Here is a 236789-nt window from a genome sequence, read left to right as displayed (position 1 = left end):
CCTATAGCTCAAACCCTCCAACCCTGGCAACATCCTTGTAAATCTTCTCTGAACTTTTTCAGGTTTCACAACATCCTATAGCAGGGACACCAAAATTGCATATAGTATTCCAAAAGTCCTATACAGCTGCAACATGACCTCCCAACTCCTATTCTTAATGCACTGACCAATAAAGACAAACGGACCAAACATCATCTTCATTATCCTGTCCACCTGTGACTCCATTTTCAAGGCACTATGAACTACACTCCAAAGTCTCTTTGTTCAGCAACACTCCCTAGGACCTTACGATTAAGTGTATAAGTTTGCCTTGATTTGCCATTCCAAAAAGCAGCACCGCACATTTGTCTAAATTACACCATTTGCCACTCATCAGCGCATTGCCCCACCTGACCTGATATTTGTAAAAAGACTTTGTAAAATAGTTCTATTCTGGAAAATAATGTACTTTTTGTGTGAAACGAACTTGTATATTTATTAAAAAAAATTACGAACACACCTGAACTACAAAAATATCAAAATAAAACAAACATCTGTGAGTTCTGCAAATCTGAAATTTGGATCCAACCCCAACCCCCTTCACCTGCTCCATACACTCTCCCCTATCCTGGACACAATCTACCCCTGCCCGTTGCCCATTCTGGACAAACCTGCTTCTCCCCTTCACCCTAGGGACCTGACCCCCTCCACCTGCGTTGCACTTGCAACCTCTGACCCAACATTCATCCTTTCCAACCAGACCTATTATTCTTACACATCCTGATCTACTCTAAGTAATCACTTTTCTGGCCCCCTTGCTTACACACGTACCTTAACTCCACACTTACCATATGTACTTCCCATTTATTAGCAGCTGTCAAAGTGACTGTGAATTTGGGCCTTTGCATTTCAAAATATAATACCTGACTGTAAAGGGGGTATGGATTGCCTTTTCATGATTCCTCTGTGTTACAAAAGAACTGCCAAAATTGAAGTATGGCGGCTCCACATTTCTGAATGAGCTGTGATCAGAGTCTCATCTAGAAATTTAGAGCTCTCTCCTTTCATAAAAAAGCAGACTAGTAATCTATTTGAAGTTACTGCACATCAGAAAATTCAAGCCCTGTATCTCCCCTTAACACACACACACACACACACACACTATGGAATGCACATCAAAATTAAGGCCATACATGGTTTTGACTACTTCAGAACCCAAGTTTACAAATAATAAAATGAATATTCTGAGTCGGCATTTACCATTTTCAAATATCAATCCTTGAAAACATGTATTTAAGTGTTTGTACCACATATTTACATAAAAGCATGAAGTTTTGAATTGCTTCAGAATACTGTTTCATAAGCATGTTGTATAGCTAGATCCTATAGATAGAAAAATAAATTTTGACTGGTTATATCTATTTGATGATATTAGATGACAGGAGGGTTTGCAGACAAAGCTCTCTTTTGAATACTGAAATGGTCTCTTGAATATTGGAATGGGATTCTTGATGCTCATCTGATGCTGTGGAAAAGTGGCTTCATTCAATAACATTACATGCATTATAAAAATTACCATGTTCTGGAGGGGGAAAAAAATACCGTTGTACCCAGCTTCCCTTAGTTATTACAAAAGAGTGAAAGGAGAAATAAATTGTTTTGCACCAATAGCATGTTCAGTGATGAGGAATAGGTGAAAGGGTGGTGGAAACAGATTTCACGTGTAAATTGAATGTGTACTCAAAAACAAATTTCGAGATAAGACAGTAAGATCTTGGAGACTGTAGCCCATCATGGTTGATCACATAATACACAACTCCACTTTCCTGCTTAATCTAAATATCCCCCGATTCCCTTTACAGCTCTCTGCAGTAAAGAATTCCACAGATTAACTACAAAGAAAAAAATTCTTATAATATCTACCTTAAATGGGCAACCCTTTATTCTGAGATTATGCTGTCTGATCCTAGACTCTCATTCAAAGGGATTCACCCTAACAAACTCTGAATGAGGGCAGCTTCAACAACACTCAGGAAGCTTGACACCATCCAGGAAAAGCTGCTTGCTGAGTGGTACCACTCCAAACATTCAGTCCCTCCATCACCGATACACAGAAGCAGCAGGGTATACTATCTACAAGAAGCACTGCTGAGATTCCTTGAATAACACCTTTCAAACTGGTCTACTGTCTAGATGGGTGAGGGCAACAGACACATTGCAACACCAACATCTGCAAGTTCTTCACCAAGCCCCTAACTATCCAGACTTAGGGAAATGGCGCCTTTTTCTTCCAAAGTCACTGGGTAGAAATCCTGGAATTCCCTTCCTGATGCATTGTGGACTGGAGCAATTCAAGAAGGCAATTCGTCATCACCTTCTCACAGGCAACCACGGACGGGCAGCGACAGCCACATCATGTGAACTAATCTTAAAAAGTTTCTCTCATTTTCTAAACTTCAATGAATAGAAGTCCAGCTTACTCATATGAAAATCCGTCCATAACCAGAAGCAACCTCGATAACCTTCTCTGAATTACTTCTGATGCAAGTTTATCTTTCCTTAAATCAGGGGACCAAAACTGTCTACAGTATTGCACGTGGGGTCAAACCAGTGCTTTACATTCCATTTCCCTTCCTGACTACTGACTAAATTTGGATGCTTTCTGCAGTCTTTACTATTTAAATAATATTCAGCTCCTCAACTCCTGTCAAATCACATAACCTCACATTTTCTCACATCTGCCCACTTAACCTGATAATATCCCTTTGTAAACTGTGTCATTCTGGTTTGTTCTCCCACCTATTTTTGTGTCATCTGCAAACTTGGCAACAGGACATTGTTATGAAGTTATCCAGATACAGTGCATCATCCTCCACCATTTTCACCACCTACAGTCAGATCCCACTATCAGAGATATATTTCTCTCCCCATCCCTATCAGCATTTCCTCTGCAACGCCCTAGTTAGGTCCACACCCACCACCAACCCACCCTCCACTCCCGACACCTTCCCTTGCCACCACAAGAGGTGTAAAACCTGCGCCCACACTTACCTCGTCACCTCCATTCAAGGCCCCAAGGGATTCTCCCACATCCGGCAGAGATTTTACTGCACATCCAAAAACCTGTGTCTGTTATTGTCGATGTGGTCTCCTCTACATTGGGGAGACAGGACGCCCACTTGTGGAACGTTTCAGAGAACACCTCCGGGACACATAACACCAAACAACCCCACCATCCTGTGGCCAACCATTTCAACTCCCCCCTCTCATTCCACTAAGACATGCAAGTCCTGGGCCTCCTCCGCTGCCAAATCCTAGCCACCTGACGCCTGGAAGAAGAACACGTCATCTTCCTCCTTGGGACTCTCCAACCACACCGCATCAATGTTGATTTCACCAGTTTCATCATCTCCCCTCTCCCCAGATCCATCCCTCCAATTCGGCACCACCCTCCTGGACTTCTCCCACATGTCCACCCTCCTTCCCACAACCCAATCTGCCCTCCGATCCGACATATCACCATCACCAACATCCCCACCTGCATCCACCTACCTAGCTACCTTCCCCCCCCCAGCACAAACCCTCTTCTATTTATGGCTCAGCCCCCTTGGACTCCGCCCCAACATTCCTGATGAAGGGCTTATGCCCGAAACTTCGACTCTCCTGCTCCTCGGATGCTGCCTGACCTGCTGTGCTTTTCCAGCACCACACCTTTTGACTCTGATCTCCAGCATCTGCAATCCTCACTTTCTCCTTGTCCTGTCACCAGCTTATTAAAATTTGTGCATGGTCACATGTCAAAATACCTTTTAGTTTGTGATTAAATGGAAATTAATCAAAATAATTGTTATAAGATTTCAGCAATTTTTGAAGGTATGCTACCTTGCACAAAATTATAGCTGCAAGATCAATTAGAAATAATGAAGGTCTATGGAACTATATCAGCAATAAAATGTAGCAACATTTTTATGTACTGCAATTTGTGACTCACAACCAATGTTCCCTCTAAGCTGCGCATAGCCATGCCAAGGCTCTGTTCGTGGCGACTGGCAACACTGTCGTCCAATTATGGAAGTTGCTGCTGCCATAGAGATCCACAAAGTTGGAAAGAAAATTAGAGGGAACGTGACTCACAACATTACCTTTGTAGAAATACTATAACGGGAAGAGTGGAATCAGAGTATACTGATATACGCCAGGTTTTCAATGCAGTTTAATGTCAGAACTCTGTTTAGTTCAATTGGGAAATATTTCACTGGATTTTCAGACTGACTTGTTAAAGTTAGGACTTCGATATTGTGGCCATTTTGGAGACATGGATTAAGCAGGGACAGGAGTGGGTGTTGCAGGTTCCAGGATTTAGATGCTTCAGTAAGAACAGAGAAGATGTTAAAAGCAGCAAAGGTGTGGCATTGTTCAGGGACAATATTACGGCTGCAGAAAGGACATTTGAGGACTCGTCTACTGAGGTAGTATGGGCTGCAGTTAGAAACAGGAAAGGAGTGCTCACCCTGTTGGGAGTTTTCTATAGCTTCTGATTAGTTCCAGAGATGTACAGAAAAGGATAGCAAAGATAATTCTGAATAGGAGCAAGAATAACAGGGTAGTTGTTATGGGGGACTTTAACTCAAATATTGACTAGAAATACTTTAGTTCGACTACTTTAGATGGGTTAGTTTTTGTCCAATGCGTGCAGGATGGTTTCTTGACACCGTATGTAGACAAGCCAACAAGGGGCAAGGCCACGTTGGATTTGGTACTGGTTAATGAACCTGGCCAGGTGTTAGATTGGAGGTGGGTGAGCACTTGGGTGATAGTGACCACAATTCAGTTAAGTTTACTTCAGCCATGAAAAAGGATAGATATGTACCACAGGGCAAGAGTTATTGCTGGGAGAAAGATAATTATGATGCAATTAGGCAAGATTTAGCATACATAATACAGGGAAAGAAACTGCAGGAGATGGGCACAATTGAAATGTGGAGCTTATTCAAGAAACAGATACTATGTGTCCTTAAAAAGTATGTAGCTGTCAGGCAGGGAGGAAGTAGTTGAGTGAGAGAGCCGTGGTTTATTAAAGAAATTGAATCTCTTGTCAAGAGGAAGAAGAAGGGTTATGTTAGGATGAGACATGAAGGCTCATTTAGGACACTTGTGAGTTACAAGTTAGCTAGGAAGGACCTAAAGAGAGAGCTAAGAAGAGCTAGGAGGGGACATGAGAAGATGTTGGTAGATAGGATCAAGGAAAACCCTAAAGCTTTTTATAGGTGTATCAGGAATAAAAGAATGACTAGAGTAAGATTAGGCCCGATCAGGATCGTAGTGGGAAGATATGCATGGAGTCTAAGGAGATAGGGAAAGCACTAAATGAATATTTTTTATCAGTATTCACACTGGAAAAAGACAATGTTGTCCAGGAGAATACTGAGCTGCAGACTATTAGACTAGATGAGACTGAGGTTCACAAGGAGAAGGTGTTAGCAATTCTGGAAAGTGTGAAAATAAGTCCCTTTGGCTGGATGGGATTTATCCTAGAATTCTCTGTGAAGCCAGGGAGGAGATTGCAGAGCTTTTGGCTTTGATCTTTATGTTGTCACTGTCCACAGGAATACTGCTAGAAGACTTGAGGATAGCAAACGTTATCCCCTTGTTCAAGAAGAGGAGTAAAGACAACCCTGGTAATTATAGACCAGTGAACCTTACTTTGGTTGCGGGTAAAATGTTGGAAATTAGAATTGGAGATTGAATTTATGATCATCTACAGAGGAATAAGTTGATTAGAAATAGTCAATATAGTTTTGAGAAGGGTAGGTTGTGCCTCACAAACCTTATTGAGTTCTTTGAGATGGTGGATTAGGGTAAAGTGGTTGATGTGGTGTATATGGATTTCATTCAGGCACTATTGCACAAAATACGGAGGCATGGGATTGAGGGTGATTGAACAGTTTGGATCAGATGTTAGCTAGCTGTAAGACAGAGGGTGGTGACTGATGGAAAATGTTCATCCTGCAGTTCAGTTACTAGTGGTGTACCGCAAGGATCTGTTTTGGAGCCTCTGCTGTTTGTTATTTTTATATGTGACCTAGATGAGGGCGTAAAAGGATGATTGGTCAGTAAATTTGCAGATGACACTAAGGTCGGTAGAGTTGTGAATAGTGCTGAAGGATGTTGTAGGTTAGAGAGGGACATAGATAAGCCGTAGAGCGGGGCTGAGAGGTGGCAAATGGAGTTTAATGCGAAAAAGTGTGATTCACTTTGGAAGGAGCAACAGGAGTAAAGGATACTGGGCTAATGATAAGATTCTTGGTAGTGTGGATGAGTAGACAGATCCCGGTGTCCATGTACATAGATCCTCGAAATTTGCCACCCAGGTTGATAGGGTTGTTAAGAAGCATACGGTGTGTTAGCTTTTATTAGTAAAGGGATTGAGTTTCAGAGCTACAAGATCACGCTGCAGCTGTACAAAATTTTGGTGCGGCCGTACTTGGAGTATAGCGTACAGTTCTGGTTACCGCATTATAAGAAGGATGTGGAAGCTTTGAAAAGAGTGCAGAAGAAATTTATTGGAATGTTGCCTGGTATGGAGGGAAGGTCTTATGAGGAAAGGCTGAGGGACTTGAGATTGTTTTTGTTAGAGATAAGAAGGTTGAGAGGTGATTTAATTGAGACATACAAGATAATCAGAGGGTTAGATAGGATGGACAGTGACAGCCTTTTTCCTTAGATGGTGATGGCTAGCATGAGGGGATATTGCTTTAAATTGAGCGGTGATAGATATAGGACAGGTAGATTAGATTACTTACAGTGTGGAAACAGACCCTTCTGCCCAACAAGTCCACATAGCCCATCGAAGCGCAACCCACCCAAACCAATTCCCCTTCATTTACCCCTTCACCTAACACTACGGGAAATTTAGCATGGTCAATTCACCTGACCTGCACATTTTTGGATTGTGGGAGGAAACCGGAGCACCCGGAGGAAACCCACGCAGACACGGGGAGAATATGCAAATTCCACACAGTCGCCTGAGGCAGGAATCGAACCCAGTCTCTGGCGCTGTGAGGCAGCAGTGCTAACCACTCAAGTGTCAGAGGTAGTTTCTTTACTCAGAGAGTAGTAGGGCCATGGAACACCTTGCCTGCAACAGTGGTAGACTCGCCAATTTTAAGGGCATTTAAATGGTCATTGGATAAACATATAGATGAAAATAGAATAGTGTAGGATAGATAGACTTCAGATTGTTACACCAACCTGTGGAACCATCGAGGGATGAAGAGCCTATACTGCACTATAATGTTCTATGTTCTAAAGTTAGACCATGAGGCCATAAAATGTCCGCCACTCAGCCCAGAGTCTGTTCTGCTTTTCAATGAAATCACCGCTGATCTGATAATCCTCAACACCACTTTCCTGCCTTTTTCAATGGTCCTTGATTTGCTTACGATTAGAAATGTCTATCTCTGTCTTGAATATATCTAATGAAGTAGCCTCTACAGCCATCTGCAATAATTAATTCCACAGATGCACTATCCTAGAAGACATATCTCATCATCCCTGACTTAAATCTCTTATTCGGAGATTATGCCCCATGATCCTACAAGACAAACCAACCTCTCCACATCTAAACTATGTTTCAATAAGGTCACTTCATTCTTCTAAACTGCAATGGCTACAGAGTTAACCTACTCAACACCTCATCATAAGAAAGTCCCTCCATATCTCCAAGCCTTCTCTGGTCTTGCTCCAATGCCAGTATGTTTCCTTAGATAAGGGAACCAAATCTATTAACAGCAATCTAGCCTAGGTCTGACCAGTGCCTTGTACAATTTTCGCAGGACCTTCCTGCTTTTTATTTTCCGTTCCCTTTGAAGTAAAAGCAAGCATTCAATTTGCCTTCCTTATTACCTGCTAAACTTTTGTGCCAGCTTTCTGCAATTTATACAGAACTCTGCCCAAGTCCCTGTGCTGTAACTTTCTGCAATCTTTCTCCATTTGGTGAAAAGTTAATATTTGTGATGCCTTTGCTTTGCCCTGAATGGTGTCAATGAGTGTTGTGTGCAGTTAAATAATTGCACAACCAATGCAATGCAAAATCTGCAGTCCTGCCAAATCCAGTAGTGAGTGACAGTATACAAATAAACAACTAGCAGAAGGATGAGCTATTACAAATATTCACATTTTCAATGTTGGGAGACCCCAAAAAATAAGACAGGACATTTGTGATTATCTTTAGCCAGAAGTTCCAAACTGATGATATCTTTCAGCCTCTTCCCCAATGTCCCCTGCATCTCACATCCTTGTCTTCAACCAAATCAATTTACCCCATGGGATATCAAGATACAGCTTAAGATATTGAATATTACAAAGACTCTGGGCCCAGCAATGGGATTGAAGAATTGCACTCCAGATTTAGCTGTTTCCTTAGTTATGCCATTTCAGAGCATCTACAACCTTGGCATCTACTTAGAAATGTGAAAAATCACTGGTTAAAAGAAAGTGCTGTCAAGTCTCAGAAAGGAGAGGGTCGATGTTGCTCTGCTACAAGAAACTCACTTAGATGATAAGGAACATCCAAAGTTACAGTGGGGAGGGTTTGGCCAGGTGTTCTTCTCATCTTTTAATTCCAAAAGCAGGGGAGTGGCTATACTAAAACAGAAGAATCTACCATTCCAGTTGATAAACCAAATTAATGGGTGATTTATCCTCAAAGCCCTAATACATGGGAGGAGTACAGCATTTTGAATGTCTACTGCCTCCCAGCACACCCCCTCAAATTTTTAACTGATACACTTTCCGGACTGATGGCCCTTGGGAGTGTACCACACAATTATAGGGAGTGACTTCAACCATCTTGTGGATCCTGAGGTAGATAGGATGCTATGGAATCTTTCGGGCATGTCTCCACAACCCAAACCACAGAGGTGGACCTCTGTGAGGAGTTGGGGTTGGTGGATGTGTCTTCACCTGAAGGGAAGGAATTTTACTTTCTTCTCCAACCCGCACAAGTGCCACACAAGGATCAATATATTTTTTGCCCCGCTGACCTTTTTAGATTCGGTACTGATCTGTCAGATTGGGAACAACGCCATTTCGGACCATGCGGCAGTGTATTTTGATTTAAGATCACGGATAATGGGACAGATATGTGGCACTGGTACATGGATCCTTTTCTCTTGAAGGACAGTAAATTCATTGAGTATTTCACAAGTGAGTTTAAGGCTTTTTGGAATATTAATTCGGAAAAGGCCAGTAACACATTGGTGCTCTGGGAGACTGCCTAGGCTTTTTCAAGGTGTATAATTATCTCGTACTCAGCGACCTGGAAGAGACAGAGGGGAGAGCACCAGCATATACTTGAGGCCTGGTTGAAGGCAGCTGAGACGGCATATTTTGAGAGGCCATCTGTGACTAAGTTACAGCAGATTATAGCTCTCCAGGCTGCTCTGAACTCCGTGCTCACCCAGGCAGTGAAGTGAGAGGTCTCCTTCACAAAGCAAAGACTATTTGAGCATGGTGATAAGCCAGGTAGATACTTGGCGTATCTGGCCAGGAAGAAGAGCGCTCCTCAATATATCATGCCTATTAGAGAGGGTACTGGTACTCCCACTCGTGAGTCCAAAAAGATCAACTCAGCATTTAGGAAATTTTATGCAGAGTTATACTGGTCGGAGGGCTGTGAGGATGGGTTGGCAAGGATAGAGTCCATTTTTGAGAACTTAGGTTTTCCAGGTATAATTTGGAAGCAGGCCTCCCTTTTGAATGTCCATCTGACAACATGAGATACAAGAGGCAGCAAGGCATGGATTCCCGAACAAGTTTTATAAGGGGTTTATAAACATGTTGGCTGAGCCAATGTTGGGTATGTATAACCATTCATACAGTCAGGACTGCTCCTACCCTTTCTCAGGGAAGTTAATATTTCCCTTATTCTTAAGTGAGGGAAAGATCCTGAGGACTGCTCCTTGTACAGATCCATCTTGCTGCTAATGTGGATTTTAAAATTCTGTCTAAAACATTACTGTTGAGGCTGGAGAAAGTATTGCTCTCTATTGTAAAGGAGAACCAGATAGGTTTCATTAAGGATTACAGCTTGTTGTGGTTCTGTTCGCCGAGCTGGGAATTTGAGTTGCAGACATTTCGTCCCCTGTCTAGGTGACATCCTCAGTGCTAGGGAGCCTTCTGTGAAGCGCTTCTGTGATCCTTCCTCCGGCATTTGTAGTGGTTTGAATCTGCAGCTTCTGGTTGTCAGTTCCAGCTGTCCGTTGCAGTGGTCGGTATATTGGGTCCAGGTCAATGTGCTTATTGATTGAATCTGTGGATGAGTGCTATGCCTCTAGGAATTCCCTGGCTGTTCTCGGTTTGGCTCGTCCTATAATAGTAGTGTTGTCCCAGTCGAATTCATGTTGCTTGTCATCTGCATGTGTGGCTACTAAGGATAGCTGGTCGTGTCGTTTCGTGGCTAGTTGATGTTCATGGATGCGGATCGTTAGCTGTCTCCTTGTTTGGCCTATGTAGTGTTTTGTGCAGTCCTTGCATGGTACTTTGTACACTACATTGGTTTTTCTCATGCTGGGTATCGGGTCCTTCGTCCTGGTGAGTTGTTGTCTGAGAGTGGCTGTTGGCTTGTGTGCTGTTATGAGTCCTACTGGTCCCAGTAGTCTGGCTGTCAGTTCGGAAATGCTCTTGATGTATGGTAGTGAGGCTAGTCCTTTGGGTTGCGGCATGTCCTCGTTCCGTTGTCTTTCCCTTAGGCATCTGTTGATGAAATTGCACGGGTATCCATTTTTGACGAATACATTGTATAGGTGTTCTTCTTCCTCTTTTTGCAGTTCTGGCAGGTACTGCAGTGTATTGTGGCCCTTTTGAATAGTGTCTTGATGCAACTTTTGTGTGTGTTGGGGTGGTTGCTTTCGTAGTTCAGGACTTGGTCTGTGTGTGTGCGGCTTTCCTGTATATGGTGAATTCTCCATTAGGTGTTCTGTGTGCCATCACATCTAGGAATGGGAGTTGGTTGTCCTTTTCTTCTTCTCTAGTGAATCAGATTCCTGTGAGTGTGACGTTGATAATCCGATGTGTGTTCTCGATTTCTGTGTTTTTAATGATCACAAAGGTGTCATCCACATATCTGACCCAGAGTTTGGGTTGAATTTGCGGTAAGACTGTTTGTTCTAATCTTTGCATTACCGCTTCTGCTATGAGTCCAGAGATGGGTCAGCCTATGGGTGTGCCGTTGATTTGTTCATATATTTGGTTGTTGAATGTGAAGTGTGTTGTGAGGGAAAAGGTTCAGTAGTTTGAGTATGCCATCTTTGTTGATAGGTTCAACGTCCTGTTGTCTGTTCTGTATGTCCAGCAGGTTGACTATTGTTTCTCTGGCTAGGGTTTTGTCGCCAGCTCGGCGAACAGAACCACAACAATGAGCACCCTCATCTTCTCTCAAACTTTGAACACCTACGGGTTGCAGCTTCTTGCACAACATCAGAAGAGTGTTGAATATGGTCCAGGTGTGCCAGCTTGGTGGTCTCCCTGGATTCGGAAAGAGCGTTTAATTGATGGAATGGCCATACCTTTTTTATGTCTTCAACTGGTTTGGTCTTCGAGGGGGGTGGTCTTCACCAGGTGGGTGGCAGTCCCCTGGCAGCGGTTCTTATGCATGGCCTGGCTATCCTGACAGTGTCTGTGCCCCATTTAATACAAAAATATTAATTTATTTGGCTCTTTTTCGAGGTATAAAATTATTTTTACAAAATCGGAAGGCATGTCCGTGAAGGGTCTTATGGGAGTACCTGACCTTGAAGATGGTAGTCACAAAATCTTATATTTAGGTATTTTCATTACCCCTGCCTTTCAACAATTGTACAAAGCTAATTTTGTACAACTGCTCGAGAAGACAAGACCTTCAGCGTTGGAAGATGTTATCAATATCCTGGTTGGGTTAAATAGCTCTAACCAAAATCAATGTTCTTCCTTGCCCACTATATCCTATGTGAATACTCCCTCTGGTGCTACCTAGACAAGCACTGCAGAGACTTCATGATTGGCTTGGATCATTCATTTGGCACCGCAGGCACACTCTTATCAAGTTTGCTAAGCTGCAGCTTCCACAGGGTTCGGGGGGGGGGGGGGGGAAGAGGGGGTTGTAGACCTCCCAGACTTCAAAAGGTATCAACTAAGTTCTTCATTGTCTTATGTGAATGATTGAGCTTGTCAAAATCCGATGTCAACGTGGCTTGACATCGAGGCCTCCCAGGCAAAATGTCCCCTTATTCATTTGCTATTCATGGAAAGGATGAGAACTGTCATGGAGTATCGTAAAAATCTGATCGTCATTAATATGGTCAAAGCATGGAGAATGATGCGACAGATAGAGGGTAATTTACACAAGACCTTCCCACTTACCACCATAGTAAGAATACCAGGATTTGGGCTGGGATCGAAGAATTCGGCTTTAAGTTATGGGAGTCTCCTGTTTGGGAGACCTGTGTGAGGGGAAGGTCATGATGTCTTTTGATCAGCTGAGTCATAAATATGGGTTGTCCAGTTGGGACCTCTTCTGCTATTTTCAGAGTCGATACTTTATACTGAAAAAGAACACATTATTAGTTCATCCCTATAAGAGTGATGTGGAGAGGAGAGTACTTCGATCCACAGGCACTCTCTCGCTTAGTACCCTCTATCATTTGCAGGGAGGGGGTGCCTCAGAAGATATTGAAAAGCTTTACAGAATCTGGAATCAAGAATTGGGAGCAGAAATTTTGGCAGAAGTATAGGAGGATATCTGGAAGAAAGTGTAAAAGATTTTGACTTGTAATAAAATGCAGGCCATGCAACTAAAGATTCTCCACACAGCCCATTTGGCCCCAGAGCGGCTAGCAAAATTTATGAAAAAGGAGCCTCTCCGAAGTGCCCTAAATGTAAAACAGACATTGGTACACTCACACATTGCTTGTGGTCCTGCCATGAGAATCGTAAATATTGGGGCACCATTGCAAATGTGTTGGAGGAGATCTTGGGGACTAAGGTTAAGGCAGATCCAGTGTGTCTCCTTCTAGGATCGCCAAATCTGTCTTCTCTAGATGAGCTTGGGAAGAAACTGTTTAACATTCTTACATATCGCGCGAGGAATAACATTCTGATGAGCTGGGTCTCAAAAAACCCCTGGGCCTTTCAGGATGGCATAGGTTAGTGATGGAGTATGTTACCCTAGACTTTCTTACAAGTATGGTGCATCAGAAAACAGAACTTTTTTTATAAGATGTGACAGCCCTTTTTGAATCACCTAGACACAGACTTGTAAACCATACTGATTGGGGCCACAAAAACTGTATATGGCGGGCCAGGGACCCTGAGAGAAAGAATCCTGAATAAATACAGTTATGTTAACTGATGCTCCTGATGATGGGAGCTTCGGTGGAGTGGTGTAAATTAAGTTCAATTTGTTTAGCTCAACTCAACCCAATTTAATTTATTATGTCTAATTATTTATTGAATTGTAGCATGGGAAGATTTTTTTTGGTATTTTTGATTTGTTTTGTAAAGTAGTAGTCAGATTATTGTTATTGTACCATAAGATTGTTATACCATCTCTTCTGTAATTTTATTTTAAAAAACTCTCAATAAAAAGAGAAGAGAAATTTGAAAAATTGTCCAAAGTTTTCTTTTCAATGAAAGCAAGACAAATCCAATCTTTATTTTGTGATGGGTTGGTCAGCAAGCAGGATCTCCAGGCGTCCAGACTCTGAACTACCTGGATGTGGGTCTAACACTGGGAGCTGAAATTAGAAGTGGGTGTGGTCCAAGTGGGTTGGTTAAAAGACCTGCCTGTGTTCTCAAAAACCCTCATCCAAGTGCTTACCAAGTAACCAGGTGCTCTTCTACATTGCTCAGAAGCTTTAACAGCATGTAGAGTCCCCCACTTCTACCCCTACTCCTAATGCATCCTTTACTCCCATCCTCTAACCATTACCCATTTTTTTATGAGCAGAACTCAGACATTCCGTTGTAACAGTTGGAAGCTGGTGAATGACTCACTGCTCCCCAAGTCACCAGACTTTTCAAACAAAACATGTAAGTAATGTCAAGCACATGCAAACCAATTTGACATGGAAATTGCGGCCAAAAGCCAATAAAACTCCCCAAGTAAGCAAATAGACTTCAAAACTGCAATCTCAACAGCTTTGTAGACTGAACATATAAAATAAGAAAAATGTTAAACATATACACTTGGATATTACACTATGTTACCCTTTTAATTGTGTAAAATGTGCTCTAATTGGCTAATGACTTTTCTACATTGGTCTTTATTTGACTGTTATTTCTGCCAAATGGCAACTATGTGGCAAATTTATTGGAAGATCTAACTACCCAGTAAATAATGACAGCAGTCATTGCTCACTTTAAGAGCACAAAGATCTCATGCTGTTACACTTCACAATGAATCGTAAAGAAAACAAAACTATTTTACTTACCTTTCAAACCCTTCTCATCTCAAAGTATCATGCCTTCCAACAGCTGGTAGAGATTTACTGCCTCCACAAAAATATAGCTGACTTGGAGTTGGTTGCTACTGAGTCCGCAGTGATATTAGCTGTATATTTCACAGCAGCAGGCAGTATCTAGGGCCTGCTTCTTTTCTCACACTATGGAAATTGCCAAGGACAGGAATGTAAGTTGGCTCATTTGGTGGCCATGCTTGCCAGGGCCTATCTCCATTTGGTACTAACTGGGACCATGAAAATCTGACCCATTGTCATTGAACCTTTAAAAGTTACCTATTTGCGCCAAAGTTTTAAGAAATGATAGTTAACTCCTCACAAACTATTTGTGTAATATAGATTCAAGACTTTCATTTCACAGCTCCTGAATTATCATTGCTTGGGCTTCCATATCAAACCCTAGAATATATCACCTTCTGAAACAAATCAAAACAAAAGAAAACCAAATTAAACAGCAGAGAGACAGAGAGAGAGAGACAGAGATTGGTTCAGTGAAGTTAGGGCCTGGGCAGGACATGAATGAATTGAGGCAGTTAGGTGTTGGACATTGAGCTCTTTTCTTTCTTAGCTTATATGCAGGGTAGAAAATCAGCTTCAATTATACAAAAGACAATTTAACAAATTCATAGCAGTTGAGGAACAGATGCACATGTTATACTGCAGCAAACAAAAGATGGTTTTGGTATGACTGTTTTATGTAGTAGAGGCTTTAATGCTTGATTGTATCAGTACATTGCAGGTGTGAATTCAGGGAGGGCCACTGTAGTTATGTTAACAAATGCATAATTTTGGCCAGCCCCTCTTGACTTATGACCTTGTTCAGCTTAATGCCGAAAGTCAGATTTGACCACTGCCCAACGACCTTCACCTTAGGTAGGGCAAGGAGGCAGGTCCCAAATCTTCTCCAGCCAAAATGGGGATCGAGCTCCATTATGTCGGGACCAATCCGACCAACACTGGCCACCCAGCTAACTGACCACTCTCCAAGGTTTCAAAGTGGCAACATGCAGCTTTACATGCATATTGCAGTCCACATTCATGAACAGTGATGGTAGAGGCTCCCATCTGCTTTCCATCACACAGCTTACCAGGAATCTCTCCAACTTTCACCACCTGTCACTGGCATATGTTAGTCCAATTTAGAAGTAGATTATTAATCTGTTTGGCTGCGTTACGAATGTGGGGTCGAGAGTGTGATGCTGGAAAAGCACAGCAGGTCAGGCAGCATCCGAGGAGCAGGAGAATCAACGTTTTGGGTATAAGCCCTTCATCAGGGTGACCTGATAAAGGCTTGTGCTCAAAACATCAACTCTCCTGTTCCTCGGATGCTGCCTGACCGGCTGTGCTTTTCCAGCAGCACACTCTTGACTCTGATCTCCAGCATCTGCAGTCCTTCCTTTCTCCTGCATTATGGATGCACCTTCTTTGGCTATCAAATTCTCGAGTATGACTTGAAACAGAACTTCTGGCTCAGAGGCAGGAATGCTACCCAATGTGCCACAAGACCTGTTTTCTTACTTGAAGTTTGTTTGTATAATTTCTAATGGTGCACGACTGACCTTGTGCAACATCCTGAGTTATCACCAGTTTTTGGAATGTTCAGTCATTATCTAAAATCATAGGAATGTTTGACCTGTAATATATAAAGAGGAAATACATTTCTTCCTTTGTTAATGAGTCACACATCAAAAAATTAAATGAGCACTAAAGGACTTCTCTAATTCAGTGATAGTGGAACAGTAAGGGATAAAAACTGAAAATAATGAAAATACAGGCAATTTCCAGCATTATCTGCTTCTGCCTCAGATTTCCAGTATCTATAGTCCTTCAACCTACTTTTAGTTCAAGGTTTATTTTCTGTGCTCAAATGAGAAATATGCAATATTCTATATGCATTCATGCTAACAGGGTATAAACATGTTTTACAAAATCTTGAATTTCTCAGTGGATTTTACAGAAATCATTTCCCTCAATTGCATTTCTAAAGGTTGTCATCCCCACATTGGAAGAAACACCTCTCATCCAGCACAATACATTGATATTGTCAGAAAATTCAAGAGATACTTGGTAAATTAAGTGATCAAGTAATAATGCATCCTATAAAATTCTGAATTTTTGGCCTTGTCTGATTCTGCAAGTCTTTTGTGGGTTTAAAAGTTTCTTAATTGGGAATTATACAGCTATCGTGGTTTAAATGGACATACTATAAGTGCTCAACTCCTCCAACCATAATGGTGTCCTGCAATTTAAATGTAAGAAATGAACAGACACAATGGACGTGCATTCTGATTTGATTTCATGTTCTAGACAGTGCATTGTAAATTAATCATTCTCCTGTCTTGTCAGTACCAACACTTGCCAGCAGCCAATAGCTTTCCATCACCTGTGTGAATTCACCATTCTGCAGAAATGAGCCTAGAATGTGAATTGGTAGACCAATATACCAGAAGGGGCCATTAGCTCAGCCAGCTAAATGACTACTTTGTGATGCAGAATGACACCAACAGTGAAGGTTCATTTCCCACAACTGAAGTTACCACAAAGATCCCGACTTCTCAAAGGTCCCCCTTGCCTAAGTCGTGCTGACCCCCAGATTAAACTCTCCAACAGTCGTCTCGGACGAGGGCAGCAGATGGTCCTCTGGGACAATGACGACAGAACGCATCATAATCAAGGCAAATCACATGTTCACCCAACATTCAAATGTACATAGGCATTCACAAAAGGGTTTTGGACTGCAATTTGAAGGAGGAACCATTTGAATTTTCTTCTTCATCCAAGTTGCTTTGCCATTTGTAGTGTCCTTCTTACTACTATGAGATTACCTAGTTCAGCAAAAAAATAAAACAGCTAACACCTTCTGGTTTGTGGAGCTATATGTAGCCAAATATATACAGGGTAGTGTCTAATTTAAGGCTTTGGAAAAAGAACGTTCTTCAATAAGTATTTAGCATTGCTCTCAGCAGTTAATGAATATTCGACGAGCTCAAACATGTCGCCCATATTTATCACAATTTCTAAGTGACTGAATAGTACAAGCGAGAGTCAGCTGAGAAACTCTCTGACTCCACAACTGTGTCAATGAGGCATCACTTCATTCATTGCTGAAATATATGCAAACACAAAATTTGACCATAGAAAAGCCAAGAAGTAGCAGTGTTCCAACTCTAATTAAACAGAATACATGCTCCCAGAGTTGTTTCTCCAATCTTGCTGTCTTCTGGATGAGTCAGTTTTATTTCTCTGTCTGTAATATCACAGCCCAGTGCAACCGATGTTGATTTATTCTGCCACTGACTTTGACTCCAGAAATGATGATGCATGCAGCAGGTCTTTTGACAGGCTCTCTTGTGCCTCACGCATACGTTGCTGAGCTCGCCCAAATGCCGCTGAGTGGAAAAAAGACAAAGCATACAGTGGAAAAACTGAAAAGGAAGGTTATCTTTTCAAACAAAATTACCTTCCATCCAATCAGGGAGTAGCATAATGAGCTCAGTTATTCAGTGAATTGTGCAAACTGCCTTACCCCTTAATGAGGAGGGTTCTTCTAAGTGTGTTAGTCAAGCTTTTCAAATTTCCTACACCAGCCCTCCTGAAAATCAGGGCAAAATGTTAATTTAGCACAAATTTGGGACATCCATGTGCTGAGCCATTGGCTACAAGAAAATGCATTGGTATTGCCCAAACATATCTTGTCTGGGACCAATGCTCCCATGAAACATTGTTATTGTGCAAAGCACTTTCTCCCCCAACAATGTGCAGCTCGTTTAACTGTTATTACATAACCATGCACACTTTACTTTGCACAATGACTGTGGTATCTTTCAATCCTGCAGTTTAACAACAGTAATGTCTCAGAGTCTTCCAATCAATACACAGAAGAGACTTTAGTCCCCAACAAAACCAGCCAGGACTTAATCCTCCAATCCACCTGAATGGGCTAGTTCCTAATGCAGTGTTTTATCAAGATCCCAAAATAGTCTCACCTTACATCAAGAAGGCAAAGAGACTAAGGAATGCAGTGGTGTGATAAGGTACCATTGGCTATTCACACAGTATAAAGGTAAAGAAGAAATCAGCAGATAGTTAAGAGTGATTTCCGGTGCCAGGAATAAACACCACCAATCAAATATTTATGTAACACAGTTTCCAGTCAAGCCTAAATACATAGTATCGTAGCACAGCTATATCTTAATAATCACATACCTATGACAGATTGGAGGGAGGCCTGATGTGAAAGTCCACCCATACGTTCCAGAACATTTTGTGATTTTTTCCTTGCCATGCTTGAATCAAGGAAAGACCTATCAAACACAGCAACACAAACTCAATAGATTCATACACATCATCACAAAGTTCAGTTTCATAAAGTACTATTTGGCACATTAACATTCTTTAGGGAAAGAAATCAGCCACACTCATCCATAATGACCTAAATGTGACTTCAGAGTCAAGGCATTGTGGTTGACTAGCAAGTCACTCAAAATGTTTTCAAGGTTACAGCTCATTTCTAATGCTGCTAAGACAATTAACAGGGGTCAAAAAAATATTAGCTTTGCCCGCAATACCATCGGAAAACATCACTCACGAGATCCAGTGATTCAAGTCACCCATCATGTCTGTCTGGTGTTCAGACATCTTTGGTCTACTCACCTGCACTGCTGCATGCAATGAAACCTCACGGTAACAGTTCCTGTTGTTTCTGTTCTGAAACCAAATCGACTCAATCTCTCTCCCTGAATGCAAAGAAGATAATTTAATTGTATCTCAATCTTGGGTCTTTTTCCATAACATCCCTCATATTTCACATCATATTTCTTTCTCATTATATTAATTTTTCAAATTTCAATCCTCCGCCTTCCTTTCTTATCAAATTGCATTTATTGAGCCAAAAGAGATGATAAGTAGTCAGGGTAAATAAAATGTTGTCCAAAGTTTACGCCACAATAGGAGGAATGATCAGTTTAGAGAAGCATGGTTGCAAGACAGAAGAAAGTTACAAAGATAGAGAGAATGGAGGGCACAAAGGTTCTTAAACACAGATGAACATTTTGGATATATTGTAATCAATGTGTTCACAGATTTTATTACATACATCTGGAGCTGGGTTGGAGGTGGTGGGGGGGGAGAAGGAGCCTGAACTTAGGCCTCCTGTTTCAGACACACACAGGCACTACCACTGTGCCACAAAAGCCCAGGTTGAGAATTATAAACTTAGAATTTGATGGTATAAAATTAACCTAAGTCAATTAGAATACGGAGGAAAATTTGCTGCATGAGAGGATTAGAGTTTTAAATCAGCCAAAGTTTACCAAAAGCAGAGGGTAAATATTTGCCCTGTGGAGAGGAGCATGTGATTTTTTTTAATAAACAGGCAGGATATTGCCTCATTAGAATGATCATGTGAGCCTGTATGATTAAGGACCAGTTGTTGATGCAACCTTCCATTTGCCTTCACAGTATCAATTGTACTACTTGAGTTGAAGGATTCTGTTGGATAGCAGTTACTGAATGGAGACCTTTTCACATCACATTACAGTCTGTTGTGAAATAAGTTTAGGGGAAGGGTGGTTTAAATGATGTACAGGCACCACCCTCTACCTGCCACTTCAGTCCTGATTGCTGATTTGCCAATTGAGGTTATGCTAATTTTTCAGCTAGCTCTTTAACAGAAGTCAAAAATAGAAATTGCTGGAAAAGCTCAGCATCTGTGGAGAGAAATCAAAGCTAACGTTTCGGGTCAAATGACTTGCTCAGAACTCACGAGATCTCCTGAGCTTTTCTAGCAATTTCTGCTATTGTTCCTGATTTGAGGTGGGAGGGATGGCATTAGGTGAAGCATTTGAAATGCAGAAGATACTAAAGGAGACAGAATGAGGCAATGATAGTGTGGTGACATAGAAAGTGGAACAAAAGGCTAGACAATGGGACTATGAGCCAAGTTAAAAATCACACAACACCAGGTTATAGTCCAACAGATTTAATTGGAAGCACTAGCTTTCAGAGCGCCGCTCTATCATCAGGTGGTTGTTGATTTACCAGTTGAGGTTATGCTAATTTTTCAGCTAGTCTCTTTAATAGAAGCCAAAAATAGAAATTGCTGGGAAAGCTCAGCAGGTCTGCCAGCATCTGTGAAAATCAGAGTTAACTTTCGATTTTTAACTTCGTACACCCCAGTCCTACACCGGCATCTCCAAATCATGACTATGAGCCAAAACAGCCTTGTAACTAACTCATACCTCATACTCAAAGTTTCATATTTATAGCTGAGACAGTTTTGTTACTGCAGTAACAGCATATTTTTATATCTTGTGTTTTCAGCTTTGGCAGGCACCTCCTCCCAACGCCAGCACTATGTAGATGAACAGCACTCAAGGTCAGATTGATTCATGTGCAGTTACTCACACAACAAGCAAGGTGGTTGTTGGAGGACCGCAGCATCCTTGGTCTACTGCAGCAATTGATCACACTATGCTTAATCCATCACACAATACAGGACATCCCCTAGCAAAGTCTCTTTAAAAATAACTTTCCAACAGAACTTCTTTTATTTCCCTTCATTCCTTTTCCTCCCTTTTCACCCTTCCCCTTCTAGCTACTTTTTACTTTTAGCATTTTAGCTTCATCTTCTCTCCTGCTTTTCTCCATTCTGTTAAACCTCTTTGAATTGTTTTATTCCTTATTCTCCTTCTCAGTCACGTTCAAAGCTCTTGTGTCTCTTTTCAGACTTGACCCGTTACAAGTGCCTACACTTTGATAAAACGTTTACTCCTGCTCAAAGTCCGCAGAGACTGTTTATTTATTGAAAGATTCCCAGCACAAACCAAACTGCAATGGTGGAAAATGCCACCAAAAGCTTAGAATTGAACAAAGCAGAGAAAAGGAAAACTAGCAGTCAAGTATTTGGCAGAAGCAGACCAGCAGTCCGAGACAGAAGTAGACTTTAAGCAATTGAATACCCTTTCCCTGGGGCCAATAAAACTGATAACCTGTGTTTAGTTAAAAGCAATCAATTCCAGAAATTAGTTTCTCACCGACAGAATGGAATTTTTACTGATTTTTTTGCTATCATTTTCTTCCCTTTTTCCACTTAAGTCCCCATCTGCCCTTGGCTAACACACTGAAATGGCTATTTGACATTTGAGAGCCATGATTATAGACATCCACTGAGTCAAACCTGGTCTATCCACAGTCAACTTACAATGATCCTTTCTCCAACAAAGATTACAGGTACTGTGCAACAATCAGGAACAAGAAATCAAATGATTTTGTTTCTCTTTCTTGCTTAGGAGACACCACAAACTGAAGTCCTGCAGGCAAAAGTCTGGCTGAAATTTGCTGCTGCAGCATCGGAAGCGATCTAAAGTAGGATCTTGCTGCTCTTCAATTCAGTACCACACAGCTAGAACTTACAATTCAAGTGAGTAGGAGGAGGGTGGGCGCCTGTTACAGCTTAAAAATTTCACATCACCTCCACTAATTTTCATGGTTACCTTGAATGTGCTTGGGGTCCGCGTGTATGTCATATCTTCAAGTTCAAGGAAGCCACCAATAAAAAATCTCCGCATTTCTGCCACAGTTCCAGGGACAATCGGTCTCCAGGTCTGACAAGTCAGAGTGCAGCTACCTGAAAATAAAAGAAATTACACAAAAGGCAAACAACATATAGGCCAGTAATTAACTTTAGCTATTAACACCTCACCTCTGGTATCTAGCTTCAAGTTCAACACAGACAGAGTGATGAAATGGTCTAACAGAAAATGAGACAAGAGGCTAGAAATATAAAGTAGAAATACTGGAAAAGTATTCTGTTTGCAGAGGTCTTGGAGAAATATCCAAAATATTGAACATATTAGTTTGTCGAAATCTAGAGTGTCAATAGGAGCCGAATTTGCAGTTGTAAACCAAACCACACACATCACAAACCTATCAGAAGATAATTATTTTTCTTTAATCTCAGTTAGAGATCATGGCCAAGCAGGTGTGAGCAACCAAAAAATACCACACTGACCTAGTTAGGAATGTGCTTCTAAGGTTGAATACAAGTGGTTGGAGGCAGAGTAAAAGGAGATTTATTTTGCATTGATCTGTGGCGAGTGAGACATGTAACTTCTCAATACTAACACTAGATAATAAAAAGAAAAATATCCCATTCCCCAACAGTGTCACTGGATGTGCATTAAAATATCTAAATATTTATCAACCTGATATTTTTCTTAATAGTTGAAATGATCAGTTTTGGTAATTCATCATTAAAAAACCCTTTCCAGGGTAAGGAAAGAATATTGCAATCATAACTCATTGGACATTGGAATATTCGTGCTGTGTTTTGATAAAGCAGCTCTTGAAAGTCTAGCTGCTATTATATATTTTTTGTTTCAACTAAACATTTGACTGATGATACATTGCGCATTGGTTTTGTTACTTGTGTTCTTGAAGGTGGGTAGGAATAACGTTTTCGCTTGTTCATCTGTAAACAATGTATCTCAAAAATTAACTTAGAAATTTCAACAAAACTTGGTAAAGGTATGGATGTGACCTCAGAAAAAACTGATTGGCAAAGACGTGATTCTGTAAATCTTTTAAACATTTAAAAAATTGATTTTCCCAATTTTAAAGAAGATTACGAATTGTTTTAGAATGCTGTGTCTCAACTGCTATGGAGTATTTCATTACAGCTGTGAAAACGTGAGCAGAGTCTTCACAACAGGTTGTTAGATGTGGTTTGAGTTGAAGTCTCATCAATGAGATGGAAACTCTGAACAAAATGGTTTAATTTTCAACTTTGTAGTTACATAAGGAAGTCACACTGGTATATATCATGTAACATAAGCAAGTGAAGTGGAATGGAAGTTTCCTGAGCATTGATGATAGAATGTCATCAGACAGAAACTGACCAATATCTCAGGTGAGGATTGTGTTGGAAAGTTCAGAGTTGTAGGCAGCACGGTGGCACAGTGGTTAGCACTGCTGCCTCACAGCACCTGAGACCTGGATTCAATTCCCGACTCAGGCGACTGACTGCGTGGAGTTTGCACATTCTCTCCGTGTCTGCGTGGGTTTCCTCCGGGTGCTCCGGTTTCTTCCCACGGTCCAAAGATGTGCGGGTCAGGTGAATTGGCCATGCTAAATTGTCCGTAGTGTTAGGCGGGGGGTAGATGTAGGGGTATGGGTGGATTGCGCTTCGGCGGGTCGGTGTGGACTTGTTGGGCCGAAGGGCCTGTTTCCACACTGTAAGTAATCTAATCTAATCTAATCTAATCTAAATGTAAAGGTGAAGGTAATTTCAAAGCTAAGTGTAAACTTAGCAGTAGAGGTGCCTCAATTTGCCATCAAGTGGGGCAGGAATAAGCCTATCTTTCCTTCTTGCTACAATATGCATGGAAGTCACAGAAAGACTAAACCAGCCTGGTTCAGATTCTTCCAATAGCTTCTCAACACTCACTGACCAGCTTCTCGTGAAGAATGATCAGACAAGCATGGCAGAAGACCAATGTGGGCAACTATGGAATTGTTTGTCATCAGGAATGTGTGTGAAGGAGACTAGGGGAACTGGTGAATTAAAACACTCAAAAAAAGTAAATGCTTCAAATCAGACAAGTTTGGAAATATTCCGCACTTGTGGAGGGATAGACCAGGTTTAAATTCTTTTCAGAATACATATCTTGTCAGTTGCCTCCTCACTTGCTAATTATTTTGCTGAATGTGATGGTATTTTCTGATTTGGGTTCTGAGGAGAGACAATTTCTTACCAGGACTGTCTGGGATTCTGATGTACCCGTATCCCTCAATACGATGTCTTTGCCAGAAATCAGAAGAATGAACCCCAAAGTAAAGCACAGGCCACTGCGGCAGGGTATCTGAAAAATCCAGAAAATACCAGACTAATAATGATACTTAAACATTTCTCACTGTTACTGACAGTATATTGTTAAGGTGCTCAGATACAGTAAAATTACACACAAGGGACTTAATGCATTGAGATTAAAAGAGATTTTTACACAAGGCACTGGAAAAACATAGGTACAGCTGAGCTTCATGAAAGGAAATGGGGAGAACAATTAAAAATAAAACAAAAAAAAACATTTGACTGCATCATGAACTGGCTATAGGCATGCGTTTATTTGGTTTGGAGGATGTAGGTCAAAGACAGGCATCTGTGTCAAGACTAATTTTTAAATCACCAATGGTAATGAAAAGGTGAGGAGGAAAGCAGGAATTAGCACTCTTCGGAGAGCTGAATTGGAAAGACACTGGAAAAGACAACTTTTACTTTCACAGTTTTTAGATTTTTAGATTCCCTCCAGTGTGGAAACGGGCCCTTTGGCCCAACCAGTCCACACCGACCCTCCGAAGAATAACCTACCCAGACCTATTTCCCTCAGACTAATTGACCTAACACTGGGGCAATTTAGCATGGCGAATTCACCTAAATGGCACATCTTTGGATTGTGGGAGGAAACCCACACAAACACGGGAAGAACGTGCAAACTCCACACAGTCACCAGAGGCTGGAAATGAACCTGGGACCCTGGTCCTGTGAGGCAGCAGTACTAACCACTGAGTCACCAGTTCACAGTTATTTTTGCCTATAATTACTGGAGAGTTTTAAACAACATTTAACCTTATAATCACAGGTGTATCATTCACAGGTGTAGAAGTTACTTCAAATGCTGACATAGATGTAGTAAGTAGATCACCAATCCTTTCATACAGTGAATATTAATCTCTGGAAGATGATTGTTTTTAAACAGAGCCCAGTCCACACATGTAGGAAGAGTTTTATTTCAGGTAGCTACACTCCATTAAACTGCTGCCACTGATCACCAGCTCCCCATACTTATACAAGCATTTCGAACCAAATTTACACTTAATTAATACATCCATCACCTTTTCTCAAATTCCATTAAGTCTCAGGTATTCCTTCAGACCATTTTAGATAATAAGGTTCCTCTTTTTCTTTTTAAACAAATCTTATATATAATATGAAAAGTAAAAGAGGAATCTGTTTATACACACAAACAAAAAAACATATAAAATAGCAACATAAATTAGAACATAGAACATAGAAAAATACAGAGCAGTACAGGCCCTTCGGCCCTCGATGTTGCGCCAATCCAAGCCCACCTAACCTACACTAGCCTACTGTCCTCCATATGCCTATCCAATGTCCGTTTAAATGCCCATAAAGAGGGAGAGTCCACCACTGTTACTGGCAGGGCATTCCATGAACTCACGACTCGCTGAGTAAAGAATCTACCCCTAACGTCTGTCCTACATCTACCACCCCTTAATTTAAAGCTATGCCCCCTTACAGCGCCTGAGACCCGGGTTCAATTCCTGACTCAGGTGACTGACTGTGTGGAGTTTGCACGTTCTCCCCGTGTCTGCGTGGGTTTCCTCCCACAGTCCAAAGATGTGCGGGTCAGGTGAATTGGCCATGCTAAATTGCCCGTTGTGTTAGGTAAGGGGTAAATGTAGGGGTATGGGTGGGTTGCGCTTCGGCGGGTCGGTGTGGACTTGTTGGGCCGAAGGGCTGTTTCCACACTGTAAGTAATCTAATCTAATCATAAAAGGTTCTTATGGTCAACCCTATCTAAACCCCTAAACATCTTGTACACCTCTATCAAGTCACCCCTAAGCCTTCTTTTCTCCAATGAAAACAGCCCCAAGTGCCTCAGCCTTTCCTCATACGATCTTCCTACCATACCAGGCAACATCCTGGTAAACCTCCTCTGCACCCGTTCCAGTGCCTCCACATCTTTCCTATAGTATGGCGACCAAAACTGCACACAATATTCCAGATGCGGCTGCACCAGAGTCTTATACAACTGCAACATGACCTCAGGACTCCGGAACTCAATTCCTCTACCAATAAAAGCCAGTACACCATATGCCTTCTTCACAGCACTATTTACCTGGGTGGCAACTTTCAGAGATCTGTGTACATGGACACCAAGATCCCTCTGCTCATCCACACTACCAAGTATCCGACCATTAGCCCAGTACTCCATCTTCTTGTTACTCTTGTATTCTTGTATTTTTTTGCACTTTAAAGTTTCAAACATCCTTTTTCCTAGTATATCCAACAGTTTCATAGAATTTGCTCCTTTCTTTGCAAAACAATCAGACAGCTGATTGCTGCTATTCACCCATTTCAATTCAGAGATTTCTCTATAATCCACTATCCATTTAAAACTATAATAGTGATTCTCAGGCTTTGCATTCAAAAATTTTGTTCAGCATACATTCTCCCATGGTGATATATTATCAATGTAGCACTCAAATGTGGATTATTGCCAAATCCCTTTCTAGAATTTAGTGTCGTAAAGTCAAACAGATGTACAGCATGGAAACAGTCCCTTCGGTCCAACTCATTCCAAACCAATCTAGTCCCACCTGCCAGTACCTGATCCATACCCCACCAAACCCTTCCTATTCATATACCCATCCAGTATGCCTTTTAAATGTTGCAATTGGACTAGCCCCCACCACTTCCTCTGGCAGTTCATTCCATACACGTACCACCCTCTATGTGAAAAAGTTTATATCTTTCCCCTCTCACCCTAAGCCAATGCCCTCTAGTTCTGGATTCCCCACCCTAAGGAAAAGACTTTATCTATTTACCCTATCCATGCCCCTCATGATTTTGTAAAACTCTATACAGCCACCAACATTCCAGGGAAAACAGCTCCAGCCTATTCAACCTCTTCCTATAGGTCAGATCCTCCAACCCTGGCAACATCCTTGTAAATCTTTTCTGATCCCTTTCAAGTTTCACAACATCTTTCTGATAGGAAGGAGACCAGAATTGCATGCAATATTCCAACAGTGGCCTAACCAAGGTCCTGTACAGCTGCAAAATGACGTCCCAACTTCTGTACTCAATACTCTGACCAATAAAGGAAAGCATACCAACTGCCTTCTTCACTATCCTATCTACCTGTGACTCCACTTTTAAGGAGCCAAGAACCTGCAAGGTCTCTTTGTTCAGCAACACTTGCTAGAATCTTACTATTAAGTATATAAGTCCTGCTAAGATTCGCTTTCCCAAAATGTAGTACCTTACATTTATCTAAATTAAACTCCATTTACCACTTCCCAGCCCATTGGCCCATCTGATCAAGATCCTGTTGCAATCTGAGATAACCATCTTCGCTGTCCACTACACCTCCAATTTTGGTGTCATCTGCAAACTTACTAACTATACACGCTTACATCCAAATAATTTATATAAATGATGAGAAGTAGTGGACCCAGCACCGATCCTTGTGGCACTCCACTGATCACAGGCCTCCAATCAGAAAATCAACTTTCTTCCACCACCCTCTGTCTTCTATCTTTGAGCCAGTTGTGTATCCAAATTGCTAGTTCTCCCGTATTCCATGAGATCTAACCTTGCTAACCAGCCTCCCATGGGGAACCTTGACGAATGCCTTACTGAAGTCCACATAGATCATGTCCACCGTTCTGCCTCATCTATCCTCTTTGTTACATCTTCAAAAAAACTCATGAGACATGATATCCCACACACAAAACCATGTTGATTATACCTGATCAGTCCTTGCCTTTCCAAATACAAGTACATTCTGTCCCTCAGGATTCCCTCCAATAATTTGCCTACCACTGACATCAGGCTCACCGGTCTATAGTTCCCTGGCTTGTCCTTACCACCTTTCTTAAACAGTGGCACCATGTTAGAAAACCTCCAGTCTTCCGGCACTTCACTTGTAACTATTGATGATACAAATCTTCCAACATCTTTGCTAAGAGAAAGGCTACATCTACCATGTCATAGTGAGTACGAGATTTTGCCACCAAAGTACATTTTTAGCTTCCCAAGTTAAACATAAACATATACCTCCCTTTCCCATAAGAAAAATTATAAACTTTCTTGCACTGGAGAACTCATTACAGAGATTTGAGGAAGAAGCATCACAAAAAAAACAGGTTTCATGTACCTGGCATCTCTCACTAATGGGAATTTCAAAACACAATACTTGATTTTTAATATTTTCAGTGTTATGTTTGGTGAAATAACGTCTGCCATGTTGGGATGTTTTGTAGTCATACTCAACTCCAACACTTTCAAACTTGCATCTGTCTTTGCTTGAATGACCAGCAATTCAGTTGTCCAATTAGACCTCAAAATGCCTCTATTTCAGCTTTGGAAGCTGCTGCATCTTTTTGTGAGGTCCTACTTTGACTAACAGCAATGGGGCTAACATTTTCCAACTAAGATTGCTGATACAATGTGACATCCAAACCTTTGTGCTCAGTTTATAATCCAATGTACTTAAAAGCCACAGAAGCCTCACTTTCAATTTTAGAATTCTGCTTTAAACCCAACTATGACAACATTTTCAAATTCACTGCTCCCATCCATTTAAAAAAATCAACGAATGTCATGAAATTTCTGAAATCTGCCCTCCTAGTATAACTAAAACAATGCAGGATCTGCTTTTAATTGAGGACTGCCCAATAAGACAACCCTTACTGAAAAGTATCGAACTCTAGAAGCATCATTTAGGTCATATACACAATTATTTTTATTTCCAGAGTATCTCCACTGTGGCAATATCCTCTTTAGATTTACTTTTCAAATTCCTTTTAGCATCTTAGATACCTCAATAAGAGTAATCGATCAATTAGATCCCCTCTCATTCTTCTAAACTCTAGAGAATATAGGCCTAACCTGTTTGATCTCTTCACAAGACAAACCGATCTCTAAAATTAATCTCATGGAGCTCCCTGAAAGATCTCCAAATCAACTACATCACTTCTCAAGTTGGATCAAAATTGTTCACAATACTCCAGGGGCAGTCTCATTAATGCCTTGAATAGTTGCAGTAATACTTCCCTACTTTAATACCCTATTCCTTTAGCAATAAATTGCATTTACCTTCTTTATTACTTGCTGCACCTGTAAACTAGTTTTCATATGGAGTATTACAAAAAAAACTGATATGGACTATTATCTTCCTCTGCTATCAATGTTATACACGAGATGCTTGTTGTTGTTAACCAGAGAGCTTTATTTCAATTAAGCACATTATATAAAACAACACAACACTGACTACTAGTTCCTCTTATTTATATAACCAATTCAGATTCAATTTATCCATAATTCAAATATCTATCACCTACTCTCACATTCTATTAGGTCTCAGTTATTTTGTCTGATAACAGCAGAGAGTACCGGTTAGGAATGGCAATACTTGGGGTGATAAGCAGGCTCTCTTTGGAATGAAGGTGGTGCCACAATGGAAGACTGGATCCAAGAAAATCATCCAAAGGAGCTTTCATCACATGCCTGTCTGTAGTCAGAGAAGCAAAACTCTCAGACATTAGTAATGCCTGGCCACTTGCTCTGGCTCTTCAGTATGAACTGCAGGGTTAGATGGAGACAAATTCAGTTGTACATAACCTGCAAGCTAATGTCCCAAAAAGTTGGATGGACAAGCAAAAGAAAGATTCTTAATGTTCTGTGATGTTATGTTGTGCAGTTTCAGGCAACTGAACCCTGGTAGTATTCTGCATCGACACAGGTTGAGCACCTCAACTACACGTACCTAAGTACCTCATACAGGAAGGCAGGATGCATTACATACATCAATAAAACATTCAACCTCTGTGCACCATTAGTAGCTAGAGTTGCATGTATTTAAGCATTAGAATTGGCTTGCACAAGCCTTTAGTGGCTAATACACACAGAAGAAAATCCACAGTTCAGCACTGATAGGTTTCCTTCAATATCCAGTCCCCTCAAAGGAAGTTTCAAGGCATTGATAATTTATCTCAAAGTTCAAGTAATCCCTTAAGAGTATCAAGAGACATAACACAAGAGATAAAGTAGACAGAGTCTGAAATACTTTGCATTCTTAATTTCAATGTCACAGTCAGCTAATAACACGACATATTAGTACAATGTTGTCAAGTTAGAGGGAACAGCTTAGCACCCTGTATTTGTGTTTCATTAGGCACCTTTGCAGGATACGCCACATTAAAGAAAAGAGTAACACTACTTAAAAAATGATTTAACAGTTGTTAGTAATAAATAATATGTACTCTTGCATGCAGAAATCTCATGTAGTATTGGGATTATGAAGTCTTCTTTGATAGATGGTCCTTGTGAGGAGGTGTGTAGATTTGCAGATGCCCTGACACAGCAGAAGACCACTTTGTTTGCTGACCATTAAACCCTTTAGGCTTTGGGGTTCAGTCTCACGCAAAATTTTCTATTTCCACCTTCTTTAAATTCTCCAATATTTTTAGCCCAGGATCTCTAATCCACAGCTGAGATGGCAATATGTATCTTACAATAAGGATGTATGGAAAATACATTGAAAAGAGAGCTCTGTCAAAATGACAAACTCCAATGTTTGTATGATTATATCACGTTCAAATAAAAGCAGTTTGGATAAGGTATAGCATTACTTCAGGCCCTGTAAAATTGTAAGGCAGTAGGAGACAAAAAAGAGAGAACTAACTGAATAGGAAGTGTTTGGAGGGATATGGGTCAGGTGCTGGCAGGTGGGACTAGATTGGGTTGGGATATCTGGTCGGCATGGACAGGTTGGACCGAAGGGTCTGTTTCCATGATGTGCATATCTATGACAGGGAAAGAAAATCTAATCAAGATCTATTTAGATGAATACTCTCATTCATTTCATATTGGTCAATAGAGTGCTACCTGTGTTACTCTGAACGCATTGTGGTTAACACTCTGGTATAAAGAACAATTAACGCAGCAAGTTTCAAAACGAGTTATTGGATAGTCCAGCCTAGGATGACTGTTGATGCATATCTAGCCCTCCCTGATTATGATCATGCTTGCTGAGAGGAAGTGTATCATGCGGGAAGCACAAAGTAATTTTAGAAATACTTTCTAGGATTTGAGCATCATTAGCAAAGCCAATGTACATTAACCATCCCTAATTATTCTTTCCAGGAAGTGGCAATGAGCCACGCTCCTGAATTGCTGAAGTCCATCTGGTGTCGGGGGGACTCCCAGTGCTATTAGGAAGGGAATTCTGAGATTTTGACTCTGATATAATTCCAAATCAGGGTAGTGTGTAGCTTGGAAGTGGTGGTGATGTTCCCATTCATCGGCTGCTCTTGTACTTTAAGGTGGTAGAGGTCGTGACTGATTGTCCAGTCATCAGCAAACATTCCCATTTCTGACCATATGATGGAAGGAGGATCAAGTCCTTGAAGATGGTTGGGCATTGAACACTACCTTGAAGAACTCCTGCAGCAATGCTTCAGGGATGAGATGATTGGCCACCAATCACCATGCCAGTTTACTGTGTAATAGGTATGGCTCCAAGCAATGGAGAGTTTTTCTCCATTCCGACTGCCTTAAATTGTGTTAGGGTTCCTTGATGCCATACTTCGTCAAATATTACTTTGATATCAAGGGGAGTCACTCTCACCTCAGGAATTCAGCAGTTATGAGTGAAGAGAAAAAGAAGACAAAGGTAGCCCCTTACAATCAAAAAGAGGGAATGTTACAATGGGGATCAAAGAGATGGTAAACCAATTATGTCTGCACTTGGTCTGTCTTCAAAAAGGACACAAATAACCTCCCAAAAATGTTGAGGAACACAGGGTCTAGTGAGAAAGGGGGAAACTGAAGAAAATCAACATTCGTAAGGAAAGAGTGTTGGGGAAATTGATCGGATCAAAATCCGATAATTCTGCAGGACCCAATAATCTTCATCCCACAGTGCTTAAGTGCCCCAGAAACACTATATTCCCTGATGGTCATCTTTCAAGATTCCATGGATTGGAGGGTGAATAATATAACCCCACTAATTGAAAAAGGAGGTCGAGTGAAAACCGGGAATTATAGACCAGTTAGCCTGACATCAACGGTGAGGAAAATGTTAGAGTCCATTATTTCATTTAATTATTGTCATGTGTATTTTGTTACAAGATACAATGAAAAGTGTTGTGTTGTAGTGTCACCATTCGCCAGCACCATCTTAAAATACAGAAAAATAAACCACAACATAAAATATAAAGGCAGAAAAATGAAAAAATAACATTTACAGCCTTTCTTGTTAAGTGTTCCACCACAGGCCGTGGGCCTGGTGGCCAGGCATGAGCCCCCTTCACATCGCCACTGGAACAAAAGTCACCTTTCTTCAGCGCCACCTCATTTCCACCGACAATCTCACCACTATGAGTGTTCAACTAACCACACCAATGCATGTGCCAACAATGTAACTGGGTACAGCACCGACTCAAACTCGACTTTGCGACCACCACGAGTCTGCTTTTGGAGATGCTTTCTTACTATAGTTAATGAATTGTCCACCAGCATTCACAAATGAATGTGGCAGGTCTGCAGAACTTGGGTACGATTTATTTGATTTGGGATTGTTTCACTTGTTTGTGAGACCATAAGACATAGGAGCAGAAATTAGGGCATTCAACTCATCGAGTCTGCTCTGCCATTCAATCATGGCTAATTCATTTCTCAACCCCATTCTCCCGCTTTCTCCCCATAACCCTTGATCCCCTTTACAATCAAGAACCTATCTATCTCGTCTTAAATATACTCAATGACCTGACCTCCACAGCCTCTGTGGCAGTGAATTCCACAGATACACTACTCTCTGGCTGAAGTTTCTCCTTATCTCCATTCTAAAAGGTGTTCCCTTTACTCTAAGGCTGTGCCTTGGGTCCTAGTCTCTTCTACCAATGGAAACATCTTCCCAAGATTCACTCCCAATCTCCAGGCCATTCAGTATTCTGTAAGTTTCAATTAGATCCCCCTCATCCTTCTAAACTCCATCAAGTAAAGACCCAGAATCCTCAAACATTCCTCAAATATTAAGCTGCTCATTCCTGGGACCATTCTCATGAATCTCCTCCGAACATGCTCCAAGACCAGTACATCCTCCCCGAGATATAGGGCCCAAAACTGCGCACAATATCCAAATGTGGTCTGACCAGAGCCTTATAGAGCCTCAGAAATACATCCCTGCTTTTATATTCAAGTCCTCTCAAAATAAGTATCATAATTGCATTTGCCTTCCTATCTACTAACTCAACCTGCAAGTTTACTTTGACGGAATCCTGGAGTAGAACTCCCAAGTCTCTTTGCTCTTCAGACTTCTGAATTTTCTTCCCATTTAGAAGATAGTCCATGCCTCTATGCTTCCTACCAAACTGCATGACCTCACACTTTCCCACATCGTACTCCATCTGCCACTCTCCTAACTTATCCAAATTCTTCTACAGCCTCCTCAATGCTACCTGTCCCTCTGTCTACCTTTGTATTATCTACAAACTTAGCCAGAATGCCCTCAGTTCCTTCATCTAGATCGTTAATGTATAAAGTGAAAAGTTGTGGTCCCAACACTGAGCATTGCGGAACACCATTTGTCACCAGCTGCCACCCTGAAAAGGACCCTTCTATCCCCATTCTCAGCTTTCTGCAGACAGCTAAGGTTCAATCCATGCCAGCATCTAGCCTCCTCTGTGCCACCTTGTTAAAGGTCTTTTTGAAGTATAGGTAGATAACATCCACTGGCTCACCTTGATGTAATCTGCTCGTTACTTCCTCAATTGTTGATGGTGCAATTGGCTGAAATGTATGATTTCTCAAGCACGTTTCCATCAGACTGTTGCTTGATTTGTCTTTGTAGGTTGACACGATTGCATTTGTCATTTTTTTTTTCCCAGGCCTAATTGGTTGCCAGGTAGCCTGTCCCTTTTTATTTCTTGTTGACTTTTCTGAATCAGTTTGGTACATTGAGTGGCTTGCTGGGCCATTTCATACGGGTAAAAACAATGACTACAGATGCTGGAAACCAGATTCTGGATAAGAGGTGCTGAAAAAGCACAGCAGTTCAGACAACATCCGAGGAGCAGCAAAATCGACGTTTCGGGTAAAAGCCCTTCATCAGGAATGCAGCCATTTCATAAGACAGCTGAAATACAGACTTTGCTGTAGGTCAGGAGCCACGTGGGTGCAGATCAGATGAGGATGGCAGACTGAACCCTCCAAAGGACATTAATAAACCAGATGATTTCAAGGTTACTGGTCCTAGCTTTCAATTCCAGACTTGTGTTCATTTATTGAGTTTTCCATCACTACCACCCGTTATGACAAGGCCCAGTTGAAAAAAAAAGCTATGAACAAAAGCTGATCCCCACTCTCCCAATTTGCACCCAATCCCAGTCATTCCCATACAAGAAAATCCAAAGACCAGCTACTCCGCAACCAAAGCTCTTTACAAACGGCAATTTTGTAATAGCAACAGAAGCTTAAAGATCATTGTCTCCGGCGATTGGATTATGGGAAGAATGCATTGAGAACTGGGAAAGAACTAGTTGGACTGGGAAAGAAAGCAGAGAGCTTCGATATCTGTGTACAAAACATATTGTTTAGCTTTTGTGATTCTACAGATGGAGGAAAAACTTTAATTTCACAAACAAATTAGGATGCTTCCACTGGTGGAATTTCTGAGATCCTATATAATTCAGAGGGACTTCTGGCTTCAAAAAAAGAAATTGGAAACTCACCCTCAGGCTGATCCTCACTTCTTAAGGTCATTTCAAAGTTGAAAGGATATGAAAAATAGGCCACATTCTCCTATTTAAAATAATAACAGAAATTAGACAGAGAGCTCTTCAGCGTTGATGTTCAATGCTTTAAGCACTGGTTTGCTTTCATCTTTCAGTACCCAAGATTTTCTGCTAAAACTGAAGTACACTGGAATCTTATTCCAAAACAGTTCCCTTAAATCTGTAGATTATGGCACTTGTGTACGTGCTTTTAAAAACTGTTTTACAGTTTCAGCTGTGCCTCACTAGCACTAGCATTTGCTAGTGGAATCTCAAAATAGAAGTGTTAAAATTGCAGTAGAACCCAGTAATGTCTTCATTTGTTAAATCCAAAAACCCAGAGATTTACTGAAAGAATGAATCCATCAGCTGCCTGGTTTAAAATGTGACAGAATATGAATACAATAACTTCAATTTACTTCACGCAGTCAGTTACATTAAAAATATTAAAAATACAATAAACAGATACTTGTACTTTAAACCAAATTGAATTCAACATTTTAAATCAATTTGGTTTACACTTTCAGTAATTCAAGTCAAAAGCTTATCAAAAATTGCAAGATTGTCTACTAAATACTATTTCAAAGATTCATAGATGAGGTGAAATATCTTGGGTTCATGCACTTACATCTAGTGAGGTTGTTGCTTCAAATCTCCTCCAACCATCTGACTATTGTAAGCTCGCTGCGCAGGACAGGTGTCTTAAACATGATCACCTTGAGTCAGGACTCTATTGGTTTTAATATTTTTTAATTCTCTACTACAATCCTTCTCTTCCCAGTCTTGGGAATCACAAAAGTCCAACTTAAGGTTAGGAGTCCTTCTAAGTTAACAAAAGGTTGAAATACTTTCAACTAACTAACAGAATTGCTCAAAAAAAGAGATTTCTTGCAGCTAGATTATTCTTAAAAAAAAAACTAAACCTCTTGTTGAGATCAGAGACATATAATCGACACAACCTTTAATCAATTCTTGTTGATCCTTTTACTATTATTTCTCTTCTGGGGAACTTAATCACATCATCATTACTGGAAGCAAGATACTTTGGAAGAAATAATCCCATAGGCAAACCTAGTTTTGAACATAAAGCATACATTTTCCCACAAAATTTTAATGGTGTTTGTAGATTTAAGTCCTACACCAAGTACCTGTGTGGAATTGAGACTGACAGTCCAGTGTGGTTGTGAGGATTGCAGGTGACAACTTACAGAAGAGTCATTAAAACACCATCAATGAGAGAGAATGAATAGATAATGATACTATTTGAAGAGGAGAGGAAACCTGGACTTCTAAAAATTAAGAAAAAAGTTTCATTACCTTCAGATGTCTAAGAACTCTTCAAAACCAACGAGGTTTTTTGAAGAGAGCATTCACTGTGGTAATGCAGGAAATGTAGCAACCAATCTGCTCACAGCATACTCCCACAAACAGCAATGTAATAACAAACACATATTTTTGGTGATTTTGTTAAGAAACTTAGAGAAAGCATCAAACTTAGGGAAAAAAGCATACAACTGCACAAAAATGAGTGGCAAGTCAGATAATTGATTAGAATATAAAGAATGGCAGAGATTTACAAAAATTCGAGAGAAAGCAATTAGAGGCTAGTTAGAGAAAACAAGAGGCTAGTTAGGAATATTAAAATAGATAGCAAGAGTTTCAACAGCTATTTTATAACAAAAAGAAAGTATAAATATTGGTCCTCTAGCAAACAAGAATGGAGAGTTAAAAATGGATAATAGGGAAATGGTACAAGAAATGAACAAGTTTTTGCTTAACTTCCACAGTGAAGACACAAAAAAAATTCCAGTAATAGCTGAAAATCAGGAGGTAGGAGATAGGAACTTAATGAAACTACAATCTTGAGGGAAGTAGTACTAAGCAAACTAAAGAAGATGCATGACTTGGAGATGCCGGTGTTGGACTGGGGTATACAAAGTTAAAAATCACACAACACCAGGTTATAGCCCAACAGGTTTAATTGGAAGCACACTAGATTTTGGAGCGACGCTCCTTCATCAGGTGGTAGTGGAGGGTTCAATCCTAACGCACAGAATTTATAGCAAAAATTTACAGTGTGATGTAACTGAAATTATACATTGAAAAATTGATAGTCTGTTAAGCTTTCATCTGTTAGAATACAGTGATAGTTTCACTTCTTTCATGTATAAATCACAAAACCTTTTTAAAAAATGTTGCATTAACAGGTTAGCTGGGCATAGCTAGGTGGTGATAGCTAGGCAATATGTTGAAGGTGTTAGCCCCCTATGTTCTCTGTCTATGCCATGACGTTTAGATTGATTCTAATTTAAAGAGTGAGATAACGGAGTTTTACGTGAATTTATGCAGTTTTTGAGCAAAGTACAATGTCACCCTGCAAGTACAAATTCACCCCACAAAATGTGTGTGTGCATGTGGGTCTTTGTCTGTCTGTGTGTGTGTGTGTGTGTATGTCTGTCTGGGTTGGGGGTTGTGAGTGTGAGAAAGCATGTGTGTGTGCGTGTGCGCGTGTGTGCATATATGTGTGTGTGTGAGTGTGTGTGAGTGTGAGTGTGTGTGTGTGTGTGAGTGTGAGTACACGTGTAGGAGTATGTGTGTGTGTGCATAGTGCAATGGTGGTCACCTGTATTGTGACATGAACCCAAGGTCCCGGTTGGCTGAGTCACATGAGTACCTGCCATGTACGAGGCGTAATAGTGGTATCTATGTCCACACTCTGACACGTCTTGCAGCGCCTACCGTGACAGGGTTGTATGGAGTTGTCCTGGGAGCTGGGCAGTTTGCTACGAACAATGATCTGTTTGAGGTTTGGCGGTTGTTTAAAGGCAAGTAGTGGAGGTGTGAGGAAGGTCTTGGTGAGATGCTCATCCTCATTGATAATGTGTTGCAGGTCACAAAGAACATGGCGTAGTTTTTAAGCTCCTGGGAAATACTGAACAACGAAGGGTACCCTGTTGGTTGCAGCACGTGTCTGTCTCCTGAGGAGGTCATTATGGTTCCTTGCTGTGGCACGTCGGAACTGGCGGTCGATGAGTTGGGCATCGTACCCCGTTCTTGTGAGGGCATCCCTGATTACTTCCAGGTGTCCATCTGTCCATCACATTCCTCCTCATCTGAGCGAAAAGTGGCAGAGCAGAGGCTGATAGCTAAGTTCGGTACCCATAGGGAGGGCCTCAACCGGGACCTTGGGTTCATGTCACAATACAGGTGACCACCATTGCACTATGCACACACACAGATACTCCTACATGCGTACACTCTCTCTCACACACACACACACACACACACACACACACACACACACACACACTCCTATACACACGGACACACACATACATAGATGTGCACAGATACCCACACACACACTCCCGCACCCCCTCACAGACTTAGGACACTCTGCACTCACTACACACACACACACACACACACACACACACACACACACACACACACATATATATATACACACACACGCGCACAGACACCCACACACACCCTTACAGACACACACACTCCCGCACCCCCTCACAGACTTAAGACACTCTGCACTCATTACACACACACAGACAAAGACCCACATGCACACATATTTTGTGCAGTGAATTTGTACTTGCAGGGTGACATTGTACTTTGCTCAAAAACTGCATGAATTCATGTAGAACTCCGTTATCTCACTTTTTAGATTAGAATCAATTTAAACATCATGGCATAGACAGAGAACACAGGGGGCCAACACCTTCAACATATTGTCTAGCTATCGCCATTGTTAACAGCTAACCTGTTACATGAGAATGCATCCTTTTAAAAAAAGGTTTTGTGATTTACACATGTAAGAAGTGAAACTATTATGGTATTCTAACAGATGAAAGGCTGAACAGAAAATCAATTTTTCAATGTATAATTTCAGTTACATCACATTGTAAATTTTTACTATAAATTCTGTGCGTTAGGATTGAGCCCTCCACTACCACCTGATGAAGGATCGATGCTCTGAAAGCTAGTGTGCTTCCAGTTAAGCCTGTTGGACTATAACCTGGTGTTGCGTGATTTTTAACTTTGAAGAAGATGCAGGCTGACAAGTCTCTGGACCCAGGTTGACTTCATTCTAAGGTCATAAAAGAGGTTGTGAATGAGGTAAATGATGAGTTGGTGCTAATTTTCCAAAATTCCCTTGATTCAGGAAGACTCCTTTAGACTGGAATGGGCAAACATAACTGTTCAAGAGGCAAAAACAGGGAACTATGTGCCAGTCAGCTTGATGTCTGTTAAGATCATTCAAAGTATTACATACTTCAATGAAGTTACCCTCACTCTTCTAAACTTCAGTAGAAACAAACTCAGCATGTCCAACCTATCCTAATAAGACAAACTTTTGGGGAAGATGTTATAATTAATCATTAAAATAATTATGGCGACACAAAGTAATTAAGAGGAGTCAGCATGATTTTGTTAATGGGTAACAACGTTTATTGGAGCTCTTTGGAGAGGTAATATGCTATATGGATAAAGGGAAACTGGCAGATATACTGCACTTGGATTTGCAGAAGGCAATTGATAAAAGGCCACATGAAAGGTTACTGCGAAAAATAAAAGTTCACCATGTAAGGTTTAACATTTTAGCATAGAGGGAAAACAGAATAACTATAAATCCATCTTTGTCTTACAGTAGAATATGAAACATGGAGTCCAGTACGGTTCTAAAGACTTACATGAAGGAAACAATGTCATGGTAGCTAAATTTACAGTTGACCCAAAAGAATTCGGACAGTATGTTGTGAAGACTACTAACAAGTTTGCAGATGAATATAGGTAGGTTGAGCGAGTAGGCAAAACTCTGGCAGAAGGAGTATAATATGGGAAAGTGTGAAGTTATTCATCTTGACAAAAAATTGAGAAAAGCAGAGTGTTTCTTAAACAGAGTATAGCTGGTGAATTTGGAGCTGAAATCAGACTTAGGTGTTCGAGTCACAAACATTAATTTGCACTTGTAGCACATTATCAAGAAGGCAAATGGGATACTGTTTTTTTATGGGGACAATGAGACTGCAGATGCTGGAGACCAGAGTTGAAAAATGTGGTGCTGGAAAAACACAGCAGGCCAGGCAGCATCTGAGGAGCAGGAGAATTGACGTTTCGGACATAAGTCCTTCTTCAGGAATGAGGCTGGTGTGCCAAGCGGGCTGAGATAAAAGGTTGGGGGGGGGGGGCTGAGAATACGATAGATGGAAGGAGATGAGGGTGAGGATGATAGGCCGGAGAGGTGGGGGCGGAGAGGTCAGGAAGAAGATTGCAGGTCAAGAGGGCGGTGCTAAATCTGGGGGTTGGGACTGAGATAAGGTGGGGGCGGGGAAACGAGGAAGCTGGAGAAATCTACACATCCCGCATGGTTGAAGGGTACTTCTTTTTAATGCCAAGATGTACCTAAATATAAGGAGACAATGATTCAGTTATAGAGGGCACTAGTGAGACTACATCTTGAATACCATGTGTAGTTTTGATCTCCTTATTTAAGGAAGCATTGGAGGTGGTCCAGAGGAGATTTACTGGATTGATAGTTTTACCTTATTAGGATTGATTGGAGACACGAGGCTTTTGACCGGACCTCTCATATATTAGAATTGATCTTTCTCTGCACCTTCTCTGTAGCTGTAACTATTTTCTGCATTCGGTTCCATAACCCTGATGTATTTTTGTAAGATATGATTTGCTTTACATCATTTTGCAGTACATGTGCCAATAATAAATCAAACCAAAACTTGCTTCTACTCAAGTTTAGAAGAGTGAGGTGTGTTTTCATGAAATGTATCATATCTCAAATGATCTTGACAATTGGCTGTGAAAAGAATGTTTCCTCTTGTTGGACAGCCAAAGCTAGAGGGCAATGTTTTAAAATTAGAAATCACCCTTTTAGAACAGAGATGAGCAGAATCTTTTTCTTGCAAAGGGATATGTGACTTTGGAATTCTGCCTCAAAGTGGTGAGGGAAGAGTAATTAAATATTTTAAGGCATATCTAAGTAGATTCTTGTTAGGCAAGAGAATAAAAGGCTATTCAGAGTTAGATAGGAATGTGAAATTCAAAACACATAGAACAGCCACAAAACAAAATAAATGGCAGAGCCAGCTCAACAGGTCTGCTATTGCTAGGATAATTATTGACCAGGACACTTCTTTAAATCAGTGACATGGATCATTAACATAGACTTGACACAACAGACAGTTCCCAGTTCAATGTCTCAACCAACAAAGACCCTTCTGGCAGTTTAGCCCTGAATGCTATCTTGTATGTTGCATCCAAATTGCTGCAGTAGAACTTGAACCCACAACCTCTGCCTCAGAAGCGAGGGGGCTATCCACTGAGCCAGGGCTGACAACCCTAGCTTAGACCAATATTTAGCCTTCAAATAAAAATCACTCAGATTATACACTCACTGTCACATTGCTTTTTATGAAATGCTGCTGTGAAACTGAGAGTAAAATTGCCTACATTTCAATAGCGATTATACTTAAAAAAAACTGAGATTTTTGAAGGTGACAAAGAAGACTGATGTAGGCAGAACAGTAGACGTCTATACAGACAAGGCTGTGCATAGTAAATTGGTTAGCAAGGTTAGATCACATGGAATCCAGGGAGAGCTAACCAAATGAATGCAAAATTGCCTTCAAGGTAAGAGACTGAGGATGATGCTGGAGGGTTCTTTTTTGGGCTGGAGGCTTGTGACCAGCGGTGTGCTACAAGGATCGGTGCCATCTTCACTGCTTTTTGTCATTTATATAACTGATTTGGATGTGAATATAGGAGGTATGGTTAGTAAATTTACAGATGACACCAAAATTGGTGGTGCAGTGGAAAGTAAAGGTGATCTCAGAGTACCTTGATCAGAGGAGCCAATGGGTTGAGAAGTGTTTAATGGAGTTTAATTTAGATAAATGTAAGGTCCTGAACTTTGACAAGACAAACCAAGGCAGACTGATAAATTTAATGGTAGGGCCCTGCACAGTGTTCTTGTATGAAGATCTACAGCTGCAGGTGCATAGCTTCTTGAAAGTGGAGTCACAGAAAGACAGAGTGGTGAAGCAGGCATTTGGCATGCTTACCTTCATTGGTCAGCGTAATGCGTATAGGAGTTGGAATGTCATGTTGCAGCTGTACAGCACATTCAGGTTTTGATTCATAAGTGACAGGTTAATCGTGCCATACTGTGCCAATCATCAAAAGTCAATCTAACCCCCTCTTTGCAATTCAACAACACTGGATTATCGCAGAATCCACCACCACAGACATCAAGGATCACCACTGATCAGAAATTCAACTGGACGAACCACGAGAGTTTGTTAGGCTTCACTCCCCATAGACTTTTCACTATGTGTAATGCAGAAGTCATTATTGCGATGGAATGAACATTCCCCACTTGCCTGAATAGGTGCAACCCCAGCAGGACAAGATGTTCAACAGCGACGTATGACTTCTTGATCCTCCTCCACTATCTTATATAATCATTTCATCCATTATCACCACACAGTAGCGGTTATTTGTCAAGCCCCCTGTAATAGCAACTTCCAAACTTCTATCAGCTGGAAAGCAAGGCAACAGACACACAGGAACACCATAAACCACAACTTCAACAGCAAGTCACATATTCCTGAGTTCCACAGACAGTGTTTATTCCTTCAAATTCATTGGAACCTCCTTTCTAACTGCACAGTAGGTTTACCGACACCAGATTGTTATAAGAGGTGGCTCACCACCACCACCACTACTACCTCAAAGGCATTTAGAAGTAGGCAATAACTGTTGGTTTTATCAGCAATGCCCACAACACACGGACTTAAGTATTCACTGATCATCTTAATTCTATTTGTAATCTGATTAACAAAATTCAAACATTGCTCTTGTAATGTCCTTACCTGGCCCTCGACCTTGGTAGAGCAGGTCTGTGTCACTCCAGACAACTGCTGTCTTGAAGAACAGAACCAATCTAGACATTAGAAAACAAAAATTATTTAAGCTTTGTTGGTACCATACACCAGATGTGTCACATACTGCATGGTCACTGAACCAAAATTACAATCACAAAGGGACAGATAGGAAACAACCTACTGTAGGCCATTTGGCCCATTGAGTTTGCTGAACCATTCAATGAGGTCATGATTGATCTGATAATCCTCAACTGTACTTTCCCACCTTTCACCATAACCCTAGATTACCATGCTGTTCAAAATTTAGTCTCTCTCAGCCTTGAATATTCTTAAAGATCAGCCTCTCCACTTCCTCGGCAGTAAATAATTCCACAAATTTAGTACTCTCACAAAAGAAATTTCTCCTTACCTCTGTCTTAAACAGGTAATACTTTACTTTGAGATTATGCCTCAGGTTCTCGACTTTTCCACAATCTCACTGCACCTACCCTATAAATATTTTGAAACTGTATAGTTGTGCACCATGTTGAACAAACCATATCCAAATCATGGAAACATCTAGTAGCTGCACATTGTACATTATAAGCTTTGCACAAAGCATGTACAGGTACACAATCCTTTATGTGAAAGTTTGAAATTCAAAAAGCTTCGAAATTTGAAGTTTTTTTCGTGAAGATGTTTTTCTGCATATCAAGGTTGTTTGGCGTGCGAACAGGTGACCCATCTCCACACCAACTTAAACCACATCACTCAGATGTGATGTGGCGGCGTCGCCCAGCACTGGCAGGCATCAATTGTGTCTCAGCACTCGTACTAGTCACACGTGGGTTTGCTATTCGATAACGGTTTTTAAAATTCACTGTAAAAATGTCTTTTATTCCGAAATCTGAAAACCAAAATATTCCTAAATCTGAAAAACAACTGGCCCAAGGTTTTTGGATAAAGGATTGTGTACCTGTATTTCCTTTCATCCAAAGTTTTTGGACCATGTCCTCGCCTGCAATAAGCCCCTTTCACCCAGGACTTCTGTGACCTACATGAGCTCTTCACCATGCAATGCCCGCATTTTTAAATACTCAAGCTTCTTTTCAAATCCCACAACAGTCTTTCCCCTCCACTTCCAGCTCCTCAACTCTAGAATATATCTGCATTTCTCTAATTCTGATCTCTTGAACAACCCAAGTTTAGTTGCTGGACTACTGATGACCATGCCTTCAGCCACTATGTCCTAACCTTTTGCATTTCCTCCCTAGACTACGCTGCCTCTCTTCCCTCCTTTAATATGCGTCTTTAAACAACTGTTGCTCAACCGCCTTAGTATTTTACATGATGTAGTCCAAAACTTGTTTGATAACAGTCTTGTGGACTGTCTTGGGATGTTTAGTAACATGAATGGTGCTAAGTAAATACAAATTAATACTCTTTCCTAAAAATTTGCTGAAAACAACTTTTGGCTTGGAGTGTGGAGAGAACCTGGAGGCAGTGAAAGGAGGATGACATAGGAGCATCTAGTAGAAAGGAATCTAGAATCATGTGAGGGAGTATCTAGAAACTATTCTGAGTCTTTATCAAACTGGCCCTTTCCTTTAAATTTTTATAGCACTGATTCACAAATTCAAATCTCAGAAATTTTCCTGAGTTATTACAGATTTTAGTAAGTTTATACAATAAGTGAGTTAGGAACAAGTGATCGCCATTGAGCCTTTCAAGCCTGCCCCACCACTCTAAAGTTCATGACTGAATCTGATTACTTCTTATTCTGGCCTATTGCCAATAACCTTCCACTCCCTTTTATTAATCAAGGATCTATCAACTTCTGCCTTAAAAGTATTCAACATTGGTTGTTGTTAAGGATATAAAGCACAAAAATGTGTTTATAATTACAGCTTATAATTTTATAATTTGATTTGGTAATTTGTATAATTTAACAATACATGTAATTACAAGGAAGATTCCATTAAAGTGGAAAATAATGAGTATAATTCCTTAATTCAAAAATTGAGGGAAGCAAAGTTGGAAGCCACAAGCCAGTTAACTTAACATTTGTCACAAAAACGACATTATCAGCTATTAATAAAGACATTAGAGCAGATCACTTAGAAAAAGTCAGGTTATAGGCAGAGTCAACATCACATTTATACAATTTATTAGTATTTTGAAGATATAACATGCTGCGGACAAAAAGGATGCACTGTATTTAGGCTTTGAGAAAGCATTTGATCAGGTGTCATGTCAAAGATTATAGGGGAAAATAAAAGCTCATGGTGCAAGGGTATCATTTGGTATGGACAGAAGACAGGCAAGTTAATAACAAATGGATAACCTTCTGGTTGGTAAGATGTGGTGTGTCACAAGGTCCGGTGCTGAGGTCTCAATTTACATAAATGCTTAGACGAAAGGATCAAAGATTTGATCGCCAAATTTTTTGGTGACACAAATGTTAAAATAAGTTATGGAAAGCACATTAGGATACTACAAAGGGTATAGCTAGTGAGTGGCAAAGATTTGGTAAATACAAGTATCATGTGGGAAAATCTGAAATTTCCATTTTGACAGGAAGAATAAAATAGAAGCATACTATCTAAATGATGAGACATTGCAGGACTCAAATTCAGATGGATCTGGGTGTCACAGTGTATGAGTCACAAAAAGGTAAACATGTAGATACAACAAGTAATTAGGAAAGCTAATATAATGTTATAATTTATTGTCAAGTGAATGAAATATAAAAGTAGGGAGGTTATGCTTCAGTTATTCAGGACATTTGGAAGACCATGTCTGCAGTACTGTTCACAGATTAGCCTCCATATTTAGAGAAAAATGTTAATGTATTGGAAGCAGTTTAAAGAAAATTTACCACTTGAAATGGACACCTTTCTTGTAAAGAAAAGTTGGACAGGTTGGACTTACTGGAGTTTTCAAGAATAAAAGGCGATTTGATTGTAACATACAAAATTCTGAGGTGTCTTGACAGAGTGAATATGTTTTTATTATGGGAGAATCTATAATTGGGGGTACTTGAAAATAAGGGATGGCCTATTTGAGATAGAGGTAAAGACAAATTCTCTCTCAATGAGGGTCAGTAATCTTTGGAACTCTCTTCCTTGAAAGGCAATGATAGCAGAATTCTTAAGATGTTTATAAAATAGGCGTTAATAGATTCTGGATAAGCAAGAATGGGGGTGAAAGATTACCCGAGATAGGCAGGAATATGCAGTATCAGATCAGTAATGATCTTATTGAATAATGGAAAAGGCTCAAGGGGCCAATTGGCCTACTTCTACTCCTACTTTGCATGTTTGTATGAGCACACTAAAAGCTTTAAATAACTCTGGTAATTTTCCCAAATCTGTGTTGATGAGTCAGTGCTGTAAAGAAAATTAAAGAAAAGTTCAAAGAAATGATGAAAAGTTACACTTCACTGTTTTAAACATCCCCTTCATTGTAATCCTTCTTCCAGGTACACCAAGCCACCCTCCTTTCACTGCTTCTAGGTTCTTCCCAAATTCTCCACATGTCATGATTATTATGTATTTTTCCCATTTCTCTGTCAATTAATTAAGTTCCCCATTACTGAATTCTGGGTTTCAATAAAAAAGCAAAGACATAAAATTTACTAAATAGATAAAAATATATAAGGATCAGGAATGCTGTTTCAATATCTTCAGCAATTGAAACACAATTTGATCTCAAAAATCTATGAATCCTTCTGTAATACTTTATAAAGTTTAATAATAAAAACATTTTCAACTAAATTAGCACAAATTTTAGATTTGGCAATACATTGTTACACATCAAAAGAAAAGCATGCCTTTAGAGTCACTGCAAGCAACTCTACAGGAGATCCATTAATACAGATGTATAATATTAAGGGGTAGGCGAAAGTAGGTAATGCAGATGCTGGAGATTAGAGTCAAGATTAGAGTGGTGATGGAAAAGCACAGCAGGTCAGGCAGCATCTGAGGAGCAGGAAAATCAACTTTTTGGGCAAAAGCCCTTCATCAGCAATGAAGCACCTGCTGCGCTTTTCCAGCACCACTCTAATCTTGACTCTAATATTAAGTTGTACCTACCACAGTACAAAGCAATCACTTATTAAAATAAGGAGTTTCCTGTTGGTTTCTTCTGATCTTTGGAGGGAAGCCAGACATGTGCAAGCAGTGAATATCTCAGAACCTCTATAGCAACTAACTTCTAAACAAATGCAGGATTAGCCTTGGCTTAGTTATAACTCGAGACTTCAGCATGCAACTAAATCTGACACTTATGAGCAGAACAAAGAGTGGTGTACTTTTGCAGGCACTGTCTTTCAAATGACATATTAAACTGGGATCACATTAGTAATGGACATAAATGTTCCCACTGCACTATTCGAACTGGACAGCACCCTTGGTATCCTGGTCAAATTCTATGCTTTATCGGACTCCACCCAATTTAGATTATCTATTATTTACCTCTTTGCCAACTGTGGAAGTCTCTTGAATACTTGACCACCTCTGAAGTATTTTGGATGAGTCCTGAGCCCCTTTAAATGCAAGCTAATTATTTCCTTTTTTTCTACGATATTGTTATTTTCCACACATACACCTCACAACCTTTAATGGACAGACCACTTCAGTAGCAAAATAACAGTTAAGTTGGACACCAAAATGTTTCCATCCTTAATAAGTTGAGTGTTTCCTCACATACACTGCAAACAAAGTCGCAGGAAATTTGCCAGTATAAACAAACAGACCAGGTGATGTATGAGATTGCTGAGAAATAAATCAAGGTGGAGCTCTGACCAAAGCAGAGATTCTATATGCTGGATTAGAATTGTTGCATGGCAATTCAAGGTATCAGAAATACAAGTTATTAGATTAGATTCCCTACAGTGTGGAAACAGGCCCTTCGACCCAACGAGCCCACACCAACACTCCGAAGAGTAACCCACTTCCCTCTGACTAATGCACCTAATACTACTGGCAAATTAGCCTGGCCAATTCATCTGGCCTGCACATCTTTGGACTGAGGAAAAGTTTTTTAAAAATGTCAATTCTTATTCATTGAGGAAATAAACATACAAAATTTAAGAAATGAAGTTGAGCAGGTAAAAAGATAACCTGTACCTGAACTGCTCCATTGTTCTTGACACCAGTTCAACAAGAAAAGGGAAGCCTGTATAGCATATCCTTCAATCACATGGGTGGTTCAACAAGGGAGGACTAAGCTGTTACAAACCCTTCTTCATTCAGGATGGCAGAACAATTGGAGAGTGGTAACTAATAGGAATCTTCTTTTACTCACTTAGGCAGATGAGCAGTGGAGCACTAGCCAGTGGGAATTTCACTTTACACATGATGTTGAATAACTTATTAACACGAGACCAAGAGAGTGAAGGAAAAGGAGAAATTACACTTGGAGAGGCAAAATAACATACGAGTGTGCAAAAGCTAAAGCCACATACTATCACCTATGCACATGCACACTGAGAAGAAATAATAATATACTTACTGTCTGGAAGTTCAAGGAGAAACTGTACATACAGATTGTCATATTCAAAACCCTGAGCTGACACTGAAAGATCAAAAGTAAAATCAGCCAAATCAAACACTGAATCTGGCCCAACACTACAAAAATATCTGGTTCCTTCATGGAGTATACCCAAACTTATAAGGCATATAGTGCAAAGTCTACGAGAAAATCCATTTGTGACCACTTTGTTTTATACTCCCAGTCAAGGTTTCCCATTCTTCTAGTATTCAACTATGCTGCCAGTTCCTGATACTCAGCAATGTTCACCTCCCATCATTTGTGAATACTCACTCTGCAGCTACTCAAGGTTACAGCCAGACTTTTCACCATTATCATCTGAAATCTCAGTAAAGCAACATCTTTGGAAAAAAAGTTGCACCTGCGCTTACTGTACTGTGATGTTGCAGACAGATGAGTCGTGCAATGTTTAGAAAGCTTGTCTGCAGATATGTAAGAACTTTTGTTTTGTATCATAACAGGGACCACAGAGAAAATGGGCTGGGAGGACGTGGCTAATGATTCACCTTGACCAAAGGGAGGAGATCCAAATGGGAAATGAAAAAGTCAGTCTGCATTATCTGTTTATTTAAAGATTTACTAATGCATCATAGGATACATTGGGATTACTGCCATTTTAGAGCTAATAAAAGTCTCACATCATAAAATAAAATTTGAGATTATAGATTTTAGTCGTTAAGAACCACTACATATCAACTGACTGCAGCAGCATGCTGTTGGGCACAATGCTGAATCCCTAAGGGGCTACAAGGATTTACTGATGATTCCCACTTCACATCTGGGCAGTAATGGTCAAATTACCCTATAGAGAGGACAGTTACCCTGTCAAAGTATTTAACAACTGTGTGATGACTGATGATTCAATTCAAATTAAAATTATTTTAATTAGTCCCATCACACACTCAACAAACCATGTGCAGCATTCTAAGCTAGGAGTACAAAATCCAACTGCACTAGTACAATTGCCTCATACTGTGCCCTTAGACACTGCACAATGAATTTTGCAGACTATTTAGCTCATGCGTACAAGTTGAATATTTATCAGCAACAGAACTGATATACTGATATTAATATACTGATCAGCAACAGAAATCCTGACTGGCTTTTCTCCTCCACTGCCAGACATACTGATGTTTTCCAGTACACCTCACCATTGCTTTGGTCATGACCAGCTATTGGTCAGTGCTGAGGCTCTAAATGGGAATAAACTGCTGCAATTGAATCTTGATCTGATGGAGAACTGAGTCTTATCTGGCAAATGACATTTACTTCAGACAAAGGTAGTGGAATGCATGTAGACAAGACGCCAAATATATTTATATCTACAATATAAAAGGACTAGAGGTTGGTTGAGAATGCAAGATATCTTCGTATAATTGCACATAATTTTAAGATTCATTATCATATTATAAAAATATATCCAAAGCAAATGTAGCATTAGGTTGCATTGCCAAAGTGAATCAGTATTACATACAGATTTTTGTTGACAAAAGAATTATATGAGGACAAAGCTTTACATGATGAATGATACTGGAGGCAATGGAAAAATAAGGCTTTGCAGTTTGTTTGGACAAGAGATTCCCACATCAGGGTGATGGGCAGAAACTGGAACAAAAATAGAATCAGGTGGAGAAACTCAGCAGTTCTGGCAGCATCTATGGAGAGAAAGCAGAGTAAACATTTCAGGTCCAATGACCCTTCTTCAGAACACAATTAAAACAGATGACTGTTTAAAATTATAAAGGCCTAGAAGACTAGAATCATGCGATCAAATTTTGAAAGAGTAAGTCAGGAACTTTTTCTTTCCTTTCCATTTGAATCCAAAAATGTCTCAAAGGTAGGAGATAGACGGTGGTGATGCAAGATTGTTTTTCAGACTAGAAGCCTGTGACCAGCCGTGTGCTGCAAGAATCTATGTTGAGTCCACTGCTTTGTCATTTATACAAAAGATTTGGATGTGCACATGGGAAGAATGATTAATAAGTTTGCAGATGACACCAAAATTAGTGGGGTAGCGGACAAGTAAATGATTATCTCAGAATACAATGGGCCCTTGACCAGATGGCCTGATGAATGGCAGATGGAGTTTAATTTAGATAAATGTGATGTTACATTTTGGTAAGACAAATCAGGGCAGGACTTAAAGATTTAACAGTACAGTACTGGGAGGGTTGCAGAACAAAGAGACCCTGTGGTGCAACTTCGTAGTTCCATGAAGATGGAGTCACAGGTAGATAGGGTAGTGAAGGTGGTTTTCGGTATGTTGCTTTTATTGGTCAGTGCATTCAGCATAGGAATTGGGATCTCATGTTGCGGCTGTACAGAATATTGGTGAAACCACTTTTGAAATACTGTGTGCAATTCTGGTCTCTCCACTACAGGAAACATGTTGTTAAATATGAAAGGATTCAGAAAAGATTTACAAGGATGTTGCCGAGGTTGGAGGTTTTTGAGTTCTTGGGAGAGGCTGAATGGGCTAGGGCTATTTTACCTGCAGCAGAGGCTGTGGGGTGACCTTATAGAGGTTTATAAAATCATGAGGGGCATAGGGTAAATAGACAAGATCTTTTTCCCCAGAGTAGGAGAGTCCAAAACTAGAAGGCATACATTTAAGATGAGAAGGGAAATCTTTAAAAGGGACTTAAGGAGCAACGTTTTCAGAGTGGTGCATGCACAGAATGAGCTGCCTGAGGAAGTGGTGGAGGCAGGTACAATTACAACATTCAAAAGGCATCTGAATGGATACATAAATAGGAAGGGCTTAGAAGGATATGGGCCAAATGCAAGCAAATGGGACTAGTTTCATTTAGGATAGCTGGTAGGCATGAACAGGTTGGACCAAGGGGACTTTCCATGCTGTACAACTCTGAGGACAGTACACCAATAAAACTAGTTCATGTTCTTGAGTGGGCACAGATCCATTGATCTTAAAGAGAGATCTGGACTAGATCTTGATCAGGGTGGAAATCACAGAATATAAAAAGTAAAATAATTAATTAAAAACAGATAATGAATTCAGACCATGGATGTTCATCTAGACTAGTAGTGATTACCTTAGATAGTCCAAGAGAATTTTTCAGATTTGATTCTCCCTCGGTTATTACATGACCGCTGGCAATGTTGCAAATAGCAATGTTTGGGGAATTGTGGTCGTATAGGGCAGACATGATAGACCAGTAAATCTTCTCCTGCTGTTCATCTTTCATGTGTTTATCCACTGTGGGTCAGCCCAGAAACTTATTGAGTTACATTGCTTAGTACTGCCACCAGGGGATGTATTTAAATAGTGCCAACATGATCCATTATTTCTTGTGGATTCTGAAGGTTTTTGCGATTTAGTTTTTGCTAGTAAGAACATCTAGGTTTTTAAAAGCAATGCCATAACAAACTTACCAATTTCTCCATTCACAAACAACTGAAGAGTACCAATGGGAGGCTGCAAGAATTAGAATGGAATGAATTTCAAAACTGAAGTCAATCACAATTCAAACACCTTCATTACACTCAACCATCTGTTCACCATTCCATTTCAATTTGACCAAAAAGAAATCATAGACTGAGAGAAAAAAAGTGTGGTGTTCGAATTTGGTACATCGTAGTCAATCAAGATGTCAGTCTGTGGTTATAATATCTAGGTTTCTTATTGAATCGCAGGTGAAGAGAGAAAGAGATGAACAAATAGAGATATCTCTGGAAGTAGATTTGCTCGCTGAGCTAGAAGGTTCATTTTCAGACGTTCCTTCACCATACTAGGTAACATCATCAGATGAAGCACTGGTCGTATGGCCAACTTTCTATTTATTTGTTTAGGTTTCCTTGGGTTAGTGATGCCATTTCCTGTGGTGATTTCCTGTTCTTTTTCTCAGGGGGTGGTAAAGAGATAGCTCTTCATGGGAATGCAAAGAAATAAGGGCATAAGAAGTCATCATTGATGAAGAATAATCTGATTCAACTGTTTAAAATGACAAAAGTACTTGATAGGGTACAGAATATTTTCTCTAAAAAGTGGAAATCAAGTATATGGTTTTAAAGTCAGGCTATTCATGGAGTGTAATAAGACCATTTGAGAGAGATGTGCATTCACAAAAACTTGGAACTTTTTCCTGAAACAGCATGTGAACGATGTATGGACTGAGAAACAGATTTTGTTCAGTAAAAGCATCAAAGGATAAGGGTCAAAGGAACACAGATGGAGCTATAATATAAATAGCTAAGATGTAATAAATTTGGAGGAGGTGCAAGAGGCCTAATGGCCTATTCTGTTCATAGGAAGAGTAGCAGTAGCTAGGTTTTTTTTTACTATCAACCAGTTAACTATATAAGGTATCTATAAAGTCAAAAGGACAAGACACAACTTTAAGCAAGAGAACAAAATTGTTTTTGGAGGTAAGGAGGTAAATGATTACTAACAAAACATTGGAGAAACAGCTGCAGAGAAAGGTTTAACATTGAGTACAATATGCCTTCTTCAGAACATTCTCTCTCCACAGATATTGCCAAACTACTGAGTTTCTCAAGCATTCTCTGTCTTTATTTCAAATTCCAGCTTCACAGTATTTTGCTTTTCTTTCAGTCAAAGATTATCAGGCTTAGGCAGGAACATGGAGCTGAGGTTACAATCAGACCAGCCACGAGTTTATTAATTGGCAGTGCACAGTCTGTTGCCACTCCTTACTCTTGGATTCATAGGGCTGTTCACATAGTTCAAATTGTGTCCTACAACTCCTGAGTGAAATTAGAATTTCTATATTCTATTTCCAATATTTTTTTCCATTCTTCTCCAGGATAGGACTCTCTTAACAAGTTATCTCTATGTCATCTACTTCAACAGGCAGGGAAACAACCTATTAACCAATGGAGGACAACATGCCATCTGCTTTCCTAATTATTTGCTGGACCTGAATGCTAGCCTATAAATATAGAAAAAAATACAGGAACTGGAAGCAAGACTCGGGTTTTCGGTCCCTTGAGCCTGCCCCATCATTCAGTATGATCATGACTGATCCTCGACCTCAAAACCATAATCCTACTTTTCCCCATACCCCTTGATGTAGCAAATTCTTTTTTGAATAAAATGACTCACGAACAAAGATACTCATGTATCTTTGGGAACATCAACAAAGCCTAATCTCTCTCTATCAATCCTTGAACTTTCAGTTTTGTCTACCAAAAGTGTGTAACTTGACACTTACTGACACCATATTATATGCAACATGCTCTTGCCTATTCACGTCGAATGTCAAATTTCCTCAAAGCCTCCTTGTATCATGATCATCATTAGACTCCTAATTCCAGAATTCAAATTCCACTACCTGTCATGTCAGGACTTGAACCACAGTCCTCCAGGAGCTTGGCAGGTTGATGGATTAATAGTCTCATGATAATACCACTAGTCCACCGCCATCCATTTTTATAGAATCCCTACAGTGTGCAACAGGCCAATTTGCCAAAAAGTTCACACCAACCATTCAAAGGGTATCTCACTCAGAGACATTCCCCTACATTATCCCTGACAAATACATCTAACCTACACATCCATGGGAAATTTAGCATGGCCAATCCACCTAACCTGTACATCTTTGGAGTGTGGGAGGAAACTAGAGCACCCAGAGGAATCTCACGCAGACACGGGGAGAATGTGTAAACTCCACACAGACCATCGCCAGAGGCTGGAACTGAACCCGAACCCAGATCCCTGGCGCTGCAAGGCAGCAGTGCTAACCAGTGAGCCATCGTGCCACCCCGTATCCTCCTTAAAATTTAAATTCCCTCCAAGATTTATGTTGTAATCAAATTTGGAAATATTACATTTAATTATTACATCCCCAAATCACTGGGAATAGCTGTGGGTTAAGCACTCATCCTGTGGTACACCAGTAGTAACACTCTGCCATAATTTATTCCTCTCTGCCATAATTTATTACTCTCTGTTTTCTGCCTATTAAGCAATTCTCAAACCACAGTAGTACGTTAACCAAATCCCATGTATTCTAATTATGTTTGCTAAGCTTCTGAGTGGGATCATATTTAAAACTTTCTGGAAATTCAAATCAACGACACCAACTACTTCTCTTTCATCTATGCCACAAGAGATATCTCAAAAAACTCTTAACAGGTTTGTCAAACCTGATTCCCTTTTCAAAGGTTCATGCTGACTCTGCACAATCCAATGATCATGTTTAAGTGCCTAGTTATTACATCCTTTAGAATGAATTAAAACATTCTCCCTTTGACTGATGTCAAACTAACAGATCTGTGGTTCTCAGTTTCTTCTCTCCTTCCCTTCTTAAATAGTGGAGTTACATTTGCTAATTGCCAGTCTGGAGGAAGTTTTCCAAAATCTACAGAATTTTGAAAGATAACCACCAAGGCAGCTACATGTCTATGTATTGTTCAATACTCTAGGATGAAGTTCATCTGGTTAAGGGATTTTATTAAACTTCACGCAAATTTAAATTAATTTTTCAAGTACCACCTCTTCATTCATTCTAATTTCTTTCACTTCTTTGCTTTCACAATCCCCTGGGTTACCTAGATTTTTTTAGGAGATTTGAGATCTTTACTCGTGAAGACAAAGATCGATTGTTAGTTTGTCCATTGTTTTCTAATATAAATTTGCCTCTCTCTGCTTGTAATGGATCCATATTTGTCCTTGTTGATGATTAACTCTCGACATATGTAAAGAAGCTTTTACATTCCACTTTTATGTTACTCACAAGCATGGATTATTTTCCCTCTCATTATCAGTTCCTTGGTCACACTTTTCTGGATTCTAATATTGTCCTGAACCTTAGACTTACTGCTTTTTCTGGCATCATTACAAGCCACTTCTTTTGATCTAATGCAATCTTCACTTTTTTTGTTCAGTACAGTTGATTCACCTTTACAATAGTGTCTTTTTTATCTTAGAGGAATGTATATTGAAAACGAGATAATACTTCATTAAATACTATCCACCATTTCCATACTCCCTTACATATCTACAGTTTCCTTTGTATAGATTTCTGACTCTAGTTTCAGAACCAATTACATATCATTTTCAAACGTAAAATAAAACTCTCATATTATAGTCATTATTTCCTCATTGCTCCTTTATAACATTGTTATTAATTAGCCCTTTCTTATTAAACATTATTAAATCTAAAATATTTAAATCTTTAGATGATTCCTTAATATATTGCTCCAGAAACCCATCTTATACACATTTCAGGAATTGATCTTTCACTGCATTAATGCTGATCAAATAAACCTGTTGGACTATAACCTGGTGTCATGTGACTTTTAATTGCATTATGGCTGATAAGTTTACTCGGTCATTATAAAAATTAAAATCACCTATTATTACCGGTCCATGCACTGAGATGAATACAATAATAGCATCTTGTTATCAGACAGAAACTCAGGCTTGAGAGCCAAAATGGCTGAACCCTTTTCCCAAATACCACCCAAGCTATTAGCAAAGTGATCTGTGAACAGTAGTCATGTCACCTGCTAGTGAGACAGCAGCAGTATAGCTGATTTGATATCAAAAAATGGCAATTGTTCTCTGGAAATACTAGTCAGCATAACCAACATTTTAACTTTAGCCTCAATGAAATTATGCTCGCTACTAATGCAATGGTCAGCTTCATGCTAATTCTGGTTGAAGTGTGTATAACTCTATGCGGACTTGCTTATATTGGAAATCTACCAATCTTGCGACCAAAGCATCGTATCTAAATACACATGTAAAATTATTCTATCTTCTTGAAAACTAAAGCTAAAAAGGGGAAAACAAAAACTTACTATTTCAAATTCTTCTCCAACCAAAGTATGAAGGTAATCCTTGTGTCTGTTGTACAGCTGTCAACAAAAAGGGTAAGATCTGAATTGTCAAGACTTTAATTTGAATAAAAGGCGATACAAATTAGATATACAGTTAAAGATGAGAATCTGCATATTTATCATTGCTTAATCATCAAGGCATTTTTTTTTAGTGTATATTAAACTAGACTTTATACTCAGTCAAGTTTATTTTGTTTGTTGTACACAGGCTGAGGGTGGAGCATGAGAAAGAATTTTAATAGTACTGATTATCAAACATCACAAGGGCTGGAACAAGCAAACTGGTAAAATTGAGATTCAGATACATCAGGTAATGCTCAGCTTGGTTTTAAAAGATTACAGAAGAAACAGAGGATTGAACAAGTGAAGAGTATTCAGGTCTGGACCAAGTGATATGAAGGAAACCCTTAATTGACCCTTGATCTTCACATATTCAAGGAACTATTCGTAGGAGTATTCACAGTTAACTCTCTAAAATCTCTACATATAGAGATGAGAAAGAAAAGACACAACAGAAAAGTCGGGGAACAAGTTAGAATTTTCTTCTCATCTTTTTCGGAACACAGCATCCTTCTTAGGTACGAAAACAGTTTGGAACAACTTGGAACATACACTGAGCCATTGGAAATCAATGTACTTGACAGGAACAAAAAGCAGAAAACTTCTTGGAAGTAACGTTAAACAAAAAATCAGGTTGTCTATTGAAACCATGTCTTTAATTAGGGAAAAAACCGTAAACAGATGTGAAAGACAGAATTTAGGCTTGGAGAAACAAATACGAAATGACTTGTTAGAAGTGATAGGAATAGAATAAGTGAAAACCTAAGAAAGATCAGTAGATACTGAGACAATCACTTCAGTACAGAATGCTTACTTAGCTCAGTCTGACATATAGAGTCATTGAGATGTAGAGCCAGGAAACAGCCCCTTCGGTCCAACCCGTCCATGCCGACCAGATATCCCAACCCAATCTAGTCCCACCTGCCAGCAACCGGCCCATATCCCTCCAAACCTTTCCTATTCATATACCCATCCAAATGTCTTTTAAATGTTGCAATTGTACCGGCCTCCACCACTTCCTCTGCCAGCTCATTCCATACACGGACCACCCTCTGCGTGAAAAGTTACTTCTTAGGTCTCTTTCATATCTTTCCCCTCTCACCTTAAACCTATGCCCTCTAGTTCTGGATTCCCCCACCCCAGGGAAAATGTGTCTATTTATCCTATCCATGCCCCTCATAATTTTGTAAACCTCTATAAGGTCACCCCTCAGCCTTCGATACTCCAGGGAAAACAGCCCTAGCCTATTCAACCTCTCCCTATAGCTCAAAACGTTCAACCCTGGCAACATCGTTGTAAATCTTTTCTGAACACTTTCAAGTTTCACAACATCTTTCCAATAGGAAGGAGACCAGAATTGCACGCAATATTCCAATAGTGGCCTAGCCAATATCCGGTACAGCTGTAACATGACCTCCCAACCCCTGTACTCAATACTCTGACCGATAAAGGAAAGCATACCAAATGCCTTCTTCACTATCCTATCTAGCTGCGACTCCACTTTCAAGGAGCTATGAACCTGCACTCCAAGGTCTTTGTTCAGCAACATTCTCTAGGACCTTACCATTAAGTGTATAAATCCTGCTAAGATTTGCTTTCCCAAATTGCAGCACCTCACATTTATCTGAATTAAACATATGCTGGAAAAGATGCTATTTATTCTGCTCCTATGAGGAATCTGCAGGAACAAAGCAAAATGTTGCTGGCTAGGGAACACCATATAGGAGCAGAATATATAGCACCTCCAATCAGGATATTTCAAAAACAGAACACACAGCACCTCCTTGCAATTCCATTTTATAAAGCAGCCAGTTGAATTTATACTAGGTTGCTTCTTCACTGTCCATAGATAATGGCTTGATGTCTGTTTTGTACAGTGCTCTCTTAGCTAAATTCATGGTACTGTGACAATGTAAAAAGTGCAACACACTTTATGTTGATGTATTCTTTGTATTAATCTTGTAACTGTCTAGCTATACATTTAATGGCCTTCAGAGACACTAACTGAGAATGACCATAAGGGATAAGAGTAGGCATTCAGACACTCCAGCTTGCTCTGCCATTCAATAAGATCATGGCTTATCCAACATTCCTAATACCTGTTATCCTGATCTTTCCCCTTAACCTTTGATTCTCTTAAAGATCAAGATCTGTCTGTCCCAGTCTTAAATGTACACAAGGACTCTGCCCCCACAGCTCTCTGTGGCAAGGAGTTCCAAAGACACTCAGCCCTCAGAGAAGAAATTTCTCTTCAACTTTGACTTAAATTGGCACACCTTTATCCTGAGCCCTCTGCTTATCTCCCATAAGTTCCCTTCACATTAAGCCTGTCAACCCTCAACATATTATATGTTTCAATGACAGCACCTCTCATTTGTCTAAATTCTAAGGAGCAGCGTCCCAACCAGTTTAAGTTTTGCTCCCAAGACAATAGTCCACACTGGTGATCATCTTGGTGCACCCTCTCTGAAATGCCTTCAATGAAATACTATCTTTCCTTAAATAAAGGATAAAAACTGCTCACAATACTCCAGAAATTAGGTACGTCTTCCAACAGATATTAGTGGATAGGCTCAAAATTGTATGGTACACATGAGTGGTTGTGTCCTTCTGTCACACCTTATTTTGCCTTACTGCATAGAGAGAAAGACATGAGAAAATAAGTAATAATGATTTCTTACTGGGCTTTTAAGCACAAGTTAACCTTTGTTCTGAGATGGAGGAGTATCAGTTCTAATCAACATAATTCAACAAGCTATATGCAGCCCAGGTTAGCTTGAAGAAAATGAGCATTACCTCACTTAAAAAAGCAACCTTTTCTTACATCTTTGAAGAGATTTTTCTCTCTTTCCTGATCTTCCTTCTGGACTGTGACGGATACGTTGTTAATTGTGTACAGCCATAGATCCTTCTTCTCTCCTTCAGTCTCAATTCTATTCATAGCCAGAATGGAGAATGTCAGAAATAAGAACAATTTGGAGATGCCAGTGCTGGACTGGGGTTACAAAGTTAAAAATCACGTAACACCAGGTTATAGTCCAACAGGTTTATTTAGAAGCACCAACAGGCGCTTCCAAATAAACCTGTTGGACTATAACCTGGTGTGTGATTTTTAACAGAAATAAGAACCAAAGGGTCAAAAAGGAAATTATGTCATAGGTCTATTTGATAAACAAGCAGACTCAATTTTGGAGGAGAAAATCTAAGAAAAATCATAAGGCTTCAGAAACTAAAAAAATGCCAGCAGCTGAATGAGAAAGATTAATGTTTCAGATAGAATTTATAATAAAGGCAATGGTTAGGTTCCCTTTACAGAAAGGATGAACGAATGAGGACTTGCACTTGTATAGTACCTTTCACAATTAAATGTTTTACACTCTATTAAGGTTTTTTTTTTAAAAGAGATGACATTGATATAATGCAGGAAATGGTGAAATCAATTTGTAACAGCAAGATCCCATTAATAGCAATGTGAAAACGGCTAGACACTCTGATATTGATTGAATGATAAACATTGCTCAGGACACCAGAGACAATTCTTTCATCTCTCTGAAACAGCACCATGGAATCCTTTGTGCTCCATAAGAGGACCCTGATGGGAGCTCTTTATACTGCATTGGAATATTGGTTTAGGTTGCTGTCCTGTGTCACTGATATGGGACCTGAACCGGCAGCCTCTGACGCAAAAGCAGAACTACTACCAACTGAGCCACAATTGAGATATATTGTAAATAGCAGATCATAGTTAATAGCAAAGATGTCAGCATATATGTAGTTTAAATTCCATTTTCCATTGGAGGAATCTCACAGCATTGATATAAACAAGTTGTGGCGGGCTGATTCAGGATTTATCAAAAATTGGGAATAGCCAAATGCAACTGAATATCTTAACCTTCAAGGCACAGGTTCACAGCTAAGAGACCCTTGTTAATAAAGGTGACATACCAGGCACTGTGCCCATTTCTATTTTCATTTTTTCTTCTCCATTTCCCATGTAATTTAACCCCACTCCAATATTTCAGACCCGTTGCTTCAGGTGCCTGCAAAACTAATTCATCACTGGACTCCTCACCTCCACCTTTTCCCTGCCATTCCCTTCAAATTAATCCTGTAAAAGCAGCATCTTTCTTCACCTAAAATTGTTAATCAAAAGTGGCACAGTCTCCATCCAAATGTTAACCAGTTACTTTTAAACATTAAATGACCTCTGTATTTCCAACATTTTAGTTTTCAGTTTAGATTTTAACGTAAGACATATTTTCTCAATGGCACAGAAAAGTTGTGATGGATTAACGAGATTTGGCTGTCTGTATGCATTGAAATCTGCAGTGAACAAAATATAAAGAGTAATCAAGAAAATGCAAATGGAATGTTGGCTTTTATTTCAAGGGAGCCTGTGAAACACAAGTGAGCAAGTTATGCTTCAGCTGCAGCCAGCCATGATCTGATCCTATCTGCAGAACTGGGATAAGTTCTGAGCGTAACATCTCAGAATGGAGAGAGTGATCTTAGAAGATGAGCAAAGATTTACCAGAATACATTAGGGCTTAAAGAGTTACATTTTGGGGAAGGATTCCATTAATGTGGATTGTAGCCTTTGAAGTTTAGAAGCAGAAGAATAATGTTGACTCAACACATTCAACAAGATAGATTTGGATAAATTATTTCTGAAGAGGAAATCCAGACGGGAGGGAGCGACCTGGGCCAAGAAATCGTGCACACAAAATAAGTCACTGAATTAACTTCCAAGTGTCTCAAACTCTAACAAGTTGCAAAAATATCTTGCAATACAGAATGCAAGAAATACAGATGCCATTGACTACTATCTTAATACTCAGAGATATCAGAATAGAATGCTTGCCTGTAGGCTGGTTTGGAGCCACTGAAGTCTGGTCTTATGGACAGAACACCATTGTTGTCCACTTTAATGGTGCACAGTACATACTCATCCCCACGCTTCCCCAGCCTAGACAATCAGAACAGAATTGACCATTAAATTATTTGGTAGTCAATGTCACCAAATTCAGTCTAGAATGATTTTGACTTAAAGATGGAAGACTTACTTTCCGTAGGGCCCCAGGTCTCCCATAATATACATGGTTTGCACAGGGTTATTCAAGACATGATTATTCCTCACAAACTCTTCAGTTGGCTGCCAGGTAATGATCCGTGACCTTGGAATCTTCCCTTCCCTAAATGTCAGTGTAAACATAAAATGTTAGTGTAAAGGCATTATAATTTGCTTCCCACCTCAAGAGCATGACCCAGGTTCAATTCCTGGTTTACATTAACTTAACTAGTCCCACTCGCATATAAGAAGGTGAAGTCTCCTCTCTTGGGAACAATAATGCAATGACTTAGATACTAGCTTTTTACAGCCAGAAATAGTTTCAAAAGTGGAGAGTAAGGCCTCATCTGGGTTACAGGAAGTTCAATGAGAAACTATCTTCGGCTCTTTTATTTTTGTTCTTAGTATACATGAGCTTATAACATTACTGATTTGCAATTTCACTCTCTGAAACTATGAATGCAAACAACATAACATATGTGTACTGAATCAAGGAGAAAACTCTCCACTGATTAGAATCATACCTGACACAAAAGAAGATGGTTATGGTTGTTGAAGGTCAGTCTTCTCAGTTCTAGAACATCTCAGCAGGAGTTCTTCAGAGTAGTGTTCTTGGTCCTACCATCTTCAGCTGTTTTACCAATGACTATCCCTCCATCACAAGATCAGAAGTGGCAATGTTCACTGATGATTGCACAATTTTCAGCACCATTTGCAACTTCTCAAATACTGAAGCACTCTTATGCCCAAATGCTGCAAGATCTAGACAACGACCAGGCTTGGGCTGACAAGTAGCAAGTAACATTCACTCCACACGTGCCAGGCAATGACCATATTCAACAAGAGAGAACCTAACCAGCACTCCTTGGCATTCAATGACACTACCATCACTAAATCGCCCACTACCTGCATCCTGGGCGACCAGAAATTTAATTATAATTAGCCACACAAATACTGTAGCTACAAGAGCGAGTCAGAAACTAGGAAGTGTGCAACAAGTAATTCACCTCCTGTTTCCCAAAAGCCTGCCCACCATTTGAAAAATACAAGTCAAGAGTATGATGAAACTCTCAACTTGCCAAATTCATAGAAAACTAGGAAGTGCAAAGCCTTCAGGTTTGACACCCGGTCCATACTAATTTCATGGCTTGTTACTATAGGAGTCAAGCTGGAAAAGAAAATCAGTCCAATTGCAATCCATTGACCCCTACTGGAAAAGACATAGGCAAACCCTGGTCAGGCTCATTTCTGACAGATCTTTTTAGTTCTCCACAAATATTCTGTCATCACTGTCCAGGCTCTCACACAGGGTGAAGAATCAGGAATCAATGAAGTAAAACAACAAGTATGCTTATAAACTACCTAAGATTATAAAAATCTTTGGTATGCCCAATAAATCAATTTAGCAAAATAACGTAACCTAAGAATCATCAGCTTTTTCTCTGTTGTTGTGGTTCTGTTTGCCGAGCAAAACCACAACGAGCACCCGAGCTACAAATCTTCTCACAAACTTTGAGCTTTTTCTCTGTACAGTTACAAGTTAGTTTGAAATCAAAATCAACAAGGAAAAAGAGGTAGAGGAAGTCCACCCCTTTTTCATACATGAATCTCCTTTTTTCTGCAATTTCTTCAAATCTCTACTGATATTGTCCACATTAAAGTGCTTCAACTCCACAACACTACCATCCCACTTTGCTGATAACTTTCACATGAATCTACACAGGGCAATGCCTGGGCTCAGTTGTGAAACCACCCACAATCAAACAGCCTCTAATTCTCTACATATAAACTTGCACATTCAGGGTAGTCAACTGGGTACAGACACTAGATGATACCCACAGATTACAGAACATGTCAGAGACTAGAAAGAGAATGATAATAGGAAAATCAAAACAGATTGGTTGCTTCATAGACAGATGAAAGAAAAAATGCAGCAAGGAATGCCTTTATAAATTTGGACTTATTGAAGGATTCACAAACAGTAGCAGGCTATGTTTCGAAACATTCCACTTCCAACTAACACATAGACCGAAATATAGACTCAAAACAACTGAAGCAAAATGCTTAGCATTTTACCGAGCTGGCACAAGGTACTCCATATTTTAAAAGATATTTAAATTGTATCTCTGCTTAGAACAAAAACTTCAATATTTTCACTGCTTTATCAAATGAATATTTGCCATCTCTCCACTTACATCATTCTGCGCTCCTGCCTTCTGCGTCGAACATGTGACATCCTTTCTGCCAGATATGATGGAACCTCCTTTGCTGATGTGGTCGCAGACTGAGAATACTGGAAAACAGGATACACATTTACTACCAACAGCTGGCACAACTTCAGTTTGGTTCAGTATTTACATAGCTCTGTAACCAGAGTCACATTGTCACTTAGAGAACCCTATATTGGTCACCAGCTTCTCTATCTCTTAGCCAGTCACAATACATGGTGTGGAAGGTTAAAGGAATGCTTTGTACCGATCTCTTTGAGTCAATGAGCTGCCTGCTCTAGTACTAAAATGCTGATGGAAGCAGATTCAATCGTAACTTTCAAAAGGAATTAGATATTTACTTGAAAAGCAAAAAAAAAACTCTTGGGGAAGGGGAGGGTGACTAATTGAATAGTTCCTTTAAAGACCAGGGCAGGTGCAATGAGCTGAATGAGTTTCTTCTAGACTGTGTGAATCTATCATTCTCTGGTATCTATTCAGTGTACAAGAATCTAGATTTGATTCATAGTTTGTCCTCGAGTAACTGATCTTTGACATTTATCTCAGTGGGCTAGGATCAAAAGGACTTAAGAAAAGTTAACTACTATCTCCTGCTGGCAGTTGAGCGTGAATTTTATGCTAGCAAAGTATTGGCCTTGACTTCAAGGGCCCTGGATAAATATCATACCAACATTTTATGAAGAAAGCACTTGGCTTATGCACTAAACATGAAAGGAGTGTTTCTGTAAAAAATACAGAAAACAACAACACATCCATGCAAAGAAATGAATGAAATGTGATGCTTATCTTATTAAAATCAGTATGTCCCATCACTTTTCCAGTAAAAGGACCAAATTCAACAATTCAAATGAGTGTTCTGGTGTTAAATGTATGCAAAAATGGTCATATTTTAACATTATAAATAGAATTTTCTCTCAATATCAGACTATCTGTCTTAGAATGCATTTTTAGCATGGGAGTTGTGGGGAGGGGTGTAGAAGAAATAGGAAGAGGAATCTTGTGAAAACAACATGTTCAACGATGAAAGTAATTGCAGAGGACAGCAAAGGTCAGATCAAGGAAAGGAACAAGAATAACTATTTATTTCATGACCTTTTTAGTTTATCAACTGTATGGAAAGACCTGTTAACAACAATTAAATCCTTAGTGCAGTAAAGTGCATTGTATTCAAAATAAAATGGGCTAATGGAGACAGTAATCTCCAGGAAGGAATCGGAAAAAATGGCTGCATGAAGAAGCGATATAGCAAATAAACATTGCCGATAATAACATAATAGAAAGGATAGGGAAGGATGAAGGTATGACGGATTGCTAATTAGACGGATTCATTAGAGAAAACGATGAACAGCAGAAACAGAATCCAGATGGTTTGGAATAAAAGATAAAAGGACAACACGTGCTAAAAGAAATAGACCACCAAATTGTGGAAAAGAAGGGGAGGATGAAAATGTATGAAATGAAGACATAACAGCTGGGCTACAGTCCATAGTTTGAGGAACTGGACTGGTATGAAAATGTCTGGTCTTCTTGCTTTATGAAAGATGTTGTTGAACTTGGAAGGGTGCAGAAAAGATTTACAAGGACTTTGCTGGGGTTGGAAGGTTTAAGCTATAAGGAGAGGCTGAGGCTATTTCGTCCTGGAGCTTCAGAGGTTGCAGAGTGACCTTATAAAAGTTTATAGAATTATAAAGGGCATGAATAGGTCTTTTTCCCCAGGGTCGGGGAGTCCAAAGCTGAAGGGCATAGTTTTAAGGTGAGAGGGGAAGGATATAAAAGGAACTTAAGGAACAACTTTTTTCATATAGAGGATGGTGTGTGCACAGAATGAGCTGCCAAAGGAAGTGGAGGAGGTAGGTAAAATTACAATACTTAAAAGGCACCTGGATGGGTACATGAATGGGAAGGGTTTGGAGGGGTATGGGCCAAATGCTGGCAAATGAAACTAGATTAGTTTAGGATACCTGGTCAGCAGGAACGATTTGGACTGAAGGGTAAGCTTCACAGGACATTGGTTAGGCCACTTTTGGAACACTGTGTACAATTCTGGTCTCCCTCCAATAGGAAGGATGTTGTGAAACTTGAAAGGGTTCAGAAAAGACTTACAAGGATGTTGTCAGGGTTGGAGGATTTGAGCTATAGCTAGAGGCTGTTCCCTGGAGCGTCAAAGATAACCTATAGAGGTTTATAAAATCATGAGGGGCGTGGATTGGGTAAACAGACGTGGTCTCTTTCCTGGGGGGGGGGGGGGGGGGGAGTCCAAAACTTGAAGGCATAGATTTCGGGTGAGAGGGGAAAAATTTAAAAGGGACCTAAAGGTGTAACGCTTTCAAGTAGTTGTGGTGCGTGTATGGAAATGAGCTGCCAGAGGAAGTGGTGGAGGCTGGTACAATTCCAATATTTAATAGGCATCTGGATGGATATATGAATAGGAAGGGTTTAGAGTGCTAGGAAGGGTTTAGGTGCTGGCAGGTGGGACTAGATTGGGTTAGGTTATCTGGTCAACATGGACGAGTTGGACCGAAGGGTCTGTTTCAGTGCTGTACATCTCTATGATTCTAGCCAGTACAGATAAACAATAAGTGAAGAAAGAAATAAAAGGAAAAAGGAAAGGATACATTCAGTGTACATAGACATAGCATGGGGAAATAATGATGTTGAAGGATGATAGCTCCAACAATTTATGGGTGCCAACATCCCCCTTGACCCTTTCCCATCCAGTTCCTCTGACCCACCTTTCACCTTATTCCATCTTTTGTTATGTATTCACTATACTCTGAGTTTCCATTGTCCCAGTCTCAGTTTTATATCTTTACACCCTCACCTCAATGAATTTCAGGAGCGGCAAAACACTGAACCCTATCTCAGTCACCTTCACCTCTATGTCCATTTCTGCTATCAGATGTCCTGCCTTCAAATCCATGGACTCTTTCACAGGTGTCCAATATTCTCCCTTCACATGGACTCCTCCACCTGGTCTCTGACCCATTCACAATCTCATCATCAAGAACTGTCAGTGTGAAATCAACCACCTTAAATATCTCTGCTGACTACCTCTGAACCTGTTGTCCTCTGTTCTCTCAGGTCTAACTGTGACTTTGTTAACAAACCTGGCCACAAAAATAGTACATAGTCTTCAATGTAGCAGAGGCTAAATGTCAATTATCTAATATTTCTTCCTATTTCCCTTAGACGGTGACCCCATACCTGAACATCAAGCCATTATTTCCAGATTGTCAATGACCACATCTCCTTTAGAAATCTTCCCTCCACAGCACTCCACCTCACAGTTCCCCAATTTAATATAGAACATTTTTAATGTTTTTCCCCAATCCAGAAACAGAACTGATCTTCCAGACTCATCATTCTAGTCTATGCCTACACTCCAGTTTAGTTCTTGCCACTTTGACTCTCTTCTTCTTCCCAATTACATTTGCAATTCTTCTAATGCCCTACAGCATCTCAAAGATTTGCAACTTTCTGGCCCTAACAACCACCATTATGGATACATAATCCCTCTGCACTTTCATTCCTCAGCAGGATGGTCTGAGGGCTCTCCACTTAATCCTTAAATGAAGGCCTCAATAATTCACATTCACACCACCACCCTCTGTCTGGCAGAGCCTCTTCTCTCACTGAACAATTTCTTCTTTAATTAATCTAATGCTTTCCAAGTCAATGTGTAGTTAATCTCGATTGGCCCTATTTTGCCTGTCTTTTCGTGGGACTTGTGGAATATTTCTTGTTCCATTCCTACTCAGGCTCTCTCCCATAACTCTGTTTTTCTGGTACATCAAAGACTGTTTCAGTTCTGCTTCCTGCTTTCATCTAGAACTAGAAAATAAATCCATTTTGCTTCAAAATGTCCACCCTTTTCTCAGCTTTATCTGGTTCATCTCTCACTCTTCCTTTCCCTTCTTCAACTTCTCTGTTTTCATATACACGAAAAGACTGTCAGCTAATATTCATGACAAATTCACCATTACTACAGTTACTTTTACTCCACATTCTGACAGTGTGCTTCTTGTCTAATGAATCTATTCCATTCTCCCAGTTTTCCCACCTCCATCATACCTATTCCAATTATGCCATTATGCTTCTGACGTATTTTCCTTTTTTCTCAACGTAGGAATTCACCACTCTTCCATTCTGAAGAAGTCAACTGAATCAAAGCATTAACTTGTTTCTCTTATTATGGATGTTGTCAAACCTACTGAGTTTCTCCAGGTCTCACGGTTTTTCTTTCAGATTTGCAGTATCAGCAGGATTTACTTTTGTGAGAAGATCATCGACGAATCCTTTTAAGTGAAGTAATTTGAGAGAAGGTTCATGGTAAAAAAGTGTGGTGCTGGAAAAGCATAATCAGTCAGGCAGCATCCGAGGAAGAGAGTCGACATTTCAAGCATAAGCTCTTAATCACCGCCACACTTTTTAAGTCTGATCTTCAGCATCTGCAGTCCTCACTTTCTCCCGAGAGAAGGTTTGTGTGGATTACAATATCAGGACTGCTGCACCAAATAGCCTGTTTCTATCTGTAAATCAGAAATTCACATCCAGGGGTCCATGGATCCTTAGAACGTTTCAAGGGGTCCAACAAAATGATGATTCTACTTGACACTCCGCCCTGTCCAGCACCACCTCTTATCATTGACTGAGGTAATGCCATTTGAGCCCTTTCTTAAAATAGGAGGGCAAAGAGATGAGAAAACATTGCACTGCAAAAACTCAGACTTCAATGCTCCATCTCTCAAATATCATCAGAAGTCGAAGGTTTCTCAATCTGCTATAATTAAAGTGCCAGCTCCCAGATTTAGATTGCTCTCAGTGCAGTTGCAACATGATCTCTTACCCTGACCAAAGTGGGTGAAAAGTTTGCACGGGTCTTTTATAAAAACATTTATCAATTATAAAAACAGAAACGTAAGTAAAGTTCTGACCTCAGTATGGGTACTTACAGCAGCTGAGAGCCAAACCTGCAGGAACTGTTACAGATGCTGGAGCTTGCCTCAAGAGGCAAAAAGAAAGAATTAAATCCACTGTGTGAAGTACCTATTGGCATATGAAGGAATTAGTCCTACTATTGGAAATTAGGGGGGAGAACAACTGTCAGGCTAACCTTCGTATTGTGCTATTTGCGAGACGCTATTATATTCTGTTTCTATAATTCACTCATGGGATGTGGGTGTCACTAGCTGGCCAGCACTTCTTGCCCATCCGTAGCTGCCTTTGAACTATTTGTTAGGTCATTTCAAATGGCAGTTGACAGTCAACCACATTGCATTTGGTTCTGGAGTCACATGTAGGGCAGATCAGCTGAAGGACAATTCACTATTGCACAGTAAGTTGCCATTTTCTTATACCACAACTGACCCTCCAGAATAATCATATTCCACAACTGAGTAACAAACATTCCAGCAAAACAAAAATCACCAAATCCCACTGGGAATTCACTTCCCTTTTGTAACGTAATTGAAATGGTGGTGAGTATTTGATTATATTTTTATAGATGTCTCTGTTTATGTTGTGTGCAGGTTTAGAAATATGTGGCTTTTTATTGGATTATTATGTACCATGTTCTGTTAAAAGCTTTAGAAAATTCCTTGGTATACTTTCCTGTTCTGCTACTGAAATTTTATAGTGTATAAGAATTGGTCTTCAACCTGTTCATTAATGCCATAGGATTTCCACTTTTAAGACTGACTACAAGTCCAGGCCTCTGGACCACTATCACTGGTATCCGTTTACACAGGCAAAGAGGGACACCAGTTTGATTGTGCCAACACATCCATTCTGGGACAGACTAAACAAAGACATGCATGGAAATTCCTAGAGACCTGGCATTCAAACCGGAACTCCATTAAAAAACATATAGATTTGAACTCCATTTACCAACCTTTCTGAAACAGAATCAAAAGCGATATCACCTACCACAACAAGTCGAAATAGATAAACAGCAAGTGGGAGAGAACATCAAGGTTTCATTGGACACTTGCTGACAATGTTACCTGGCAAGATGACGAAATGTCTGAGAACAAATCTACTAGCTCAGCGAGCAAATTTACAACCTGATCCACAACCTGAGTTATAAATCTTCTCTAAAATCTCAACACTCTCAAAACTTTTAGATAAATTGATGTGTAATTCTCACAGCCCCTGCAATGCGCTGCAATGAAGATTTCCTATTTGTAATACTCAGCAAATCTGCACAATTCCAGAAACACTGGTCCAATATTAACCCGGGTTCAATTCCCGCCTCAGGCGATTGACTGTGTGGAGTTTGTATGTTCTCCCTGTGTCTGCGTGGGTTTCCTCCGGGTACTCCGGTTTCCTCCCACAGTCCAAAAATGTGCGGGTCAGGTGAATTGGCCATGCTAAATTGCCCGTAGTGTGAGGTAAGGGGTAAATGCAGGGGTATGGGTGGGTTGCGCTTCGGCGGGTCGGTGTGGACTTGTTGGGCCGAAGGGCCTGTTTCCACACTGTAAGTAATCTAATCTAAAAAAATTAACAGTTCTATAACCAACATCTAACAATCAAAGACGCCTTTTAAAATTTTTGTCTAACATTTGAAATTCATCTTCCATGACATCAAAATAGAAAGATGTGATAGAAACACTGTAAATACACAATGCTTGCTAGATGGAGGGTCATGTAATGCACCTCAAATTACAATATCTGGTGACATTCTTCTGCTATTCTAATACTAACAAGCTTGCTGATAATTCTGTAGCTTACTATTTATATCAACAGTAGTTTTTATTCAATTTCAGACAATAAATCACCATTAAGTGCATAAAAAGTAACATTCCCACTTTTAAGTAACTCGGTCTTGTTTAAATAGTAGTCTTTGGCACCAAGAAAGAAAGTGCTTGGAAGAAGAGATGTTGGAATCAGTAGAGGCAGACAGTATAGTGAAGGTTTTATGCAAAACACAACTCATCAAATGATAGTTTTTTGTTTGCTCCTGAGATTCATCTTCATCCATTCTCAAAATACTTTCTGACCAGATAGACATGATCTTGAGGACTGAGTCACACTATCATTAAGTTAACCAACCTCAATATGTTGTTTTACTTATTCTAGAGATGTTTCCCAATTCTAAGAGAGCGCAACTGACTTTATTCTTCGGTTAAACAAACAATATATCAGGTTGTCTTCAAACTTATTTCACTTCCTTTTATTCAATATACAGTACCAGAGGAACACTATCATATGCTTATAATCCGTACTGTGAACACATATTACCTTGCTTTGAAGTTCCAGAAAAACCACAGAGATTACATTAACTGAAAGATCAGGATTTGTCTGCTATAAGCAATCTTAGCAATTCAATTTGATCCTGGTCTGCTGAATTGTTGACCATTTTTAACATAAAAATGCAGCAATGACTGGAGTTTCAGTACCTCTTGCATGTTGGTGTATCGGTCGAAGTCAGTATAGGTGAAGATTCGGAAGTTCTTCTTCTCTGTTTCCTCCAAAGACAGGATCTCATTGCGATACTGGAAGTCCAAAGGACTCTGACAGGCATGTTCACTCTTGAACAGATCGATTTCAAACTAGAATGAAAACAGAATATTCTAGAAAATTCTGAGGGGAGGTGACAGGTTAGTAGTATTATCACTGGAACGTTCATCCAGCTACCTGGGTAATACTCTGGAGACCTGGGTCTGAATCCTTCCAAGGTAGATGGTGGAATTTGGATCCAATAAAATTCTAGAATTAGGAACCTAATAATGAAACCATTTTTACATGTCAGAAAAACTCATATGGTTGACTAATGCCCTTTAGAAAAGCAAACAGCCATCCTTACCTGGTCTGGCTTACGTGTGACTCCAGACTCACAGCTCGGTGGTTGACTCAACTACCCTCTGGGCAATTCGGCATAGACAATAAATGCTGACCTAGCCAGTGATGCCCTCATCTCACGAATGAAGAGAAGAAAAAATATTCTTTTCAAATCACCAATTTCTGTAAGCCCTCTGCAGTCATACAAATAGAAGTGGAACTGATTAGAGGATTGACATATAGATATAGAGGCATACCTGAGTTAAAATGTGTTGCTGGTTAAAGCGCAGCAGGTCAGGTAGCATTCAAGGAACAGGAAATTCGACGTTTCGGGCATAAGCCCTTCATCAGGAATGAGGAAAGTGTGTCCAGCAGGCTAAGATAAAAGGTAGGGAGGAGGGACTTGGGGGAGGGGTGATGGAGATGTGATAGGTGGAAGGAGGTCAAGGTGAGGGTGATAGGCCGGAGTGGGGTGGGGGCGGAGAGGTCAGGAAGAAAATTGCAGGTTAGGAGGGCGGTGCTGAGTTCGAGGGAATTGACTGAGACAAGGTGGGGGGAGGGGAAATGAGGAAACTGGAGAAATCTGAGTTCATCCCTTGTGGTTGGAGGGTTCCCAGGCGGAAGATGAGGCGCTCTTCCTCCAACCGTCGTGTTGTTATGTTCTGGCGATGGAGGAGTCCAAGGATCTGCATGTCCTTGGTGGAGTGGGAGGGAGAGTTAAAGTGTTGAGCCACGGGGTGGTTGGGTTGGTTGGTCCGGGCGACCCAGAGGTGTTCCCTGAAGCGTTCCGCAAGTAGGCGGCCCGTCTCCCCAATATAGAGGAGACCATATCGGGTGCAGCGGATGCAATAGATGATGTGTGTGGAGGTGCAGGTGAATTTGTGGCAGATATGGAAGGATCCCTTGGGGCCTTGGAGAGAGGTAAGGGAGGAGGTGTGGGCGCAAGTTTTGCATTTCCTGCGGTTGCAGGGGAAGGTGCCGGAATTGGAGGTTGGGTTGGTGGGGGGTGTGGACCTGACGAGGGAGTCACGAAGGGAGTGGTCTTTGCGGAACGCTGATAGGGGAGGGGAGGGAAATATATCCCTGGTAGTGGGGTCCGTTTGGAGGTGGTGGAAATGAGGGCGGATGATACGCTGTATATGGAGGTTGGTGGGGTGGTAGGTGAGAACCAGTGGGGTTCTGTCCTGGTGGTGGTTGGAGGGGCGGGGTTCAAGGGCAGAGGAGTGGGAAGTGGAAGAGATGCGGTGGAGGGCATCGTCGATCACGTCTGGGAGGAATCTGCGGTCTTTGAAGAAGGAGGCCATCTGGGCTATACGGTATTGGAACTGGTCCTCCTGGGAGCAGATGTGGCGGAGACGAAGGAATTGGGAATATCGAATGGCGTTTTTACAGGGGGCAGGGTGGGAGGAGGTGTAGTCCAGGTAGCTGTGGGAGTCAGTCGGTTTATAGTAGATGTCTGTGTCGATTTGGACGCCCGAGATAGAAATGAAAAGGTCTAGGAAGGGGAGGGAGGAGTCTGAGACGGTCCAGGTGAATTTGAGGTCGGGATGGAAGGTATTGGTAAAGTTGATGAACTGTTCAACCTCCTCGTGGGAGCATGAGGCAGCGTCGATACAGTCATCGATGTAGCGGAGGAAAGGGTGGGGGGTGGTGCCAGTGTAGTTGCGGAAGATGGACTGTTCCACATATCCTACGAAGAGACAGGCATAGCTGGCGCCCATGCGGGTGCCCATGGCAACTCCTTTAGTTTGGAGGAAGTGGGAGGATTGGAAAGAGAAGTTGTTCAGGGTGAGGACCAGTTCAGTCAGTCGAAGGAGGGTTTCAGTGGAAGGGACTGGTTGGTAAGGCGGGAAAGGAAGAAGCGGAGGGCTTTGAGTCCTTCATGATGGGGGATGGAGGTGTACAGGGACTGGATGTCCATCGTGAAGATAAGGCGTTGGGGACCGGGGAAGCGAAAATCATGGAGGAAGCGGAGGGCGTGGGTGGTGTCCCGAACGTAGGTGGGGAGTTCTTGGACTAAGGGGGACAGAACCGTGTTGAGGTACGCGGAGATGAGTTCGGTGGGGCAGGAGTAGGCTGAGACAATGGGTCGCCGGGGCAGTCAGGTTTGTAGATTTTGGGCAGGAGGTAGAAACGGGCGGTGCGGGGTTGTGGGACTATGAGGTTGGAGGCGGTGGATGGGAGATCCCCTGAGGTGATGAGGTTATGGATGGTCTGGGAGATGATGGTTTGGTGGTGGGAAGTGGGGTCATGATCAAGGGGGCAGTAGGAGGAGGCGTCCACGAACTGGCGTTTGGCCTCAGCAGTATAAAGGTCGGTGCGCCAAACTACTACCGCGCCTCCCTTGTCTGCCGGTTTGATGGTGAGGTTGGGGTTGGAGCGCTGCACGTTCTGAGGGTGAGAGGTTGGAGTGGGTAAGAGGGGTGGACAGGTTAAGTCGGTTAATGTCGCGGCGGCAGTTGGCTATAAATAGATCGAGGGCAGGTAAGAGGCTAACACGGGGTGTCCAGGTGGATGGGGTGTGTTGCAGGCGGGAGAAGGGGTCGTCAGAGGGTGGGCGGGAGTCTTGGTTGAAGAAGTAGGCACGGAGGCGAAGGCGGCAGAAGAATTGTTTTTCAATATCTCGCCGCGTGTTGAACTCATTAATCCGAGGGCATAGGGGAATGAAGGTGAGGCCTCTGCTGAGGACTGATCTTGCATCGTTTTCAATATCTTGCCGCCTTTTGAACTCGGCGAGATATTGAAAACGCCGACTTCCATCACCACGCGTGACCCCGCCCCCACGCTTAACCCCGCCCCCACACCAAGCTTCATCACCACGTCTAACCCCGCCTCTACGTCGATCTCCGTCCCCGCCCCTGCCCCTAACCCCGCCCCCCACTCCCAGCTCCAGTCCCACACCAGGTCCTAGGTCCCAGCCTTGCCGGATCATCACCATCCCTCCAGACCTCCCCCTCTCTGAGGATGAAAGATCAGACATGTGGAACAGTCCATCTTCCGCAACTACACTGGCACCACCCCCCCACCTTTTCCTCCGCTACATCGATGACTGTATCGGCGCTGCCTCATGCTCCCACGAGGAGGTTGAACAGTTCATCAACTTTACCAACACCTTCCATCCCGGCCTCAAATTCATCTGGACCGTCTCAGACTCCTCCCTCCCCTTCCTAGACCTTTCCATTTCTATCTCGGGCGACCGAATCGACACAGACATCTACTATAAACCGACTGACTCCCACAGCTACCTGGACTACACCTCCTCCCACTCTGCCCCCTGTAAAAATGCCATTCCATATTCCCAATTCCTTCGTCTCCGCCGCATCTGCTCCCAGGAGGACCAGTTCCAATACCGTACAGCCCAGATGGCCTCCTTCTTCAAAGACCGCAGATTCCCCCCAGACGTGATCGACGATGCCCTCCACCGCATCTCCTCCACTTCCCGCTCCTCCGCCCTTGAGCCCCGCCCCTCCAACTGCCACCAGGATAGAACCCCACTGGTTCTCACCTACCACCCCACCAACCTCCGTATACAGCGTATCATCCGCCCTCATTTCCACCACCTCCAAACGGACCCCACTACCAGGGATATATTTCCCTCCCCTCCCCTATCAGCGTTCCGCAAAGACCACTCCATTTGTGACTCCCTCGTCAGGTCCACACCCCCCCCACCAACCCAACCTCCAATCCCGGCACCTTCCCCTGCAACCGCAGGAAATGCAAAACTTGCGCCCACACCTCCTCCCTTACCTCTCTCCAAGGCCCCAAGGGATCCTTCCATATCTGCCACAAATTCATCTGCACCTCCACACACATCATCTATTGCATCCGCTGCACCCGATATGGTCTCCTCTATATTGGGGAGACGGGCCGCCTACTTGCGGAACGCTTCAGGGAACATCTCTGGGAGCCCGGACCAACCAACCCAACCACCCCGTGGCTCAACATTTTAACTCTACCTCCCACTCCACCAAGGACATGCAGGTCCTTGGACTCCTCCATCGCCAGAACATAACAACACGACGGTTGGAGGAAGAGCACCTCATCTTCCGCCTGGGAACCCTCCAACCACAAGGGATGAACTCAGATTTCTCCAGTTTCCTCATTTCCCCTCCCCCCACCTTGTCTCAGTCGATTCCCTCAAACTCAGCACCGCCCTCCTAACCTGCAATTTTCTTCCTGACCTCTCCGCCCCCACCCCACTCCGGCCTATCACCCTCACCTTGACCTCCTTCCACCTATCACATCTCCATCGCCCCTCCCCCAAGTCCCTCCTCCCTACCTTTTAGCTTGGCCAGCTCGACACACTTTCCTCATTCCTGATGAAGGGCTTATGCCCGAAACGTCGAATTTCCTGTTCCTTGGATGCTGCCTGACCTGCTGCACTTTAACATTTTCAGCTCTGATCTCCAGCATCTGCAGACCTCACTTTTTACTCGCATATCTGAGTTATTAAATATATACTTGGCATCTGCCTTTGTGAGGAAAGAAGATGCAGATCATGATGAAACATGAGGCTCATAATCATGAATGATTTAAAACTGATATGGGGGAGGTGGGGATGGTTATTAGATTACTTACAGTGTGGAAACAGGCCCTTCGGCCCAACAAGTCCACACCGACCCGCCGAAGCGCAACCCACCCATACCCCTACATTTACTCCTTACCTCACACTACGGGCAATTTAGCATGGCCAATTCACCTGACCCGCACATTTTTGGACTGTGGGAGGAAACCGGAGCACCCGGAGGAAACCCACGCAGACACGGGGAGAACGTGCAAACTCCACGCAGTCAGTCGCCTGAGTCGGGAAATGAACCCGGGTCTCAGGCGCTGTGAGGCAGCAGTGCTAACCACTGTGCCACCGTGCCGCCCACCGGTTATTGGATTGTCTGTCTACTTAAAAGTTGATAAGGCACTAGGACCAAATAAGATGCATCCAGGGGTAACAAAGGAAGTGAGTGTGGCAACTGTGGACACAGTGGCTTTAATTTTCCAATCTTCCTGAGCTCCAAGAGTGTTATCAGAGGATTAGAGAATGGCAAAAAGTTAGATACACCTTCATTCATAAAAGGATGTACAGTATAAACATGAGTCCAACAACTACATAGCAGTCAGTTTAACCTTGGTAGCGAGAAAACATTTAGAAATGATAATTCAGGACAAAGCTAATAAACAAATGAGAGTTCGGTAAGGAAAATCAGTATGGTTTAAGAGCAAATTGTATTTAACTAACTTTCACATGATTTTTGAAAACGTAACAGGTTGATGAGGGAAATATTGTTAACATGGTGTACATGGACTTCGAAAAGACATTTGATAATACGTCTCACAACAGATGCAAGCAAAGTAGAGTTCATGGACCGGACAACCATGGATAAGAGATCGGCTGAATTGTGTTAAATCTTTACCTTCCCAGAATGGAGCTAAGTGAGATTCTTAATCAGTGTAATAAACCTTGGACCCCTGACTTATAAGATTGACTTGGACCTCCTTTTCCAGGGCACAACTTATAAATTTAGACTTGGAAAATTGGAGGTATTACAAAAAAAAATGCAAGGATTGCCCAGAATGTGTTGGAATTTGTGGATAAGAAGCAGATGAAATTCAATGCAGAGGGGTTTGATTTGATTTACTATTGTCACGTACTGAGATTCAGTGAAAAGTACTGTATTGCATGCTATCCAGACAAATCATACCTTATATAAGTATGTCAGGGTAATAAAACAGAATGCAGAATATGGTGTTATGCCTGCAGAGAAGGTGCATAGAAAGATATAATTGAGATTTAAGAGAGTAGAACGATTATGAAAGATGTGAGGGGATAATTTGTTAGGGACAGTGCATGGAGAGTTGCTACACTTCAGCTTCATTTTGAAGTTTGGCTTTTCATTTGGGTAGGTCAAACAGAGAGACAATATAAAATAAAATAGTACACATCAAAAAGAGAAGCATAGAATCACAGTGCAGAAGAGGCCCTTTGGCCCGTCGAGGCTTCCGACACTGAGAAACACCTGACTTTCAACCTAATTCCATTTACTGGTACTTGGCCCATTGCCTTAAATATTATGACATGCCAAGTGCTCATGCAAGTACTTTTTAAAAGAACGAGAGGTAATTTTCCTCTTCCACCCTTCCAGGCAGCACAGTCTAGACCATCGCCACCATCTGGATAAATACGCTCTCCCTCACATCCACACCTAAACATCCTGCCCCTCACCTTGAATTGATGTCCCCTCATAACTGACCTTTCAACTGAGGAGAATAGCTACACCCTACCCACTCTGTCCATGCCCCCCATAATTTTGCACACCCCAATCATTTCAGCAATCAATCTTCTCTGCTCCAATGAAAACAAACCAAGCCGGTCCACCCTTTCCTTGTAACTTCAATTTTTCACCCCAGGCAGCATCCTGATGAATCACCTCTGCACCCACTACAGTGTAACTTGAATGTGGTGAGCAGAACTGCACATAGTACTCCAGTTGTGATCTCACCAAAGTTAAACATAACTCCAATGTAACTTCCATGTTTTTGTCATCTATATCTTGATTGAGCTGAAAATATGTTGCTGGAAAAGCGCAGCAGGTCAGGCAGCATCTAAGGAGCAGGAGAATCGACGTTTCGGGCATGAGCCCTTCTTCAGGAATCCCCTTCCAGCAACACATTTTCAGCTCTGATCTCCAGCATCTGCAGTCCTCACTTTCTCCTATATCTTGATTGATAAAGGCAAGTGCCCCATAAGCATTCTTCACCAGTCTAACATCACCTTCAGAGATTTATGGACAAACATTCAGAGGTCTCTGTGTTCCACAGAACTTCTTAGTTCATGCTGTACATGGAATACTTCCTTGTCAAATTACTGCTTCCAAAGTGTATCACCTCACACTTTTTAAGAGTTAAATTTCATCTGCCATTTATCTGTCTACTTGACCATTTGGTTGATATCTTCTTGGAGCCTAAAGAACTCCAACCTCAACGTTACCCACCCTACCAATCTTTGTGTCATCTGCAAACTTACTAATCCAGCCTGACACAGTCATCTATGTAATTTATATAATGATGAATAATAGGAGAATCAGCACAGGTTCCTATAGCAAGCCACCAGACAGTGGCTTCCAGTCACTAAAGCAACTTTCAGCCATCTCTATCTCTTACAAATGAGCCAATATTAAATGTTCTTTATTAATCACCCTGTATTCCATGTGCATTTGCCATCTTTGTAAGTCTCCTACGTGAGACCTTGTCAAGGCTTTGCTGAAAAAGACACGAAAGCATATGGGTCTGGGTGGGACAGTAACTTGGGTTTTATCAACAGACATACAGAGTAAAAAAGCAATTAATGGTACACCTGTATAAAATATAGGTAAGGCCTGAACTGGATGTTTTTTTCATCTAAGACTGGGTACCACACTTTAGGAAGGATTTGAAGAAATTAGAGACAATGCAAAAAGATTCTCAAAAAATGGTTCAAGGGATGAGAAAGTTCAGTACGTAAGTTAGCTCACTGAGGTTTTCAGATGTTTTGTCACCATACAAGGTAATATCATCAGTGAGAGTCTCCAGTGAAGTGCTGGTGGTTCTTTTTCTCAAGGGAAGGTAGATAGGATCTAAATTGATGTGTTTATTGATGGAGTTCTGGTTAGAATGCCATGGCTCTCAGAATTCTCAGGCAAGTCTTTGTTTCACCTGTCCTAGGATGTGTGTGTTGTCCCAGCCAAGAAATTGACATTGTTTGCATAAGAGAAGAGTTAGCCAAGATAAAGATGTTCAAAATCATGAGGGGTATGGACATACTAGATAGGGAGAAACTGTTCCTAATGGTGAAAGGATCGAGAAAGGAAAGGTTTAAAGTGAATGCCAAAAGTTAGCTATGGCAATGTGAGAAAAACCCTTTTAATGCTGCAGGTAGTTAGAATCTAAAATATGCTGGTAAGAGATGGAGACATGGTTAATAGAATAGGTAATCTGATTATTATCTGAAAAAGGGAAAGAATTGCAGGGTTAGAGGGAAAAACAAGGAAATAGCACCAAGTGGAGGGAGCAAACTGGGTAGAAAACCAGCATAGACACAATAGGTTTAATGGTCTCTTTCTGTGGTACAACTACTCTAACGATTCTGCGATCTGCCCTCACTCTCCCATCCCTCACTGTTTGGCATTTACTGCACTGAGCAACTGCTTAGCGTTGCTGCCTGGCTCAATATTCAAAACTGTGCAAGTAAAATGGTTTGCCTCCCATTTGGTCACTGGAATAGAAGCAGTATCTAACAAATTTTTAATATGTAAGGGGAAAAAAAGCTTCATCTTTACTTCCCAATGACTTCAGTGGTAAGGTTACAGACCACCTATAGAATAGTCTGAAGTCAATCAGTCTCCTCTAAATCACACCAACATAATTGTGCCCCACAAATCCTACCATACCAGCACACTCAGAGCACTGAACCTGTCAATCTAGTTTAGAAATAGTGACTGCTTTATGAATTCAATTTGATTAAATGAAATTATGTAATTTAGTGAACTTAATGTTAGCATATGGCTGCTTCTAATCTATAATTTATGGTTGTTTGTTTTAAAAATATATTGTAAAGCAAAGATATAAAGTGAAGTATATCCCTCAAATAATATCCTTCCGCCTTAACAGTAAACTTCAAAATCAATCACCATTGTTCTGATTTCACAGTAAAATGACAGATGAGTTACCTGACTGAATAGCTTCTCCTGCCAACCCACCACAACCTCTTCCTGGTCATGTGTCCGATAACCACCTAAAAAAATGAAGGAAAGAAACGACAAATATTGTTGCAGTCTCAAAAAAAGGACAAAATTAAGGAATACATTGACATAGTTAAGGATAGAGTACAACATCTTAGTATAGGTAAGGAAACAATAGGGGATTCTCTGTGTGCTAGGTGGAGTGTGTCGGTTAGCCCAGTCAGTTATATGGCTAATTTGTGACAGCATAATGTGGTTTCAATTTCTGTACTGGCTGTGATCAACATGAAGAGCCCATCTTCTTGACATTGCCTCTTACCTGAGACATAGTAGCCATCAGGTTAAACCAGCATAATGTTTCTTTCTCTAAATGAGAAAGCAGCCCTTTGGTCCTCTGGGACTATGGCAATTTTTACTTTACGTATCTCTGCACAGATAAGGAAAAATGGGTAATACCTCACCATGGGTAAGGAGAGAATGCTGAAAAGCATTATTACATATCAAGATAAAATGGAGGAAGGTTTCAGAGTGGGAAATAGGTTAGGGATAGGCAATATTCCAGTGGTGGTAATGAGAAAGTGTATAAGGTATGAGCAGGTAAGGAAAGAGTTAAGTTTTGGGTTGCATGATAACAGCTCAGCTAGCATGACTTTGACCAGATAAGAACTTGCAGTAAACAAAGAGGTTCTGGAGGCAAGGGTAGTGGGTTAACGAGGTAAAAAGCATCCATTGTGTAATGCCAGTTAACAAGGTTAAGAACATCCATCGTATAAAGCCAGATGGCTTAATCTTTACTGTTGATGTTCGCTGATTGTAATGGTCACCCAATAAGATGTTACCTTTTTTGGATGGTGCTCCCTGTAAGTAACTATATAATTCCTTAAGAATCTGCTGCTCTAGAAAAGACTGAGAACTCAGGGCTCTGTGCATATGGACGATCATTTTTTCTCTCTCTCTCTCTCTCTCTCTCTCTCAGGGCCCTGAATAAAGATGAAGGTCAAGTCATACTGTGTCTCTGGGTGTTTGCTTCGACTGATACGGGGATAGGGAAATGGGATGACAGTAAGAATAGAATGAGGAAATATCTTAGAAGAGATTAAAAGAAGGAAATTAAGACAAGATTCAAGAGGCAAGTGGGCAAGTATGTTTGAATAGTGATGGAATTAAGGAGGGGAGAATATGGTAAACTAGACTACATTAGAGTAAGGAATTAATGACAGCTCCAGACTGGAAATATTGAGATAAAATCCTAAAGAAAACGTGAAGGTGAATTTGTTTAAACTCAGATGTATGACAATTCCAGGAGTAAAGTTATTAGAGGTCCTGGTCTAGGAGCCAAAGTCATTGTTACCGAAAACCCACTGAGGTGTTAACCAAGGAATGCTGATGTGAGTACTGTAGAAGGATTGTTATTGGCTGTTTTGTAAGAGATTTGTTTATTTTTGTGAATTGGTACAGGACTATTTTAGGATTAACAGGATTATACTTTTACAGAATATTTAAAACACTTGAATTTTGTGCTTTAAGTAAATAGATTGTTCATTCTATTTTATTATAATTTATTTTGCAAAATTAATTTGTTTTATTGTTAAGACAAAATTTGCACGCTTGTGTATCAAAGGGAAACCGACCCCTTGTTAAAACCAAAACAAACATGATTACCAAAGCAGACTTCACTCTGGGATCCAATTTTCCCAATAATAACTTTAGATGGGATTATAATTCTGCAATCAGTGAACATTCCTACTTTTGATCTCATGATAGAGAAAAAGTTATTGATGGTTCACCTGAAGGTGTTTGGGCCTCGAATGCTCCGAGGCACTTAGCCTTAGAGAAAAAGAACACTTATAGCAATCTTTGAGCACTCAACTGCAGAGCAAAACTGAGGATAGCATACACCCAAATCTGGAGGTGTGCGAAGACATTTGTTTGAGGACAGTAATATAGAAATGGTAATGAAAGAGTTAGCTTGTCTTGACTAACAAATGTCAGACAGCATAACATATCTCTACACTCTCAACCAAACTGTTATAATATGCAGTGTCCTATAACTCTATTATCCCATGTTAAACTCACTTTGGAACACGTTGGTAATTCAAATAACAAGGAAAGCAAAATGCACATAGGAACTTGAGAAGTGACCTGATAAGAGTTTTATAAAATAATGAGAGGTATAGATAGAGTTGATGGTAGTTGTCTTTTCCCTAAGATGGGGAATTTCAAGACTGGGGGGCACATTTTTAAGATGAGAGGAGAGAGATTTAAAAAAAAGACATAAGGTTTTCTTTTACAGCGTGTGATTCACATGTGGAATAAACTTCCTGAGGAAGTGGTGGATACGGGTACGATTACAACATTTAAAAGGTTGGAAAGATTTGGAGGGATATGGGCCAGGAGCAGAAAGGTGGGACCTTTAGTTTAGTTTGGGATTATGTTAGGCATGGACTGGTTAGACTGAAGGATCTGTTTCTGTGTTGTAAGACTCAATGACTGCATGTGATAAATGTGGAGTTTACCTGTCATTCTGCCTGAAGACTGGGTGTCAAAGGTAGACATTTCAATGAGATTTTGTTCATGTTGAATTGCTGGTTGCAGAATATGTTGAGTGAAGACTGCCGTTGGGGTTACCCGTTGAAGCCACACACTTCAAAACAAAATTGAACACACTTAACTTCTTGCTTCAGTCAACTTAACATTTAAATTATTGAAATTGTCTGGTTAACAAACCTATTAATACTATGAATAACCTGCTAGGAAGCTTGACAGAGTGAGGAGAAAGTAAGGACAGCAAATGCTGGAGATCAGAGTCAAAAAGCGTGGTGCTGGAAAAGCACAGCTGGTCATCAGGAAGCATCTGAGGAACAGGAGAGTCAACGTTTCAAGCATAAGCTCTTCCTCAGGAATATGGGGAGGCCCAAGAGGGGCTGAGAGATAAATGGGAGGAGGTGGGGTTGTGGAGGGGAAGGTAGCTGAGAATGTGATAGGTAGATGAAGGTGGGGGGTGATGGTATTAGGGCAGAGTGGAGGGTGGATCAGATAGATGGGAAGGAAGAGGCACAGGTAGGACAATTCAAGAGGGCTGTACCGAGTTGGAGGGTTGGATCTGGGATAAAGTGGGGGGAGGGGAGATCAGAAAATTGGTGAAATTGACATTGATCTCCACGTGGTTGGAGGGTCCCAAGGTATAAGAGGAGGTATTTTTCTTCCAGGTGTCCCGTGGCTAGAATCTGGTAGTGGAGGCGGCCCAGGACTTGCATGTCCTTGCAGAGTGGGAGGGGGAGTTGATGTTTTCGACCACAGGGCGGTGGAGTTGAATGCTTGTGTCCCAAAGATGTTCTCTGAAATGTTTCACAAGTTAGCATCCTGTCTCCCCAGTGTGCAAGAGATCACATTGAGAGCAATAGACACAGTAGATGAGGTGTTTGGAGGTGAAGGAAAATCTCTGACGGAAATGGAAGGATCATTTGCGACCTTGGATATTGGTGAAGGGGGAGGTGTGAGTGCCGGTTTCGCACCTCTTGCATTGGCAAGGGAAGGCGCCAAGAGTGGAGGGTGGGTTGGTAGGGGGGTGGGGAGTCGTAGACCCATCCAGGAAGTCACAGGGGGAATGATCTCTGTGGAATGCAGATAGGGGTGGGGAGGGAATATATATCACTGGTGGTGAGGTCTGTTTGTAGGTGGTGGAAATGGCAGTGAATGATGCGTTGTATCTGGAGGTTGGTGAGGTGGAAATTGAGGACCAGGGGGTTCTGTCCTTGTTGCAATTGGAAGGGTGGGGTTCAAGGGCAGAGTTCAAGGGTGGGGTTCCTGCACCTCCAACATTGAACCCCAACCCTCCAAATCGTAACAAGGACAGACCGCCCCCAGTCCTCAACTTTCACCCGACCAAGCTCCAGATACAACGCATCATCCTCTGCCATTTCCAACACCTACAATCACACCCCATCACAAGAGTTATATTTCTTTCCCATCCCTATCTGCATTCTGCAGAGACCATTCCCTCCACGACTTCCTCGTTAGGTCTCCAACCCCAAGCAATGCACTCTCTACTCCCGGCACCTTCTCTTGCTGCCATAAGACTTATAAAACCTGTGTCCACACTTCCCACCTCACCTCCATCCAAGGCCCCAAAGGATCCTTCCACATCCGGCAGAGATTTATCTGCACCTCCAAAAGTCTCATCTACTGTGTCTGTTGCTCTCCATGTGGTCTTCTGTACATTGGGGAACAGGACTTCAATTTGCAGAACTTTTCAGAGAATATCTCTGGGAGATACGCACCAATCAACCCCACCACCCTGTGACCAGACACTTCAACTCCCCCTCCCACAGTGCTAAGGACATGCAAGTCCTGGGCCTCCTCCACTACCAAAGTCTAGCCCCCCCCAACGCCTGGAAGAAGAACACCTCATCTTCCACCGTGGGACCCTTCAATCACACGGGTTCAATGACGATTGCACCAGTTTCCTGATCTCCCCTCCCCCCACTTTATCCCAGATCCAACCCTCCAACTTGGCGTTGCCCTACCTGTCCATTTTCATTCTCACTTATCTGCTCCACCCTCCACTCCGACATATCACCATCACCCCCACCTTCATTCCCAGCTACTTTCCGCTCAGCTCCACACCTCCTCCCATTTATGTCAGCCCCCTTTCCTCACCGTTCTACCCCCAGCAACACACTCACACATTTCTGATGAGGAGCTTATGCTTGAAATGTTGACTCTCTTGCTCCTCGGATGCTGCCTGACCGGGTATTCTTTTAGAACACCACACTTTTTGACAGCTTGACAGAGTGACTCTGGCACAAATGCAATTTTAGCTGAAGTGCAAGTGATGAGCAACATTTCACAGGTAAGTTTTCGATTGAGACCATTGGCTGTCCTTCATGAATCCAATTTTCCATCTCAACATCTAGCTTTTGATTAGAAAAATAGAACCATCGAGTCAGTTTCTCGTCCAAAAACATCATCCTTAGTTACTGTTCTACCCCGAACCACTCCCATGTTCTTCTGTCCTGAATGTGTTTCTTTTATTTGTTCACAGGATGTGGATATCACTGGCTGGGCCAGCACTTACTGTGTTTCCAGGATTGTCCAGAGGACAGTTAAGACTCGACCACATTGCAGTGGGTTTGTAGGGCAGACCAGTTACTGACAGCAGCTTAGGAACAGAAGGTCTTTCTTGAAACTGATGAGTTTTATCAACAATGGTTATATGGTCATTGTTAGGCTCTTAATTCAAGGCGTTTGTTTATTTCACCATCTGACAAGTTTTGAACCCAAGTTCCAAGGACGCCATCAGTATCTCCGAGTTAAAAGTCTAATAATAATACAACTTAGGACATCGCCTCTCCATACTGAAGCAACAAAAGTTTTATTCAATAAATGCAACAGCTGAATGCTCCACCCCACAATAATATCACCCACCATCACACTCTACACACTCCTCAAACATTAAACACGATCATTTCCTGACCTTATATTCTCCTCATTTACAACCAAATATTCATTACGGTGTTCACCTCACTCCTACACCCCCTCCCCCTCCCGCCCAAAGAACGTGTTATTCTCATTCTCTTCCACCCCAGAAGAAAGATAACCCGGGTTAATCTCCTCCTCGCCCCGTACCGGATGCGGAGATTCTTCACCGGGTCCCGGGTCCGGTAAACCGCTTCCACCCGCTCGTCGCCGCAAGACGCCATGGCCGCTGCCCCTGCGGTTTCCTTGGTGACGGAGTAGGCCTCACGCCTCGCGCCGGATCCTCCTGCAGCTCGTGCGGGAGCGCGGGCCTGCCTCAGCTCCGGCTGCAGCCCTGTGTCCGACCCGCCCGGCTCGGGCAGCAGCGGTGGCGGCTCTCACGTCTCTCGGTTATGAAGTGTCCAAACGTTGTAAATCCCTGATAAGTCAAGCTGACACTGCCAATAATATACCGCTGCAGACCGTCCTCCTGGTCAGGCACCGCAGCAACTTGCACACTCTCTCTCTCCAGAATTGTTCACTCTCTGTCGGTTGGCTCAGTCCCATCAACCAAATAAAATTATCAAATGAGATGCCCTTCCTCAAGGGACACGAGCAATAACCATCTAAATTACAGAGAAAAAAAGGAAAATTTAACAAACTAAGGGAGATTATTTTCTATACTGTCAATTCAATGTTCAAAATCAGAACTCACACCACACCAGGTTATAGTGCAATAAGTTTATTTGAAATCGCAAGTGTTCGGAGGGCAGCCCCTTCTTCAGGTGTCCTGTGAACTTATCCACTCCAGCACAACACGAGCATGGTGGCTCAGTGGTTAACACTACTGCCTCACAGCACCCAGGTTCAATTTTAGCCTGTTTGAATTGCACATTCTCTGTGTCTGCGTGGGTTTCCTCCAGGTGCTCTGGTTTCCTCCCACAGTCCAAAACATGTGCAGTCAGCATGAATTGCCCATAGTGTTAGGTGCATTAGTCAGAAGGAAATGGGTCTGGGTGGGTTACTCTTCGGAGGGTCGATGGGCCGAAGGGCCTATTTCCACACTGTAAGTAATCTAATCTAAACACCTACACGTGATGGCAGTCCAGTGTTCCTGCAGTACCCAGGAAAAGAAAATTCAAGTATAATCATGGATGTTGGGTTCTACGTGGTAGCAATCATAACATGTATAGAATCATAGTATTTACAGCCCAACCATTTTCAGAATTTATCTCAATCACAAGTGTCTTCCCACCTTACTTCATCTCACCCTGTCAGTTTGACATTCTATATCTGTATGTGAACATACATAACAGGGGTAGGACTGTTGAGCTGCACAGTCATTTACTAAGATCATGACTGATTGCAAGTTAACTCCACATGATTGCTTAAAAGGGGTCATTGAACTCTTATTAACTTTATTTACATCTCCACAGCTGCTGACTGACCTTCTGAGTATCTCCTGAATGTTGATTTTACTTTGATTAAAGAATTTTCTATAGAATTTCTTACTGATTTATTAGTTTGTCAGCCTCCCAAATCACGAAACAATGGCTTGCACTTTGGTAGTCAATTCTGTTAAACATCACTTACTGTGGGGCAGAAGTCCTACTCCTGCACAGCGGTCTCTGTTGCACTTGCTGCAGATAAAGGCAATGTGCTGTGGGATATGGTAGATTAATGTTACTTCTGCAATTCTCAACTATTAGCTAAAAGTGTATGCAAGAAAGAAATGGGACTGTAAGACAGACAGTTAAACTCAATATGCCTGTATAAACAGTAGGTCTAAACATATGCTTCCCACTTTTACAGAAACACAGGAACAAACCCCAATTAAAAGGGCTTAGTGATAAGATGCTGTGAAAAGGCAAGGATGTGCCCACAGCAGGATGAGGTCAAATGGCCTTGAGAACAGGAATGAGCATTTTCTTTCACAGACAAAACCGGATAAGACACAAGATAAGCAGGAGTAATGGGTACCGGTCTTAGGGAAGTGGAGGATGTAAACGGGGGGGAAAACAATGAAATAAGAAAAAAATATGTAGGAACCAAATTATATAAATATGGAGTATTTGTTGAATTCAGTGTGTTTTGTCCCTGTCTTGTGGACATCACACCCACTTGCAAGTGTGAAGTAAAGGGCGCTACTGATTCAGATCTTGTCTCGGACTGAAATTATTGCAGTGAGTGAGCTTTGTTTCTCACAGTGCTGAGACATTTCCCATTTCTTCCCTCCTCTTCTGTTAGCTCCTCAGAATAATCATTCTCCAGGGATCTCAACATTTAATGGCTGTTTCCTAATTGCCTGATTCAATGTTTCCTTATTTCATAGCTCATCTGTAGGTGTGTTGTAGTAAGTTTGCAGATGACACCAACATTGGAGGTGTAGTGAACAGTGAAGAAGGTTACCTCAGTGTACAATGGGATCTTGATCAGATGAGCCAATGGGCTGAGGAGTGACAGATGGAGTTTAATTTTAGATAAATTTGAGGTGCTGCATTTTGGAGTGGCATGAATAGTATAAACAAAGTCTTTGTCGGGGGGGGGGGGGGGAGGGGGAAAGAGAGGAAGAGATGTATGTGGAGAGCCAAAGCTACAGAGTGAGGGGAAAGATATAAATGGGACCCAAGGGGCAACTTTTTCACACAGAGGGTGGTGTATATATGGAATGAACTGCCAGAAGAATTAGTGGAGGCTGGTACAACTGCAGCATTTAAAAGGCATCTGGATAAGTATATGAATAGAAAGGGCCGAGATTAGGTTAGGATATTTGGTTGGCATGGACGATTGCACCAAAGGTCTGTTTCCGTGCCATACATCTCAATGACTCTAGATATAGACATCCAGTAGATTAGACCCAATGTCCAGCTTACCACACATGTAAATGTTTCTGGACAGATGATGACAAGTCACTGCAGATATTTTTTGAAAATTGTGTATGCTTTCACGAACGATGACCTCAAAGTTGGTGACTTTGTCTTCCCAAGATATGGTTGGCAAGGTATTCTCAGCATACGTAGTCCCTGTCTCACTGCTATACATGTAAACTTAGTAGATTTTCAGTTTGGTATCTTCAGGTTGCTGTTGATTTACAATATAAATATGAGTGGCTTTTTTTTAGATTAGATTACTTAGTGCGGAAACAGGCCCTTCTGCACAACAAGTCCACACCGACACTCCGAAGAGCAACCCACCCAGACCCATTCCCCTACGCCTAACACTACGGGCAATTTAGCATGGCCAATTCACCTAACCTGCACATTTTTTTTGGACCCGGAGGAAACCCACGCAGACACGGGGAGAATGTGCAAACTCCACACACAGTCGCCCAAGGTGGGAATTGAACCCAGGTCTCTGGCACTGTGAGGCAGCAGTGCTAACCACTGTGCCATCGTGCCGCCCCCTGTATTTATGGCCCTGTGTTTTGGACAATACCACAAGTGAAAATATCTACACCCTATTAAACTTCTTTAAAATCTTAGACCTCAATCCAATCACATCTGAAACTTCACTTTTTGAAAGAAAAGAACCCAAACTTGTTTAGTCTTCCATTATAGTTGTAACCTCTCAGCTCTGGTGGAATTCTTGTCAGATTTTCTTTTGCATCCCCTTCAGTAACTTTACATTGCTTTTGCAATATAGAAACCAGATATTTGCCCAGTACTTCAATATGTGGTCTAAGTTTCAATACATAGTATTATACTTGTATTGAAACTTAAGACCAAGTTATTAAATACAAAAATATAAGTTATGAACCCTAATGTTTTATTTGCATTTTTACAGCCTTGTTAACCAGCATTTTTTGATTTTCATGATTTGTGAATTTGTATCATATCGGCTTTTATTTTGCAAGGTAACTTACTTATTTCTCCTAACAAACCATACCACCTTACACCTATCAGTTGCCATTTACCCGCCCAATCCACAAGTTACTATTTTTTTTACATTTTATCAATTTAAACAAAATTTCCAATTTGGTGGTAAACATTTATGTAAATAATAAGTAGTAATGGTTACAAATTTCATTCTATTAACATTAACTTGTCAATCTGCTTCTTCAGCCCCTAACCTCAATTTCGTCACTTTAGTCCACTTTAGTCTTTTGAAATCTCATGTATATTGCACCGAACTGCTATCTGTATCTGTGTGAGGTGGCATATCACATTCCAAATCACAAGTATGAATTTACCAGGTATTATAATCACTTTGATTGATATTCTAAGTAAAATAGTGCACTTTTTAATGCATTGCAACACTTTATTTTCACAAGCATTTCAAATAGCAATCTAAATAGTCATTCAGATTTTACAATATGAAAGGCAACACTTAACCTTTGAGGTAAAAAAAGTATTTTTTGACATTATGGTTTGCATCTTTCGCAAATTTCTATCACTGAGGCACGCACCAGTGATTAATACATTGTTCCTGTCTCAGTATTCATGAACAGGAGACAGATTTTGAAGTCAATACACATTGAAGGCAATAGGAGAGGATCAGCACCTATTTTATGGTGCCTCAGTAAATATCAGAAAATAACTTTCAGTAAGTGCTTTATCCTAAACAGTGGAATATGCAAATGGCCATAATACACAAATACTTTAAAAATATACACATGTGCTTATACCGATTGCCAAGGCTAGTGCTTACCTTTTCAAAATTTTAAAAGAAAATTAAACATGAAAATACTTAAACCAAACATCTAACTGATAAACTATTCTTTAGAATTTGGACTGTGCAATAGAATCAAACTAGACATTTTGTAAAATTGAATGCTTTCTAGGTGATGTTTGTAAAGTCTGCAACTATAAATACAGTGTAGTCGAGGCACCATACCCCATCTGACAGTGTACATATACCTTTCAAATCATGTTTCTTTGGAATGTCCCACTGCTAAAGTATGGCAAATTACTAACATTTCTTTTTCACTGCCTGGACAAATTTATTTGAGGCAGAAAAAGCCAGAAGTAATTTTGCAATAAAGTTAACAATATTTTTCTTAAAATTATGAAAGGAACTTAATTACATTGTTGAATCATTTAAAACAGAGTTCTAGTGATTCACAAGTGAATTATTAACATTGGCTGCAATACAAATGGATGTATCATACACCAAGTACATGGATCTTCTTTAAGCAATGCTTATTGCATCTCTGATCCAATAATGATGAAGACTTTTTATACAGACATTTAGAATCCCTCATCAACATTTGTGTTGTCTGAGATTGGTTGGAAAAGTAGTTGAGTTACAGATCAGAATTATCAGCATTTAACTTAACAACATATGTTCCAGTACAACATCAAAAATGGACAGTCCATTACATCATAGGAAAATTAACTTACTATCATTCAAACCTTACTTTGAAATAAAATGTGAGCCTGTTTGAATGCCCCAGAATATTCTGGCTGGTTTCCATTCCATTGCACAAATACCATATATACAAAGCAAATTTTCCATGTAATATCCTCGATGAAAAATAAACTAACAAAAATGACAGTTACCTTCAAAAAGAGCAAGCTAAGTGGAATAGCAAAGAAAAATATTCAATGTACAAATTGATTAATCTATTTAGCTCTTTGTATTCAAAAATATAAACTCTTATGCATTTTTCTTCAGAAATTACAATCTTTTAATAGTTTCACATTGTTCTGGCTTCACTTCCATGAAAAGCAAAATCTATATCAACAAGATAGGTGTCTCCGTATTGTAATTAGGAAATCTCTGCTCTTCAGAAACTTTGAAAGAGATCCCAGTGGTTAAAACAGCCACTATATAAAGTAGCAAGAAGTAAAGTACACAATCTCCACTGGGCTGGGGAAGTGGTGGGATGGGGTCTGTGGATGAGATAAGGTAAGAGACCACACTGTAAACATACTTTCTTTTTCATATAAAATACATTTAACACATCTTAACATTTTCAAGATCTTAAAAAATGACAAAGCTATTCACTGGGGTATGTACTAAAGACTAGAATGTTAGGATTAAGTAGTAGTGAAGTGGAATACAGATCTAATACCCAAGGCCAAAATACTGACTCAGCCAAAACAAAGCTATAAAATATGCAACTGATATACTTCTAGAAAGAAGAAATTTGGGGTGCTTTCAACATGAATTGCTGGATGAAACAGGCACTGATGAATAAGCTATCCATTTCACATTTTACCTGACGTTCTTTTATATCAACTTCAATAAAAAGGTAGATCAAGCAGGTTTAAAATAGGTTGCCTATTTACTATAATCCGCTTTTCATATAGTGATAAATGTTTTAAACAGAGTTTTAAAAAAAAAATCACAACATCAGGTTACATTTGGAGGTAAGGGTTTTCAGAGCGCTGCTCCTTCGTCAGGTAGTTAGTGGAGCAGGATCATAGGACACAGAATTTACAGCAAAAGATCATGTGTCATACAACTGATGCAACATATTCAACAAATCTAGATTGCTGTTTGCTCAATACAATGCATCAGTTGTATGACACTATGATCTTTTGCTATATATATGTAGTATGTCCTATAATCCTGGTCCACTAGCTACCTGACAAAGAAGCAGCGCTCTGAAAGCTTGTACTTCCAAATCCACCTTTTGGACTCTGACCTGGTCTTGTATGATGTTTTAACTTTGTCCAGCTCAGTCCAACATCAGCACCTCCACATCATAACTAAACTGAGACAGTGAGTAGCTTTACATTTGGGTTGATCCATGAAAGAGGGGAAGAGTTACATTAATAAAAATAAAAATAAAAATGAGACAAGTAAGCAACAGAAGTTAAATACTGTATCTAACTAAAAAAAGCACTAGTACTGACACCTAAGCAACGTAGATCATGGGGCAGGGCCTGAATGGGTTTGGGTTGCATATGCAAGGCAGAAAGGAGATACTTTGGCAGGAGCACTATATATAGGTAGAAACATCCATTAAAAAGAACACTTTCCAAGTATAGTATGGATAAGAAGAAAAATATTAAACATTACTGTGAACTGTCTTTTTGCTGTGTAATTGTGGATTAATTTCCTGTATTCTTGTGCCAAAAAAGGCAATAAAAAATTGTATAGAAAAGCATTGAGAAACTGAAGGTAGACAATCGGTTTATAATAAAATCAGGAAATGAATACCCAATTTTTGAAAATTATTTTCCTTCCTGAAAAAGTGTTGATTGGCTCTTGCAGGATCAGAGATGGTCCACACAAACTGCAGACCCCTTGAGCCACGCTTCGATGAAATTCTTAATGTAAGCCAAATGGGGTTTCATAAAGTATTCATCTGTTGGTAATATTCCAGCTAACAATTAATATAGACAGTGATGTTTTAATAAACACTGAAATATTGTAACCTGATAACCAGTGTATTATACAAGGATCAAAATGCTTAAGGGCCTTCATATATTGTACTTATCCTTAAAATGGTTGGTTGATTAGTATTACCATTTACATTCCATTGCAGATGTTTAATCTGGGGTCACCTCCAGATAAGAAATGGTCTGATTTCAGTAAAATCAGCTGCAAGACAGTTGGCAATTTGATTCAGTAGATGAAGTAATAGAATGTGAATGGTTTGGTGTTTGGGTGGAGATTTTCTTCCTTCCTCCTCTCATCGTGCCAACTCCCAGGTGGGATACCGTTCCATATACAGCTATATACTCCCCTCTTTTGACAAAGTGGTTACTGTGTGAACCTGTGGAATCAGTGCCAATGGATGATTTAAATGTGGAGTGAAGTACAGTTAAATCCAATTCAGTTGTCAAGTCACTAACACTCACACCATTGTCACAATAAGCCTGGCTGCTTGTTGACTGAAAGCAAATAAACTAAAGAACCGAATCTATTTTCTATGCGTATATATAAATCATCTCTGAGCCACTATAGTGCTCTCCCCAGCGAAAAATGCAAGTCCTGGTTAAACAAGGTATAAAAAATTGATTCAGTATCACTGAAAATTAAGTGCATAATTTTCCACATATGTCAAAGATATAGCAACAGCTTACATTAACTTAAAAAGGAAACCTGTTCTTTCACAAGACTTCCCATTCTTTTTCACTGAAGCAAATTTATTAAATAATGAACTCCAGAAAATGCATTTTTCAATATACTTATGTGTTTATTTTTTGGATTATTTTATGAAGAAAGGTTGGATCTGTACTCAGAGGTTAAAAGAATGGGAGATGTTCTTATTGGAACGCATTATCCTGAGGAATGTATAGTATAGTTCCAGAATAAGGGACTGCCCTTTTAATATGAAGAATAATCTTTGGAAATCTCTACCCACCGCACTGTGGAGATTGAATCCTTGACTTTATTCAAGGTTGAGAAAGACAGAAGTTTGAACAATAAGGACTCAAGGGTTGAGAGGAAAAAGCAGAAAAGTGAAAGTGAGACCAAGATCAGATCATCCATGATCTTACTAAATGTCAAAGCCAACTTGAGGAGTCACATGGCTTACTCCTGTTCCTAGTTCTTATGTTGTACCAAATACTTCCATATAGCCATCCAACTTCAACAATTCCATTTTTTTAAACTGCACTCTACTGTGCTTTCCTTAGCTATAAATGATAAAGCGCAACTTTGTATCATAAGGAGGATTTCAGGATGAAGACTAAAAATTTTGGGGTAGAGACAAGAATCAATCTTAGCACAAATCTGTCATCAGTAAGCTCATTTAGCCTTGATTAAGATTGGAGGCACTTCAATGTCAAGGCACTTTCATATTGATGTTAGGGCTCCAAAAGAACAGTTCTGAAGTCTGTGCTCCTCCCTCTATACTGTAGCAGTGTGCAATCAATCCCTGTAGTGGGTCAATAAGAAGGAAACCCATGCGTTCTTACTTCCAATACGTAATTTGAAGATTGATGAAAACCAAATGTTAGACACAATTCAGAGGCAAGGAGAGCATATCCTTTATATTAGGTTATACTTTTGACACCATCAATATAAAAGTGTCTTCAACTAGGAAGACCCAATGGAGCCATGAACTATGCCCAACAAAAGGGACATCATCCTGCAATACAGAAACATTATAAATTCAGACTCCAAAGTCACAACCATCACAATTCATTAAAAGTAGAAAATAAATATCATTCTTCAAAGTCAGTCATATGTGTGATGGTCAAGTCAGATTGTACCATGGCAAAGAGCCAAATTGAGATTCTGGGTTAGCTCTCGGTTACTGGCTGGGTCACAGCATTCTGTCCAGTGCATACCCTCTTCAGTGGTGGTGCCCCTGAATATTCATCATCCTCCTCTTCCACAACCTGGTAACAAACCATAGAAAGAGTTGATCTGAAGAATCAAAAAGCACGTTAAAAGATTTGCTGTTAAAACTACAAAACTTTGGTTCAAATAAAAATTCACTGAAAACCAAGATCTGTATTAACATTTTGAATGGGTCCCTATGAAATAAAAACTGAAAAAAGATTAATCTTTCTATTGCTGAATATGACACTACATTTTTCCCATTAAAATTCTGTGATCCAGTGAGATTTTCAGCCTCCCACTTGAATATTGTCTTCATTGAATTCACCAAAGAATTTGCTTATTTTGATTCATCCAATACTTGAGCTTTATTGTTAAAAATTAGTTTAGTGGCAGTGGTACATAATAATTTAAAGACAGACAGACAGCCACAAAGACCATATCCACCTTGGAATCTGGAAATTATTAATACCACTTTTCAGTTCTATTTTGACAATACTTTTTAATACTCCTAAGATAATTAATTTGCTTAAAAAAACTCAAATACGATAAACTATAGCTCTATTCTCTGGATCAATATTGCCGATAGCATCACTTTCCAAATTTTTCTCCTGCTCTGCAACTCATTCATCCTACCTGTTGCACTGCTTTCTGTACCTATTAAAGTGGTTATTCTTGTGCAACACTAAAGACAGTGATTTTACAAGGTAGCGGACCATGGAAAACATCAGAGCAAGATTTTCCCCATCTGTCTCTCCGCAACAGAGTGGCACGTTGGCTCAGTGGTTAGCACTGCTGCCTCACAGCACCAGGTATCTGGGTTTGATTCCTGCCTCAGGTGACTGTCTGTGGAGTTTGCACGTTCTCCCCATGTCTGTGTGGGTTTCCTCCAGGTGCTCCAGATTCCTCCCACAATCCAAAGATGTGCAGGTCAGGTGAAATGGCCATGATAAGTTGTCCATAGCGTTAGGTGCATTAATCAGGAGTAAATATAGGGTAAGGGAATGGGTCTGGGTGGATTACTCTGGGAAGGTCGGTGTAGACTTGTTGGACCGCGGGGCTTGTTTCCACACTGTAGAGAATCTAATCTAATCTAATATTCATTTTACTGGAGACTACATGATTGGTGACTTATACCAATTTTCCTTTCCTAAATAAAAGAATCTGTAGCTTCACAATGTTCATAGCATTTACTTATTAGCCCAAATCCTAAAACTCACATTGATGAAATTCACCTTTTTTCCCATCCTCTACTATTATCCTGGTAAGCATTAAATGCGTTTGCATGTGTCATCTTAATTTGGAAACCATGGCCTTGCAGAAGGAGTCAAATTTTTGCACCAGTTTCACATGTGATTGATAAAAATGAATCACAGGGATAATTACACCAAAATGATAACGCACACCCACCCTAAGACTTGACTTTTGTTCATTTGTCTGTGTGCTTTTCCAAATTAAAATGTTGGGATCTGCACATTGTACATGTACATGTCCAAACTGATCTAAATAACCCAAGTAAAAGAAGTGCTATTTGAAAAGTTTAAATTTGGGGTTTGAAGCTTAACTCAAATGTGTGCTTCATTCTCACAAATACACTAAAACATATAGGAGCTTAGTCTTCCCCAAAAAGTAGGTGTACACACAATTGGTTCGTGGCTTACCTGAGGCTGCAAGGGAACCAGCTCTTCCTTTGTAAGCATTGGAGGGTCATCTCCTACTTCTGAGGAAGGAAGGGAAGGTTCTGTGAGAGAGAATTGAGAAATTACCATAATTTCTATCCAGACTAACCATAAATGTCCACTTGCTGAATAAGAGTCAGAAAAATGGTTGGGATCTTAGCAGGAGAAAAGAGAACTGTGAGAATCTGACTAAAATAACTTGGAAATTGAAAACCTGTTTGCACTTTATTCAAAGCATCAGGGAAATAGAACTATTTTATTAATGAATAAAATTATAAGTGAATTAGTGAGGAACAGAGCCATTATTTTCTGTCTTAAAAAGAGCTTGTTGATTTTAATGCTGAGGCCATACAGAGGACAATATGCAATGGCTTCAGGGTAACCAGCCAAGGGTCCCATTTTGAAAACCTATGCATTGACAATTGAACAGCTCTCTGACACTCACAGTTTAGGTAAATTCTGTTAGTTACCTGGTTGATCTCTGTTGGAGCAATTAGTATTAGTGTTCAGATTGACGATTGGGGTAAGCTACTCTGAGGAAGAGCTGCAGTACTGATTGACTGTCAGCTAGGGTGCAGATCAATGTTTCTGCAGGAAAGAGATGAAGGCTAAGTATTGAGTTTTACAATGTCACTATTACTGTGTACATAGAAACAATGGGACACTTTTTTTTCACCTCACTTGTAAGGAGGATGTTGTCTCTTGCTGCAATACAATTTCATCAATACCAAGTAGCCTTCCGTACCTCTCCAAGATCACTATTCTTCATGCGTAGCTCTAAGCATTCTTCATTAGTGTTAGCAAGCTGATCATCTTGAATGGTACCAGAGGTGACACAGGTGTGTGTTGTGAGGACAATTGGGGACATCAGTTGGAAAGTGAAATGATAAAATTTTGTGCTGTATTCATTTTAGTAGTATGAATAATATAGTAGAATATATTTTTAAGGGAATAAAACATTTAACTACAATGCTCTGGAACAATGGGCTGAGAAGTGACAGATGGAGTTTAATTCAGATAAATGCAAGGTACTGCATTTTGGGAAAGCAAATCTTAGCAGGACTTACACACTTAATGGTAAGGTCCTCGGGAGTGTTGCTGAACAAAGAGACCTTGGAGTGCAGGTTCATAGCTCCTTGAAAGTGGAGTCGCAGGTAGAGAGGATAGTGAAGGTGGCGTTTGGTATGCTTTCCTTTATTGGTAAGAGTATTGAGTACAGGAGTTGGGAGGTCATATTGCGGCTATACAAGACATTGGTTAGGCCACTGTTGGAATATTGCGTGCAATTCTGGTCTCCGTCCTATCTGAAAGATGTTGTGAAACTTGAAAGGGTTTAGAAAAGATTTACAAGGACGTTACCAGGGTTGGAGGATCTGAGCTACAGGGAGAGGCTAAACAGGCTGCGGCTGTTTTCCCTGTAGCATCGGAGGCTGAGAGGTGACCTTATAGAGGTGTACAAAATTATGAGGGGCATGGATACGATAAATAGACAGTCATTTTCCTGGGGTCGGGGAGTCCAGAACTAGAGGGCATAGGTTTAGGGTGAGAGGGGAAAGATATAAAAGAGACCTAAGGGGCAACTTTTTCATGCAGAAAGTGGTACGTGTATGGAATGAGCTGCCAGTGGATGTGGTGGAGACTGATACAATTACAACATTTAAGAGGCATTTGGATGAGTATATGAATAGGAAGGGTTTGGAGGGATATGGGCCAGGTGCTGGCAGGTGGGACTAGATTGGATTGGGATATCTGGTCAGCGTGGATGGTTTGGACCGAAGGGTCTGTTTCCATGCTGTACATCTTTATGACTCTATGACTTTGGTGTATTTGTGCAAAAGACAAAATTAGCAATTAGGACATCAAATGCATGCTGGTCTTCCTTTAAAGGGTATTACAGTACAAGAATAAGTTGTCTAGGGATGTTCTGTTTATCAACAATTGATCAATGTTGTGGAAACTTCAATGAGGGTGCATAATCTTTATGTCGAGAGTGTGACGTTAGAAAAGCGCAGCAGGTCAGGCAGTATCCGAGGAGCAGGAGAATCAATGTTTTGGGCATAAGCCCTTCATCAGGAATGAGGCTTGTCGGCCAGGGGGCTGAGAGATAAATGGGAGGGGGGTGGGTGACAGTAGCTGAGAATGTAATAGGTAGAGGACGGTGGAGGAGAAGGTGATAGGTTGGAGAGGAGGGTGGAGCAGGTAGATAGGAAAGGTGATGGACAGGTCAAGAGGGCAGTGCCAAGTTGGAGGTTTGGGACTGGGATAATGTAGGGAGAGGGGAAATGAGGAAACTGGTGAAATCCACATTGATCCCATGTGGTTGCAGGGTCCCAAGACGGAGGATGAGGCGTTATTCCTCCAGGCACCATGTGGTAAGGGTTTGGAATTGGAAGAGGCAGGACCTGCATGTCCCTGGAGGAGTGGGAGGGGGAGTTGAAGTCTTTAGTGGGATTAGTTGGTGCGGGTGTCCCAGAGATGTTCTCTTAAATGATCCATAAGTAGGCATCCAGTCTCCCCGATGTAGAGGAGACCATATCGGGCATAACAGATACAGTAGATGACATTGGTGGAGGTATGGGTAAATTTCTGTTGGATGTGGAAGGATCCCTTCAGATCTTGGACTTAGGTGAGGGGGGAGGTGTGTGCATAGGTTTTATACTTCCTGCTGTGGCAGGGGAAGGTGCCGGGAGTAGGGTGTGGGCTGGTGAGGTCAGGGATCTGACAAGGGAGCCGTGGAGACAACGGTGTCTCTGGAATGTTGATAGGGTTGGAAAGGGAAACATGTCCCTAGTGGTGGGGATAGACCATTTCATCTCCCTCCCACCCCACCCCCACCACCCACATTATCCCAGTCCCAAGCCTCTAACTTGTCACCACCCTCTTAACTTGTCCATCACCTTTGCCATCTAGCCACTTCATCCCATCACCTTCTCCCCCACCTTCATCTACCTATTGCATTCTCAGCTACGTTCACCCACTGCAACGCGCGCACCCCTGGGTTCTTGTTCACAATTATCTAAGTGGTCATTCTGGACCACACTTTAGTATTTTAAAGACAGCATGGCACCTCTGACAACTCAGTACACTCTGCAATCTGCTCTAAATGGTCATCCAATTAACTACTCAAGGATAGTTTTATATATTCACAATGATTGCACAGTAACAGCCAATATAGTTCCTGTTGCTCTCCATACCTTCCATGCTTTCCTGCCCAAGCATGGGAGGCTGAGAGTCATCTGCTTTAAAATCAGACAGAAGCGTTGGGCTGACAGGTTCACTTTGCTCCGGGCTGGGGCTTGAGTTTGTACTGCTGTCCACTTTTACCTGGTAGGCATCTGATAAGGAGCTCTGATTACTGGTCTCATCTAAAAGATCAAGACACACAATCATATTTTAATCAATCTGAAATGATCATTAGAAGGAAAAACATTTCCAAACATTTATGTACAATGTATGCCCATTAATGTCATAAAAAAACAATTTAATAAGATTTTCCCCTGAGTTCCTGTTCCTGCTTCCCTGGAGACACTGACTCCTGCAAGGTTTCGTGACCAAAGAAGCTTGGCTGTTCCCAGTGACCACTTTTCATGTATGAGTCAGGATAGTAAACACCTTCAGGTTGTTCCATAATATCTGACATCAAAGCCAAGCTAATCTCTGTTCTTTCTGATCTGAACATTTATCCACACTTAACTTAGTGACTGAAGGCTAAACATGGAGCTCACAAAGACCCTCAGATCAAATAAGTGGAATTAGGATTAAGCTGAGAAGTCGTCATCATATTTGCTAGTTTGCACTGCACATTTGAATGTTACTGTTATTAAATGGTGCCACTGTAGGAGTCTATCCATCTCTTCATTGAAGAAAGAGCTTGAGTCTGGTGATTACTGCATAAATTACAGGTATTTACTACTGGAAGTCCAAATAACAATGGGTGTTAACACAACCAATCTGAAACTGGCCTCACTTAGTGTCCTTTATTGCATTTTGTTCATTCAGGAATGATGAAGGGCTTTTGCCCAAAACATCAATTTTCCTGCTTCTCGGATGCTGCCTGACCAGCTATGCTTTTCCAGCACCACTCTACTCTAGACTCTGGTTTCCAGCATCTGCAGTCCTTGTTTTTACCTAGTTGATTTTAACCCTACTGCGAATCCTCTTGCAAGGATGCCTGCCTTAAAGAAGTTTTCCTCCTCTCTCTACAAGAATCCATAAGAATACTCCTGCCAAACGCTTATTTTTCATTAGTTCAAAACTTTGACCAAATACAGGTTTTAATTTTGACACCACTGATCCCACATAACTAGATACCGATCAAGAATTACATCTTGGACTGAGCATTTACTCACATTTTCTCATTGTGTTACTTTTTCAAAATAACAGTCAATTTACTAGTATTTACTTTGTAGTCAGCATAACAAAGATCATTGCACCACTTGCATTGGAGATTAAACATTTCATATTTTCTATTTTCTGTTATAAATCATGCACTTATTCCTCAGCTTCCCTCCTATGGTGGTGGTATGTCACTATCTACTCACAGCATTAGAGTTGCTGCAGCAACATGCATGTTGTATTCTGGAGCTATGGATAATGATGGTAGAGGCCCCAACATTCTTTCTATCACAAGGATGTCAGGAATCTCTCCCACTCTTACCATCTGCCATTGTGGTATGTTGGAGGAATTTGCAGGTTTCCAATCTGATTGCCTTCTTAGGATTTGCTAGATAAGGAGGGTGTAATTATAAGTGTGGGTTCATTCGTAACTCCTGGCTCAAGATAAGGATGCTGCTTCTTGCACCACAGATGCCCGAAGCCATTCCTTTAAATTAGTGTTGACATTTAGCTTCAGTGAAGTTTCACGATACTTTCACTCTATGAAATTTCAGAAAAACTATTCATATTTTTTTTCAAAATTTGGGCAATGTCTTTTCAATCATTTAATACTAAAGATGATGTTTTGCTGGTCACATGTAGGATTTGGAGATGATGAATTAAGGTTGTCACAAAGAGCATTTCTGACAGAAATGTTAATGTTCTTATAATAATTTGGTGATATTTAAGCTAACAACAAAATTATTGTTCTATTTTAATGTGGAATTGCACATGAAAATATCAAATGGTAAGATTTTGTTTCCACAGTTCATTATCATTCAGCATTAATGGTAAATTAGTGGGATTATTACTACGATACTGAACTAGATTAGCATCTCAAATTCCACTAGGCAAGTTAGGAAATTTAATAGCCAAAGATTTGGTAATATGTGGAATGACAATTAGAGAAAATATAGATTTGAAAAGTGTAACTAGCTTCAGGAAAAGGTCTGACCTACATGTGACTCCAGTCCTCTACTTCTAGTGTGATTCTTGAAGCCCTTTGAACTTATTTTACAAGCTACTTAATTGTAAACAAAAATTAAATAAACTTTTCAAGAGACCCACTTAGCATTACTTTCCCAGAACAACGATATCCAACTCTCCAACATTGCTCATAGCTGAAGAAAATGAATCAAATCAAATCGAACAGTGCGTGCAAAGATCATCTCAGAGCATCAAGTACTAACATTTTAAACATACTTACCATTCAGTTCCAGGAGGATGGGGGAAGAGCTGTTATCTGACACAGGCAGGAGCTGGAAGCCTTTGTCTCCCTTTGTACTTTTTGTTTCAAGACTGTTCTTCGATTTTGCTTTGTCCTAAGGAGTTAAGAAATAGGAGTAGACCAGTTGGTCCCTCGAGCCCACTATTTTACTATTCATTTGACGAAGTGGACAATCTCACATCTCCTTTTATCATAATCCAGCTGCCAAATTTTTGCCCACTCTACTTATATACCTTTGCAGACTTTTTGCATCCTCATCACAACGTTCTTTACTCAGTAGCAAATTTGATTATAACACAGGAGGTTTCCCTGTTTGGATTATTGATACAGATTGTATTTTGTCAAGGCTCTGATCTCTTCAGCACTTTTACCACAGCTTGTTACATCCTTAAAGAACTCCAATACATTTATTAGTCATGATTCCCTTAAACAAAACCATGTTGACTCTGTCAGACTGGACCCTTATTTTGTTTTAAGTGGAACAGAGAGGATGCATCAAAAGAAAGGAAACAGATTGCAGAGTAAAGCAAAACATTTTTTAAACTCATTCTTCATTCTTCCTTCCGTACAGAAATTGAACCTTGCACATTTTTCCACTAGAAATGTATTTGGAAGTAATTCCAGTTAACTTATTATTACATTCAGTCCACAGAAGACTGATGGAAGTAATTCCAATAAATACTTCACCCCTCTGCCTTGATCCACCTTTTGACCCTTCCACTTCCATCCCTGGTATACCTCTACTAAATATCAATAGAGCATACAGTCGGTTAATACCATATTATCCCAATGTGTAATTATCCCCACAGTAAAAAGAATTTTGAGTTGATGGCACATCATAATTACAACAGACTTTTCTTTACAAATGCGGTGCAAAGAGGCAGGGACAAACTAAATGAAACACTTAATTTCTGCACTGAAAACAAAATGCTGTAGATTACAGTGGGTCAGACAGCATCAATGGAGAAAAAGCAGGCCAACGTTTTGCGTCTAAATGACTCTTCATCAGAACCGACGTGAAATGTGAAGGGGGCAGCATTTATGTAATAGTTGAGTGGCGGGGGGTGGAAAAGTGCGCTTCGGAGAAAGGATGTTGATAGTTCAGATCAAGTAATCAGATGCTTAATCAATTAAAAGCTGTTTCTTCAATTGCTCTTTAATAAGACAAAGGTATCAAAGCAATGACAGTAACCTTCAGCCCTCATTTAACAACAGTAACTTACATTTATACAGCATTTTCCCAAGGCACTTGAGGAGTTTAATAAAAGGAAATTTTAAAAATTGTCGAACTAATGAATAAATTATCAGAAAAGGTGACTAAAAGCTCAGTCAAAGAAGTTTCAAGGAGTGTCCTAAAAGAGGTAGAAGAGGCAAAAAACTGGAGGGCTTTTAGGAAGAAATTCTGGCATTTGGGACCAAATGAGTTTTGATGTGGCTAAACCTGAAAAGACAGTTACTTGAAAGTGAGGCAGTGACAAATCAGTGGAAGGCATTCAACAAGAGATAGTGAGATTTCATGGCAAGAATTTCCATTAAAGATAAAGGGTGTGACAAACAAATTCAGAGAACCTTGCCTGTCATGGACCTTAAAGAAGAAGATAAAGAGAAAAATGAAAGCTAATTACTGATAATGAGGGCTTAATACAGGTACCGCGGGAAACCTATAAGTCGTAAAGTGTGAAATTAACAGGAAACTAGAAAAACAATTAAAACTCAAAATATTGTCGAGTAAAATCCAGGAAAAATATATTTTCTAAACCTATAAGAGAGATGGGATAATTATTGGGAAAGTTCTAAGGGATAGTATAAATCTTAATTTATCTTCAGAAAGGCAGTAGATTAAACAAAGACCATTGAAGGCAAGTATGCCATATGCCTTCCTGACCATTAGTAAGCATGGATTTCTTTTTGGAAAGTTGTGTCTTACTAAGATGATTGAATTTTTTGACAAGGTAATGAGGATAGTCATGGGATTAGTGTATTGAATGTGATACAGATGGATTTTAGTGAAGCTTTTGATAAGATCCCACATGTCAGACTGGCTACAGAAGTAAGATGCATGGAATTCAAGATGAAGTGACAAGCTGGAACCATTGTGAGTTATTCAGAGTTATTAAGGAAAGGATAATGATCAATGGAATTTTCAGACTAGAAGCCTGTTTCCAGTAGGCTCCCACTGGGTTCAGTACTGTATTCCTTGTTTTTGTACTTGTATCATTTATTTGGATTTGAATACAGGTGGTATAATGAAATTTGCAGATGATACAACTACATGGGCAATTGTATTAAAGAAGAAGAAAATTGCTGACTACAGGAGGATGTCAATGGACTAGTCAGCTTGAAAAAACACAATGGAAAACGGAGTTCAATTCAGAAAATGTTGGTTAATGCATTTGGAAAAGTTTAAAAGACAAGGGAACACACAATGACTAGTATAATACCAAGAGATCTAGAAGAACAGAATAAATATATGTCCACTGATCCCCAAAGCTGACCTGACAGATAATGACATAGTGTAGAAGGTATATGGCATTATTGCCTGAATAGCATATAAGATATAGAAAATAAAAGTAGGGAGATTATGCTAGATTTGTAGAAATGCAGATTGCGCCACAAATGACATACAGCATGCAGTTCTGGTTATGGCATGAGAAAAGCCACAAAGGATATTGTCAAATATATTGTCTAGACTGGAGAATTTTATGAGGAAAGACTGGATAGTTTGATCATTGGCTAGTCTCCTTGGAACAGTGGAAACTGAAGTGCATAAAATTATGATGAGTGCTCTAACTACCTTAATCCCTTGGTTGAAAGGGCAACACCAGAGTAGCATAGATTTAAAGATAATAAGTACGAGATGTAGAGAATATTCAAGGGGAAATGTTTTCGTACGGAGAATGGTGGGAAGTGAAACATATTGCTTGCAAGCAAGGTAGAGGCAGAAATGTTCAATGCATTTAAAAAGCATTGAGTTTAGCTCTTGAAGTACTGCAGTTACAAGGCTAGAGACCAAGAGTCAGAATGTGGAATAAGGCTGGAAAGCTCTCTGAGCTCCAGTGAAGACATAAAGGACCGAATATTCATTTCTCATGCTGTGAATTTTTAATGATATCGGTGGAACGGCTGAAGGCATGACTATTAATGGGGAGGTGAAATGAGTGGAATTTACACAAGAATAATGCAGTTTCTCCAAGCCTTGTTGGAGATAGAGAAAGATCTTGTTAATGAGATAGAGGGGTAAGGCTTGCAGTTAAAACTGGTGGCATATGGATGATGGTCTATGTTTGTGAAGAGGTTTAAAAATTAACTAGGTGGTTTTTCCAGAACCATAATATGTAAACCAGTAAGCACCTCCTGCAGTGTTGATGAAAGTTTGTTTATACTTTGGGATTTATGGCCAGAGAGAGGAAACATTAAGTCATTAGCTTATCATTGTCTGGAATAAGCAAGCTTTTTACAAGTTTATTTCAAATGCTTTTGGGCGAAGTTCAAAGGGGACTTGACTTAAGTCAGATACAAGTTGTCTCTCCTAGAAAACGGAGATGTTCAAGGCTTGCGTAAAGATTTGGAGCTCGGGTGTCAGTTGCCACAGTGGCAACTGCTCAGTGGCAGCACTATGGCTCAGAGGTTAGCACAGCTGCCTCACAGTGCCAGGAACCCAGGTTATACTTTAGCCTTGGGTGACTGTGTGGAGTTTGCACATTCTCCCCAGTGTCTGCATGGGTTTTCACCAGGTGCTCCAGTTTTCTTCCATTGTTCAAAGATGTACAGGTTAGATGGACTGGCCATGCCAAATTGCCTCATTGTGTCCATGGCTAGGTGGTTTAGCCCATGGTAAATGCGGAGTTATGGAGACAGGGTGAGGTGCTACATCTGGGTGGATGCTCTTCAGAGCATTAGTGCAGACTCAAATGGGCCAAATGGCCTTTTTCTGCACTGTATGGTTTCTATGATTCAGTGCAGTGAAGGAAATAATTTATCTCAGTGACACTGTAGTTTGTGAAAATTCCAGTTTAGGAATATTTGGTTAGGAACATGAACTGGCTATTCAAAGCTGAGCAAGTCCAAGATCTCAGCTGTAAATGTCAAAGGAAGAAGCAGTTAATTCAAACCTACAGGTCTGATACAGAATGGATATTTACCTGTTTGTTTTAGTGACTATGAAGTTTTGTGTTGGGGAGTAGATGGGATTTTGTTTCAGTATATGTTTTGATATTTTTCAAATTAAATGCAGATAGCTCGGTTTATTTTATTTTTATTTCTTTTGTACAATGAATAACTATTTTACTGTTAAATCTATGATTCGGGGTGCTTATGTCTGAGTAAAAGACCACCACATTAAATTAAATTAAAAATTCATCAAGCCAGTTTTCATTTTGGGATCTGACCTATCCAATAATAATATCACTTGGGATAACAGCACTCCTCAGATACTGAAGTTGTTCATATCCAGATAAGAAAGATCTGAACAACATCCAGACCTGGTCTAATAAGTGGAAAGCAATATTCAAGCCACACAATGACCAATGCCAATTCCACAAAATCTAAGCAGCTTGACATCATCCAGGACAAACTGCTTGCATGACTAGCACTCCAAGAATAACCTTCAACATTTACTCCCTTTACAACCACTGCAGCAGTGAATGACAGCTACAAGATTCATTGCTGCAACTCACCCAGACTACTTCAATCATACCTTTCAAACCTGCAATGTCTGTCATCTAAAAGGACAAGGGAGAACCACCATCTGCAAGCTCCCCTCCCAAGACACACACCAACCTGACTTGGAAATATATTGCTGTTCCTTCACTATTGAAAAGGTCCTGGAAGTCGCTTCTTAACTGCACTGTGCATGCACCCACAGCACATGGACTGTAGCATTTCAAGACGGTGCTTTACCACCATCCTTTGTCAAGTGGGCCAATGGACTAAGGAGTGGCAGATGAAGTTTAATTTAGATAAATACAAAGTGCTGCATTTTGGGAAAACAAATCTTAGCAGGACTTATACACTGAATGGTAAGGTCGTAGGTAGTGTTGCTGAACAAAGATCTGGGAGTTCAGGTTCATAGCTCCTTGAAAGTAAAGTCGCAAGTAGATAGGATAGTGAAGGCAGCGTTTGGTATGCTTTCCTTTATTGATAAGAGTATTGAGTATAGGAGTTGGGAGGTCATGTTGCGGCTGTACAGGATGTTGATTAGGCCACTTTTGGAATATTGCATTCAATTCTGGTCTGCTTCCTATTGGATGGATGTTGTGAAATTTGAAAGGATTCAGAAAAGATTTACAAGGATGTTGCCAGGGTTGGAGGATTTGAGCTACAGGGAGAGGCTGAATAGGCTGGTGCTGTTTCCCTGGAGCATAGAAGGCTGAGGGGCAACCTTACAGAGGTTTATAAAATCTCGAGGGACGTAGATAGGATAAATAGACAAAGTCTTTTCCCTGGGATGAGAGCGCCCAGAACTAGAGGGCATAGGTTTAGGGTGAGAGGGGAAAAATATAAAAGGGATCTAAGGGGCAACTTTTTCAGGCAGAGGGCAGTGTATGTATGGAATAAGCTGCCAGAGGAAGTGGTTGATGCTGGTACAATTACAGCATTTAAAAGGCATCTGGATGGGTAGATGAATAGGAAGGGTTTAGAGGGATATGGGCCAAGTGCTGGCAAATGGGACAAGGTTAGGTTGGAATATCTGGTCGGCACAGACGAGTTGGACCAAAGAGTCTGTTTCCGTGCTGTACATCTTTATGACTCTACATGGGTTGGACAATAAATGCTGAACCAGCCATGTTTTGTGAAAAAAATAAATAAAAACAAAAAAAAACTTACCAATTGAGTCATTCGGGGAGCTCGGATATCCTTTGGAAAGAAGGAGAAAAATCAAAAAGTTAATTGACTGTCAATTATCAATTACAGCATTTGTTTCTTAAGTGACTGCTGGAATCACCAAGCACTTTTGCCAAAGCTTGTTACGTTCTCAAAAAAATCTAATAAATTTATTACTCATAATTCCCTTTAACAAAACCATGTTGACTTTGTCTGATTGTAATCTGTTTTTGTTTTAAGTGGAACAGACATGGTGTATTATCATGACTGATCTTGAGAAAATACTGAGAGAAGCCTGATTGATCTGAACTGCAATATTGCTGAACAAAGAAATGCTTTCAAAGCTACATCTTGCACTTATCAGGGCAAATTTCACACTTTCCCAAAGTTTATAAACAGAAGAAACGGAAAACTTTGGTTGGCAATATCAGTTATACTTACATGGTGAAATATTTTCCTTTCCTCTAACTCAGGAGTTGTGATAAAACAAGTTAGTGCAACTTACGCTTTTTCTGTTAAAAATTTGAACATTTTTCTGCTTATCTAATTAAAACTTCCTTACATCAGCAATGTAATATAGCTCCAACATCAATATCTGGTATTTAGTTTTAAAGTCAGGCTGTTTTGTGTTGTAGGACCAAATCCATGATATTACATTACAGACAAGAAAAAAATATACAATTTAACTGAATAAGCATGAAATATGAAGGTGTAATTTTTCACCTCTACCCACCTCTTTAGGGTCAGTAACTGGTACCCATTTAAAGATCCGCAATGATGTATCACCCACCGTCACCCACTTCTTCTCCCTGTGGTAATTCAGAGTTCACTGTCAATGAGCTGAATTTTTAGGAGACTTGAGACTTAAAGTTCAAATAAACGTCACGCGAATCCACACAGACTAATAAAGATACAGTCTTTGTTGGTGACTGTTAGAAATGTAAACAGCACATGGCAGTGGTCACAATAGTCACAAAAAGCTTCTATCATAAAAACTTAAATTCTAAGGTTTAAAATTTCTATTAACTGATGCACATTGTCAGAATCTGTCACATTGGGTAAAATATCAACAAATTGCAGCACAAGTACATTAAAAATATGTACAAAAAAAACATGCTAGTCACATCACGCTCATGTTGACTGTAGTTGCTGAAGAAAGTTTACAAACTGACCGGGGTCAGAAATTTATGACTACTGGCAATCTGCCAAAACAAAAATCAATATAATTTATATTGACCTTAGTTCACTATATATTTACAGCAATTATGTCATGCTACCTTAAAGGGTTAAACAAAAACATGATTTCGCTGTAACAAGGATCAGCAGTCTAGCTTCCAGTTTGCCATGGACAACCCCAACAGAAGTAATGTATATGGTGCCAAATTGCTTCAAGACCATAACACTTAATATCCTTCATATAACTTTTTAAAATTAACCTGCAATATACTCAAATTGAAAATTGATATTTTATGCTGCATTGGAATTAAAGAAATTAGTTTCATTAATAACAGTGATATTTGGCACAAATTGGTAACTGTGATTATGATGTGGTTGCATGAACAGAGACCTGGTTTAATCAAGGTCAGAGGGATTTTTCACATTCTTGTTTTACGCTGGAATCATCTTTACTAATTCACCTGTACCCATCTCCTCTTATATCTCTCAAATTAGCTGTGAATATTTCTCAAATTCAAAGTCTTCTGGTCTATTTCCACAGTTGTTTAAAAGGAATTATGTTGAACATATAGAACATAGAACATTACAGCGCAGTACAGGCCCTTCGGCCCTTGATGTTGTGCCGCCCTGTCATACTAATCCGAAGCCCATCCCACCTACACTATTCCATGTACGTCCATATGCCTGTCCAATGACGACTTAAGTGCTCTTAAACTTGGTGAATCTACTACCAATGCAGGCAAAGCAGTCCATACCCTTACTACCCTGAGTAAAGAAACTTCCTCTGACATCTGTCTTATACCTATCTCCCCTTACTTTAAAGTTGTGTCCCCTCGTGTTTGCTGTCCCTATATTTGGAAAAAGGCTCTCTCTGTCCACCCTAACTAACCCTCTGATTATCTTGTCCATTACTGGGCAAATGATCTCTTATACCATTTACTCCACTTCGTTTCTTGTCAGATTAAAGTCATTGATTGCAAAAATTCTTCTTCGCTATTTTAATATTATAATTTTCCTCACTTTACATTATAATAAATAAACTTTTGAATATTACCACCCTATTTTTGTTAAATACCTTTGAAATTTGCAGCATTTCTCCACCTCTTCCTCATTGTTTTAAGCTTAACATATACTTCCAACAATGCAACAGCTCTCTATCTCTATCTCTCACACACACACTGAAAGCTAAATAGGATTATTTCCAGGATTAGTGAGCAAATTATTTATGTTTTACATGAAACAGAACAACCTCAATTATCCAAATGAGACGGGCAGGGAGTATTTTGTTTGGATAACTGATTGCTTACGATCAAATCAGTTATCCGAACAAAGGAAGCCATATTGAACATAATTACGTAAAAAAACATGTTTACAGATTTTTATTTCTTTCAATCAATAAAACCACTGGATAGTGGGTTAAAAATTCATTATAGTTTACAAATAAAATCACATTTTGACTAGAGTATGACTGAAGTCTATGAAAGCTTTCGCTGATATTTCCGTCGGTTTTATCCCAGTCCTCAATACCAGCCGCATCTTTCTGTTGTGTCATTCCACTGCCCAGACTAACCAAGTGTTGTCCCTTGTTCCTCAGCGACTGCCGAGACCTTTGAGAGAGAGACAGGTGCAAAATACAAGGAAAGCTTGAGAGAGAGGGAAAGTTTTTTTCACTGACTTCAGCTTCCATCCACTCATTAATTTTTTTTAGGGGGGGGCAGTAATGTTTTCCTTGTGTTTCGTCCCATCAAGTTTTCCTTGTGATTATTTTCACGTGAGATAACTCACTACAATTTGCTCTCCCTATCAAAAAAGGTTACGTTAAATTTTCTTGTCAGCTGAAAGATATTGAACTTTTTTTGTTTGGAAAAAAATAGTCATCATGGGATAACGGGAGAAAAAAAACATTGGAAACTAAAAGTGCGAGTGCAGTTTTCGATTTAGCTCTCTAGAGAATGAGCTGAGGAAAAAATAATTATTGGGTTTTCAAAACGGAGCAAGTCAATGTTGAGGGGGAATCTTGTTGTTACAGCGCACAGCTTGGGCTTGCATCTATGTTGTTCTTGTGTGTTCACATTCACAAACCTTTGTCCTCGTGGAGAATAAGTATTGGTGAGCCTCTGTGATCTGCCTGTATTTCTCGAAATACAAAGCTTTTCACCATGCCCGAGTGTGACATGTGATAATAAATTCAATTCAATGGTTAGATTATCTGAATTTCAGATTGGCCAATGTTCAGATAACCAAGGTTGTTCTGTAATATTAATCCATATTAGTGTGTGTCTCCCATCTCTTTATCTTTCTCTATTATTCCTGGGGGGGGGGCAATGGAAAATGGACAAGGAAAGCTAGTCCAAGTTAAAACCATGCATATTCCTTTGAAAGGAGAAGGTACAGCATCCACAGTTTGTCCATTCTGACGATGAAAAGAAACAAAAATCGAAATGAAATAGAAATAGGAGACTTCTACAAATGTAAGGAGCAAAATTCAATTATTAACCAGAAACATCATGGAAAGTACAGAAGAGAAATGAAACGTTTATAAGGGAGGCAAAAGCATTATGAGAAAAGATTAGCAAGCAAAATTAAATTAAACCAAAAATCATTCTATTAGGATATAAACTGTAAGAACCACAGGGACCGGAGTGCATAATCTTGACATGTAATTACATTGAAATTTACGTTTTAAATTTGCTTTGAGCATTTGATTTTTGTTATAGTGTCCCTTTAGAGGGCTGTTAACTTTTAATCAGGTTTAATTGATTTTAGTTAAATGTTTATTTAAAAAGTATGAAGCAGCCATTTCCAGAAATTGAATCATAATAGTATTGTTACTAGACTAGTAATCCAAAGGCCAGGTCGAAAACTTTGTAAGATTCTCGAGGTGGTGTGTCCGTACCTGTGGGTCTGAAAGCTCAAGTCCTACCTGCTCCAAAAGGTGTGTCAAAGCATGTCTGCGCTGGTTACATTTAAAATAGAGCATCAAGTAGCTATTTACAGGACCAACATCATAGTGGTAATGTTACTGGATGAAGAATTCAATTGCCTGAACTATTACTTTATAGGGGTCTATGGCACAGTTGTAATGTCTCTCTAGACCAGAACTTCTGAGTTCAGGTTCCGCTGCCATGAAGGTATGCCATTAAAAAAAAATCCTGTTCAAATATGTTAATTAAGTGTATAAAAAGAGACACATGCCTCAATAGAGAACTTGTATCTTTTAAAATTTGGGTTTGTTTCCAAAAATGTCATAGAAAGTAAAAGCGGTTAGCTTTGGTCGTATTAGAGACCAAAAGTAAGTCTTCACGTAGAGTCAAGTAGCATTGTAAAAGTATTAAGTGCATGCTTTTCACGTACTTTCACAAAGGAGTGGTTGTTGTGGTGGTAAACTCAAAAAGAAAAAGTAGGAAATTGTGAAAAACCAAATGAACTGCAGATGCTGGTTGAATGGTTCTGAAGAAGGGTCACTGGATTTAAAACCTTAACTCTGCTTTCTCCCCACAGATGTTGCCAGACCTGATGTGATGTTCCAGCTATTTATATTTTTGTTAGCATGAAATTATGAATAGGTAATAATAAATAGCAAAGATATGACAAAAAAATTTGAATGACTGGAAATTGATTTGTCTCTTGATCCAGATGGAGTGTGTGCTAGGTTGTAAAAAGAAGCAAACAAAAAAAGTGGAGGAATTGGTCACATTATTTCAATCTTGAAGATTGCTAATTTTGAATTGAATTGAATTGAATTTATTCGTGTACCGATGCACAGTGAAAACCTTTGTCTTGCAGGCAATATTATAGATTATATAATATATAATAATATATATATATATAAAATATTATTTTAGTATAATAATAAGTGGTACTATATTATACAATATAATGATGTGGTATTATTATATTCCACATAATAAGTGGAATTATTATGCTTTGCAATCTATACAAATTACCTAGATTCTGATACAGGGAGCAGCATTAAGTTTATATATTATTTGCTAAAGTAGATTATGACAAGAATAGTTAATAGACTGCAGAATGACTTAGAATGAAATGAGTTAAATATGAAGGCATATAAAGCAATGCACACAGATAATAAATATGGAAAGTCACTACAGAATATTTAACACATTGGTGAATAGTATAATTGAGCAGAGAGATCTTGGTGTTAAAATACATCAATTCTGACATATTGGCAGGGCAACTTGATACGGTATTTCAAAAGCATATAGGTTACTGGGATTTATAAATAAAGGATTAAAGCACAAAAACACAGATTAGTTTAGAACGTTAGAAAATGCTGTTCAAGCCTCAGCTAAAGAAGTGTGGATGCTTGTAATAATGTAAAGGCATTAGAAAAAGAGTACAAATAAAGTTTATCAGGATGTTATCAATGTTGAAGGACTTCAGTTCTGAAGAGAGATTGAAAATGCTAATACAGTACTGTCTCCCATGGGCAGATACATGAAAAAGGTGACATCAGAGGTTTTCAAGATGTCAGGCTTTTAACAAAGCAGGTAGAGCAAAACTAGTTTTTCCAGCAAGTTGTTCGATAACTAGAAGTCATGAATTCATTATCATGACTAAATTATTTATAGAAAAGATGACGATTTGTCTCTCTACTCAAGAGCTGAATTGCTGGAATATGGAACATTGTGCCAGAAAAAAACTGATGGAAACTGATCTCAGATATATTTGGAAAACATACAAATTTACAGACAAACAGCAAGGCAGTGGGACGAATCATGACTGAGCTTTCAAAGAATTAGTACAGACACAATGGGCTAAATAGCTTCCTTCTCTGCTATAGGTTAATTTCTCTGAAGCATATAGTTTTTGTTAATTCAAACAAAAAAACAAGAACTTAGATTATAAACTTACAGTAGTTATGAATAATATAAATGCTATGCATAACATATGGTAGATTGTGTATTTGCATTGCAGAATGTGGAAATTTGTAGATAGCAAGACTACCTCAAGTGAATATTTCCAGTAGATGAATCTGTCTCAAATCTGTCCAGCTCACTAAACTGCTGTGTGAAGTGCATTCATTTCAACACAGAATTTAGGGATAGTTTTCTCCAAACTTCAGTCCCACCTCTTAAAAGGTACAGGTACATGCTGGTGTTGATGTTGTTAATAGCATATAGAGTAAGGGAATCTAGTTGAATTAGAAATCGGGAAACAGAAAAAGTGATCATATCCAAGGGGTACAATGCACTTGTTCCATGTGAGAATGAGGATAAAAGACTTGTCAGAAAAAAGTCGGAATTCTAACCAGCGAGGATGGAGGAGGAGGTAAAGAAGAAGCGTAATAGGAACATCTATGTTGGGAAGATCGCAAGTTTTGACGGGTTTGTTGCGGACCTTATAACAGTACGGCAGACGTCTCAATGATTTGAACGTATATTGCAAAGAACGGGGGCGTAGATTCATTTGCTATAACTGAATGATTTTAATGAAGTATTTTAACTTTTCTTATAAAAGCAAACTAGTATATGTCAAGAAAGTAGTACGTTTCTGGAGTATAAGTGGGATAGTTTCCAAAATCAATATATTCTCGCAACAAGAATTGAACAAAATTACCATAATCAAGATAACAGTAATGAAGAAAGTAATGGCAATAAAGCTGTAATACCCCAGACCAGGTTCATTTCTATTCCAGGGCTTTAAGAAATGTAGATGAGAACATTGTGGAAGTCCTAATTATGTGCTTGCAAAGTTGTTTTGGTTCAGACATTATTCCTTTAGATTGGAAAATCATGCATCGCTGTCTGCTACTTCAGAAAAGGGAGAAAAATAACTAGGGCATTAAAGGTCAGTTACCTTAATTTCTGCTGTGGTAAAATTTATGCAGTCTAAAGGTTAAGAACAAGGGGAGTAAATAATGTGAGCATTTTAGTTGATCACAAAAAAACAAGCATAGATCTGTAACGGTTAGTCATGTTTAACAAATCAGATCAAATTGTTTGAAGAGCTGAATGAATTAAATGACAAGAGAATATTGATTGATGTTATTCATATGGATTTTAGAAATCATTCATAAAGTCCCTCATAAGAGGCCATTAGCCAAAGTCAGAACTCATGGAATTTAAGGCAAATTGTTGACCTATTAAGGAAATTGCCTTAACGAAAGGAGACGGAGAACTGGATTGATAGTTTGTAGGAACTGACTATTGCAGTGTTCCCTGTAAGATATGCAGACATGCAGCAACCTAAATGTTTCTACACAGCTGCACATAACATTTGCCTTCAAACTTGCCATGTAAAAAACTAACGTGTGCCACACACTTAAATAAATCACTTGCACGCTCTAAAACAAAAAAATGTTTCACTGCATTCAGTAACAACTTTGTTGATATGGATATATGGCTGTGTATCCATATTTGCTAATGACAGAAAATATTGTGTTGTACACAGGATGAATGCAAGTATAAAATTAAAGAGGAATATTAATATATTCAATGAATCGACAAAGATTTCAATATAGGCAAATGAGAGATCTTCCATTTTTGCCCTAAAAAAGATAAATGGCAAGATGCTAGATAAAGCTCGACAAAGTGGAGGTCTAAGCAGACTGGACAATCTAGGCTCACGGGTCATTTAAATATGGCAACAGTATTGAAGATTTGTGTTGCAGAATTTGCCACACCCATAGCCAAGCTGTTCCAGTACAGCTACAACACTGGCATCCCCCCAACAATGTGGAAAATTGCCCAGTTATGTCCTGTACAAGAACAGCAGGACAAATCCAACCTGGCCAATTGTTACTCTATAAGTCTACTCTCAAATATCAGTAAAAGTAATGAAGGATGCCATCAAGCAGCAAGTACGCAGCAATAATCAGCTCATTGAAGCATAGAACCCTAGAGTGTCAGGCCATTAGGCCCAACAAGTTCACAGTGATCTTCCCCAAAGAGTAAACCACCCAAACCCATTCCCCTACCCTATTACTCCACATATACCCTTAACTCATGCACCTAACCTACACATTCCTGAACACTATGGGCAAGCTAGCATGGTCAATTCACCTAACCTGCACATCTTTGGATTTTGGAAGGAAACTAGAGCACCCAGAGGAAACCCACACAGACATGGGGAGAATATGCAAATCTCACACAAACAGTCACCGGAACCAACTTTGGGTTCTGCCAGGGCCATTCAGCTCCTGACTTCATTATAATCTTGGATCAAATAAAAGAGCTGAATTCCAGAGATGAGGTGAGAGTAACAGTCCTGGATATCAAGGCTGCATTCAACTAAATATGGTATCAAAAGCCTCAGCAAAACCGAATCAATAGGAAACAAGGGAAAACTCTTAATTGGATCGGGTCATTCCTGACACATAGGAAGGTGGTTGCAGATTTTGGAGGTCAATAATCTCAACTCCACAACATCTTTGTAGGAGATCCTCAGGTTAGTGGCCTAGGCCTAACCATTTTGAGATGCCTCAAAGATCTTCCCTTCATCACAAGGTCAAACGTGGGGATGTTCATCAACAATTGCACAGTCGTCAGCACCATTTGTAACTCCTCAGATACTGAAGTAGTCCATGTTCAAATGCAAAAAATACGGATAATATCCAGGCTTGGGCTGATCAGTGGCAAGTAACATTCACACCTCTCATACCAGACAATGGCCACCTCCAATAAAAGACAAACTAACCACTGTTTATTGACACTCCATGGCATTACCATTACTGAATCCCCCATTATCAACGTCTGGTTCCCATTGACCAGAAACTCAACTGGACTTGTTATATAAATACAGTGACTGCAAGAGCAGGTCAAGGGCGAGGAATACTGCAGAGAGTAACTTCACCTCCTGACACCCCAAAGCCTGTCTACCATCTACATAGAATCCCTACAGTGTCTAAACAGACCAAAAGGCCCAACAAGTCCACACTGACCCCCTGAAGCATAAACCACTCAGACCCATTTATCAAGACTATGAAGGAATACTCCCCACTTTGCCTGGATGTGTGTTGCTCCAACAACACTCAGAAACTTGACACCATCCTGGAAAAAGTAATCCGCTTGATTGTGGGTGTCATGCTAATCATCTACAATCTCCACCAGCAATGCTCAGCAACAAATGCACTGCAGAAATTTACCCAAGGTCATCAGACAGCACCTTCCAAACCCACGACCATTTCCATTCAGAATTACAAAGGCAACAGATACATGGGAACAGCATCACCTGCCAGTTCCCCTCCAAGTCACTCACCATCCTGACTTGGAAATACATCCCTATTCCTTCACTGTCACTGGGTTAAAATCCTGAAATTTCTTCCCTAATGGTATTGTGGTTCAACCAACAGACATGAATTACAGCAGTTCAAGAAGACAACTCAACATTACCTTCTCAAGAACAACTACACACGGGCAGTAAATACTGGCCAGCCATCAACATATATGCCCCATGAGAGAATTAAAAATATATTGCAGATATATATTGGAGTAGAATACAAGGAAGAAGAAATCATGCTTCAGCTATACAAAACCCTGGTTAAATTCCTGGAATACTAATGGTTGTAGATTTTGAGCACCACACCTTCAGAAGGATTTACTGGCCTCAGACTAGATCAAGTATAGGTTTACCAGAATAATAATTGAATTTAGCTGAGGAGAGATTAAACAACCTGTGATTGTTTTTCTGAAATTTAGAAGGGTGATTTGATTGAAATTTAGTACACTAGAAGTACAGATAGTTTCTGCCGATGTACCCCATTTCCACTCACTGAGAAACCTCAGAATAGGGAACACGATCTAAATATTAGAGACAAACATTTCAGCAATTAAATCAGACATTTCTTTATGCAAAGATTGATGGAAGTCTGAAATTCACCACCAGAAACTGCAATTAATGTTAATTCAATTGCTAATTTTATAACTGAGATTAATAAATTAAGTCCATGGTATTAATTAAGGAGTATGGGGCAGAGACAGCTATAAGGAGCAGGTTGCAGGTCAGCCACAATCTCATAGAATGAAAGAACAAAGTAGGGAGCTAAATGGCCTACCTTATTTCTACATTGTTAAACCTGAATAGAACACTTTGTATCAGTTTGATTCAGTGAAACCATTTTTATTTGATTTATAAAATCAAGGATTCAAGCTCTAATTTAGTATTATGCATATAGTCTAAGCAGGTGGTTAAGTACATTGGCAAAGGGAAAACAAATTCAAGAGGAAAACGTTTTCCTGGTCACCTGGATATAAAAGGTTCCATGACATATTTGTTTTTGAAGAGCTTTATGTGATGCTCTTAATATATCACCTCAAAGTGATCCTAACACTATTGGTGACAGAGCTGTGCTTAGTCTTTCCCTGAATGTGGGTGTCACTGAGTAGGGCAGCAGTTCCCTCACTGGATAGTTAACTATTCCTAATTGTCTTTAAACTGAGTGGTTTGCTCAGCCATTTCATAAAGCAAGCAGAGCTATGGATCTGAAGTCACATGTAGGCCTAACCAGGCAAGATGGCATATTTGGTTCACTAAAGGACATTAGTGAACTACATGGGTTTTTATGACAGAAGATAGTTTGGTACTTTCATTTGCAATGAATTGAAATTCCACTAGGTGAATGGTGTGACTTCAATCAAATCCAGATCCCCAGCCTGAGCTTGTGGATAATTGGCCAAATAACTTAATCACTCTGCAACAACTAAACATTATCGCATTAATTATAACATTATTAATTGCAGAACAATTACCAGCCAGAAATCTGTCTCCACAGCTTTAGTTTACTCTGTCTTTCAAGGGGTTAATTCATCCTCCAGAAACCAGTCCAAAGCTATTCTCAGTTCTTTACTCTCATGAATTTGGTCTTTTCAGTCTGAAACTAAGGTGTTACCTGCATTCCACATAGGGAATAATAGTAAATGGCCGATTATCATCCCCTTATGTCTGTAAAGTTTGGCAATCTCTTGGGGAAACCTGCAACCCGATCCTATAATGGTTTCCTATTGACTTCTCCTTTCCCAAAGCCTATCTCCATGGTAAAGTAAAATCATATGGGCTTTAAATCCTGGAAGAAATGCTAATTGATAACATTTAGACAATCAACTCCATTCCATATCGGAAATAAGTGACTGTTTAAAATATAACAATTTATAAATCCTGACATTCCTAGCCCGTCTCTGAGGCTTTAAACAGATTCACTACAGATACTCTTGTTATTGTCTAAAAAAGTGAATTCATTGTTTTACTGGGAAGATAGCAATTTGAATAAGTTTATTAAAAACAAAGAACTGTGGAAGCTAGAAATCTGTATTTGATCCTCCTGATTGATAAAGGTTTTCACCAAAACTCTCTTATATAGCCATAATTCGTTCCTCAGTGACTGCCTCAGGATCAGACTTACAGCACATGGATTCCAAATACTTCCATCCGAGGTATCTCTGATGCACAATGCTCCTCAGACAGCTGTTCTCAGTACATCCTGATATCCACGTTCAGTGCCATGTGCTGCCACATATAAAATCTTGACCTCTCTCTCCATCCTCACCAACTTATGTTATCTCAGTCCCCGAGTTTCACTGCATTCTTTAGCTCATTCAGCATTTTAACAAGAAACTTTTTCTCTGCTCAGGTATTAAGGAATGCAAATTGCAGCAATTCATTGATACACATGCCGCTTTGAAAGCGTCCTCCCCTCCCATTCCCTTCAACTCTATCCCTTCCTCATAACAGAATTCCCTACACTGTGGAAACAGGCCATTTGGCCCATGAAGTCCACACCACTCCTTGATGAGCATTCCATTGAGACCCACCCCCAACCATGTAACTTCATTTCCCACCACCAAACCATCTAACCTGCACATCCCAGGACACTATGGGCAATTTTCCATGCTCAATTCACCTAACCTGTACATCTCTGGAGGTGGAAACCAGAGTCCCTGGAGGAAACTCCACACAGACAGTTGTTCAAGGCCCGAATCAAATCCAGGTCCCTGGAACTATGAAGCAGCAATGCTAACCACTGAAGCACTGCACTGACCTAAACCCTCTGACCTCTGACCTCTAACTCTTATCTGGTATTTACCACACCTTCTGATATTCCACTCTCCATTGCTGTATCAGCAAAGAATTTAGTTTTATCCCTTGTGTCCCAACCTTAACGAATTTCAGATCCAGCCTGACATCAAAATCTTCTTCCATCACCATTATTTGCAGGACCGTTTCCTTAAGCAGGAATCCTCTCCCCAACCCACAGACTCCTTCATCTGCCTCCAAAACTCTCCTCCCTTTCAACCTCTCCATCTGGCCTTTCATCTGTTCATTGAAAACAGTCAACGTGACATCGGTTGCCCTCTGAACTCACAGTTCTCTTTGCTCTCAGATCCAACCCGGACTTTTAAATTCAAACCGGTTGACAAGGATAGGACTGTTCTTGTCTGGCATACTAACCTCTACCTTGTGGAGGCTGAGCATCAACTCTAGAATGCCTCCTCTATCTCCCTCAGACTATGACCCACTAATCCATTCCAGTCACTGATCTCATCTCATATGGGGATTTTCTCCCAACAGCATCACACCTCATAGCTCCCCCACTCCACAGTTGCTTCTACCTACTTCTCAAAATCCACAAACAGAACTGCCCTGGTGAACCCTGTTCCTGCCCCACAGAACTTATGTCTTCCTACCTTGACTCAACTTTTTAACTCCCCGTGTCTGGTCCCTTCCCACCTACGTCCATAACTCGTTGGATACTTCACGTCAGTTTCAAAGAATTGTTCTCGGCTCCAGATATCTGCCCTTCACCATGCACATTCAAGCTGTCTACACTATTCCCCAGCAATTTCGTCTGAGGGTTCATTGCTTCTTCCTTGAGAAAAGGCCTGAACTGTACCCAACACCAGTACTACCCGCCACCTGACCAAGCTCATCTCACTTTTACAACTTCTCCTTTAACTCCTCTCACTTGTTCAGGTCAAAGGTATGGGTACCCAATTCTGCCTATCACTCCCCACAACTCATCCTCTAGTACATCAATGACATAATTGATGCAGTTTCTCTCTATCATTTAGAATTGGAGGAAAGAAATGATTAATTTTGCACCCAAATTCCACACTGGTTCATCTCGGTTTCCATTTCCAGGGATAGCCTGGTCACCAATATCTATTATAGACTCACTGACTCCCACAGTTACCTTGATTATACCCTGCTTTCTGTCAGGACACCATTCCATTCTACAAGTTTCTTCTTCTCTGTCACATCTGTTCTGATGACGCCACCTTCTGCAGGGGAGGGGTCTCATAAATGTCTACTATTTTCCTCAGCCCAAGGACCCCAACCCCCAAACAACCCCCACCATGGGTTGACAGGACCAACCCATTTCCCATACTTGTGCCCTCATCCCTTTCCTCCTGTCACACAACAAAGATAAGGTTTCCCTTTCTCTTCACTTTACACCTCATCAGCCTGCTCATACAAAGACCATAAGCCACCATTTCCACTCCAGCACAATGCCTGCACCAGACAAGTATTTCCCTCCCTACCCTTGTCAGCATTCCGGAGGGACCGTTTCCTTCATGACACTTTGGTCCACTCCCAACACCTCCCTACATCCCCAACTCCACCTTGCCTTACAATGCTTGCCCATTTATCTCCTCCTCCTTACTCTTCAATGCCCCAGACACACATTCCAGGAAAACAGCAATTTAACTGAACTTCATTCAATCTGCTCACAATCTGGTCTATTCTATACTGGGGAGACAAAATACAGACTAGGAAACTGCATTGCTGAACACTTATGCTCAATCTCTTAAAGTGACCCTGATGTCTTCCACTTCAACAGAGCATCGTGTTCCCTGGTCAACATTTCTGTCTCAGGCCTGCTGCAATGCTTCAGTGAGGCTCAACACAAGCTGCAGAAACAAACCTCATCTTCTGCCTAGGGAGCTTATGGTCTTCAGGACACAATATTGTGTTTAACAATTTCAGAAATAAACTTAATCCACCTACACTGCACATCCCTAGTAACTACTGGGTACTTTTAGCATAGCCAATGCACATCTTTGGACTGTGGGAGGAAACCAGAGTACCTAGTGGAAACTGGTGCAGACACAGAAAATGTACAAACTCCACATAGACAGTTGCCCAAGGTTAGAATCAAACCAAGGTTCTGGCACTGTGAGGCAGCAGTGCTAATCACTGTGTCAATCAATTCCTGGAACTAATAAATACAAATTCTCACCTAAGTGGACTAATTATTTTTCATTTCACAGCTAACATTCACTCCTATTTTGCAACTCTAGCACCTTTATCATTGCCATGATCTTCTGCTTTGGAGCAAATTCACCAGCTGTTTCACTTGCTCCCTCCACCCCCTTCATGAGCCATAAAGCCATGATTTTCCAGCTCCTTTCTGTTCAGAAGAAGTCAGACTGAACTCAAAACATTTCTCACTTCAAAGATGCTGCCAAACCTGTTCAGTTTCTTCAGCACACTTTTTTTTAATTTCAGATTTCCAGCACCTGCAGTACTCTTTTATATAAACTAAATACAATTGATTGTTATTCATATTAATATACAGCAGAAAAAGATATCCTTTATTAGTTTCTTAACCAACTGCTGCATTTTTACTTGATATAACACTCTTCAAATTACAATCTTTATAGAACAGAGACAGGCATGTCCATGAAGACTCTTAGCAATTTTTTTAGATGCACCATAGAAAGCATTCTATCAGATGCATCACAGCTTGGTACGGCAACTGCTCTGTCCAGGACCATAAGAAACTACAGAGAGTTGTGAACACATCCTGTTCATCATGCAAGCTAACTCCACCTATACTCTCATTCTCTCTATAGAGAGAGAGAGAGAGAGAGAGAGAGATGAGCCAACATCATCAAAGACTCCTCCCACCCCAGTTATAACTTCTTCCAAACTTTTACATTGGGCAGAAGATTTAAACACACACACCAACAGATCAAACAGCTTCCTCCCTGCTACTATTAGACTTCTGAATGGACCTCACAAATTTTAAATTTAATGTTGATCCCTTCTTTGTACATCTTTTCTGCAGCCGTAACATTGTATTCCTCAGTCAGTTCTATTACCCTAATGCACTTTGCATGATATGATCTGCCTGTACGGCACACAAAATAAAACATTTCACTGTACTCAGGCATATGTGACAATAATAAAATAAATCTTTAAATGGGTTCACTTCTCCTGAAGTTATAATGATCAGTTCTTTCACGCAAGTCTTCCAAGATGTCTTGAACCAGTTTCCTGTAACATAGCTTACACTAATGATTTCTTCCCCACTGCTCACAGCAGGTTTCATCTTTCTGAGGTCTTAAATTGCTGCCAGTTCCCTCTCCTCCAGAGAACTAGCTGCCTCCAGCATTCCTCTTGACAGGTTAAAGAGAATAGCTCTTTCCCTGCAGCTCACTTTTGTTTCTCTCTATACTTTTTCTCCTCCTATTCAAATTTCAGCATTTACAACAGTAACATGTCTTCCTTTATGTTCAGTTGTTAAACACAGCCAATGCACTGGAATAGGACAAACTGAGCCTGATTACACTGCATTTTCTTCAGAGTTAATTAACAGGAGGAAGTGTTTGAATTTATACAAATTTGCCTCCATGTTGCTGCCAAAAGCAAATACCTCCCACATTTTACAAGAACAGCACTACTGTGCTTGGGGCACTTTAAGATAAAAGGCTTGATTGCAACAGCACAAGTTGGTGCCATTGTAAGAGATAGATGAGTATAGGCAGAGAGAGAAAAACTATGTTGAAACACAGGTGGCCTAGATTCCTAATACACTGTAAGTTAAAATACATTGCAACAGTGAGACCAAATCCTTTTTAATTTGTTTGGAGAAGAAATGGAAAAATTTACAAGATCATAGTTTTTTTTTGAGATGTGGGCATCACTGACGAGCATTTATTGTCCTAGAGAAAATGATACTGAGGGTCGGTGTGGACTGGTTGGGCTGAAGGGCCTGTTTCCACACTGTAGAGAATGTAATCTAATATGTAATGTAACTGCTGGAGTCCTGAGGGTGTATGGACACCCATAGAACTGTTTAGGAGTTCAGAGATTTTATCCCAAAGACAGTGAAAGAACAGCATAAAGTTCCAAGTCAAGATGGTGTGTGACATGGAAGGGAACATGCAGGTGATGTTCACAGGCTTCTGCAGTACTTGTCCTTGTAGGTAATTTAGAGACTGCAGCCACTGTATCATTGATGATTCTCCAAGCCACAGTGTAACAAGAACAAGAACTTATGGAATTTAACTGCATGCTTTGAACAGTGCTATACCAACACCTCAGAGAAATGATACACAGAACTTCCGTTGACTACCTGATGGCCTTTAGTCTTATTTAAAACTGAGGCTATTTACGACGGGGTACTTAGAACTATGTTTTAAAAGAAGAAGTCTCCTGGACGAGGGAATTTGTCATGTGGCCGAACAGGAGCCAGCCTGCTCTTCCCCTATAAGAGAATAATGCTCCAGAACGGGGCCTGCTCTACTATTAATTTGACTTCACTGTAGGACTTTCAGCAAATGAATCAAACTGGTACTGCCCACACAGCTCCTGCAGTACAACCGGAAGTCTAGCCTCCTTAGCTCCTCGTCAGTCCAGAGACGCGGTTACCACAGGAACCGGAGGTCTCCGTCGTTCTTGACTGGCTGAATATAACGTCAATCAAATGCCCCTCACGTCACTTCCGCAGCCGGATTCCGTTGCTCCCGCCCGTGCGTCGTCTTTCCCCCTTCAATAAAAGTATTTATCGGAGAGCGGCTCACCATTTTCGGACCTTCTCGATAGCTGCCATAACCTTTTTGATGTCATCTTTGGCTCGGCTGCGTGTCTCTGCTCTCACCGACCGGCCCGACATCTTTTCATCCGAGATTTTGTTGGAAAATAAAACTTTATCTCCTTTTCTGACAAGCACGGCCCCGATCCGCAAGCTGGACTCTGCGCCTGCGCCGTGCGTCTGCTCGACGCAGCCCTGGCACGTGCATAGAGGACGTCATCACGACCTTCCTGCAAGGTGATGGTGAGACTGTACTCCAGCCCAGGGCAATATCCAGTCCGTCCTTGGCAATGAATGAAGAATGCTTCTTTTTGGTGGGGCATTTTTAACATGGCACGGCTTAAGGAGTTTCACAGAGAGAGAGAGAGAGAAAAAAATAGTGAAATGGAAACCAATTCAGAAAAGTTGAGTACTTTTACAAAGTACTGTACAGCAGATACAAGTGTTGGGAATGCTCAGCAAGTCAGTCGGCATCGGTGGAGGGGAACAGAGTTCGCGTTTGCTTGTTGAATTTTTATAGTTTGGAAAAAGGCCTTTTGGCTTATCATTGCTGTGCGGTCGTCACAAACATCTATTCCATTACCATTTTCCAGCACTTGGCTTTTATGCTATGGCATTTCATGTGCTCAGCCAAATAATTTTTAAATGTCTTGGTGGTCCTTGTTTCTATCATCCTTTCAAATGTGAATTTCAAACACTCACTGGCCTTTGGGTGTAGTTCTTTTTCTCACATGAACTCTAAACCTCTGCCCTGTACCTTGAAATGTGCTACCTAGTTACTGACCTTTCTACTGAAGGGAAAAGATTCTTCATATCTAAACTCACTATACTCCTCATTACTTCGTACACTTCAATCAGGTCCATCTTCAGCCCTCTCTGCTTTAAGGAAAACATCTCAAACCTGTCTAGTCTTTCTTCATACCTGAATTGTTCCAAACCACTGAACAACCTGAATTTCCTCCACTTGCTCTGGGGCAGTACAGTGGCTTAGTCAGTAGCACTGCTGCCTCAGCACAAGTGGTCAATTACATCTTTGGGTGACTGTGTGGAGTTTGCACATTCTCCCCATGTCTGTGTGAGTTTTCTCTGGGTGCACTGGTTTCCTCCCACAGTCCAGAGATGTGCAGATTAGGTGGATTGGCCATGATACATTGCCCATAGTGTCCAGAAATAGTGGGCGGCACGGTGGCACAGTGGTTAGCACTGCTGCCTCACAGCGCCTGTAGACCCGGGTTCAATTCCCGACTCAGGCGACTGACTGTGGAGTTTGCACGTTCTCCCCGTGTCTGCGTGGGTTTCCTCCGGGTGCTCCGGTTTCCTCCCACAGTCACAAAGATGTGCGGGTCAGGTGAATTGGCCATGCTAAATTGCCCGTAATGTTAGGTAAGGGATAAATGTAGGGGTATGGGTGGGTTGCGCTTCGGCGGGTCGGTGTGGACTTATTGGGCCGAAGGGCCTGTTTCCACACTGTAAGTCTAATCTAAAATGTGCATGGTAGGTGGATTAGCCATAGGAAATACAGAGTTATAGGGATAGGATAGCAGGTTAGGTCTGGGTTGGATACTCTTCAGAGGGATGGTGTGGACTGGATTGGTGGAATGGCGTGCTTCCATGCTGTAGAGATTATGTGATACAGTTTTATCCTTCCTATAGTTTGCTGACCAGAACTGCACATAGACCTCCAGCTTTGGCACAAATAACATTGTATGCACCTCCATTATAACCTCTATGCAATTGCATTCAAAAGTAATTGATCATACCACCTATGTTCATATCTCGATCATTAATGTACATTGTAGCATGGAACTCAGCAAGGAATCCTTGGTACACCATTAGACACAGGTTTCCAGTCACAGAAATAGCTTTTGAGCTCTGCACCTGCCACTAAGCCAATTTTGGATACAATTTGCCATGTTACCCCAGATTCCATGGACTTTTAGCATCTTTACCAGCCCGCCATGCAAGACCTAAAATCATAGAATCACGAGATTGGGGGAAGAGGCCATTTAGCCCATCAAGTCTACACTGACCCTCCCAGATCCAGGCCCTCACCCTGTCTCAATAATCCTGCATTTACCATGGTGCACATAGCTTGCACATCTGTGGATACTGTGGACAATTTAGCATGGTCAATCCACTTAGCCTTGTCAAAAGCCGAAAACAGAAATTGCTAGAGATGCTTATCCAAAAATTCTGCTTTTGTTTTGGTTCTCCAGCAATTTCTGTTGATAAACAAATCTCCAGCATCTACAGTTCTTTGTTTTACTTGACAAAAGCCTTACTATCATCATCTGTACATGAAGTCACCTCCTTGAAAAACTCAATCAAACCTGTCAGATATGATCTCCCCCTGATAAGCCATGCTGGTATCCATTATTAATCCTTGCCCATCCAAGTGGAGAATATTTTTTTCCCTTAGTTTTTTTTTCCAAATTTTCATCCACCACTGATGTTATAGACCTATGACTCCTCATCAAAAGTGCATTCTTGTGTAAAAACAAAGAATATTTTCTTATGGAAAACTAAGTTTGTAAATATTTCTAACCAAGTCAATCCACTTGCAATATTAATAATTTTCACTGCAGATCTGCTCAGTGGCCCCCAACACTTGCTGTTATTTGTAAATTTGATGTTTATGATTAAAATCAACCATCTTGGGAACATAATGCATGCACATGTATTTCTCTCGCAAATTAATGGAAAATAACAAATTAGTTTTCCTTCAACAATATTGCCTAAAACTTATAGAGGAATCAGACTTGGATGTTGGTCTTTTGACAGGGTCAGAGGGTTTGAGCTATAGGGAGAGACTGAACAGAGTGGGACTGTTTTCCCTGGAGTGTCTGAGGCTAAGGGGTGCCCTAATAGAGGTTAATAAAATCATGAAGGGCACGGACAGGGTAAATAGACAAGGATCTGGATCAGTGGTGCTGGAAGAGCACAGCAGTTCAGGCAACTTCCAACGAACAGCGAAATCGATGTTTTGGGCAAAAGCCCTTCATCAGGAATAAAGGCAGTGAGCCTGAAGCATGGAGAGATAAGCTAGGAGAGGGTGGGGGTGGGGAGAGAGTAGCATAGAGTACAATAGGTGAGAGGGGGAGGAGATGAAGGTGATAGGTCAGGGATATTCCATTGCTCCCGATGCAGTCTCCTCTACATTGGGGAGACTGGGCGCATCCTAGCAGAGTGCTTTAGGGAACATCTCCGAGACACCCGCACCAATCAACCCACACCGTCCCGTGGCCCAACATTTCAACTCCCCCTCCCACTCTGCCGAGGGCTTGGAGGTCCTGGGCCTCCTTCACCGCTGCTCCCTCACCACCAGATGCCTGGAGGAAGAATGCCTCATCTTCCGCCTCGGAACACTTCAACCCCAGGGCATCAATGTGGACTTCAACAGCTTCGTCATTTCCCCTTCCCCCACCTCATCCTAGTTTCAAACCTCCAGCTCAGCACTGTCCCCATGACTTGTCCGGACTTGTCCGACCTGCCTAGCTCCTTTTCCACCTATCCACTCCACCCTCTCCTCCCTGACCTACCACCTTCATCTCCTCCCCCACTCACCCATTGTACTCTATGCTACCCTCTCCCCACTCCCACCCTCCCCGAGCTTATCTCTCCACGCTTCAGGCTCACTGCCTTTATTCCTGATGAAGGGCTTTTGCCCAAAACGTCGATTTCGCTGCTCCTCGGATGCTGCCTGAACTGCTGTGCTCTTCCAGCACCACTAATCCAGAATCTGGTTTCCAGCATCTGCAGTCATTGTTTTTAACCAAATAGACAAGGAGTTTTCCCTGGGGCGAGGGAGTGCAAGATTAGAGGGCATAGTTTTAAGATGAGAATAGAAAGATTTAAAAGGGACCTAAGGGACAACTTTTTCATGCAGAGGGTGGTGTGTGTATGGAATGAGCTGCCAGAGGATGTGGTGGAGGCTGGTACAATTACAATGTTTAAAAGGCATCTGGATGGGAATCTGAATAGGAAGGAATAGAGAGATAATGAGCCAAATGCTGCCAAATGTGACTAGATTAGGCTAAGTTATCTGGTGGGCACGGACGAATTGGACCGAAGAGTTTGTTTCCGTGTTGTATTCCCTATCTCGATGTCTCTGGAATTGAAGTAACAAGTGATTTCTCGGAACTGTCAATCAGGAACCGGTGGGCGGTTCCGAAACGGAACGGTCGCTGTCATTGGCTGAAGTGAGGAGGCGGTGAGTGGCTGGATGTCACGGCGGTTAGAGGATAGAACCTTGTGATTAGTTGCCGTGCCTGTCAGTCAAAGCCAGGGCCCCGCCTACAAGGTGGGCGGTGAAGATGGCGGTGTTTTTCGCCGGTCGCTCCGTGAGGGTCCCCCAGCACCGGAACTCCGGGGAGTGTGTCCGCAAGCTGACTGTGAGCGCCTGCAATCCGGGCAGTGGATCCAGGCTGGGTGCCGCCGGCGTTGGCCGGGGGGCCGGTGGGTGGCGGCGGTTGCTGCTCCCTCCCTGGGTGGCGCAGAGGCCGGCTGCCCGGAGCCGAGCCGCGGCTGGGATCCTGGAGCCCACTCCCAGCAGGAACACTCCCAGGCGGGGAGCAGCAGAGCGGGGGAGCCGGCTCTCAGAAGCTCTGACCGCCCTACGGTTACACCGCACACAGCAAACACCTGGCAGTGACCCTCCTGTCGCTGTCGGTGTGACATTTCCACTGGAAAGGGACCTGTGTCCCCAGGATAGGGAGCTCAGTAATACTGACCTATACATGATGCATGTTCATGGGTTTATTCACCATGGCAGCTGCCTGTCCTGTCGGGTCTTGGCCCCTCACTTGAGGAACCACAAATACCTCCAGGGCCTTTGGAGCTTTAAACGGTCAATCGTCACAAATGGCTGGGCATCAGCCCTAGACAGTAACGGACACTGGCATTTTGTCACCATGGTACATCACCAGTGCAGACCCTACGGCTACTTTAGAGATGGCAACAAGTACTCTGGAAGAAATAATGCTGTCCCACTTCCTCGAGGAAGCAACACGCTCTACTACGATATTTTGAAAATCTCTCCCAGTGCCACCCAGAGTCAGATCAAATCAGCATACTACAAGCAGTCATTTCGTTACCATCCGGACAGAAACGCAGGCAGTGAGGAAGCAGCATTGAGGTTCACTCAAATCAATGAGGCATACTCCGTGCTGGGAAGCGTGACCCTCAGGAAGAAGTACGACCGGGGAATTTTGACGGCAGCAGATTTACGTAGCGGGAAGAAACCTTTGGAGAAAGCCCAAACCTCAACGTCAAAACAATCACAGGCTTGGAGCTCGTCAGATAAATTGGGCTCCGAGAAATCGATGTTCAATTTCGATGAGTTCTACAAAGCTCATTATGGGGAGCAATTGGCCAGGGAGCAGACCCAACGCTGGAGAAGGATGCAGCTTCGCAAAAACAAGGAAAGTCTGGAGGGGAGGTGGCATATTCAGAAACTATTGGAGATGACAGTGACTGCTATGCTTATTGGAGGGTTTTTTCTACTGTTCAGTATCGATAATAAATAAATGAATGAGGCTTCCTCAAGGACCTAATACTTGAATTTCATTGTAATTTCATGAGTGTCAAAATAGTACTAGACACACTTCTGGTCAAACAGAAAGGGGCACATTAGGAGCCAGAGTTTGTAATATTAAGGCAGTAGCTGAAAAATTCTTGTGATCACACCTCATCATTTATTGTTGGCTGTAACAATTTTTTAGTTCAGTCAAATTATTGTTTAGTAAAATAATCAGAATGCAAATTTTGGAAATTTGAAATTAAAAATGGGAATATGCTGGAGATGTGAAGCAAGTTAGTCAGCATCTGATTAGGAAAAAGACAGTTTTCAGAACCTCATTCATTACAGACACTGACTGGCTTGCTCTAAATATTTATAATTCTTATTCATAGAACTTTCTCATTTGTTTTTGGCTCCACAACTAATACACAACCATCTTTAGTCTATTTTGTATGGTCACTGAAGGTAATGCTCTGTAATTTGAAAATAGCTAATGTCTGTACTCTGACAATTGATTATATTGAATCTTAAAATGATTTTGAAAACTGGAATTTTTTTCATGTCAGACGGTGAGTGTAACTGCAAGCATTTACACTGCAAGTGCAGCATCAGTGCATTGTTATGGTAACAATGTAAAGCCAAGCCCGGAGTGAGACTCCGTTCCTCAGGACTCTTCTACTTCTCTCAGGCTTCAGGTCTGACTGTGATTAAAGATTTGGACTGTAATTTACAGTAATAGTGCACGTTCAGTTTCAGTTAACATGTACCTCTACAATTTTCTTTGCTGCTCCTACCCTAATTTGGTTCAAATCTGATTCACCATCACCCTAGAACATACAGCATGGTGCAGGCTTCTGGCCCTCAATGGTTTCACAGGTTGGCACAACTGAAGCCTAAGCTTTACTATTCCATTATCATCTGTATGTTTATCCAATGACCATTTAAATGCCCTTAAAGCTGGCAACTCTACGACTGTTGCAGATAGGGCATTCCATGCCCTTACTATGTTGTGAGTAAAGAACGTACATCTGACATCTGCCCTATATCTATAACCCCTCAATTTAAAGCTAAATCCCCTTGTGCTAGCCCTTGCACACTTTGGCTCCTAATACGGCTAAACTATTTTCAAAAATTCTATTATCAAATGTCTCCGTGGCCTTGCCCTTTCTTATCTCTCTGTCCAGTTCTATAACTTCCAAGATATTTTCAGTGCTCCAACTCTGGCCTTTTGAACATTTCTGATTTTATTACAGCACCAGTGATGTAAAAAATCCTTCAGCAGCCTAGGCCCCTATATCTAGAATTCTTTAATGCTTATCTATAGTCAATCTCTTTGTTGAATGCCTTAAATTCCTTTGATAAAATGTTTATTCAACTCTGTTTGCATCCTATGTGGCTGGAGGCCAAATATTGTTTGAACTGCTTTGTGATTCTTTACTACACTAAAGGTGCTATCAAAATGGAAGTTGTTTGGTAAACAGTAAATGTGCAATATCATAGTATAAAATGTATTCATTTATCTGCTATAGAAGGACTTAAAGGTTCAATTTTAGGACTTGCATCCTAAAATAATTATTTAAAGAGATAAGTATAAGTAATTCAGAGCTTGAATTTGTGGTAACATTTTACTGGAACAGGAATAAGCCATTCACATCTGAAGCCTATTCATCATTCAGTTTGTGATGTTTGAACTAAAACTTGTGTTTATTCTGTATTCCTCAATAGTTTATGTTGCAAGGTTCTTGTGGGCAAATCACAAGTTACCTTTAAATCAGGTACTTATTAAGAAATCTCTCAGACAATCAAATACTGAAACAATGATTTACACTTTATTAAAGGTATCAACCAAAATGAGACCCTTCAAGGAAGAAAGTTAAGCGTCACGATTCAGCTTGACTATTACCCAATAAATGGTGGAATATAACTGCAATTCTAAACAACAGTGTCTGTCTCATGGAAGTTTCCAGGGTTCGATCCTGTGCAGTGTTGTTCTTCAAAGTTCTGCTGCTGAATTGTTTTGGTTTTGAATTCTCGTACAGTTTCGTTTTTCCTTCAGGTCCATGATGTGATAGTGTTGATGTTTCTTTAGATTTGTTCATCCATAATATTATAAGTCCGTACCTTGCCTTTTTATCAGAATTAACTTCACTATTCCTTGTTACATTTGGCATTGATTATCTGTTTGAAAATATAGCTTTCCTGCAATAACTCCGTAAATTCTTCTGAAGGGCAAACAATTGTCCTTGTGGCATGAGCAGCCAGTTATCAAACAGATGTGCACTCCTTTTCTAAGACATGACTAATTGCCTTCAATTCCTGCATAAGTTTGTCTTTGTCCCCTAATAGTTTATTCCACACATTTTTATTGCTGCTGCTTTTTGTGTGTAACAATTAAAGTCTACACTACCACAAAGCTATCAATATCGGTGTTGGAAATTTCAATAGACCCACTACTTCTAATGTTATCAGAAAGAGAGTTCCAGATTTTAACTACATTTGTGTAAAAATGTCCTTAAATGGCCGAGCTCTAATTAAAAGATAGTGCCTCTATGATAGGGATTCCATCTGAGGAAATACTCTCCCTCTGTAGAATTGTTTCTTGTTTTAAACACCTTGGTTAGATCACCCTTTTACCTACAAATTTAAGCAACTACAAGTTGTTTTAATGAAATCTGACCTCAATGGTTACCTCTTTTATCCTTTATATTACTCTGAAAAAGCTGTTTCAAACCCTTACTAACGTTAATTATATCTTTTCTGAGGTTCAATGTCTACAAGGGAATACTGTACTCCAGTTGGAGTTTGAGGAAGATATATAGTTTCCTCACCTATGTGTGCTGTTTCCAAGAGATGGAAGACATTCATGGAAATTGGGATAAAAGGCTACTTGTCTCCTAGGACCTAGTTCCCTATTCAATAAGATCATAGTTGATCAGATTACTGCACTTCCCCGCCTATCTCTGATAACTGTCCACCCCATCACTTATCAAGAATCTATCTAGCCTTGCCTTAAAAACATTCAAAAACTACTTCTACCTACTTTGGTGGAAAAGTGTTCCAAAGACACTCAACACTTTTTGAGGGAAAAAGAAAGCTTCATATTTAGTTTAAATGGATGACTCCTGATGTTTAAACAGTATCAGCTAATTGTAGGTTTGTTTGCTGAGCTGGAAGATTCTTTTCCAGATGTTTTGGAACCCTACTAGGCAACATTTTCAGTAGGTCTTCAGGCAAAGCACTGCTGATGATTCCTGCTTTCTGTTTATATGTTTGGGCTTCTTTGGGTTGGCGATGTCATTTCCTGTGGTGATGTCATTTCCTGTTCTTTTTCTCAGGGGGTGGTAGATGGGGTATAACTCGGTGTTTGTTGATTGAGTTCCAGTTGGAATGCCATGCTTCCAAGAATTCTCGTGCATGTCTCTGTTTAGCTTGTCCTAGGATGGGTGTGATGGCTCAGTCGAAGTGGTGTCCTTCCTTATCTGTATGTAAGGATACTAGTGAGAGTGGCTAGTTGATGTTCATGTATCTTAGTTGCTAGTTTTCTGCCTGTTTGTCCAATGTCCATCTAGTTCTAAATTGTCATATCCTGCCCACTTCTATCAGGATATCTCAGGCTCTTAAATGCTTTAACTAAATTACCTCTCACTTTTCTAAACTCCAGCAGATTCAAGCTTTGTCCAATCTACCTTCATAAGACAAACTGCCCATTCTAAGTATTAATCTAGTAAACCTCTGAACTGCTCACAATACATTTACATCTTAACAAAGTAGATCAATACTGTACAACAGTCCAGGTCTGCATTTGCTGTATAATGCTCTGTTTAATGGAACAATCATCTCCCTACGTTAGTATTCAGTTCCTATCGCCATAAGAATACGTGTTCAAACTACCTAATGTACCTGCATAGTAACCATTTTCCAATTTATATCCTAGGACTCCCAGACCTCTGCATCTCAGAACTCTGCGGTTTCTCAACATTTATATAAAATGCTGTTTTTTTTTACCAATCATAGTTAATTTTATCAGCTCTTTGTCCACTCACTTACCCTTTCTGTAATTTTACATAGCCTACGTTCTCTTCAAAATTTACTTTCCTACCTATCTTTCAGTCATCTGCAAGTTTAGTAGTGATGCCTTTGGTCCTTGCATCCAAGTTATTTATGTAAATTGTAAACATTGAGGCTCTTGCACAGATCCCTGTGACACACCATTTATTACATCTTGCCAATTAGGAAATAACTTAATTATGTCTGTTTCCTGTTAGCTAATCAATCTTCTATGAATGCTAACATTTCATACCATACACTATGAGATTCTATTTTCTGTCATAATCTTTGATATGACACCTCATCAAATGCTTCTGAACATCTCAGTACAGAATCTTCACTGGTTCTCCTTTATCCACAGCATGTCACTTCCTCAAATAACTCAAGTTAATTAAACATGATTTCTTTTTCACAAAACTATGTTGACTTTGCTTGACTACCTTGAACTCTTCGAAGTGACATATGTTATTTAAGAATGACTTCTAGCATTTTTCTTATGACAAGTGTTAAGCTAGCTTCCTTGTAGTTCCTTACTTTTCATTTTTGAGTGAAGGAGTTATATTTTCTGTTTTCCAATCTGATTGACCCTTCCAAAAATCTCAAGAAGTTTGAAAAATGAAACCCGAACAACAATCTCACTGTGCCCTTCTAAGACCTTAGAATGAAATCATCAGATGCTGGAACTTGTCATCCCAGCGTTTTGACAATTTGTTCGATACCAACCCTCTTGGAAGATTGTAATCCTCTTGAATTCCTCCCTGCCTTCCTTTTCCCTATTTTTACAGATATTTCTGTGATGTTATAATCCTCTTTGGTGAAGCTGTTACAGTATTCATGTCCAGTCATCGACCATCTTCCTTGTTTCCATTACTAATTCACTATAATTACTTTCTCCAGACCAATTCTTTCTAATTTCTCAACTCTAAAGGTATGCAGAAAGTCTTACTATCTGTTTTATATTTCCAGCTCGCTTTTTCTTGTACTCTAATTTTTCCCTCCTTATTAATCATTTAGTCATTCTTTGTTTCTTTTATATATATTCTATCCAGTTTTCTGAATTGCAAACCATCTTTGCAGAACTACATTTTTTTGTTGGTTTGATGCTATCTTTAAATTTTGTGGTTAACCATGAACAATGAGTCCTCCCTTTAGAAATTTCTTTCACTTTGGAATGTCTTGCAGATTCTGAAATATCCCCACAGATATCCACCACTACTACACTGCTGATCTATCTTTTAACCAAATCTGCTCATTCACTTATGCCTTCATAATTGCCCTTATTTAATTTCAACATACTAATCTTAGATGCACTTTTCACTCAGTAAATCTGAATGTAACAATCAATTTATGATTTCTGCTACCAAGGGGTGCCTTCACTGTGAAGTTAATTAATCCTACCTTGTTGCACAATAACAGTCTGGTATAGCCTACTGTCTAGTTTACTCCAGAATATGCTTTTTCAAAAACTCCTGAAAACACATTATGAACTCCACGTAGGCAACGTTTACCCCTCGAATATTTCCAAGCTAGGTTGATTAAAACCTCTCATGATTCTTGCCATTTCATTCCAACAAACTCCCACTATTTCTTGAAACTTTGTCTTACAATGTGGTTACTGTTAGACAGCCTGTATACCCCTCCCATAAATGAATTCTTGCCCTTACCATTTCTCATTGCTGAGGGAGGAAGAGAGCTTCTTCAAGAAGGCATCCTTGTAAGAGGATTCGCAGTAGGTTAAAATCTTCGAGTAAAAAATGAGGTCTGCAGATGCTGGAGATCACAGCTGCAAATGTGTTGCTGGTCAAAGCACAGCAGGTTAGGCAGCATCTCAGGAATAGAGAATTCGACGTTTCGAGCATAAGCCCTTCATCAGGAATAATTATTCCTGATGAAGGGCTTATGCTCGAAACGTCGAATTCTCTATTCCTGAGATGCTGCCTAACCTGCTGTGCTTTGACCAGCAACACATTTGCAGCTGTGATCTCCAGCATCTGCAGACCTCATTTTTTACTCGCACATTTCTCATTGCTACCTGAATCAATTCTACAGCCTGACTTCCTGAAGTTGGGTTGTCCCTTTCTGCTGCTCCAGTGTCATCATTAATTTACAGAGGTCCCCTCCATGTGTTTCTAGCTTCCTCTGCTTTAAATGAGGTTAAATAGGTTGGGTCTGTACTCATTAGATTTTAGAAGAATGAAAGGTGACCAATTGAAACATACATACAAGATTCTTAGTGGGGCTTGACAGTAGATGCTGAAAGGTTGTTGTCCTTTGTGGGAGATTCTAGAACCAAACGTTATAATTTTATTTACCCGTTGAGGACAGAGTTGAGGTATTTCTTCTTTCATAAGGATAGTGAAATGGTTGGTTTTCAAACTTATTCCAGAAGACTGGCCATGATACAGTCTAGAAATATGCTGTCTTTATACCGTCAGTTGTTTTGCTTCTAGTCTAAGTGGAAGTTGCATTTACCTATTTTACAGTAGCTTTGTTTAGTGCAATATTCCCTTCATTCTCACAAATGACATGAATATATTGATCCTTTAGGTTAGGACTAGATTCAGTAATTCCTTCCCTGACTCTTACATTCCCCTTACCTTGCTAACTATCAGAACACCCATGCCTAATTCTATAACTGTAATTCTACATGGTTTGTGTGCCTGGATTAAACCAGCAGATAGTCGTCTTCTTTCCTTATGTGTTCCAGGTGAATGATTCTAAGCTGGATACAGTTATCCTGGACAGTCTACATTCAGTAACCTAGCATGCTGCAGTTTTGCATACCTTGTAACTACAGTTAAGTGTCATGACAATTAAGGTGTTGAAATGGCTTTTATGTCAGTGCTGACTTTAGTGTATCCTGAAATGGACTTCACCCTGTTGACTAAAGTTTAAAGTCGACCCAACTACATATCACCATAATGTTATCAGATACATCCTATAGCAATATTATCTGCATCAGACTTGCTTTAGAGAGTGAGATAATGTTCACTCCTTAAACTATATTACATAAGGTGAGATAAATAGAGATGTTTTTGTACTGTCTGGTGACAGTTGTAGTAAAAATAGAAATTATTCTGTGTATTAAATAGAATAATTTAGAGTTTTAAAAATTTGATAAATAATTAAAGTGACAAACAAGGTTATGATCCGTTTCACAAATTTTCTCGAGTTTTGTAGGCCTGCTTGTTCGTGAAGCTGATCCCTGATTGGTTGATAAATTCTAAAATTCAAATATCTCGGAAATGTGTAATATATGCAGGTCAATGAGGTGCTTGAGTCCACAACTTTTCAGACAAGACATTTAACTTGTTTGGACAAGATATGAAATATTGCATTTTCCCAGGACTGTACTTATTTTAAACAATAAATTGGAATACATTTGCAGTGGGGAATCATTGACACTTCTTCAAGTATAGTTTCATATGCTCATACAAAATACATTCTGGAAACAGCTAATATTAACCCATTTGAGCGTGTTTACATGTAGTTACTTATTCGTTATGACCCACTAAAACTAAGTGCTAATATTTCTAAAACCAATACAATAAAATCAGTTAAATACAAAGAAAAAATGTGTCATTGAGCAAAGATGTGTAGAGGATGTGTCATCTGAATTGCAACTGATGTATTAGTTATGTGTTAAACATCACTCAGTTTTTTTTTACAAACTATGTAACTTGGATATATATCCTCTAAAAATGTAATCTACTTACTGCTTAAACTATATTACATCAGGTGAGATAATTAGAAATGTTTATTTGCAATAAAGGTCAAAGAATACTTGTTGCCATGACTTAGAAGAACACAGCTGTATATCTAATGAAGAACACAATACGGATTTATTAATTTGTGACTGTGAAAATGGCATATTATTATCAGCGTATTAAATTATCAGCGATGTTGTTCTTCATTCGGATTCTACTGTAAATCTGTGCTTGACCAAGTGTAGAAGCAATTACTGAGATTTTATATTTGTTACACAACTGGCTGATGAGATTATTAGAAGGTAGTGTAAAAATATAAAAATAAATCTCTTTTGTTTACCATTTTGCTGGTTCATCTGTCTATTTGGATGTCTGAGAGCAGTGTCCAGTATAACTCCAATGCCACTACTTCAAGGTCTGTTTGTGTACGTGCTTCTCATATAATGTGTTACATAAGTGAGAATCTGGCTTTAATCCAATTAGTATCGTTGCATGTCAGAAAGTTGGAGAGAATTTCTCCTGTGCTGCCATTGGGAGCTGCCCTAAGTCCATAACTTTGGGATTGCATTCCTGGAACCTTTCCTCTGTTACCTCTCCTCCTTTAAGATTCCTTTTAAGGGGGATCCAAGATGGCGGCGACCCAGCAAGTCTGAGTCTATAGTGCTCTTCCCAAGACTTGGGCAAAGTGGGTCACCCACCCCCACCACACTCACCAAATCATTCATAATAGCTGTTAACTTTAAATAGTTGCTTAGTATTACATTTAAATAATCTAACATTTAGTGAAAAATGACCAAAGGGAAAGGAGCCCGCAGCTCTCAACAAGCAGGACCCCCTCCCCCACCTTCTCCCTCTTCAGCTGCAGCAGAGGCATCCACAGCCGCCCCGGGGGACTTACCGATGATAACAAGCCTTGTGGAGATGATCACCAAGCTGGACGTGAAGATCGATGCCTTTATCGAAGAGTCCCGACATCGCTGGGAATCACTCTCAGCCGCGCTGCAGAAGCACGGCCGAGACATCCAGGAACTCGAGCGCCGAGTCGGAGGGGCGGAGTTAAAGGCCGCGACCTCCGAAACTGCAGCTCAATCGGCTGCCGATCAGGTCCGGGCTCTCGAGCAGCGAGTCTGGACCTTAGAAAATCATATTGACGACCTCGATAATCAAGGTCGTCGAAAAAATATTCGTTTGCTGGGCCTTCCCGAACAGGAAGAGGAAGGCCAGCTTACAGCATTCCTGGAGCAGTGGCTGCCACAGTTTTTAAATCTGCATGCTGGATCAGGCCAGGTAAGGGTGGAATGGGCCTACCGGGTCGCAATACGTGGGCCTGGCTCAAACCAGCGCCCACGCCCGGTTCTGTTCCAGCTGCAGAGCTATAGGGAGAGGCAGATGCTTCTGGAAGCCTCAAGAAATCTTGGAAAAGATCCCCAAGCCATGATCTATAAAGGATCCAAGATCATGCTATTCCAGGACTTTTCCCCAGCTCTGGTCCGAAAGAGGAAGGCATTCGATGAGGTGAAGAAGCGTTTAAGGGACTTAAATACTCAGTATTCCTTACGTTTTCCAGCAATGCTACGCTTTAACCACGAAGGATCCATATATAACTTCGGATCACCAGAGAAGGCTAAGGAATTCTTGGACTCTCTTAAATAAACTGTAAGAGATAGTGGATGTTGGTTCGCCTTTCCCTCTACTTTAGTTTACATCCCCCCACCTTTTTTGTTTCTCTTTTTTCTTACCTTATTGTTTAATATTATCATGGGGGCGGGGAGAGGGATTTGATTTTCTCCCCCCCCCGCGTGGGTTTGTTTTTTTTTATTACTTTATGTATATATGTGGGTATGTATGTATGCATATATATGTTGGGGCGATTGGTTAATGTTGGTGGGGGGAGGTGGTTACCTTATTCTATTTTACTTCTGTCTTTAGGAGCGGGGTTGTTTTTCCCCTGTTATTTTGTATTATTATATTTAATTATTACTTGTTGAGATTGTAATTTTATAGTTATATATTTATATATGGTATTAACATTCCCAAATATATTCAGGTGTTGGTGTGGGCGGGGGTAGGGTGCTCACTATTAACTCTAGCTTTATATTATATTTGAATTCCCCTCATTTTATTGAGGAGCACCTGGGTCGAGGGTGGGGCATTGGTTGGGAGAGGATAAGATGGACTTTTGGAGAGGAAGTGACGCTCCCTGGGAACAAGGGGGAAAATCTCCATTTAGGTACGTTTTATATTTTTTTTATTTAGAAATAGTTTTTTATTATATTGTTGTGAGTGTATTAGAGAGCCTTTTTTTTGTAAATTTTATATGCTCCATGCTCGGGATGTTTCAGATAGGGTTTCCCCTCCTGAGGGGTCTCGGATCTGCCCAGATGATTATGGTTGATCAGTCGGTTAAGTGGTGCACCTGGAATGTCAGGGGGAGTAATTCGCCAGTTAAAAGGAAGAAAATATTATCAAATCTTAAGAAAGAAAGAGTTGATATAGCTCTCCTACAGGAGACACACCTGTCAGAAAAAGAACACTTAAAATTACGGCAGGGTGGATTTGATCAGGCCTTTTTTTCTTCTTTTAGCTCAAAAAGCAGGGGAGTTGTTATTCTTGTTCGGAAGAATTTCCCTTTCAAAATTCTAAATCAGATAAAAGACGAATCTGGACGATATATTTTGATTAAAGCCCTCGTAAATGGAGAGGAATATGGGATTCTAAATTTGTACTGTCCCCCGGCACACCCCTCTAAATTTATTACGGAAGCTTTTTCAAAATTGATGGCCTTTGGTGCCTGTCATACAATTATAGGGGGAGACTTTAATTGTATTATGGATCCGGAAATAGATAGGATTCCCAAGCGTGCTGCTGGAGTATCTCCCAGATCTAGACAACTGGCGGATCTGAATAAAGAATTAGGATTGGTAGATGTATGGAGATGTCTCCATCCACAGGGTAGAGATTTTTCTTTCTACTCTAATCCACATAAATGTCATACAAGAATTGATATGTTTTTTGCCCCATCGATTTTTTAAAATTCCATATCATCCTGTAAAATAGGTACTATAGCAATTTCTGACCACGCCGCTGTATATATGGAAACGAAGGCAAGGAACAATGGGACATCCGCTCGGCATTGGCATATGGACCCCTTCCTGATAAAAGATAGTAAATTTGTAAAGTACTTCTCCCAAGAGTTTAAAACTTTTTTAGAAATTAATTCAGGTACGGCTAGCAACCCATCAATGATGTGGGAGACCATCAAAGCTTATGCACGCGGTTTGATTATCTCCTACTCAGCGACCCAGAAAAAAACTGAAGGGAGAGCAACAGTGCCTGCTTGAAGCACGCTTAAAAGTAGCTGAAACAGCATACGCTGATAGACCTTCTATTATAAAATTGCAGAGGATTATGGCTCTTAGGACAGCTCTAAACACTACGCTTACTCAAACGGCTAAGAGGGAAATATTATTTGCAAAACAAAGGTTATATGAATATGGCGACAAACCGGGTCGATACATGGCATTTCTTGCAAAGAAAAAGAAGGCCCCTCAGACTATTATGTCTATCAAGGAAAGTACAGGTACTTTGACTCATGATCATGAAAAGATTAATGCGATCTTTAAAGAATTTTATTCTGAGTTATATAAATCGCAGGATTGTGAAGAAAGGACTAGGAGGATGCAGTCATTTTAAAAAATTTGACCTTTCCGGGCTTGACTCCAGAACAGGTATCGGTCCTAAATGCTCCTCTAACAGTCCAAGAAATACTTCATGCAATTAGGCAACTCCAGAGTGGAAAGGCACCGGGCCCAGATGGTTTTCAAGCTGAATTCTATAAAGAATTTACAGAAATATTGGCTGATCCACGTATGGACATGTATAACTATGCAAATAGTCAGGGCTGTCTCCCGCCTTAGCTGAAAGACGCAAATATCTCTCTTATCCTTAAAAAAGGAAAAGATCCAGAAGACTGTACATCATATAGACCAATATCCTTGCTAAATGTAGATTTTAAAATCCTCTCTAAAATGTTAGCACTGAGACTAGAAAGGGTACTGCCATATATTATAAAGGAGGATCAGACGGGATTTATTAAGGGCCGTAGATCATCCAATAATATTAGAAGGGTTTTGAACATGATCCAAGCCTGTCATCAGGGAAAGATACCAGGAGTAGTAGTCTCATTAGACGCGGAAAAGGCATTCGATAGGGTTGAATGGTCATATTTGTTTTACACATTGGAAAGGTTTGGCATTGGACAGGTGTTTACCAAATGGGTCTCAACATTGTATAGTGATCCCAAAGCAGTTGTCGTTACCAATGGATTAGGTTCGGATAGCTTCAGTGTGGGTAGGGGCTGCCATCAAGGATGTCCTCTCTCGCCATTATTATTTACGCTAATAATTGAACCACTAGCAGAAGCTATACGGACTGATCCTAATATAACGGCCCTGAGGATTGGTACAGGTAAACACAAAATTACCCTTTATGCAGATGATGTTCTTTTATTCCTCAATAATTCTCTGATGTCTGTACCTCGTCTAATTCAAGTTATTAATACATTTAGTGCATTCTCAGGCTATAAAATTAATTTTTCAAAATCGGAGGCTATGCCAATGGGTGGCCTGGTTATGACACTCCACTTAGTGGACGGATCCCTTTTTTCCTTTCGTTGGTCCCTGGAGGGCTTCTTATATTTAGGTATTTTTATTACTCCAGTATTTGGTCAGTTGTATAAGGTGAATTTTATGCAATTACTGGAAAGGATAAGGCAGGACCTCCAGCGATGGGGAGACCTTCCAATTTCCTGGTTGGGTAGAATAGCACTAATTAAAATGAATGTTCTGCCCCGTCTCCTATATCCTATGAGAATGCTCCCGGTGATGCTGCCAAGGATGGCTCTACGTAAATTATATGGCTGGCTGGGTTCCTTTATTTGGAATCATAGATGGCCCCTCATTAAGCTGAAGAAGCTACAGCATCCACGGGCAAGGGGAGGACTGGACTTCCCAGACTTTAGGAAATATCAGTTAAGTTCCCTACTAAGTTACATAGCTGATTGGGTCTTGTCCGACCCACGATCAATCTGGCTGGACATCGAGGCCTCCCAAGTAAAATACCCACTTATTAACCTCTTATTTTCAGACAAGAGGAAAATCATTACAGATCACTGTAAAAACCCCATAATACTAAACACAATTAAGGCCTGGAATATAATGCGGCAAAATGAGGGTAATTTACATAAAACATCCCCCTATGCACCGATAGTAGGGGCATGGGGATTCCAACCGGGGTTTACAGATGCCACTTTTAAACTCTGGAGATCCAGGGGTATCTCATGTTTAGGGGACCTATTTAAAGATGGGGTCCTGATGTCTTTTGAACAGCTGCGTCAGAAATTCGGATTACCCAATGGAGACCTCTTTCGATACTTCCAAATTCGAGATTATATACAGAAGAAGACTACGTTAATAGATAGTCTTTATAAATCAGATAGAGAATGTAATGTCCTACGACCAGTGGGGGTATCCTCCGTCAGTACTATTTATCATTTACTACATGATGAAGTATCGGGAGATATGGACAGTCTGCTTAAAACATGGGATCAGGATTTGGGACTAGAAATCTCTATAGAAATGTGGAATGATATTTGGGAAAATGCTAGAAGAATTACTATCTGTAACAGAACCCAGGCTATCCAGCTGAAGATACTTCATAGGGCCCATATAGCACCGGCTCGATTGGCAAAATTTAAGGCAGGAGCATCTCCAATGTGTCCCAAATGCAAATTAGAGGTGGGCACTCTTGTACATTGCCTATGGACTTGTCATAAGATCCGTAAATATTGGACTAAAGTAGCAAGTACCCTGACAGAAATTTTAGGAACGGAAATTAGAGTGGACCCTGTGTCTCTCCTTTTGGGCTTTTCGAACTTTTCCTCCCTGGATATGCACGGGAAGAGATTATTTTCTATTATCTCTTTCTGTGCAAGGAAAAATATCTTGGTGAACTGGGTGGCTGAGGGCCCCCCTGGACTTTCAAATTGGCACAGATTAATTATGGAATGTATTCCCCTTGACTTCCTTACAAATATCGTGCACTGAAAGACTGAATTATTTTATAAAATATGGCAGCCCTTTTTGAATTACATAAATGCAGATATTTCAGCCATCCTAACAAGGGCTTTTATTTAATGAACATCACAAACCTGGCTGCTCCGGGGCCCCTTAGGAGAGGAATCCCGCATGAATACGGGTTTTATTACATTTGATGTTATTACATTCCGAGCATGTAAGAGACTTAAGTATACACTCTGGTTAGTTATAGGTTAGATTAGTAGAAAGTTGAGGTTTTTTTTTATTTTGGTAATTTTTTCTTTTCCTTTGTTAAATTTTGACTATTGTATATTTGATTTAATTGTACATCAATGTTTGTATTTGAGAGTTTTGTTTATTTTTGTAAACTTGTAAAAATGTTAAATTTCTAAAAAAAAAAATTCCTTTTAAAGTTATCTAGTCCTAAACCTGATGGTCACTTAAACCCTTGTGTGGCTTGGTAACTTCATTCTGATAATAGTCCTATGAAAGGCCTTGAGACTGCCAATTACATTAAAAATGCTTTATAAATATTAGTTATTGATGCACATTCTCTATGCTTCTGGTAACTGTGCTGCTCCAGATCCTTTATGCCATTACCTGGCACCTGTACTGCTTCATATCCTGTATGTCTTTACCTGACACCTTCACTGCTTTGTATCCTGTATGCATTATCTGGTCCTTGCATTACTATGTATCTTGTACACCTTTACCTGTACTGTTTTGTATTCTGAATGTTTGCACCTGACACGGCACTGTCTTGTACTTGAAAGCAGATTAAATAAATTGTTATCACTATGTGACATTGGTTAGGTGAAAATGTATTGAAAGAATCTTGCCTCATTGTGTAGTCTCACACCATGAGTTATGAATATGAGTTATGAATGCTCAGTAATATCATTAATATAAAATGCACTGTTACACTTCTCTTAAATGTGTCCTCACACATATAATCAGCTATAACGTCCACTCTCACTATTCTGATATACCATGCAATCTCCTATATAATGCTATCACTTGGGCACCCCTACATTACTCATTTGCAATGTGTATTCTTAACACTTCTCCTGTACATGTACTATTAGACTGCTTGTGTACAATATGCAGTGTCAAAATACTGGTACATCTTATGTCATGCAACAATAATGGTTTTTAAATTACTTTGTAAATCTTACATTGCAATGAGAACAGTTAGCTTTTATTGACACTGAAGAGTGCATTGATTCAAACAAATCAAAATGCTGCTCTGGAACCTAAGATGTTAATCTGTTTTTGACTTACAGACTCTTGAAAGACATGCTATAAATTTACAGCATATGAAGTTACTATCTAACAACTAACTTGTTCAGAGCTGAAGGCTCTGAGTCTGCAGTTTTACTAATGGTCAGAAGGTGGCACCTCAACACACTTTATAGTGACCCTATGATATTCATTGCCAGTTGCAATCAATGGATCTTTGTCCCGTGTTTGTCAGTTAGGAGATAATTCCCTTCTTTAGTTCCATTCACCTTAAATTCTTCACAAATTTCCTTTTTTTTCCCTTTCTCCTGAAGGTGCTTCCTGTTTCTAAGGCTAATTTCCATAGATGCTGGCAGTCGTCCACTACCTCATTCAGGTGACTTTTCTAGTTTTGTCAGGGTAAACAAAGAGCTGTTTGACTACAAAGAACATCACAGTCAAATCACTTTTGCATGTGCACTTTCCAACTGACATCATTGAACAGTTATTGTATTGGGAATGTAGTCCAATTTTAGAATCAATCTACTTCCAAAGTCTAAAAAAAGATCATGCACCATTTTATCTCAAGTTCCATTCACCCAATTTAGACATTGCACCAACTTGCTTCCCTTTAAATTTCTCTCTGAATGACAGAACTTCCAAAGCTTTGTGGCCATTAAAGCTACTGAGAAATATTGCTCTACCTTTGTGCTCTGGGTAAATTGGCTGGGACTTGCTCTGTGCCCGTTCGTGCACATAGCAGCGCTTGATGAGTATATCTGCCATGCTCACACTATCCTTGAAGTTCTACAGCAAACCATTGCTCATTTGATGGTGGAGGAGGTGATGTGCTGTCAGCTCAAGGTCATTCTGAAACCAAATCATTCATTGGTCTGTTTCATTCTGAATAACGTTGTACATCAGTTTCATTACTTGCCTATTTATTAATCACATTTAGAAAGATTAGCATCATGTGGGCATGTCCCCTGCTGCTTCTGTCATTTCAGTTTCATCAAGGAAGAGTGACCTTTGGCTGTCACCCAATACTGAATAAGCATTGAGGGAAAGGAAAGTAGAAGCAATTTTCTTGCCTTAAAATGGGGCATTTGCATTTTTTATAGCCTTTAGCAACAGAGAAAAGGACCGCAGAGGAACTGCTCAGAGTTGATCGTGGTGACAAGCACAGTTGGTGGTTTACTTTTCCTGTGTACTTTCAGGCATTCTGTGAGCAACAGCACTGTCTAAAACAAATGTGAAGGACTGGGATTTCTTCATTACTGGCAGACTCTAAACAGCCAACAACACATTACTTTGATTTTCTTTAAATATGATTTAACAAAAATAAATGCAATACACAATAAGAACATTTGAACAGAAGTACTTTCTTGAACATACATTTAGAAATACATATTGACATGAATGTAATAAATTGTCACAGAACCATCTATTAATATACGCTTTTAGTACCCTAACCTCTCTGTTAATATGCCCCGTAAACATTCTAACCCTTCTCTCAATATAACCTCCCAATTATTTTAAACCTCCATTAATACATATCTACAGCAGCCTACATCAGACAAATGCATCTGTCTCAACCACTGTCTGTGGTGGATTTAATGAAGCATTGAAGGCTGAGGGTGACCTTATCGAGGTTTATAAAATCATGAGGGACATGGATAGGGTAAATAGACAAGGTCTTTTCACTGGGATGGGAGAGTGCAGAACCAGAGGGAATAGGTCGAAGATGACAGGGGCAAAATTTAATAGGAACCAAAGGGGCAACTTTTTCATGGAGAAGGTGTTGCATGTATAGACTGAGCAGTCAGCGGAAGTGGCAGAGGCCAGTACAATTACACCATTTAAAGACATCTGGCATATGAATAAGAAGGGTTTAGAGGGATATGGGCCAAGTCCTGCAAATGGGATGAGATTAATTTATGATATCTGGTCGGCATGGATGAGTTAGACTGGTGTACATCTCTATGACTATAAGAAATGTCTAATTTCTCTCTTCATTCTATTAGTGACCATTTTAAATTCAAGTAGAGTCATAGAGTCATGGCAATGTACAGCACAGAAACAGACCCCTCAGTCCAAACCGTTCATGCTGACTAGATATCCCAACCCAATCTAGTCCCACCTGCTAGCACCCGGCCCAAATCCCTCCAAACCCTTCCTATTCATATACCCATCCAAGTGCCTTTTAAATGTTGCAATTGTACCAGCCTCCAACACTTCCTCTGGCAGCTCTGTGTGAAAACGTTACACCTGAGGTCTCTTTTATATCTTTCCCCTCTCATCCCAAACCTGTGCCCTCTAGTTCTGGACTCCCCAGGAAAGGACTTTGTCTATTTACCCTCTCCATGCTCCTCATGATTTTATAAACCTCTATAAGGTCACCCCTCAGCCTCTGACGCTCCAGGGAAAACAGCCCCAGCTTGTTCAGCCTCTCCCTATAGCTCAAATTCTCCAACCGTGGCATCATCCTTGCAAATCATTTCTGTACCCTTTCAAGTTTCACAACATCTTTCCAATAGGAAGGAGACCAGAATTGCATGGAATATTCCAAATGTGGCCTAACCAATGTCCTGAACAGCCACAGCATGACCTCCCAATTACTGTACTCAATACCCTAACTGATAAAGAAAAGCATACCAAACGTCTTCTTCACTATCTTATCTATCTGCGACTCTACTTTCAAGGAGCTATGAACCTGCATTCCAAGGTCTTTTTGTTCAGCAACACTCTCTAGGACCTTACCATTAAGTGTATAAGTCCTGCTAAGATTTGCTTTCCCAAAATGAAACTCCTCGCATTTATCTAAATTAAACTCCATCTGCCACATCTCAGCCTATTGGTCCATCTGATCAAGATCCCATTGTAATCTGAGGTAACTTTCTTCACTGTCCACTACACTCCAATTTTGGTGTCATCTGCAAACTTACTAACTATACCTCTTAAGCTCACATCCAAATCATTTATAAAAATGATGAAAGGTAGTGGACCCAGCACCGATCTTTCTAATCAGTCTCCCATGGGGAGCCTTGTCGAATGACTTACTGAAGTCCATATAGATAATGTCTATCGCTCTGCCCTTATCAATCCTCTTTGTTACTTCTTCAAAAACCTCAAACAAGTTTTGAGACATGATTTCCTATGCAAAACGCCATGTCGATTATCCCTAATCAGTTCTTGCCTTTCCAAACATATATACATCCTGTCCCTTAGGGTTTCCTCCAATAATTTACCCACCACTGAGGTCAGGCTCACTGGTCTATATTTCCCTGGCTTGTCCTTACCACCTTTCTTAAACAATGGCACCACATTAGCCAACCTCCAGTCTTCTTGCACCTCACCTGTGACTATCGATGTTACAAATATCTCATCAGGAGGCCCAGCAATCACTTCTCTAGCTTTCCACAGAGTTCTAGGGTACACCTGATCAGGTCCTGGGGATTGTCCACTTTTATGCATTTCAAGACATCCAGCACTTCCTCCTCTGCAATTTGGACATTTTTCAAGATGTCACCACCTATTTCCCTACAGTCTATATCTTTCATGTTCTTCTCCACAGTAAACACTGATGCAAGAAACTTGTTTAGTATCTCCCCTATCTCCTGCGGCTCCACACAAAGGCCACCTTGCTGATCTTTGAGGGGCCCTATTCTCTCCCTAGTTACCCTTTTGTCCTTAATGTATTTGTAAAAACCCTTTGGATTCTCCTTAACTCTATTTGCCAAAGTTATCTCACGTCCCCTTTTTGCCCTCCTGATTTCCCTTTTAAGTATACTCCTACTTCCTTTATACTCTTCTGAGGATTCACTTGATCTATCCTGTCTTTATCCGACATATGCTTCCTTTTTTTTCTTAAACAAACCCTCAATTTCTTTAGTCATCCAGCATTCCCTATACCTACCAGCCTTTCCTTTTGCCCTAACAGGAATATGTTGTCTCTGGACACTCGTTATCTCATTTAGATTAGATTAGATTACTTACAGTGTGGAAACAGTCCCTTCAGCCCAACAAGTCCACACCAACTCGCCGATGCGCACCCACCCAGATCCATTCCCCTACATTTACCCTTTCACCTCACACTACGGGCAATTTAGCATGGCCAATTCACCTGACCTGCACATTTTTGGACTGTGGGAGGAAACCGGAGCATCTGGAGGAAACCCACGCAGACATGGGGAGAATGTGCAAACTCCACCCAGTCAGTCGTCTGAGGCGGGAAATGAACCCGGGTCCCTGACGCTGTGAGGCAGCAGTGCTAACCACTGTGCCACCGTGCTACCCACCTCCCCATGGCTTCCCATTTCCCAGCTGACCCTTTACCTGTGAACATCTGCCCCCAATCAGCTTTGAAAGTTCTTGCCTAATACCATCAAAATTGGCCTTTTCCCACCTTAGAATTTCAACTTTGCAATCTAGTCTATCTTTTTCCATCACTATTTTAAAATTAATAGAACTATAGTCGCTGGCCCCAAAGTGCTCACCCACTGACACCTCAGTAACCTGCCCTGCCTGATTTCCCAAGAGCAGCTCAGGTTTTGCACCTTCTCGAGTAGGTATATCGACATACTGAATCAGAAAATTTTCTTGTACATGCTTAACAAATTACTCTTCATCTAAATCCTTAACACTATGGCAGTCCCAGTCTATATTTGGAAAGTGAAAATCCCCTACCATAACCACCCTATTATTCTTACAAATAACTGAGATCTCCTTTCAATCTTCTTTCTCAATTTCCCTCTGACTGGAGGAACCTCAATTATCCAGATATCAGTTATGCGAATTTAGGATTATCCGAACAAGATCTCTAGGTCCCATGAAAACATTACATCAAAGAGGTAGTTGAACCCGGATTGCCTGTACTAAAGAACATGTGAAAATGTTGGCAAAAGCAAAGAAACACAAGCACCTCAAGCATCAGTGACTGGATTTTTTTATGTAAAGGTAGGTTACACAGCTCTTTGCAAAAGTAAGTGCTTCACTCCCATCACTTTACCAGGTTGTTCATTAAAAAAAAGACAGAGAAACACTTGCGGGAGGTGGTGCTTGTGTCTTTCTATCACAACACTGAGCAGAGCGGAAACTGACAAATGCTCTTGTGATTGCAGAAGCTTTTAGGGACTTTGCTCAATGCTAGGATTTTCATATATTTTTGTGACGGTAAGGGTTTAGTCCTTCTCAGTTTAACCTGCAATTTGCAGAACGCAAAGATTAGTTTGTTTAAATAGCAGACTCATCAAAATTACAAATTTTTAAAACATCTCTCAGGTAGGGCATAGTGTTAGATCAGTGTGGCTTCCCGTGTTTAAGGTCAAACCGATTATCCTAATACTCAATTATCTGAACAAAATACTGCTCGCCAATGTCATTCGGATAATCGAGGTTCCTCTGTACTACCTCTGGCAGCCTGTCCCACTCACCATCCTCTGTGTGAAGATATTGCCCCACTGTTTGCTTGTCTATCTCTCCCCTCTCACCTTAAGCCCATGCCCTGTACTCTTAGTCTCCCTTACTATGGGGAAATGCTGGTGGCTCTCTACCTTATCCATGCCTCTTGTGATATTATAGACCTATATAAGGTCACCCCTCAGTCTCCTACACTCCAGGGAAAAATACTTCCAGCCTACCTGAACTCTTCTTATAACTCAAACCTTCCAGTCCAGGCAGCATCCTAGTAAATCCTTGCTGTACCGTTTCTACTTTAATAATGTTCTTTCTAAAGTAGGGTGAGCAGAACTGCAGGCATTACTCCAAATGTGGCCTCACCAACTTCTTGTACAGCTGCAACAAAACATCCCATGTCCTATGCTCATTGCTCTAACCGATGAAAGCAAGCATGCAGGAAGTCTTTTTCACCACCCTGTCTACCTGTGACACCACTTTCAAGGAGCTATGAACTTGTATCCCTAGACTGCTTAGTTCTATAACACTCCACAGGTCCTACCATTGACTGTGTAAGTCTTGCCCTGGTTTGTTGTACCAAAATGCATCACCTCACATTTATTTAAATTAAACTTCATCTGCCAATTATCAACCCACTGGTCCAGTTAATCAGGATGCCAGTCCCATAATATCCTGATTACTTTGTTATGCTATATTTAACAGTTCTCCACCCTTGACTGTTAGACTTTGGGTTCCAGTATGCTCACTTCCACCTTATTGTTTATGTTTGTTCAGCATTATCCCACTTCCTTGTCCCTTGATGGCCATTTGCTTTGTTCATACTGTTCTGTGAATAATTCCTCTCCTCTCCATGGGTTGGTTCATGCATGGTTGATGAATTGTGTAATGCTCGCTTACAACACTCAAAGGTTAAAATGGAACTGGGTGGTGTTCGCTTGTAGCTTACACAGGTCATGTAACCTTCAGAGAAATGGGATTTGATCATTTTGTGGGACACAATGGCACTAGGTCGATTTGAGTCGAACGATAACTATTTCACCACAGCTTTTATCGTTGGCTTACAACTTTTCACAATACAGAAAACATGAGATGGGCAGAATTCTTTCTCTCAGAGGGTAGTAAAACTGTGGAATTCTTTAAAACATAACAACAAGGAGCAGATGTAGGCCATTCCGCCCCTCAAGCCTGATCTGCCATTTAATACAACCATGACTGATCTCATCTTTGCTTCAACTCCACTTCCCTCCTCACTCTCCATAACCCTTTAGCTCATTACTAATAGGAAATCTTCTTCTTAAATTTATTCAGTGTCCCAGTGGACACCATACTCTGGGGGAGATTCATGACCCTTTGAGATCTTCATCTCGGTTTGAAATCTGCCAACCCTCATTCCAGACTGGTCTGCAGGAAGGAAACGTTTGCTTTATATTTATCTTGTTGAACTACATTTGAGGCTGAGATAGGTGAAATTTTAATCAGTAAGGGTTATGGGGGAATAGGTAGGAAAGTGGAGGATGATCAGATCAACCATGATCTCATTGAATGACGAAGCAGACCCAATGGCTGAATGTTCCTATGTCTTATGGAATTATGATCATTCCAAAAGTAAGTTCAGTGCTCTGGCCCTGATGACCTTATTTATAATTATTTAGAATTCCAGCACTTTGTTATTGGATGTGTGTTTAAAAGGACCATTCCAATTTTGCAACTGCACACATACAGCGTTCCTTGTGGAGATGGCATTGGTCACAAAAACAAACAAACTAACCAGACATTAGTGATTCTATATTGAGAGATAAAATGGAAAAGTCAGGAAGCGATGTGAAACTTGCCATGAACCTTGGTCAGACCACACCTGAGATACTGGGTGCAGCACTGGTTTCTATATGACAAAAAGGATATGGAGCACTGGGGAGTGTGTAAAACTGATTGGCCAGGATGATCCCAAAAAAATCAGTAGTGAACCAATCAGGAGTGGAAGAAAAGACTGGCTCTATTTTCTCTTGGAAGGCAAAGTTGAGGTTGACCTGATGGCGAAGTTTTAATTTCAGAGAGATTTTGATCAGAGAGGTGATGGTCTAGTGGTTTATCGGTGGAATGTTAACTCAGGTAATGTTCTGGGGACCTGGGTTTGAATCCCACCATGGCAGATGGTGGGTTTTGAACTCAACTTTTAAAAATTGGAATTAAGAGTCTTATAATGACCATGAATCCACTGCCGATTGTTGGAAAATCCCATCTGGTTCACTAATGTCCTTGGGGAAGGAAACTGCCATCTTACCTGGTCTGGCCCACAGTCCAGTCCCACAGCAATGCGGTTGACTCTTAAATGCCCTCGGGGCAATAAATGTTGGGATAGTCAGCAACGTCCCAATCCTGTTAATGAATTAAGAAAAAACATGGAGTTGGGGAGCTAAAGACCAGAACTAGGGGCTGTCAATATACAGCCATCACTAATAAACCCAATCAGGAATTGAGGAGGAAATTCTTTAATTAGAGAGGGCAGAGATTCCATAGTTCAAGGATTACTGCATTGCTTTTGATACTTTATGGGATGTCTTGAGGTGGTGAAGGCACTATAAAAATGCAAGTCCCTCTTTTATCTGTACGTCAGCCTTTTAAACAGAATTAAAGAGATGGATGGAGAGGATAACTTGACAGTACAGTCAATATATCAAATTACTGATGTTAAAGGGAGTATTGGATGTTGCTTTAGGAAGCTATCACCAGGTTATTGATAATCAGACACTGGGTTATAAAAGCTGTGTCTTGTGTTAATTTATTTGTGTTATTTCTCATTGACTGCTGGATGTGAATTGTTGAGTAATTATTACACAGCACTTACCAGAAACTTGAAGCTGCGTTGCAGGTTTGAATTTATATTTCCCTTTTCGTTAAATGCTACTCTGAAATAATAAGATCCTGAACCTTCCCGTCAGATCTTGTTTATAATCAGGGAACAGTCTCCATCTTTCAGGTCTCCAGACAGCTGGGTCCGATGGCAGAACTGTGTGTCTCATAACTGTGATCGTGGGAATGAAAGACTATCGCCCACTGTTTAAATCCTATATTATCAGTACAGATTCCAACTCGTGGTTGGTTTGCCAGATGCGATGGATAACTGTAGTTACATGGAATCTGAGCACAGGAATTTTCCTGCACTGTCACCTTATGAGGGGTGTGGCATTTCCACTCTAGTGCCAGTCAAGCCAGCGTAGAGTCAGAGAGATGTACAGCACAGAAGCAAACCCTTTGGTCCAACTTGTCCATGCCGACCAGACTAATCTAATCCATTTGCAAGCACTTGGCCCTTATCCCTCTAAACCTTTCTTTTTCATATACCCATACAGATGCCTCTAGTTCCAGATCACTCCAATCCAGATAAAAGACCTTGTTTTTTTTACCCTATCTATCCAGTCTGGCAGCATCTGTGAGGAGAAAGCAAAGTTAACGTTTCAAATACAGTGACTCTTCATTGTTTTTTCTCTTCTATTGTGGATTATCCAAGACATAGAGTCATAGAGTCATAGAGATGTACAGCATGGAAACAGACTCTTTGGTCCAACCCGTCCATGCCGACCAGATATCCCAACCCAATCTAGTCCCACCTGCCGGTACCCTGCCCATATCCCTACAAACCCTTCCTGTTCATATACCCATCCAAATGCCTCTTAAATGTTGCAATTGTACCAGCCTCCACCACATCCTCTGGCAGCTCATTCCATACACGTACCACCCTCTGTGTGAAAAAGTTGCCCCTTAGGTCTCTTTTATATCTTTCCCCTCTCACCCTAAACCTATGCCCTCTAGTTCTGGACTCCCCGACCCCAGGGAAAAGACTTTGTCTATTTATCCTGTCCATGTCCCTCATAATTTTGTACACCTCTATAAGGTCACCCCTCAGCCTCCGACGCTGCAGGGAAAACAGCCCCAGCCTGTTCAACCTCTCCCTGTAGCTCAGATCCTTCAGCCTTGGCAACATCCTTGTAAATCTTTTCTGAATCCTTTCAAGTTTCACAACGTCTTTCTGACAGGAAGGAGACCAGAATTGCATGCAATATTCCAACAGTGGCCTAACCAATGTCCTGTACAACTGCAACATGACCTCCCAACTCCTGTACTCAATACTCTGACCAATAAAGGAAAGCATACCAAACGCCTTCTTCACTATCCAATCTACCTGCGACTCCACTTTCAAGGAGCTATGAACCTGCACTCCAAGGTCTCTTTGTTCAGCCAGACTCCCTAGGACCTTACCATTAAGTGTATAAGTCCTGATAAGATTTGCTTTCCCAAAATGCAGCACTTTGCATTTATCTGAATTAATCTCATCTGCCACTTCTCAGCCCATTGGCGGTCCAGATCCTGTTGTAATCTGAGGTAACCATCTTCGCTGTCCACTACACCTCCAATTTTGGTGTCATCTGCAAACTTACTAACTGTACCTCTTATGCTCGCATCCAAATCATTCAGGTAAATAATGAAAAGTAGTGGGCCCAGCATCAATCTTTGTGGCACTCCACTGGTCATAGGCCTCCAATCTGAAGAACAACCCTCCACACCACCCTCTGTCTTCTACCTTTGAACCAGTTCTGTAACCAAATGGCTAGTTCTCCCTGTATTCCATGAGATCTAATCTTGCTAATCAGTCTCCCATGGGGAACCTTGTCGAACATCTTACTGAAGTCCATATAGATCACATCTACTGCTCTGCCCTCATCAATCTTCTTTGTTACTTCTTCAAAAAACTCAATCAAGTTTGTGAGACATGAGTTCCCACACACAAAGCCATGTTGACTATCCCTAATAGTCCTTGCCTTTCCAAATTCATGTACATCCTGTCCCTCAGGATTCCCTCCAACAACTTGCCCACCACTGAGGTCAGGCTCACTGGTCTATCATTCACTGGTTTGTCTTTACCGCCCTTCTTAAACAGTGGCACCACATTTGCCAACCTCCAGTCTTCCGGCACCTCACCTGTAACTATCGATGATGCAAATATCTCAGCAAGAGGCCCAGCAATCACTTCTCTAGCTTCCCACAGAGTTCTCGGGTACACCTGTTCAGGTCCTGGGGATTTTTTCACTTTTAACCATTTCAAGACGTCCAGCACTTCCTCCTCTGTAATCTGGACATTTTGCAAGATGTCACCATCTATTTCCATACAGTCTATATCTTCCATATCCTTTTCCACAGTAAATACTGATGCAAAATATTCATTTAGTATCTCCACCATTTTCTGTGGCTCCACACAAAGGCTGCCTTGCTGATCTTTGAGGGGCCCTATTCTCTCCTTAGCTTAAATTGTTGGACTTTTGTCACTAATTCCCCAGCAGATGAAATATGATTTCTCTCTCACCAGGTTAAAACCACATTTAGTTTCAGGGGAGAAAATTTTACATCTCCTCAACTGAATCCATTTCAGTGAAAGTATGGTCGTTCTAATAGCTCGCATCCATAATTATTTCCCTCCAGTGTCATCATCCCTCTGAGACTAAACTGTGCAAAAACAAATGATCCAAATATTGTTTCTAAAGGATGGAACCATACAGAGTAACATACAAGCATGTGTTTGAATCTTAGATCTCACTTTCCACCTTCACTTTTCAGTTTCTTCGTTGAATGAAGACTCCCAGACCAAGTTGTTTTAAACTAAAACAAAGAACTGTGGACGTTGAAGATCAGAATGTAAAACAGAAATTTCTGGCAAAACTCAACAAGTCTGGCAGCATCTATGAGGAGAAAACAAAGTTAATGTTTCAAATACAGTGACTCTATTTCATTGTTACTTCTCTTCAAATGTAGATTCTTCAAGTCATCTTTAAATTAAATGACATTTCTCACTGTCTGCACCTTCCGCAGACATGCTTATATATTTATTAACCTAATACTGACTTCCTCATTATTTGTTCAGCATTTTATTTCAGATTATTAGCAAATGTTAATGTGCTCTTTATGCCCACTCTCGAAAAATTTACATACTAAAAATAAAAATTGGACTATTATTGTCTACTGGGCACCTTACTAAACTGACCTCCAATTTAGACAGCCAATCTGAACTGCAAACATCCTTGAAATATGTGTGCTTAGATAGCCAGCTGTCAGGTGACACTATATAAAGGCCTCATCTGTCCTCTCAAGTGGATGCTAAAGATCCCCCAATCCCAAGAGTGATTACCCCATGTCCTTCTTTATATTTGTTCCTCAATCACTGATATATGTAACTTGCCTGTTGTGTTTCCTGCACTGCAAGGGGGATGTGATGGCTTAATGGTAATGCTGCTTGACTAGTACCTGAGGTACCCAATCTATTATTCTGAGGACATCGTTTCAAATCCCTTCTTGACAGAATTTGATCATTTGAAAAAATCTGAAATTAAAAGCTGGAGTAAGATGACCATGTAACTATTGTTGATTGTTCCAAAAACCCACCTGATTGACTGGTGTCCTTTAAGAAGGTAATCTGTTATCTTCTCCTTTTCTGCCCTACATATGATCCCATTCCCACAGCAACATGGTTGTCTCTTAATTGCCCTCTAAAATGACGTTAGCGTACCATTCAGTTCAGTGGGCAATTCCGGGTGGACAATAACCCAGTGATGTCCACATTCCATGATCAAATTTTTAAAAATCCAAAACACAATCCAAAAGTTATTGTGATATCCTGAGATTGTGAAAGGAAGTGTCAAGTGCAAGTCTCTTTCTAACAGGACTGGACCAGCCTTGTCTCCATAGTCAAAATATCTGCTCACATTCACTGCCTGGATTTGTACCTGAATAATTGGCAGAGATAATGCAAGGAGACCAATTGCTTGTGGTTGCAACTAAACTAATATCTTAATTCCCACAACATGGAAACAAGGGCTCTTTGTATAAAAGGGGAAATGAAAATATTCAGTTTTTCTGGGGATTATTGTATCAGTTTTAAAATGATTACCATTCTTCAGCTTCGTTCAGTGTGCACAAGGATAGTTCTGAAGAAAGATCACTGGTCTCGGAATGTTATCCCTGTGGATGTAGGTTTGCTCGCTGAGCTGGGAAGTTCGTTTCCAGACGTTTTGTCACCCTACTCGGTAACGTCTTCAGTGGGCCTCAGGCAAAGCCTCCCAGCTCAGCGAGCAAACTTACATCCAGAACCTCAACCTGAGCTACAAATCTTCTCAAAAATGCCAGTCCCGCTGAGTTTCTCCAGCAATTTATGTTTTTATCTGTTGCAAAATTTTGCACTGTTGTGTTCTTTTAGTATTAATAAATGACAAATGACAAATTAAGGTCCATGCAACCAAATGGGGATTTGGCTGAAGTCAGATCTGAAATAGTTAACCCTGTTTGTTGAGTGAAAGGCAGCACAGCCCAGCTGCTCACATGACAAGCACAGCCACAGTCATTAAACTCCATCTTTGTGATAAGATGGAATTAGTGATCCATGATATGATCCCCCACCCTTGGGACAGAGATATACATCATCTCCCTGTCACTTACAGTATCCCCACTACTGACATAGAATGGTCAAGTTTGTGAGCTATTGCTTTTATTCAATTACTTTCTGAACCATGCTTTCCTGTCTCATTTTCCTATTTAAGTTTGGAATTCTCCTGAACACATTACAGCAACATAAAAATGTTTTATTTTCCACTTATGTTGTATAGCTATTTTCTTTTGATGATATCTTAGTTGCAGTGCACCAGCATTACCAGCTAATGCTGGGAAGTAAAACTTTAACAGTAACCCAAAAAAATCCACTGTGCGTAACTGCTCGGAAATAAAAGATTGGGACTCAGTGTTTGGGGTTATTTCTAACTTCACCAAACAGAGGGAAGGTATATCTACATTAATTACATGTTCCCATTCCATGGTCTTCATTTCAGAATTAGCTCAATAGTCCAATGGAAGTAGTAAATTGACAATGTTAAAATTAAGTGATACCACACCGCTTCTGTCAGTGAGTAACCCAGTCTTTCCCCTTCCAGTGAATGACCTACCCTGATTTTATGATTGTACTCAATCAGCCATACTAATTGCTTTCCTTGATCATTGAAAATTAACCAAAAGCAGTTATTTTGAGGTTACAAACATTGACTATTTTTATTTCCACTTTTCATGCAAAGGTCTCACACTCCTTTTCTGTGAGAATTAGAATCATTGTTTAGGTGCATCCCCACAGTTATTCATCTCCTTTCAGTCAGCCACAGATTCTTCAGATACAAACCCAGACAGGGAGCATTTGCAGATTATTCAATGACGTTGATGAAGGTTCCTCAGGATCTGTTTGTTTAGTAAAACAAAAACTGGGATGTTGGAGATCTGAAACAAAAACAAAATTTGCTGGAGAAACTAACTAGGTCTGACAGCATCTTATGGAAGAAATCACAGTTAATATTTCAAATCTAGTGACTCTTCATCAGAACTTTAGTGTTCCGGTAAATAGTTACCAGACTCAAATCATTACCTCTGCTTTCTCTCCACAAATGCTGCCAGGTTTGCTGCGTTTCTCCAGCAAGTTCTGTTTGTGTTTCTTCAAATTTGACATGGCTCCCTATTGATAAAATTAGTTAAGTCCTGTTGCCATTAAATATCTTGAATGTATCCTAGTTGATGTTTTAACATCTTAATTTACTTTCCCTATTTAACAATTGGCCTGACAGCAAGAATATATTGGTAAACCCTGGACCTTGCCCAGCTGAGCCTGTTTTAGACCAGCCCGAGGCCCAATTAATTAATGCCTTGTCACGTCTTGATTGGAAGCAGTTTATTAATATGCACCCAGTAGGAAAGCCAGTGCTTATGCTATTGGAAATTGGTAATAAGTAACTCTCCAACTGCCAGAGAGCACAAGTTATACCTTCTACTTAACTTATCACTACCAGGTTAGACAATTTCAGAACCTTTTAACTTCTCATTGTCATTCTACGAAAACCATCTCGAATTTCTTGCCAAATGACTGATGTTTAGTTCTCAAGTTATCACCATGTGGTGGTACATGTTGCTTTTATTAACTTTCTCTTTAAATACTTCCACATTGCTTTTGGCACTGTACAGTTGCAGTCACTCTCTGGTCTCTCACTTAAGGTGTTCTTAATTTATAGAGTTGGTATGTGCCTATCAGCAGCTTATTCAACTCAAATATCATCAGAATTATATCCCATCCTTGATCATGGTCATTAGTGAACCTTTCCACAATAATTCCTTGATTAGGAATCCCTGGATTTTAAGCACGAGTCCATGGTCAGTGATCAGGAATCATTGGACATTAAACAAGTGTTCAGGGATCCTTGGATATAAAACAGAGGTCCTGAGTTACGGTTCAGAATTCGTAGGTTGGAATCAGGAATACTTGGTAAATTGACAAACCAAGTGCCAAACGGGTGAACAAGTGCCTCTCCTTTCACTCCAGAGTTAGGTGCGAGCGAGTATGAATTTTTAAAATTATGTGCCTTCCCTGATTTAATGCCTACTTGATCATGTTTAAAGCTGTGAATAAATAAACCAGCCAGACGCCTTGAGTTTGCAAGTAAGCAATTGTTTTACGATGTTAGAAAATTATCCCAGTTAAAAGTATAAACGTTATTAAAAAGGTAAAACCATTGACATACAAACATAAAGCATGCAAGCAGACAGGATCAGGGTTTCAGGATTGTTAGCATTGAGGAAAAAGTTAAGGTCCATATGTAAATGCAATTATACATCCTGCTGATATTCTTAACCACCAGTCTGTGTGGTCAACTTGCTTATACTTCTGGAGCCAATGTATTTTTAAACTGCATTTAGTCCTCTGTGAGGATCTATGCTATGCCACTTGAAGTTTCTTTTATTGTTATATTCTCTATTTCTGTGAGACCTTCCAATTTGTAAGAGAGATAGACTCTGAGTTTTTAAAATCTACTGAGAGATCTGATTATTCTATCCTACAGGCCTTCTTGTTCTTATAACTTTTTGTAATCAACAGGCAAATTTATAATTGTGGTCCAGGGATTCAGGGTTGTTGATTGTGCAGTAGCTGACTATTGATAAACAGTGGAGGCAATTCATATTAACAAAGGAATTTCAATCTGCCATTATCAAAGTTGACTGGAGCCCACTGAAACAAAAAAAGGTCCTCACCACCCTTTTTTCATCATTGATTTCATTAAGTTTCTTCTTTGTCTCTGACCATTCCAGCAGCTGAGTTGTCTGGTCATATTGTCAGTTTAAACAATCTTAATGCAAGTCAGTTCCCTAGCAACAGTTTTCAGGTGTTCATCTTGTAACTTCCTGTGACACTGCCCATTTGGAGATCAGGAGTTTTTTGCAACTTTTTAAAACTACTGCGTCCTGGCTTATTTGGAAGAGAGTTCCTCCAAACGAAAGCCACAGATATTAAATCAGACAGTGGAACAAATGTGGAACAAATTGTTCAAATATTACAATTTCATGACAATATTAACTGAAAATTGCTGATTACCAATCAGGGATCCTTGAGTAGTGATCTTGAATTGGACCATGATCAGGAATTCTTAGATAAGGATCGATAATTTATGAATAGTGAACTGGAATCATCACAGGATTATGAAATCCAGGTTAGCTTTATTTCTCTCTCACTTGCACATACACACTGAGATAATTTATAATATCCAACAGCCAATATGGCTGTCTACAGTCTGGAATCTTCAGATGTAAGTGGTTGGATCCTCACTATAACTCGTCTGGAGAAAGATACATCTATTAGTTTTAAACCTTTCAGACCTTTGCACCCTTACACAATACATGGCTTAGTACCACACATTATCTTCACCATATAAATCTGTTACGTGATTATATTCTTTTTAAGCAGGTCTCAAAGATGAGACTGTATTTTTCAGACTGGAACAGAATCCAAAATGTTTAGTTACAATATAAGTTCTTAGAGTCCTCTCATTACAAATTACCTTCCCAATCCACACACCACAAGTCATTAATATTTATTAGGCAATATATCACCATGAATTTTTCAACATTATTCTCTTTGGGTGTTGAGTGAATAGTTGACCAGAGCAACCCTACACTTAGGAAACAATAGGAGGGCAGAGAGATTGCAGGCAACAGCAAAGAGTCTGAAATTGCAGCAACAAAACAGAACACTTCCTAGTCGATCATTGTGTGTGATTCAGTGGGAAGTCTAAATGGGTCATTAGTGTGATCGGTGTAAAATTCTGACCTCTTTGTAACCTTTACAATTCAGTGTTTCTTTGTACTGAACTTTATACAAACTGGATACCATGCAGGCATATGGCCCCTCAATCATTCTTTTAATGTTGAGCTTTGAGCATTGTGTGGCTGTTTGCTGATTGAATTACGTTTTGTTCTCCATAGTGGCATAGTCTCTGTAACAGCAGTTAATGTACGGGCTTCATGTTCCTCACTGTGCTCCTTTTAACTTCAGTTAAGCTTCAGTAAATTAAACACAGAGCAGAAAAGGACCATTCAATTTCATTAAGAATTATCAGCAACAGTATTGTCTGCCTCCCACTGCCTTCATTATTGTCTAATTTAAAGCAACTTCTTAAAAAGACATTTTGAATGTCTTTGAGATCTCATACCATTTCTCAATACTGTGCAATAAAATGTAGATTGAAATTGTTGTTTACGGGATCCACAGTGAAAGCTTACTGAACATACCTCTTAAATCTGAGGTGAGTCCAGGTTCAGGTCAATGAATATAAATATTTTTTGTATCTGACATTTCTGATAACTGTATAATTATTTTCTTTTTGTATCTTCCTTGTCTGAACATACTTCAGCTGTCAATGTTAGCCATCCCCTTGGCATTTTATATTTGCCTCAGCTGTTTTGTAAGCCCAGTGATTCTCACACAATGATGCACATTTACAGCATAATTAGAGAAGCACCCCTCACCACCACCAATTCAATCTATAGCACTGCGATTTTTAAAAAAACTGCTACAGCACATTCTACTACATGACTGCTAATAGTTGATATAGAGAACAGAACAACCAATTTCATGTTACAGACTTCAATTGCCTCAACAGTGGCATTAGGACATAAAGATCATTGGAGCATCTTTAAACAAGGGTATTGATGTCATAGCTCAAGCAACATTCTAGGTATTTTCAGTGAACTGATACATTCATGCACCATGTGATGGAATGTCCAGCGTTCATCCATGAGATTGTGATATTCTGGAGTGCGCAGAGTAAATTCAATTATACAGTGAGACACATTTAGTGGTAAAAAGCAGGAGGTAAAATGGTAAACTGATTTGAATTAGCTGTTTCTGGTATGAGATCTCTGAGCAGCTGAAAATGTTGGGCTTGCAAACACCCATGGAGAGGTTGCAACCTCTGGCTCATATTACGTTCTGCCTGGTATTGAATCACCATCATCAGATACTAACTGGTGACAAAATGATTTGGAAACTATAGTCCACCAATGGATATAATAGCATCGTTTGCAGAGATGTTTAGCCGAAGGATTAAAGCTTTAGAGATCTGTTCTGAAGACTCAAATCTTCTAATAAATTTCTTGTTATGACATTCAGACAAGGGTGAATGCAATAACTTCTCCACCTGCACAACCTAACCTTTATGCACGTTTGAATTCAACTTCTCCCCCACGCCCCATAGATAAACTCTACCCCCACTCAATTATGACAAATAAGTTCCAAGAGTGAAAATTGGAACTTAGTAGGCCTTGATGACAAATTCGAGGTTACAATGGGAAAATCCTCAAAGCAGAAAATGTTCAAATCTCCATTCTAGTTTTTGCATAACACAATATGGATGACATTTAGGCTCAGTGGTTAGCACTGCCTCTTCACAGTACCAGATATCTGGGTTTGTTTCCAATCTTGGGCAACTGGCTGTGTAGAGTTTGCACATTCTCCCCGTATCTTCGTCAGTGTGCTCCAAAGAGTGCAGGTTAGATGGACTGGCCACGGGGAATGCAGGGTTACAGGGATAAGGTAGGTCTGGGTGGGATTCTCTTTTCAAGGTTGGTGTGGACTCAATGGTCCAAATAGCCTGCTTCTATACTGTAGAGATTCTATGTTTAGTATAATTTGTTTGAAAGAAAGATACTAACAAGAGGACTGAGAGAAATGTGGAAATGGTCTGTCAATAGTCTTTCATTGAAGTGCCAGTGAGAAAAGGAATATCAAACATGACCATCAGAGTTAGAATCCCTACAGTGTGGAAACAGGCCCTTGGGTCCAACAGGTCCACACCGACCATCCGAAAAGTAACCCACCCAGACCCATTCCCCTACATTTACTCCTGACTAATAACCTACACTATGGGCAATTTAGCTTGGCCAATTCACCTAAACTGTACATCTTTGGATTGTGGGAGGAAACCAGAGCACCCAGAGGAAACCCACATCGACACAGGAAGAATGTGCAAACTCCACATAGACATTTGCAGGAGTCTTGAATTGAACCCTGGTCCCATGAGGTAGCAGTTCTAACCACTGAGCTACCATGCCACCCACTATTCTATCTTTGTGCAGATGTACACAATGTTATACTGAGTGATGCAGGGTACAATGCGGTTCAACTGTAACAGCAGCGAAGATATTTTGACTGTGGACTGTTGTATAGATTAGTTGAAATGCAGCAAGTGACCTTATTGCAAAACTCTTTGTAAAACTGAGTTATAATAAGATACTGACAACTTGAATACTGTCAAGGAGTGGATTTGTTCTTCAGGAACATGAAAATGCATCTCTGTCTGGGGTGCCATGTTATGTGCTACAAACCATCAGGTTATAATAAGGAACCCGGCAGGTCCCGTGAAGTGGAGGGTACAACCTTTCCTTCTTTCTTGATCTCACATATCTAAGATTTGCTGTGGAAGTTTTAAGATTCCTTGCTGCTCTGAGTTTGCTGCTGCAGAGAATCAGAAAGCAGTAGAAGAGGATGAAGAGACAAGGTTCTCTGTATTCTGTTCAGCTGATAATTTACCAGTTTTGAATGAGTTAGCTTGGTATGAGAAGATACTTTTGCCCTGTTTCTGACTTGTTTTCCCCTTATTTGTTCCTACAACTACCAATATGATTTTGACTCATTTTTCTCTATAGCTTGAACTAAACAAATAATAGGCTTCTCCCTGAAGGTGAAAGTTCAATAGTTGACAAGTTAACTCGAAACAAAATGGTGTAAATATCAATATGAATTGTTCATCAGTATAATAGTTTTAAAGAGTTGGTTTTGTGCAGCAGATTCCTCTGCATTCCACAAAAGTTAACTTACACTCAAGCATAGTTTCTTTGAAAGCTGTTTGAACAGAATTTTAGTTTGGTTACAGTATTCATTAAGATAGCTGTTCCATGAATTGAAAATGATGCATTAATAGGATAATGTAATATAAGGGAAAACATTGCATCAGCGATTGATTCATTGATCATTAGAGTCTAATCCTAAAAGTGTCCCTCTGTTTGAACCCAGTCCTCCAAAACAAACTCATTTCAATTTAATCAGGAATGAAAACAAGAAATGGAACTCAAAAAAAGAGCTGTTACAAAAATGTTATCAAAAGAACTTTTATTTGAATGCTGACAAAAAAAACTTTTGTACATCTTTACTTTCATTGTAAAAGTATCACCCGAGCAGCATGGTGGTTCAGCACCAGGGACCAGAGTTTGATTCCTGCTTTGGGTGACTGTCTTTGTGGAGTTTGCACATTCTTCCTGTGTCTGCATGGGTTTCCTGTGATATGTAGTCTAAGTGGGTTAGCTATGATAAATGTAAGGTTATGAGAATAGGCTCTCTGTATTCTGTTCAGCTGACAACTTGCCAGTTTTGAATGAGTTAGCTTGGTATGAAAAGATACTTTTGCCCTGTTTCTGACTTGTTTTTCCCTTATTTGAGGACTGCCCACAGGTTCTTACAACTACCAAAATGATTTTGACCAAACTAAATAATAGGCACAGAAATAAACCCTTTGGACCAACTAGCCCATGCTGACCAAGTTTTCCAAACTAAACTAGTCCCTCTTGCCTCTGTTTGGACCATATTCATCTAAACCTTCCTTATTCATGTACCTATCCCAATGTTTTTTAAATGTTGTAACTGTACCTCTATTTACCACTTCCTTTGGCAAATTAATCCACATATGAACCAGTAGGGAAATGGGTGGGGATGGGATATCCTTCAGAGGGTCAGTATGGACTCAATAGGCTGAATGACCTTTTTCAACATGGTAAGGATTTGATGAATCTGACATTCCCTGCTTGAAGTCACTCAGTCCCTGCAGCATTGCAGGAGACCTGTCTGAAATCTTCCATTGGCTTTTCTTTCATTCTTTGCTATTTATGCAGCTCTTCATTTCTTATTGATATATATCCCAGCAAGTGGTTATTGGGAGCTGAAAATTCTATTTTACCACACGAACAGTGGTTCTAAAACCTTTCATCAGATGATTTCCCTGTCAATATATCTGCATAGATACTTTGTTCCAGAGCATTCAACAATCAGACAGAAAGGGGGACATAGGCTGCAGTAAAAATGAGGCAGGTAGCTATGGGATTGAAGGTTCAATAAGATTTTGTGTTAGTTGAGATTGTCACAATGTATGACAAACAATGCAGCATAAGGCATAGGGAAAAAGATCATAGGGTTTTGAGTCACTCATGTTATTTGGGAAGCTAGGATTAGGAGGAAAGTCACTTTGAATGTCAGAGAATTCACTTCCATAATCATTATAATTCAACCTTAACTACTGCCACAGTTTAAACAGTTAATATCTCCAAAGCAACTTTTACAAGACACTTGGAAATTTATGTTTACTCACTGCCCTGAGGAATGGCAATTATGCTAAGATCATTGAGGTCATGTTGAGTTGGCAAGGACTCAATGTGACTTTATAAATCAATAACACAGAATAAGAAAACATTGTTTTTGTTAACTTTTGGAGTGAGGGATTCCAGGAAGCTTTGGACATTAATATCCTAAGGACTTCTCTGCTTTATCACTGCAACAGTTTTCATTTGCAAATAGAATTCCTGCTGAGCTCACTGCAAAGTCTCAGCAGTGGATTGAGAGAAGCACTGAGCAAATTCAACCACTTGGTTTACATTAATCCCAATGATGGTGTCATTTCTTGCTCGAAATAGCAAAACTCTTGTAATATAAAGTTGATCTGGCTGTGTTGCCTTAATCCACAGGCTGCAACTCACTCCTTTACTGTCTTTGTTAACATTTGATGTCTCCAGGATTTCTGTGAAATTTTGATTGAAAGAATCCCAGTTCTGACTACATCAAGTAAGAGATTTTTGCTGTGCATTGACAAGCGAACGTTAAACCTTCCTAGGAATAATGTTCTTTGCATGGAAAGTGGAATGAAAACTGGATTTATGGAAACAAGTGAGATGATAAAAGTCATAAGTGGAGTTTTAAAAATCCTAAATAGTGCTATTTGTGCTTTAAACCCTGAAGTCTGAAAATATTCAAGAAAAAAATCTGTAAGAATTAACTATCCTCCAAACTTCACTTTACAACTTTGCCTCACTATCTCACCTTCCCACAGACAGAAAAGGAACCAATAACTCCATGGAGTACATGGGTTTTGAGTCTGCACCTATAATTACTAATCTCGTTCCTAATCAGATGTGCAAAAAGAAGTAATCAACATACCATCAGCCAACTGTGAAGAGAATATGATTCATTTATCCAGCACTTAGTGAATAAGTTCTTTCGCAAGTTTTAAAATTTGGTTCCCAAGAATGTTTCCTAAACATCAACTTTGCTTTATTCACTATTTACAACCTGGGTCAAAAAAATCAGCCCATGCTAAAAAAGAGACTTGCATTTATACAGCACCTTTAAGTGGCCTCAAAGTGCTTCCATTGAAGAAGTACTTTTCACATACAGTCAGTGTAGGAATCACAACTATCAATTTGAGCTTGGCCATCTATCACAAAATAACACTGTGATAATGAACAGATAAACGTCTTGATAGGAAGTCTATAAAATTATGAGATGCTTAGATAGGATTGATAATCAGAATCTTTTTCCCAGAGTTGAAATGTCCAATACTAGGGGGCATGCATTTAAGGTGAGAGGGAGTAAGTTGAAAGGAGATGCGAGAGGCAAATCTTTGACACATAGAGTGATAGAAGTCTGGAACATGCTGCCAGGGGTGTTGGAGGTGGAGGCAGATACTGTAGGGGTATTCAAGGAACATGCAAGGAATGAAGGGCTTAGTTTAATTTGGCGTCATGTTCAGCACATTGTGGACTGAAGGGCCAGCTCCTGTGATAAAGTTCTCCATTCTATGTTGTATGGACAGCTTTTTGATGATATTGGTTAATGAGATAAATATCGGCCTGTACACCAGCATTAACTTGGCCATTCTTTGAACTGTAGAACTTTGGTTATGGACATAATTTGAAAAGTTGGAACTGTTTTCCTCAGAGGAATTTGAGAGGGGATTTGATAAAGGTATTCAAAATCTTGAGAGGTCTGGACAGTGTAGTTTTTTTAAAAAACGGTTCCCTTTGCTTAATTAAGCAATGTGCTTAATTTCTGAAATGTACCAGTGCTGGAAAGTTTCTTTTTTTAAAAAAAAATATATTTGTTTTCAACTGAGGCTTTCTAGAGAAAATCATAATCCAAAAAGAAAATGTGCAGGGGTATAGAGTGAGTGGCATGAGGTAAAATGTTCCTTCAGAGGGCTAGCAGAGATGGAGTGAAAGGCCTCTTTTCATTTTCTAAGAAAGGGAAATTTTTGCAATCTACAGCACTACTTGTATTTCAAAAAAGAGCTGACATATTCTCCCTGCTTTCCTAGCCAATATCGATCCCTCACTCAACATCACAATAAACAAATGTTCAGGCCATTATCACATTGCTTTTTGCACAAATTTTGCTCGCTGCAAAATAGCTGCCAGATTTCCTCCATTGTAGTGGTGACACACACTTCATAAAGTATGCCACTAGCTATAAAAACTCTTTTGGAGATGTCTGATGGTTATTAACATCATTCCATAAACACAAATCCCTTTTACAGAAATACTGTGCTATACATAACAAGAATACTGTACTCAAACAACACCCTGAACAGAGAGCTCTGCTGCTACATCTAGGCTAACCAACACTGTACCCAATTTCCCCATTCCCCCCAAATCCCATTCCCCCCCCCCCACACCCACCCCCACAACCTTCACCAGCCAACTCTACATGTATTGCTTTTTCTCTATTTCTCACCATCTTTTGTTTCTAACTGTCAATCCATTTCTCAGCTCAATTCATCTCAAATTAACTTCACAAATCTTAACCACTTTTAACATTTTCTAGGAGCCAACTTCTTCTTAAAATCCAAATCCATTATATTTCTCCATAGCTCAGCCAATAGTTACCTCCTCAAAGAATTCCTGAAGATTAGTGAACCATGACCTATTGCTTTTAAATTCATGCTGATTGCTCCCTCTAGTTTTTTGCTGTGTAGTTGAGCAGTGACAGCAATCCATTTAGCATCTCTAAACATTTACACTTAATATGTCAGACTAGCTAGCCAGTAACTTTTAGATTTATTACTCTTCAATATTAACTTTGCTCATTGTTAAGACAATGGTATCCAAAAATTGAAGGCTGTTGTTTTAAACCTTTACCCCAGATATCAGCACATAATCTTGTTTCATCCTGTACTGCAGTACTGAGGGAGTGCTGCATTGTCAGAGGTGCTGTCTTTCGGATGAATTATTAAAACTGAAATTCTGTCTGTCTGCTCACATGGTTGCGACACATTCCTTGAGGAAGAGGAGGGGAGTTCCCAAGGTATTTTGGCCAATATGTCTTTCTCAAAACAGTCTGACTGACTGAAAGAGTTAACAGTTGAACTCTACAGCTGGCTGCTGCAATTGAACAATATCAGGATGGAATGCCAATGCTTGGAGATATTTTGCAGACACAGGATCAGGTGAGGTCATAAAGTAATTAGAGATGAGGATGAATGTTTTGAAAACAATGCATTGAGGTCTTGTTCAATGGCACCAGGAGTGAACCAGTAACTCACTTCATGAGAGTCTTCAGACATGTATCTAATCATAGAGACTTAGAGTCATAGCAAGGTCCAACAAGGAAACGGACCCTTTGGTCCAACTAGTCCATGCCAACCAGATATCCCAACTTAATCTAGTCCCATTTGCCAGCACTTAGCCCATATCTCTCTAAAGTCTTCCTATTCAAATACCCATCCAGATGCCTTTTAAATGTTGCAATTTTTCCAGCCTCCAACACTTCGTCTGGCAGCTCATACCATACATACATGTACCACCTTTTTATATCTTTCCCCTCTCACTCTAAACCTGTACCCTCTAGTTCTGGACTCCCTTACCCCAGGGAAAAAACTTTGTCTGTTTATCCTATCCATGCTCCTCATGATTTTATAAATCTCTATAAGGTCACCCCTCAGCCTTTGACGCTCCAGGGAAAACAGCCCCAGCCTGTTCAGCCTCTCCCTATAGCTCAAATCCTCCAACTCTGGCAACACTTTTGTAAATCTTTTCTGAACCCTTTCAATTTCACAACATCCTTCCGATAAGAAGGAGACCAGAATTGCACGCAATATTCCAAAAGTGGCCTAACCAACATCGTGTACAGCTGCAACGTGACCTCCCAACTCTATACTCAATACTCTGACCAACAAAGGAAAGTATACCAAATGCCTTCTTCACTATCCAATCTACCTGGGATTCTACATTCAAGGAGTCATCAATCTGCACTCCAAAGTCTCTTTGTTCAGCAACACTCCCTCGGACCTTACCATTAAGTGTATAAGTCTGCTAAAATTTGCTTTCCCAAAATGCAGCATTGTATTTATCAAAATTAAATGCCATCTGCCACTCCTCAGCCCATCTGATCAAGATCCAGTTATAATCTGAGATAACCTTCCTCATTGTCCATTGCCTTTCCAATCTGCAAACTTACTAATTATACCTATGTTCATATCCAAATCATTTATATAAATGACGAAGAGCAGTGGACCCAGCACCGATCCTTGTGGCACACCACTGGTCACAGGCTTCCAATCTAAAATATCAACTCTCCATCATCACCCTCTGTCTTCAATCTTCAAGCCAGTTCTGTACCCAAATGGCTAGTTCTCCCTGTATTCCATGAGATCTAAACTTGCTAACCAGTTTCCCATGGGAAACCTTGTCAAACGCCTTACTGAAATCCATATAAATCACATCCACCACTTTGCCTTCAACAATCCTTTTATCAAAAAACTCAATCAAGTTTGTGAGACATGATTTCCCATTCACAAAACTATGTTGACTATCCTTAATCAGTCTTTGTCTTTCTAAATACATGTACATCCTGTCTCTCAGGATTCTCTCCAACAACTTGCCCACCACTGAGGTCAGGCTCACTAGTCTATAGTTCCCTGGCTTGTCCTTACCACATTTCTTAAATAATGGTACCACGTTAGCCAACCTCCAGTCTTCCAGCACCTCACCTGTGATTATCGATGATACAAATATCTCAGCAAGGAGTCCAGCAATCACTTCCCTAGCTTCCCACAGAGATCTGGTGTACACCTGATCAGGTCCTGGGGATTTATCCACGTTTATGCATTTCAAAACATCCAGCATTTCGTCGTCTGTAATATGGACATTTTTCATGATGTCACCATCTATTTCCCTACATTTTATAACTTTCATGTTCTTCTCCACAGTAAATACTGATGCAAAACTCTCATTTAGTATCTCCCCATTTCCTGCGGCTCCATACAAACTCTGCCTTGCTGACCTTTGAGAGTCCTATTCTCTCCCTAGTTACCCTTTTGTCCTTGATGTATTTGTAAACTCCCTTTGGATTCTCCTTAACCCTATTTGCCAAAGCTATCTCATGTCCCCTTTTTGCCCTCCTGATTTCCCGCTTAAGTATACTCCTACTGCCTTTTAATTCTTCTAAGGAATCACTCAATCTCTTCTGTCTTCACCTAACATATGCTTCCTTCTTTTTCTTAACCAAACGCTCAATTTCTTTCGTCTTCCAGCATTCCCTATACCTACCAGCCTTTTCTTTCACCCTGACAGGAATATACTTTCTCTGGATTCTTGTTATCTCATTTCTGAGGGCTTCCCATTTTCCAGTCGTCCCTTTACCTGCGAACATCTGCCCCCAATCAGCTTTTGAAAGTTCTTACCTAAAACCATCAAAATTGGTCTTCCTTCAATTTAGAACTTCAACTTTTAGATCTGGTCAATCCTTTTCCATCACTATTTGAAATCTAATACAATTATGGTCGCTAGCCCTGAGGTGCTCCCTCACTGACACCTCAGTCATCTGTCCTGCCTTATTTCCCAAGAGTAGGTCAAGTTTTGCACTTTCTCTAGTCAGTATATCTACATACTGAATCAGAAAATTTTCTTGTACACACTTAGCAAATTCCTCTCCATCTAAACCCTTAACACTATAGCAGTCCCAGTCTATGTTTAGAAAGTTAAAATCCCCTGCCATAACCACACTATTAGTTGTACAGAGAACCAAAATCTCCTTACAAACTTGTTTCTCAATTTCCTGCTGACTATTAGGGGTTGTCTATCCCAATAAGGATCTTTCTTATTTAATCCCTTTCTTATTTCTCAGTTCCACCCAAATAACTTTCCTGGATGCATTTCCAGGAATAACCTCTCTTGGTACAGCTGTAATGCTATCCTTTATCAAAAATGTCACTTCCCCCTCCTCTTTTGCCTCCCTTTCTGTCCTTCCTGTAGCATTTGTATCCTGAAACATTAAGTTGCCAGTCCTGTTCATCCTTGAGCCACATCTCTGTAATTGCTATGATATCCCAGTCCCATGTTCCTAACCATGTCCTGAATTCATCTGCCTTCCTTGTTTGGTCTCTTGCATTCAAATAAATGCAGTTTAACTTGTCAGTCATATTCTGTTGTCTGCTTTGTTCCCACCTGCCCTGACTGTTTGACTCGTTTCTTTTCTCAACTGTATCAGTCTCAGATTGATCTCTTTCCTCAGTATCTCCCTTGGCACCCCGCATCCCATCCCCAACCCAACCCCACATTACTAGTTTAAATCCTCCCGAGCAGCTCGAGCAAATCTCCCTGCCAGTATATTAGTCCCCTTCCAATTTAGATGCAATCCGTCATTCTTGTACTGGTCACCTCGACCTCAGAAGAGATTCCAATGATCCAAAAATGTGAATCCATCTCCCATACACCAGCTCCTCAGCCATGCATTCATCTGCTCTGTTCTCCTATTCCTACCCTCGCTACCTCTTAGCAACGGGAGCAATCCAGATATTACTACCCTCGAGGACCTCCTTTTTAAATTCCTGCCTAACTTTCTATATTCTCCCTTCAGAATCTCATCCTTTTCCCTTCCTATGTTGTTTGTTCCAATGTGTACAATGACCTCCTGCTGGTCTCTCTCCCCTTTCAGAACATTCTGCACCCTCTCTGTGACCATCCTTGATCCTGGCAACAGGGAGGCAACACACCATTCTCATTTCTTGCTGCTGGCCACAGAAATATCTGTCTGTGCCTTGGACTAGAGAGTACCTGATCACAATCAATCGCTTGGAACCTGATGTATCCCTCATTACGTTAAAGTCTGTCTTGATACCAGAAACGTGGCTGTTCATGCTACATCCCCCTGAAAGTCCATCACACCCTGCATTTTCCAAAACAGCATACTTGTTTTAAATGGAGATAGTCAGTGAGGGTTAGCATCATAAATGCTGATGAGATACTATTACTGTCATTTAAATACAATCACTTTTCAGCAAGATACACTGCACATGATTTCTCATTAACTTTCCCTTCCTTATGCCAAGTATACAGAGGCAAGTATCAGAAACTTTATCGTTAACCAAGACAAGATTAACTCTGAACACTGTGTGGGACTGCACTGAGGTACTTTCCTTGTCTATATATTTTAATGCTGCACAAAGTACTGTTGGCTGCTAAATGTGTGTGTATAATATTGCTAAATGTTAACTTATTTGGATCTCTTGAAATAGAGTCATAGTGTCATCTGAACCATCTCCAGCTTAATAATATCCTTCCTGTAACAGGGCAACCAGAACTGGACACAGTACTCCATGTATGTGTGTGCATTTGCTTTTAAATGTGCAATAAACTTTCGTTATGATTTCAATGCCTACAATTTACTCAGATTTGTATAATCTAGCAAACCCTTTGTGACATTGCCCACCAATACTCTCAGGTTTGAAACAAATGTTTAGCTCCTCAACTGGCCTACTGCATTAATATACTAATTTTATTTTGCTTGTTCATGGTATGTGGTTGTCACTCATTCCATATTGCCCATTCCTAACTGTCCCAGAGAAGGTGATAGTGAGCTGCCTACTTGAACTGCTACAGTCTATGTGATATACGGGAACACCCACAATGCTGTTCAGGTAGGAGTTCCAGAATTGTGACCCAGCAACAGTGATATAGCTCCAATTCAGGATAATTTTTGATTTGGAAGAGAACATATAGATGGTGTTCCTGCATCTGTTACTCTTGCAGGCAGTAGACGTCATGAGTTATGAAGGTGCTATTGTGGAGACTTTGTGAGTGTATCTTGCAGAAGATACATGCTGCTGTCATTGTGCATCAATGGTGAAGGAAGTGCATGTTGAAGCTGGTGAATTTAAATATGCAAATTCAGATCATTTTAGCTGCTTGTAAATGGCTGAATTCATTCATTGCATCTGTATTACCTCGTGTCCTTCTTTCTGAGGGTTGAGTCACAGGCTTCCTTTGGATTGTTCAGTGGTTAAGTCTGAAGGGTGGCTATTGAGGAAACTCCCCCAGTCTTACTGCCTACAATCGGGTGCTTTGGAAGAGCTTATAGGCTGACAATCAATCTGTTTGGCCACATTATCAATGCACCTCCCATGGCCAACAACACCTGGCATGAGATTTGAACACAGGGCTTCTGGCCCAGACTTAAGGGTTTGACTGCTGTGCCACACGCCCTCCTGTCAAATTCATTCATAACACAATTATTATTATTAATGTTCTCTCAAATTCCTTTTTGTGGGTGCATGATCTGTCCACATCAATGTCTGAAGCCTTTAAGTTGCTTTGTATGGCCATGCACTGCCCTATCTAAGAAAGGACACTGGTGAGCAATTATCATGAATGCCATTGAGATCCATGCACCTCTGATGGAACGCAATTCTTACAACTACTTGTAAATTTAAGTTTGTGGGTCAATGATTTGCTTTCTGTTTCTTAAAAAAACATTTTGAAATCTGTAACAGTGTGTCATTTTGAAATGTGACATTAAGTGCCTAACACTGCAATTATGTGCATTTTTGGATGATTAGAGCTCAAGTGGAAGAAGCTGTGCTACTGTGGTCCCAGTATAAACTGTATCATAAGGATTTGAAAAAAAGCCGATGTAGTGCAGCAACATTTAAAAGGCATGTGGGGCAGTGATGCCGGTGTGTGCACATACATGATTTAGGTTTTCTCGTATGTGCAGGCAAGACTGGTTCATCTGTTATTGCATAAGTGCAATCTGAGCCCACTAGTCAATGCATTCACATTCAAAAATTATGCAGTAGTGATCAAATGGACATTTACTGACTGACTTTCATTCCTGAGAATGACATCTGGCCACACCACAATGGACAAGCCAGTTCAAGAACAAATATTTAGGGGCAATTCTGAAGATTACCAGAATCTGGGGGTGAAAGTGTTGGGCCTGTCCATTCTTATTTCCTGACTGTCAGAGGGAGATCTTCAAATAGATGCTGCACTGGTTTATTTTCTGGATGGATCTAAGTGTCTGAGCTCCACTAGCTATAGTCTGGACCAGTTTGATGATGAGTGTGCCAAACACAACAGGAACTGAGACACAACAAAACAATTCAGATACAATTAGATCAGAGGAATATTGCTCAGTTTCTTTACACAAACCCATGCTCCCCTGGCATCTGTAGAACTCATTCTGTTGGCCACATTTAGAGGATGGATGAACTTCCTTTTAGAGTTCCATTTCTTCAGCTCATTAAGTCCATCAGAAAGTAGATACAGAACAAATTTTAAAAATTGCCAAGTCTCTCAAATATCCATTCACTTTCCTGGGCTCTTATAATCAAGGCTAGTAGCTGTCGTCTCCATGGAAATGGATGGATTTGTAAAGTAAACTCCATCTTCCCAAGAAAAAGAGCTGAAATAGTGGAAAATCCCACCTAGAGAAAAGGTAGGGATGTTTTCTCATTCAAACATGGCAAATTTTGTTCATATTCAATAACTTTCAGCAGAAGTGAAAAGTGCTGTTCCTACATCCAGAAATTTGGAGGCAACTGTTTGTACTCATGCTGCTGAAGTAGACATGAGGCCTTTATCCTCTGTTGTGAGAAATGTCTTGCTTGGCCACTGAGAAACCTAGAGGGCCCAATATGAAAATTTCTTTCATCCTCAAACAGATGTCTTCTATTTAAGCACTCATTTCATTTCCTCTCTGTTTGCCATGTAAGTTTTTTTGGATGTGGTTTTTTTGTCCTTCAATGTATCATTCCATCCTTTGCCACCAGCAGTTTGATCTGCCCAGTGTAATATTCGGCATTCCTATCGGTAGGGAGGTTGCTTCTGCACTGGGTGTGCTTGCTGAAGCTTAAATGGCCTTGGAGTCCAGATGGGTAACTGTCCCAGTATGCGCAGGCCTGAGCGCAAGCCCTGGGGTGTGAATGGAGTGTTGGGGCGTGAAACCACAGGCTGACGTTCCCGTGAGCTGAGAGGAGGCAGGTTCTTGCTCTGAGGAGGAGGTGAAGGCATGGAGAATGGGCTTGCAGCTTGGGACGTTACCTCAATGGCAGGCACAAAACCAGAGCGCTGGTACAGCCTGTGGGCAGTAGGTCCATTTTGTGGACGAGGGGGGACATTATGTGAAGCCACGCGATGCTCCAGCCGCTGATGTGCCACATGTTGCTGATTCTTCTTCCTGTCCTTTTTTATTAGGTCCTGAAGCTTCTCCACTTGCGTCTTTCTCATATGGCAAACTTTTCTTGTCCTGTGGAACCTCTCCAGAAAGCTTTCCAATGACACTTTACCGGCCAAGAATGTGTCAGTGATTTCCTACAAAGGAAAATAACAGTATTATGTACTTTGATTCTGAAGCAGAGAATATGATAAGACAGGATGCAGAAATGCGCTGCTGGAGGAAGTGAGCAGGTTTGGTGTCCTTCAGTTCTGAGCCAATTGAGACATCCAGGAGGCAAAGAGCAAGAGAGATCAACACATAATATTGTATTGTTTTTGACACAATGGGTGGAACTGGATAGAATACAACAGGTGTCTCAGCCAACCTCATGCATTAACTTAAAAGCTTGGTGATGTTGATAAACTCATTATGTGAACCAACTGCAGGTTAAAATGTTGAGTTACAGTGGAAGTACTTATTCTGCTGTTACTGTGGTTTATGATGGTGTGTTTACAGCAGTGAAGTTATTTCCTGTATACTGTCCCTTTCATGTAGCAAAGATGTAATAAACTAGACAGCAAGTGCAAATGCAACTGAGGAGATCTAACAGAAGTAAGCTGGGAGCTTCAGTTGTTTATTCCCACAATTCCAAACATTCTTTTCACTGAACTAAGGAAATAGGATATACTTAGGATATAGGATACAACAATCTTTCAGTTCCGCTATCGTCCCTGTAAATCTTTTATTGCATGTTCTGCAGTTCTTTTATATCTACATGGGTGGTAGAACTGGAGAGAATCAATGACTTCAAACTGAAATTGTCGTGCAACAAGATAGAGCAAGGAAATAGGATGGACTGATTTGTTCTATGGAGAGTGGGCATAGATTTAATGAGCCAAATGGCCTCCTTTTGTACAGTTATGCACTATATTCTTTTCTATATATCCTATTTCCAGAGTTCAGTGCAATCCAGTTCAAAACCCTGGGAACAGAGACCTGAAGCTTACAGCTCGTTTCTTTTAATTCTCCTCAATTACATTTACATTTACAACATAGCTATATCCTGTTATAAGAAGGTGACATTACACAGAAATGAAAAATACTGCAAGAGCAGGCCATTTACCCTTCAAGCCTGCACCCCCATTCAATGTGCTCATGGCCGATCTTGCAATCTCAGTATCCCATTCCCACTTTCTCTCCATACCCCTTGATCCCTTTAGCTGCAAGGGCCACGTCCACCTCCCTCTTGAATTTAGCTAATGGATTGGCCCCAACATCTTCCTGTGGGAGAGAATTCCACAAGTTCACACAACTCTGAGTGAAAAGATTCTACCTCATCTCAGTACTGAATGGTTTATCCCTTAATCTTAGACTGTAACCCTTAATTCTGGACCTCCCCAACATCAGGAACTTTCTTCCTGCATCAAGCCAGTCCAGTCCGATCAGCAATTTCTATGTTTCTATGAGATCCCCTTCCTTCTTCTAAGTTCCAATGAGTACACGCCCAGTTGATCCAGTCTTTCCTTATATGTCAGTCCTGTCATCTTAGGAATCAGTCTGATGAACCTTCGCTGGACTCCCTCAATAGCAAGAGTGTCCTTGCTCAGACTAGGAGACCAAAACTGCACACAATACTCAAGGTGCAGCGTCACCAAGGACCTGTATAACCGCAGCAAGACATTCTTACTCCGATACTCAAATTCTCTTGCTATGAAGGCTAGCAGGCCATTAGTTTTCCTCATCACCTGCTGCCAACCTACAGTGACTGTTCCACCAAAACACGCAGGTCTTGTTGCACTTTACTTTTTCCTAAACTGCAACCATTCAGATCATGATCTGCCTCCCTTTTTCTGTAGCCAAAGGGGATAACTTCACATTTATCCACATTATATTGCATTTGCCAAATATTTGTCCACTCAGCCAGTCTGTCCAAGTCACCCTGCAGCTCTTAGCATCCTCCTCACAGCACACATGCCACTCAGCTTAGTACCATCTGCAAATTTGGAGATATTGCAGGGATATATTACACAGGGAATAACTTCACCAACTTCATATTCATGAACAACTTGCAAGTCTTTCAGAGATACATAAATATTAATAGGTGAAACAAATAGTTACAGAAACTACTCATGAAGAAACCCTTGACTATGAAATATTTGGAAATTTTTTGTGGCAATTCCCAGATTATTTTTCCCAGCATATCTTCTCTTCCTTGCCTGACTTATGTGCTTGGGTTTTCAATGGAGGAGGTAGTCTTCTGGAACCTAAGTAATAACAGCAAGTATTCAAAGATTATTAAGTAGGATTTGACATAATCGGACAGTAAGACCAGGTGGAAATTAGCCTGATTCATTTTGCTCCTCAGGTCAAAGTGTTTGCAACTGAAATGAGTTACATTGACATACACTAAAGACTGAGCCATAAATGGGCAAGAAAACAACCAACCAGTTGGAGAAACAAACTCACAATCAGACACCAAATTCAATGTCAGCTAAATTCCAGCAAACCTGCGGTAATCTGGCACCAAATTTGACAACAATCAAATACAAGTTCAAAATGCAAAACCTATCACACATGAATAGTTTTCATTAAAGTCACATGCCATCTAGTCAAGTAACAACTGGAGCCCGACTCTTTCAGCAACATGATACCTAAGTCCAAAGTTTTGTCTTTGAGGTCAAGTTTGGCATTTTGTCAATTTGTAGCTACCAGCTGTGACGTTGATGTGGCAGCATATTCCTGCTTCCAGTCTATTTTCATGACAGTGTCTTCTGCAGGCATGGCGGTGTTGAGGAGGGGAGGGAGGTGAGGGAACAGGCCCTTCAGCCCAAACTGGTCCATACTGACTATGGTGCCCACTCAGCTAGTTCTAATTGCGCACATTTGGTCCATATCCCTCTACACTCTGTCCATCCATGTACCTATTCAAATGTTGTTTTAAATGTTGTTATTGTAGCTGCCTCAACCACTTTCTCTGGCAGCCCATTCTGTGTACGGACCATTTGCTGTGTGAACAAGCTGTCCCTCAAGTCCTTCTTAAATCTTTCCCCTCTCACCTTAAACCAATGCCCTCTAGTTTTCAATTCCTCACCCCTGGGAAAAAGACATTCATCCTATGAATGTCCTTCATGATTTTATACACCTCAATAAGGTCACTCCCATTCTCCTACATTCCAAGGAATAAAATTATATCCTGGCCAGCCTCTCCCTATAACTCAGGCCTACTGGTCTTGGCAACATTCTCATAAATCTTCTTTGCACTCTTGCCAGTTTAATTATGCCTTTCATATAACAGGGTGACCAAAATTGTACATAACACACTAAGTGTGGCCTCACCAATGACTTATACCTTTGCAACATAACGTCCCGCCTCTTATGCTCAATGCCTCGACCGAAGAAGGCCAGCATGCTAAATGCCTTCTTCACCAACCTGTCTAGCTGTGATGCTGCTTTCAAAGTACTGTATACTTGTAATCCTATGTCCCTCTGTTCATAACACTCAACAGGACCTTACCATTTACTGGGTAAGTCCTACCTTGGTTTGACTTTCCACAGTGCAACACCTTACATTCTCTGTGTTGAATTCCATTTGCCAATCCTCAGCCCACTCCCCATCTGATCAGGATCCCTCTGTAATTTTTGATAACCTTCCTGACTATCAACGATACCTCCTAATTTTGTATCATCTGCAAATTTATTAATCATGACTTGTACATTTACATCCGGATCATTTATGGAAATAACAAATAACAAAGTTTCTAGCACTGGCCCTTATAGCACACCACCAGTCACAGGCCGAGAAGCAATCTTCAACCATCTCCTTCTGCATCCTAACATCGAGCCAATTTTGAATCCAATTCGCTACCCATCCCTTGATCCCATGAGACCTAACCTTCAAGACTAGCCTGCCACGCGAGACCATATCAAAGGCCTTACTAAAGTCCATATAGACATGATCCACTCCCCCATCCTCATCTAGCCTCTTGGTTACCTCTTTAAAGATTTGTCAGACCTGATTTCCGATGCACAATTCCATGCAGATTATACCTAGTCAAACCTTGACAGTCCAAATGTTGATTGGTCCTGTCCCTCAATTTCTTCTCCAACAACTTGCCTACTGCTGATGTCAGGCTCACGGGCCTGTAGTTCCCTGTCTTGTCTTGCTATATTTCCTAAACAATGGAACAGTATTAGCTACCTTCCAGTGTTCCGGAACTGTACCAGTGGCTAAAGATGAAGCAAAACTCTCCACAAAGGCCTCTGCAATTTCTTCCCTCACAACCCATAACGTCCGAAGTTGGGCTTGATCAGGCCCGGGGATCTACTCACCTTAACATGCATTAAGGCTGCAAATACCTCCTCTCTAGTAATATGTATTTGGTCCCAAACATCACCACTTGTTTCCCTTATTTCCTTTGTATCCATGATTTTCTCCTCTGTAAACACTTCTCCCCCGTCTCATGTGGCTGCACACATAGATGGCCATTCTGATCTTTAAGGGGAACTATTCTCTCTCTGGCCACCGTTTTACATTTAATATGGCTATAGAACCTCTTGAGATTACCTTTAACTTTATCTCCCTGATCCATCTCTTTCCCTCTTTTTTTTCTTCTGATTTCCCACTTAAGTGCACTCTTACACTTTTTATAGTCATCTAAGGATTCACTTGAGCCCGATAGCTTAAGGCCAATGTATGCCACCTTCCTTTTCCCGACCTGACCCTCACTGTCCCTCGTCAGCCAGGGATCCCTGAATCTGTCAGCTTTTCCCTGCACCCTAACAGGGACATACTTGATATCACACACTTAAAAGCCTCCCATTTGCCAGTCATTCCTTTTCCCTCAGACTCACCCAATCGACTTCTGCTAGTTCCTGCCTAATGGCTCCAAAATTGTACCTGTTGCAATTTGACACCTTAATCTGTTGGACCTCTCCTATCTTTTTCCCTTGATCCCACAGCCGGAGTCCTGAGGTCTATGATAATGTCCAGCTCAAAGTGTTCCAGCAACATATATCCAAAAGATTATACAAATCTCTACAGTAAATGAAGGAAAATCCGCCAATCAGAATACACGAAAGATAGAATGTTGGGTATACCTGCAATTTAAATTTTGATAAAGCTATATCTCTCACTTTATTACACATTATAAAACTTGATTCAGGGCTGGCTGTATGGTTTCAGGTATATTGAGACTGTGTCAATGGCTTGAAACTGTTGTTCAGCTTTTGATAATTATCTAAGTTTGCCTGTATTGTCCTGATCAGCATAGAATTTCGCTCCCACCCCTTTAAACAATGAGTGGCAGTGAAAAATTTTTTTTAACACCAAAGAACATATAACCAATTAGAGATGCAACTGAAATCAGGAATTTAATTTCAAACCAATTTCAAAACAACAACACAGCTAGCTCAAAATTTGATAACATGGGGTGGGGCTGTAGGTTGTGGTATCACTTCCTGGATGAAATATTGTGTTAGTAACAGATTGGAAAGCAGTTTTGGATAGGGCCTTCCTGTACGTCTATGTTCTGCAGCCAGGGAATGTATGAGGTATCTGGTGCACAACACCACTCGAGTGAGCACTATGTGGACCACAGCTTCCTGAGGTTGCAAAATGTGGTGCAACACTTGCCTATCTGCGTCCTCTTCAAGATATTGGAAGTGTTAGTTTGTGTAGTGAGACTGTGAAATAAGACTGTTTCTTTTAAACACTTGTTTCAGTCTGCAAAGCATTGCAGATTGTTTTTGAAAATTTCATATAATAATTCCATTCTTCTATTCATTAAAGTCTCAAGTTTTCTCTTTGGTATATCTCCTCATTAATCTTAATTACTCAAGGAAATTTTTGAAACTCCTTTAGGCACATACTAAATTTTAGTTATTTGATATTAATCTAATTATTTCCTTACTAAACCTCCATTAAGTATAAACAATGAGACAGCTGATCAAGCCATCAGTAAGGTCTCTGTTTGTTTAGCATCAGTGCGCTAGGCAAAGACCTCGAACAGAATGGAGACAAGATCGATTCCAGAACTAGCATCGAAAGACCTTAAAATAGTACAGCCATGTCACTGTTTGACTGACTGACTTGTTCAAATAACTATAAATTATATTTATATAGCCCTTGAATGTTGAACACACATAAAGCACATTTAAGGGAAAAATGGACATCAAACTAAATTTAAAAAGCTACTAGGACTCTTTGATGTTTCCATCGAGTCACTTCTTGGCATTTTTATCTTTAAGAAATACAACTCCATTTTCTTTCAGAGTCAATTATTTTCTGTTTTCCAGTTGTGGTTGAACAGTTATTTCGATTCACTCCAAGTGATCTCAGAAGTGGCTTAAGGTACTGGAGATTGCAAATGCTTATAGGTTTTGAGGATACTTAGCAATAGTATTGAAGACTTTTAATCCAGAATTAGCCACACCCCTATGAGCACGATACAGGCATCAACCCAACCATGCAGAAAATTACCCAGGTATATTCTGTGCACAAAAGGCAGGCCAAATCCATTCAACTGAACATGAATGAAGGAGCTCAAGCAAAACTGGAGTCAATGGAAATTGAGGAGAAGGTAGGTGGCAGAGTGGGGGATGGTGGTGGAGGTAGGACCTCTCTGCTGATTAAAGTCACGAAGGAATAGTTGTTGTTGGAGGTCAATCATTTCTATTCTGGGATATTTTTGCAGAAGTTCTTCAAGGTGGATTCTGAGAACCAAACATCTTCAGTGGCTTCATAAATGACCTTCTCTCCATCATAAGAAGTGGAGATATTTATTGAATGGTTACACAATGTTCAACAATGTTAATGATTCCTCAGATACTGAAGCAGTCTGTGTCCATATGCAGCAAGATCTGATCAGCATGCAGGCTTGAGCTGACAAATGGCAAGCAACATTTGTGCTCCACAAATGCCAGGCAATGACCTTTTTAGCAAGAGAGAATCTAGCCATTCCTCCCTGTTATTCAATGGGATTGCCAAATCTCTCACTATCAACATCCTGGGGAGTTACCGTTGACCAGAAACTGAACTAGACACAGATACACATGGTATCTGCAAGTGCAGGTCAGAAACTAGGCATTCTATGAATAGCTCATGTCCTTTATTCCCAGTACCTATTCGTTATCTTCAAGGCACAAGTCAGGAGTGTAATGGAATACACTCCACTTTTCAGGATAAATGTAGTTCCAACAATATTCAAAAAGCCTGGCACCATTCAGGAAAAAGCAGACTGCTTGATTGGTGCCCATTCCCCACTTTCAACATTCATACCTTTTACCCTATCGCACAGAACATAACGTAGATCATCCACAAGATGTGCTGCAGAAACTCAAAGCTTCTTCAATAGTACCTTCCAAACCCATGAGTTCTACCACCTAGAAGGTCAAGGGCAGCAGATACATTGGAACACCAACATCTGCAAGTTCCTTGCCAAGCCACAAAATACCACGACTTAGATCTATATCACTGACAATGCCAGAGAATATGGATTCAGTTAGAATGTCAGCATTGGAGATATGAGAGAAGTTAGGAAATCAGTGGTTCATTGAGAATTGGGTCAAGTGACTAAGAGTTAGGTTCAGGAATGAACTAACAGCAATCTACACACCACTTAATGTGGAAGTGAAGAGTGCACTTGATGAAATATACATCTCTAAAGAGACTTGTGTCAAAGTACCCAAAGCCCTTGTTCATTGTAGGCGGTGACAACAACCAAACCAACCTCAAGAGTGTGCTACCAAAATACCATTAACAAGTCTCCTGAACTACCAGAGGTCTGAACATCCTTGACTATTGCTACAGAACCACAAAGCTGCCTCCCGCTCCATTTCCATCCACACTCTGCAAAATTCAATCACAGCGCTGTGTCCATCCTCTCAGCTTACAAGCAGAAATTGAAATGTGATGACCCAATACAGAAAGTGGTTTAGTGCTGGTCTGTATGCAAGATCTCTGCAGCCAACCTATTTGAGTATGCCATCACTGTTACAGACGTCATTAACAAGCGTGTAGAAGACTGCATGCCAAAGAAGTTAATCGGAATATTTCACCAACCGGAAACCATGGATGAACTGGAAGATCCATTCTCTGCTGAAGTCCAGGTGTGCGCGTTCAAGTCAACTAGCATTGACCTTTCCAGGAAATCCAGATACGACTTTCTTAAGGCAATTTGAGACACCAAGAGGCAATCCCACACCAAGCTAGACACTGAAACTAACCACATGGATACTTGCGTTTGTGACAAGGCCTATACAATATAACAGGTTACATAGCGAAGCAGAACAGAATTGTGGACAAAACAGCCTCCCTCCCTGATGCACTCGATGTGCTAGTTTCAAATGGTGTAACCTTCCACGGCAGCCTTAGGTGCACCCTTTCCTTCTGTCATTGTTGCATACGTTAGATTGAGAGAAAACCCACAGAAAGCAACTGTACCAAACGCAGTCCCTGGCAGAGCACTTAGCCCTTTTGTGTACCAGCTGGTGGAAGTATTTGCTGATATCTGTAACTTCTCCTTAATATGATCTGAAGTCCCTACAGCTTCAAGAAGACCAGCATCATCCTGGTACCAAAGAAAACACATGCAGTCTCAATGACTACCACCCAGTGGATATGACCTCTGTCATTATGAATTGCTTTGAGAGGTTAGACATAGCTCACATCATCTCTAACCTCCCAGCCTGCCCCAATCCCTTGCAAATCATCTATTGTCGCAACAACTCCACAGAAGAAGCCATCTCCCAGCCTTACATGGAGCAACTGGATAACAAGGATACCTATATTAGGCTCCCACAATTGACCACACTCATGACTATGTGGCCAAATTCCATCCTAACTCCATCTACAAGCTCGCTGACAGCATGACCATTATAGGCCGGATCTCAAACAATGACAAGACAGAAGACATTGAAGAGATAGAGTGCTTGGTGTCATGGTGTAAAGATAATAATCTCTCCTTCAATGTCAGGAAAATGAAAGACCTGCTCACTGACTTCAAGAAGTAATGTGGAGGGCACACCCATGTCTACATCAGTGGTGCTGAGGTGTGATGGTTAAAACCGTTAAGTTCCTAGGAGTGATAATCATCAACAATCTGTCCTGGTCCACCCACATGGATGTGACGGTCAAGAAAGCACAACAACCCTTCGACTTCCTCGAGAGGCTAAGGAAATTTGGCCCATCTGTAATGACACTAATCACTTTTTATAGATGCACCATAGAAGGATTATCACCGAATGCATCACAACTTGGTTTGCCAACTGCTCTGCTCAGTAAGAAACCGTAAGAAACCAGAGAGAGTTGAGAACACAGCCCAGTCCATCACATAACACAACCTTCCATCCTTTTACTCCACCTATACCTCTCAATGCCTCAGAAAGGCAGCTGACATCATCAAAAGACCCTCCCATCAACCATCTCTTTCAACCCCTTCCATCGCGCAGAAGATACAAAAGCTTAAACACATATACCAACAGATTCAAGAATGGTTTCTTCCCTACTGTTATTAGACTCCTGAATGGACCTCTCAAATTTTCAGTTTCAGGTTGAACTCAACCTTTGTGCATTTCCTCTGCAGCCGTAAAGCGATTCATTGCTTTATTCTATCACCCTAATGCACTTTGTATAGTATGATCTGCCTGTACTGCACGCAAAACAATACTTTCACTGTACTGAGGAATATGTGACAATAACAAATCAAATCAAAATAAAATCAAAGAACTAAGCTGGAGAGAGCATAGGGAAGGTGGTATGGGAAAATACAAGGTAAGAGAAAGAGACGGATGGGCTAGGTCAGGGATTCTGGTTCAAGCTGGAGATGAGGTTCATGCTGATAAAGAAATCCATGAATTCCTTGCTGTTGCTTGAGCACTTGCTGTTTGACTCAAAGATGGAAGGACAATGCTTTAAAGAGGCAGTTCATTACAGAGAAAATAAGCTAGCGTAATCTTTTCTCCTGGGGGTCTTGTCACTGAATGACTGGTCCCACAAAACACAGCTCATTCTTTGAATAACTGGCTGTCTTTAGAAAGTGAAACCATCTTCTTATCAGCACTGTATTTTGTCACTCTCAAACATTTGGGAAGCACTTGGTTGTTTCAAGATGAGTTAGTAATGTGGATTTGATGGCCATATGGTAGGTTAAATTGATCTGAATCACTGGTTAACTCCATAGTTGCATTTGATAAATTCCAATGTTTGGTGGAAGACAGCATCTCCTACATTAGGTATTTTGGATATGTGTATATGTCTCACATGTTACCTTGCATAGCTTCACAAACATTTCTTTTTAAAACAAAATCCACTTTCCTTCTTAAAAACACTTCATGAACTTTGTCTCCACCATTGTTCATGTAGATTATTTCAAAACTTAACGAACAGCTGCATAAAAATATTTATCCCAGACTTTCTCTACAGTCTTTTGGTGTTTTGTTCAGTTCCTGACTTACCACTGATGGAAAAACTTTCCCCTGAGTAAAACTCAGCACAATTTTCATCATTTCCATAATTTTCTTAGTTGTAACAGAAAGGCCCAATGATTGCTGATAAATAAACCCTATCACCCACAGTATGATCTCAATGGATAATCTGTTTACCATCTTCATGACTTTAAAATCCTTCCTAAAGTACAATGTCAAAAAATAAGATCATTATATTCTCACCTCACCTGGCAACACATTCCAGGCATTTACCATCTTCTATGTAAAAACCATTTCCTCACAGATCTCCCGTAAACTTTTCCCTGTTTATCTTAAACGTATACTTTCTGGTATTTGACATTTCCATCCTCGGAAAAAGACTCCAAATATCCACAATATTCACACCTCATAATTTTATGTACTTCTATCAGGTCATCTCTCAGCCTCCACACTCTTTGTGCAACCTCTCCTTAAAGCTAATATACTCCAATCCAGGCAACATGGCCACGATATGACCATCACCAATAAGAATCAATCTCACCGCAGCCCCTTTACTTTCAATGGTGTTACCGTCACTGAATGCCCAACTATCAACATTCTTGGGGCTGACATTGACCAGCAAATCAGTTGGACTCACCACATAAACACAGTGGCTACAAGAGCAGGTCAGAGACTAGGAATACTTTAGCATGTAATTCACCTCCCGATTCCCCAAAAACTGCCCATCATCTACAGGGCACAAGTCAAGAGTGTGATGGAATACTCCCCGCTTGCCTGGATGGATGCAGATCCAACAACATTCCAAGACAAAGCTGTCTGCTTGATTGGCACCACATCCACAAACATCCACTCCCTCCACTACAAACACTCAGTAGCAGCACTATGTTCTATCAACAAGACACACTGCAGAAATTCACCTAAGATCCTCAAAAAGCACCTTCCAAACTCATCACCACTTCCATCTAGAAGGGCAAGGGTAGCAGATAGATGGGAACAGCACCACCTTAAAGTTTCCCTCCAAGCCACTCACCATACTGATTTGGAAATACATTGCTGTTCCTTCACTACCACTAGTTCAGAATCCTGGCATTCCCTCCCTAATGGCATTATGGGTCAACCAGACTGCCGTGATTGAAGAAAGCAGCTCACCAGCACCTTCTCAAGGACAACTAGGTTAAGGTAATAAACACTGGCCTGCCAGCAGCACTCACATACCATGAATGAATTTTTTTAAAAATCCTGGTAAACATCTTTTGCTGCCTCTCCAAAGACTCCACATTCTTCCTGTAGTGTAGCAACCAGAACTGTATACAATATTCCAAATCTGGTCAAACTAAAGTTTTATACAGCTGCAACATGATTTGCCAACTTTTATATTCAGTGCCCTGATTAATGAAGACACGCATGTCGAATGCCTTCTTTACCATCTTATCCACTTGTGTTGTTACTGTCAGGGAACTATGGACTTGTACACTAAGTTCTCTCTGTATATCAATGCTCCTAAGGGTCCTGCCATTTACCGCACACTTACCTCTTGCATTTGACCTCCCAAAATGCATCACTTCACACTTTCTCTGTCCAACCTGCCAAGTAATCTATATCCTGCTGTATCCTTTGACAACCTTCCTTATGGTCTCAGACAGAACAGACAGACTGCCATATTATCAGAAAATTAATTAACTTGCATGGATACAAAGCCTCTCAAATCTTCACAACACCCTAGAATGGTTTATAACCAATGTGATGTAAGCAAGCAATAGCCAATTTGTATACAGTCAGATTCCACAAGCAGTAATGAGAGGGATGATCTGTTAATCACTTCTCAATGGTTTTGTTGGAAAATAAATTCTGGACAGAAGGCTCAGCTGCTCTGCTAAATGATTAAATCCTGCAGTGAACCCACAACCTTCTGACATTGAGTTAAGTCTGATAAAGCTGCTATACTTGGATGATTTTTAAATCTGGGCTCTGTTCAGAAGCTGTTAAATTTTCTAAACCATGGTTTGAAAGCAGAGTATTCCCCTGACATCTCTTGTCAACAATTCTCCCTCAAGCAGCATCAACAAGAAACAAATTAACTAGACGTTTGTTTGGGTATCATTGTGTAAAAAGTGGTTGCCATGTTCACTGGCATCATGGCTGCATGGAGAGAGCATCATGTGTTATGAGGCATGATGGAAGTTTTTCACCGGTATCTGTTGTGCGAGGGCAGGATCAATATTACATCCTCACCCCTCCTGCTTTCCCACATCTACTCAGCTCATTTAATTATTTCCTAGGGATTCAGATATCTTTCCTTTTGTACTGTTCAGTACATGAATATTCAACAGGGTCTCTCACCCAGAGCAGGTGAGACTCACAACTCCTCCTCAAACCAGCTGTCGTGAATCATCCTGGGATTTCTATATCACTTGTCATCAAATTGACAATGTCCAGCTTTGTACAGATCATTATTGAAGAGCTTACCTGTTTTATTAAAATCTTAATGCATATGGATCAACAAAAGACTAGCTTTCCACATTTGGCAAACACATTCAGTACAATATTTTTTTGTTCAGTCTCATCAAAGTCTCAAAAAGGGGGTCAGAGTCACCAAGACAGAGTGGAGGAGTTTCACAGAGAAAACAGACCTTGTTTGTGAAAGTAAAGCTAACTATAGCTGCCTACTGACATCAGAAAAACTGGAATGGGAGATGGATATGACTAGACTCCCAATATGGGGCCAGAGCCTTGGAGGTACAGAAAGCTCATGTAGCTTGTTTAATAACAGAATCACAAAAGGGCATGAGTTGGACTGACAACAAAGCAATCCACAATATGTTATTTCAAATACAGGAACTGAACTAAAAATAAGAAATTTTGAGTGTAATGTAGTCATAGGTAGACCAAAACCTGCTAATTATTCATCACATACTCCAACAAATTAAAACAGAGAAATGACCCATGAATTACATTACTTCTAAATAGGAACTAAGTGTAATATCAAAATATAGATCACAATATATTACAAAATATAATATCAGCACCATCATTTCAGAGCACAGGATTAGTTTCCATGTAATTACTAGTAGCACCAGCTCATACTCACCAGCACTCTCTAAATAACTCCACTGTTACTGAAGTATCACTCTGCAATCCAACATCTGAAACTTCCTCTAATTAACTATTAGGAAGGGTTCAAATGTTACCCTTGACAATCCCAGGAAGGGAGAAAGCCCATTGAAACAATTCTTAAACTAAAGTTCAATAAGCTTTCTATTAAGTTGAAAATCACACAACACCAGATTATAGTCCAACAGGTTTAATTGGAAGCACACTAGCTTTCAGAGTGTCGGTCCTTCATCAGGTGGTAGGTGCCCGGAGGCATGGTACATTGGGGAAATCGAGCAAAGGCTACGACAACGGATGAATGGGCACCGCACAACAATCAACAGACAGGAGTGTTCTCTCCTAGTTAGGGAACACTTCAGTGGTCCAGGACATTCGACCTCGGAGCTTCGGGTGACCATCCTCCAAGGCGGACTTCGGGACAGGCAGCAGCAAAATGTGGCCGAGCAGAGGCTGATAGCTAAGTTCGGTACTCATAGGGAGGGCTTCAACCGGGACCTTGGGTTCATGTCACATTACAGGTGACCACCATTGCACTATACACACACATAGATACTCCTACACACACACTTTCTCACACACACAGGCACTCCTATACACACATACACACGGACACACATATACACAGACGTGCACACAGACACCCACACACACCCTTACAGACACACACATTCCCACACTCACACATGCATCCCCTCACAGACTTAAGACACTCTGCACTCACTACACACACACATACACTTTCTCACACTCACAACCCCCAACTCAGACAGACACACACACACATACACAGACAGACAAAGACACACATGCATGCATATATTTTGTGGGGTGAATTTGTACTTGCAGGGTGACATTGTACTTTGCTCAAAAACTGCATGAATTCATGTAAAACTCCGTTATCTCACTTTTTAGATTAGAATCAATCTAAGCATCATGGTATAGACAGAGAACACAGGGGGCCAACATCTTCAAAATATTGTCTAGCTATCACCATTGTTAACAGCTAACCTGAGAATGCAATTTTTAAAAACAAAGGGTTTGTGATTTACACATGAAAGAAGTGAAACTGTCAGGGTATTCTAACAGATGAAAGGTTTAACAGACAATCCATTTCTCAATGTATAATTTCAGTTACATCACACTGTAAATCTTTTGCTATAAAGTCTGTGTGTTAGGATTGAGCCCTCCACTACCACCTGATGAAGGAGCGACACTCCAAAAACTAGTGTGCTTCCAATTAAACCTGTTGGACTATAACCTGGTGTTGTGTGATTCTTAACTTTGTACACCCCAATCTAACACCGGCATTTCCAAATCAATTAAGTTGAGCTGTTCTGGTTTATCTTTGAAGGAACTTGCATTTCTAATGCTGACAGCTTGTCGTAGAACACAGAACATAGAACATAGACCATTACAGCACAGTACAGGCCCTTTGGGCCTTGATGTTGCGCCGATCTGTGAAAGCAATCTGAAACCCATTCATTCTCGTCCACATGCCTATCCAATGACCATTTAAATGCCCTTAAAGTTGGTGAGTCTACTACTATTGCAGGCAGTGTTTTTCACCTCCCCCACACACCCCCCCCCCCCCCACTACTCTCTGAGTAAAGAAACTACATCTGCCATTTGTCCTGTATCTATCGCCCCTCAATTTAAAGCTATGCCCCCTCACGCTAGCTATTGCCATTCAAGGAGAAAGGCTGTCACTGTCCAACTTATCTAACCCTCTGATAATCTTATATGTCTCAATTAAGTCACCTCTCAACCTTCTTCTTTCTAACAAAAACAGCCTCAAGTCCCTCAGCTTTTCCTTGTAAGACCTTCTCTCCATACCAGTAAATCTCCTCTGAACCCTTTCCAAAGCTTCTACATTCTTCCTATAATGCAGTGACCGGAACTGTATGCAATACTCCAAATGTGGCCGCACCAGAGGGTTTTGTACAGCTGCAGCATGACCTCATGGTTCTGAAACTCAATCCCTCTGCTAATAAAAGCTAACACACCATATGCCTTCTTAACAACCCTGTCAATCTGGGTGGTAACTTTCAAGGATCTATATACATGGAAACCGAGATTTCTCTGCTCATCCACACTACCAAAATGAATCAGCTCACGTTTCTACATTACTGGGCGGCACGGTGGCACAAACTGGGCGGCACGGTGGCACAGTGGTTAGCACTGCTGCCTCACAGCGCCTGAGACCCGGGTTCAATTCCCGACTCAGGCGACTGACTGTGTGGAGTTTGCACGTTCTCCCCGTGTCTGCGTGGGTTTCCTCCGGGTGCTCCGGTTTCCTCCCACTGTCCAAAGATGTGCGGGTCAGGTGAATTGGCCATGCTAAATTGCCCGTAGCGTTAGGTAAGGGGTAAATGTAGGGGTATGGGTGGGTTGCGCTTCGGCGGGTCGGTGTGGACTTGTTGGGCCGAAGGGCTTGTTTCCACTCTGTAAGTCTAAAAAAAAAATTAAACTCCATTTACCACCTCTCAGCCCAGCTCTGCAGCTTACCTATGCCCCTCTGAAACCTACAACATCTTTTGTCACTATCCACAACTCTACTGACCTTGGAGTCATCCACAAATTTACTAACCCATCCTTCTATGCTCTCATCCGGGTCATTTATATAAATGACAAGCAACAGTGGACCCAAAACAGATCCTTGTGGAACCCCACTAGTAACTGAACTCCAGGATGAATATTGCCCATCAACCACCACCCTCTGTCTTCTTTCAGCTGGCCAATTTCTGATCCAAACCACTAAATCATCCTCAATTCCATGCCTCCGTATTTTGTGCAATAATATACTGTGGGGAAGACTGAAATCCATATACACCACATCAACTGCTTTACCCTCATCTACCTGTTTGGTCACCTTCTCAAAGAGCTCAATAAGGTTTGAAAGGCACGACCTACCCTTCACAAAATCATGTTGACTATCGCTACTCAACTCATTCCTTTCTAGATGATTATAACTCCTATCGCTTATAATCCTTTCCAACATTTTACCCAAAACCGAAGTAAGGCTCACAGGTCTATAATTTCCAGGGTTGTCTCTACCCCTCTTCTTGAACAAGGGGACAACATTTGCTATCCTCCAGTCTTTTGGCACTATTCCTGTAGACAATGACGACATAAAGATTAAAGCCAAAGGCTCAGCAATCTCCTCCCTGTCTTCCCAGAGAATCATAGGATAAATCCCATCAGACCGAGGGGATGTATCTATTTTTACACTTTCCAGAATTGCGAACACCTCCTCCTTATGCACCTCAATTCTGTCTAGTCTAGTAGCCTATATCGCAGTAGCTGAAAATGTGTTGCTGGTTAAAGCACAGCAGGTTAGGCAGCATCCAAGGAACAGGAAATTCAATGTTTCGGGCCAGAGCCCTATTCTCCTTGACAACATTGTCTTTTTCTTGTGTGAATACTGACGAAAAATATTCATTTAGTGCTTCCCCTATCTCACTGATTCCATGCACAACTTCCCTCGACTATGCTTTATTGGCCCTAATCTTACTCTAGTCATTCTTTTATTCCTGATATAGAAAGCTTTAGGGTTTTCCTTGATCCTTTCCGCCAATGACTTCTCATGTCCCCTTTTGGCTCTTCTTAGCTCTCTCTTTAGGTAGAATTTATAAACATGCAAAGATTTGAATAAGGAGTAGGTGTAAGCCCTTCATCCCCTCAGACCTGCTCTGCCTGTCAATGAGAACATGACTTTTTGGATTGTGCCTTTACTGCACTCTCCTAATGATCCCTTTATACACCACATCAATAAACTCATTTGAAGTAGATATTAAAAGAACAAAATATGCAGGTAGTGTGGTACTTGAGTAGTAATTTTACTGCACAATGTCCATCAGTGTCACTGCTTTTCAGGTTTGCATGTTGAGGTTGGGTGACGATCCATTAGAAAGGAGCTTGGTGTGCTATTAGTTTTGTTAAAGCCTCACCTCAGATTCCTCTTCAGTTTTGACAGCCTCTCTCTGCAGGATCTCCAAGGCAGTCTTCGGGCTGTATCTTTCCAGGTAGGCAGCTGTGAAGACATAAACCAGTCTCAGTCACACATCAGTAGAGTAACATATCCTGAAATTCCTCAAAAGAAGGTCCTTTAGACAAATTCCACCAGGGTCTGTCAATACCCAGTGACTGACCTGATGTTTCTGAGTTGACCTACAATTTCACACCCACTTTCAAGATTATTTGAACATTAAGAATCAGCACATGGCATGAACAGTCACTAAAAACCTCACACTCCATCTTCCACTCAATCAATTGTACAAACATACACGCTAGGAACAAGGTTAGGCTATTTGGCCTCCATACCTGCTCAGCAATTTGATCAGATCATAGCTGATCTTCAATTAGTCATTTGGCAGTACAGAACTTTCATATTATGGAAAAATTGCACCATTTGTTGAAGCTCTCTGTCTTGCAGTCTCCCCCAGAAAGTTCACAAGAAATACCAACGCAAATGGAGAGATGGGTATACTGCATGGCAGGAGAGTGCTGCTTGGTTGGTAAGTGGCCTCTTACTGGCAAAGCTTATTTGTTTTCTGCCACATTTAAATTCTCAATTTTTGTCTTATATGGCTATTTAACAGGCATAGATAAGAAAGGGATTGTTCATGGAGAGACAGACAACTACTCACAGAAAATTGAGGGATAAACTGGCAGAAATGTTGCTTCAGTTTGGGATATTGGTGGTTTCACAGCAATAACAGTGATGGCTTGGACCATCCAGTCACTCGTTACCCCATTAGGAAGAGAAGATGTTAGCTCTTTAAATCCATTCTAACAACATGCCACATGCATTCTGTATTTCACAGATTTTAAAAACTTAATTTAAATCACTCTTCTGGAAAGGTTCCGCAGTTTTCTTTAACCTTTTCATATATAATTGATCTGTAAGTGTCAATATTGGATACAAGCCCAAATGAACATTATTGTATAGTCCCATCTTCTTTCCCAAAAATGCATGCTCAGAATATTAATGCAGCAAAAAATGCTTTTACGGTGTTCCATTCACTGATTTTAACCAAAACTGGTATTTTAAATTGATCTGCTCAAAATGTTCGGGTAAAAAATGAGGTCTGCAGATGCTGGAGATCACAGTTGAAAATGTGTTGCTGGTTAAAGCACAGCAGGTCAGGCAGCATCCAAGGAATAGGAAATTCGACGTTTCGGACATAAGCCCTTCATCAGGAATCAGAATTCCTGATGAAGGGCTTATGCCTGAAACGTCGAATTTCCTATTCCTTGGATGCTGCCTGACCTGCTGTGCTTTAACCAGCAACACATTTTCAACTGCTCAAAATGTTGTTGAGAACAGAACTCCAATACTCATCTGTTTAAAGCGCTGGTAAACGTATATAGCCATTCAAATACTCTCAGGATCTATCACAGTGACCACAGTTAAAGACAAAAAGCAACCTGTCAGTATTGCAGTTTCACATTCATGTGGTTAACAGTGCCGGTTGACAGCATCACAAGCAAGGCATTTGCATACAATAAAATTGCACTGATCAAGATAAATAATCACAACGATATTCATAAAATTACTCTGAGGAAAGAAAATTAACCTTGAATCTTGCACCCATTCATATTCTTAAAACTAGTAAATTGCTTTTTAATTCACTCAAAACCCATCCTTTTACTGAGTTAAAATTAGGCTCAAAGTCTCTGTTGTTAAGTAGGCAAAAGTTACAATAAATGTGCTCATAGAAAAATCCCAAAAATAAATTATTATATACAGATTATTGTAGGAGAATTTCATTGGATTGGGTTATATTAAAATACATGAAAGCTAAAGAAGGTGTATGAAAGATTGGTGAAATATGTGACTCAGATGCCTTGGAAATAAGTGAGTAGGGTTAAACATGAGTAGATGGTTTGTGAGAATGTGGGTGATAAGCCAGTACATACGTTTGCCAGGTAGGAGAGGATGCAAGTAGTTAGCTAAATATGAATATGATAAGCAACCAGGAGTTGATCTAGCATAAAAAGAAATGGGTTTATTGGTTTTAACAATTTTCTTTACACATTCTGCAATTTCTCAATGTTTATTAAGGCTCTTAGCTTAGCTAGCTCAATCTCTAATCAAATATTTAGAACTTTTGGAGAATACAAATCATGTTTGAGTGATGTTTCTGTAATAATAGTGCTCTCATATTTAACTGAGAAAATCATGGGTTTCAGCTGCACTGCAGGACTTGAGCACATAATCTAAGCTGACACTTCAACCACAGGGGTTGGGGAATTCTACACTCTCTCTCCCTGACGAGATGTTAAACCAAAGCTTCTAAGTTTCATCAGACGGATTTGAAAGATCCCTTTGATGACCAGAACAAAGTATCAAGTCTTGTTACTCTTTGAGAGACCTTGCTGGGCTTCTAAAGCACTTTAATGGCTATAAACTTATCTTGGAACATTCGAAGATTCTGAAGAACTCTTTATAAAAATGAAGTTTTGAAGGATCAATCAGCCTACGGAAGAAAATATCTAACAACCATTTCAGTAACTAACACAATTCAGAATAATAGTGATTTTAAAATTGAGAAATATTCCTGCAGAACTTTATTTAGAATTTGGCTTTATTACTTTATGGCTTTACTACTGTTCACCTAATTTCCAGTCCTGCATACGTTCTGTGAACAGCTGTATGCCTGCTTACCAACACTTATGGGGAGGTCCCACATCTCCAGCTGGGACCAGAGCAGATGGGAGTAGTCACAGGGCAGAGCTTCTGTAATGAGGAGATAATGAGGATGTACTTCTCTACATGAACAATACTCGGGGGAAATCCTACCTAGTGACCATGAAATGAGCTCCACCACGACTGCCATCTGCTTCTCTGACATTACCCATCTGTTCCATGGCACCATCTGCGAACTTCACAGTTACCTCCGAGGTGGCATGTGGCTGTTACCAGGAGTTAGCAGCCTCTGTCAAGTGCCAAACCATCAAATCAATGTGGGCTTGTTGTTGCCAGTTTGTTTCCATCTTAGTTCCTCAACCACACGAAGTGAGTCAATTTTATCTTGAGTTTTGGGTGAACTGAGTTGACTGATAATTTGACAGTCACCTGCTGGAGTGTGCCAGGTAACAAATGAGGACCGATAAGAGGCAAGCATCTTTCCGAAACCACCGAGCGGATCGTGGAAGTGGGGTATTGAATTAATGGAGAAGTAGGGCAATGGTTATGTCACTAGACAATAATCTAGAGACCGGGATAAATAATCCAGAGAATGCTCATTCAAACTGAAACACTTTAGTTTCAAGACAGCAACAGGAAAGGAATGAAGCAGACAATAAATTGAGTTCCAGGCCTAGGGGGGAGCTTGAGTTCAAAGCTGCAGCTTCTGATGACCACCTGATTGGAGAAAAACAAACAGTGATGTCTCTGGAAAGTTGTGGGTTGATTGCTTCATGTTAGGGAGTGTGATGTATTACAGATTTGAAAAAGGGTCATTCTTTTAACAGCATGTAACCACCTATAACTATTAGTAATTGTAAGCTCTTTATTTCCTGAACAGTTATCACCAGTGCTGCCTTCAGAAATCCAGCAAACCCACTGGCAGGAGTGACAAACCAACATGAGGGTTCTCTCCCAGGCCGGTGTCCCCAGTATTGAGACACTGACCACGCATGATCAATTGGATTGGGTGGGAGACATTGTTCGCACCCCCAACACAGGAGCCCCTAAATAAATGCACAACTCTGAGCTCCGCAATGGTAAGCGATCACAAGGCAGGCAGAGGCAACATTACAAAGACACCTTAAAAGTCTTCCTAAACAAATGCAACATCTCCACCAACACATGGGAATTGCTTGCTCTTGAACACGCTGTTCTGCCTGCCAGACAGTGTATTTAACTCTTCAGCTAGCAAAGAAATTGTGAGTTTACGCTTAATAATAATAATAAAAAAGATAATCAAAGAATCCCTACAGTGTGGAAACAGGCCCTTCGGCCCAAGAAGCCCACACTGACCCTCCTAAGAGTACCCCACCCAAACCCATTCCCCTCCCCTTTTACTCGACACTTACCCCTGACTAATGCACTTAACCTACACATCCCTGAACACTACGGGCAATTTAGCATGGGCAATTCACCTGACCTGTACATCTTTAGATTGTGGGAGGAAAGCGGAGCACCTGGAGGAAACCCATGCAGACACGGGGAGAATGTGCAAACTCCATACAGACAGTCGCCCGAGGCTGGAATCGAACCCAGGTCCCTGGCGCTGTGAGCCACCGTGCTGCTCCTTTTATTTATTTATTTAACACTACTAATATTTCCAGAGACCCAGGTTCAATTCTCACCTCAGGCAACTGACTGTGTGGAGTTTGCACATTCTCCCCATGTCTGCGTGGGTTTCCTCCGGGTGCTCCGGTTTCCTCCCACAGTCCAAAAATGGGCAGGTTAGGTGAATTGGCCATGCTAAATTGCCTGTAGTGTTAGGGGCAGGGGTCAATGTAGGGGAATGGGGTCTGGGTGGGTTGCGCTTCGGCGGGTCGGTGTGGACTTGTTGGGCCGAAGGACCTGTTTCCACACTGTAAGTAATCTAATCTCATCTAAATATTATACAATACAAAATAACAATTTATACTATAAATCTAATCAAATATCTTGTGCTTTAACTTAATTCTGGATGATGATATCCCACTTCACTAGATCTTGGCCTTGATCCACGGAGTGATGATCGTCTGGTGTTCTCCCGGTGGTCTCAGGAGTATCTTCTCTTCTCAGTGATTGGTTTCGAGTTATCGCACTGAGGGTATTTTGTGGCAATTCATAGCCTTAGGAGTCTCTGTGTCCTTTTGGGACAGTCTTCGATATTCACCAATAGATTGATCAGGGCTTGAACGACTGGACCCAATTAGGTATTGACATGTCAATGGCAGAGTGGTCCTTCAGCATCCAATCATTGAGATGTTGGGCTCGTGTAGGTCAGGTAGCCCTCTCCAAATAATGATTTGGTGGAGCCAGTGTTTGACTGGGATGGACAAAGTCAAAAATCACACAACACCAGGTTAAAGTCCAAGTTTATTTGGAGGCATTCTCTCCAAATATGGGTGTGAGGCACCGCTGTGTCGAGTAAACAACTTGAAGTTTCTGATTATCCTGGGGTTGGCCTTCAGGTGTATATTGTATTGTCTGTAGCTGCTGGGTCAGGTGCATACTGTCTGTCTGCAGCTGCTGGATCAGGTGCATACTGTCTGTCTGTAGCTGCTGGGTCAGTTGGTTACTGTCTGTAACTGCTCGGTCAGTGGGTTACTGTCTGTATGTAGCTGTAGCCTGTCTGGATTCTGCAGCTTGTTTACTCCAGAGTCTTTGAGCAAAGTCACTCTTGGCCAAGGCTTGTCTCAATTTCTTATCCACTTATTGTCCATTTTTCATAAATACATCATTTTGAGCAGTCAATCCGGCCATAACACAAACTGGAGAAGGTGCACCTGTCAAGATGTCAATCACTTTGAGTGTCACCAAGTGTGGCACGTAGGGCAAGTAGTTTAAAGAGCATGCAGAATCTAGACTGTCCTACTCATACACCTCATCCATCACCCATTCCCTCTGTAGCAGAGGCTCTGGCTCTATGACGGTCTATTCAGTCACCACAGAATCCTACACCCCCCCCCCCCCCCCCCCCCCGCCCCAACCCCTGACTTGAAGTGGAAGCAAGTTGTCCTCCAACCTGAGGGACTGTAAAGAAGAAGATTAACATTGTGAAGATATACTGGCTGTACCAATCTGACTGGGAAGTGTAGAATTTATTAATTATAAATTAGCTTAAGGTTTTAATTATTTATCCCACCATAGGGGATGGCAGGGCAGGTGATGTGCTTTGACTGCAGGATGTGAACATTTCCAAGTGCTGGTGTAATCCATGGTAAACACATTGGTTGTAAGTGCCTACAGCCATAGGAACTTCTGTTTAGAATCCACACAGCACCAGGTTATAGTCCAGCAGGTTTAATTGGAAGCACTAGCTTTTGGTGACTACCAGCTGATGAAGGTGCGTCGTTTCCAATTAAACCTGTTGGACTATAACCTGGTGTTGTGTGATTTTTAACTTTGTACACCCCAGTCCAACACCGGCACCTCCAAATCCTGTTTAGAATCAGTATGCTCAAATCTGAGCTTGTGACATATTAGAGAGGAGGGACAGTTAGCTGGACTCTTTATTCCAAAAGGCAGTCACACCCCTCAGGTTAGATAAATTGATTTGGTCAATGGTCAGAGTGTGGCTGTGAGTGAAGGAGTTAAGGGGACTCAAAGGGCAGGAGTACAGGAACTTTAGCCTTTGAGATTGTCCAGCAAGGTTGAGCCTGTTGGATGAGAATGAGGGCAGGGACCTGGAAGAGATAACTGGCTATGGTACCATGGTATAGTAAGCCATTTACTCAGGGCAAGTGAAAAGGAATGTAAAAGGACTGTGTCATGAGAGGGATAGATATTGTTCCCTGCAGCAAAGACTGAGAGTCTGGGAAGTTATGTTATCTGCCTGGTACTAGGGTTCTGGATATCTCCTCTGGGTTGGAGATGAACTTATAGCAGGAAGGGGACAATCCAGTTATTGTAATCCATGTCAGTACCAAAGACATAGGTAGAGCTAAGAAAGAGGACTTGTGAGGGAGAATGGTTTTCATGTTCATGGGGCATTTGCACCAGTACTGAGATCTATACCACCGAACATAGGTGTCACTGGGCAGGCCAGAGGGCACCATTTTCCAGTGGTTCTGGATCATATGTAGGCCAGACCAGGTAAAGTCAGCAGTTTCTTCCCCTAAACGATATTAGTGAACTAAATGGGGTTTTTCCTGACAGTCATGGTCATCACTAATTCTTATTTCCAAATTTTTATTGAATTCAGATTCCACCATCTGCCAGGGTGGGATTCAAACCTGGGTACCCTGTACATTAAAATAAAATAAGGCAGATGTAATAAATAAAGGACAGAGTGGAGGCAGGAGGGCAAAGTAGTCATATGGGAAAAGAAGTTCATGGAATGGTAGGAAAACCTAAGAATACACCAACAATCAAGGCTAGGTGTTACAAAGATTGAAAAAGGACAAAACTAAAGGCTGAATTTGAGCATGTAAAGCAATTATAACAAAAACAAGTTGATAACGCAGGTGGAAGTAAATTAACCTGATCGGATAGCCATGACAAAGATGTAGTTGCATGATGACAAGGATCTCACCCTGAATGGGCAATATGTGACATCCAAATAGAATAGGAAGCCAGCTAAACGGGGAGTGGTAGCACAGTTCATCAAAGGAGGTGTTGGTGCAACAATTAGAAATATTCTTGGTTCAGGATATCAGGACTGTTTGGGTGGAGATGAGAAATAGTAGGGGAGAGAAGTCACTGGTGGGAGTATTCACAAGCCACTTACAGTAAGCACAATATTTCTCAGAAGAAATATTGAATTCTTGTGACAAAGAGATGGCAATAATTATGGTCAATTTTATTTTACATATAAACTGGAAAAATCAGATTGGAATAGCAGCCAGGATAAAGGGTTGATAGAATGCTCTCAATGTAGTTTTCCTTAAAGCAGTACATAATGGAGCCAGCCAGAGAACAGTTGATGCTAGACTTGGCATTGAGTAATATGGTAGGATTACTCGATGATCTCAGAGTAAGGGCACACCTAAGCAGCAGCAATGTAAATTGAATTTTACATCCAGTTTGAAGGAGGAAGAGTGGGTCTAAAACTAGTCTGTTAAACATAAATAAGGGCTTCAAAGCTGAGCTAGTTGAAGTGAACTGAGATACTAGATGAGAGGAAAGACAATTACAGAAACAGTCACAGGCATTTATGGGATATTTCAGAATACTCACAAAATGTATATTCCAAATAGAATTTTAAAAATCCATAGAGAGGACAAACCCACTGTGGTTAACTAAAGAGTTAAGAAAAGCAGTAAAACTTTAAAAAAACTTTAAAAAAGGCACATTTTTCATTCTATTTGGAATATACTTAGTCTGAGTATTCTGAAATATCTCTTAAATGCCTGTGACTGCTTCTCTATTGCATGTGTTATTCCATAAGTGTCAGCTCAGATGATTGGCCAGCATATAAGAAACAGCAGCAGGAAGTAGTGGAAGGTTAATGAGGAGAAAGAAAATAGAGTATATGAGAGGAAGCTACTGAGGAATGTAAAAATGGACAGCAGGATTATCTAAAAAGGAAAAGAGTAAATACATTAAGTATAGATCCTTTAGAGGGTGGGGATTAGGAGTTAATAAAGTACTTGATAATATAGAAATGGTGGATGAAGTGAACAAATATTTTGCTTCTCTCTTTGCCAAGGAACATCAGGAGGTGGCAGGAAGAGAGGAACTTTGTAAAACTCAATCTTCTGAGAAATAATACTAAGGAAACAGAATAGAGCTGCAATGGACAGTTTTGTGTTAGGCAAGAGAAGCATAGGTTCTCAGGTGTAGATGGAAATGCGGAATTTGAAACACAACCAGGTGTGTTGTGTTGAATGGTGGCATGGTCCTGCAGGGCAGAGTGGCCTCTATCTGCTCCTAATTAATATATTCACATATCTATAATTCCATCATAGCAACTTGACAATTTGGATTCAGTTCTAAAAATCTGGAGATAGGAAAAAGCTGTCATATGACCATAAAGTTGTGCCATTTTTGTATTTGGTTCACTAATACCCTTTCGGGAAGGAAAGCTGCGGTACCTACCTGTCTGGTCAAATGTGACTCTAGCCACACAACATGGTATTGACTCACTGGTTTAGCAAGGTTTCAGTATATCAAAGCCCCAGTGCAATGCTTCAAGAAGAAAGCCAATAATCCCTTTCTTCAGGGCAACTGCAAATAGCCACTGAGTGATTTCCTGTAATGTTCATGCTGCCAGAAATAATTGTTTAATGTGGTATCAATGCAGATTCTGTTGGTCCTGCTTCAGGTTGGCATTTTTCCTTTCTGCCACTGCAGGTGTTAAATACAATTTCCATTTTAATTGAACTCTTTGATGTCTGGATACAGTTCACTCCTCACTATCTTTGTAATCTTTTCCATGCTAAGAAGTCTTTGATGTACCAACAAGACTAATGCTGGACTTTTTTTAAAAAAAGGTAATTTATGGACTAGATTAGATTACCTACAGAATGGAACAGCCCTTTGGCCCAACAAGTCCCCACCAACCCTCCAAACTGTAACCCACCCAGATCCATTTCCTCATATTATCCTTGTCGAATGTACCTAAAATACACATCCCTAACAATATGGGCAATTTAGCATGGCCAATTCACCTGACCAGCACAGTGGGAGGAAACCAGAGCAGGCAGAGGAAACCCATATAGACAAGGGGAGAATGTGCAAACTCCACAGAGACAGTTGCCTAAAGTAGGAATTGAACCAGGTTCCCTGGTGCTGTGAGGCAGCAGTGTTAACCACCATGCCACTCCAACATCTATAGCTACCAAGGCACTAAACTCTGAAGGTCCTTCCCATATCATTCCTCGTGGTGCTTCCACTTTCTCCTTTAATATTCCCCTTTAAATCTACCTCTTTGACCAGGGTCCTCTACATTAATATCTGCTTATGTGGTTTGATGTCCAATTTTGTTTGATAAAGCTGATGGCATGTTTTGTTTAATAAGTGTTATATAGATCTGCCCACTGCCAGATTACATTTTTCTGACAAAATGGTGACTCACAACTCTGCCAACGCAGCAGTATCTGAAATGATTTACAAAGGATGCAGTTGTGGTTACAAGTGTCTGACATTCACTCACACTTTATGTGATCATAATAAAAGTATGCAGATGATAAAGATCAGACTCACTCACAGCAACCCAAGGCAGTGTGGGTCTTGAGCTAGTAATGTAACAATGTGGTTTAAACAGTCATGCACACATGTGGTATTTACCCTTTATATTTTCAACTGTTAGTTTCTTGTTTGCCACTATTGTTAACAATCTACTTGAATGAAATATTTCTCCAACCCCATATTTTCATCCCTTCTTATACTGAAGGGTGGTATTAGGGTGCAGTGAGTAAAGTCTCTGTCTCAGAGTTAGCTGCTTTGGGTTTGATTCCCATTCCAGGAATTGATGGCCATGGGGAAATGAGTTCATAATGTGAACAAAGAGATGGCTTGTCAACCTGTAATTCTGTTCAATATGCCTTTGACAGGTCATAAGCATGGAAGAGTTTTCTAGTCAGCCATATTTGACTCTTGAGCTAAAACTTCTGGAGTAAAATCAGTGGTTTGTTAATCCAAGAATTAATCCAGGAAAATTGAGCAATGGAAGCATACATAAGCCAGTGCTTGGTCTGCCTTATAAAGTGGTACCAAACATCAAATGAGTACAGAGGCACAGGAGTCAGTCCCATTATGGTTGATATCTATATCACCTTTAATCTCCCACCTTTACATTTAGCTAACAAAAATCTTTTGATCTGATTCTTCTAAATTTTAAATGCCCCAGCATTCCTGCAGTCAGGCTAAGTCCACAATTCCACCGGCCTTTTCTGGAAATTAAAGTACATTGATTTCACTCCTACACAGCATAACTATAAATTTTAAGATTATGCTGCCAATTTCTGGATTATCCATCAGACAGCAAGGCCAGAAACCTGTGGATGTCTGAGCAACATGGGCTGCAGTGGGATTTGTGGCAGAATCAGATAAGAGTTCAGCAAGACCCATCTCGACATCAAAGCATCTTTCATGCTTTGGCTGAATAATGAAGGAAGTCTCTCATGAAGGCAACGAGTTAAATGCCTTGTTAATGGCACAAGTCACCTCCTTAATATACAACTTCCCATTTTACCAAATGCACCAAACAGCTAGATGGTGAGAATTCATGACATGCAAATCAGAATGGGAACCCAGCAACTTCCGCTCACCACTTTCTCCAAAGGACATCCAAGTTGGATATTGGACACCTGGATACAGGGCAGCTCCAAAAGGACTGGTCACATACATACTCCACATCCACCAAATATTGTGATCCAACATCTGCCCTCCTCTGACAGTCATCACCCACAGGATGATTCTGCATTTCAGTGTGGCACCTTCGGCTGCACTGGCAACAATCATTATAATGCTGCAGCAAGGGCACTGTGGATTCGCAGCTCATGAAGTGGACCAGATTCCATCTCTGGACTCTTTGCTCCAAAACACTCTGAACCTACCTGAGTTTTCACAGCATCCCTGCCTCACATTGACTTGTCATCACTTTGTGAGCTTTGCCCCCTCAACCAGGGATACCAGGCTTATTTCCAGCAGCACCTCCAAGCCCCTGCCTGCAAAGCAGGCACCATTTCCCCCTGTTTGCCATGTCTGAGACAAATGTCAGGTAAGATGTGGGGCATATACGGGCTGACAGTGTTTCTCTGGCTGCACATTAGAGTTTTAAAGATGGTGTGACTGCCAGAGTTGCTGTCAATTCCAGTCTATCCAAGCATTGGTGAGTTGTTCTCAGAATGGCGGGTGGTAAGAGGGAGTTAGAATTGGACACAAGGGACATCATGGGGTGGAGTGTATGGTTAAAGAGATGAGTTTGATAGAAGTAGGTGAGATAACTCGCCATGCCTCTTGGTGAAAGTCCCTCCAAAATTTCAACTCACACTTGGCCAAAAACACATTAAGACTCAGCTCATTAGGTTTTTTTCCGAATCGACCCTGTTAAATGCTTTAATTATCTTTAGCACATTAATTAGATGTGAATACAAGGGAGTACGAGCCAATTTTATATAACCTTTTCTCACGATTTGACAATTTTTAGTATTGTATTGTCTCACATAGTTAATCTTCATTTATGTCTATATCCCCAGCATCTCAACTTTCCCAATGAGTGGTCAACATTTGTATTATAACTGGCCTGGTGGCGGGGTTGAAATAATGAAGATTACAAATCAGCTTAGAATGGCTCTCTCAGTCATTAGAATGTGGGACTCTTAACCTCACAATGTTGGTGTAAGCCCCATATATGTTTAAAGTACAGAGCCTTGTGTTGTATTGGTAATGTCCCTATCTCTGAGCCAGGAGGACTGCATTCCATGCATTCCAGTCCAACCTGCCCTAGATACGTATCATTAATTGTCTGTGGAGGTTGATTAAAGTAGCAATAAACCAAATCAGAGGCTGAACGTTATCTCATTGTCACCCAATTTTAGAGTGAATGTCACTAATTATTGATAATGGCTTTAGGAAATTATAACCACTCCTAGGAAAGGATGTGTGTGTGTGTGTGTGTGTGTGTGTGTGTGTGTGTGTGTGTGTGTGTGTGTGTGTGTGTGTGTGTGTGTGTGTGTGTCCGTCCGTCCATGTGGGTGGGTGGATATGTGTGTCTCCATGTCTGTGCGTGTATGTGTGTTCGTCTGTGTCCCCATGTGGATAGGCATGTGCATATGCAGTAGCTTACCTAGCTTTGTCCGCTTATCCTCATAAACTGCAGTCACTTCCTGCAACTCTTGGTATTTCCTTGCCAAATGTAGCTTTTTGTCGTCTAGCTGAGGCTGCAAGTTGAGATTGTCTTCAGCCATCTTCCAATTACTGGCTAGGATGATCTCACGCTCCAGCTGTAGAGTCTGTAACTGCAAACAGAAAAAAAATCTATGTTAACCTGAGAGATTCGCCCATCCCAGGTTTGGTGTAAAGATGTCCAAGTGCATTCAGAGCAATGTGCGTGTTTTATGTATTTTGGGTTCTGCACACTTTTTGCAATGCATTAGCATTGAGGACCATCAAGGTGATGTATCTTGAGGAGAAATCTGTCTCCAGCTATAGGGACATAAAACTACCTAGCTTTGTGAACCTTTCGTAATGATGTTGCTAATTATACTAATGGAACATAAGAAATAGAATAGTAGCGATCATGTTAGCAACCATACCTACTTCTATTGCTCTGTAATTTTCAAAATGGGAGCTGATACAATGATTTTTATACATTAGAGTATTGTTCTCCATTCTATTAAGAAAGGATGTAAGTACAAATGAAGCAGTTCAGAGGAGTTTTGTTGACAGATACTTGGCATAGGGATGAAGAAAGGTCCAATAGACCATGTCCCATTGGAATTTGAAGAATGGGGTGTGATATTGTTGAGTCAGACAACATCCTGTGAGGGATGGATGGATGTTGACTGTTAGTCCCCTCTCATGGGAAAATCTAAAACTAGGGGCCATCATTTAAAAATAAGATGTCTCCCAAGTAAGTCAAAGATGAGGAAAATGTTATTCACTCAAAGGACATGAGGCTTTGAAACATTCTTCCCCAGAGATCAATGGAGACACATCCATGAATATATTTAAGACAGAGGTAGATAGATTATTCACTAACAAGTGAGTCAAAGGTTATTTGGGGTAAGCAGCAAAGAAATCAGCCATGATCTTATTGATCGGCAGAGCAGGCGTAAAGGCTGAAGAGCCTATTCCCATTCTTAATTCACAAGCTCATAAGAATGAGAGAATGAATGATTCTGGTTGGAAGACTTCTGAAAAATCAGTAAATTGACTAGGCTTCTGTTTCTGGTGTATTAGATTCATTCGTTTGTCATCTGGAGCTGTTAACTCTCACTGCCGTAGGTTCAACAGGCAAACCACAAGAAGGTCATTCTTTACTTTTGAACTTATGAAGTAAAACAGAGGGAAAGTGATCCAGTACCAGGTAGTGACCCCTGACTGGGCGGTGAATCTTGACTGGGCAGGGATCCTTGAACACCCAATGACCCTTGACAGAGCAGTGACTGAAATAACTCCACAAAGGCCAGCATCCCATCACTGAGTCACCCTTTGTTTACTCATGAACAGTCCTTGACTATAGTACTACCTCATTCAGTCAGGTACCAGAGTGCCAGTATCTCTAAACACTCACCCTAAATTTATATGTCAGTCAGATTAGCAACCCCAATCAGGGAACTCATATTCTATGAGGACCAGCTGCCTGACCTTGTTACAATCACTACAGTGACCCTCAGCCAGAGAGTGGACCCTTGACCAGCAGAGATTCCCAACTGGGTAGTTACCTCTGATAGGGAAGTGACCCTAGACCTGTCAATGACCACTGACTGAGCAGTAGCTCTTGACCGGGTAGTGAGCCCCAAACACACAGTGGGCCTTCACAGAACAATGATCCTCATCTGAGCAATGAGCCTCAACAGTGGAGTGACCTTTGACACAGAAGTGACTCCTGACTGGGCAGTTATCCTTCACCAGGCAGTGATCCTTGACTGAACAGTGAGTCCCAAGAGGATAGTGAGTTTCAACGGAACAGATTGTTAATTTAAATTTTTAATTATTGTTAATTTTCCCCTGCTATTCTTATCTTGGTGAGTGCGAGATGAAAAGGGTCGACAAAATGTGCCTTTCTTCAGCAAAATGTAAGTTTGGCTCTTCCTGCCACTTTAATTTCAGTGGGACACGATAAAAATACATGCATCTGTGTTACTAATCAGAACTCATTAGGTAAAAAGTTTTAGGGTCCCATGCTGACCCACTAACTATTTGTGAACTTAAAGACTTAACTAATTCTCCTGAGTGTGTCATAATCTCTAGTTTTTCATATTCTGATTGGTTCAAATAAACCGAAATAGCCAGAATATCCTGAAGAACACATGTCCAGAATTTTAATCAATTTGTTTTTTATTCTGGAAAATTAGAATCCGCGGAAAATAATTCAGCAGCCCATTGTTACCTCTGCGTATGATTCTCACTAGCTAGAGGGACAAGGAACAAGTCTCTCAGTAATAAATGTTTCAGAAGTGAAATCATTTAACAGGCAATGGCAAAGTCATGCATTAGAAGTGTGAAGTTTTATATTATCAGGAAGTGCATTTAATTATCACCTGCTATATTAGTAATGTCGAAAAGTTTAAGTGTTGAATCATATTTTTAAATGTGTTAATTTTGCACCTTTCATTTCTACAGAATATTTTATGAAGTGAAAATTCAACTAAGAATTACAGGTGCATGTGAAATGAAGCAAATTTGTTGCAATCCAGGGTTACTTTAGGTGTCAATTAGCTCTCAGTTGTCACAAACTCTCCATTTGTACTATTTTATGATGAATTACAGAGTAGATTATCAAATGAGATGAGTATATATTTATAGTGATTGGAGCGAGGTCAGCCAAGTGGACCTCACAATATGAGTTCCCTGATTGGGGCCACTAACCTGGTCCAATCAGGGAGCCCTGGCTGACAGATATAGACAGGAGTGTCATGGGTTCTGTTCACTCTGAGAGCTGGCTCTGAGCTAGCTGGGTCAGTGTCATGTACTATGTACATATAAATAAAGGTGACTTGGTGATGGGATGCTGGCCTTCATGGAGTTATTTCAATATTCCTGAGTAGGAACTTCCCTGCAAGCAATTAAGTGATTCTTGTGTTGAAAATAGTCGCAGTCAACTCCAGTACTCAATTCTTAAAGAATAAATTGGGCACATGAATCATGTCAGAGGTACTTGCTGGTCCTTCTACTTCTTTTAGTCATTCCTCAAAGTAAGACTAATGCATACTATGGGGTACTACCCAAGGCATAGATCCAGCACGTGGTATCTTTCAATGTTCAGTATGGCAGCTACCGCAGTTTGGGTCTGGTTGACCAGGATTCACTCCCTCTCTTCTGCCCATCATTGAAAACTTGTTAATCTGCTTTCTTTCTAAATTCATTCATGTTATGTGAGCATTGCTTCCTGGGACAACATTTATAGCCCATCTCTAGTTGCTTTTGAGAAGGTGGTGGTGAACTTCATTTTTGAACTACTGCAGTCCATGTGCTGTAAGTAGACCACAATGCAGTTCGGGAGGGAATTCCAGGATTTTGACCCAGTGACTCTGAAGACATGATAGATTTCTAAGTCAGGATGGCATGTATCTTGGAGGGAAACTTGCAGGGGGTTGGTGTTCCCATACATCTGCTTCCCTTGTCCTTTGAAATGGAAGTGGCCGTGGTTTTCTGCAGTGTGTCTTGTCAATAGTACACACTGCTGCTACTGAGCAGAGAGAGTGGATGCTAGTAAATACAGAATCAGTCTGCAAGCTGTATTGTCCTGGATGCTATCAAGCTTCTTGAGTGTTGTTGTTGAATCCAGCAAATGGGAAAGATCTCCATCAGACACACAATTAATGTCTTTAACCCTTTTACTAATCAAAAATCTATCTATCTCTCTTAAATACTCTCAGTGATTGGCCTCCACAACCTTTTGTGACAATGAGTTCCACAGATTCACCACCTCTGGCTGAAAAATGTCCTGCTCATCTCATTTCTAAAAGGTCCTCCCTTCACCCCGAGGCTGTGCCCTTGGATCCTCGTCTTTCCGACTTGTGGAAACATCTTCTCTATGTCCACCCTAGCCAAGCTTCTCAGTATTCGGTAAGTTTCAATCAGATCTTCCCTCAGCCTTCTAAATTCCATTAAATACTCACTCAGAACCCCCAACCATTCCTCATATGACAAGCTATTCATCCCTGGGATCATTCTTGCAAACATTATATGGACTCCCTCTAAAGCTGGTACAACCTTCACTAGATACAGGGCCCAAAACTGATTGCATTAATCCAAGTATGGTCTGACTTATACAGTATCAGCAGTACCTTGCTGCTGTTGTATTCTAGCTTTTTCAAAATGAATGCTGACATTGCATTTACTTCCTCATTGCCAACTGAACCTGCATTTTAACCTTAAGAGAATTCAAACTAGAAGTCCCCAGTCCCTTTGTGCTTCAGATTTATGAAGACTTTCCCCATTTAGGAAATAGTCTACACCTCTATTCATCTGACCAAGGTGCATAACCTCACGCTTTCCCACATCATACTCAATCTGCCGCTTCTTTGCCCACGAACTTCTGCAGCCTTCCCACTCCCCCAACAATACCTGTCCCACATGCAATGAAGGCCTTAGTTCCTTTGTCCAGTTTGTTAACATATATCATGAATAGTTGTGGGGTCTTAACACAGACCACTGCAGAACTCTGTTAGTCACTTGCTCCCTTTATCCCAACTCTTTGCCTTCTGTCAGTCAGCCAATCCTCTATCATACTTTGCCCCTAACACCATGGGCTCTTATTTAACAGCCTCCTATCTGGCAACTTGTCAATGGCCTTTTGAAAATCCAAATAGATCACCTCCACTGTCTCTCCTTTGTCTAACTTGCTCATTACATCCTCAAAGAATTCTAACAGATTTGTCAGGCATGACCTCCCTTTGCCGAAGCTGTCTAATGTACACTTCAAGTTTTCCGCAATCTATTCCTGAATGATGGTGTCTAAAATCTGACTAATAATCAAGGTCAGACTAACCAACTTACAGTTTCCTGTCTTCTGCCTCCCTCGCTTCTTAAACAGGGGTGTCACATTAACCATTTTCAAATCCTCTGGGATCCTCCCCTGACTCCAATGTTTCCTGAAAGATCACTGCCTCCACAATGTCCTCTGCTACCGCCTTCAGAACTCTGGGGTGTCATCCATCTGGTCTGAATTATTTATTCACCTTCAGACCTTTCAGCTTTCTCAGCATCTTCATCTTAATGATGGCCACTCCAATTGCCTTTGCTCCCTGACCCTCTTGAACTTCTGGTACGTTACTGGTGTCTTCCACTGTGAAAACTGATGCAAAGTACCAATTCAATTCATCCGTTTTTTTCTTGGTTCCCCATTACTACTTCTCCAGCCTTCATTTCCAAGGGTCCAATGTCCACTCTATCCTCTTGCTAACCTTTTAGGTATTTAAAAAAAGCTCTTGCAATGTTCTTTTATATTACTAGCTCTACCTTACCCTTATATTTCATCTTCTCCCCCCTTATTACATTTTCCATTTTCCTCTGCTGATTTTGAAAGGATTCCCAATCCTGTGACTTGCCACTAATCTTCACCACATTATATGCTTTTTCTTTTGCTTTATTGCTGTCCTTGACTTCCCTTGTCAGCCAAGGTTGCCTCATCCTTTAGTATGATTCTTTTTCCTTGGCATGAATTTCTACTGTGCCTCCCAAATTACTTCTGAAACTCCTGCCATTGTTGCTCCATCATCTTCCCTGCTAGACTTCCCTTCTAATCAACTGTGGCCAGCTCCTTTTTTGTGGCTCTATAGTTATTTTTACTTAATTGTGATACTTTACAACTGATTTAAGCTTCTCCCTCTCAAACTGCAGGGTGAATTCTGTATAATATTGTCACTGCGCCAAGGGCTTCCTTCACCTTAAGTTCCCTAATCAAGTCTGCCTCATAACATATCACTAAATCCAGAATTGCGTGTTCACTCATGGGCTCTACCACAAGCTGCTCCAAAAAAAATCTCACAGACATTTCACGAATTTCTTTTCTTGGTATCCGCTGACAACTTGAGTTTCCCAGTCCACCCACACATTCAAGTCCCCCATGATTATTGTAAGAGTATCTTTCACATGTGCGTTTTTCATCTTCTGATTTATTTTCTGCCCCACGTCCTGACTACAGCTAGAAGGCATTAGGGAACTGGAGCTGGATGAACTTCAGATCATTCGGGAGGGGGAGGGGTAATAGAGAAGAGTTACAGTGAGAGTCTCACCTCAGGCACAGGAAAAATGTAGATGAGTTGCAGTCAGGGGATGGAAAGGGAACAGGTAAACAGTGCAGGGATCCCTCTCTGGCCATTCCCCTCAATAATAAGTTTACCATTTTGGATACTGTTGGGAGGGGAATGACCTACCAGGAGAAAGCCACAATGGCAGGTCTCTGTCACTGAACCTGGCTCTGTGGCTCAGATGGGAAGAGGGGAGAATAGAAAAGTGCTAGTGGAGGTGACTCAACAAGAAGAGGAATGGATAGGAGATTCTGTGGTCGCGAACAGGACTCCGAAAGGTATGTTGCCTGCCAGGTGCCAGGGTCCGGGATGTGTCTGATCGAGTCTACAAGATTCTGAAGGGGGAGGGGGAGCAGCCAGGTGTCGTGGTGCACATTGGCACCAATGACATAGATAGGAAAAGGGATGAAGATCTAAAAAGTGATTTCAGGGAGTTAGGTTGGAAGCTAAAAAGCAGGATGAGGAGAGTGGTAATCTCAGGATTACTATTGGTGCCATGTGCTAGTGAGGTGAGGAACAGGCAGTGAGTACAACTAAACATGTGGCTACAGGGCTGGTGCAGGAGGGAGGGCTTCAGATATAGAGTCATAGAGTCATACAGATGTACAACATGGAAACAGACCCTTCGGTCCAACTCATCCATGCTGACCAGATATCTCAACCTAATCTAGTCCCACTTTCCAGCACCCGGCCCATATCCATTCAAATCTTTCCTATTCATAAACCCAACCAGGTGCCTTTTAAATGTTGCAATTGTACCATCTTCCACCACTTCCTCTGGCAGCTCATTCCATCCCAAACCACCCTCTGCATGAAAAAGTCGTCCCTTACTTCTCTTTTATATCTTTTCCCTTTCACCCTAAACCTATGCTGTCTAGTTCTGGACTCCCCCACACCAGGGAAAAATACTTCATCTATTTATCCTATTCAATCCCTTCATGATTTTATAAACCTCCAAAAGGTCATCTCTCAGCCTCCAACGCTCCAGGAAAATAGCCCCAGCTTATTCATCCGCTCCCAATAGCTCAAATCTTCCAAAACTGGCAACATCCTTGTAAATCTTTTCTGAACCCCATCAAGTTTCATAACATCCGTCCAATAGGAAGGAGACCAGAATTGCACACAATATTCCAAAAGTGGCACTAACCAATGTCCTGTACGGCCGCAACATGACCTCCCAAATCCTGTAGTCAATGCACTGACCAATAAAGGAAAGTGTACCAAATGCCTTCTTCACTATCCTATCTACCTGCGAGTCCACTTTCAGTGAGCTATGAACCTGCATTCCAAGGTCTCTTTGTTCATCAATATTCCCTAGTCAAATAAGGACCAATGATAAGAGCTATTTTGGTAAATGTGACAAGGACAGAAGCTGATCGGAAGGATTCAAGGACAGATTTCCAAGAAAGATGGGAAACAATTTGTGAGACAACAAAATGTTCATGGGCTTTAGAGAAGAAAAGAATGTTAGAGAAACAATATGCACTGTGGCCACAAAATAAGGTGAAGCAGTAGTTGAGGTCGAGTCGATGCTATCAGCCCATAGAACCCAGTCAGATTATATAGATCATTGAGGTACCTTCTGGGGAAGGTGGGACCTGTAAATGAAGGACAGGTTGCACTTTAACTGGAGGGGCACCAATGTCTTAGGCAGGAGATTTGCTAGAGCATTTCAGGAGGGTTTAAACTAGTTTGGCAGGGATGGGAAGCAGAGCTACAGGTCAGAGCAGATGGTAGTTGTTGAGTGGGCAGAAATTGAATGCAGAGTGTCTGCCAAGAAGGATACATGGTTCTTAGGGCAAAGGGATGGGTTAAAGTTTGTCTGTTTCCATACAAGGAGTGTCAGGAATAAGAGAGATAAACTTAGAGCACGGATCAGTACTTGGAAACTATGAGGTTGTGGCCATTACGGATACATGGATTTCACAGGGACAGGAATGGTTGCTGGATGTTCCAAGGTTTAGATCTTTTAAAAAGAACAGAGAAGTGAGGGGTAAAAGAGGAGGTGGAGTATCATTGTTAATTAAAGAGTGCTTCACAGTTGCAGAAAAGGAGGTTGTTGAGGAGGATATGTCTACTGAGTCAATATGTGTGAAAGTCAGTAACTACAGACCCCCAATACCAGCAGAGAGATGGAAGAACAGATTGGACTGCAGATCTTGGAAAGGTGCTGATGTAACAGTGTTGTTGTTATGGGAGGCTTCAACTTCCCCAATACTGATTAGATCCTCCTTAATGCAGATGGTCTGGATGGAGCTGATTTTGTCAGGTGGGTCCAGGAAGGATTCCTGACTCAATTTGTAGATAGGCTGAGTAGAGAAGAGGCCATATTGGATTTTGTGCTAGGCAAAGAGCCTGGCCAGGTGTCAGATCTCTTGGTGGGAGAGTATTTCAGTGACAGTGATCACAACTGTCTCACCTACACCATAGCCATGGAAAGGGACAGGAACAGACAGTATGGGAATGTATTTAACTGGTGGAAGGGAAATTATACTGCTATTAGACAGGAGCTATGGAGTATAAATTGGGAACAATTGTTCTACAGGAAATGCACAACAGAAATGTGGAGTCTGTTTAAGGAGTACTTGTTGCGAGTGTTGGATAACTTTCTCCTACTGAGACAGGCAAGGAATGGTAACATGAAGGAGCCTTGAATGACAAGAAAAGAGGAGTTTCTCATCAAGAGGAAGAAGGAAGCTTACTTAAGGTTGAGGAAGCAAAGACCTGATGCAGCTTTAGAGGGTTACAGGGTAGCTAGGAAAGAACTCAAAAGATGGACTGAGGAGACCTAGGAGGGAGCACAAAAAAACCTTGGTGGGAAGGATTAGGGAAAACCCACAGGCACTCTACACTTATGTGAGGAATACGAGAATGATCAGAGAGAGAGTAGGGTCCATCAGGGACAGTGGAGGGAACTTGTGCCTGGTGTCTGAAGAGGTAAGGGAGGCCCTAAATGAGTTTTTGCTTCAGTATTCACTAGACACACGGAATTTGTTTCCAGTGACAACACCGTGGACCAGGTTATTAGACTAGAATAGATTGATATTAAGGAAGTGGATGTGCTGGAAATTCTGGGAAGCAACAAGATAGATAAGTTCCCAGGACTGGACCAAAGTATCCAAGGTTACTATGGGAAGTGAGGAATGAGATTGCTTAATCCTCTATTCAAGAAAGGGAATAGGGAAATCCCTAGGTATTACAGAGCAGTCAGTCTTATGTCTGTGGTAAAGACAGTACTGGAAAGGATTGTGAGAGATAGGACTTATGACTATTTGGGAAAATGTAGTTTGATTAATGATAGTCAGCATGGCTTTGTAAGGGGCGGGTAATGCCTCACTAACCTTTGAGTTCTTTGAAGATTGACGAGACAAGTTGATGAAAGTTGAGCAGTGGATGTGGTGTATATGGATTTCAGTAAAGCATTTAAAGCCATAGAGTCATAGAGATGTACAGCATGGAAAAGGACCCTTCAGTCCAACTTGTCCATGCTGACCAGATATCCCAATCCAATCTAATCCCACCTGTCAGCATCCATATCCATCCAAACCCTTCCTATTCATATACCCATCCAGATGCCTTTTAAATATTGCAATTGCACTAACCTCTACCACTTACTTTGGCAGCTCATTCCATGCACGTACCACCCTCTAGATGAAATATTTGCCTCTTAGGTCCCTTTTATATCTTTCCCCTCTCACTCTGAACCTATGCCCTCTAGTTCTGGACTCCCCACCTCAGGGAAAAAAAGCCTTTGTCTATTTATCCCATCCATGCCTCTCATGATTTTATTAACCTTCTATAAGGTCACTCCTCAGCCTCTGACACATCAGGGAAAACAGTCCTAGCCTAGTCAACCTCTCTCTATAGCTCAGATCCTTCAACACTGGCAACATCCTTGTAAATCTTTTCTGAACTCTTTCAAGTTTCACAGCACCTTTCCGATAGGAAGGAGACTAGAATTGCATGCAATATTCTAACAGTGGCCTAACCAATGTCCTGAACAGCCACAACATGACCTCCCAAATCCTGTTCTCAGTACTCTGACCAATAAAGGAAAGCATACCCAACATCTCCTTCACTATCCTTTCTACCTGTGACTCCACTTTCAAGGAGCTACAAACTGCGCTCCAAGGTCTCTTTGTTTAACAACACTCCTTAGGACCTTACCATCAGGTGTATAAGCCCTGCTAAGATTTGCTTTCCCAAAATGCAGCACCTTGTATTTGTCTAAATTAAACTCCATCTGCGACTTCTCAGCCCATTGTCACATCTGATCAAGATCCCATTGTAATCTGAGGTAACCATCTTTGCTGTCCACTACACCTCCATTTTTGGTGTCATCTGCAAACTTACTAACTATAACTCTTATGTTCACATCCAAATCATTTACATAAATGCTGAAAAGTAGTGGACCCAGCACCTATCTTTGTGGCATTCCACTGGTCACAGCCTCCAGTCTGAAAAACAACCCTCCACCACCACACTCTGTCTTCTACCTTTTAGCCAGTTCTGTCTCCAAATGGCTAGTTCTCCCAATCTTCCATGGGATCAAACCTTGCAAAGTTCAACAGGAATTTAAAAAGGAGATCCTCAAGAGTAGTAATATCTGTCCTTACTGTAGCATTTGTATCCTGGAACATTTTTGCTGCCAGTCCTGTCTATCCCCAGTTTCTGTAACTGCTATGATATCTCAATCCCATGTTCTAAACATGCCCTGAGTTCATCTGCCTTCCCTGTTAGCCCCCTTACATTGAAATAAAGACAGTTTAATGTATCAATCCTACATTGTTCTCTGCTTTGTCCCTGCCTGCCCTGACTGTTTGACTTGCTTCTTTTCTCAACTGTATCAGTCTCTGTTTGATCTCTTTCCCCACTCCCCCACCTTACTAGTTTAAATCGTCCCGAGCAGCGGAAGCAAATCTCCCTGCCAGTATATTAGTCCCCTTCCAATACAGGTGCAATCCGTCCTTCTTGTACAGATCACTTCTACCCCAGAAGAGATTCTAGTGATCCAAAAATGTGAATCCTTCTCCCATACACCAGCTGTTCAGCCATGTAATCATCTGTTCTATCTTCCTATTCCTGCCCTCGCTAGCTCATAACACCAGGAATATTCCAGATATTACTACTCTTGAGGATCTCCTTTTTAAATTCCTGCTGAACTTTCTGTAATCTCTCTTCAGAATCTCAACCTTTTCCCTTCTTATTTCATTGGTTCCAATGTGTACAATGACCTCCTGCTGGCCCCTCTCCCTCTTGAGAACATTCTGCACCTTTTCTGAGACATCCTTGATCCTGGCACCAGGGAAGTAACACACCATTCTGATTTTTCGCTGCTGGCCACAGAAACGTCTGTCTGTACCTTGGACTAGAGAATGCCTGAACACAATCAATCTCCTGGAACCCGATGTACCCCTCATTGTATTACAGCCAGTCTCAATACCAGAAATTTGGTTGTTCGTGCTACATTACCTTGAGAATCCATCACCCCCCTACATTTTCCAAAACAGCATACTTGTTTGAAATGGGTATAGCCACAGAAGACTCCTGCACTACCTGCCCACCTCTCTTACCTTTCATGGAGTTAACCCAATTATGTGACTGTATCTGCGGTTTCTCCCCCTTCCGATAAATGCCATCCATCACATCTCCTTGCTCTTGTAAATTCCTCATTGCTGCTAACTGTCTCTCCAACCGATTCATTCCATCTGATAGCTCTAGCAATCAACATCATTTATTGCAGATATAATCCTCAGTAACCTATAAACTCTCCCTAAACTCCCTCATCTGACAAGAAAAGCATATCACTCTACTAAAGGCCATTTTTGTTTTTTTCAATCTCCAAATCCAGAAAATAGCACTGTCTTATTCCTCTACAAAACAATGCTCCAGTTTAAATTAATACTTATGGCCTACATTTTAAGTTTAATCAAGAACCATATCTCAATAAAACATATAAACAAGAAAGAACCCACTCTACTCACTACAGCAGACTTCCTATAAGGCTACGCTTAAATTGATAAGGTTCTCCACGGTAGGCTCATTTAGAAAGTTAGGAGGTATGAGATGCAGAAAAATTTGGCTGTCTGGATAGAGAATTGACTGGCCAAAAGAAGACTGCGAGTGGTAGTGGATGGAAAGTATTCTGCCTGGAGGTTGGTGACCAGTGGTGTCCCACAGGAATCTGTTCTTGGGCCTCTGCTCTTTGTAGTTTTTATAAATGGCTTTGATGAATAAGTGGAAGGGAAGGTTAGTAAGTTTACCAATGACACAAAGGATGGTGTTGTTGAGATAGTGTCGAGGGCTGTTGCAGACTACAACAAGACATTGACAGGATGCAGAGTTGGCCTGAGATGTGACAGATGGAGTTTAATCTGGATAAATGCAAAGTAATTCATTTTAGAAGGTGGAATTTGAATGCTGAATACAGGGTTAAAGACAGGATTCTTGGCACTGTGGGGGAACAACGGGATCTTGGTGTCCACGTACATAGATCCCTCAAAGTTACCACCCAAGTTGATAGGATTATTAAGAAGGCGTATGATGTTTTGGCTTTCATGAACAGGGGGATTGAGTTTAAGAGCCACGAGGTTTTGCTGATTCTCTATAAAACCTTGGTTAGACCACACTTGGAATATTGTTCAGTTCTGGTCGCCTCATTATAGGAAGAACATAGATACTTTACAGAGGGTACAGAGGAGATTTACCAGGATGTTGCCTGGATTGGAGGGGCTTATCTTATGAAGAGAGGTTGAGTGAGCTAAGGCATTTCACACTGGAGAGAAGAAGGAAGAGAGGTGACTTAATAGAGGTGTAACAAGGTAATGAGAGGCATAGATAGAGTAGATAGCCAGAGACTTTTCCCCAGGGCAGAAATGGCTGTCATCAGGTGTGAAAATTTTAAGTGATTGGAGGTAGGTTTAAGGGAGATGTCAGAGGTAGGTTCTTTATGCAGAGAGTGATGGGTGCGTCAAATGCACTGCCATTGGTGGACATAGGGACATTTAAGCAACTGCTGGACAAGCACATGGACGGCTGTGCATTGAGGGGTGTGTAGGTTAGGTTGATCTTAAATTAAGATAAGTGCTCGCACAACATTGTGGGCCGAAGGGCCTGTATTATGCTGCACTGTTCTATGTTCTATGTTCTAAGGCCTGTACACAATTCCCATCAGGGTCTTTTTTTTACTTTGTTGTTTCTCAACTCTACCCACAGAATTTACACCTTCCAACTCTGTACCACTTCCTGCTATCAATTTAAAATTTCATTACTTACTAACACTTACATACACTGCATCCACTTAAGTACAACACCTTCAGTTGTGCATTAACTGCTCCACTCCACCCCCCTTTCTCATAGTTGTCCCCTTAACTGCTACGCCTCAAGTTAGATTCCTGACCTTTTCCACATTCTGTCCTATTACTTATTCTGGAAATTTTAATGATTTCTGCTGAGCTCTCCCCTCCTTTAAATTTTTCCCCTAATTTTCTACGCAACTGAACTCACCCCAGCTATTTAGTTTAAAGCCCTATCAAAAGCCAAAGTCTTGTGATTCGCTGGAACTCTGGTCCCAGATTCAGGTGGAGCCCATCCCATTGGAACAGCTCCCTCCTTCCCCAATGTCCTATGAACCCAAACCTGTTTCTCCCACACACAATCTTTGAGACATGTATTTATTTTTAATCTTGTTGACCCAGCACCAATTTACTTGTGGCAAAGATAGTAATCAAGAGATTATGACGTTTTTGGTTCTGCTTTTTAATTTAGTCCCTAGTTGGTCATGTTCCCTCAGCAGAACCTCCTTCCACTTTCTACCCATATCATTGGTACTGACATGAAGCATTTTAAATGGATCTTCCCCCTCCCATTCAAAGTTCCTTTGCAGCCCAGATGAGATATCCTGAACCTGGGCTCCAAGGAGGCAGCTGGGACTCTTGATCCTGGCCACAGTGAACAGTGTCTGTTTGCCTGACTATATTATCCTGATGATAGCTACACTTCTCTTCTCTCCCTCCTGTTGGAAGGCTCCCTGTACCATGGTGCTTTGGTTAGTTTGCTCCTCCTCCCAATAGCCCCTCACTCCTCCGCGCAGGGAGCACACATCTCAAACCTGTTAGAAAAGCTCAAGGGTTGAGGTTCCTTCAGCATTACCTCCTGGGTCCCTCTACCTGCCTCATTCATAGCCATACATTCTGTCCCGAAACATTGATCAAACTTTAGGCGGTTAATCTAAGGAGTGTGACTGCCTTTGGAAAATTATCGTCCAGATAACTCTCCCCATCGTGATGCATTGCAGCGTTTGTAGCTCAGACTCCAACTCATTAACTCTGAGCCAGAGTTCCTCAACCAACTAACACTTGCTACAGATGTAATCACTATGAACTACAGCTCCCTTATCATGCAGTTACAGCACATCGCCTGGCTTGACATCTCTCTTTTAACTACAGTTCGTTCTGCTTCAACGTATATTTTGTTAATGCAAATTCACTATAACATGATTGAAAACTTGGGGATACTGTTTCTAAAACTCAAACATTTAAAACGTGTGTTGGCTGTAATGTGATTACATGGTGAACACTTTAAGCGCTGATTCTAAAGCATGATTTTTCTATAACGCGGAGTTGCAGAAAGAACACAACCATCACATTATAGAAGAAATACCTGTACTTGGTTCTTTATTTGACTTTTAAAAATTTCATACTGGTCTTTTAGTTTGTAGCCTGTAAATATATCCCCTATTTATCTTCAATCTAAAAGCAACCTGTAATAAATAGTCAAATCAATAGCTATCACTGATCAATAAACTTATGGCTTACCCTTGATGTTATTCTTTTCTGCTGTGGTCCCTGATCCTGGGCTTCAACTTATTCTGTTTAAAAAAAAACCTTATGAGCCACAAAAAAAGCAAAAATCATCTCTAGTCCCTCTGAACTGGCGTCCCACGCTGTCTCCAACTTCCCTGAACTCCATACTCACTCGGGTTGTGTCTCATTCTGCATATGATCTCTCCCTCCCGACCATGCAAAGTTTACTCCCTGACTGATTAAAAAACCGCCCTTGAATATATTGCTGCCTTGAATATATATATATATATATATATATAATGACTCAACCTCAACAGTCTCCTTTGGTGAAGAATTCCACAGATTCAGAATATTACGAAATGAGAAATTCCTCCTGATCTCCATCCTAGACTCACCCATAAAGGGAAACAACCTTTCTGCATCTATCCCGTCAAGGCCCCCAAGAATTTTTTATGTTTCGATAAGGTCACCTCTCCTTCTTCTATGTTCCAATAAGTACAGGTCCAATTTATCCAAACCTCGCCTTATGAGACATTCCATCCATAAGTGGTATCAGCCTGATGAACTTTCTCTGGTCTATCTCCAATGCCAGTTTACCCTTCATTCGATAAGAGGACCAAAACTGTTTGCAGTATTCCAGCTGTGGTCTGATTTGTGCCTTGTACAGTTTCAGCAAAACCTTCCTATTCTCATACTTTATTCCTTTTGACATAAAGGCCAATATTCCATTTGCTTTTCCTGGTACCCGTTGAACTTGGATGCTAGCTTTTTGTGATTCATAGATCCCTCTGTTCTGCAGCTTTCTGCAGTCTTTTTCAATTTAAATCGGATTCAGCTTTTCTATACTTTATGCTAATCTCACATTTCCCCATATTATATCCCATCTGCTAGTTTTTGTCCACTCAATTAACCTGTACATATCCTCTGCAGACTCTTTTTGTGTCATCCTCATTGCTTCCCTTCCCATCTATTTTTGTGTCATCTGCAAACCAAGCTATTGTAAGTAATTATATCTCCAGCACTGATCCATGTGGCACACCATTAGTTACAGATTGTTTCCTGAAATGGCCCCCTTATCCCAACTCTCTGTCTTGTATTAGTTAGCCAATCCTCTATCCATGCAAATGTATTACCTCCAATATTTATTTTGTTAAGGAGAAAGTGAGGACTGCAGATGCTGGAGATCAGAGTGGAGAGTGCATTGTTGGGAAAGCACAGCATGTCAGGCAGTATTGGAGGAGCAGGAGAATCGATGTTTTGGGCATAAGCCACCCACATTCCTGGTGAAGGGCTTATGCACAAATGTCAATTTTCCTGAACCTCGGATGTTGCCTGACCTGTTGTGCTTTTCCAGTGCCACACTTTTCAAAACTTATTTTATTAAGTAGCCTAAATTTTATCAAGTGCATTCTTAAAATCTAAATATATTACATCCACTGCTTACCCTTGAAATATTCTGCTTGTTAGCTCCTTATTCTAGTAAAATTTGTCAGGCATTACTTTCCCTTCATGAAGCCTTGCTGTCTCTGCTTGATATATTATGTGTTTCCATTTGCTCCACCAATACTTCCTTTAGAATAGATTCTAACAGAACTTAAGCTAACTGGCCTATAGTTATCTTTCTTTGTCTCTTTCCATTTCTAAATAAAAGTGTAATATTGGCAGTTTTCCAATTACCTGGGACTTCTCTAGAATTTAAGGGTTACTAGACGTTTATCTCCAGTGCACTCATCATCTTTTCAGCTACTTCCTTTTGTATCCTAGGATACATCTCATTAGGTCCAGGGGACTTACTGGTCTTTCATTCATTAATTTCCCCTACATTTTTCTCTAGTGCTAGTTATCATATTTATTTAATTTTCTCCCTTGAATATTTAGTAATTTTGGGATGCTAGTAGTTTCTTCTACCGTGAAGACTGTTGCAAAGTATTTATTCCATTTTTCTGCCATTTCCTGGCTCATCATTATTATTCCCCTAGCCTCATTCTCTAAGTCTATGTTCACTTTGACTTCTCTCTTCTTTTTTCTATATTTCAATAAGTTTTTCCAGTCCATCGTCATATTGCTTGCAAGTTTACCCTCAAAGGTTATCCCACATTAAAACTTTTTTGGGCGTCTTTGGTTGATTTTCAGAACTTTCCCGATCTCTGGTTTACCACTAATCTTTGCCACATTGCATTTTTCTTTTCAATTTGAGAGGGCGGCACGGTGGCACAGTGGTTAGCACTGCTGCCTCACAGCGCCTGAGACCCAGGTTCAATTCCCGACTCAGGCGACAGACTGTGTGGAGTTTGCACGTTCTCCCCGTGTCTGCGTGGGTTTCCTCCGGGTGCTCCGGTTTCCTCCCACAGTCCAAAGATGTGCGGGTCAGGTGAATTGGCCATGCTAAATTGCCCATAGTGTTAGGTAAGGGGTAAATGTAGGGGTATGGGTGGGTTGCGCTTCGGCGGGTCGGTGTGGACTTGTTGGGCCGAAGGGCCTGTTTCCACACTGTAAGTCTAATCTAATCTAATCTTGATGCTATCCTCAATTTCCTTGATTAACCATGGTTGTCTTGTTCCCAAGCTAGAATCCTTCTTCCTCATTTGTTGTGAGCCAAGAGGAATAAACTGGCAGAGGAAGTGGTGGAGGCTGGTACAAATATGTCATCTAAAAGGCATCTGGATGGTTACATAAACAGTAAGGGTTTAGTGGGATATGGGCCAAATACTGGCAAATGGGACATATCTGGTCAGCATGGACAAGATGGGTTTGTTTCTGTGCTGTACATCTCTATAACTCTAAGAATTTATCATTTATCTTCAATCACTTTTGCTGCTAACTCCCTTTGCCAGTTGACGTCAGCTGGCTCTGCCCTCATTCTTTGTAATTACCAATATTTAAGTTTAGCGCAGTTGCTTCTGACCTCAGTTCTTCCATTTCAAAATGAAGACTAAATCCTAGTGTGTTATGGTCACTGCTTCTGAAGCCTTAATTAAACCTAACTCATTGCACATCATGAGATCCAAAATAGCTTGAAATCTGGTTGGATCCATACCATATTGCTCTAGGAGAATGTCCTGAATACATGCTATGAACTCTTCCTCATGGTTTCCTCTGCCAATCTGATGATATGCAGGTGTGGTTTTATCAAGGCCCGTATAATTTCAGCAAGACGTCCTTGCTCTAGTGGTCAATTCCTCTTTCAATGAAGGCCAACTAGCTTCACTGTCTGCTGCTCCACATTTGTGGGCGGCACGGTGGCACAGTGGTTAGCACTGCTGCCTCACAGCACCAGAGACCTGGGTTCAATTCCCGCCTCAGGCGACTGACTGTGTGGAGTTTGCACGTTCTCCCCGTGTCTGCGTGGGTTTCCTCCGGGTGCTCCGGTTTCCTCCCACAGTCCAAAGATGTGCGGGTCAGGTGAATTGGCCATGCTAAATTGCCCGTAGTATTAGGTAAAGGGTAAATGTAGGGGTATCGGTGGGTTGCGCTTCGGCGGGTCGGTGTGGACTTGTTGGGCCGAAGGGCCTGTTTCCACACTGTAAGTAATCTAATAGATTACAGTGATTCAAGAAAACAGCTCACTACCACAATCTCCAGGGCAATTGGCAATGGACAATAAATGTTGCCCTGACCAGTGACACTTTAAGAGATAAGGAGTTAAAAGTGCATGTATGGAGTTAATAAACACATCAGCTATGATTTAATTGAATGATGGAAAAGACTGACAGGGCTGAATAACCTGTGTGTAGAAAACACAACTGACTGGTTTGTTCTCAATGCCATGATATGGTTCAGGTATATCCAGCACATTTCTGTGCTGTGTTCCTCTGCTGGCTCACTGCACTCTCTATCAGTCAAGCTGATTGTCTCATTCCTCAGTGCTGTAATATCCATCTCTGTTCAATTCCCCTCACTGCTATGTCACTTGCTTATGAAAAGGCACCACGTTTTTATGCTTCTTACACTTTTAAAGTTAAACATGAATAATTTTGGAAATAAAACATTGCTGTTCAACAATGGAAAATGTGAATGTTGTATTGGAAAGCCTAGCATATCTGCCCACTCTCTGGAAGGTACTCCCACCTTCTTTCCTCTTTCATCACTGACACAATAACAACTATCATTCAATGCAAATTCCCAAATTGAGCTCCCCAGGAATGTACTTCCAAAATTTACGCTTCAGAAAATGACCAAACTGTTGTTTGAAGTCTGACAAGGACATGGAAACACTGAGAAGAAATACACCAGAAACAGCTTTCATCCATTTCAATTTCCAACTTGTATCCCAAATGCTTAGATTACTGGCCAGTTCATGCCAGGTGAGTCCTAGAACTCAGTTCAATTTATAGTGTTTTGTTTCATTTCAGAGAGCATTAGACTAATTTAGCTTAGTCTTCAGGAAAAAGAAATACACTGCTATGTTCCTGCTTTTAGTGGGTTTTACCGAATGCATTGATTTTAGTGAGTTCTGCTAGATTCACTGATTTCAGTTGCTATTATGAGATTCACTGATTTCAGTGGGTGCTGCTTTGCTGACTTTATCATACATCATGCACTGATATCACATAAAAATAAAAACAAACTCAAGTTATGATTTCATACAAGAGAATGAAATTGACCAAACCACAAGGAAAAATAGGTAAAAGTGGACAACATAGGTGAGAGCAGAAAACTGGTTACAATTGAATTAAAGTGGCTCCCTGATCATAGAGCAGGCAAACTGGAATAGCTATTGAAACAGAATATATAAAATGGCTGAAGATGCTAATACGTAGCTTGAGGATTTTGATGAGAATGATGATATATGAAAGCGTTGATAATAGTTAGCCAGGATTGATGATAAATGGGCAGGGTTGAAGATAGGATCGATTATGTATGGGCTGAGGAATTTAGTCAGAATAAAAGATGACAGATGAGCAGAACTGATTATAGATAAGCAGGGTTGATAATAGATGATAAATGGGAAAGGTTGATGATAAATGAATAGGATAGATAGTAAATGGCAAGGTTGATGATAAGTGATAAATAAGAAGAGTTGATGATAGTTCAGTAGAGTTGATGATGGATGAGTAGGATTAATGATAAATGGACAGTTAGTGAAAGATGATAGATAAGCAGAATTGATGATATCAGATAGATGCGCAGGGTGTATAATATCAAGTTTGATGACACATGAGCATCTACTGAGAAGAGGTGGGCTTGATGGATTTGTTGTTCTTTGCTAGTTTCAAAACTTGCCCCGTTCATAACACTGGTATGTTTATTCAGCTCTGCGTGCATACGAAAGCCGCAGATTTATCATGATTAATTGTTCCAGTTAATTATTAATCTCTGGTTATTGTCTACTAGAAAAATTAATCCATTAATTGTTGACATGCATGCAGCACTTCTAATGGCTCATTACACACAAACAGGAAAGAGCTAACTTTGCATCTCTAAAACATGAACTCAAGGCAAGTACAAACTTGGAGGGAGAGAAACGTTTTCTCAGTGTTAAGGTACTGCATGGAATTTCACCCTTAGGGCTACATGTCTACCTGGTGTGGTTTCTGCTGATGAGGAAGAGAAATCATGTAAGATTGCAGCATTAAAGGTACTTTGCTTCTGTACATAAAGTCCAAAGACCTTCAAAGGCAAAAATTCTTCTATAGCTCAACAGTAAGTATTGATATCTATTTGTATGGAAACCTCAGCAGCAAATGTAATGATGATGGTGACCTTGGGTGTCTCAACATCTTCCACGAGGTGGATCTGGGAGCTCTGGTAAGGAAGTAAGCAGGAGGAAAGTGGGCTTATTCGCCAATGTAATAGGAATGTCACTCCAGTAGGTGACAGCTATAGGCTACAACAAAACTATTTTCTTACCATTCCCAATTGGGTAACAATTGGGTAATAATTTAGGAAAGGATTGGAGAGAAAAATGGTTGCAATAAACTGACCATTCACATAGACAGCAAGCGCCAGCAACCTATGTGACAATGGGCATCACCATTATGTCCATTCATTGGCTCTCCCACATAAACTCCATTCAATTAAATTTGGGTACCGTCTCACAGTACCCAAAGATTCCTTCATTGTACCAAAGGCAGATTTTCTCTGCAGCTTCTGAACTAGGATATCTGAATTAGGCCAGAAGCCCACATTATGTGAGAAAACATTACATTAGCAAGTTTGAAAAGATTTGTAACTTAGGTTGAGGTTCTGAATGCAGTTTTGCTTGCTGAGCCGAAAGATTCATTTTCAGGAGTTTCATCACCATACTAGGGAACATCTTCAGTGAGACTCTGGACGAAGCACTGCTGATGTTTCCTGATTTCTATTCATATGTTTGGGGCTCCTTGGGTTGGTGACGTCATTTCCTATGGTGACGTCATTTCCTATGGTGATGCCATTTCTTGTTATTTTTCTCAAGGGGTGGTAAATGGGATCCAAGTCAATGTATTTGTTGATACAGTTCCGATTGGAATGCCGTGCTTCTAGGAATTCTTGTGCGTGTCTCTTTTTGGCTTGTCCTAGATGGATGTGTTGTCTCAGTCAAAGTGATGTCCTTCCTTATCTGTATGTAAGGATACTAGTGAGAGAGGGTCATGCCATTTTGTGCCTAGTTGATGTTCATGCATTCTGGTGGCTAGTTTTCTGCCTGTTTGTCCAGGGAGAACCCTCCCCTTAACATTCCACTAGCCAAAAGAATAGCAGAGCAAAACGGCCGCAGAATGCTTAGATAAATGATTTAGTGATGCCCACAACAGACTCCATAAATACAACCAGGACATTTTTCATCAAAAATATTTACTCACTCTGCAACAGACCATGAATGAACAGACCATGAATGCAACAAGCCATAGATATTAGACAGTGACAAACACAGAAAATGAAAAACTAGACCTGCAGAAAAGAACGAGACAAATTTGGGCAAAATAACAACACTGACAGCACAGAGGCGTGGATAAAAAAACTCATCTGACTGACCCCCTAATCGACACTGAAAAAGCCATCTTAGTAGGAGGATTAAATTTCTACTTCCAGGATGCTGACAAGAAAGGTTTCTTAGCAGCATTAGTAACAACATATGAAAGACAACCAACTTACAGAAGAAACTCAGCAAACTATCAGACAGGTAGTTACACTAACATTAAGCAGGAAAAATGAAGGAAACACACTCATTACACAAGAAAGCACTAGAAAGACTAAAAAAAAATTGTTATCCTACCTGCAGACAAAGGACACTTGACAGTCATTTTAAATCAAAGAGACTACATTGAAAAAGCAAATGCACTACTTGTAGATACCAACACTTACCAACAAGTGGCGGTAGACCTGACCTCACAACTAGAGAACTGAATCACAGCTCTACTCAAAAGACTTCAGAATTCTGGAGAAATAAATAAGACTGACTTCCAAAAAATGAAACTAGATGGATCCAACACACTACGCTTCCATGGATTACCCAAAATTCATAAACCAGGAGCCCCCCTCATACCCATAGTTTCGCTACCTAGAACACCAACTTACAGATTGTTCAAAGAGCTACACCAAAGACTAAAACACTTAGTAGCAGCCTCACACCACTCCATCCACTCCACCCAAGAATTCCTAAAGACCATCAAAGACACCAAGATAGAAGAGCATGGAGTAATGGTCTCTTTTGATGTAACAGCCCTGTTCACATCAATCAACATCAACCTAGCCAAAGAAACACTGACTACACTTTGAGAAGACCCAAAGACACATACTCCAAACATCATCAACTTCATCAGCAAGGAGAGTATCGTCAAGCCACGGACTTATGCCTTACCATCCACTTCACCTTCAACAACAAAACCTACAGACAAATCAACAGAGTACCCATGGGATCTCCAATATCTGGGTTCTTAGCAGCAACAGAAATGCAGAGACTCGAACAAACAGCTCTGCCAACCATCCACCCCAAACTCTGGGTCTGCTATGTGGATGACACCTTTGTCATCACTAAATGAAACAAATAAGAGGAAACTTTCAAAACCATCAATAATACCCTTACTGGCATAAAATTCACTAAAGAGGAGGAAAACAACAAAAAACTATAATTCCTAGATGTCACGGTAGAGCGAACAGCCAATGGGGAACTTCAAACCAGCATCTGCAGGAAAACAGCACCTACAGACCAAATATTGAACGACAGAAGCAATCATTGCAGCACCCACAAAGGAAGCTGTATCAGAATATTATTTCAATGAGCCACCAAACTCTGCAGCACAGGAACTACACAGAGCAGAGGAAAATCACCTTAACAGTGTATTAAAAAGAATGGGTACCCAATGAACACAGTCCGTTGATTTCTCAGCAACACACCCAAACAAGTATGCAAAACATGTCCAGAAACCCTAGCCACTTCCCCTTACATCAAAGACATCTCAGAAATGACTGCCAGACTACTCAGGCCCCCTGGCATGATGGTAGCCCACAAACCCGCCAACACACTAAAGCAGCAGCTAATGAACTTGAAAGACCCTATACAGACAATGAGCAAAACTAATGTCATTCACAAAATACCGTGCAAGAACTGGAACAAACTCTACATTTGACAACAGGCATACATGAACATCAACTAGCCATGAAATGACATGACCCTCTCTCACTAGTATCCTTACATACAGATGAGGAAGGACACCACTTTGACTGGGACAACATATCCATCCTAGGATAAGCCAAACAGAGACACACACAAGAATTCCGAGAAGCACGGCATTCCAATCGGAACTGTATCAACAAATACATGGACTTGGACCCCATTTATCACCCCCTGAGAAAAAGAACAAGAAATAGCATCACCATAGGAAATGATGTCACCACAGGAAATGACATCACCAACCCAAGGAGCCCCAAACATATAAATAGAAATCAGGAAACATCAGCAATGCTTCGTCCAGAGTCTCATTAAAGATGTTACCTAGTATGGTGATGAAACGCCTGAAAATGAACCTTCCAGCTCAGTGAGCAAACCTACTTCCAAAAAGTTATGTTCTCAGTTGTCCCTAGATCAAAGGGTAGTCTTTCATCAAAATGAGTTTAGGGTTGAGCTGTCAAAGCTAGAGGAACAATCAGAGGAGGCCAGTCAGGAAGTTTTGACAGACTATGATAGACTTAGATAAGGGAGACCTCTCTTTCCAACCTTTTTATGAAAGGATTGCATTTTGCAGACTGGCCACCACTCTAAAAGTGTGGTGTTGGAAAAGCACAGCAGGTCAGGCAGCATCCGATGAGCAGGAGAGTCGATATTTCGGGCTTAATCTCTTCATCAGGAATGTCATACTGAATGCCTCTGACTCTCCAGCATCTGCAGTCCTCACTTTCCCCACCACTCCCAGAAGAGTTGGTAGAGCATTTTTACTGGGCAGCCAAGCAACAGTCAATATTCAGGGCAGCAGCAAGGGGCAGTATTGAAACTGCTGACCATGCTGGCCCCTATAGCCTGATGCTAAGGAACTAAACGGACCCCCTGTGGAGACCTGGAAATTGATTGGAAAATCTCAGTTGGTCCCTGTTAATAAGAATCTTTGATTTGTGATTTTTCCTGTTTGGCAAATTTGTGTTGCATCTGTGTTTATTTTCTACAGTGCATGCCCATTCTACAGACTCAACCTCAATTTTTGAACTTTGCTGAAAGATATTTTAGCTGAGTAATGTTTCCCAATTAATTACTCACTTCTTTGAGGCTGGCGTGGGTCTTTTAAAATTACATAAATGAGTGGACCTCCTGTGACACTGGCATGAAGCATAGTTGGCATATAGCTTGCTTGTATCATCTTCTCGTTTTAATTAGGTGTTGAACATATAAAAGAATCATGGAAACTAAAACTATTGGACTCATCAATTCTGAATACATGCACCAAACATCCACCCTCTAATGATATGATCTTCTGGAGGTGTGCAAAAAGTCCCCACCACTTGTGATGAAGGATTATAATTAGTCAATTCTAGCTGCTTGTGACCTCCTCGGCTTGACTAAAGGCAGTTGTGGCTGAAGTGCCTGACTTCCCCCTGAATTTTGTTACGGGATGTTTTATCTCTGTCAGACTGTACAGCTGCTCAGCACCAAGTTAAGGCAGTTCAAGAATCTCGAAAAACTATCCTCCAAGTTCAGCAGGTAATGGGGAAGGCAAATGGACTGTTGACCTTTATTGGGAATAAAGGGAATGAAGTGTAAAACTAGGGAGGTCCTGCCAAATTATCCAAGGCACTAGTCAGACCAAACCTGGAATGGTGTGAAATGTTTTGGTCCCCCTACCTAAAGAAAGATTTACCTGTTATTGGAAGTAATTTAGAGAAGACTGACCAGGTCAATACTCTGCATGGAGGGATTTTCTTAGGAGGAGAGTTTGAGTATGTTGGGTTCTCATTCATTAGACTTAAGAAGACTGGGAGGTAACCTTATTGAAACATTAAGATTCTCATGGGGTTTGAAGGGGTCAGCAAAGAGAGGATGTTTGCCATTATGAAGAGTTTAGGAGCAGAGGGCACAACGTCAGAATAAAGATCACTCATTTAAGACAGAGGTTTTCTTTCTCAAATGGTCGCAGATCTGTGCAATCCTTTACAACAAAGGGCCATTGAGGCTGGGTCATTAAGTATTGTCAAGGCTGAGATAGTTTTTTAATCCGTAAGGAATTATGGGGGTTAAACGGGAAAGTGGAGCCCAGGATTATCAGATCAGAAGGGATTGATCTCAATTAATGGTAGAGCAGACTTGATGGGCCGAATAGCCTACTTCTGCTCCAACGTCTTACGGTCCATTGCAGCACTTCAACTGACAGCAGGGCGCAATTACAGCATGGCCAGTTTAACATGGGAATTTCCATTCTAAATGCGGACAGAGGAAATCCTCAGGGGCAAGGTGCATCTGAGGAGAGATCTCCAGCATCCCCTTTGTTGCACTTTAGAGCGATTACGTGAGCACCTTTGAAGTTAATAAGCATGCGGTATATGGTGCTGGTCATTATAAGCCACACAGCCATAAACACTGGGTTTGTGCAGTTGGCTGGCGTCCTGGTGTGGGGTTTAGGGAGCAGCGTTTTCGGCAGTTGCGGTTGGGAATCGGTGAGTGGGCACACACTTGATCTCGTTCTCTTTCATCTTCGCGGGGTTCAGAGATGGGAGTAACGGAGTGGGCTCGGTGCCGGCTCAGGAATGACGAGAGCACTGCCTCCTCTATTGTTCCAAACAACGGCTGATCCGAACCAGTTCCCAACCCCGTCTGCACTGCCCTGGCGCCGCTGGAGGTAACTCCTGCACCCCTCCTTATCACACAGCCTTTCAGGATTCCCTTGTCTAAAGACCATTGTTAGCCTGTCAATTTCTTGTCCTCCACCCGCAAATAAATATTTGTTAATTTCACAGCCTTCAGTGTGAAATTAACAAGCTATCTGGGTGCTGGGATCTCCCTGCGGGAGGGGAGGGGGTTCAACAGCAATTGATGACAATGTGCCTGGTGCCTGTGGCTGTCCTACCTGCGGGCTCAGCTGCACCATCCTGCACAGCTTCTCCTCATCCTCCAACATATCCCTGAGCTGCCGGGTGCTGAGGATGCCGAAGCGGTCCCGGGACATGCTGCCGCCGCTGCTCAGCCCCCCCTCCCCGGGAAGGCGAGAGGCACCGGCGGGCGCTAGTGGAGCCGGACCATGCGAGACACGGTCTAACCAGCGAACAGGGGCGGAGTGTGTGTCTGTGTGTGTGTGTGCAGGCAGGGGCGGGTCAGAGAGCTCCATACAGCCGCCAGGAGGGGCTGCAGCCCGGGACGGGGAGATACTGACACATTCAAGTCATAAGAACAAGTCAGAATAAACAGCCACCACGGAAACGGAGAGAGAGCCAGCCAGCAGCAACACATTGGTCTTTATTATCTTTGACAGATCACACGTCCCGAGCCGCAGAATCCCAATCTCCAGCCCCACTCAAGAGGGATGCCAGGAAGACTTGCATTTATAAAGCGCCTTTCGCAGGCTACCCCTAAAACATGTTATGTCCAACCACAGACTTTGAAATGTGACTTTCCTTAACTACCGCAAATCTGGCTTGTTTCTCATTAAAAGAACAATTTACAAGAGAGCAGCTTTTTTAAAAATAAAAATTCTAATCAGCTGAGTTAAAGTATAATGATTGTTGTAGGAGGTGTGACCGCCGATCTGAGCGCAGCAAACTCCAACAAACAGGAATGTGTTAATGACAGCCACGTCATTGGCTTCCAAATTCTTGGAGGGGCGGGAGGAGTTCTCTTGAGGTGCAGTGGTAGTGCCCCAACCTCTGGACCTGGGTTCATGTCCCACTTGCTCCAGAGCTGTTCAATAACATCCCTTAACGAGGACAATACAAAACGGACAGAGGCAGCATGCATGTGATGTTAACCCAGGGTCAGGAAGGAGAGAATAGTAATTAAATAAAACAGCAATTGCTGGAGAAATTCAGCAAGTCTGGCAGCATTGGTGGAGAGAGAAATACAGGAAAAGGAGGTATATATGCTGAAGACAGTTTGGGGGCTGTGTAGGGGAAGAGTGTGTGATGGGTGGAGAAGGACCCTGGGAGAAAAGACAGATGAAGGAATGGATAATGGTAAGGGAGGAAGAAATGCTGATAATAGGTACCATTACTAAGCACCCATCACATTCTCTTATCCTACACCACCCCACCTCTTGTCTTTTACTCATTAACATCAGTTCTGAAGAAAGGCCAGTAAACATGAAACATTCACTCTGCCTTCTCTCCACAGATGCTGCCAGACCTGCTGAATTTCTCCAACAATTTCTGTTTTTGTTTTCCAGCATTTGCAGTTCATTGTTTTATTGTAGTAGTTGTAAAAATTATCAGACTGGAGGAAGTGGGCTTCCCCAGACTGTGCCAGAGTCACTGCTTTTCTTGATTTATATTCCATGACTAGTGAATACATAATTTCAAAGTTTGCAGACGACACAAAACTTGAACATATTGTGAACTGTGAGAGGAACCGTGTGAAATGGAAAAGGACAGAAGTAAGCTGACGGAATGGTCAGATGAAGTTTAATGTTGAGAGATGTGAAGTGATACATTTTGCTTGGAGAAATGAAGGAAAGAGACAATGTCAAATAAAGCCTGTATTTATAACGAGATGCAGGAGGAGAGAAAGCAGGGATTTATGTACACAAATCATTGAAGGTGATAGGGCAGGTTGAGGAAGCAGTTCTAAAGGAATCGTGGACCTTAGAAACAGGGATAGAGAGAACAAAATCAAGGAAGTTATAATGAACCTGTATAAACTTAAGGTTTGGGCTCAAGTTAAAAAATTGCATCCAGTTTTGGGCACCAAAGTGTAGCTACAATATGAAAGCATTAGACAGGGGCAGAAAAGATTGATGTGAATGGTCCTGGGGTGAACAATTTCAAATACGTGGATAGATTAGAGGAGCTAGGCTTATTCTCTTAGAGAAGGGAATGTTGAGAGAAGTTCTGATAAAGGTGTTCAGAGTGATGAGGGATAGAGACAGAGAAGAGAGGAAGAAACTGTTTGTGTTCCTGGAGGGGTTGAGCTCTAGAAGACATCCCTATATGGTGAATAGCCAAGAGACAATAGAGATATCAGAAAAATTATTACATACAGCAAATGATTAGGGTCTGGAAGACAGTGACAGGCAGAGATCAATTCAATTGTATTTTTCAAAAAGAAAATTGGATCAGTACCTGAAGGGCAAAACATTTCAGGGCAAAGGGGAATAAAAATAGACTGACCATATTCTATAAAGTACAGAATGGGCTAGCAGGAATTGACAGACCTAGTGCCCTCCAGCAATGATAAAACACAAGGTTACCATCCACACAAATTATAAAGATCACTTGTTTCCAAGAAAGTGCATCAATGATCTTTCCCAAGGGCAATCCCACAATAGAATTTCAAGTGCATCACTTGAAATCACAGCTCCATCATTTGGAATCTTTAAGACTCAAATTCAGATTACTTCCATTTAAAGATTTTAATTATCAGGTCATTTCATTTCATTCCATTTCAACAGGTCATGCTTGGTATAGTTAATTCTAAATGATGGTGGAATGCAGATATTAGTTTGTGATGCTGGCACAACTAAAGCAGAATCAGAAACAGAATGGAAAGGGCTGATCAGACATAGTTGATTTGATTTTGGAGAGAGTGGTATTGACATGGTGGGCTAAGTGATATCTCCTGTGTTCTAACCATTCTTGGATCTAAGTCAATGTTTTAAATTGAAATACTTGTCACATTTTAAAAAGTGAGAAAAGCATTTGTCCAGAAATATAAATAAATCCTTGTGAATTATAGATAAATTACACAAATCAGTTAATTTGTTTTGCTCATTTTGACATTTTTGGTGAATTATTTTTCAGATTTCTGTCAAAAATAATTGTATCCAAAATTATTGATGTTCAATTGATGTTTGAAATTATCTTCAGGACTTATTTGCAATATTTCTTGATTCTCTGTGGATTGCAGTTTTCTGAATAAAATGTGAAAAATTGCTGATATATTCAAATGCAATATTTTATCAGCTTCTGGAATTTATTAGGGATTATCTTTCATCTGTTAATTTATAAAGGCACTCTGAAAAATTAAATCTTCCTTTTGAATTTTTAAAGCCCTTTTTAGAAAATGAACATTATTTACAGAGTAATTGTACAAAGAATGATCTTTTCATTTGATATTTGCCCAGAAAATGGGAGATCCCTTTCTAATGGAAAAGTTAGGATAAAGCATGCTTTATTTTTCAGGGAATGTTGCATGCTGTTGGTCATTGCACAAAGTAGATGGAATACTTTACACCAAAATCAGCACATCCCCTGCCAATGTACGTGAATAGGAATCACTGCATTTGAAGTCATCATCATGTTCCCACACCACTCTGGAACTGGAAGTAATGCGTGAAGAGGCACTAGGGAAGTTCAAATTTATTCCTTGGTAATCTGTGGCTACACTTATATAATGGATAAATAGGATGTGAAAATACTTTTGAATACTGTTGGGAACAAGTCTGGAGGGTTAAATAATTGGCTTGGGATTGATATGACAGAATTTGATTTTTTTTTTAAATGTGCCTTTTTCAATTCAATGTAAAGCTAACCATGTGTCAAGGTATGAAGTAACAGACCAGCTAAGTCTCCTGAGTTGATCAAATTTAAGATGTTAGTGTACACAAATCAATGAAATAATAATTATTATT

The 236789-nt window shown here is 40.8% G+C and overlaps 4 protein-coding genes across 5 annotated transcripts; 1 reads left to right on the top strand and 3 right to left on the bottom strand.

Moving 5' to 3' along the window:
• Positions 1 to 15835: 15835 nt before the first annotated feature.
• Positions 15836 to 86175, bottom strand: mks1 (MKS transition zone complex subunit 1). The gene is made up of 18 exons (XM_060847906.1): positions 85804 to 86175; positions 82692 to 82819; positions 80164 to 80228; positions 71083 to 71235; positions 63653 to 63750; positions 61453 to 61581; positions 61251 to 61355; positions 59214 to 59322; positions 56291 to 56347; positions 51899 to 51941; positions 48467 to 48529; positions 42962 to 43032; positions 35013 to 35082; positions 24227 to 24334; positions 21968 to 22101; positions 19128 to 19210; positions 18681 to 18778; positions 15836 to 17863 (listed from the first exon to the last, which is right to left on the bottom strand). The coding sequence occupies exons 1-18, from the start codon at positions 85875 to 85877 to the stop codon at positions 17757 to 17759; spliced, it is 1695 nt and encodes a 564-aa protein (XP_060703889.1). The 5' UTR covers positions 85878 to 86175; the 3' UTR covers positions 15836 to 17756.
• A 3727-nt stretch (positions 86176 to 89902) lies between these two features.
• LOC132830417 (B-cell CLL/lymphoma 7 protein family member B-like) lies at positions 89903 to 125033 on the bottom strand. Of its 2 annotated transcripts, none has more exons than XM_060848094.1 (7): positions 124857 to 125033; positions 108650 to 108725; positions 107920 to 107949; positions 102073 to 102187; positions 99686 to 99856; positions 96474 to 96553; positions 89903 to 94871 (listed from the first exon to the last, which is right to left on the bottom strand). In XM_060848094.1, the coding sequence occupies exons 1-7, from the start codon at positions 124946 to 124948 to the stop codon at positions 94773 to 94775; spliced, it is 663 nt and encodes a 220-aa protein (XP_060704077.1). In that variant the 5' UTR covers positions 124949 to 125033; the 3' UTR covers positions 89903 to 94772. The 2 variants fall into 2 exon arrangements, with proteins under 2 accessions (XP_060704077.1, XP_060704078.1); XM_060848095.1 differs by having other exon boundaries at positions 96474 to 96532.
• Positions 125034 to 129024: 3991 nt separating this feature from the next.
• Positions 129025 to 131892, top strand: LOC132830403 (uncharacterized). The gene has a single exon (XM_060848074.1). The coding sequence runs from the start codon at positions 129181 to 129183 to the stop codon at positions 130390 to 130392; it is 1212 nt and encodes a 403-aa protein (XP_060704057.1). The 5' UTR covers positions 129025 to 129180; the 3' UTR covers positions 130393 to 131892.
• A 44147-nt stretch (positions 131893 to 176039) lies between these two features.
• On the bottom strand, positions 176040 to 233197 carry vps37d (VPS37D subunit of ESCRT-I). The gene is made up of 4 exons (XM_060848283.1): positions 233082 to 233197; positions 206674 to 206845; positions 194224 to 194306; positions 176040 to 176898 (listed from the first exon to the last, which is right to left on the bottom strand). The coding sequence occupies exons 1-4, from the start codon at positions 233178 to 233180 to the stop codon at positions 176392 to 176394; spliced, it is 861 nt and encodes a 286-aa protein (XP_060704266.1). The 5' UTR covers positions 233181 to 233197; the 3' UTR covers positions 176040 to 176391.
• Positions 233198 to 236789: the final 3592 nt, after the last annotated feature.

Source organism: Hemiscyllium ocellatum, chromosome 31 (assembly GCF_020745735.1).
Source record: "Hemiscyllium ocellatum isolate sHemOce1 chromosome 31, sHemOce1.pat.X.cur, whole genome shotgun sequence".
NCBI classification, from domain to species: domain Eukaryota; kingdom Metazoa; phylum Chordata; class Chondrichthyes; order Orectolobiformes; family Hemiscylliidae; genus Hemiscyllium; species Hemiscyllium ocellatum.
This window is presented reverse-complemented; position numbering and strand designations above follow the sequence as displayed.

What these genes read in the sequence shown, in the direction of transcription:
- mks1 (XM_060847906.1), bottom strand. Translation starts at nt 85,877, where the DNA reads ATGGCGTCTTGCGGCGACGAGCGGGTGGAAGCGGTTTACCGGACCCGG. An exon ending in AAGTGAGGATCAGCCTGAGG is followed by an intron (nt 24,335 to 35,012) that starts GTGAGTTTCCAA and finishes TGGATTTTTCAG; the next exon opens with ATACCCTGCCGCAGTGGCCT. An exon ending in CAGAATCCCAGACAGTCCTG is followed by an intron (nt 22,102 to 24,226) that starts GTAAGAAATTGT and finishes TTTTATTTTCAG; the next exon opens with GTAGCTGCACTCTGACTTGT.
- LOC132830417 (XM_060848094.1), bottom strand. Translation starts at nt 124,948, where the DNA reads ATGTCGGGCCGGTCGGTGAGAGCAGAGACACGCAGCCGAGCCAAAGAT. An exon ending in CTCCCCGAATGACTCAATTG is followed by an intron (nt 102,188 to 107,919) that starts GTAAGTTTTTTT and finishes TTAACTCCTTAG; the next exon opens with GACAAAGCAAAATCGAAGAA. An exon ending in TGGTTCCCTTGCAGCCTCAG is followed by an intron (nt 94,872 to 96,473) that starts GTAAGCCACGAA and finishes GTTTGTTACCAG; the next exon opens with GTTGTGGAAGAGGAGGATGA.
- LOC132830403 (XM_060848074.1), top strand. Translation starts at nt 129,181, where the DNA reads ATGGCGGTGTTTTTCGCCGGTCGCTCCGTGAGGGTCCCCCAGCACCGG.
- vps37d (XM_060848283.1), bottom strand. Translation starts at nt 233,180, where the DNA reads ATGTCCCGGGACCGCTTCGGCATCCTCAGCACCCGGCAGCTCAGGGAT. An exon ending in GGATAAGCGGACAAAGCTAG is followed by an intron (nt 194,307 to 206,673) that starts GTAAGCTACTGC and finishes ATGTCTTCACAG; the next exon opens with CTGCCTACCTGGAAAGATAC. An exon ending in AAACTGAAGAGGAATCTGAG is followed by an intron (nt 176,899 to 194,223) that starts GTGAGGCTTTAA and finishes TTTCCTTTGTAG; the next exon opens with GAAATCACTGACACATTCTT.